Consider the following 288,358-nt stretch of genomic DNA (forward strand, 5'->3'; position numbering starts at 1 on the left):
TCCTGTCACTCCCCAACCCTATGCCTTCAGGGCTGGGGGAGTTACAAGCTGCTACACCCAGGTTTTTACCTAAGTGTTGAGGGTCTTCCAGCTCTCACATCAAGCACTTTATCCACTAGCTATCACCCCACTCCCCCACCACTGTTAAATATTTGTGTTTCTTTTACCACCAGTGGTTAGAGAATCAGCAGGCAATAGCCCAAGGAATTTCCAATTTAAGGACCTCCACTTGGGTGTTGGCAAGATCTTCACAAGTGCTTCAGGTAAGAGTTTCAGGATGAGTCAAAGCCTGTGTTTTCTATAGAAGAGATGGGGCTGGAAAGGCGGCTCTTGAGAAGGACCTGAGTTTGGTTCCCAGCACCACTTCAGGTGTCTAACAACCACCTGTAACTCCAGCTGGAGGAGATCTGATGCCCTCTTCTGGACTCTTCAAGCATCTGCACTCACACACACACACACACACACACACATACACACACACACACACATACATACACATACACACACACTTAATCTTAAATAAAATAAAACATTTTAATATAATTGTTTGTAAGTATCAAAACATAAGACACAGTATACACTCAGATTTACATTGACATTGAAAAAGACATGAACACTTGAATTTCTTGATACACTGTGTATGATTTTGTGACTTTTTAAATTATACTGTACAAGGGATATAGTTCACAATGAGGTTCAAGGATTAAACAAAGTTTTAAGAATAAGTTTAAAATGAGCTTTTAAAGATCTCCTAAGCAGATTGGGAACATGGGGGGAGAAGAGAGGGAACCAGGAAAAAGAGAGGGGGATAAGAGGAGGGTAGAAGAAGACATGGGGAAGCAAGAAGGTTGAGTCAGGGATAAGAATAGAGGAGACCAGGATGAGAGATACCTTAACAGTTGGAGTCATTATAGCTTTGAGAAGAGAGCTGACACTAGTGAGATTTCCAGAGATGTACAAGGTTAACACCAACTGGAAAACTAAGTAATAGCGGAGAGACTACATTAATAGCCCCTATCTGAAGATAAGGTTGATGACTACCTTATGTGACATCCTAGAACCTTCATCCTGTGACTGATGGAAGCAGAGACAGATACTCACAGCTAAACACTGAACTGACCCCCTGGAACCTAGTGACAGAGATGGAGGAGTGATGATCAAGGCGGTCAAGACCGTGCTGGTGAAACCCACAAAGACAGCTGACTGGACAAGGGGGAGCTCTTGAACCCCAGACTGATGACTGAGAGGCCAACAAGGGACTAATCCAGACTCCATGAATGTAGTGTCAGTGAGGAGGCCACAGAAATCTCTCGGGCCTTAGGTAGTAGACTAGTGTTCACCATGGCATACAAATGAGCTTTGGGAGCCCATTCCACATGGAGGGATGCTCTCTCAGCCTGGACACAAGGGGAAGGGCCTAGGTCCTGCCCTGGATGGAATGACAGACTCTGGAGATCCCCCAAGGAGGGCCTCACCCTCCCTGGTGAATAATGTGGGGATTGGGCTGGGGGTGGGGGATGGGGACAGGGCTGGTGGAGGGAGAAGGGGGGAGCTGGGATTGACATTTGAAGCATGCATGTTTTTAATTTAAATAAAAAACATTTTTTAAAATATAAAATGAGCTTTTAAACTTATTTCCCTTATCTCTAATTCATTTTCTTTTCTTTTCAACATTTTTTAAAGAATTTCATATGTTAGGACTATGTTTATCATTTCCATTCCTCTCTCTCCCTTCCAGTTCTTCTCATGCCTCAGCGCCTCTCAAATTCATGACCTCTTTATTATTGTTTTTCATATGCATACACACACATACATATACACATACGTATATGAGCATACATACATGCACATACATACAAGCACACACACAGACTACTAAATTCAGTTAGCATTGCTCCAAACTCACTTGGGATTGGAAAACCTATCAGAAGTCTTGTCCCTAAAGAAAATTAATTCTCCCTCTGTCAGAAGCCATTAATTAACTGTAATTCTTTATATAGATGGGACATTTTGAAATTTTCTCCATCTATATTGACACGCCAACTGGTACTGTCATTATACAAGTCTTGTTTAGGCGACAATATTGTTGAGATCTCTTGGGTGCAACTCACCAGTCATGTCTATAAGACACTATCTAGCAACAGACATCCTCTTACTCTTATAATCTTTCTAACCCCTCCCCATGATTTCTCTGAGCCTTACATGTAGAGATTGTGTTATAGATATATCAGGTGGGTCTGGGAACCCTATGGTCACATATTCTCTGTGTTTTGACCAGCTGTGGATCTCGCTAATAGCCTTTATCTACAGCCAGAAGAAGCTGCTTTGATTAGGGGTGAGAGTTACAATTATCTGTAAATATAAGTATTTAGGATATAGCCAAATGTATATAGTTTTAAAAAATGCAAGTAGTAGGTTCTCCTCAAGGGTCTATGACCAATCAAGCGAGGGATATTTGGCTAAGCTTACAGTACTAGGCATGGGTTCCCTCCTATAGAGTGGGCCTTAAGTTCAATTACATGACTATTCGTTACCCCCCAAGATAAATGTGCTACTATTGCACCAATGGGGATGTCCTCGAGGTCACTGTTGTTGCTTATAGGTTTACTAGGACCTTTGATTACTTCTCTCCCTTTCCAACCTGCATAGCACTTTGGACACAATGAGAGCTAGATCTCAGGGAGGAGACTTCAAGGCTCACTCCCACTTGATTCCTCTGAGTCTTGTATTGAAATACATGATAGCTTCAGCAATAAGGACCTGGTTACAACCTCTAAAAAGCAAGCAAGGGCAATGCCAGTAGCCTATATTGTTTTGGGAGTCTCTTCAGTTCCACTGACCAACAACTCAAAGGGACATTTCAACCCATGACTGGTACTAGGGTTTCATTAAATTGTATATGATTTGGGGGAGGCATGTTATCACCCCATGTGGCATATAAAATATTAAATCTTTAAAAGGTTTTTCTGTGACTTTTTCAAATATCCGTATTATTCATCTCTCATTCACCCCTCTCCCTCTTTAGTATCTGCTCTCCCCTTCACAGTTAAAGTTCCCCCTCATTGTCCTATTTCCCCCTTAATAATACCCCTATCCTACTGTCTCCCTCTCTGGAACTCTTCTGTCCTCCCTTCGTTCATGGTCCTTTCTCCTTTCCTGGCTTCTGGGGTTACTTCCAGTTATATATTCAAGCTTAAAGATTCAGAGTTAAGAAGCAAGTAAGAGAGAACAAAGGGCATTTGCTTTCCTGCGACTGTGTCTGTGTAGCCCTGGCTAGCCCGGGAGTTGCTACGCTGACCAGGCTAGTGTATTCAACTCACGGAGATCCACCTGCCTCTACAAGTTGTCCCCCATCCCCACCTCCCACTCCCAGCACCGAAACCAAAGATCTATGCCACCACACCCTGCCAATTTCCTTTTCTAAGTAGAACAGTAAAATGGTTTATGGGGCGCATTGTTCAAGTGTAGGGACTAGAGGGGAGTGCCGATAAGGTTAAACTCAAAGGTCACATGTTTTGCCCTGAAACACTCGCTGTGTTAGTGACCATTCCCTCTTTTCCAGTCTACTTCTCTCCCCCTCCCCACCCCTCCATCTTCTTCTTCCTCCTCCTTCTCCCCATGTCGGGCTCTCCTAAAAGATGAAAAGTTATTCCAACAGATGTTAAAGCAGTAAAGAAGACTCTTTTGCCGTAAAAGAGTGAATCAGGCTCAGTACAGCAAGGACAATGAACACATAAAGCCAAGGAGCTCGGTAACGGTGGAGGATTACTAATGGTGAAAAGGTTTTTGCTAAAGGTGAACCAAGAATTTATACCAAGGAGGGGTAATGGGGACCTTGATCAGATGTGAAGAGTGATCCAATATCAACGGAGGGAGAATTCGTTACTAAGCTGGGCTATGCCAGACAGCATAGGCACAGAGGTCAGGGAGGAAGCCTCACTTAGAACTCAAAATAGCTTGTGAAAGTTTTGTCAAAGTTGTGATTAAAAGAAAGAGAAAATTTGTCTGGTTAGAGTAGATTTTCCATAATGTAAATAGCTTATATATTTATTGCTGGCCTAAATCTGCTCCTTATAACACAAAATACACAACAAAATAAGGTTCCCTAATTTTTTAGTTTATTTCTTGTTTAATCATGCTTAGTATGATGATTCTGTCTTTCCATTACATTTACTAGCAAGTAATTACAGCCATATGATCTGTATTTATAAACACATTCAGTTAAAAAAATAAGGAAGGAAAGATCATTATGCTCTGTTGCTAAACATGTCTCGAAAAAGGTGGAGCATGAGTTTACATGTAACACATCTGCACCCACTGATAGGACGTTTCCAAATGTAGACACAACATGGGAATACAGTGGTGACGGTAATTTCGCTTAGAGACCTCACTGCTTTGATCTTCTAATTGTTATCAAATTAAAAGAGAAAGCATCTTTAAGACAAAACAAAAATACAAATAGTGAATACATACTATTGAAGGCTCCCTAATTTTTAAGTTTCCTTTTGATCAGTTCCTAATATATATGAATGCCTAAAATTCTTAAGTCATTATGAAAAGAAAAAGAACCCTAAGTCGAATCCTCTAACTTTACAATTTATGAACAGAACTGAATGCTTCTCACATTAAACCTTGCTGTGGGACCATCTATGTACACTGAAAATGTATGTATTGTTCCTCTTGTTAATAAAAAGCTGTTCGGCCAATGGGTAGGCAGGGTTTTCAGGACGGAGAGAATGCTGAGGAGGAGAAGGGCAGAGTCAGAGAAGTCCCCAGCCAGATAGAAAGGAAGCTGAACGTGCATGAGAGGCAAAAGCCACAGGCCTCAGGGCATCATACAGATTAATAGAGATGGGTTAATCTTACTTGTAAGAGCTAGTTAGTAATAAGCCAGAGCTATCAGCCAAGCATCTCTGTGTGGTTGTTTGGGAAGCAGCTTGCCAAACCAAATTGATCTTGATTCAAGTCCAGTGTCTCTAAAACACTGGTCAGGCAGCCTTTTAGTCTCAAGGACACATTGGAGTTTATCTTAGACTGATTGGCTTCTACCCTAAAGCCACATGTTCCATTAAAATGTAAATACTGCTACAGTTAGCCTCCTAATGGTGAATACTCTGCTTGATTTCTTTCTGACTCACTTAGGGACAAGATAATCTCAGGCACAGCCCATTGTTCATGGGAGTTTTCTACCCAGTCATTAAACCATTCATGGGGTATTTACCTAGTCATTTTCTTTGCTGAGTTTCTTTCCCTTTCCTTAAGATGCAATAAGAGTAAAGCATCCTAGAAGACAAGGGGTGAATAAGAACGATCTTATTCACTCTCACCATCTTCAAATTTTCTCTCTAAGAAAATCCAAATAGTTGGGAAAAGCTATGGCAGTGCAGCTCACACCAAATAGACAAATCTTGCATCTCATTAGAAAGTTCTCCAGTAACATTGCTGTGGTGTAGGAGAAAAATCTCTTTCCCTTCACTCAAACACCATGTATTCTTTTTCTACAACACATAACTCCTGACTTGGACAAAAGGGAGACAGGCAGGCTGTTATGCTGTCCTGTCCTCTCCAAGTACAGTCTCTGTTTAAGTCCTTTTCATGTGCTTAAATACAATTTAAATAATTTCAAATTTATTCAATTAATTAATTCAATTAATTCTTTCTAACCAAAGATGTGAGCATCATTGCACAGATTAAGAAAATAAGATAAAAATTTTGCCCAAGGTCATCTAGCAAAGTCAGGGACAGAGCTAAGCTTCAAGACATGGTGTGTCTTGTGTCTCTACTTCAAGGATAAAACATAAACACTAAGCTCAAGTTTCTTAATGGCACAGTAGAGTTGTGAGTCCAGTGATTTATTGAAGCTCTTAAAGTCATGCTCATATATTCATTCAGTTGGTCTAGAAACTTCCTCCACTTTACAGTTCAATGTCTATAACATTATTTATACTTAGCTCTAAAATTTAAATATGTAAGCTTCAGTGATAATTTGGGATTAATTTTGTTTTGGCTAGTTGCTGTTATTGTTGTCTTGGTTTGGTCTTAGTATTTTTTAATTAATTAATCTATTTATTTTTACTTATTTGGTTTTCTGAGACAGGGTTTCTCTGCAGAAAAGTCCTGACTGTCCTAGAACTTTCTTTGCAGGCCAGGCTGGTCTCAGACTCACCGAGATCCACTTGCTTCTGCCTTCCAAGAGCTGGAATTAAAGACATGTGCCACCACTGTCCCACTGGTTTTTATTTAAGACAGGGTTTCACTATATAAGCTTGAGCTGTAATTCACTATGTAAGCCAGGCTGGCCTAGAATTCACAGAGATTTTCTTGCCTTTGCTTTCCTCTGTTTGAGTATAAGCATGTGCCACTTTGCCAGGCAATTAGGGGGTGTTTTAAAAGTCAGGTCCACACCTTACAGTATTAGATGTCAGAGAAGTTCACATTCACTGTCAGCTGTTGTCTCCTTAGACTAAGCACACTCATTTGGTACCAAGGCCGTGAAAGGATCTCTGACATCCCTTTTCCTTGGAACTGTTGGACTTCCCCGAACATCTTTACACGTTTTTTAAGATGTACTGACCAGAGCCACAAAGGATATAACAGTTTTGTACCTAGAAGGACTTTGCTGAAGTACCGGGAGTTCCACTTCGTTTTTGTTTTTTTCTCTGTCCCTGATGATGAATCTTCTTGACCTTTGGGGCAATTGACACAACATTGACTTTTCTTGGAAATCTGTCTCTGGGGCCATAATGTTATATGTCAGAACTGCTGTAGAGTGAAAAGAACCCTAGCATGTGGATGAATGTCTTTGGCCCACTTACATCCTTGCCTGTCTAATAAACCATGATTATTGGAAATTCTCTTATATCTCAAGGCCCTCAGCCACAAGGTGGGAAGATGATGAGTACCTCCACCATGGTCCTGAGGGACATACACACTGGAGTTAAAAATCTAGCTTGACTCTATGGGCGTGCCTTGGACAGCTTCCCCTACTGTGCTTTGCATTCCTCGTCTACAACTGAAAATCCAAACACCAGGGTCTATTTTCAAGCATCAAATTGTCACTGGTGATGCTGTGGGGAAAGATGAACCCTCATTCACAATTAGTGGCAGTGTAAACTAGTGTAGCCACTATGGAAACCAGTGTGGCAGTTTCTCAAACAGTTAACAATAGAACTATCGCAGAATCCAACAATACCTTTCATAGGTGTATGTCCAAAAGACTCTCTGTTAACATACCACAGAGATATTTGCACATTCTTTCCTACTTCTGCGATACTCGCAACAGCAATGAAATGGAATACCCTAGATTACCTGTCCATCCCCAGATAAATAGACATTAGAACATGTAGACAGAAGTTCCTGTCCTGCCCTGTCCTGCAGCCATTTAGTTCCAAATAAACATACAGAGACTTATATTAATATTAATTTTAAACTGTTTGGCCTATGACTCGGGCTTCTTATTGGCTAGCTCCCTCAATTATTAACCCATTCCTATTAATCTGTGTATCTCCACATGGTCTTGGCTTACCAGAGCCTCTTGCTTTCTCAGCAGCTACATGGCGTCTCCTTGACTCCACCTACAACCTTTCTCTGTCCCTGTTAGGATTTCCCACCTGGCTAAATCCTGCCTGTCCATTGGCCAAAACAGCTTTATTCATCAACCAATAAGAGAAACATAAATTCACAGTATACAGAAGGACATCCCCCATCATCAACATGTGGTGCTTGTACACAATGTGGATTTTTTTTTTAGCCATAAAGAAAAATGCATGAAATTTGAAGGAAAATGTATGGGTCTGAAACATAGTATGTTAAGTCAGGCAACAGAGTCAAGACAAGTACTGCGTGTTCTCTCTCAGATGCAGATCCTAGACCTTATCTTTTAGTATGTATGCATATATGCGTGTGTATGGATGTGAGTATATGTCGTGAAACCAGAAAGAGGGCTGTGAAAGAACAAGGAGAGGGTTTTGAGGAAGGGAAGGAGAGTATTAAAATATATACGGCACAAAGGTAGGAAGGGGCAAGTTAGGGAGGCGGAAGAATGGGAGTAAACAAAACACATACTAAATAATAAACGTGCATGACGAATCCTATCACTTTGTGTGCTAAGTAGAAGAGAAACAAATCAAAGGGCCTGGGGAGATGGCTCAGCTGATAGATTGCTTGCTGTGTAAGCATGAGATCTGAACTTAGATGCCCAGAATTCACATGATAAAACCTTTAAAAAGCCAGGCATGGCGGTGCGCATCTGGAACCCAAGCGCCGGGGACATGGTAACAGACTTCACTGGCACACCAGCCAAGCTGCATTGATGAGCTCTGGATTCACTGAAAGAGCGTCTCAAAAGTAACGTGGAGACATGACGGAGAAAGACACTTGGCATCAACCTCTGGCCTCCATCCATGTGCATACACACCCCGTGCACACCCACACAAGCACATGTGCACACAAAAGTAAATGTTAGAATAGAGACAACAATAAACATCAAATGATGGTAAAAACCATCAGATGAGTTTATGGACAAAAGTGCTTGGAGCAGTGTCTGGCACAGAAACTGTTAGCTGTTACTACATTACGAGGGGATTCATAGGATGAGATGAGAAAACAAGTAAGGCATGCCTGAACTGTGGAGCAGACACTATTTCATCCAGGCACTCGCCTGCATGGAGCATTTACCACCTGCAAGTCAACACGCCAGGCACGGGCACATAGGCCCCTGGAAGTACTGACTCATCGCCACACTAAGTACACTCTCATGGGACAGGAAACAATAAAACGGTAAATAGGTGATCTAAAAGATAATTGCATGCATCTGTTGGATTTCTACTTGGTGCTGGCAGACGCACACCTTCAAGGTAAGTCTTTGTCCTTAGGAAGCTCTCAGACTAGAAAGTACAACTGATTTTTCATTAAGCTGCCACTGAAAACTGTCGTTATTAACCTAGAAAAAAATGTAAAGGGTCTATAGACTCATGGCATCAGGCTTCATCTATGTAAATCCAAATCCAAGTTTCACCACCATTCACAACCTCCTAGCAATTTATATTAACATCGGTAAATACCAGTCCTAACCCCTGCCCAGGGGTTGCCCATCGGTAAATACCAGTCCTAACCCCTGCCCAGGGGTTGCTTTCTTTCTCTTGCCATCAGCCTCAAGGCTCTCTAGGAGGCAGAGCTGGGCCCATCCTCAGAGGAAGATGCTTTGACAAATGTGACTGTGTGCTGAAGGTGACTGGGAGGTACCTACTTAAGAACTCTGCAATTAATGGAGAAGTAGAATAATTAGCTTTGGGCTTTCCTACAGCAAAAAAACCAGAAACCTCAAAAACCAAAAACTTATCTTTGCACAAATTAAAAACAACCTATCCTTTTTATGATGGAAAAGGGGTAAAATTGAAAAGCAAATAAAACCCAAATGTGACTGGGATTCTAGCTCCATTGGTAGAGTGTTTACCTAGAATGCTTGGAGCCTTGGGCTCTGTCTCCAGCACCACATGAAATTCAATGTGCTCCACACACACTGTGATCCCAAGCATGTGGGCAGCGGAGGGAGGAACTGCAGAAGTTAGCTAGCACCCTTGTCTACATACAGAGTTTGCAGCCATTATGTTTGGGCTACATAAAACTTTCTCAAAAAGACAGCGTATAAATAGACTTTGAGTGCCCATGCCACAATGTGGGATGCTCTCTCAGCCGGGACTCTTGGAGGAGGGCCTAGGCCCTGCCCTGGACGAAATGACAGTCACTGGAGATCCACCATGGAGTGCCTCACCCTCCCTGGGGATCGGAGTGGAGATTGGGTGGGGGTCTGGGGGGGCCTGGTGGGGAGGGTGGAGGAGAAGGGGACAGAGAGGGAGCTGGGATTGACATGTGAAACAAGATTGTTTCTAACCTAAATAAAAAATAATAATAAAAAGATGAAAAGGAGAAACACATAAATAAACAATGTATTTAAAATATACTAAATACATATACTTATTTTTAAAAAAAGAAAGAGAGGGAGGGGAAAGAAAGGGAAGCAAAGGAAGGGATGGAGGAAGGAAGGACAGATGGATGGAAGGAAGGAAGGAAGGAAAGGAAGGAGGGAAGGAAGGAAAGGGTGGTCCCAGCCCTCTCCATACATTTCATGAGAGTGGTCTCAAAAAAGCATTTCTCAGTGCTGTCTTTTTTTTAAAGGTGGAACTGACTTGCACTAATCACTTCTCTTTCAGGAGCGGTCACAAAAGTGGCAGGAAGACTTCCTTAAAGGGAGCATGAGTGCCCGTGTCAACCAGGGTTCTTCCAGATGAGGAAACTGTATAATCAGTGTTTGTATAACTAACCAATAGTTCAGTTGTTTTTTTTCAAACCCTAATCAAATGGTCCTCCAGTGGAGTTTCCTTTATAAAAAGCCCCCTGATTCACAGCTCAGGGGTAGGAATTCACACAGTTTCTAAGCTTGAACAATGCTTAGAATAGAAAGAAGGAAACAAAGAGTGAAAGACGCTGTTTTTGCATAGGCTCAATCAGAAAGTGGCACCAAGTGCAGATGGTCATGGGATAATTTTGCTTAGAGAAACAGAAATCTCCAATACCGGGTCCGACAGCTGCTTGGAAAGGACAGTGGTGGCTAAGTTGCCTTCAGACTGTGCCTTCCAGTCACGGAAGTGCACCCAAGGGACCCAGCTAAAATGTGGCGTCTGATCCAGGGCCGCTGGCTGAAGCCCCAGATTCAGCATTTTTCTGTCTCTTTGCAATCAGTACATTTTGCTCTTTGATATTTTCCGCACATGCACGCAATGCATTTTGGTAACTCTTCTTTGATACTTTCCCTATCCTGTCCCACCCTACCGGATCCCTTCCTTCCTTACAAATCTTTTCTTCTTGTTTACTAGTTTTTGTTTTGTTTAATATCCTAAAGAGTTTAACTTGGGCCGTCTCCATGATCATGGGTTTGGAACTAACTGTCAGAGCCTTGTGGACTCACCCGTGGATGTACAGCTAGATATTATCATGCCTTCCCCTCTCCGAGAATCCATGAGTAGCCAATAAATCAGCAGTAAATGGTGTGGTCCATGAAACCCTTCCCCATCTATGCTGACTGTTGAGCAGTCCCAACTTGTGTGGCGCGGATGCTCTGAGTTCACGATCACCACAGCCGGGTCGGGCTTAGTACGTGACATTTTTGAAGCCCTTTCCCCTATCTTCCAGCTCTTAGACTCTTCCTGCCTCCTCTTCCATATTGTTTCCTGGACTCTAGGGATGGTGTACTGAACACCCCACAGCCCTTTATCCTAAGAATTGTGTGTAGCCACATGTCTGTGCACAGTGCAAGGTAACAACTCTCGGATTACAACTGAGAGTAGCCTTCATCAGTGGATACAGAGCTATTTAGAAGGTAGTTTGAAGGAACCAGTTCAGCTAAGCAGCAGATATCACTCTAGAAAAATATGGTCTTTACAGTCTTTAAAATATGTATATCATGTATGTGTTATGTATATACTGTTACTAAAAGTATTCTTCGAGAATGCCATATATGTATATAATACAATCTGATCACTCTCACCCCACATCCCCCCTTGTCCCTGTCAACACACCCCTCCTCCCTTCAAGTCCCTTTCCCATGTTCCTGTCTTTTTGTTTGGTTGTGAGATCCACTGAGTTTAATAAGGGTCCTCTGTGTAACCACGGTTTTAAAACTACCCATTAGAGCCTGGTTAGGCCCATCAGTGGGTATACAAATGCACAACAGGCCTCTCCTCTCCCAGCATCCGTCAGAAGCCAGCAGTTCAGCAGAGAGGGGTGAGGCCTTTGAGCCCCACCCATGGCTGGCTGGTGACAGGTGCGGTCCTGTGTAGGCCTCACGCAGGGAAACACACATGCTATGGGGTTCATGGTTGCAATGGTTGTGTCACGGCCAAAAGACAACGTTTCTTCACTGCCCTTTTCCTTGTCTTCTGGCTATCCTCGCTTTCTCCTGAAGTGTTTCCTGAGCCTTAGAGGGCCTGATACAGATTTCTTGTTTAGGGCTGAGCCCTCAACCATCAGTTATTCTCAGCACCTTGAGAGACCGCGGGTTTCTGCATTCCCCGCTGCTCATTGCAAAGAAAAGCTTCTCTGGTGAAGGCTAAACGTATTGTTTGTCTATGGGAGGAGCATAAATATTTAGGGAATGCTTGTGTCCTGTCGGTTTAGCTAAACACCAGTAGTGACTCCAGCATTGGTCACACACCTTGAAGGGGCTCTAGCAGACTCAAGCATGGCAAGCTTGACTCTGATGGGCCTCACCCTTCCCACACTCCCTCTTCCTTGCTAAAGCTAGCCACCAAGGTCTATTCTTATTTGGTCCCTTCCTCCTTCTGAGGCTGACTACCAAGTGCCAGCTATCAAAGTATTAAAGTCCAGCAATCAAAAGCCCCTTTTTGACTCACCAAATTAACATGCCCAATAAAAATTAAACACCTCATCCTAACAAAGGGATTCCCCTTTTACCTTTATAAACTGCCGTTCGCTTATGGGCCAAGTCAGGCCAAGTCTGTCTCCTCCCTGTCCAGAGGCGGTCTTTGTCCCAACCAGGACAAATATCACTCCCCACTTTTTTATTTCCTTCCCCTTTTCCCTTGTCCTCTATCTCTTGTCTTTGTCTCTTACTCTCTGCCCTTTGTCCTTCTGGCACAAATAAATCTCTTTTGTGATGAGAACTTGGTCTTGGGGTATCTTATGTCAATACTGATCCTTTTCCTGCTTGTGGTGCTACAGCTGCTGGTCTCCGAGCCATCCTCTGGTCAATACCATGTACAGAGTACATATGAGATTACCACAATGTCTGAATCCATGCTTATGTTCAAGTGCCATTTCATATGTTAACTGAAGAATCAGACATTAAGTAAGGCTAGAAATTAATCATCCATTCTATTGACCTTATTAAGTGTATTGTGTGTCTAGACCCTATGGCAGGTGCTAAACCACTCAGTGACAACTAAGGCACAAAGTACCCATTCTGGGACACTTTACTTCTGACTCCCAACTCAATTCAATGAAGAGTGACTAAGAAATAAATAACAATCCAGCCATTCTCCAGTCATGTATGTCTCCTACTTGTTATCAAACACATGGCCCTTTGTTGTCCCCATGTCCATGCACTTGCCATGTCTATGCCACTATTACTCTTTCTCCTACACACACACTTGGTTTGCCTTTTCACATCTTCCCCCAAGAGAGCAGCAGGCATAAGGATTCAAAAGAATTTCCCCCATTTACAATTCAAAAATGAATCAACCATGGTCCCTGTGTTCTTTCTTGATGTACTTTCCTAGGAGTTCTACAGTTCATGTCTTTTCATGTTGAAAACAACTGTCAATGTCACCCAATGAAGAAACATTGGTCTATTTGGTGTGAGCTAGTGAGAACATTTTAAAGACATTCATATACATGGTATAGTTTGTGGGCAGCTACACTCCTGAAAATGTTGAATAATTTTTAACTAAAATTAAAACAAATATGTATAGTAATGGGTCAGTAAACTTTTCACTAAATTTTGACATAACATGTCCAGTGCCTCCATGGACAAAATGGGCTTTTGACTAAAAAAAATAGGCCTTTTTCTCATTTGTGTGTGTCAACTAGTGTCCTGCTGCATACTAAACAGCAACACAAACTCACCAGTAAGTTTCAAATTCCATCAGATTGTCCTTTCCACTGTCCCTTACCTGGATGACCACAATTGGGAATAGAGAGTAAATATCTGGAAAGAACATTCACAAACAACATCTGGGTCAGAGCTCACCTTGTCAGAAAATGCCAGGAGGTGGCAGCATATATCGTAGCTTGCACAACTGCATCAAAGCGCAGGTTCTCAGGAAGAAATGAGGTACTGAGCAGGAAGGACGGTGACACAGGGACAGCATCAGACGTCTGGCTCAAAAAGGCACGGAGACAATAGCATGATTTTATCCCTCAAAATGAAACAATAGTGATGCTATTGCTGCTCTTTTAAATGTTAGAATATCCACTTACAGGAATATACAAAAGTCACTGCCATTTGCAGAAAGTCACAAAAGGAAACCTAGACTTTGGTTGAGGTGCAGATGACTAAAGTATAACCATGGAAATGTGTCCACAAACAATCTGCTTCACACGTATTTGTCAGAGGTTTGGTGTGGTGCCATCAGCAGAGTGGGAACACTTAGTAAATATTATTTCCTTTTATTAACTCATTCCCCTAACTAGAAGTCTATATAATGGTTATCCCCAAAGAGTTCCATTTTATTACCTTACTTTTCCCAGAGAAAAATAAATTTTAGATGCCCTTACCGCAAACACCTGTGAAGTGATGGCAGACAAACTTGGCAGAGAAGTGACCAAGAATGTAGAGCTTCCTGGGCCAGAGACAGCTCTTAACTCAGTAGTTAAGAGCATTTGTTACTCTTCCAGAGGACCAAGGCTGGCTTTCCCAGCATCCACATGGCAGCTCACAACCATCTGTAACTCCGCTTCAAATGGATCTGATATCCTGTTCTGACCTCCTCAGGTACCATGTACCCACGTGGCAGGCATACATACATGCAGGCAAAAATACTCATACTCATAAAATAATGAAATAGATAAACCATTTTATGGGGTGAGGGATAAAGTGTTCTTTCTGGGCAAGGTACACAGAACAACCTTGCACTGACTGGTTTTGTGTCAACTTGACACAGGCTAGTGTCATCAGAGATGAGGGAGCCTCAATTGAGAAAATGCCTCCCTAAGATCAGACTGCAGGCAAACCTATAGGGCATTTTCTTAATTAGTGATTGATGGGGAAGGGCCCAGCCCATTGTGCACTGTGTCATCCCTGGGTTGGTGGTCCAGGTTCTATAAGAAAGCAGACTGAGCAAGCCAGGGGGAGCAAGCATCCTTCCTTGGCCTCTGCATCAGCTCCTGCCTCCGGGTTCCCATCCTCCCTGCTTTTGATGATGAACTGGTACACAGAACTGTGAGTGGAATAAACCCTTTCCGCCCCAACTAGCTTTTAGTCATGGCGTTTCATCATATTAACTCTAACTAAGAAACGCCTGCTACAGAATGAAGTGAATGTGGGGGTTCAAGTCACCCTAGCCCCAGGTCAATGTTCATGTGAAACCTTTTATCTTATCATCAATTGGTCTCCTATGCAGCAAAATATTCACCCTTCACTGTTTAAAAGTTGTGAACACTCCAAAGCCACATAGAAAAACTCTGGCTTGAAAGACCAACAGATAAATTAATTAATTAAATAGATAAATAAGTACATAAATAAATATTGTGCCTCATTAGAATAAAAATTTCTTGCTTAAAAAACCCAGTATTTACATGTGGACATATATGTAGATTAAAAGCCTGCTGCTCTGCTTTTCCTACAAAAGTAATATTATTAGAAACAGTCTTGATACCTTAGAAACCAAAATTTGTTCTAAGTTAATATCTCCCTCTGTTGCACCTTGCCAATAATTCCCCTAAAGTGAACTAAAAATGAGCAAATCATGAATCATGCATGGTTCAGAATGACTCAAAATTCTAAAGAACAGATGTCCTATTATATATTTTTTCCCAGAAAATAATACAAGCTTTCAGTCCTGGTGGCTTTCTAAAAACTTCACCAAGCCCTATTTATACTAAGGTTTCAAAAGCAAAATGTGGAGCCTAAAGGGGCATCATGAAATATTTCAACATTTTTACACTACAAATGGGAAGATGTTAATAATCCAACCAGTTACTTAGATTCTAAAACTTAAGGCTGTTATTGAGAAATATTTGTACCTATATCCACATATTTATTATGTATTACTTATAAAAATGTTAAATATTTGGCATCTTCCTTTGTTTTTAAGAAAAAGATGCCATATTGCTAAAACTGAGAGTCAATTATGACTTGCCTACAGTGGTGCTTGCATTTCATGACTTGATGTGACTGTTGCGTGAGATTCTCTTCAGCCCAGACTGGCACAGTCTAGAACAAATGTAAGCAATGATTCCAACATCTATACATGTGAATGGTTTGAAAAGAGGAGAAAATATTATGATGGCATAAATATTAGGAAGAGCACGATGATTGTAAATGAAATAGTACATTTTCACTGAAACACGAATCACATTTATTGGGGATAAAGAGCCTCTGTGTTTGTAACCATGACAAATTGTAGAGAGATTCCACCACCCCCCAGGGCTCTTCAGGAAGCAGGTTAGACCCCCTTATATATTTCTCCTCGACTCATTATTAAAATTGTTATGAATATCTTATTAAACTGGCACTAGTTCAGTAAACTCAGAACACTTTTCTGAATTTTCACTAACATGATGTCAAGAGGTGGATAGACTATTTGCCAAATTTTTCCACACTCTGTACCTGAGCCAAATTGACAGTACTGAAAGAGATGGGGAGACCCTCCAATTCACCTTCCATTTAGATTTAACTGCCTTCATCTGTGTTCAGAACAGGGAACATGTGGGCATCTCTCAAACCCATAGAACTAGGACACTCTATACTCCTGCCATTTCGATGGAAGCCTCAGACACTTTATATGAAATCGCATATGTTTAAGAAAAAACAAATCCTGTAGGTTCAGTGAATACTTTCTGTGGAAGGACACTTAACCTTCTTTGACTTGTCAAAGAGTTCCCTTTTTTCTTTTGAGTTTGCTTGACTTTACCTCCCGACAAAGCTACTTGCCTGGTTTACCAAGGAAATAAAAAATGGTCCTGAGAGCTCGTCATCTGCTTCACTCCAAACAAAATTGTGACAATGTAATCAATGCCTTCATAAGCTGGTTCAGACCAGAGTTTTACAGTAGAAAAGGAAGAAAGTTCTTCGAGGCTCTGAGAAAAAAACACCCAGAGCAAAAGGAGCAGTAGTGTGCTTAAGACATCCATGCCCTACTGTAGTGAGTTGGACCCAAAATCCCCAAACCTTGAAATGGATATCTTTCTGAAAGTGTATAAATTAACATCAAACAAACTCCAAGAGCTTCCATTATACAGAGAAAGACTGAATTTGGGGGCTGGGAAGGTGGAGCTGAAAAAGTAAAGTTGTACGTCCATAAACGCCTTCAGACACATCTGAATTTCAGCCACAAATTCAAATATAGCAGAAATACTGCCTGCTTTGGTTTTCTATAAATCAACTAAATATCCATTTCAAGTTCCCATTAAACTCGAGGCTCCCATCTCTGTTTTCAACAATGTTATTCATGGAGAGCCGTGATGAGACAAGGGCTGTCTGCCAGCCAATCCCATGGGCACGTGCTAAGACTGCTGTCAACCAACCAGTTTCAGGGACTGAGCATCATACCACCCAGAGGCAGGTCCTCGGGGAACTTTCTAGCATATTAGCCTGGACTCATTAGTCTTTCTTTTTCTAGGTGGAGACCATGCTTCAGAGCTGTGCTTATGGGTCTGAGCCCAAGGACTCTATCCAGAACACCACGGTGATGTCTATTTGTCCCTGCCACCACTCCATTTCTAATCTGACAAGTATTTTTCTGTTCTGAGTAGGCTAGAACAGATTTTTTTTCTTGTCTTCTTTCTTACTATATGAGGTCTCAGATATCACGGGGCAGCCTTGAACTTGCTATGGAGCTTAGGGTGACTTTGGATTTCTGATCTTCCTGCCTTCATTTTCCCAAGTGCTGGAATTTTTCTCATCAGGCCTGACAGCCAGAACTTAAATCTGGTCAGTTGTCTCATTGGCCCATATTATTAGCCCACTGCCTTCCAAAGATTATGCACAATTAGCACATTATTAATTATAACTGTCCCTTAGTAGCGATTGTTCTGGGCTCCCATAGATAATAAACTACTCAGGCACTCCAATCTCTACATAAAGTAAATCAATAGCCATACAAAAGCTCCATGTGGCTTCACATATCCTTCCTTCATTCCTCCCTTTCCTCCTGCCATTCTTTCTTTTTCTGGCTGGGGACTGACTATGACATCAAAGATGATGCTGAGCTTCCGGTCCTCCTGTTTTTGCTTCCGGTCCTCCTGCTTTTGCTTCCCCAGCACTGGGATTACCAGTGTGCACCACCACCCCTAGTTCATGCATGCTGGGGCTTTGTGCATGCTAGGCAAGCAGTCCACCAACTGATCCACATCCCCAGCCCATCACACATACTTTAAATAGTCTACAGACCTACTTGGAAACCTAAAACAATGTAAACTCTATGGAAAGATTTGTTATTCCCTATTGCTTAGGGAATGATGACAAGAAAAATAATCTGTATGTTCAGCACAGATGCCATTTTTACAGAGTAGTTTTTATCTTCAGTCAGTTAAACCCCTGGATGTAAAAACTAGGGATAAAGAGAACCAACATGGTTATGGAAATTCCTGAAGAGAATTTTTATTCTTTACCTGCTGAATTACTATGTCATCAGAAATCTTAAAAAACAATTCGTTAGAAATCTTTTTATTGTAAATAACATAAACCCAATTCTAATTACCACAGTACCTTAATAAAACTTGTTAACTAGAACAAATGCTAGCTAATTGAATTGTGGTATCCAAAATAAGAAATCCAACCCAAGTTGGATCTGGGGATTCAAATGATGCCAAAATGTTCTTGGTCTTGCTTCTTTTCACATGAGGCTTCCTGTCCCTGGGACCAAGACAAGTCTAGACAGTCTAGACTTGGACTCCTTGGGTGTTTTTAATCATAGAGAGAGAGAGTGCCACTCTTTATTCTCCCAACATTCAACAAAGATAATGAGGACTTTGACCTAACTTTAGGGTCAGAAAGAGAAGCCATTCTGATTGGTCAGTTCAGGTCATGTTGGGTTTCCCTGACTCGAAATGGTAGGTCAAGGGTTCCAGGAGCTATCAGCAGAGATTGCAGGAAGGTAAGGAAGCCTGGCCATTTCCACGGCCTACTGGGGGAACTGTGGAGCATAAATTATACCTCCAAGCCTGTGGGTGGGTCCTCAGGCAAAGGAGCCTAAGGTTTGAAGAGACTGAAAGTCCAGAAAGTTCTCAGTTACATTTAATTTAACATTTAGACAAGGCAGACAGACAGACAGATGCAGGCCCCCATAACTACTGAAGACCTGAGGACATGGAATGGGAACTTGGAGAGTCAGAGTCTGCTCAGTTTCCTGGGGCCTGTGGCGGGAAAGCTCAGCCTCTGATCAGCAACACTGTGGAATTAGAGGGAGGGCCCTGCTAACCAAGAGGATGTGGACACTAAAATAAGTGAGTGGACGCTTCTCTGCCAGGCCTGAGAGTCTCTCGTACTTTTTCTCAAAGCTGTGGTACTTCCTAAGCAGTCATGCTAGCCAGAGCATGAAAGTCCACCATGTAAGGCTTTAGTCATTGATATATATGCTTTCTGAAATCACTAATATCATTTCTTTAAAATTCACCTTGTGTTCCCCTTATTCCCATGTTTTAGATGTAGCCTTGAATTCAGAATATAGATCATTGTTTTAGTATTATTGGAAAAACTTAATTTTAATTCAGACACAAAGCCCAGTAAAATCATAACCGATATATATGGTCTTACTGTGCTAGCTTACATGTTTCTCCCTCTCTGCCTCCGTCCCTCTCTCCAAGTCTTTCTCCCTTCCTCCCTACGTTTCTATTCTGTTTTCTCTGTGTTCTGCTATTTCATCTTGGGTTGACATTGTTTTGCAAAATTCTCTTCTAAAATGATGTCTAACATTGGTTTTCATTTTTATGGCCAAACGTACAACAATTATTTGAACCAAGTGTGACAGTTAATTTTATGGGTCCATTTGACTGGACCAGAGGATGCCCAATATCTAGTGTGTCTGGAAAAGTATCCATTAAATTAGCATTTGAACCAAAACACTAAAGGAAGCAGATGGTCGTTTGTAGGTAGGCTTCATCCAGCCCACTGAAGGCCTAAAACCAACCAGAGGCCTAGGTAGAATGAAATTTCTCCCTCACTAGAATGTCACTTCCTGTGTTAGGATTCAGACACAGACTGGAGTGGACCAGGGATTTCTGTACAGCTCTTCAACTGCAGGTATTGGGACCATTTGGTCTTCATAATAGCGTAAGACAAATCCTTGTAACAATTTAATTAATGACGTGGAATAAGATAAATCCTTGTAGCAATTTAATTAATGTCGTGGCAGACTGGCTTAAGAGGGGATGTTGTAGTTACAGATGTTTAGGAGAGAAAGAAGAAGCGCAAGTTAGAAGTAATGCTGGTTAAAAACGGGCCACCACCGAGTAGTAAAAGGAATTCATAAAAATATTAGTTTAAAAGATTTACCATGTTACAAACAAAACTAGAGCAGAGAGAGCCATAATTTAAAGAAGAGGAACATTAAGATTGTTTTTAGAAGTAGCACACATAGAGTATAAATATGCTTATAGTGCCATCTGACGCTTTTGCCTAGAGACCCCTCAGCCACCTAGTTTTATGATCAACTGAGATCAATGACTACTGCAAGACCTATAACAATGTAACATCTATTTTAAAATTTTGACTGACTTCATAGCCATCTGAAAGATGTCTTGAAGTGAAAGTGCTTTTCTTTACACAAAGAATGTGGATAATGGCGTGCCTGTGGAGGTCAAAGGGCAAGCTCGGGTGTCAGTCCTCACCTTTGACCTCGTTTTTAGACAGGGTCTCTTCTTTGTCATTGGCCATTTACAAAAGGCTAGCTTCCATTTGGATTTCGTCTAACCCTCTCTTCTCACCTTGGTGTCACTGAGATTGTGGATGTACCCATGGGTCCTCAGGGTCCCCACTTATATATCTAGTATCATAAACCCAATAAAAAATGCATGGGTAGGGGAAGCCATAGGCCTAGAGGGAGAGCCTACTACTGTTGTTTAAATAAGTTGATGTAGTGACAAAACATCTATGCATATACACTTGCAGCCAGGTATTATTCTTAGCCTTAGTCAGGGAAGCATGTCTTTGCAGTGAAGAACTAGGTGTGCAAACACTCACAGTTGCTCGAGGTGTTGAGAGTAAGTGGCAGTTGAGAACTCAGTCAGCCCTAAACAAGAAATTTATAGCAACTACTGTAAAGCTCTGGAATACATCAGAGGAGGGAGTGGAAAGAACGTGAAAGCCAAAAGATAGGAAGGAGTACTTCAAACGCTGTCTTCTGGGCATGATACGTCTGTTCCAATCATGAATTCAATGCAACTAAATTTTCCGACTCTGAGCCCGCACAAGACTGGTCCTGTCAATAATCACTCCTGAATAGGGAGGGGCTCATGGGACACTGCTCACTGTACTATTGCCTACTGATAGATTCTAGGGAAAGGGGAATCATGGTCTTCAGTTTGTGTACCCAAACTGAACCGGCAAGTCACTCATCTCCAATAGATAATCCCAAACCCTTGTCCACACGGGAGGCCTTAGCTAAACTCAGCGGGTCACAAAACGAAGTTAAGCAAAAAGACATGAATGTGGGAGAGGGATTTGTTGTGGGGGTGGGAAACTTGATATGCTCAGGAGGGAGATAATTGAGGGCAGGGTGAGAGTAATTGGAATGCATTATATACATGCATGAAATTGTCAAAGAGCAAATTTAATGAATACAAAAGTTACATTAGAAAAAAAATAAACATGCAACTACCATACAAGCTAGCAATTACACTCCTGGCAATTATCCCAGAGAAACGAAAATTTTATGTTCACGAATACCTGTACAAGAATGCTTATAGAAGAATGTTTGTAAAAGCCAGAAAGCAATAACCAGATGCCTTTCAGTGTGTGGACGGGAAAACAAACTGTAAAGCAACCAGACCATGGAACGCTTCAGAGACAGCAATACATGTGAACTGGGCTGGGGAGGCGGCCCCACTCATAAACTGCCTACTGCACAAGCGTGAGGGCCAGAGTTCAGGTCCTCAGGACGTGGAAAAAGCTAGGTGCAGTTCTGCGAGCCTGTGATTTCAACACTGGCCGTAGGTGGTGGGCAGAGACAAGCAGATTCCCTGACAGCGAAATGATCAGCCAGCCTCGCTGAACTCAGAAGTGGCAGGTTCAGTGAGACATGCTGAGGAATGACACTGATATCTGCTTCTGACCTCCACATGCACACACATGTGCACACATATGCACGCGTACATGCACATACCTACACTAACAAGTACACACCCCAAGTACAATCACACACACACATGCATGCAATAAACAGGCAAATTGTTGATGTTCACAACCACCTGCATGAATGTCAGAATATTGCACTTAGCAAAATAGGCCACCTTCTGTCTGATCCTGTATGTAACATCCTGGAGAGATGTTGAGGGAAGAGGTGGATACGGCCTTGAAAGAGCAACAGGAGGCATTTTGGTGGCAGTGGAAATGTTCTGCGCCTTAACTATCAATGTAGAAACACTGGCTGTGATTCCACACCACAGATTTGCAAGATATCATTACATTAGGGAAAACTGGGCAAAAGGCATGTAGACTCTCTGTCGTCTTCTTCACAACTGCATGTGAAGCTATGGTTATATCCAAATCCAAGTTATGGTTTTTAAATAGGTAATAAGGAAATATTACTAGCAATTGCATGACTGAAAATTCAACAACAGGAAATAAGCATATTCTTTGAAAGACGTTCACTGTTAAAATACCTAACAGAAAGAACTTTAGGAAGGAATGGCTTCTACTGGCTCACAGTTCAAAGGAATACAGTTCACCACAGCATTGAAGGCAGGACAGCAGGAGCAGGGTGTGGCTGGTCGCATTGCATCTGCAACCACGAAGTAGAGAGAGAGGATCTAGTGTGCATTTTACCTCTCTCTTTTATGCAGTTTTGGCCTCCGTCTACGGGACGGGACTTTCCCCCTGAGGTGTGCTTCCATGGCGATTCTAAACCTGTCAAGCTGACAGTGAAGATGAACCACCAAGGAATCATTTTACAGCCTACTCTAAGATGCTGGCATTACTTGGAACTTAGGACTAGATGAGGATGTCATGGATGAGCATGCCTCACAAACAGACACAAGATGTTGTAAGGTGGGATCTCACAAAATATTAGCAAATTGAATACAAAAGTGTGTAACAGTCTGCTTTATTTTAAAATCAAGACTTAGCACAAAAAGGTGGGAATGATGTAAATTTGAAAAAAATCAACATATTTTAATATGTAGACAAGTTAAATGTGAAAAGCTATATAACCATTTGTCTGTGTAGTCTGGCTGTCCCGGAACTCGCTCTGTAGACCATGCTGGACTTGAACTCACAGAGACCCAACTGTCTCTGCTTCCTGAGTGCTGGGATTAAAGGCATGCGCCACCGCCACCACCACCCTGCTAAGTTATAGTAGTTCTTGAACTGAGGTATTACTACATAAATAGGAAACAGGTCAATGGAAGAAAAGGGAGTCCGGACATACAGAGTAACTGATTTTGACAAGTGAAGTAGGGAACCTTGATAACTGACACTAGAACTATCACATGCCAATGTATTATGAAGAACTATCACATGCCAATGTATTATGAAGAACTATCACATGCCAATGTATTATGAAGAGCTTCAAACAGTGCTGCCAACTGCTGCACGCAGAACTCTCGCTGTATTTTGCAACTAAACTTAAACCTTCCAATTACAAACATTCTAGAAGAAAACATGTGCAAAAGGTCCAGCAAGATGGTTTAGTGGAAGCCAGGCGGTGGTGACACACGCCTTTAATCCCAGGACTCGGGTGGCAGAGGCAGGCGGATCTCTGTGAGTTCGAGGCTGGGCTGGACCGACAGCCTCCAAAACAATACAGAGAAACCCTATCTCGTAAAAACCAAAAAAAAAAAAAAAAAAAAAGATGGTTTAGTGGGTAAACGCCAAGGACCTGAGTTTTAGTCCAGGAACCCACGTAAAGGTGAAAAGAGAGGATCTGCCAAGCTTCTACATGCGTACTGTAACAGGCATGCAGCACGCTCAGAGATTCACACCGTAAAAACTCAGATCTATTTCTAAGGAAAAATATGGGAGAAGATCTTTTATGGGCAAGTCAGAGTCAGGCAAAACCCTCAGACTTGCTGAAGAAAGCCACGCTGCAGAAAACGTGCTCACCCATTACGCTTCATCAAAATGGAAAATTGTCTTCTAAAGGGGGAGGGGCAGATTGAAAAAAATTCAGCCCATACTGTATAACTGCACTCATATGAAACTAGAAAATGCAAACTAGTGTCAAGTGAGAAGAAGCTGATCAGTGATGCTCGGAGGTGTAGGAGCAGGAATGAGTGGCCGCAGAAAGCCAGCAGGAAACTTGTCTTTATTGCAGTGATGGTTTCATGGGTGTGCATGTGTCAAAACCAAGCTGCATTCTTAAAATGTTTCAGTGTGTCCATTATAATGCAGTAAAAATGTCTCAAAAAGAAAGTGTGTATGATCTAGCTCTGGCCAATAGAAACCAAAAGTCTGATGAAGGCTTGTGGGAAAGTCCTTCCATCTCACAAGCTTTCTGTGTCTGTTTCTCCCTTCCTCCATGTTTCTCTCTGAGGAGAATGTTGCCCACAGTACAGCTGGAAGCTATCTTCTGACCAAGGAGAAAGCCAGCATGAAGAAACAGCTAATACAGACACAGACAAGCGACACAAAATCCTCAGTCGTAACAGAGCCAAAGTCCTGTTTGCACGGAATCAGGAATTCCCTTTGTCTAAGAACCTGTAGGATGTAATGCTAGTCTATCATTGGCTGTATCATTTGGAATCACGATTCTATACCTTACAACTAAGGCTATCTGAGCCAGGACAGGAACATTTTCGTCTTGAGAATATCATCAACAGTTTGTAACATGCCGTCAGAAAAAGAGCTTTGTGTTTAAAATCATTTGTTTAAAAAAGAGTAAAATTTCTTTACGCAGTAAGAAAAAAGTGAGTATATTTATCTACTGGTGATGATACTTAACATTAGTAAAGTTGACGTTTATATCTGAGAATGTCTACAGTGTGTGAGATGTGTAAGTGCTAATCCAAGCACAACAGAGTTTTTAGAATCTTCACTGATCCTTGCTTTCCCTGTAGTACTTCTATTAGTACTGAGCAATCCACTAACCTAGGGCTCTCCACTCAAGCGTTTCAGAAGAGGAAGACCCCACGCAGTCAAGAATCCATGTGATTGAAAAGTGTGCTGTGAGAATCTAGATCCAGCAATATTCCCTGGGCAACCCTCTCTCAACAACTTCACCATGGAGGGAAAGAGGCAGAGGTAGGTAAGCAGGGCACAGGCAGGGATGGACTAGAGAATCTTACCATAGAGAGATCTACCATAAAGGTCTCAGTGTCATGGTTCCCAGGAAATACTAGTTAAAGGAAACCCTGTACTGACTATAGAAAGCTCTGGGTGCCTGTCAACATTAGCCTAACGCAGCCAAGGCAAGTAACACGGAGGGAGTTGCACACGCGAATTGCCTATTCCTACCCCTGAGGCCCAGCGCGAGTCCCCACTTGCACTGAAGAAGAGCTGGGAGAAGAGACGCTTCCAAAGCCTCAGCTGGGTGTTGACTGAGTGCCAGCTGGTTCAGCGCCAGCCCACAGGAGCAGAAACTTTCCCCAGGCCCGTTTGTTACTGCCTAGTCGACCCTAAGTACTTGGTCTGTAATTACAGGTCAGTGTATACAAGGCAGGAAATGGGAAATAACACCTTGCCTTGTAGCACCAGCAAACCAGAGAGAACCAAGACAAGCGCTGCTTCAAACAGGTGTTTCACTGAAATGAAACCATTGGAAGAAGCAGATAAAAAGCTTTTTAAAAATAATGAATTCACTCAAGGAGATATAATTAAAGATTAAGAGGTTAATAGTTAAATATATGATGAGTGCCGGAACTTTCAAAACAGTTTAAGAAGTATGCACAGTCTCCGTGTTCCTGATAGAAAGCCCCTCCTGGTGGGATGAAATAAAATGAACTACAGTGAAATAATAGCTATAAAAAACAAAGCTACTAGGTAGCATAATTTTAAAACCAAAAGACTGCTCAGCCGGTACGTCAAGAATTCTCCTCTTTCCCAGAGTGACTAGTAGAGGGAGTAGCTGGTGTGTGGCCTCTCTAGTCTTTGTACTTGGAGAGAAGGAAAATCTCACCTGAGCTTACCTCGAATTTTCACTGTAGGTGGAGAGCAAAGGCGTCCCAGGAGAGACCTGAAAATATTCCCTAGTGGACAGTGCACTAAGAGAACATCTACACAGTTGGCAGTTTCAACCCAGGCGTCAAAAAATTTCCAAGGTTCAACTTCAATTTTCAAATATAAACAACATCCTTCCAATAACTCAGTTATCAGTTAAGCAGCAGATGAAGAGTGGTTGAAAAGCATGTAGATATAAGCCAAGGAAATGACCTAGAATGCAGTGCAATGAGACATGAGGTAAGAGATATTTGGGGATGTAAGAACTATTACGAAGGTCTAGCCTACATTCATTTAAATTCCAAAAGGAGTGACTAGAAAAAAAGGCAATAATTGCAGGAGGGAAAACGGAGTAGCAGTTTTTCAGAACTGTCGAAAGGTATCAACTCTTGAGATCCAGGGAGCCATTTAAAGCCTAATAAAATCTAAATAGGGATATAAAAGTGGAACATGCCTGGATTCATCATAAGGAAACTATAAATAAAAACCAGGAGAGCAGCAATTATGCTGATCCAAACTGCCTTGCAGAGAACTGAACCCCGTGTGCCACCAATGAGCTACAGCCCCATCCTCCAAACTGACTAGTTTTTGAACTGGTGTTGATTGTTTGTAAACAGGGTGTCACTGTGAGGCCCTGGCTGTCCTGAAACTTGCTTTGTAGAGAAGGATGTCCTCAAACTTACAATGATTTATCTGCCTTAGTTTCTGGAGTGCTGGGATTAAAGGTATGCACCATCATGGCAGGCCCAAACTGGCTACAATGAAACTTAGAGACTTGGGGGCTAAGACTACAACTCAGTGGTAGAGTACTTGATTATGAATATGGGGCCATAGATTCAATCTCCCCCTAAAACAAACAAACAAATGAACACACCACTAACAACAAAGAAAACTGGAGAATTGACTAAAGCTTAATGGAAGGGAGTAGCTCAATCTGGAATTACAGATGAACAACACAGTCGTTGACCACACACACCATATGGGACTGAAGAGATGGCTCAATTAATAAAGTCCTTACCAGGCAAGCATCAGAGCACCAAAGAGACCAGTACCAGGTAGGTACTGGTAGGGAAAGGACTCTGGGTTCACAGACAGACAGCTCACCAAGCACAGATATCTGGTCAACCCAGGAAGCATTAGAGGATCATCTGGTAAGGGACTCTGGAGGGGTGGATGAGATATCTCAGAATAAACTAGGCTTCAGTCACAGGAAATTATTCCTCTGTGTACTAAAACAATTTGGCCCCTTTGTAATCTTCCGAGGATACAGTCTACTGTAGGAATAGAATCGAAGAGGGAAAAGAGAACACCGATTTGTGCTTGCTGTCATCTCTCATCTGCTGTTTCACAGGAATTGACTGCTGTGCTTAAGATTACTCTCTGTGATGAGGACCACCTTCACTGCACAGCGGCATTTCCAGGAGAGATTCCAGTCTATCACGGCCTTTCTGTCCCAAGCAGAGTGAATTAATCACAGAATGAGGCTTCCTATGTCACTATGTACTGACTGCCTGAATGCATGCTTTATGGTAATATGGTGAGGTTGGTGCTGGGGAGTGAGCCAGCACGTTAGATATATGTCCTGCCACTCACTAGTACCAACTCTCATTTAAAGAAAATAATATAATCTTTTATACCATCTATTATTTATGGGATACATTTTAGGTGCTCTGAAATTATTACCCAGCCTCATGTTTTTAAGAGTCATTCTCATTCACCTATCTTTTTTTCTATTGTTTACTTTGTCTTTACCTCCTATCCATAATTCTACCATCCACTAAATGTTAGCTTTGTTACCAAGTTTTCCCTCTGAGAAACCACAGTACATTGAATAACAGCAAATGTAAAGGATAGTTTTGGGAGACTCAAGACTTTGTGAGGACTTCATGTACTCATTTGACTGTTGTGAAGCAGATGTTATCTGCATCTCACCTCACAGATGAATGAGAGGAAGCCTGGGATGGTCACATGGCGTGATGGGGCTCAGAGAGAATCCTAGTGCAGAAAAGGGATGGATTCTTTTCTCGAGGGTATAATCAGGCACAGGGTTCAAATATGAAGGCAACTCTGAATTTCACAGCCTAAGGGCTTAACTTCCAGGGAACCCTTGCCACACTGCAGTATCTCCTCCTAAGTATGTAATTACAATCTCATGAAAGTATTTGCATAGTCTGCCTTGTGTGACATCACATACTCCTTTGACTTTTGCGACCTCTTAGAGGACAGTGACAGTGGTGTATAATTCATTTGAACTGACACAGGAAGTGTCAGTGTCTGTGAAATGAGTGGTAGTCCCCTTCCACGTTCACTGACGTCCCCATTTACAGTGTCTCTACATCAGCAAGGGAAGAAAGAATATTTTGAACTTTTGGGGATCTGAAAGACACTCTTAGTGATATATATGGGGTCACTCTTAGTGATAATATCTGGTACAGATCACTTTTCTCCTGGCTGTTGATAAAGGATCACTCTTCCAAGCATTGTGTTAGGAGCAGAAAGTCTACCTTCTGTTTCTTTTGGGGGCTGACTGACAACATGCTTGGTAAGATCTGCTTAGTGCCCAAGAGAAGCACAGAATGTGTCTGGCATGTTATTGGAGGTAAAATCAAATACTGCACCAATATGGGATGACATATCACAATTTGTACCTGCTGCAGTGGTCAGCAGAACAAGCATTAACGGCCCCTAGACTATGAGGAAATCAATTTAAGTTCCCATGACAAAAATGCTTGTAAACATCCCCTAGCATTATCTGGGTCCTTCTAGTACATAAAACTGTGAGTTAGGATTGTTACAATGCAGTATACATTGTGTGTGCAATTATATGTTTACAAATCAACTTATATGGTGAAGTATATATAATATAAAGCATTATGTAAATCAGTCCTATAGTTTTTGAGCTATAATGTATACTTATTGTATAGGTGAAGAAACTGGAGCTTTATAGCTAAGAGCTGTGGCCATTCTAAGCAAGTATCCTTTCTAGAAATACAGAGTACTCCTGTTCTATTTTCAGTACATGTTTTAGAGCCTCCAATGCTCAGCATCTGGGTCTATTTTGTGACTCCTCTCCAACCTGTATGATTTCTTGCCATTTATGTAGTATGTGGATTTCAGCCTCTGAACTCACTCCACATACTATTACCAATACATAGCTTGATGATATGGGAAATGCATGTGATTTCATGAACTTACCCACAAATACAATATGCATCACAGTATTGGCGCTGGCTGGAACTTCTGCATATAAACTTTCTTTCTTTGTAGCCTGATTATGACAAATCCCTTTGACACCTTAGCATGGATGAGATGGTTAGAAACATCTCAGAAAGCAGGTCTTAGGACATGGAGAAAATGTTGGACATCAAAGCAGGAGTACCAGAAGAATGTAACTGGTTTTGCCTGCCTCATGGCAATGGATTGCAGCCCACAAAAGACTGTTCAGGTTCTCAACAGAGTTGCCTATGAACACGATCTTATTTGGAAATGGCTCTTCGCAGACTCAGCTGAGCTAAAAGGTGGGATCATAATGGCTGATTTCTTAATAAAACAAACATGTAGGGACTGGGAACGGCTCAGAAGTGAAGAAGACCCGCTGCTCTTGTGGGGGGCTCACACTGGGTTCCCAGCACCTACACGGGTGTCTCACAACCACCTGTAATTCCAGATCTGATGTTTCCTCTGGACTCCAGACACACACACTCACATACACAGCCTGAACTCCACAGTCACCTGTACGTAGGAACACACACACACACAGTTAAAAATCAATCCTTTAAATAAAAGAAAGGCAAGTCTCTTTGGGTTTGGATTAGAAGAGGCACAGGGAAGGAGTCAATACGATCATGAAGTAGAGGACCAGAATGATGCCGCCAAGCCTAAGCGTGCCAGGCATTGCCACAGCCACCAGAGGCTAGGGCTAGACAAAGGATTTCTGGGGAGCATGGCCTTAACCGCCACACCTTAGTGTCAGACCCCTGGCTTCAAGGGTTGTGAAGGAACAAATCCCTGACATTGTGGGGATCTGTTGCCACAGATACAGGAACCTCGTCTGCCTGCTTCCCTGCCACCTCATGCTTTAGGTATATCTCATGGGATCATTTGGAGCTTGAAATTTAACTTGGTAGTCGTTGGTGATGAGCAGGCTTCCACTCATGCCTCATGGTGTATCCCACTGGGCTACCTTTGTAACAGTGCCTTCTATGTATATGCCTTTGACAACAGGACTGCCCACACCTTGGGCAGGCAGTCTTCCCATCCCCACCTAGTCCACAGGAAAGAAGAAAAACACCTTACACTTCATTGGTTCACGAGAGCTTGTGGGCTTTGTGCTCATGTCAGCAAGAAAAAAAAATCATTTTATATACACTCCATACTGAATCACAAGCACACAGTGCCCCCCTGTGTGTGTGTGTGTGTGTGTGTGTGTGTGTTGGGGGTCTCTGTGTGTGTCACTTTATGTCACTGAACCTGAAACTTATCCATTGGCTATATTGGCTGGCCAGTGGGTTCTAGGGATCCAATTGATGCTGCCATTCACTGCTGGGGTTACAGATGTCCCCACCTACAATGGCTCTTACATAAATGGGTATTAAGGATCCCAACTCTGACCTCGGGACTATGCACTATGCTGACTGAACTATTTCCCAAGCCCCAAGAGGCACAATTTCTAATAAAGTCCCATAAAAAGTCTTTGTCTTCCATCTGTATGATGCCTCTGAACTCTAGGTGTCAAAAGCTTCTCTGGGATTTAAACAACACAGCTTTAGGGTGGATTATTGGGCTCTTGAGGTCACTTAATCCCCGATATCCAATATGGAAAATGTGTTTCCTCACAAACATGCCAAGGTTTTTACACCCTCCCGGGTTGCGTGATGGAAAGCAGCTTGGAGTAAGTACCTGCCGACTACCTGATCCCCGGCGTTTCAAAGTTTCCACTTGAACTCAGTAGTGAGACCCTGAACTCTAAAATATCTGTTTCAGGTCAAAACTCACTCCGGAGCTACCTCGCCCCAGTTTGTCACCCCAGCCCATGGAAGCACTGTGCCCAAAGAATAAAGAAGCTCAAATGCTCGCAAAAGGTCATCACTGGGAGGCCTCTCCAGAAAAATAACCTCCCTTGAGCCGAATAAGGATTTATGAGCTGTAAGCTAACACTGTGGGTCCCACTGTCGCTATAATTCCATCCACAGCAGTGACCGCACAGGCCGGACAATGTGCTGTGGATAGAATAACTGACCAGACTGAAGACTTCACCCAAACCCAACATAAGTTCATAGTTCTCTGGAGAGACATCAGCCACGATCTCGAAATTCCTGTCCGGCCTGCGAAGAGATCAGGGTGCAACCGAGACCCCCAGAGGAGGGAGCATGCAGATGAGATTGACTTTTGTGCGGGGCACGTGGGGACCAAGCCGGTCCCCGGTGGCCTCCGGCTGTTCAGGCCTGCCTTTGGGCTGCTGGGCGCCTCCCGGGGGCGTCACGGCCGCCGCGGGGCTCGGGGGTTCGGGGCGCCGGGTCGGGACGCGCGGGCTTCCCCCACCCCCGGCGGCGACCCCACCTCCCGCCCCCGCTGCGCGCGCGCGCGTGGGTCCGTCCGTCTGTCTGTTCTCTCGACGTCAGTGGGAATTTCCAGCCAGGAAGTGAGAGAGTGAGCGAGAGAGGACGAGAGAGAAGTACCGAGGCGAGCCGGGCAGGAAGAGGAGGTTTCGCCACCGGAGCGGCCCGGCTGCGCGCTGACGGCTTCCCGTGCCCTGCGCGCCTCCGGCCTCCCGCCGCCGCCGCCGCCGCCCTCGGCCTGCTCGCCGGCCAGCTCCAGCAGCGCAGGCCGGACGGAGCTCAGGGCCCCGCCGCGCCCGGCCCGGCCCGCCCCGCGCTTCCCCGCCCGCGCCGCAGCCATGGCGCGCCGCTGAGCCGCCGACCCCGGCCCGCCACCCCGACCCCGCTCGGGCTCCCGCCGGTCCGCGCCGCCCCGCCCCGCAGCGGGAGCCCGCAGGCGCCGAGAGGCCGCGCCGCACCTCCAGGGTAAGCCTCGGGGGTTGGGACCGGGGGCTCAGCCGCCCCCCTCTGCGCCGCAGCCCCGCGCCGGGTCCCTGCGGCTCGCTGCTGCGCGGGGCTCCGGGCGGGTCCGCGGGGAGGGCGGCGCGATGAGCCGGGGGAGTTGGGGCAGGAGTTGCGGGACGCGCGGCCCCCCTCCCCCGGCTGCGGGGACAGGGCACATCCGCACTGGGCGGCCCGAGGCCTCCCCGGCCGGCGGGGCCCTCCGCTTCTCCGCGGGCGGGAACGGGAACCGGAGGGGAACTCTGGCAAAGTTTTAGAAATGTGGACCCAAGCCCCTGCCGCCGGGGGCATGGCTGCCGGGCTGAGGTCCGCCGCGGAGCAGAGCTAGGAAGGTGCTTGGTGCAGTGCACAGCCAGATTTCACCAAACGGCGGGCGGCGGGTGAAATGAAAGCAGAAGTGCCTGTCAGGGCTGGCCACCCCCTTCCCAGCTCCTCGGAATCCAGCGGGAGAGCCTGGAGCCCACTTTCTGATCTGTGATCGACACCCCCTCCCCACACACACACACGCCCCAGCCACACACACACACAGTGCAGTCTGCCGCCAGATCTCAACATTGATTTTCAAAATACGAGGAGGGCCTCACACCGGTTCTCCAGGCCTGGCATTTGAGAGAGAAATTATCTACTAATAGCACCTCTTAGACACTTGATGGCAGGAAACTCTAGGATAATGGCACCTTGTATCGTGTATGACCTCTAAAACAAAACAAAACAACAAGACCTGATACACACGACGCCTTTCCTGCCTATAAGCTTTCTTAGGTCTTCTGAGATAGAGGCCGATCTTGGTTCTGTTTACTGGTCTCTTCTGAAACTTAAATGGAACTAATGATAAAAAAGATTTCATCATCTAGATTTAACCCGTTCTTATGGACTTTTTTTTTTTAAGATTGACATAGCAGCTTTCTGAGTAACCATATTTAACTAATTTTTTGTTGTTGTTGTAGGACTCATAACTGAGAAATGCTTGTGGTGTTAATAACATTTTGATAGCTATGACATCAAATAATGGGGTGTAGACTGATGGTCGTTGGTAAATACGAAAGCCGGAGACGAAGGTAGACTTCGGTAGCATTCTAGTGGAATCCTCAGATGAGTATTCTTGGGTGACATAAAACGCATTAATATTTGTAAGACCTTAAAAAGGGAAACTCGATTAAAGTAAGCCCCTGACTGTAATGTGTTTTTCCCTGATTTTCATATTGTGCTTTCTAGAGATGGAGCCCATACTGTCTGAACTAAAAATTATGTAAATTATTTACAACAGAGTACTTTGCTCAGCATATGAACTTGAGAAGACGGGAATTAAAAGATTTGCTTCCTATTACATTTAACATTTGTCATGCAATTGGATGACTAACAGAGCACATGTAATGATGGGAATGTGAAATCTGCAGCGCTTGCCCACGTTGGTACATCTGGGAGTCCCTTGCTAGCTTGGAGAAAATGTCCTCTTGGCTTAACATACTCAACAAACTTGAACACAAAAGAGGGCTTCTGTGTAGACTTAATGCTGGCACTAAAATACTATACTTGCTGTGAAATGCTAACCACTTCAAAACCAAAAGACTTTTAAAGAAAGTCGTCTAATCGTGTTGAAGGCTGGTGGCCACCTGACAGTCTGTTATCTTTGTTCTGAAATTCAGTTGTGTCCTGTGTTCTACACATGGCAATTACTTGAGCTGAGCAGGTAGTAAACGTGCCCGTGTATCAAAGCCAGTTAGTAAATACTGGAGTATACATACAAAAATAGTCTTTCCCCTTTGTAAGTACTGCTTTGATGTTTGTGTTTCCTTTTTTTACTTCTGTCTCTAAAACTAGATCAGCCAGGCTGACGGAGTCACAGTGGGTTAAAGCCCCACTACCTGGAAATGGGCAGTATTTTAGATTGAGTGATCGTGTCCCTTGTCATGGTCTCTTCAGAAGGATGGATAGAAGCTAAGTGGAGAAGCTAGTGTTTCTGCAGGCTGTTTTTACTGCTGCTTTCAGACTTCCAGATAACTGGTGAAGCAAGCCACTGCCTTGACGTTCAGGGATTGCTCATTGTGGTAGATAGAGCTAGATAACACTTGGCAGCCACATGGATTGTGGATTATCATTCAATCAGCAAGCCCAGGGTTTTACCTAATTTATTTATAAGGTATTCCCCTGCTTAGAAGAGGTGAGATTTCTGGCTTCTAGGGGGAAGTGACCACTTATAGCCATCAATTAATTTGAGCTTGGGAAAAGAAAGAAAGGGAGCTGCCGTTTTTAAACAATAAGCTAAAATAATTGTTCCTGAGTTGCCAGGAGATTCATTGCTTAGCCAGACTAGGATAAACCTAGGGCCTTATGAGCGTTCTACTATGGAACTGTACCTCCATGTACCTCTAGCCCTGCTGGCAGGATTCTTGGATAATGTGCTCAAGATACTATTTCCCCACTCCTACAATTTACCAATAGATGTCCTGTCCTGGGCCCAGCGACACTGTGTTAAGTAGTGTACCCCGAATGCAGTGGTTGAATCAAAGGAGTCAATTCTTGTGCTATGCTCTACTGCTGTGACAGATTGGACAGTAATTCCGCCCAGGAGATTGGATGTATGTGAGTCAGTATCTGCAGAAATTCTCATGAGCTTGTCTTCTGCTAGGAAGCTGTCTTGTTTGGATGGCTTTCCAGCGTTCTGCTTGCAACATGAATCAGTTCTATAAGGTAGTGCGTCTGTTGTGTTCAAAGGGCCAGGAGGAGGTTGAGGAGAATTGTGCGAGAAGTCCAGCATGCCTTACTCCTTCATTTCTGTCCGATTAAGGCTGGTTGGCACCCGGAGCACCTGATTCTGCTTCTGGGAATTGTGATTTGAGCTTTTACACATCTTTTCAATACTGAACCTGGTTGTTGTGTTAGAGGTGAGCAGGTAGAGGAGTAAGAGCGGATGTATGTATCCCAGGGAATGTATTCTGTCGAAACTTGGGCGTTTGAGGCTTTCAACTGAGTACAGGCGCTCAGCCTCAGGGAGGAATGTTTGGAAGATGGGCATAGTCTTGCAAGAGTAGAACCACATAACATAGTTTGGTAGAGTTAATAGTTCTTATCTTTGTGCTGTTGCCTTAATGGATATGCATTGTCTTGTTGGAGGGAAGGAGGGAGGGAGGGAGGGAGGGAGGGAGGGAGGGAGGGAGGGAGCGCATTCTTTTTCTGTTGATGAAATTGATTTACCCTTCTTGCTTCTGTACTGTCTTAGAGGATGCTCCTGGATACTAGTTCATATTTTCAGATGAGATTGGAAGACTAACAAATAGTTTAAAAAATGAGATGAGACTGCTTTACTTCAACACCAAGAGTTTAAACTACTGTAAGATAGGATTTGGCAAAAAACTGTGAAGTCTAAGAGAAGACAATATAAATAAAACTTTTGTTGAAGTATCAATCCTAAGTACTATATATTAAAATTTTTAAATGTATTATTATGAAGCCCTTATACTCTGTGTAGTAACTAACAGATTTAATTATCAGTAATATGAGTTTGGTAGGCTTTAATTTGTTGTTTGTAAAACAGGAATAATGATATATATGTTCTAATTATCTAGGACAAATTGCCTTCTATCTTTTTACCTTTTACTGTTAGGCTCCAAACCACCTAAACAGCTTTTATTCTGACCCTTGCTTCTAGCAGAATTAAATATTTATGATTCTTCTTTAACTGTGAAAAAACCCCTGAACTTTCAAGGAGGATGTAAATATTCTACAAAGCATATTCTTTAGAAGAGCCTAAAATTAATTTTAAAAGTTTAAAAGACTATTTGAAAGAATCTAGTCCTATCGTTCTAGCTAAAAGCAAATAACATCCAATCTACACTGAAAAGGACTCTGTAACCCTTACGTTGAGTTTGTTGGCATTTATATGCTACCTGGTAAATGAATGAATCATTCATTTATTTAATCATTATTTAATGATTCATCCAATTGTTTCAACAGGCAGTTTTTTACTAAAGACCAGTGGTTCTCAACCCTTTTGGGAGTCAAACAACACTTTCAAAGGGAGTCGATATCAGATATCCTACATATTAATTATTTGCATTACAGTTCATAACAGTAGCAAAATTACAGTTATGAAGTAGCAATGAAAATAATTTCATAGTTGGGGGTCACCACAGCATGAGGAATTGTATTAAAGGGTCTCAGCATTACAGAGGTTGCGAATCACTGCTTTGAACAATAAGAAGTACACTGTTTTGCCAGGTGGTAGTAGAGGCACAGGACTTTAATCCCAGCACTTGGGAGGCAGAGGCAGGCAGTTCTCTTGAGTTCAAGTCTAGCCTGGTCTACAAAGCAAATTCCAGGGTAGCCAGGGCTACACAGAGAAACCGTGTCTTGAAAAACCACACACACACACACAAACACACACACACACACACACACACACACACACACACACAAACTACACTGTTTCACCTTTCTTTCTGGTGTAAAAGAAGCTCCAAACCCAGTTTTTGCTTCCTACATACCATATTTTATGTGAAGTACATCTATGGTTTTTTCTAGAATAAATAGATTATTAAAAATAACCTACTGCTCTCTAAAAAAGGGAGTCTTTCATTCTAGAGGGGGATTTTATAAAATCTTTTTAATTTTAAAGTTTTAGAGACACTAGCCAAGCGAGATGGTAAAGTAATCAAAACACACAAGTAAGGTGTGTGTGTGTGTGTGTGTGTATAAAGTTTTTTTTTATTTTGCAAAGTTAGGACTTCTCTAAATTCCATTGAAACCATAATTTCATTGCTATCCACTCCAAAAAAGGAACCAGTGCTAACTCAAAGGTTTTTAATACCTACCCAAATCCGTCAGGCAAAAGATCTGAAGTAAAACATGGCCTCCAAAGTAAAGGCTTGTCACTCATGAGTCTGTGCCTGTTCCAAGGAACTAGACACTCAGCCAGCTTCCTGTGTGCTCACTTTTACCTTGTGATGGATGACCTTGCAATACCTGGGCTCCCTCTGTTGTAGCACTTCCAGAAAATTGAGCTTGAAATTATGCATCTGACTACTTGTTCTTGACAGACTCAGTTTATTCAATGAAACACACCACCCAGAAGAGGAAGGAACAAGATGCCATCTCCATCCTGATGTCACTGTGTCCTGGGAGGCTCTAGGACAGCCTTCTTTGCTGTCCTCGATGACTGTTCTGACCCTCACCTCTCTTCAGAACACTCATAAACATAATTCATAGTGAGGAAAAGTGTGTGTGTGTGTAGTGTGTGTGTGTGTGTGTGTATGTGTAGTGTGAGCCTCACCTCTCTTCACAAGAGTAATAAACATAATCCACATTGGGGAAAAGTGTTTGTGTGTGTGTGTATGTGTGTGTGTGCATGTATGTGTGTGTGTGCCTCACCTCTCTTCATAACACTCATAAACATAAATAGATGTATGTTCATAAGGAAAAGTTAATGTGTGTATAGTATTAATAGATATGTATGTACATATATGTATATGCATGCATATATCTGTATCTAATCTTTTTCTTTGTTACCAACAAACTCAAGAGAATTAAGTGTGTGCCTATGTACCCAGTGCATGAAAAGCTGTCTTTGCTGAAAGTGACTGGCAGTGATGTTTGTCAGTTAAAATCACAGACAACCCAAGCACATTGCCTGTGTCCTCTCCAAAGCACATACTGCCAGTCGTATGTTTAGCTGGGCTCCACTGCATGATGAACTCATCTCGCAACTTCTGGATATATCTAGAATAAACAAAGCTGTAACTTTGTCCTAGCCACTGTATTAGCCAAATTCATGTGGGCAGCCATGCATTTCATATTAGACTTGAGTTGTTTGTTTTTTCTTCAGTGTAAACCTCTGGGTGAATGAGGCCCAGTAGAGTTTCTATGGTGGGCTTATTATTTATAAACTTGAACTAAGGGAAAAAAAGATCTATATCAAGTTGAGCATTCCTTCTGAGAAAGAGGTTAACATTTAAGAGAATAGATTGTTTGAATGAGTTTTACTCATTCAAAGTGTGTGTGTGTGTGTGTGTGTGTAGTGTGAGCCTCACCTCTCTTCACAACAAATGTGATTTGATCTCTAACCCTTTTAGTCCGTAAATCAGTGTGAGAGTACATCCACCCCTTACTGTATCTCCTGCCAATTCTCCCACACTGTGTGCATATTCATTGGCTCTCTCTCAAGCTCACGATTCATTTTAATAGAAAATTCATTTGTTTAATTTTCTTAGAAAATATGCCTTAAAAATAAGACTTTTAGGAATGAGAGAGTGACTGTTTTGCATATGTTAACATCAATTTCTACCTCAGATCTTAATGACTCTTCTAAGTGTTTCATAGCTATTGGTTCTTAAACATGCATTTCTTTGTAGGGTCAACCATTTATTGAAGTAGGGCTTAGAAATTTAAAGAAGGCAGTGTGGAAGGGTGTAGGAAATACGGATGGCCATTCATATGGGAAAATTTAGAGTAGAAGGGAAGAAACTCACAGGTGAAGTTGAAAATAAGTTAAGTCAAACCTAATTTTGCCTTATTGTCTATTTATAAAAGTACTTATGAGAATATATAATACCTCCAGTTTGTATAAAATCAAAACTGAAAACAAATATAGATCTAGGAAGTAGGAAATATATATATTTTTAATGCACTGAAACGATTCCTTCTAAACCAAGTGGGAAACCTGGGAAGGACTTTCTACAGGAAATAGATTAAAGTGAACCTAAAATACAACCAGTTGAAGACTCTATTTATTTAATTAATTCATTTCTAATGCTTTGAGTCCATGGAGGCCTGTAACTAGTATGTCTGTGTAGGTGTCATTAAACCTCAGAGCCTTGAAAGATTTGGCCAAAACAGTGACAATAAAAACATAAAGGTTTAGGAAGAGTTCTCTAATGTTTGAGACTTAATGGTAAATCTTGAATGTGAAAATAAAATAGTCTAGACAGCGAATCAGAAGAGAAATGGGTAAGTTACAAACTTTATGGTTGAAAAGGGAAGAGGTCATGAAAGTAGGGATGTTGCCTATGAATAAGTGTTTGTAGGCATTTCATGTGAGTCTTCCTGTTTAGAAATTGAAAACAGCGGGGCGGGAGAGGCAGCTTGTCTTCTGGCTAGGTATTTACCTGTTATGCACAGCACGATTTCATACACTATACTACAAAGAAAGCAAAAAAAGTCATTTCCCCTATTCTAAGAAACATTGTAAGTAAACATCGATGCGCTTGGGAAATTCAGATCAAAAGCATGGTATCTGACAATAATTAAGTCTCTTCCATTGTTCTCATGCCAATTATAGTACTCATTTATATATAATGTCATTTCTTTCCATGTATTTACCCGATTTCCCATTGAAGACATTTAATTCAATTTTAAGGAAAGCACATAACGATTTAAACAGTTCCTGATTATTAAGAGTACCACATGGCCGGTCATTTACCTCACAATTACGGTTCTTTTTTTCTGATGGGGTGGTGGTGGGGGAAATACCCTGCTTCTCTTAGAAAGTCTACTGTGATAGCCAAATAGGAGTTAGTCCAACTGCTGTTGAGGTAGTTTAATCCCGTGTTGCAATAGATGGATGATGTTTTAGGTAATGTCTCTGCACTTACCACATATCTGCTAGACAGAAGTGGGATAGCCATTTGGGACAGATCACAGAATACAGGCTTTGATCGCTGAGACACTCGAACATCTCTCCAGAGATGCCCCCATCAGTATAACAGTCTATTGCTCATCACCCCGCTCACGCCTGTCACTTCCACACACAAGGGACGCCATTGCTAGCCCACTGTGCATTCTACAGGCTTCCCACTCTGGCCGTCTAACAGCCCTTCCTTCCGAACCCTCACTTTCTCCTGTAGTTGCTCCAGGAGTCTCTTGACCTGCTGCCCAGCCCTTCCATGCTAGATTTCTGGCTTTCTTCCCTGTCTCCCAAAGCATCCTCTTGCATTTGGCGCCTTTAAGCCTGGCATCATAGCCTACTTTCTTGTTGGTGATGGTGTTAGCTGAGCCCTCACCTGTCACAGAAGGAATGCAGTTCTAAACTTGATGAATCACTGACAAAAATATATGCACATCACCGGGAATATGAATAGAAGGTAAATAGCCAAGTCTTTGGGATTAATAGCACTAGGGGCAATCATTTTAACATTATTTTCCTTCCTCCACCCCAGCTTTCAAATTAAAAAGCATATATTTATAGTGTACAAGGTAATCCTGTTCACACTCCAGGAAATGATTAAATACAACTGACGTATGTAGAGTTTTAGTTATACAGTAGCAATTCATTTGAGGAGCCATTAAATCCTTTTTGTGTGCTGGGCACTTAGAAATACAATACTGACCAAAGCAACAGTACAGAACTAAATGGAGTTTAGATTATGGAATGTTTTTAGTTTTAAATTTCCTTTTTGATACTAACCTTTCTAAAGCTTAAAGACCCAATTAACCAAGAAAGTACATGGATGGTGAAGGGGCCTCACTAGCGGTTTGTCTTAGAATGAGTATACTTAGCCTCGATGGATGTAAAAAGTACAGTACTGCTGTCCACTCAAAACCCCTACTGCCCCTCTGACCCCGTGCCCACAATTCTTACCTAAACAGCTCTTTAAGAGATTGTATGAATACTGATTCTGTCACTCATATTCATTCTCATCTGACAGAATTAAAGCATGGCAGCAGACATCAGAAATCCCACCATTCTGGAGGAGGCAGGAACATGTTTGTTAGTTTAAGGCTAGACTAGGCTACATGATAAAGCCATGTCAAAAACAACAGCAACAGCTAAATCAAACCAACCCAAAATTCCACATAACAGTGAGTTGATGCGGCTGAGTGGCTGATAGCCTTAATGTTAGTCAGTTTATTTTCAGATTGTGTTTGTTTTTTAACTTAAGATGTGCGTAAAACTGCAAGACCACATACTCATATTCACTTGTTTATGGGTTAGAGAAAAGTTTTGCTTTTTGAAGCAGGGTAATCGAGGCCACTGACAAGGGCACGTGGGAGAGAGAAGTCTTCACTTCTGACATCAGCTGTGAGAGCACAGGTGACCTCTTCCTCCTTGGAAATGCATTGTACACTGACATCTATGTATAGTAAGCAGTGCCCAGTACTGCCGGCTCCAAATTAGATTCAAAGACCGGAAGAGCTGTGTGAAGCCTGACTTTGGTGTTTGCAAAACATTTTGCTTTTGTGTGTATACCTGGAAAGTCTTCACCTTGGTTGTTCCCTCAAGGATACCGTTTCTCACTCATCGGCAGAACCAAACTTGCTGGTTCACACAATAAACCCTTTTAAAACATAGGGGTCGGGGGTATAACTCATTTGTAGAACACTTGCCTAGTATGCTCAATGATGTGGATTCAATCTCTAACACCATACAATGAGACCTCCCCCCAAAATTAGAAAAGACATATTTTGGGGGGTTGGGGATTTATTAAATACAAATCTAGAGTATGTCAACTCACTCATAACCATGAAGTCATCCTCCCCTTTAGTCTGGAGATGTGATCATTCTATTTGGGCACTCAGTGGCAGACCAGACATCAGAATTAAAGCCTGTTCTACGTGTTTGTAGGGAATAAGAACCCTGTACATCTAGGAATGGGAAACAGACCTCCAGAACACAGTCCAGCAGACAAATGAGCAAGGGCCTTGATTTGGTATTTGTGAGGAATACCAGGCAGGGCTGACCTTAATTGCAACATATAAGTTTTTATCTGATGTACTACAATCCTTAGAGAGTGTCCATAGATCTACACACTTACCCTCTTGATACTACTAAAAAGAACTTTTACCAAGAATGGAATATGCCATTTGCTATAAATGACATTTAATTACTATATGATTTAAGAATTGTCCCAAACATCTTTTTGATCTCATGGGTTAAAAGACAACCAGCTCAAGATTTGATTCTTATGGACCATGTTGGCACACACTCTAATCACTGTGCTAAAGTGTCCCTGTGTCCCTCCGTGACAGAGAATGTGACACAGCAAGAATTAGATGTTTCTTTCAGGCAGGGAAATGAGCTTATGTTTATTTGTTTTTATTCTGAGGTTTCCCCATTTCCATTACCATGTTGGCTTAACTAATTACATATATTTGAGAATTTGAGTGCTATCTTTGTGTTACTAGTCTTTTACTGACTATCATGTTTAGGATACATTAAGTATTCACCAGATTTCTGTCACTATAATGCAATACCTGAGTTAATTAACATATATAAAGGAAAAAGGTTTAGTTGATTGTTTGGGGAGTTCTAGTCTACTATCAGGTGGCTTGTTACTGTAATTATCCAACGTGGCCATATGTCATGGCCAGAGCACTTGGCAAGTTGTGACTACCTACTCGTCACGTCCCGAAACATCCCTCAAGGACATGTCCTAGTAGAACACCACTCCCAGTAGCACCAATCTGTTGACAGTGTCTTTAAAACTTGAACTGTTTGGGGACGCCTATTCAGATAACAGCACATATTCTGCATACATTCCCTGAAATTTGTTGAGACGTGACTTATGGCCTGGTGTCTTTGAGATGTGATTTGTGGCCTCTGTCTTTGTGAATGTTCTGCTTGCATCCCTACAAAATGCCAATGGCCAATGTAGTATTGAGTAGTGGGCCTTTAAGAGGTGATGCGGTCGTGACAGACACACCCCTCCTCCTGCCATGAAGAGGGTTATAAAGGGGCCTGATGAGGGATGTTTATTCCCCTTGTTCTTCTGCCTTCCATCGTGTGAGAGTACAGTGTTGCTTACCCTGTAGCATATTTTTCTCACCTAGGTGCTTAGATCTCAGGCTTCCTGATCCAGAGATATGAGGAATAAATTTATAAATATTTATAGGATATATAATAGCTCATGTTTATAAATTACCCAGTCTCAAGTGTTCTGCTATAGTAGTTCAAACATATTAAGGTAGTGGACCTGTATGCAGTACTGAAAGAAGAGTGTTGAAAACTTCCACCATAGTTGTGGATTTCTGTTTCTTCCTTCAGTTCTGCACTTTTTCCTTCTTGTATTTTGGCAAACGATTAATAAGTGCATATACATTTAGCTCATTATTTTTAGCCAGTCTTGGTTTGCACACCTATATAGCTCCAACACTCAAGGCCTAGAGTCAGGGAGGTCACTGTGAGTTTGAGGCCAGCCGGGGCTACATGTACAGACTCTGTCACAAAATAACAAAACAAAATTAGTATTGCTCCTTGATGAACTGACCCTTTTATTTGTCTGTCTGTCTGTCTGTCTGTCTATGTGTCTGTCTTTGGTAATATTCCATCCCCTGAAGTCTTCTTTATTAGAGATTATGATATAGGTTGCTTTCCTGTGTTTAGTATTTACATGTTATTAGCATAGTGTCCCAAGCTTCTGCGTCTAAACACTTTGTCTTTCATATTGAAGTCTAATTCTTAGGAAAAGCGTTTCCTTGGTTTTAGTTTTTCTGTTCTGTTTGACATGTCTGCATTTGTAAGTGAGTTTATCCCGTTTGCATTTGATAAGGTTATCCTTGCGCTGTGTCAATCCACTACCTCATTTGTGTCACCTCTCCATCCACACTTCATCTTTCCCTGCCGTCCTCTAATGAGGCAAGCGTGGGATTTCAAGAGTCCCGTTTTACCTCCTTCCGGTAGTTCTGAAAAGCTTTCTGCATTAGGACATGCACCCTGAGTCTGCAGTGGACTCAACGTGGAGCTTTGATTGGTTTTCTCCTCTGGCCTAGTGTTGTCAGGGTTCTTTACCTCCAAGAGTGCTCTAGACTTCAGAATATACCTACCGTATTGTATTGTTTTGTTTTGAATATATTGTATTAAAATTGCAGTGGTGTTTTTGAAAAATCAAGAAACAAAAAGCCAAACTTTCGTATAATCCACACTGTTATCTTTGTTAGTGTTTTCATTGCTTCTTGGGAGATCTGTTTTTAGCATGTGTTTTGTCTTGTCAGCCCTAGTTATGGATGCCCTCAGCTCATCTTTATTGTCAAAGAACATAAGCAGTTATAGTACATTCTGTCTGGGCCAGTGACTTTTCTTTTAGCTCCTGTCACCTTTGCATTTTGATGGCAACCCAGCCACCTGCCCATTGCTCTTTCCTTCCACTCTCGTGTGTGTGTGTGTGTGTGTGTGTGTGTGTGTATACATACATACATACATATATATATGTCAGCACACATAGATACCGTGTCCTCACCTCTCAAGATTTGGGGAACTCTTAATTTAGAGCTAGCGCCTAACATTTTATGTTTTTGTTTGCTGAGACAGGATCTTCCTACCTAGCCAACACTTTGTACTTTTCTCTGTATCTAACATGGAGATTTACATTTTTGGATGTATGGGTTGAGTTATATAAGCCAACTTTTGATTTTTTTAACCTTTAGTTCTACAAATATTCTCTCTCTCTCTCTCCCTCTCCCTCTCTCCCTCTCCCTCTCTCCCTCTCCCTCTCCCTCTCCCTCTCCCTCTCCCTCTCCCTCTCCCTCTCCCTCTCCCTCTCCCTCTCCCTCTCCCTCTCCCTCTCTCTTGAGGCAGGGTTTCTCTGTATTGCTTTGGAGGCTGTCCTGGAACTCACTCTGTAGACCAGGCTGGCCTCGAACTCACAAAGATCCACCTATCTTTGCCTCCCAAGTGCTGGGGTTAAAGGCGTGAGCCACCAACACCCAGCTATTTTCTCTTTTTTTTTTCTAGCACTTTAAATTACAAATACACAAACTACTTGATAATTGTCCTCTAAATCAGATGTAGCATTCACTTCTTTTCTGCCTTTCCTCTGTTCTAGTTTGGATAGTTTTTATTGATCTTTGTTTCAGTTTATTGATCAAAATATTCATCTGTATTGCCCAACATACTGGCAAGTCCATCTAGTGAATTTCATTTCAGTTCTAGAATTGATTTCTGTTTGTCAAAAGGCCTTTGTATTTTGCTTCTGTCATTCTCTATTCACTCATTATGTATATCTTCTTCCCTTGTATACTGAACGTACTTCTGCTAGCTGTTTTAGAGTCACTGGCTATCAAGTTCATCATTGTGTCATTTTTCTTTCTTCTAGGACACAGGTGACTGCTTCTCTGTAGGCTTCAGTATTTTTGTTGTTCATTATAGGTATCACAATGTGCAGCATTTGCATGTTTCTCTTTTATACAGGGTTGAGTGTTGTCATAATAGGCAATAAGTTGGCTGTTGGATCTCTGGCCTTGTTAAGAAGGATTTAGTGTTGCCCTTATTTAAGAGTGTTCCTGGCTCTCATAACATGATTTTTCCATAGACTGCTATAACCGCATGTTCAGCGTGTTTACTCAACCCAGATGCTCTCACCCACAGTGTCTCTCAGCTCCATATGACCTGTGTCTTACCAGAGCCTTCGTACTCCACCATCTTTCCACTGAGCTTTTCAGGACCTTTGCTAATATTTCACCAGCGAGTAGAGGTGGTCTGGATGCAGATTTCTGAGGCTTTCCCACATACATTGTCTCTATGACATTACGACCGATACGGTCGCTGCCCTTCTTTTGGGCTCTGCTTCCTGTGGCCTGAATTAGAAGGTGAACTCAAAGCTCACTGCGATTGTGCAGCCTGTGTCTCTTGTTCAAGTCTTAAGCTATTGTGTTTGTAATTACACATGAACGTGACCCGAGGCAAGATCAAATAGTGGTTAATCTATAATGACTGAATTTGATTTGTGTTGATTTTTAAAGAATTTTTTAATTGATGTGCAATATCTGCAATATGTTATTAGCCATTTTAAGATATGTTACTCCAGGGTTTTATGTATTCATTATGTTGGATAGCTAGCATATCTCTGTAGCTTTGTTTTGAAACTTTCTCATCTTCCCAGAAGAATGCCCTAACTTGGTAACTAATCACTCCCTTCCCCAGTCTGCTCTCACTCCCCTGTCCTCTGGAAAACGCTAATGTGTTTCTCTCTCTAAGAATCTGCCTGTTCCGAGTATTTAGTGTGAAGGGAATCATGTTATAGGTGAGGAATCCTTTCTATATGGTTTCAATATAATTTATTCTACCAGTTTTGAAATATAAAAATCACACCTCTCACTGCTGTCTTTAACGTACTCAGACATTTAAGGAAACTATAAATATACAGGTGAAATTAAGTTGCAACAGAACAGTGGACTGTAGTGCAGAGTCATCAGGAGGTATGCTATGGTCCTTACATGGATTATAGGGGTAGCCTTGCAAGAGAAAATACAGATTATATGGTAGAGGTTGATTTTCAGTACCTCTATGCAGAGCATATAATATTTAAACAGGATGGTTTCTCAGCATGTGAATAGATACACAGGGTGGAACTAACAAGGCATTCTTATATTTGCTTATATTTTGTGTGTGCCTGCATATGCACGCCTGTGCGTGCGTGTGTGTGTGTGTGTGTGTGTGTGTGTGTGTGTGTGCGCATAAGCCTTCACATGTGTAGTGGTCAAAGGACAACTCTGGAAGTTGGTTCTTTCCTTCCAGCATGTGAGCTCCAGGGATTAAGCTCAGGTCCTTGGGCTTAGGAGCAGTCATCTTTACCTACAGAGCCATCTTGCCGGCCCAGCACGACAGCTCTAAATGCTGAACACTTGGTCTTTGGACTTCAGTGTGTAAACCACCTGGCAGTGACCTGAAAGACAATCAAGCAGAAAGAGACTGCCATGGATGAAGCAGCAGGAAGTGTTTCCGTCAGAGTGGGGTAATAAGGCGTGGTCGTGGAAGTAGAAAGGAAGTACATAGACAAGAAACAGCATGAAGAAGGAAATGAGCAACAGCAAAACTGTGAACTGGATTTGCTTGAGATTGATATATTTGCAAAAACTAGAAAGCAAGAAATTGGGTTTGTTGTCAAGTGATGAACTGTCTGTAGGTATTAGAGTTGGTGAGATTTACTGTATCATCAGCCTGTTTTACAATGGCGTCATTGCTTAAAGCTAACAGTGGCTCATTACTGCTTACACCTTGACAGTTTTAACAGTTCTAATCGTGTGCTTATAGACTCATATCTTTTTTTTTGTTGTTCAGTTGGGAATTCAGTAGCCAGCTGAGTAAAAGCCAGTGCAAAGTACGGCACTGTGACTAACCGTGTAATTAAAGTTACGGTACTGAATTGCCAAGCTAATTAACCCATGCCACACATGCCCTCTGGTCCCCTGGCACTTATCAAGCTGCATTGTTGAGACAATTGTCTTTCTAGTTACTAACTGTTTGGATTGGTTAGCTTTTGCTGCAAGAGAAGTCACAAAGAAACAAATAGAAACACAGACATGCCTTATTTCTTGTAAACCTGTGATATGTGTGGTGATTTGTCAGGCTGCTCTGTGAAGTTGTTCAGCTGTTCTGCTACTGTGAGCTCAGCCTGGGCAGTCTTGGCTAGCCTTGCTTCTTCTGCAACTCCACATGGGGCTCCACATGGGGCCCAGGCCTTCCCCTTCCAGGAAAGAAAAACTGGTCATTGCGTGGCCTGTTGAAACCCATGTTCATGACCTACTTCCACACCCTACCCCCACCCCCAACCATTGGTCAGTGCCTGCCGTGGGCCTGATAAAATTCAAGGAGCAGAGATACCGATGTTATATTCCCTGTGTTGTACGGAGTATGAAACAGTTGTGGCCATTGTTTTCGGTCTACCACAGCTATAAACTCTGAGTGCAGACTATGTCACTCTTGTGCAGTTTTGTTTCTTTGGAAACAGACATGGTTAGATAATTGCTTTCTGATGAATTAATGAAGGTTAGGAGACATCCAGGTAACATTTCCAACATGGTGTACCCGTGACACGGAGCATGGCATACACATGTACCATGGATCTGCTCCTGATAGCACTATAGATGAAGCTCCAACACATTTTAATTTTTAATTTAGTTGCCGTGTCTTCTGAGTTAATTATTTTCTATCTGTCCTTTGAAACGTAGCATAGGAATTTTTTAAAGTCTCACTTGTCTTAGTATTGTTATCTTTACCTTCACGTTTGGATTGCCTTGGGAGTAGTTCATTTGAAATTCAAGCATTGTCAGGGTCCTATTCTGTTCCTCACGCTACACCCTGGAGAAGAGTTAGGTGGGGCCACCAGGTAATAAGTGTAGGGACAGAAAGCACACCCAGGAGATGAAAGAGTAAGCGAGGAAGGAAAGCATTGGGGGACTCCTGCCACCATGTGTCTCCCCAAAGGAGACAAAGGAATTGGATGGGGCAGTGTGTCAGTCTGAAGACTGGGACAACTAACTCCTCAGTGAGTGCAGAGGAAGCCTGTCCCTGTTCCGGTTACCATGACAGCGTGCTACTTCATGTGCTGGCATGCTTGGAATTGGCAGAGGGTCAGAATGCCTCTACTGTGGAGAATTTAGCATTACAACAAGATTATAGGAAGTAAAGATCACTCTAGGTCACCTAGAAGAGGGACATGGCAAATCTGGCTGGTTTCAGCCAGCCCCTTGTCTTCTCTGAAGGGTCTTACCTGAAAACAAAGAGCAGGAACTTTAGTGGTTGTCACCCGACAGGTGACATCCCAAGGCCACCAGCCTGGCCACCAGCACAGGTGCTTAACCCTTTAAGCTCCTGTTTAGCATGGCTGGAGAGGTGGCTTAGCTGTTAAGAGTGCTTGCTGCTCTTGCAGAGGACCCAGGTCCAGTTCTTAACACCCACGCAGTCCCTCACAATTTCCTGTCACTCCGGTTCCAGGGGATTGGATGCCTTCCTCTTGCCTCAGCCAGCACCCTCACACGTGGATGCACATACATGCTTGCAGGCAGAACACTCAAGCCACATAAAATAAAAAGAAGATTCTATGTAGCAGCTGACACTGTGAGTAGACTAGTCCCAGCCAGAGCATTTGAGAGGCTGGGAGCAAAGATGCATTAAAGTGAATAATACTCGTGTCAAGAGGAAAATCACATTGCCCATTACACAAGTACAGGGGCCATAGACGTCACATAAGCTGGTTGTAGTTTGTCAGCCTGAGAAGATGTCTCTCCAGAGCTCAATTTTTCACATGGGCTACATTTTCTGGACTCAGTATAACAAATGACATGTGTGACAGTGCCTGTGGTTCCTGGTTATAGGAAGCAGCCTGCCAAGCTGGACTCTTCCTCCATATGAACCAAGGCATTATCGTGATGCCATAGCCCTTATCATGGTTTCTTCTCAGTATAGCCGGCACCTGGGATTAGATAATTGGCTGTTGGGGCAATCCTGTGCCTCCCAGGATCCTCTAGTAGCTGGCACAACCAGCTATGCAGTTGGGTCAGCCCAGAACACTCCAGAGAATAACTTCCAAATCCCTCCCCCCTGCCCTGGCAGAGAGAATATAGGGCAGGGGCATACAACCACTTCAGACTCAGATGTGGTTGAGTGCCTATAAACATTGTTGGAAAACTAAACAACCTATCTTCTTAGTCCCTGCTCTGTTGCTGTGGAGACACACCATGAACAAGGCAGCTCTTATGAAGGAAAGCATGTGATTGGGGCTCACCCACAGTTGCAGAGGTTTCGTCCATTATCATCATGGCAGGGAGCATGGGCACACAGGCAGGCACTGAGTGTTCTACTCATGATGCATAGGCAGATTAAGAGAGAGACTTTGGGCTCGGAATGGACTTTTTGAAACCTCAAAGTTCGCCACCAGTGACACACTTCCTCCAACAAGGCCACATCTTCTAATCCTTTTAATCCTTTCAAATAGGGCCACTCCCTGGTGACTAAGCATTCAAATACATGGGGCTACTCTTATTCAAACCACCACACTGACTTTCTCAGGACCATGAAAACATTTACTGTTTGCATCACTCTCTGTAATTTATCATGAGTGTGGTGTTTATTAGACTGTCTGATGTGTTAACACGTGTTCTGTATCTCCCACTCACTAATAAGTTTTACATGAATTAGTTAATCGAATGTTCTCTATGGATCTGCGGTGCTGTTAGATTGACATTCCATCCTGAGTTCTCAGAACAGATACTTGCATTCATCAGGTGGCTGTTCTGTATATTGGCGTGATGCTCCCGGTGAAGTAATATTGATGGAAGAAGTAGAAAATTAGTTTGCACAAATCTCAGTGTGGTAGCATACACAGAAACATTGATTCCCTAAAAAGAAAAGTTTTAGAAATCAGCGTTTCTGAAAAAAAGTAAGCCCACTGCTAACTCTCATCACTAGTGCAATATATTATCAGAAAGGGAGGAGAGGCAACCATTTGTATGCCAGCTGCTTCCTAGTGTATGTCTTCTGAAGAGGGGCCAGGAGTAATTAGGAATTTTGATTCATTCATACTTCATATTTTATTTAACAATGTCAGGACATTTTAAATTCAAGACAACCTCTTTTTCTTTCACAATACCTCTGTAATATATTAGATTTCTATGTCACTATATATAATTAATTAATGTAGCAAAAACTTATAATTGTAGAATAATAATGTAAAAAATTATCCAAAGCACATTAAAATTTTCTAAAAATGGATTTGTAGAAATAGAAGTCACCCCCACTGAATGTTTTACATGGTATTACTGAACATGGCTATAGCCCTTACATCTTGTTTTCTTCAACAATTTCTCTATGGAAAAGAAGTTTCAATATATTTTATAATTTTGTCTTTAACACCTTATTATCCATGGAGAATATAATATAGAAATGCTGTGAAAAGTCCCTTTTTCTCTGTAACTTTTATTGCAAAAAAAAAAACAGTTGGGCATTAAATTTATACTTAAGTGGTACCTGTTATGACTAATACAATTTGAACTATCCCCAGATTTTCACGTATACCTTCTAGTTGGTATCTGTACTGTGCAAATTGTGATTCCCCGTGGATTATGATATCTTTTTAGTTTGGAAAATTAGAGGGTTTTTTTCCCCCCAATGAAATCTAACCAAATAGAGAGTTATGTTTTTGTTGTTGTTGTTTTATAGTGAGTCAGCACCTCAAGCTTCCAATATCTCTGATCCTAGATGCTATACAATACACTTACTGACCGGAGTGCTCCGACTCCTTCCCTGATGACTCACCCCCATGGCTTCAGAGCTTCTCCTCTTAGTCCAGCCCTTTCACCAAGATGCCCCCATGTCAGGGTTAGTGACTAGGAAGGTGGCCACGGGAATGCAGCAAACAGTCCATTCAGCGTTCACAGACTATGTCACACGCAGGACTTGGCTGGCTTTGTTACATTATGCATCATGTGAAAAACACAACTCCCTGGATATTTCTTGAGACCGAGCTACATTTTCTGTGTCTCTTTGTGTGGTGTGAGGATCTTCCTAAAGCCTCCGGTTGGGAGGAGATGATGCAGAAATGAGACCCAGGCTATTCTCCCTCTGTGTTTCAAGGTCCTTCCTCAAAAGCACAGGAGTGAGCAAAAGGAAAGTGGGGGGTGGCTGGGGACGCAGGGGTACAGAAGGGACTTTCCCATTGCTTTTCTAATACTCACTTCCAAAGGCCTAAGCGATATTTCAACATTTTAGATCTAAAACCTGCTTTTGCAATCAATGCAAATATTACCCAGTGATTCACCCTTTCCAAATGACTCTTGGTTTCTTTTGACATTTTATTTTAAAATTATGTAGTAGCATTGACATCACCCTGGAGTTGCTGTTACCTCTCAATGCTTCAGTAACTACCAAGGCTTTGTAAGTCAAGATTCTAAGCCATCCAAGCGTTTCTTAGGCTTCCTGAGTGTTTTATAGAATTGTGTTTTTAGGCACACATAGTCTAGAAGCTTTAGGAGCAAGATGTGGAGATCTTCATTAGCACTGTGTCAAAATATGGACCAGAAGGATGCCCTTCCATCTGTTAAGTCAGGCAGGTGGAGTTGTCTTCCAAGTCGGAATAAGACCTGCTTTAGTCCCACACTCAAAGATCTACAAAACCATCCAGTTTTTAAAATAATTTATATATTTTTTAAGATTATAGTATAATTACATCATTCCTTCCTTCCCTTTCCTCAAAGTCCTGCCTTGTACCCCTTGCTATTTTAAAAAAATCATGGCCTCTTTTTTCCTTACTTAATTGTTGTTAAGTGTGTGTGTGTACATATATATTTCGTATGTGTGTGTGTGTACATATATATTTCTAAGTCCATAAATACAGTCTGCTCCATCTGCATAGTTTCTCATATGTGTGTTTTCATTGAATAAACAAGCAGTGTGCACTTCTCCTTCTCTCAGCATTCCTGGTTACCTGTGGTCCTTACTCTAGGGTTGAGGCCTCCTGAGCTGTCTCATGTTCACATTAGCCTGTCTTTTGGTGCCATCCTTGCTCAGATATACATATAATTAATGCCACAGAGGAACAGGGCTTTGTCAGTTGAATAAGGCAATAGTGTCACCTCCACCTTAGAAGACTGTCTTCAGATTGTTAGGCAAGAATACCTAACAAGAAGGATGATGTAAACACTGTCTGCAGAAGTTTAGAATAAATGGTATTATCCCTGTATTGTATTCTGTGTGACTTGTTCTTACTAGTATTCCAGTAATTAGACTGTGTGCTGAGCTTTTATGCAGATGTCCACTTATAAAAGCACATGTATAATGGCATGTGTAGTTATATGCTTACACACATATAAAATCCAGGTTTACCCACATTTTACCTTAGAGACTGTGTTCTACAAATGGGCACTCGTTAGCTAAAGTATCCAGTGCTCAATATTTTAACCTTTCAAACGTCCATCTCATTCAAGTCTTGTAATTTTTCAGGCACAAAAACAGGCCACCTTGAGCGTAACTAGTATCCAAAGTTACACACCCAATAGTGGCAGAGCCCTGGTATTTTGGATGACTTAATACCCCTTTACAATATGAAGTCAATAGTCCCCTTTTTAAACTACTTGTCTGAATAGATACATATTTAGTTGCAGTTACTTGGATTTGTTTTTAAGACAGAGTCTCACTGTGTAGCTCTGGAATTCACCTTGTAGACCAAAGTAAACTCTACCACACAGAGATCTACTTGCCTCTGCCTCCCAAATGCTGAGATTAAAGGCATATGCCACCACACTCAGCAAATATTTTCTTTTTAAATATGTATGTATGTATGTGTGTTTAAAGATATATTTAAAGTATGTGTTTGTGTGTGTACCTGTGTAAGTTTATGTATGCTCTCTGTGTGCAGGCACCCTCAAAGGCCAGAGGACTGTCAGATCTCTTGTAACTGGAGTTCCACGTCCCGAGCTGCCCCATGTAAGTACTAAGCACTCTTAACTGTTGAGGCATCTCTCCAGCTTGTGTTTGAATATTCTCAAGTGTTAGTTTCCTACTTTAAGCACATATCCCCTTGCAAACCTGTGTGAACTTGTTCCCTAGGACTCACAGCCGCTGCTTTGCCTGTAGCTGCAGCCGGCGTTGCTCCATGACCCACTCAGAGTACCCAGGAGGTTTCCTTGCATTCCACTGTCATTTGGTACTATAGCACAAGAGTGTCTCACTGGAAATGAAGCCTTGTACTTCAGGGGATGTTATGAGATGCTTCCATTGGTGTGAGGACTAAGCTTTTGACTGGACAGTTCTTTGAGTTAAAAAAGGACAAAGAGTCTCCTTTCGTGCATCAGCAGGGGTACATGCTACAGGATGGCCCTACAGCCCCGTTCCATGTTGCCTTGGATCCAGAGTCCATCCATTCATGTGGTAGAAGCCGGGTCTTCTCTTCCTTTGGGTTTATCATGCATGAAACGTGATTTCAAGACATAACCATGTGGTTCTTCATGGGCCCTGGATTATCAGGGCCTCTGGGTAGCTGAAGAGTGTTGGGGGCCTCTGCATATAAATAGCTGGCCAGAATTCAGTGAATTTGAGATTTACAGGTTTGATGCTGTCGTTGGTATTTTTCATTGTACTTTTTAGATTTACAGTGTTTTGCATTTCACTTTGACAAAGGCATTCTATGGCTCCCCTTCCCATTGTTATGCAAATTAGTATCAGAACCTCTTGGGCTTCTCAACCAAGTCTAAACAGCTCAAAGACAATTTCAGAACTCATGAGAAAATAACACGTATGAGAGAAAAGACTGCAAACTGTTGATATTTAGACCATAATAAGTAGACTCCATCTGCGTATGATTTTTTACACAGAGGTAAGGCCAGCTGCATCAAGGTGAGGACACTGGATCCTGTGATCTCCTTGCTATGAGAGGCAGATGCCAAGGAGGGACTGCATGTGCCATGCCCTCCTTCTGAGGTCTTCTGGGGACATGTGTGCCTGTTGACCCTGCAGTAATTCAGCCTATCCCTGCACTTATGCCAAGGCTGGGGGACTTTCAAGGTTCTTTCCGGTATTACGGTTTTGATTCCTTTTGTTTTCTTGTGTACAGCTTCAACATGGCAGACGATGACCCGTATGGAACTGGGCAGGTAAGTCAGGGTCCCCCTGACAGCTCTGGTTAAATGTGTTTGTGCTCCAGACACACAGAGACTACACTAATGACTCAGTGGGAGGCAAACTCTAAATTAATTAGTAAGCATTACTTGATTTTTTTTTCAGTTTTTCTACTCTTCCTGGGTAGGAGAGGGCCATTTCATAGGTATTTTTACATAAAATTTTATGTGCTCTGTATGCACAGTGGCTGGAGATAACCTCTGAGCTAGTTGTGGTGATGCTTGTCTGATCCCAGTATCTGATATGATGACCTTGTATATTGAAAAGAAAGAAAAAGATTGCCAGAGAGTGAGCTGGGGCTACTGTTAACATCGCTACAAAGCTGATGACTTGATACAGTATAGGTCTGGGGGCTGGCAGGGCAGTTACTGCCTCTTACAGCTTGCGGGAGGGGTTAGAGATCCTTGGCCCTCCTTGGCTTACAGCATGGCACACACCAACCGTAGTCTGTTGTATAACTTTCCTCCCTGTCTTATAAACACATCACTGTCTGGATTGAAGGCCATCTCCTTCTAGTGTGAATTCATCTGAACTTGTATAAAGGCAAAGGCTGCATTTCCAAATAAGGTCACATGTAGCAGGAGCTCTTAGGAATTCAAAATAGATGTTTTTCAAAGGTACTGCAGTTAAACTCACTGAAGTCCATGGGAATGAATGTGCTTTGAGAGCATAGCACGGTTTTATCATGATATCATCATCGCTGTCATCATCAGATATCTGTCCTCTTTTCATTTGAAAAATTCTAAACCCATAGAAATGTTGAACAGTCTGATGAATCCTTGTTAGTCATTGATACATTTGTTTCTTTCTCTTCTCTCTATGTAGAGAGCATAGATGACCCGAAAGCAATTTCTAGACACTGGTGTGATTACAGTGGCAATACTCAAAGTGGACTATAGTGATCCTTTAAATTGTTTAAAACTGGTGTCTGCTTGTTCCTTAGCTTTTTATTGAGACGTTATTATGTACAGACTTTAGCATCCTAGAGATGGAGAGACAAGTGGTATGTGATCACTCTTTGCTTCCTTGGGGAAAGAGCAGGTTAAGATTCTCTTTCCAAAGGAAGTCTAAGCCAAGCTTTAAAAGCTACAACCAGTTCAGGGAATACTACTTACCAAGAGAACCCTGGCACGTTTGATATTATTTCACATTTAAATTTTGGTGGTAAACATCTGAGACTACCATTGCCCAAATTTGTGCGTGCAAAGATTCAGACAAAACTAAAACTGAAAATGAAATGTTTTGAGGGGATTTGGTGTTTGTATAAGTCAAGCATCCCTAGAGCACAGCAAAGGGGACATCAAGTTGTCACCAAGCCAGGCAGAGTGAGCATATATTGTGTTTTATGTCACCATTCTCTCTGATTTTGTTGTAGAAATGGTGGTATTGGACAAGTCTAGAACTTTTCTCTTTTTTTGCACCCTGAAAGACACCTGGCAACTCGTATTGTCGCAACCCTTTGTTTTACCTTTCACTTTTAATATGCTGTTTCTAACAAAGGCCAACTCTCTCCAACCCGAGGGCTGTTTCTGCTTGGTTTCAAACCATGCTCTCCTGTCTATACACAGGAAATCTTATCAGCCGGAGATGGTCTTTTATGCCACAAAAGAGTAAAACCTGCTGAGGACAGTCATTCTGAAAGTTTCTTATGTGGGCAGTTTTGAGTTGATCAGCTACAGGGATGGGCATGTTCTACTATTTCAATTTGGTGGGGGAGGGACAGGTCCTTGAAGCTTTGGGGCTTTGTTTGTTTGTTTTCCTGTTGTGAGCTTCAAGCTTGCCATTTTCTAGGTTGCATTCTTCAGTGTTCTGAGTGTCAGAACTCACACTGGAGTTTGCTACCCACCCCTCATCAAGTAAGCGCCATAGGCTGCATGCCGTACAGCATGTGCATGTCTTACTGGGGCTTTTCCCTCTGCCCAGTCATAGCGGACACCTGCAGGACCACACCAAAGGGTTTCTTTTTGAGGTCATCCTTTCTGCTCAGAGACGGCGGGCACCCTGTGTGGCCTGGAACTTATTTATGCAGGACGTAGTTTCCCGTTCTGTATTTCTTTGCCGGCAAACAGTGAATGCCGAGGATGAGCTTTGCTGAGCATTGCAGTGTAGCCACTTTTCACTCCTCCGTTCAAAAGCTGCATCCCTCAGAACTGGATCTGGTGATCTTCATGCAAACCTCACATTTCATTCAAACCAGTGAGATTCTGCAGAGAACGAAGTGCTTGCTGTCGCGCCCCCTCAACCCCCCCTTCCACAAATGAATGCAAGAAAAAAATAGCATTGCTTTTCTTATTCTTGGTTTAAGTAGACAAATTAAGATTTGAGGTGCCCAAGAATATCCAGCGCTCGCTCGCGTGTTCTCTCTCTCTCTCTCTCTCTCTCTCTCTCTCTCTCTCTCTCTCTCTCTCTCTCTCTCTCTCTCTCTTCCTCTCAGTCTGTTCCCCTTTCTCTACCCCCCCTCTTTCCTTTCTCCTGTCTATCTCCTAAGGCCAGTCTCCCCCCTCCCCTTTCCCCTTTTTATGATCCCTTTCCCTAATTAAAAAAAAAAACCCTTAAAAAAAAGAATATCCAGTGATTTACCAATGAGGACCAAAAAATACTTCTAGCTTGTAAGCTGGCCAGAGGAAGTGAAATGAATACATTTGGTTCCTGTATTGTCCACAAACATTTCAACAAGTGACTTTTGAGAGTGAGAAAGTTCACAAGCTCATAAATACAAAACGTGAATTTTTTTTCTTTTTCTTTGAGATGGGGTTTCTCTATGTAACAGCCCTGACTGTCCTGGAGCTCGCTCTGTAGACCAGGCTGGTCTGAAACTCACAGAGTTCCGACTGCCTCTGCCTCCCAAGTGCTGGGATTGAAGGTGTGTGCTACCACCACCTGGCCAATGTGAATTTCTAAATGAACTAACGGGGAAATTCCTTTTAGAATATTTATTAACAATAACTTATCAAGATAGAGCTTAATTCTATCAAAACATTATGTTTCCACTCTTTCAATTTAGTTAGCTTGTGTGTTGTTCCTGTAACAAGTCACCATAATCTTATGACTTGAAACAACACGCATATCGTCTCTTGTAGGGTAGAGCCACTGTTCATTGTACCGCCCTCTACTAAATTCCAGGTATTTTGTACTGTACTAGAAAGATAGGTGGGGAAGGGGGAGCGTGAGCTCTGTACTCCGTCATTTGCTCAGTTGTATTGTCAGTTTTCATGTAAGTTGTATAGCTACTGTCTGTAATTCTTTCAGGCCTTGAAATTCTCTATCTCAAGAAGGAATATATATATATATATATACACATATATACATGTATATAATCTAACATTACATGCATATTTGTATGTGTCTGTCCATATGCACACATGAGTTCCTGTGAGTGTGCATGTACATTCACATGTGTTTGAAGACTAAGGTCAATGCTGGGTATCTTTCCCAATTGCTACCCATCTTACTTGTTGGGAGAAGGTCTCTCACTTAAACTAGAGCTCATGGATTCGGTTAGATACCCAGCCAGCAAACCCCATCCTCTTGTCTCCATCTTCCCAAAGCTGGTGTTGCAGACAAACACTACCACACCCAGCTTTTCACATAGGACCTGGGCTCTGACCTCGGTCCTCATGCTTGTAGAGTGAGCACCGCCCCACCCTCTGGGGTTAGACTCTTACTCCTAAGAGGATTCAAGATTCAGATCCCTCATTCATGGCACATTGCTGGAGTGCCCACCGTGCCTGAAGCTCGCTTGGCTCTAAAGACACACTAGCTGGTGGGATCTTGCTTTGAGGACCCCATAGCTCTTATCATTCTCCAATTTCTTTGTTACATTGTGAGTTCCACACACAACAGCCTAACTGGGTCCCAGAGAGTCACTTTAAACCCAGATTTCAGGAGTCCTGCTTTTAGGTTTTCATTTCTAGTTTTCATTCTTGTAACTGTTTTTGTGGCTTCATGTAAGTTAGAAGAGGAATTAAAATATTTGTATTTTCTTCTTTACAGATGTTTCACTTGAATACTTTGCCTCATCCAATATTTAATGCAGAATTATATCCAACAGAAATGCCGCTGTCAACGGGTAAGATAAACAGCCCCCTTTTCCTATTTTGCTTTCCCTTAAAAGTAGTATTTGGGGGCGGGTCAGGGAGATGTGGATCAACCCATACTAAGTATGTATGAAAATACTATAAGGAAGCCTGTCACACTGTGGGTGCTTGGGACCAAACCCAGGTCCTCTGGAAGAGCCACAAATGCTTTTAACCACGGGGTCGTCTCTCCAGCCACAGCGGTCTCTTTTCAAACTGAGTGATGCTCATGGGAAGGAAGTGGTGATTTGTGTTTTAAAGCTTTCAGTGTGCTTTCTGGAAATGTAGTTCACAAAGACTGTCTCGGCTCACTCACACATTGTTTCAGCAAGTGTGGTTTCTGGCGTCTACTAGAACACTCCGAAGCCCTGTGGTACCCGGTGTTAGGACTTTCCTCTCCTCCACATTTTATGACCTTTGTGCTCCTCTTTGCTCTGTTGCTGCTCCGACAGAGCCAGCCTCAGCCCCTCAGTTCCTATCTGGGGAGTATCCTGTGATTCGCCAGGATGCCAGAAGTCACCTGAGTATTCCAGTCAGTCAGACAGAGCTTGCAGTGCAGTGCTCCTAACTTGACTGTTGCTCTTGACACATTGTTTAGTGTCACGTGCGCAGTAGCACATGACTTCATTTAGACTCTTCATCGATTGGCTTGTGCGTGACCTTGGTGTGGCGGCTCTGGTTACGGCTTCGTTCCTGCACTCTCGACACCTGCCAGAGTTACCCCATCTTCAAAAGCAATGTGGTAGTCATGGAGATTGTGTTTAAAAGAGGTGGGGATCACTGGCGTGGGCAGCAGGCGCTCTGTGTGTTCTGGATCTCTGTGTCTCATGTGAACATGTATGTAATTGTCTGTCGTCCTCAGTTAAAATCCAAGGCTGTGCCAGCACTTGCCTCTAGTGGTTCAAATCAGGAAGTTTTCTACTCTTCCCTCTTTAGTCACACGTGGGAGGAAGGAGAGTTAATGTGCCACACCTTCCTCACCCTCGCCAGCAAAAGCGGCATCACAGAGGCCTGTCTGTCTTTACCCCACAAAACGTGCTCTCTAAGGCACCGTCACTGATACGATATCGTGAGCTGTCCGGTGCGCACTGCCGGTCAGCTTCCTGAGACCAGTGACTGCAGCAGACAGACGCGTCTGCGTTTCCTGTGAACTTCGAAGCTGAGATCCGAAGTGTTTGCTGTAGTCTTTCTGTTTTATTGAACAGTACCCTGGGGTAGACCATTTTCAAGCTGTTTTCCTTTTCCTTGGGTGTATGGGCTTAGAAGTAAAATTATCAAAAGAATCATCTCAGTAAATAATCTGTGTTCATATCATGTCCTGGAAACGCCTTTTTCCACAGTGTTAGAAAAAACTTTAGAATTGTACCTTAAATAAAATACATTATTTTCTTATGTTACCACCCCCTTTGTTTTTACTGGCATTTCCCCCTCTCTGTTTTAGTGTGTTGTGTTATCCAGTTTTTATAGTCCAAGATAGAAGGACATTTTGTTCAGATTTTAAAGGAGCAGGAAGTCCATCTAAGCCAGTATTTGCTTGTAATTTTTGTGTGGATTTTTAAAAAATTGTTTCAAATCTCAAACTGTTAGTCTTTCTAACTATGTGTTAGAAACTCTGTAACAAGGGACAGCTGTTAGGTCTGTGTCACTTTTCTGTGATTTAAAATTCTCTATACAATAGGAGAAATGTGGCCAGTAGAAAGTTAGCCAGTTAGCCTTAAAAGAAATGTTCTACTTGACTTAACTTTGAATGTGCTCTTAGGGGTAGGAATGGCCCATTCCCCATGGAACTTCACATATGTAAGGAAAGTCCCAGAAGCAATCCCACAAGTATTTATGGAGGGTCTGGTGAGAAGGAAGGAATTGAAGCCTAATGTGAGAGTCTCCCCCACCTCCATATTTCAGCATCATCCTGTCCAAATACTGCTTTCTTCCCGGGCTAGCTTCTTGGTAGGCACTTAGGATGTCTAGAGGAAGTGTATATTTTAATATCGTCATACAAGCTGTATGGCATTTATAAGCATGACATCTTTTTCTAACCAGTTTTATTTCCTTAGGAAAAGTTAAAGTTTAGATATTTTCTTTGTGAAGTTTAAAATTACAGTTACTCTTCTAAAAGCTTAAAATGTCAAGGATATATCTCATAAGACAGAAGGGTGTAATTTGCTGCTTGCTGCATTGACGAGTGATACCCACCCCCATTTGCCTTTCTTGTTTTACTTCAGATTTGGCCATTTCCTAATTGCCTTCCTTGTACAGTTTTAGTCTTTGGTGCTATCTGATTCATCATATTGTTGAGAAGATAAAGTATATTCTTTGAAGTTCTAATTTAGTTAAAATAAAACTTCAAGTTTTATCTCTTCTCAAATTTATTTATGCAAAGTAAGGCTTAAGCTTTGCTGGGAGGGTGACTCCTCAAATGAGCACAGAAGAATTCTTCTAAAGTAGCTTTAGCTTCAGAGGTCTTAATTCAAACAAATACAAACTATCCAATATGTTTGTGTCTTGCACAATTATGGGTTGTCATACTGTCACATAAAAGCCAGTGGAGGTCCTTAGGGGATTTGTTATCATAACATTTTATTTATGTTCTCAGAAGTGATTTTTCTTTGAAATTTCAAGTCAGATATAACTGGGATATAGAATAAGCCTTTAGGGTTTTTTCTCATAGTAATTAATTGGCATGCATTTATCTTTAATTACATTACTTTTGGTATTTTATCATATGCCTGGGCTGTTTTAGAACGGAGTTCATATGAGAGCACAGTGTTCAGGTATTTTGTATCAGCATCAAAAGCTATGGAAAACATGTCAGGCATAGTGGTGCATGTTTTTAATCCCAGCACTTGGCAGGAAGATCTCTGGGAGCTTGAAGCCAACTTGGGCTACATAACGAGCTCCAGGCCAGCCAAGGCTACATAGTGAGGCCCTGTCTCAAGCAAAATAAAGCAAAACAAAACAAGCAAATGGATAAGAAAGAAAAGTTCTCCAGGTCCCACAGAAGGCGAGAACAAACCAGTTAGGCGCTGGAGGCAGTACCTCGGGTTCAGGTAAGGGAAAGAGTGAACAGTCAGTAGTAGAGTTAAGAGAGGCAGGTGACCTAGAATCATCTGGGACCCCTCCTGCAGGTTGCTGTCTCCAGCTCTTCATTTCACACTGAGCAGTTCTCTTTGAGGAAGGAAAGTCGTCTCTGTTGATGAAAGGCAGCCTGAGATGCCATAGCACTGAGAGGTGTCGCTGTATTTAAACGTGTTAGTGTTCTAAAATGCTTGTGGAGAGATGTGACTGAAGGCTGCTGACACTGTAATGTTTGCCAGCCATCAGGCCTTTTGTTGGGTCCAGCCATGAACCATCACCACCCCCCAAAGCCATGTATTTCTGGTTTCTCACGTAAACTAAAAAACTACTATTAAAATAAGTTGAACTTAGGGGCTGGAGCAATTGGCCAGCAGGTTACAGTGTTCATTGCTCTTCAGTGCTCATCCCCAGGACCTAAGCTTGGTTTCCAGCACCACATGACAGCTAACAACCATGCCCCCCAGTTCCAGAGTATCAGACACTCTTCTGACTTCCTTGGACACCAAACAAAACACTCATATACGAAAAAAAATAAAGTAAATAAATATTTTTAAAACAAAAAATGTATCTAGTATTTCAAATGAGAATGTCTATCTTTGTAGGATTTCGCCTAAAAAATTGATTTGAAACATAATTTCAGCTTTTGACTTGCTTTGTATTCATACCAGATTCTAGAAGTCTCACAGTTTCTTTTGGTTTTCCTTTGTTGTGTTTGCTTTTAACAGATGGCCCATACCTTCAAATATTAGAGCAGCCAAAACAGGTAAGAATAAAGGGGTGGGGTGTTGGTAATGTTTGATCTTTACATCTAATATTAAGCCTCAGGGATCAAATAATGGTAGTTTCTCTGGATGACCAACAGCCTGCCGTGTTATGTGTGATTTTCATTCATAAGGAAATATTCACGCAGAGGTTCACATCTATTCTCTAGTGGTCATATCCATGCCCACAGGGTACTTCTCCTGCCTTTATAAGCTCCAGCTTTTTCTGTGTGTGGGTTGTGTAACCCAAGGCACTAAACACTAGTGGGAGATAATTAGAATGGACTATGAACCCCCACCACACATCTCATTGACTTTAGTCCCAGTCTCCTTGGAGCAAGGAAAGGACACTTTGTTGTTTTTCGGTTTTTGTCTGGATCTTTCTCTTACTACTGAATAGTGTTCAAAATAGTTCTGGATTGAAATGACCCCAAAACTCTGCATTAGAAATAGTGTAGTTCTGGTACTGTGAGAATCTTTAATCTCTGCCGATAGAACATTTCAGTTATAGGATGGAAGTTATGGTATGTCTCCCATGGAATGAGGACCAAGTCACTAACCTTCTGAGTGGATATGCTCATCACATCTGTGTGACACTGAGAAGTATTCACTTGGCCTGCTGAGTTATGTTACCCAGTGCTTTTTCTGGGATCTCAGGAGAGTGAATGTAACGCATTTCTATAGCATTTAACAAATGCTAAACAGAACATACAGTGCCGCTGTGCTGTAGAATCCCGATGTGGTCAGCTGTTAAATGGTAGAAATGTCTTGGTGATGACAACCTTAGTCTTGTGAAGCTGAAATCAGATGAAGATGTTTACTGTAAAGACAGAAATGCCACGTGAAACTTTGGAGCATTGTTCTGTTTGCCTACTGATGGCACTTCCTGGTCCCTCGGCTGCAGGTGACACGTGCCTTTGGTCTATCACCGTGTCGTCTTTGAAGGGATGGCATCTCACATCAAGTCACCAGTTCTCTCAGGGCTCTTCCGAGTAGGGTTTTATTCCCTGAGATTCTGCTGGGAGTCTGGAATCCTAGAAAGTGTCCTAGCTAGTAAGATTGGGTTAACCCATAAAACTGATGGGTGCAAATGTGCCTACACAGCAAAATATTTTTTGGATCTCTTAAAACATTTTAAAATCACATTCATTTATTTTTTTAAGGTGATGGTGGCGGTGGTGGTGGTGGTGTGTGTGTGTCTGTGTCTGTGTGTATAAGCATGTCTATAGAGATCATATGACAACTTTTGGGAATCAGCACCCTCCTACTATGTGGGTCCTGGGGATCAAACTCGCACCTTACTCACTAAGCAATCTTGCCATCCCAGAACCTTATTTTTTCTGAGCATAGCACTATGTTAAGACTTTTAATGTGCAGTTTGTTATCACAAACCCCAAAGTCATAGATATTTATGACTTATTTGAACAACTAATATAGTTGGAGAATTCAAAATTTAATTCATTATGTATGAATATATAAAATATGAGTAAAACATTGTGTCTGTTTGCCACCCTGGTGTGTGTGTGTGTGTGTGTGTGTGTGTGTGTGTGTGTGTGTGTGTGTGTGAGAGAGAGAGAGATTTAGCTTCAGTGTAAGTAAGGAGGTTGCTTCTCATACTTCTGACTGCATGGATGTAGCCTCTCTGAGGTCAGTGACTCAATTTAAGCTAATGGAGCTCCTGAGATGAACAGCGGTAGACAGTAAACATTTAATATTAAACTGTTAGAATTAGAAATTGGTTTAGGTTACATATTTTAAGATATTTTAGTTTTTATTTGATTTTAAAAATTTATTTTTTTGAGACAACAATCTCTGAAGTCCTTTGGTGACTTGAAACTGGTGGCAGTTCCCCTGCCTCCATCTTCCAGCTGTTAAGATTACAGGTGTGAGACTGACCACACCCAGCTCAGAATCATCTTACCAAGCTAACAGAGCAATATAAAGTTTCATCTTCAAAATAAATGCCTTTTGTATAGAACTTTAGATACTCTTGTGCAGAAATAATACAGTTTCACGTGCTGTAAGTTCACATCACAATTAAATCACATTGAGTAATACTATTCTTGATAAGGTATGAAAGTATACATGTACATATTTTCCAGTACCACAAAGGAATTTTGTGATTAAAGATATAGAACTGCTGTGTTGATTTTTTTGTTAGAAATGTTCTTTTTCTAACTAAAAAGGCCATATGGACACAGATTTGTCCTAAGTCTGATGGGAATGAATCAAAGCATAGATTAGTAAGCTCTAGACTGTCCTGTTCCATTGTATAGCTCTCAGTGTTAGCTGTCTTGTCTAATCATGTTGTGTTGGGTTGGGTTTTGTTTTTGAGGCAGGGTCGTACTGTGTAGCATTGGCTGACCTCAAGCTCACAGACCTCCATCCACATGCCTCTGTCTCTCAAGTGCTGGGGTTAAAGACGTGTGCCACCTAACAGAGTTTTAAACTGAAGGTGTGTTTGGATTTTTCTCAGTTAAGTAGGTCTTCATCTTTATGGTTAGCCAGTTTGTAACAGCCAGTAGCTACCTGTTACACATGCTGTTGCCTAGTTTTGGAGTCTTTAAATTCAAGTATTATCCAAACTGGATCTCAAGTACATTAATATTCACAATGCTGAGAAGATTGTCAAATTCACGGTGTTGTAGCAACGTGGGCCATGTCCTTAATACTGGCACATGTTATTTTAAAAGACATGCCTGCCCCAGTTCAGCTGTAATTGGAGAAGATAAAGGAATTCCTTCAAATAATTAGCATAACTCTTGCTGGCAAAAGGTGAAGAGGAGAGCTTGGTAGCAACAATTTGAGATGAGCCGGCTACAGTTGAGACAGCACATTATATCCAAAGCCTTAAACTCTTCATCTTTCCTTCTGAGAAAAGAGTCAGTGAGGTGCTGAAGATGGGTGCCTGGCTTCTCCGCCACAGCTCAGTGCACAGCACGAACTAGCATCATTTTCATAACAACTTCTGGAAAGTATTTCTTACCTCCATAGTTGTCTTCCATAGTTATGCAGGTTTAGAACCTCGTGCCTACCGTTGACGTTATTATTGTAGTAATTACTGCTTGTGTTCACCTCCACAGAGGGGATTTCGATTTCGCTATGTATGTGAAGGCCCATCACACGGTGGACTCCCTGGTGCCTCTAGTGAGAAGAACAAGAAATCCTACCCTCAGGTCAAAGTAAGTCTGAAGTCCACCACTCAGAATGCTAGGGAGCAAAGCCAGGGAACTGTCTTGAATAAATATGAATATTCATGAGGTGAATATGAATATTCAACTGCCTTGAATGAACGTGAATGAATAGGATGCTCCAAGAAGAAGTGTTTACATGGTTATTAGAATTTTTAAATAGAAGTTCATCTCATGGAAATGACACATTTTCAAACACCATTAACATCTCCATTTAACGTCAACTAAGAAAAACCTACTACCTCTCCAGCGATCTTAAAGCTGCCTTTTAAAATCTTCAAATCTCCAAACTGTATATTCTCTGATGTGTCAGTAAAACTTTGAGCCAGGTGTCATGATGCACACCAGCAGCCCTTGGACTTGGGAATGTAGAGGCTGGGGTATCAGACATTCAAGGCCAGTCTCAGCTAGATAGCAAGTTTGAAGTCAGTCTGGACTATATGAGACCCCTGTCTCTAAGAAAACCAAGCAAACAAAGAATGCCTTTGAGACAGATTCCAAATACTATGTTTAAAAGATTTCATGACAAAAGAGTTGGACTATATAGACTATAGGGTATATTTAAGGTCATAAATTCAGTCCCAAAGTGATAAGCTAAATGGGTTTCAAACAGGCTTATCCAACTGTCCAAACATATAAATACACAAATACTGCTAGTATGTACTTCATATGGGGTTCTAGAGTTCAGATGAGGAAATACGCTTAGGTACTCCGTAAGAGCCTGACAGGGACTCTGTGCAGCCACTCAGAATGAATTCTGGGGCATGTGCAGTGGGGTGAGGTTGGGTACAAGTTCACTGTCTTCAGCTTCTTACATTAGTGTTTTAATTGAGAATATCTTTCTATAGTTCGGAGTTTTTTATTTTTCTAACCCAGTGCCATGTTTCAGAGACTGATGATGATTTTGCAGGGAAACAATAAAAAATTGCAATTTAGTCACTAAAAAGTTTTTATCTATTCAGTAATTCAAGCTTAGACTAACAGTTACTAGCAGTGAAAGTTGCCATACTTCGGCCTCTGTCTTCCTGCTTGCTTGTTTTGTAGACTCAATATTCTGGCATTGGGGACCTTATCTTTGATTTTGCCAGCATTGTAGTTTGTTTTTCCTTTTCACACCAGGCCCAGGCCTTTCTAGTGCCTTGCCCTCTGTCTAAAATAAAGAGCCATGCAGTCACTCTCTTTCCAGGGAAACTCAACTCCTGGCCTGGATTCTATGAGTCACGTTTTCATTTTAAGACTCTTAACTCTAGTTAGAGAATGAAAGGTATTTTTCTTAGTAAAGGTAATTGTACATAGAAGTGTAATATTTTTAGTTTGCAAGGGCCACAGTTATATTAGACAGTGTTTTTTCATAGAAATAAAACTGATGGGAAGGAGATAAGTGGATAGATGATTGATTGATTGATTGATTGATTGATTGATTGATTGATTGATAGGAAGGTTGATAGAGAGATGACAGGTGGAATTGGCTGTCCTGATTATGAAAGACAAAAAGTCCTACTGTGGGGTATCTATAATATATACCCAGGGATGCTGGTAATAGTCCAAGCACAGACGCCTGAGCACTGTCTAGGACCAGGGGCCCAAGAATATGGGAGTTCTAGTGCTAGTGTAAGCCTGCCAGTGCAGGAGAGCCTGGAGTTCTGATGCCCTGGGAGTGCAGAGGGCAAAAATGAGGAATGCCTCACATTCTACTGGGACAGAGAGAGGAGGAGGACGAGGAGGAGAGGAGAGGAGAGGACACTGTAGTTGACTGCACACCTAAAATCATCCATCAGGGTAGTTAGTGACTTCCGGTCCTTTAGAACCTAGGTGAGGAGTACAGAAGAAAACACCAGCAGAGAAAACAAATGATTTCTTCAACATGAATGATTTGTCAGGTGTTTTACATCTACTACCTCTCGTAATATTTATTAGCACTGAGGAACTGGGGCTCAGAGTTAGGGCTCGGGCCTCTTTCTCCCTCCGCTCTTTGGCCCTCCCATGCAGAGTGTATGCTACTGAGCTTCAGGGGACCAGGAACTTAGGGACAAGACATGGAGGACTCTGATAAATTAAGGCAGGGAGGATGAGAATTCTGAACATCAGGAGTCAGATCTAGAACTTTCTGCCTGTCCGTGTGCCATATGTTAATGTTGTGTACGTTTATGTGTCTGTATCTGTGATAGGTAACTGAGCCTCACTTGCCAGCGTTGGCACTGATGAGAACCACTGAGAAGTAATGTTAGGAGAAAAAGTAGGGTTTTCTGTGTGGCCTTATGTGAAGAAGTGTAAGTTGTGGTATATTCATGAACTCTTTTCTTCACTGGCACTAGAACTTTGTGGTCTGATGTAGTTGGAAGGTTTTAAGATTTCTGCCTAGTTCCCCTGGACATGTTTCTTTCCTGCTTGTGGGTCCCCATTTCCACTTATGAAATAACACCCTGAGGCTTAATATCAAGTATAACTGTTTGGCCAATGGCTCAGGCTTATTACTGACTAGCACTCACAATTAAATTAACCTGTGTATTGCCACAAGGCTGTGGCTTGCTGGTGATGCTCCGGCATGTTACTCCTTTGGCTATTACATGGTGTCTCCCTGACTCTGCCTTCCTTCTCTCTGCATCTTTGTCTGGATTTCCCATCTAGCTAGGACATCCCATATCAGTCCACTGTGCATGAAAAATGGGAGCATCTGTAGAATGATGCTTCCGGGTGATATCATGATATCACTTCACATCCATCCCATAATCCACCCCCAGAGGTGGGCACATGGACTTACTGAGAGAAGTGGTGCTTCCATAGTCTTGCTCGTGCAAGGTCTGTGACCTGTAGGAATACGTTTGTTTGTTCAGGTTTACAGTAAGATGGCCGGGCGTGGCTTTGTCTTCACTGTTGGCAACAGCCTGTCTCTCTGAACTCAGGCCGTTTCCCTGCCCTGCCTCTTCAAGCACACCCACCCTGCAGTCCCTGGAAGGTCAGGGGTTGGTGTGATGGCAGTAAAGGCTTAGGGGCTATTGGAAGCTTGGAATTGGTCACTACTTGGGGCTGTGGAAATCAAACTGTAGTTTACGGGGCTTGTAAACGTCTATCTTGTTTGGGAGTCTTCTTGTGGACTGTTCAAATCAAAGCCTCAAGCTGACTTTCATGGTAACTGTGGAGTCTCCCGAACCCAGCATGTGCGATTGGAAGTACCTCCACGCTTAAACTGTGGAGTCTCCCGAACCCAGCATGTGCGATTGGAAGTACCTCCACGCTTAAACTGTGGAGTCTCCCGAACCCAGCATGTGCGATTGGAAGTACTTCCACGTTTAAACTGTGGAGTCTCCCGAAGCCAGCATGTGCGATTGGAAGTACCTCCACCCTTAAACTGTGGAGTCTCCCGAACCCAGCATGTGCGATTGGAAGTACCTCCACGCTTAAACTGTGGAGTCTCCCGAACCCAGCATGTGCGATTGGAAGTACCTCCACGTTTAAAGTGTGGAGTCTCCCGAACCCAGCATGTGCGATTGGAAGTACCTCCACGTTTAAAGTGTGGAGTCTCCCGAACCCAGCATGTGCGATTGGAAGTACCTCCACGTTTAAACTGTTGGAGTCTCCCGAAGCCCAGCATGTGCGATTGGAAGTACCTCCACGTTTAAACTGTGGAGTCTCCCGAACCCAGCATGTGCGATTGGAAGTACCTCCACGCTTAAACTGTGGAGTCTCCCGAAGCCAGCATGTGCGATTGGAAGTACCTCCACGCTTAAACTGTGGAGTCTCCCGAACCCAGCATGTGCGATTGGAAGTACCTCCACGTTTAAACTGTTGGAGTCTCCCGAAGCCCAGCATGTGCGATTGGAAGTACCTCCACGTTTAAAGTGTGGAGTCTCCCGAAGCCAGCATGTGCGATTGGAAGTACCTCCATGCTTAAACTGTGGAGTCTCCCGAACCCAGCATGTGCGATTGGAAGTACCTCCACGCTTAAAGTGTGGAGTCTCCCGAACCCAGCATGTGCGATTGGAAGTACCTCCACGTTTAAAGTGTGGAGTCTCCCGAACCCAGCATGTGCGATTGGAAGTACCTCCACGCTTAAACTGTGGAGTCTCCCGAACCCAGCATGTGCGATTGGAAGTACCTCCACGTTTAAAGTGTGGAGTCTCCCGAACCCAGCATGTGCGATTGGAAGTACCTCCACGCTTAAACTGTGGAGTCTCCCGAACCCAGCATGTGCGATTGGAAGTACCTCCACGCTTAAACTGTGGAGTCTCCCGAACCCAGCATGTGCGATTGGAAGTACCTCCACGCTTAAACTGTGGAGTCTCCCGAACCCAGCATGTGCGATTGGAAGTACCTCCACGTTTAAACTGTGGCACAGAACCTGGATGCTAGCTCGGCTTACACACCCTTTGCTGGGACCCGGGGCGCTGAACCATGTGGTGCTGTGCATGCTGCTGCCACGGATCCGAAAAGAAGGAACCTGCTGAGCCCTCTAGCATCGTGCCGTCCAAGTCTTCATGTTCTTCCCCCACCCCTCTTGACTGACTGCTCTGGGATGACCGCGTCCTGCATCCTTGTGGCTGCCGTTAACTTTCTCTTCATATTGAAGCATTCCTCCTACCTCCCTTGGTAGTGCTGGATTGGGGAATTTTTTTAAACTAATTACTCCATATTACAAAATATTTCAAACATACAAAATTTAAATTTTTATATGACACATACCATATACTAAAATGTAAATTTAAAAGACAGTACTGGTTTTCCTATTTGCTGTTTGTCTGCCCTTCTCTGGGTCTGTGTGTCCCTCTCTCTGGGAACTGCAGTGTAGAGCGGCGGAAGCCCCGCCCAGCCACAGCTTTGTCCTCTCATCGTCCGCACAGGAAGACTACTGTTGGAATGTCCTTTCTCTGAGATGTTTTTATATTTTACCACATACATATGCGTTCATGTCCAAAGTCACTTCCAAGAGAATTACTTTTTCCTAGCTTTAACCCATAGTTTTTATTATATATGATGGCTCCTCCTTTTCAAGGGGTTAAAACTGACCTGCCTGAAGACTGAATGCTTTGATCCTGTCTGTTTCTTCTTACTGTCAGAGTAAAAATGTCTTCAAGTACAGAATTTACACCAATCCTTAAAGCAAGAAATCACATTCAAGGGGGAAATTTAAGGAAGTTTTCTGCTTTTTAAAAACTGAGTCATCCATTGTCTGCCCTAAAGCTGTCCCTTGAGTGTTTGCTGGGCTCTGAGTTCATGGTAGCTCCTAGAGGCGGCAGAGCAGGGGAGACAGCAGACAGCCTTTTCTGGACCAAGCCTGTTGCTGCCTGTTCTTGACTCAGCAAGGAGTGTCAGGGAAGACTCACTGCCCTCCTTTTCCCGAAAGCGGTGCAGAAAAATTTTGTTTCAAAGTGCCTTCCTCGAGCGAGTGGAGCCCAGCCAAGAGGACACGCTGCACGTGGCTCTGGGATGCTCTGCAGCCGGCAGCTGTAGCTGTGAGTCCTTCTGCAGTGGGCACCCTGTGCAGACTGCACATCGGCACCGGTGCCGTGCATTTCTGAACTACAGTGTATTTGTGGCCATCAAATGCCAGGAGCTTGAAACACAGCGGTGCCAGTGTAACTGTTGCCGTGGGCTCTGCTGGGAGCTGTTTCACTGCCCTTCCTCCTAGGGCTTCCTTGCAGGGAAAGGGCATACTGGAATGTTTAGGTCAACAGCAGCTTTGAGCCTTCCTCCCACCCACTGTGAAGTCTGAGCTCTTAAGTGCCTCTCACTTAAAAATCCTTATGGTAAGTTTCTGTCAAGGTTAATAAAGCCTGGCTGATCGGCTGTGTGTTTGAGGATATCACATATCTTTGCATAAGCTCCCTTTTCTTTGCACAGGCATGTCTGAATCCGGAGGCTTGCCATCCTAAAGATCTAGTTGGAATACTAATTTTGAATAATTTAGCCTGATACAGTTACCTAACATGCCAGGGGAAAAGATCACCATAACCGATTGGGTGTGCATTCAGAACCTAGCTCATACCATTTATATTAGGATGTCCCTTGATACTCCTAAGTTGTTTACTATGCTCAAATAAAATAAAATAGCCACATTCCCTACAGATACACACCCTGTGCTGTGTAACACACATGTACACAGATGCACACCCGCGAGCATGCCCACACAAGCTTACTAAAACAAGGGTGCATGGATCTTTTCATGGTTTCAGAAAGGGTCGGGACTTGAGAGTTTACACATAGAATTTATATCCATGTGGATCTTTAAAATTTGAACATGTATACAAATAATGCTAAAGGGTGTTGACTTTTTGACAGCAGTGAATTAAACTGATCTCTACAATTCTTTCTTCCTGTCTTTTTCTTTCTTTTTGGGTAAGGTCTCACTCTACCTCTGCCTCCAGAGTATTGAGGAATTGCAGGCATGCAGTTGCCTTGAATATGTTCCATTTTTTCTTTTTTTCATTTCTAAACTTTCTACTTATATTTCTACCCATTTTAGGTAAATTGAAGCACTTTGTGTTTTCAACATGTGATTTAAGGTAGTTGCCATTCAGAATTCCAGTCAGTGGAAAAGATGCGAGATTTAGTGCCAACAGCCAGAAAAGGGGAAGTCTCAGTTAGTCATCTGTCTGTCTCTCTCCCTGTCTTCCTGCCCCCTCCCCTCTCCCCTGACTCCCACCTCTTTGATAGTGATTAAATATGAAGCCATTTGTGGTTAAAACCAAAAAAGAAAGGAAAATTATTTCACTAATATTCACTTAGCACCCTGGCTGGCCCTGCACTACAAACAGGTGGCATCCTCTGTATAACCATCTACATAATTTTTTTTCTAAGTCACCTAGAAGCTTTGCATTTGGCTGCCAGAATAAGATACTGACATTGAAGACTTTTAAAATGGCCTTTTAAATTAATGTTACCATTAGAAGCTGAAGAAAGCTAGTCACTAAAGGAAACCTTTGACACAAATCAGAGCAGTGAAAATTAACCCTGAATTGGATTTGCAGGTTGTCTGGATTCTAGGCCTGGTGTGGGGAGCTGCTGCTACAGGCCTTTCCTCTTCCCCTCCCATGTGTGTCTGCACACAAAGTCCCCAGGATGGTTTGCCTTAGGGTCATCTCTGATCTCAGTGGTCTCTGTTTGAAGAGGATTAATGCATCCACCATTCAATCCAGGAAGCTATCTATGGCAGGGTGACTAACCAGAAGCCTTAGGGTCCTCAATGTCTCCAAGCACCTTCTGCATGGTCAGGGAGTTCTCAGTATTTAGCAGATCCGGGAGTGCTGCTGCTGGCTCCCACCGTCCCCATCCTGCCCTCTAAGTGGCCTCCAGGTCAGAGTCTTTCAAATGACGTTCACTTCTTGAGGTCTGTGGGGGTGGACTGGAGGATGCAGGCAGACTTTCGCTGTCACCTTGGCCCAGTGCACGAGCAGAGGGACACGAGGACAGCTGGCCACGCTCGTTTGCACTTCTTCGGCCGTCACAGCGTTGCACTGAAGCAGGGTCTCTGGTCTTCGTTTTGTCCACGAGGAACCGGAAGTGTAGAAAGAGCTGAGACTCCGCCCGAGTCCCACTGCCTTTCAGGGGCGAGGCCCAAGGTTCTGGTGTGAGCAGTGTGATGTGAGATCCCACCTTTTTTAAATAGGAAGTCTCTTATTAAATATCTCACCGAACTAGGGCTGCCATCGGCCTCACTAGCTGTTGTACAGACTTGATATAAATGATCATTTCCTTGGGTCTAAATGTTTCGTTACCATTTATTTCTCAACAGCTACTAAGTACTTCATATATATTATGCAAGTAAATGATTCACTATAAAACAATGGAAATTTCAATGATTTACTATTAAGAGCTGATAAGTCACTCATATTATAATTTGAATCTAGCACACAGATGGCCAGAGCCCGCATTCTTAAGCACGTAGAATAATATTGTTAATCATGATACTAAGTATTTCTCTCTAATTACAGCATCCCTTAGATCTGAAGTTCTGAACCATAGGTGTGCATAAGGATTATTCAAAAATTTCCAGTTACAGTGAAATTTAGGGCCCACTTCACGTGTGTGAAGCATAGCATGTCATCTAGTGGCCATGTTTCTGTAGTCATTTTTTGGGGATATTTGTTATTTTATTTTTGGTTGTGAGCCTAGCCATCTCTCCAGCCCATTTGTTATTTTATAATGATAATATATGCTAGCGTGGTTGAAAAGAAGTCATGTGTCATCAAGGAATAGACTATTATATTACTGTATTTTGAAATGGTGATTGAGAATTTGTGTGACCTGAAAAACTGCCTAGGGTGTAGTATTAAGACAAGTAGGCTTGCAAGACCTGCGAGATGGGTGGGCGGGCAAAGGCGTTTGTGGTGGAGACTAACAGTGTAAGTTTGAATCCCACCTGATGCGTGTGGTGAAGAAGTAGAGTCTGGGGAGTTGTCCTCAGATCGCCACATGTATAGCGTGTACTATTCCCCATAGACAACACTAAATAAAGAACTCAATGTACTTTAAAAAGACAAATAGGATTCTGAATTATTCCTTTCTAATAATTCAGATATTAGCCTCTGCGCAGCCTAGACTGAAGCAAGTGTGTACACTTTAGTTCTGTTTACCCATGACTTAAACTAAATTGGTTGAGTCCTGACTCCTACTTGAGTAGCTGGACTTTGGACTGAAAGGAAAACACCGTGAGTCAGACTCACTGAGCAGCTATAGCAGGTTTTAGCTGCAGGCAAGAGACATAAAGATACAGAGCTACATAAACTGATTTCCTCACAAACCCCATGAGGGACAAGCCAGGATGGTTCCCAAGCTTCACTTGACAGAAAACTTTCCTCTAAACGTTTCCAAGTGTTGGCTTTGTTTAGTTTCCAAAGCCTTCTCAGTGGGGCAGGTAACCCTTCCAGTATAAAACACTGAGAAATGTGCCTATGACAGAAATACAGCTCCCGTACCAAAGATTCAGCAAACCTTTTCTATAATGAACAATTAAACTTATGAAAAAGTAGGTTACTTGAGGGAGGTAGAGGTAGGGGAGAAAGGTTAGCAAGAAGTATATATGAATATGTCACAGTGATATATACATATATATATAGAAAGAGAGAGAGAGAGAGAGAGAGAGAGAGAGAGAGAGAGAGAGAGAGAGAGAGAGAGAGAGAGAGAGAGAACCCAGATGCCATTAAAACAGTAGTGGATTTTAGAAAGCTCGGTAGATATCCGTGGGTTCACCCTAGAACTGACTGCTGACCTGAGTTATTCCAAATAAAAGATAAGGTTTGAACTTTTCCTGTCTGAGGTACTGGAACTGAGTCCTCCCCTGAAGTCAGGAGTCTCATAGGGCTGCAGTTTCTGATAGTGGGTGACCTTCAGAGTGATCGAGAAGGGGCAGGTTACAGCCTGGATCCTGAGGAATCCAAAGGTATGATACCCCTCCAAATAATCAGGCCTGGCTCTTACAGACACACAGCTCAAGTTTATGCACCCTGCATAATCTAGAAACCCCAAGCCTAGACATGAATAGAGCCCAGGTCCAGAGGTACCATCCATTCCTGGCAGGAAGAAACAAAATATAATCCATTCATGTGTGAACTCCTGACCACAAATAAAACATGTATGCAAACAAGTCAGTATTATCCTCCGCAGACCAGTGAAAAGCAAGAATAAATCCCCAGAATCTTTAGACACCCGAGGTATCAGTTGTCTGATACATAAGTACAAAATAAGCTTGCTTGTATTACAGAAGATTTGGGAGTTGAAAACAGGCCGGGAAGAATAAGGCCAGGTATATGTTTTTCAAATCATATATCACTGAAATGGTCTAGACATTGGAAAAATAATTATCGGATGGGAAAATGGATAGTGAGGTTTCTTGGGGTGGAAAGACAGGTGTGGAGACTGGAAGAAAGGGTAGTCTGGAGGGTGAAGAGCGGCAGGTGTCTGTCTCAAGCCCCGGGAAGAGGCAGCATGAGTGCACATGCGTGCTACTCCGCTCACCCATCCCTGGCTGGTGTGCAGTAATCGACCTGTGGGCAGCATATTAAGGGTGCCAGCGCCAGCCGTGAAGTCACCCAGCACTGGGTGTCATGTCTCTCACTAGATTTGCATTTTATTTAGCCACATTGTTCATTGTGGCCAAGTCTCGACTTCTTCATCTGTGAAATTAGCATAGAAAGCCAAGTGCATAGAACATGTGGGTAAATTCTGTTGTTCAGTGACTGGTACTCAGTCAGCACTAAAACAGAATATGTCTGTTTTAGTTTTAAATTTCATGGAATTGAATAGTATTCCAAAAGCTTGTATTTGCAGGTAACACATTACGTCGTAGGAAGCTCACAGAAAGCAAGAGGGCAGGAAGAATTTTTAGTTTTGTTAGTCCCTTCACTGGCAGACCCTGTGCATCTAATTTGCACAAGTATTATGTTCATTTCCTAGGGTTCCCGTAACAAACAACTGCAATCTGGGTCATTTCTAACAACCGGAGTTTATACTTCTGGAGCCTCCAGAGTCCACAATGGAGTTGCCAGTGGGGTCATGCTCTCTCTGGGGGCTTCAGGGAAGACTCAGTCTGTGGCTGCTTGGAGCTCCCAGGGGTTGCTGGCAGTCCTCAGCACGCCCCAGCTTGCAGCTGCCTCTCTGATTTCTGCTTCTCTCCTCACATGGCTCTTCTTCCTGACTTTGTTCGTGAGTCTTCCCCTCCTTCCTCTCATAAGGACACCAGCCAGTGTGGTCACGGATTGCCACGTTGTGTAATAGGACCTCTTCTTGACTAGTTGCATCCGTAGGAAGTCTGTATGAAGATGATGTCATGTTGTGAGCTTCTGAGTGGGCACGAACCCGGGAGGCGCTCTTCGGCTCACTCGCTGCAAGCGCCATGCGCACCGGCTAAGCGGCACCCCAAGGGTGTGTGGTGAAGGTCATGTCGCTCCTACAGCGTTCAGAAGGCGACTCACGTGCATCCATGTGCTCCCCTGTACACCTTTGTTTCACGTCAGGTCTGAGGGATTTGCTGCTGTCCTGGTATTTAGAATATTGTATTCTCGAAAGGGAAAATCCTAAAGTATTTCTTTATTGAGTAGATGGAGGGAGGGTTTGTAGAGAATGTTTGACAGCCGGCTCTTGGATGTAGCGCTCCTGATTGTAGCATCTGCCAGATTCCTTCCCACAGAAAATTCCAAGCCTCTAATGGAGTCAACTGGCTTGCAAAAAAAGAAGTGAGATTTTAACCATCAACTCAACTCTGAACTAGTCAACCTACTTCCAGCATGCTACTTCAAAATTTCATTAAAAAGTAACAATGTACAAAATCTCATCCTAGGTATTAGCCCAGTGAACAGTAGTTAGATCAAGAGAAGGTGATAATTTTTTCCGTAGGAAATAGGCTCTACACACATGTCACACAATATAATTACCAAAGATGTGCAGGATACGAGTAAACCTATCATGTGCTGAGGTGGAGACTTCTTATGATAGTTAAAGAGAGCTGTGGTTTAGTGGGCAAGCGCCATGTTTGAAAGCAAAACCGAGATCTCATTCCCAGTTGTGCCCTTGCAAGTGGTGGTACGATCTTCAGCAAGTTGATAAAGCTCTTCTTACTTTGCTTTGCTTATGAGATGAAAATAGAAGCAACTACTGCAGGAATTGTGTGTGGTTAAATGAATGAAAAACCAACCATTTAAGAAAAATGAAAAGCAGCTAGCATTGTCCCTGGACATCTATAGCATTAAATGCTTGTTTGGGACGTGTGTAGGCTTAATAAAAAGCCATGAAGATGCCTGGTATTTGTATAAGGGCAGAAGTTTGCATTGCTGTGTTAATGATACCAGTGTGTAGAAGGTAGCCAGCTGTGTACAGTGAACAAGTGATCAGTCGGTCGGTGTGCAGAAGCTGGGAGACTCATTTAAGGGAGCACTTATCCTCCCGAGGCCGAGCTAAAGGAGTCACCTGGACTGCACGAGTGTCCACCAGGCCTCCCCTGACTCTCCTGTTTGCTCCTCACCAGCCTCCTCTGCTTCTCCAACCCAACATGACTGGCAGCCAGAATAGCCACATCCCAGTCCTGGCTAGACACTGTAGATCTTTGGCATAGCACCAACCTTTTCCAGGTTGAAATGGGCTTTCCCTCCTCAGTTTCTAAACCCATTTGAATCATCCAATTGCAAAATAAGATTTAAAAAAAACTAACACTAAAAAGGTTTAAGCAAAATGGGCATTATTTTAAAAACTCAAAATTCTAAGGGAAGAATTAGTGAGCACCAAATTCTCTGAAACCCATACAAAAGCTTCCATCAGGCTTTTCTACATCTCTCGGGTCCCCTTTAAAGACCCGACAGTAGCCAGGGCTCACTGTGAGGAAGGAGCCTGAGTTTCCTGAAAGCTGACCTCAAAGCCTGCAAGATTCCCGCCTGCTGCCTGGCCTGGTGCCTGGCCTTTCTGAGGCCGCTGTGGGTCTGAGCTTTCCATGGCCTGCCCTAGAGGTAGCAGTGGGACTGGGTGTCAGGATTGGGGTAGAGCGGTGCCATTACAGCCATTCCCACACTCTGCCCCTGATTCTGAAAGTGAGGTTAGCCACTGGCAGTGAACACGTCGAATAAGCTGTTTGTGGATCATCAAGCAAAGGTCTACGTACTAGTAAAATGCAGGGGAGCCAGAGTCACACGTGTCAGCTAATTCTTCCATCCTATGATCAGCCTAAAATTTCTAAACTCTTAATTCCTAACAGTCTGTTATCCTGGATGGTTCTTCTCTTGAAAATGGCTGTTCCTTGCCACTCCCAGTGTGAAACTTTTGTTTAAAAATAAGCCAAAAATGATTTGTTTACAGATATCATTTGCCTTTCATAAAATCTCAAGAAACACAAACACATATATGGTGAAGAGTAAACCCCCTTCTGTCCAGGACGCCTTTCTTCCTTGAAGAGAAGGCTGTCCAAACTTCTTGAGTGCGTTCCCAAGCACCCCATGCATTTACAGGTTCACCGAGTATCTCTATGGCTGTCAGCCCATTTATACTGGCACAGCCAGTGCATGTAAGCGTAAGTACAAAGCTTATGCACACCCATGCATTCTACTGATCTATGAAACGTCCATTGCTTACTTTCCTCACTTAATGAATCAAACATTCTGCAGTACCCCCAAAGGCCTCTCCAAAAGCGAATTAGCAACCCCGAGAGCTGCCAGGCAAGGCCAGGCTCAAGCCCAGCCCCCTTAGTAGATGTGTAGTCTTGAGTTACCTTCTCCATACCTCTGTAAACCAGCATTTCTACTCCATCCCTCAGAACGCCGTTGGCGATATTAAGTGAATTAGTGTCGTAACGGGCAGTGTCTGGCCCAGGGAAGTGTTGTGATATGAATTTTCCTTTCAGTCTGCGCCGTCAAGGCTGTGTGGCTTTCCCTTGTTCCCAGGCAGCTCCTCCTAGCTGTTTGGGATATGCTGTCTTTTCTTAATGTCCCACAAGGCCAAGCTTAGTAATCATGATTGACAGTAATTTCTGACGTTGTGGCTTTGGAATGCTATGTCATTGAGATAGCTTTTTTTTTTTAAAGATTCGTTTCTATTTGATATGTGTGAGTGTTTTTGCCTACGTGCATGTAGTATTGCATCAAAGATGCACAGTGCTCATGGAGGCCAGAAGAAGGTGTTGGGATCCTGAAACTGGAGTTACAGTTTTCCAGTTGGTTGTGGGCAGCCACGTGGATTTGCTGTACGAGAACTAGTGTTTTTAATCACTGAGCCATTTCTCCAGCCCAGAGGTACCACTGCTCCCCCTAACTCCCTCCCACCGAACCCAGTTTGAGCAACCCATGTATTCATGAATGTGAGACCATCCACCGACGGTGGCCATTCATAGTCATCAGGATTTCTTTTTATAAATGGCACTCCATGCATGTGGAGGTCAGGGGCAGCTTTGCAGAGAGACTCTCTCCTGCTGCATGGTCTCTGATGGTTACTGCTGTGGCGCATACACCAGCCTCACTGACCCTCAGCTCCCAGCTGACTTCTCCTATCTCCTCTGCAGGTATGCTGGGATTGTAGCTGTGCACCACCAAATAGGGCTTTTTGCCTGGGTTCTGGGTTGCCGGGTGTGCACAGAAAGTACTTTTACCTGCGAGCCCTGAATTCTGATTTTTCAAACATGGCTTTATTTTCACTCTTTGTTGGATCATTTATTTCTTACATGTTTGATGATATAGTTTTCAATGTGATGACCCCTTCAGAAAGTCTGCCCTGATCTGTTTTCACTCACCAGCTCACATGGGGGATTTCTTGGGTACCTTCCTCATGGACCCCTGTGATACTTGCATGTCTGTCATGCTAACTCTCTTGCTCGTCTCCTCATTTCTAGGCCTTATTTCTTGAGGACAAGAACCATGTCTTATTAGTTTTCTTGCAGGAAGATCTACAGTAAATATTTTGCTAATCAAATTTCTTTTCATTCATTGGGTACTCAGTTATTACCCCAATTATTAATAGAAATATTCAGTTAATCTACATAAGAAGATGCATGTCATTCCCATTAGCTTTTAGTGAGCTCTTGTGGTATCTTGTTACAAAACCTTTTCTGTTCTGCCAGGGAAGTGGTATCCCAGTTTTTAACTGGGTTTGATGAACACTTGACTAAAACCAGCTTGTTTGTTTTCTGTCTCTCCTCTCCTGGCTTTCTGTACAGGCACACATATCTTCTAATTACTTTCTCCACCCTAGACTTTTCGGAAATCCAGGCTCAGATTCAGCTACTTGGTCAACTTTTGAATATCTGGTAGACTTACCAGGTTCAAAGAGGAATTCTTAATTCCCCATTTGAAGTTTCCAGTCTTAGAGAATGGTAACCCATCCCCCAGTTTCTCATAGCAAAAGTTCTTGGAGTTACTCTTGACTCCTCTCTTGAGCTCCATTTATAACCTATCCTACTGACTGTATTTCAAACTGTTTAGAATCGAATTGCTTGTTTCCATCTCCACCCTGTGAGCCCTGCTATAAACCACCCTCTGCCTTCTAATGGTTTCAGTATCCATGGGTGATTCTTTTCTCAATCGAATCTTACTAATTGATTACAAATTTGTGGTCTTCTGTCTGCCAATTGTTTTATATTTTTCTGCTAATTGGCATTTATTGTTTTCCACTTTTCAAAGTAGTTTTCTCTTCTCACTAATTAAAAATATTTTAATATAGTTTAAACATTCTTAATTTGAAAATACAAAATCACAAGTGCCCTGAAAAAGCCAGGGAGAAATGGCTCAATGGGATGAAACACTTGTCCTACAGACTTGAAGACCTGAGTTTGAATCCCCAGAACCCATATTACAGTGGAATGCAGAACAGTACTACAAGGCTGTAACTCCAATGCTCCTGCAAAGAGATGGGAAGTGGGCACAGGGCATTCCTGGAAACTCATGGGCTAGCTAGCCTTGTGTGCAGTAGGCCTTGGAGGAGAGAAAGAGACAGACAGACAGACAGACAGACAGACAGACAGACAGACAGACTGACTGACCGACCCTGGCTCAAATAAGGTGGGAGTTCAGATTTTAGAAATGCCCAAAATGTTAAGTTTATACAAATATTCCAGAACTAAAAACCTTCAGAATCTGACCGGGCGGTGGTGGCGCACGCCTTTAATCCCAGCACTCGGGAGGCAGAGGCAGGCGAATCTCTGTGAGTTCGAGGCCGGACTGGACTGATAGCCTCTGAAACAATACAGAGAAACCCTGTCTCGTAAAAAACAAAACAAAACAAAACAAAAAGCTTCAGAATCTGAAGTATGTTTGATCCTAAGCATATCGGATAAGTATAGTTCTGAATTCTTGTGTCATTTTGGGTACCATGGGCCATTCATGCCATTATTTATTGTGATGTTTGAATTGTGCTAGTCACCACCAGTGGAAGTCTTACATGCCAGCTCTCATGTTCTTTAAACATGGCTCCACCTACTCTTAATACCCCTGGTGTGGTCCAGGTTCATCCTTCATCTTCCTGTGCTAGCCTGAGATGACTCCTCTGTCCATGAAGTCCTGGCCCTTCTTAGCAGAGTGGCTTTTCCTAGACTCTTGTTAGACTAGTTTTTTTTCTCTTAAGTCTTGAGTTGAAAGCCTATTTCACACCTCTAAGTGTAGCCAGCAGCACAGGCTCTTCCCCTCACCCCATCCCATGTTTGTTCTCCTTCCAGTAATGCAAACCCTCATTTCTAATAGCAGTAATACCTATTCGGTTGGTTGGCCCTCCAATATTCCCAAACACATAGGGAGATAGTATAGTTTTAGAATTACTATGCTAATATCAGCTCTAGCGACTTAACAGAGTTGAAATTGTCTTTGCATTTTTTAACCAAAATTCATCTGGGAATAATCAACCTGAATAGTATTTTCTTTGGCTACATTTTTCCCTTGAGCAGTAGAAGACTATTTTGTTTATGTTGAATTTTAGGAATTTCCCTATTCCTGCTGACTTTATTTCATGGTGGTACGTATGTATCAGTCTTACATAACCTTTCATTTGTATGAGATAAACTGGACCCTTTAGAAATTGTTGTAAAGTCAGTTTGTCTTACTGTCTTGTAATCAAAGTCTTGACTAAATGGCTGTTCTAGAACCTGAACCCAGTAAACTCATGATGCCCCATTTCGGTTTTGGAGCCTCTTGGCCTTCCTCACATTCATGAAGTACATACATATATACAGTACACTAGCTAGGATAGGCATGGTGCTGGCTCTGTGGTCATAAGCATGAATGGGATTGTTCTCTGTCCCAGGGTCACAGGGAGTAACCAGACAGCAGACATTTATGAGATGGTTTTGGGGTATTCCCTGGGAATTATTGGAGGATGCTCTACAGTGGGGTGCATAAATGTCTGTGTGTCTGCCTACAGTTGGAGGAGGTCTTCCTTAATGGCATCTTGTTTCGACAGTGGACTTGAGTTGGTGGCCACACTTAGGGTATGGCTTCAGTGTGGGGACATGACCACTTATAAGGAAGAGGAGGGGCTCGCTAGAGCTCTCTTGGGTTGTGGTCAAGGCATCCTGAAGGACAGAGGCTGCATCTTCAGGAGCAGAAGACCACCCTTCCCAGTCTCTAACGATGGAGCGCTTTTCACACTGGGTGTCAGAGGTTGACACATCACACTGTGTGCCCCACCACCTGTGCTGCAAGACTTCTAGGATGCGGAGATGACGGACAGAGACTGATGATGCCTGCTCTGGCCCTTCAGAGAGTAACAGGCTCTTCTGAGCTGGTGAGGTCATCTTGGAGAGATCAGCACCGGGGATGACTCCTGACCATTTCAATATATGTTTTCTCCTTGACATCTTCTTCTCGATTTTTTGACAAGAAGTGATCGATAACAAATACTTTAAAATCAAATCAGTCTTGAAAGCTGGAGCTGAGTCCCAAATTCTAAAGCTTTGATGCTGGACAGAGGTCCACAGGGCAGAGAGGTGAATCCACAGCAGAGCTCGCAGAGAGTGGAGCTGACACACTCAGCTGTCAAACCGGTCACTCCTCACTAGGTGACATCAAAGGGTACTAAGAGTAGGTGTATAAGCCCCAAGAGGTGACGGTCTCAAGCCTACCCTGTTGAAAGATCACACCAGAAGTGTGTGCAGCGTGCTGGGAAAAGCGTAGAAATGAACTGAGTGGGTTCAGATCCGACTATGAAGCGCTCAAGCCTTCCTCTTACGAGGAGCAGTTACTGAGCCTGGGAATAGTTACAGCTTACAGGACAGAACTAGTGCCCTCAAGTGTTTGAATAGCTGCCATAGGGGAAGATAAAATGTGCTCTGTGGTCACAAGGGAGAAAACTAAGGAACGATGCGTTGAAGTCCCAGAAGACAAAGGTTTATGGGAATCACAAGTGACACAGGACTGAGTGAGTTTGTTGTCACTGCAGTGGCTCAGAACTAACCTGGAAGGGAGGGAAGCTGAGCGACCTGGAGCTCTACACTTGGAGAATCTGCAGCTCTCGCACTCTTTTTCATATGCTTTTAGAAAGATTTTTCCTTAATAAATCATAACTTTATAGCAAGGGCTAGTCAAGATTTGGTTACAGGGAAGGTACACTTTTCTGATAGGAGAAAACAATAGATGCTCATGTCTTGCCATTTTCTCCAAGGCTCAAAGTGCATGGCTTACTTCTTACACTGTGTCGTTTTTTTAACACAGGCTGAACAATTTAGTTACAACTTGAAAGGGTTTGGTTTGGTTTGGTCTAGAAAGACCAGGTATAAAGTGATGCCATTTTTTCAGATCACTTGCTGATGTTATCCTAGAGATCAGTAGAAATTTTGGTGTCCTCCTTCCTCCTTTTGTTTACATCACGCTGTGTGGAGAGCACACTGTTTTGGTTAACCTCAGTCTGACACTAAGATTGTCATTTCTCTTTTGCCGTGCTCCTGTCTGGGGGCGGAACATGACCGATGAAGTGTCACCAAGAAGTAAAACAAAATTTCCCAGGTCTACTCACTTGTAATTCTCCTTATTTAGTAGGGGTTTTCCACAGGAAATCGCAGAAGAGCTGAAGTGCTCTTTGTCTTTTCTACTTTCCTGCTCCTTTTCTTCTTCCCAGAGTGGCCTAATGCCCCTGGCAACCCAGCTGTGTTTACCATGGAACAAGCTACGTTCTACTCAGACTGAGGTCCCTGGGGTCTGCCCGTCACTTAGAGCTTCTCTACGGTGGACTTCTGTGGAGGTGGTAGGGTTGGTTTTCTAAACAAGAAAAAATCTAGACGGGCTGGAAAGATGGTTCAGCACTTAAGAGCACACACTGCCCTTGCAGAGGGCCCAGGTTCAGTTCCCAACACCCATATCAGGCAGCTCACGACTACCTGTAACTCCAGGTCCAGGGATCCAACACACTCTTCCAGTAGCTGCACTCCTGTGCACATACACAGTCACACAGATATACACAATTTAAAATAAAATAAAGCCTTCAAGAATCAGGAAATATGTGCCCATAGCATGATCATATGTTACTAAGAAAAAATAAGTCAGCGATATTTAATCCCAAATACATTTAGACATTGTAGAATCAAAAAATATTCCTACTTATCCCAAATTAAGTTAGGATCAAAATCATTTTAAGGGACGTCTGGAGAGATGGCTCAGTAACTAGAGCTCTTGACTGCTCTTGCAGGAGACCCAGGCTTAGCTCCCAGCACCCACATGACAGTTCCCAACCATCTGTGATTCCAGGAGACCTGACACCCTCTTCTGGCCTCTGCAAACACAAGGCACACATATGGAACACGTACTTATGGAAAACACTTACATACATAAAATAAAATACATTTTAAACTATCATTTTAAGCTGGGCGTTGGTGGCACACGCCTTTAATCCCAGCTCTCGGGAGGCAGAGGCAGGAAGATCTCTGTAAGTTCAAAGCCAACCTGGTCTATAGAGCTAGTTTCAGGACAGGCTTCAAAGCCACAGAGAAACCCTGTCTTGAAAAACCAAAAAAAAAAAAACCCACTAAAACAACAACAAAAAACAAACTATCATTTTAAGACAATGCTAGAAATTTTATATGAATCATGTGTGTTTTCAGGAAATAAACAAGCCAGTGGTTTAAATTTTTGTTCTGGACTTACTTTACTTAATGTATTTTAGACTGCCTAGTTTTTAATTTTATACAGATTTTCTAAGATTTGTTTCAGATAGCTAATTATCTCTTTGTTTGCCTGTTGTCCCCTACACCCCATGATCAAGGCATTGCTGACATCCCTAGAACAAGTAGTTCCTATGGTCACCAGTGTTACTGAGAATAAACCCATCGAGTGCCTAGTCTCAGCCTTGATGAAGAAAAGTTGAAAATCATTGCCTAACATAAAGGTTTTTCTTTGTCTCTAAATTTTGATTTTCCATGCTATCAGAGGTCCCCTTGCAACAGGTAATTTGAGTGTTGATTGTATGTTTTCTCAGTTTGTAATTGCGGTTAAATGTATTCAAAATACTCACAATAAGGGTTCCTTCCAACTCAAATTCTATGTTGTCAGACCCTTTTTTTTCTTGTGTTTTAGGTTTGTGATCAGTGACCATTGTCCTGTATGTCTTGCATACATAGTTTAGGGGACCATAGCATTTTAAAACTGGAAGCTATGGTAGCTGTGGGCTAGAAATTTTACAAGGGAGGCATTAAGTGATTAGTGATTCAAACAAAACTATGGCAGTAACTAGGGACTAAGACATCTATAGCACTAAAAATTAATCTAAATGTTCTTATCTGAAAATTTGTAGACTTCAAGCCAGATCTTTAAAAAAGAAGTGTGTGGGGGGTGAGAGTGGGGAGTTAAATATTTTTGAAAAGTTAAGCTTTGGTAAGATCTGTCTGACACAAAATGCAAAATGCATTTGCTGTATGTAGACAGGATCATTCTCCCTTTCTACCAAAATGGAAATTTGTTAACAGTTTGTAAGTTTGAGAAAGACTCAAACTTTCTTCTTCAATCATGAAATCACAGTTGAAAGCAGAGTAAAGCTTGCTGGTTTTGGGGTCCTAGTTGATTGACCTGGAAACGTGAAGGGGTGGTGTGAAGCTGGCGTGGCCTGGTGTGGGAGGATGGTGTCTTGTGTCTGGAGCAAGGGAAGCCTGTGATGGGCTCTGCTGACGGTGACCTACGAGCTGCATTCACACCAGGCCTGTGGCCCAGAAGAGCTTGCTCTCCACCCAGTCTCACTTCTGTTTTATCTGGAACCTGCTCCTGATCATGTCCCACCCAGCCACCGCTCTGGCCAGGCCCTAGCACAATCAGGATGTTGAATTCTGAGAGTTTGTGAGACTTGAAGATGCTTGAGCATTTCTGCTGCTAGTCTCTGTAAAGGAGTTATATTTGCAAGTGGGACAGCCTAAGGGAGCACAAGGGTTTCACAAGCATCCTCATAGACATTCCAATGCTGAGTCTGTGTTCCTAATTTCAGTTTCCAGCCAAGGAGATAGTAGAGTTTCACAAGCTGGCTGGCTTCGTGCACTCACCTTTACTTGTACTTTCCAGATCCTCCAATCAGATTAATGAGCTGAGCCTGCCTAGCAGGGACCCTTCCAGCAATCCTTAGTCAGGGATCAGTCCTAATGACCTGTTGTTATCTTCCTTTCCTAAGACTGCCAGGAGCTGGTCACCACCATCCGCTCCCTCCTGCCTTACTCATCCCTCAGATCTTTTAACATGTACTGGTTCTACATCTTTGAAATGCACTGAGGTTCTCTTGAGTGCTGTCCTTGCTGCTCTGTACTAGCTAAAACCTTCATAAGAATGGCCTCAATGCAACCGTTTTGTTTTATTTTCAATAGGAGCATGCATGATCTTACAGCTCTAAAGTAAGGTAGGTTTATGTGATACTGCCATTCGGAGTGTTTATGGGAGGATTCCTGTCCAGGATTGGGGTGGTGTCTTGAAGAAAGGTGGGCATTTGAAAGCGTCCATCTAGATAGAGAAAGCTGTACCTGTGGAAAAATCAACAGGTTCAGTATAGGAATCTCAGAGATTGGATGGGAATAGCGAATAACAAAGTGTTCTTAAAAGGGACCAAATGAAAACATCTTTAGAAAGAAATAATAGGGACAAGTTGTGCAAGTCATTAAACTTTTTTTAAGAAAATGGACCAGAAATAGGAGTTTAAGTGGAGTAGAAACACAGGCTGTTAAGAAATAGGAGTTTAAGTGGAGTAGAAACACAGGCTGTTAAGAAATAGGAGTTTAAGTGGAGTAGAAACACAGGCTGTTAAGCCTTGTGCTTCAGGAGGATAAACCTAGTAGCTGTCTGCAAAGGGGTCTTGGGATGGAAAGGTCCATGGACAGCAGTTAGAAGAATTTTGTGATTCTTCATGAGTTAGACTTAGATTTCAAGCTAAGATGGATAAACCAAGGCAGTGAGAGCAGAGTGAACGGGTGAGTGCAGAGGTCAGGGGGTGGTGCCCTTGTCTGAAATTTGACAGCTAAGGGATCACAGCAGACGAGAAGCAGAACACTCCATATGATAAGAAGATTTTGGTACAATCACTGTATTTAACAGGAGGCAAAGTGGGTTTGGGAAGGAAGGTAATTAGTCCAGCCTTGGGCATGTTGAGTGGTAAGCCTGTTGTAAACAAAAAGGTATCCTGCTAATGACTGTAAATGTCAGACATGCTCATCAGGTAGTGAGAACATTAGTTTTGGTTTTTGATTTCTTTGGTTGTGTGTGTGTGTGTGTGTGTGCATGCTGTACTCTGCACACTTGTGCATGAGTACAGGTGCCCAGGGAGACCAGATCACACTGGTCCTGGAATTACAGATAGTTGTGAGCCTCTCAAACCAACATGGGACTACGAACCAAATTCAGATCTTCTGCAAGAGCAGTCTGCACTCTTAGCCACTAAGCCATCTCTTCAGCCCATAGATTTTAATTTAGTATCATATGGAGTAGATAACTCAACCCATAGTGTATAGATATCAGAAAGAGACCAGAGACCAGAGACTAAGAACCAAGGACCAGTGCTTGTTCAGAGTACTCCTGGGACTCAGAGGTGGCGGGGGGTGTCAGGCTGGCTTCAGGGCTCATCAGTGGGGTACACAGTAAGTGACTAGTGCATCTGGAAACAAAGTCAGGCACAGCCTTAAGCATTTTTTTTATCTGAAGACTGGTGGGATTAGCTAGTTTTCAGAAGGCTTCATATTCGAGGTTTTGCTTGGTAACTAGACATATTCTGGAACAACTGCTAGAGAGCAGCATGGGAGCAATTGTGATTGAGTCTCACTGGTTTATAGAAAACATCAGATGAGAAACCCATGGTTCTCTTTTCTGGGAGTAGCACCTGACTCCATGTGTTGGAATTAGTGATGGCCTTTGTACTTCAGTTATCAAGAAAGGGCTACTGTTTTTAGAATAAGGAAGAAAAGGGCATGTGTCTGTAACTAAGGGAAAGGGTCCTTTAGGTCCCTTGTAGGGGTGGAGAGTAATTCAGGGGGGGTCTAGATTAAACATTAAGGGCAAAAACAAGATCATTGTTCCTGGAAAAGGGAACAGACACAGTTCTCTGAATTAGTGACAAGAGTCTTGAGCGTCAGTGACGAAAAGGAGAAAGACGTTTGTGGAAGAGCTTGCATGCAGAGGCTTCTCATTAAATCACAGGAAATCCCGGCAGCAGAGATCTGCGAGGGCAACGAGAGATAAAGGAGACTTACTTTGCATCAAGAACTGTACTGTGCAGTGTAAACGATCTCCTTTTAACCCTTGTGAAACCCCAGAGATTATGTTTTCATGTTCACATTTTTCATATGAAAAGAAGTCAAAAGTTAACTTTCCCAGAGTCTGGTGTCAGCTGTTAATGGAGAGTCCAGGATTCAGAGCCAGTCTGTGACACCAGCACTGTGTTCCTGCTGCAAGAGGCTCACCAGATTGAGGTTGTGGAGGTACAACCCTGTCTCATGTCAGGACGGGATCTTGGGGGAGGACCCTCTAGTCTGAGGAGCCGTGAGGCTGGGAAATTGGGGTGGAACAAAAGTGTGGACCCTGAAAGTCTGAGGGAAGTAAGAAAATAAGCAGACAGGAAGCATGTGAGGCGGGTGCAGGAGAGGGGAGGGCTCAGGCCAGCAGCAGGCTGGGGCAGGAGGGGGCACGGGAAGACCCTGGGCTTAGCAGGGGAGCTGTTGCCGTGCCTTGACTTGCCTAGTGGTAATGACCGAAGAGTTGACTTTCCAGTCTTTTGACAAGACCAGAGTCCCTGGCTGGCCACAGGCTCAAGCTGATGTTGTACTCTGGTATATAATAATCACACTCTGACCCAGTAGCTTGTTGAACGTAAATTAGGATCCAGGGGCAACTTTAATTTCTTCCCACCTAATACAACTCTTAATATTTTAGTACTTTGTCTTCACTAAGTAATATTTTAATAATATCACAATTGTTAGTTATGCACACAGAAACAACAATATAGCAGGAATTATTCTGGCACTAGGGAAGAGAAAGGATGAAGGAAAGAAATTATTCCTCCGTTCCTATGGTTTTATCATTGTTTTTGGAGGGCGAAGGGGTTTCGAGACAGCCCTGGCTGTCCTGGAACTCACTCTGTAGACCAGGCTGACCTCAGACTTACAGAGATCCATCTGTCTATGCCTCCCAAGTGCTGGGATTAAAGGCGTGCACCATCACTGCCTGGTGGCAGCACCACCATTCTAATGGAGAAGATATGACATTAATATAGGGAAGATGCTGATAGTTTTTGGTTGCTAACATACAGAGAAAAGAACGGGAGAGATGACTTGGTGGTTAAGAGCACTGACTGCTCTTGCATAGGTCCTGAGTTCAATCGCAACATGACAACCATCTGTAGCTGTAGTCTCACGAGATCTGATGCCGTCTTCTGGTGTGCAGATGTCCATAAAGACAAAGCGTCCATGTACATAAATAGAGAAAAGGTGAAGCGGGAGAACAGCAGGGGAGTGAGTTGAGGTAGGCGGAGACTCGGAGAACTCTAGCCTGAGAAGAGGGTGTGCAAAGCCTGCAGGTGGGCAGGACATAGCAGACGTCCTGGACAGAGTGTCCCAGCAGACCACACAAGTCCAAATCAGCAGAGTCTGGTGTGGCTGCATGGGAAATACAATAAACAAGGCCCAGGAGGAAATGGGGATCGGATTCCCCCAGCCCTGGGACCTCCTCAACTGCTGTAAAGGCTTTTTGAGAAGAGAGACATTAAAATGTTTGTTTGTTTTGGGTTTCTTAACATGGAAAATTGTAACCATGTATACACGGAATTATGTGATGAGTCCCTTGTGCTAATCACTGAGTTTCAACCATTTTCACTTTGGAATTTCGAGAGAGGAATGATGAGACTTAGCAAGACCTGACTTGAACAAACCTCTTAGCACAGATCCTAAGGGGCAGGCTCGCAGCCAGGGAGTAGGCCTGGAGAGGCCAAGGACTGGTTAGATCCAGGAATTCTTTTAACGATCTGACTTGATATTATTTGTATTCTAATTTCTTCAAAAGAATAATTGACAAAGCATAGTACAGTAAGAAAAGTAAAATAATAAAAATTATATCAGAGATGACACACTTCCTTTTCTACTTAAAATGCACCCAACTGGCAAAAGGCTGGAAGAAGCAAGTATTTCTAACACCCTTTATCCACAAGTTTCAAGCTGCACTCCTGTGTTCTTTTGAAATCATGGATTATTAAGCCACAAACGGTGAGGATTTGTCACATGTTAGCAAAGTTTTGGGGCTTCTCTGAGGGAAACCAGACCTCTAGACATTTATGTCTCACATGTTAAAATTGAAAATTAAAGGCAAAGATAAAAGGAACAGCCTGGGTTAAGGTATGATGATATGAAACTCTCAGAGCAGGGGTGTATGCAGGCAGGGTTGTATGCAGGCAGGGGTGTTATTTGCCTGCTCCGGGTGAGACTCTCCTGTCTGAGTGGTGGCTTGCATTGTAGTCCCAGCCCGACTCTTGAGCTGTGTGTGCTGTTGGTCACTGTAGTAGGGAGTGTCAGGAATAGTGCAAAGCCATGAACCCTGCTGGAGAAACAAGTGTGTCATTAGCATGAGTGCATCACAGATGTTTCCGTGCATCCCGCCCTGCGTACACCCCCACACCGATATTCAGAATGGTTCCACAGCACTCTGCGTCTTGGCCGTCTCCAGTTACATCACTGGTTGCTCAGTCTGTCTAAACTTGGTTTTTTATCTGTAAGATGGGGGTACTAGTGCCAACCCTGCCTATCTCAGGGTCATCAGAAGGCCCAGATGATCTCCACAGATAAGAGGGAAAGAAAGAAAAAAAGCTTCTTGGTGCCAGACACTGCAGGCCTCACAGCAGGCTGCCAACAAATGGAGACACGAAGTTACACAGTGCATGTAAGATTGCAGAGCTGGGACTCGATCCTGGATCAGATCCGCTCGGCACCGGCTGTCGGCGCGAAGAGATCAACTTAGCCCTTTCTGTGCCAGCAGCTGTGATCTCGTTTAGCAAGCTTTGATCTCGTTTAGCAAGTTTTGATCTGTTTCCTGTTTGCACAAATAAATAAAAGAGGACAGTAAACTGACTACCTGTCCTCCTCGAGAGGGTATATATTACTAAAATAATCGTGTGTGTGTGTGTGTGTGTGTGTGTGTGTGTGTGTGTCCTTTTCTCCCTCCCGTACCTGTGCTCAGATAGGCACAGCAGAGCCATAGAGCTCTGAAGTGAGTTAGACTTGGAGAGAAATGACTGAGCCAAGTGGGACATGGGGGTGGGGGAAGACCGGAGTTCAGGGAACTGCCAGGTTACTGCAGTCATAGGAACAAGGCTTCCTCTCCCCACTCTGCTTCTTCCCCAGGGGAATGAGGTACCACTACTGACCCCACATGGCTGTTGTGGGGATTGCTGCCTCCCCTTCCATGGATAGAGGTGAGGAAGTAGATATGCGCACTATCTATGAGAAATTAACAAGCAAATGAAGTGAGACATCGTTAACCCTTACTTGCCAGTTGCAAAACCTACCCCACCCTGTGTCCTCCAGTCATTTTCAAAACAAGGACAGCAGTGGAACCTTAACAGGCCAACCTCACGAGGAAGGTCATGAAAGATTCAGAGTTAGGCCATCTCTTAAAGAATGGGCACCGTTCTGAGTGGGAAGGAGAGGCGGTCATGGCTATTTGTGGGACTGCTGAAGGAGCGCCTGTGGGGTGTCACTGAGCAAGGCCAGGCCTCAGGTCCGGAGGCCTGTGAGCACACTGCGCGTGCTGTCCACCTGCCAAACCGCCTCGTCCTCTCCCTGCTCCTTGCTTACTACACTCTACCTACAGATCAGCCCTCGTCTGTCATGCTGGAAGCTTTCTCTCACTTCCTGACCATGGCCAAACCCTACTGGAAATTCCTGTGGGGGAGTTCTCCAGGTCTTGTACCCCCTGGCCTTCTACAGTGTGGGCCACACAGGACTTTACAGACGTGCACAGAACAAACCGGTGAACTCAGTTCTCAGGGAAATGGTAGGCTAGATAGGAGACAGCTTGTATCTGGGATTGTTGATCCCCTCAGGTACCAAGTGTTGTGTTAACTGTCTTCATCTGAAAGCAGTCCTGTGGTTCTGTGCTATTTGTTGGGTTTTAAAGGTGGAGAAGCTGACACATGGGAATGTTAGGTGTCACTCCCCAGCAGCTGGGGCACTTGAACCTGACTTTGAGAACTTTTCACCTAGCCATACCGCTCTGTGTGATAAAGTGGGGTTCACAAGCGGAGTGGGGTGCCCAGCAGAGCCAGTCCCGGGTTCTGGGAGGCCACTGAGAATGGTCCCTTTCCCATTCATAACTGCCACCAACATCGTTTGGAAAGAAAGTCTAAGCAGAAGAGAATGGCTCTGAGTGTGATGTCTGTGTTTATGCTGCTTCTACTTCCTGTCAACATACTTTAGCCACATTTACCCAGACTTTTAAAACTCTTACTCTAAGGGAATCTAGACCACTCGCCTCTTCTTACCCCTTTGAAGGAGCAAGTGCTTTTCCATGGTTGGGTGGGGTTATTTTAGGTAAAGGCACGTGGTTGATTAAGAGGCACACACTGAGCCCACAGCTTCAAGATCCAAAAGCAGCTCTGGTCTGTGGACTCAGATCTTCCAGAAGAGTCTTAAGTTTTGTCTAGGAGGACAGGAAGTCAGGTTGTCCCCAAGAATGCCAGCTGCCACTAGAAGAGCATAGTATTTTCTAGAAAAATGAAACACAGCAATGTGGAAAGAGACTTCTAGGAAAAGAAGTGGCCCAAGTATTTTCTAGCCACTTGCTTCACGTGGATGTCTTAAAGATCATCTTGGGCAGCTGTACTATTCAAGGCCCACAAGTGGACGGTCTGACGTAGTGACTAAGATAGCTCTGTTGTGTTGTCCATGGCACATTGCCGTGAGGACACTTACAAACTGTGCTGCATGTATTCCTCACCACAACTCATTGACATTCTTATCCCATTGGACGGAGGAGACGACCACATAAGGTCACAGAGCCTCGAGGGTGGACTGTCCCCTTCCTGAGCAGGTAGCCATGCAAGGTGGCACCTTTAGTCCTCACCTGTGGCTCAAGGCCTACCTTGTGTTTAAGAATATGGTCAGCCTCTCAGAAAGACCTTGCTAACAGACACAGTTGCCCTCTGTAAACTTATTTTCAAGAGACTGTTCCGTGGAGAATTTAATATTTTCATTGTCTTCATAGAATAAATTTCTAAATTCGTAGCAAATTCCTCTTGGTCACCATGGCATCATAGATGGTGGTTCCCCCAAGTTATCATGTCAAGGTTTGCCTGTGCCGTACAGCTGTTCCCACACTTCAGGTGCTTTCTCTCTCACTCTGTCTCTGTCTCTCTATCTCTCTCTCTCTGTCTCTCTCTGTTTCTCTCTCTCTGCCTCTCTGCCCCCCCCTCTCGGAAAGTACAGAAAGCCCAGGGACCTCCCTGTTTTGATTCTGTGGTCTGTGTAAAAACCAGATGATGCCATCCTGACTTGGGCTCCTTCAGATGGATCACATAGCACATTAGTCACTGGCAGATCTTTCAGGTTCCTTACCTCAGAGTCTTCCCAGTTCCTCATTCTTGCCACCCATCAACCATGAAGTTGGTAGTAAGAAAAACAGGCGAACACACATCCCACCTCTCTCGTCAGCACCAGTGACTAACCCATCACAGAGGCATCAGACAGTTCAGATTCCCAAGTGGCTGGCCTTCCTTGCTGAGTTCTTTCTGCTTAGGTGGAGAGCTTGCCCGATTTCACCCACGTGAAGCCCTTCCTCGGGCCTCACTCTGCTGCACTCCTCTGCACACTCTCAGTTAAAGGGAAAGTCTCCTGTTTGACTTGGTGCTCCTCTGTTGATCATTAGCAGACTGGTTTCAGATTTGACCACCCAGAGCTGGCATCAGCAGTTCAGGGACTAGGATAACAGTCACCCTCAGAACAAATGCAGAACTTTTTATTCTTTGTCCTACGCTTAAATGGGAAGGCCTTTGGCCTGTTAGGAAAGACCACTTGCTGATTCACTTTGTTTTAATACCAGAGAGAGCTTGAAGTACTGTGCCTAAGAAATTGGTTCATGCTCTGGGATTGTTAAGGTTAAAGTTAGCCTAAAACCTTCTTTGAATTAGCTTGCTTTACCACTGTAGGGAGGCAGTCCTGCTGATGGCCTTGCCCTGGGGAAGGAGTATGTCTTGGTCTATTTTTGTTATGATAGCTGACAAATAATTTACATAGAGTGAAAATTCATTTGGCCCATGGTTCAAAGGCTGGGAGGCTTCAGTTTGGGCAGCCGCATCTGATGGGAACTCTCTGAAGTCTCAGGAAATTACATAACAAGATAGGCCATCCTGGCTTAAGTATCTCTTCCTCTTTGTGTAAGTCACAGCTCCATTGGATGAAGGGCTGGTCCTTATGGCATATTTGACTTTACTGCCTACAGATCCACTTCCAGACACCATAACTGAATTAAGTTTATAGGCTTGAAATAACTCATGAGTTTGGGGGTGGGTTCAGAAGCAAACAGCTATATTCCTGCATCCGGGCTCAGTCAAGGAGGCCTTTGAGGCATCTTAGGACAACTGCCTAGTGGTTAGAGGGAAGACCATTGTTCAGGGGTACCGTATCTCTTCTCTGGGGAGTAATACCAGCACTGATCAATGTCTCAGCTCTGACAATCAAAGGTTCTGTTGGGGAAAATCCACGCTGAGAATAAATCCTACAGAGCCCTGCCTCCGTGGAGTGTGGTCCCAGGTGATGGGGATGGTACTGGCAATAAGCTGGCTAAGGAAGGCCGTGTGTATCTTTACAAGAAGCTCCATTAGCAGATGCTGATGCTCCATGTCTATATGGGAAGGGCTTGCAGAGACGCAGTGCATGCTCTACAGTAGGTAGGATTTCTGGCCGGTTCTGACTTAATAGACTTGGAAAGGGGAAATGATGCCTTTGAGCTTTTGTCCTGGTGTGATGTTCATGTTGAGGCTTCTTGGGGCGAGGATCTATGCTGTGAAAGTCAGGATGCTCAACTAAATGAAAAGAATGCCTGGTCTCTTCTGTTATCTCGTCTTTACTGCTGTTCTCATCGTGTTAAAGATACACAAGTGAAAAATTACCTTACACGGAAAACTTAACTATATAAAATAAGAGCTGTGAAACCTAAGAATTCTCAGTCAGGGAGTTTGCTCTTTCATCTAAGAAACTTAAGAGGCCTGAGCACATACAGTGTAACAGTGTAAGTGTCAGAATCCATGGCTGAAGACTAGTTGGGTGCCCTGTTAGGTGACTGCGGGCCAAGCTATGGGCTTGCATGATTAAAACCAGCCTTCAGAGCCAAGTCCTTGAACAACTTCCTTCCTGGCCTATTACATGGTGGAGGGAGGACACTCTTTTACACATCTCCCTTACTCCATCAGTCATCCATTCTCTTGTCATGCAAGGTTTTCCCACTTTTTGTCTCCAAAAATTGTGGCAAGGATACAAAGAGAAAAACAATATTGGTTAGTAAGGAGGGACTACTTAAGGATTCATGTGTATGTGTTGGTCCAAGCTAATGATAAATGGCTTGCTTCCTAGATATATAGTCTGACCACATAAAGCAAACCCCACTAACATTTTGATTTATTTCCATCCTGTCATGTGTTCATCATATATTTTTTGAGTTGAATTATAGTCACATATGTGTACATTTACAAAATTTTATATTATGTTTATGCTCACTGGTTCCATTTTACAACAAGGTTGGATATACTAACTGTTACAAATGTGCTTCTCATATAGATTTGCAACTATGTGGGACCTGCAAAGGTTATTGTTCAATTGGTCACCAATGGAAAAAATATCCACCTGCACGCCCACAGCCTGGTGGGAAAGCACTGTGAGGACGGGATCTGCACTGTGGTAGCTGGACCCAAGGACATGGTGGTTGGGTAAGTGGGGGATGCGGTGCTGAGGGCGAGGGACAGTAGAATGTGGAGCGCATGCATGTGAAACCAATACCCTCTTTTCACTACTCAGTGTGCCAGGCCTGCGAAGGTCTCAGAACACACATACATACAAAGCCAGGAGAATGTGCGTGGAAAAGGAAAGAGGTGACCAGAAATGTGCACTGCCTGAGGCAATCCTTGCGTTTGTAGTCTTGGCCTCACAGGCGGGTTGGTTCAGTGTGGATGGCGTTATATTTATAGGCACTCGACCTAAGTAAGAGCCTTTTCAATGCATCTTTGTGCCACTTTCAATAATATTTTTCTTCTCCTGGAAATAAAAATAAAGACAAACAAAACAAAAACAAAAGTCCACCACCTTGACTACATAGAAATGGTTACCTAATAGATGCTTTTTGCTTCTTTGGAACAGGGTCTCCACTTGTAGTCTGAGCTTACCTTGAACTCAAGACTGTCTCTCTGCCTTCTCTGACTCCCAAATGCTTAGGTGCTGGGCTTAGAGACATGCACGTTACAGCCAGCTCTGTTTTTATCTATTTGTGATTCCCTTAAGTGGGAACATTGGAGATGTGAAGCAGATAAATATTGCTTTAGCTCTGTGCTACTTAAGAAGTATGTAGATTGAGTAACCAGGAAATGCAAATTGGTTTGAGCATTCATTAGATCTGGAGTGTAAGTAGAAATTAGTCTATTCATCCAAGGCCATTCAAATAAAACAATTTTTAGTAAATGAAATGTTATGAAAATAATTTCAAAAGAATCAAGAAATACTCAATAAGATATAATTATGGGCTGAGGGTAAAAAAGATGTTGAGCAAGTGCGATGACCCAGGTTCAAATCCCCTGACCACACATAAAAAGAGGGTGTGTAACCCCAGCCCCTGTGGGGTAATGGGAGGCAGAAACAGGAAACTCTCTAGAATTCCGTGTGCCAGCTTGCCTGGTGCAGTGGACAAACAGTAAACTCCATCTCACCCCTCAAGTTGTCCTCTGACGTCTACATGCATACCACAGCACATACATACACACCTGCATTCACACACACAAATGTGCACACACATATGCACCTGCATTCACACACACAAATGTGCACACACATAAAATAAAGATATTTGTTATGCAAAGATTTTATATTTAATTATCCTGAAGCACTGAAATAGCAGATAATGTCATAACTTTACCGACAGTAAAAACTGATGTAAGCATTCAGTCATCTCTGAAACATGTAACTTCTCTTTTGGGGATACTTAGAAATCAAAAGTGAGGGCCAGTCCAATAGCTCAGTGGGTAAGCGCACTTTCCACCAAGCCTGACAGCCTGAGTTTAACTCCTATAACCCATATGGTCAGAGTGAAGCAACTTCCACAGATTACCCACTAACTTCTGTATGAAGCAAGGGTGTATGCATGCAGCACACACACACAAATAAGTAAGATGGAATAAAAAAATTTAAATCAAAGTAATAGTTGCCTTATTTAGGGTTTCAATTGCTGTTAAGAGATACCGTGACCACAGCAACTTTTATAAAGGAAAACATTTAATTAGGGGTGGCTTATAGCTTCAGAGGTTTAGTCCATTATCGTCATAGCAGGAAGCATGGTGGCGTGCAGGCAGACATGGACCTGGAAAAGGAGCTGAGAGTTCTGCATCTTGATTTGCAGACAACAGAAAGTGAACTGTGTCTCTGGACGTAGTTTGAGCCTAGGAGATCGCAAGGCCACACCTACTCAAACAAAGCCACACCTCCTAATAGTGTCACTCCCTTTGGGGCTCATTTTCTTTCAAACCACTACAATAATTAAAATAACTTAAAAACAAATGATGAGAGCTGGGGAGATGGGTCAGTGGGTTAAGTTTTTGCAGTACTAACTTTGGGGTCTGAATTCAGATCTCCAGCATCCACATAAAAAGTCAGCTGTAAAATAAATAAATAAAATAAAAATAGAAAAAGGCCAGGCATGGTCACACATGCATTTAACCCCCACACTCAGGAGGCAGAGGCAGGTGAATCTCCAAGTTTGAGGCCAGCCTAGTCTACAGAACAAGTTCCAGGACAGCTAGGGCTACACGAGATACTCTGTCTGCCCCCCACAAAAAACAAAGAGCTAGGTGTAGTGATGCACCTGGAGCCCAATGCCAGGGTGGTGGGGACAACAGACAAGCAGCTCCTCGGACTCACAGACCAGCTACTCTAACAGTTGGTGAACACAAGGTCCTATGAGTAACCCTGTCTGAAAAATGAGGTGAAATGATCACGGAAACTATCCCGACATCGCCCTGCGGCCTCTATGCAGATACACTTTCTGTTCACTTATTTATATGTTATAATGATGTGTATAACATCATTTAGGGTATTCTAGTCTGTGCTTTAAGTGGTGTCTGCTAAAATCCCAGCAAATGTGAGCTTTTTATGCAAAGAAAGGAATTGCTTAGTCACATGTATTGAAGTTCGGATTCCGTTGTTTCAAGTCACATGCTTTTGGGAGATACAGACAGCTTTCATAATCCTGGGCATTTCTTTATTGACTATGAAGATGTTCAAGTGAGAAAAACCCAGAGAAAGAGAGCTTTCCTTTAAGTCACTAAACTCTGATGCTTTTTGATGTTGGGGGGAAAGTGTCTAAATTGGAGGAAGAAGCTTAAGTTGATTCTTGTGTACTTTAACTTGTCTCAGCATCTCCTGGAAGGGCCGTCCTACTTCTTGGTCTGTCATATTTGGTTCCCTTCCAGCTCCTGCCTGGCTAATGAGAGAGGTTAAATGCAGGGCTGTCATCAGTTTCAGACAGTCGGTTAGTGTTTGTGCTGATTTTACCACAGCACTGTCCATCCCTTTGAAGCATTTGTGCTCTTTTGGTCTTGTTTAATCCATCTTATAATTGTATATTTTTCAGGAAATTTGCGTGGAATTCTCTATTAGTCATATTTATTATTATAAAACTTCCAGTATGTAGTCTGCATGCCATTGTTTCTCTGCTTTTTAAATCTGTCATGATTTTAGAAGAAATTTCTGGTGGCTGTCTCTATAGCTTGGTGCCTAACACGGACAAGGCCCTGGGTTGATCTCCTGCAGCGGCACCAATAAAAAGAACTAATGGTTGTTTACTCTAGAGCCTAGGCTAGCAGCAATCGGAACAGATTCCACATATGAAAGCAGAGTGAGGAGGTCCTTCAGTGTCTGTAGTACAGTGTGGCGTATGGCTCTGGAGTTGAGACTGCTCAGTATTCATTTAGCCAACATTTTCAGCATCTAATTCCTGAGTTTACTCCCTGTGGTTTGATTTAGTTGTAACTTGGTAGGAATTTTCTAATGTTAGAAAACTTGTCTGAGAGATGTCATCAAAGAAATGCCACCTGCTTGATAATAGTAGCCACAGTAGCTCTTCTCACTGGCGATCCTGTAGAGTGCCTCAACCCACTTGTACGTCTGCTATTTAGCTGAGAAAATTCTGCTCACAGTATCTCCCAAAAGACACCATTCCTTCATGATTCATCCTTCTCTGTGTCTCTGAGTTTCTAACATCAGACCTGTATCTTTTTTTTATGTTTTGTGGATGTAAAAGCAGTTTGCTAGTCACTGTTACTGTTCTCAACAGAAATGGGGGCAAGTTGCCTTACAAAATCAGAAAGACACACTCTATCTCCAGGCACTTTCTAACTTTAACATTCCAGACCAAGCTAGCATTAGCTAATACTGTAAAATAGCGTGAGTAAACTTGCCACTATCTTTCTATGGTATGACATCGATTAGATTATTTAGTTCTGACTTGTAGTCAAGAAATTTAGGAAGGCAGCCAAAGCTATTTCTTAGACTTGTCAATACTAGAAATAGAACACAGATAACCTGTTTTCAATAATACAGATTAGAGAGTATAGATTCACAAACAAGGCACTGGTCCAAAACATCAAGGTGTGGAAAAATGACACCAAGAAGACACATTACTTTAAATGCATCAAAACCAAAAGAATCCCCTTTATTTACAGTGTCTTTCACATCTTCTCAGGTTAGTTCCTATTTTTCAAAATTATTTTATCAATATTAAAACATTTATCTCTGAAGTTTTGATTATGGGTTTAATGATTTTAATATAGGTTTATTCTTTTAAATTTTTAGTTAGCTTTCATTGGTCCTCATATTTTTTATTCATTTACTTAAACTTCACCACCTTTCTTTTTTTTTTTTTTGTTTTTGTTTTTTATGTTTTATTTTCCAGTTTAAATTTAGATAAGAAACGAGGTTGCTTCACAAGTCAGTTCCAGGTCCCTCTCCCATTCCCTCCCTCCTCCTGTGCCCTCCCCCCAACCCCCCCCCCCCGTTATCCCCTCATTCCCCCAGGGAGGGTGAGGCCCTCCATGGGGGTGTGCATAGTCTGTCATTTCATATAGGGCAGGGCCTAGACCCTTCCCCAAGAGTTCAGGGTGAGAGTGCACCTCACATTGTTCTATGGGAGTCCAAAGTCCGTGTGTATACTTGGGATGGGTACTGATCTGCTGCCCAAGGCTCAATAGATTCCCTAGGCCTCCTCACTGACACCCAGATTCAGGGGGTCTTGATCAGTCCCATGCTGGATTCCCAGGCTGATGCCTGGGATTCAAGAGTTAACCTTTGTCTGGTCAGCTGTTTCTGGGGGTTAAACCAGCCCAGTCTTAATCCCTTTGATCATGAGTCCTCCCTCTCTGTTACTGGCTTTCTTGAGTTCAGCTCAGTACTTAACCAAGGGAGTCTGCCTCTTCTTCGATCAGCCACTAAATGAAGTTTCTGTTTCCTTCACTACCTTTCTTGATTAAAAAAAAAAATCTTGTTTGATATTTTATTTTAACCTAGAATGTTATTTTTGTTGACAACATTCCACGTCTTTGAGATTTTTCATTCAGTGGAAAATGTCTGTGCTTTTCTGCTTTTTGTAGGCCACATTTGCCAACAGCCACCACACCCTGTTTGTTTCCTGGCAACCTGGGTTGCAAGAGGTGTACGGTTTTTTTTCACAACTATTTAAATAGCTTATATCAGTTGGTAAGCACTAGAGCAGTGGTTCTCAGCCTGTGGATTGTGACCCCTTTAGGGGTCACCTAAGACCATCAGAAAACACAGCTCATGACAGTGGCAAGACTACAGTTATGAGGTAGCAGCAAAAATAATGTTATGGTTGGAGTCACCACATCATGAGGAACTGTATTAGAGGTCATAGCATTGCGAAGGTGGAGAGCCACTGATCTATAAATATAAAAACACAAAGGCGAACTTTTGACGACCTTCGTGGAACTGCTACATTATTAGATTACTGTTTTAGAGATCCAAACTAACTGAGATTGGTCATTTTGTGTGGCTAAACGTTAGCCCACAGAAGAGGCACTGACTAGAGAAGATTTGTCAGATTTGGACTTAGGTCAGAGTATGCCATTCCAAGTCAGGGTACACTGTGTGCATCAGGGGCTGCTTTTGAATCCTGTGAAATCAAGGACTAAGTCTGGAAATGACAAATACCAAACAGGGGCCGCTTGTGAGCCCCAACCCAGTGTCAGGGATTCAAACACATCAAACTTCAGCAACAGCTTCCACGTGACGAAGATGAGAACATCAGGCCCGCTGCTTCATGTTTATTGGCGGCTACAGGGCCAAGTCAGCCTGGCTCACTTCAATTACCCTAATGCCAGTCTCCATCCAGGAGAGTGTGATTTCACAGAGGAATGTAAAGCCAGCTTCTCCAGCCCCAGCTTTCCTCAGAATTAGCTGAAGAGTGACTTAAAACAGTTTGTTCAGTAGGTTTGGATCCAACCCCCAGATTTTTAGTTATGTTCTAAAATAATGCTGATACTGCTGGTCTAAAGACTCCCATGTTATGAAAACAAGAGCAAGAAGCAAGGTTGTGGTTTTATTAGCAGGTGTGGCCTTTCTGTTTTTAAAATGTCTTTGCTGCAGTATTCACCCTTTCAAGTGTTCATTTCTGTGAATTTGGATAATCGTATGGCTACTAACATCAAGTATGCAGTGGTCCCTAACCCCAGAATCTCCTCAGGCCTCTTAGTAGTCAACTCTTCCTCCACTAGAGGCCCTGAAATACTGATGAGTTTTCTTTAAATATGGTTTTGCCCTGTCAGAATGTCATGTAATAGAATAATACAACATAACAACAACATACAGCCTTTTAAAGCTTCTCTCAGCATCGTGTCCTGCAGTCCTCCATGTTGTCAGGTGTGTCTGCTCTTACTTCCCTTCAGTTACTCTGTGGTCATGCCTTGTACTGATGCCCACAGTTTGCTATCCATTCATCTATTCAAGGACACTTGGTTTCTTTCCAGGGACTGAAGATAAGGTGCTTTGTATGTGAGCGCAAGTTTTCGTTTCTCTTAGGTAAACATTGAGGATCAAAACAAGGATACAGGCTTGATTAAGTACATTCTTACTTGGATATCTTATGGCTATTAATATCTAACTTCATTATGGGGTAGGAGGATATTTTATATAATTTGATCATTTTAAATTTACTGATGCCTATTTTATGGCTAAGAGAACAACCACTGTTATTTTAAAAGCATGCTCGCTCTTGTCTAATAGAGTAGATGGTCTATAAATATCAGTTGGGTCTGGATATTCTAATGTTATTCTAGTCTTCTGTCCTTATGGCTTTTTGTCTGTTAGTTCTATTGTCTACCAAGGGAAGAGTGTTGGAATCACTGAGATGTTTATAGGTATGTCTATTTTCCTTTCATTGGTCTAAGATTTTACCTTCTTATGATGTGGAGCTTTCTTATATCAGGTGCATAAATACTTAGGATTCTTAATCTCTCTTGATGAGTTGATGTTTATGTCACTACAAAAATATTCTTTTATCACTGATACTGTCATTTGCTCTAAAAATCCACCTTGGCTGATAGTGATACACTTAGCGTGGTCTCACCGTATGTAAGATTTTGTGTGTTATATGTATGTGAACCTAAGAGCAGCACACTTTCACTTCCTGCCCCAGACTTGTGCTCTCAAGTCATCTATTTCACAACTACATACACTATAAATTCCACAATACACATGTCCAAAGTAATTTTTAAGTAAATTGCATAAACGAGGGGCTGTTTGCATTAGAATTTGCATTGCTCTTTGTCCTGTTTTACAGTCAGGGTCTCTATCTGGTACCGTCTTCTGCCTGCCTCACTTCCTTTAACTTTCCTCGTATTGCTGATCTGATGCTGATGTCTAAGAAGTCTTCTCTTCCTTCATCTTTGCTGTTCAAAGGCTTTTTTTTTTTTTCTGAAGAGCAGAGGATTCTAAGTTGACAATGTGTTCTTTCATGTCCTGGTTTTATGTTGATTCACTGTCTGAGGACTTGCTCTGTTTCCAAAAAGGGCTCCTCTGTGCATCTCGCCTGGTTCTGCTGGAAGAAATGTTTCTAGCAGTGTCTCTGACTTCTCTCCATACACAGTTGTAAGCAGGGGAGGTTTTGAAGAACTTAGGTATACTTTTCTTCTTAAGATTCTTAGATCTCTGAATTTACATTTTTATTAAATCTTAAAACTTTCCAACTGTTAAATTTTCTGTTCATTGCTTCTGTCTGTGACTCCTCGCTTCCTCCCCTCCTTTTCTCCTTGTCTCTCTCCCCCAGAATAGGGTTGAGTTGGCACCATTACTAAGGAAGTACCTTCTGAGTATTCAACCTGTTGCTTACTGTGCTTGAGGCTTCTTGGACTGGTCCAGCCCTGTGTGTCTACAAGAACAGTAGCTTTCCCCAGCCTTAGAGGGCTTTCTCACAAACCGTAATGGCAGCTGAAGGTGTCCCTGGTGCTCTGGCTATATAAAGCCTAGTCTCTTTACCTCAAGTCTTCACCTGTCTCTGCAACTGCAAACACTGGGCTTCCAATCCTGCAGCCTCACTATTAAGGCAGGTGGTTGTCAGAGTCACTTTATTTCTCTCTTCTTAAGGGTCACCGTTCTGTGTCACCTGTTCCCCCAAAGCCTGGGGTTAAGTCTACATCTATATTACTCCACTGTGGCAGTCAGTGTGCTGGCCTGTGTATTGTCTACTAGGGTAAACCCTTACCCAGAGGAAGTGCAGCTGCGGTGCCGGTCACTGACGTGCCAAGGAGGTGACCCTGTTCTCCTAGCGGGGGTATGGTCTGCAAAGAAGGGGACCCAAAAGGGCAGACGTGAGAGCCAGGTCCTGCACTCAGCAGGCATTTGCTGAGCATCCACATGTCATCCTGTGTTCTAGAGCTGGGATCTATGTAAAGTGGCACATTTACTTCTCTGAATAGCCATGCAACTCACTCCACACCTGGGCTGCTTTGTACATGTCCGTTTCCTTCTGTCTTCTTTCCCAAGTTTATAGGACCTTTGCACAGTAGCTTGTTCCTATTTCTGCAGACAAGTTGTTGTATCTTTTATTGTAATTTTGTATTATATCATGTGTATGTGTGTGTGTCTGTCTTTCTGTGTGTTTGTCATGGGGGAGGGTCCTCTCTCTCTCTCTGTCTCTCTGTCTCTGTCTCTGTCTCTGTCTCTCTGTCTCTGTCTCTGTCTCTCTGTCTCTGTCTCTCTGTCTCTGTCTCTGTCTCTCTCTCTCAGGACTGAACTCATGTCAGCAAGCTACCTTACTAACTTAGCCCTCTCACTGGCCCACCTGGGCCCTGCAGTTGTCCCTTGGAACTTATCTGTCACCTCTGAGTCTGCTCCTTTCCCTCAGCCCACAAGCTGCCTTCTCTGCCACTGTTGAAAAATGAGTGACACTGCCTTCGGGGTCTCAACACTCACTCTTTCTGCAGCCGAGATACACTGCACCCAAAACCCACTTCTTACCTCGGCCTGGCCCAGCTGCGGCCTTCTTAGGGTCCTCACTGGGCTTCTCTTTATTCAGCGTCTCCTGAATCTCACCTGTCCCCCGCTGTCTTCCTTCCGTGTATCTTTCTCAGAGTCACACTGGGAAATGTACATGTTTTCTGTCTGTCATCATAATGGCATGTGCATTATGTGAGAACAGAGGAAGTCTACTGACAAAAACACCTCGGCCACTGCCTCCCACTTCCAGCAGCCCACATGAACCCAGTTCTGAGGTAGTGAATGTCTTCACTAAAGTGGATGCTGAGGTAGTGGCTGTCTTCACTAAAGTGGATGCTGAGGTAGTGGGTGTCTTCACTAAAGTGGATGCTGAGGTAGTGAATGTCTTCACTAATGTGGATGCTGAGGTAGTGGCTGTCTTCACTAAAGTGGATGCTGAGGTAGTGGCTGTCTTCACTAATGTGGATGCTGAGGTAGTGGCTGTCTTCACTAATGTGGATGCTGAGGTAGTGGCTGTCTTCACTAAAGTGGATGCTGAGGTAGTGGCTGTCTTCACTAAAGTGGATGCTGAGGTAGTGAATGTCTTCACTAATGTGGATGCTGAGGTAGTGGCTGTCTTCACTAATGTGGATGCTGAGGTAGTGAGTGTCTTCACTAAAGTGGATGCTGAGATAGTGACTGTCTTCAATAAAGTGGACGCTGAGGTAGTGGCTGTCTTCACTAATGTGGATGCTGAGGTAGTGGCTGTCTTCACTAATGTGGATGCTGAGGTAGTGGGTGTCTTCACTAAAGTGGATGCTGAGGTAGTGAGTGTCTTCACTAATGTGGATGCTGAGGTAGTGAGTGTCTTCACTAACGTGGATGCTGAGGTAGTGACTGTCTTCACTAAAGTGGATGCTGAGGTAGTGGCTGTCTTCACTAACGTGGATGCTGAGATAGTGACTGTCTTCAATAAAGTGGACGCTGAGGTAGTGGCTGTCTTCACTAATGTGGATGCTGAGGTAGTGGCTGTCTTCACTAATGTGGATGCTGAGGTAGTGGGTGTCTTCACTAAAGTGGATGCTGAGGTAGTGAGTGTCTTCACTAATGTGGATGCTGAGGTAGTGAGTGTCTTCACTAACGTGGATGCTGAGGTAGTGACTGTCTTCACTAAAGTGGATGCTGAGGTAGTGGCTGTCTTCACTAACGTGGATGCTGAGGTAGTGAGTGTCTTCACTAAAGTGGATGGTCAGAGCACTTCACATTTTTTTCTAAGATGTTCCAAGTTGCTATGTTCCACTTAACACATTTGCTCTGTTCTAGACATGTAGCACTTGGGAGATAAACAGGTTCTCCAACATTGACTGTACACATAATTTCAGGGTGAAGTCCACAAAGAATTAGATGACAGTTTTGATGGTGATAGGTGATTCTAGGTTATAGATAAGCCAGGGAGACATCATATCATATCCAGAAAACCAAGTGTAGCATGTAGTCTTCCCACCAGCCGCCTGGTTCGTTGGACATCTTTATATAAAATGTGCAATGATGGATATTATGATGTTGCTAAAATACTTATAGCAGCAGGAGCAGATGTTAATACACAAGGATTAGATGATGACACCCCCTCCATGATTCTGCCAGCAGTGGGCATAGAGATATAGTGAAGCTGTTGCTTCATCATGGTGGGAACCCACTCCAAGCTAACAAGCATGGAGAGCGCCCCGTGGATGTGACAGAGGAGTTGGAGTTCCTACTAAAAAGAGAGGTGCCTTTGTCTGGTGACGATAAAAGTTGCACAGAATATTTATTTTCCACATGGTAAATGTGCCTGAATTATTGCTTGATAACTGTTTTGTAATATGTAATTTGCCTATGTTAAAGTTAAAACCTTTCTTTTTATTTAGACAGAAAAGAGGAGATGATGGGGGAAGTCCTGTGTATGTGCTTATCTTATTGGTCGTTGAATAAAGCACTGTTGGCCAATAGGGAAGCAAGATAGGTGGGATTAAGAGTCGAGGAGGATTCTGGGAAAGAGAGGCACAGTCAGTCATAATGTAGGAAGCCAGAGGAGTAAGAGGTCCAGACCCTGTTTCTCCAGTAAGCAAAGACCACATGGAAATATTCAGATTAGCAATTATGGGTTAACAATTAAGTCAGAGGTAGCTGATAAGAAATCATAGCAAACGGCCAACAGCTTCATAATCCTGTGTGTTATTTGGGGGTTCAGACAGCTCAGCAGGGCCCAGGCCGCTGCGGGAAGACTACATGTTACACCCAAGAAAAGATCCAAAAGAAATATAAATCCCTCCACATATAATATTCTTCCTATTAAACATTAGTATTTGTTTAGGAGTTTATAAATCTTTTTATAAAGTCCTCATAGAAAATACCCTAAAATTAACCCACGTGAGAGGCTGGAGAAATGGCTTAGTGGTTAAGAGCAATGTCTGCTCTTCCAGAGGACTCAGGTTCAATTCCCAGCACCCACATGACAGCTCACAGCTCACAGCTATCTGTAACTCCAGTTCCAGAGGATCCAACACCCTCACACAGACGTACCTACAGGCAGAACACCAATGCATGTGAAATAAAAAGTTATATAGAATTTTAAAAAATGTAGCCACATGAAACTTCCTTAGTAAAACACATATGCAAGTGTACCCCACACACAATGACACGTGATTTGACGTCTAATATGCTGAGACCCCAGGTGCTTCCAGTTCACCACCAACTCATTTACTAATCCAGTTTAACCTGGCCTGACTCACATGTGGCGAGTCTGGTTATAGAGGTCTCTAGAACGTTATACAGTATATGCCATATATTACCCTCATAATGTAAAAGTCTTGAATTCTGGATGTTCCTCTAACAAGACCTGGGGCTTGTACAGTTTTTCAAAATGCACTTTACTGAACTGAAAGCCCACTCTCCTCTCACAGCCTGCTTAACTTTTGGTTCTTTTTGCTGCTGCTCTTGCTGCATTTCTCCAGCTTTGCAAACCTGGGAATACTTCATGTAACTAAGAAAAAGGTATTTGAAACACTGGAGGCGCGGATGACAGAGGCGTGTATACGGGGCTACAATCCTGGACTTTTGGTGCATTCTGACCTCGCCTATCTACAAGCAGAAGGTGGAGGAGACCGGCAGCTCACAGGTGAGCACCCTTGCCCAGCCTTACTTAAGGCCTTTCTACGTCTCAGGAGGACGACTGCACCCATCAGTACATCAGCTCCGGGGGGAGGAGCTAGTGCAATTGCGTTGTTCTGCACGAGACACCTCCCCTCATGCACAAAGCCTTTACACACCTATTTCCCCCCTCCCTTTCTCAGTGCAGCTGGTGTACAGTAGGCATATTTCACTCTACTTAAACTCTTAACCAAAGTAGAAAGGTAGAATAGGGAGAGGGTGACAGAAGACAGTTGTCACAATACTCCAGAGAAAATGCAGGTGTCCTTTGATTACTTTAATTTTAGAGAATTTAGTGGGGCAGTTCTGTAAAATTTTACTAGCAATTGGAAGAATTTCAGGCCAAAGTAAGCAAAAGGAGAAAGAAGACCTAACCTACTAAATTAAAGATGAAAATCAGGGAAGCATTACCAAAGACTGGTGAAATTCAGATGAAAATCAGGGAAGCGTTACCAAAGGTACTGGTGAAATTCAGATGAAAATCAGGGAAGCATTACCAAAAATACTGGTGAAATTCAGATGAAAATCAGGGAAGCATTACCAAAGGTACTGGTGAAATTCAGATGAAAATCAGGGAAGCATTCCCAAAGGTACTGGTGAAATTCAGATGAAAATCAGGGAAGCATTCCCAAAGGTACTGGTGAAATTCAGATGAAAATCAGGGAAGCATTCCCAAAGGTACTGGTGAAATTCAGATGAAAATCAGGGAAGCATTACCAAAGATACTGGTGAAATTCAGATGAAAATCAGGGAAGCATTACCAAAGGTACTGGTGAAATTCAGATGAAAATCAGGGAAGCCTTACCAAAGGTACTGGTGAAATTCAGATGAAAATCAGGGAAGCCTTACCAAAGGTACTGGTGAAATTCAGATGAAAATCAGGGAAGCCTTACCAAAGGTACTGGTGAAATTCAGAGGGTCCTTTGGGCTTGCTTTGAAAACACATGTTCCAATAAATTAGAAAATCTTACAAAACATCAATAAATTCAGATACATTTGGCCTGTCAGTGTTAAACTAAGAAGATATAAACAGCTTAAACAGACCTAAGACAAGCAATGAAATTGAAGAATAGAATTTCTCCCAACAGAAAAAGCAAAGTCTGGTCTCAGATGGAGTTGTAGGTGAATTCTACCAGATCTTTGAAGAAGAATTGACATAAATTATCCTTAAACTGTTTCATAAAATAGAAATGGAAGGAACATTACTGAATTTATCTTCTGAAGTCAGTATTACCTTTATACCAAAACCAGATAGAAGTACAGCAGAAAAAAAAAGTAGAATAAACCAGTGTCACTGATGAACATAGATTTGTAAGTTCTCAATAAGACGATACAAACCAAGTTCATCAATACATTGAAAAAGGCTATTGACTGTGATCAAGTTGGCTTCATTCTTAGAATAAAGAATGATTAAGCATATGAAAACCAATAAATATGAGGCATACATAGACTTGAGAACAGAAACTGCATGTCATCTAAATAGATGCAGAAAGCTTTGGACAAAACACAACATCCCCACATATGATCTAAAAAAATAAGAGAATTATACCTAACATACTAAAGGCTATATACAATAGACATATAGTCAATAGTATACAAAAGGGGAAACTGAACATATTTCCTTTGAAAGCAGGAGTAAGACAAGGTATGGACTTCCTTCACTCCTACTATATGTAGTGCTTGAAAACTTAGCTAAAGTAGTCAGACAAGAGAATGAAATAACGGAATATAAATAGGAAAGGAAGAGGTCAAAATATCTGCATTTGCAGACAATATAATCCTATATACAAGAGTCTTCAAGACTCCACTGGAAAGTCTTAGGTCTCTGATAGAGTATCAGAGCACAAAAATCAGCATACAGAACTCAGTGACTTTCCTATATACCAATAGTGAACATGCCAAGAAAGAAATCAGCAGAGGTTACAACCAAGTCTAGTGACAACCATTCACAATAGCATCAAAATAAATAAATCAGACTCCTGGCAATAACCATGTGAAAAAGCCTTTGCAATGAAAGTTTTAAGACACTGAAGAAAGAAAAGGATGACAATAGATGATGGAAAGACCTGTGTCAACATAATTAATTACCGAGAGTGGTATATAGATTGAATGCAATCCACATCAAAATCTCAGTGGCATTCTTCATGAAACTAGAGAAAACTATCCTAAAACCCATATAGAAGCACAAAAGACCTCAGCCAAAGCCATAGGATAGCAAAAAGAGTATTGTTAGAAGTATCACAACTGCTGATTTCAGGTTACACTGTAGAGTCATGGTAATAAAAACAGCGTGGAACTGACATTGAAACAGACCTATGAATCAGTGGAATAGAAATTAAGAAATAAGCACAACTATAGCCACCTGATACTTGAAAAAGATGCCAAAGTATGCATTAGAGAAAAGACAGCCTGTTCAACAAGTGACGCCAGGGAAACTGGATAGCCACATATAAAGAAGGAAACTAGATCCCCGTCTCATCCTGTTCAAAATCAATTCAGCATGGCTCAGAGATCTCAGTGTAAGAGTCAATGGTCTGAGACTGTTAAAGGAAAACATACAGAAAATGTTCCAAAAGACTTTCTGAAAAGGGCTCCAGCGACTCAGGAAATAAAGCCAACAACTAACATGAAATTAAAAAGTTTCTGTACAGCAGAGGAAGTAGCGGAGTGACAAGACAACCTTCAATATAATAGGAAAGAATTTTTTCTGGCTATTTATACAAAATATTAATGTGTAGTTATATCAAAAACTCACAAAATTAAATTTCAGGAGACCAAACAATCCAGTCAATAAATGGGCTAAGGAGTAAGGAGGGCTCTCAAATGATGAAGCACAAATAGCCAATAAATGTGAAAAACATTCTAATCGCTTTGAGATTCCATCTTATCCCAATCAGAATGGCCATCATTAATAAAACAGCAGGAACGCGACATGTTGTGCAGGTGGGATACTGCTTGTCTAGTATATATGGGAGTCTGGGTTTGATTCCCAGCACTGCATAAAAACATACAGGGTAGCATATAATCCCAGCACTTGGGAGATAGCATCAGGAGGATCTGAAATGCAAGGTCGCCCTCCCTGCATGTTGCAGATGACTCAGCAGGTAATTTTCACAGAGTCTGCTGGCCTGAGTGCAGACCCCAGGACCGCATGGTAGAAGGGGACGGCCACCTTCCTCAGGTAGCCCTCTGGTCTACACATACGCACCATGCGAATAGATAAGAAAATCAATATAGATTCTTCAAAACTAAAAGTAGAATTACCATGTGACATCGTACACTCGTGGGTATACTTGCCAAACTCTACAATGTATTACACAGACATGTTTACTAGCACATGCATGTTTCTGGAAGCCATATTCATGAGTCAAGTTAAAGAATCACCCTAGCTCTCCATCAACAGATGATGGATAAAGTATGCTATATATGCATAATGGAGTTTTATTCAGCTATAAAAAAGGAACATCAGTTACAGGGCCATCTGCTGGAGATGACTATACCAAGTGCAGTAAGCCAGACTAAAAACATCAATGTTGTCTCATTTCTAGAGCCTAGATTTTATATAAATATATAAGATTATTTACAGATACATGGGTAGGGCATGAAAGTAAGAAGGTATTCTATTGGTAGGAAGGGAACTAGTGGGCCTGGGGGAGAGGAGGGGAGCCAGGAGGCTGTGGGACTGAGTATAGGCAGCAGGCTTGGTGTGCTGGGGTGAAGATATTTTTATGGAACCTATCACTATGTACAGAGTATGTGCCAGTGAAAACTTTTGAGGAAGTATTTCTAGATGAAGAGAGTTGGTTTTTGAGATGCTTTGTTTGGGCTTCTGAAAATATGCTGTGTGAAACGTCCCCTCTCACTGCCCGGGCATGAACAGACTGTACTGTGTGACTTTAGACAGGGAGAAGGAGATCATCCGCCAGGCAGCTCTGCAGCAGACCAAGGAGATGGACTTGAGTGTGGTACGCCTCATGTTCACCGCCTTTCTTCCCGACAGCACCGGCAGCTTCACCCGGAGACTGGAGCCCGTGGTGTCAGATGCCATCTACGACAGCAGTGAGTCCCTTCGTCGAGCGTCACTAAGATCAGACACAGCCCCACCTGAGCACTGACTAAAGCACTGCGGCCTGTAGACAGGGACTCGGTCACTGGAGCTCTAGTTGACTGTCCACAAAGTGACTACCTCAGTCTAGGGTAGAGGGCTGCTGTCCGTTTAGGCGTCTTGAGCCTTACCAGCCAACGTAGTGCTCTTCCTTCAGAAAGCAGATTATATTCTTTACATATAACACCAGTTTCTCCCTTCTGAACACATGACTGTAGGATAGATTGCTGGCTCTTTAAAATGGCCTTGTTATTTGCCCCTGGCAGCTCAAAAGAGAAATAAAAGACTTACTTTTAACTGTCCTTATTCCCACTTGGTAAAACATTAAGACAGGAACTTTGGGGTAACTGAAGAAATAGCACATCAAAATTCTCTTTCAGTCTGTAGATAATGTGGAGGGATTCCAGTAGTCTTTAGCATTTACTGTGTGTAACTGTTGGGCTTAATAAACGGTTCCTTTAGGAACCCTGCCAAGTACAGCAGACTGAAAGAATATAGACTATAAAGTACTAGAAAAACCCATGTCCCCCCATCCATCAGCCAGTTGACTTGTCTGATTTAAACAAGGGTAACGGGAAGTGAATAGTTATCAAGTGAAAAAGAGTCAGGCTTACTAAACAGAGAACCTTAAAATGCAGCTGTTGGAGTTTTTAAAGGGGAAGCTTCATATTGCTTGCTGGTACAGGCAGCTTTGCCCCAAACCACACAGAATGCTAATTTTGTTTGGGAAAAGGAAATAAAACATCTTCATTTTTCTTTGTAGATTAAAAAAAAGGTAGTTAACAAATGTACTTGTCTAAAAACTTTTAGGACTTTTGTAAACGACATAAAATTCACATGACACCAGTCATTGGGCTTGCAATTCTGACACGTCAGGAAAACTTCCTTCCCAGCCTGCATGTCAGGAGAAACCAAAAGCCATCATCCGTTCCTCGCCGGCTCCCTTCTGCCTCACCTGTTTGGGAGATAATGAGTGGCCCAGGCCCAAGTGCTCCAAGGACATTGGCAGCTATCCGGGCTCTACTAGTGTCTTTGTAAAGCAGTAGGAGCGAGCTCATCCGTGGAACTTTGTGAAACCAGGGTAAACTAAGGTGCGCCTTGCTTTCTCCCTTTGAACAGAGGCCCCCAATGCATCCAACCTGAAAATTGTACGGATGGACAGAACCGCAGGGTGTGTAACTGGAGGAGAAGAAATTTATCTTCTCTGTGACAAGGTTCAGAAAGGTATGTGAACATCCCAGTCTCCAGAAACGTGCTTGTCAGAGTCCTCTGTGACTTGCTGCCGGTGGACCCGGGGTGTTCTCCTTTTTGCTGTGGGACCTCGCAGAAACATTTCCAAGTGTACAATGTGTTATTTTTGTAAAGCCTGAGTATATAGTTCAGTTTTCCCTCAAAAGTAAAAGGATAGTGATTATACCAAGAACCGGTGAGGGTACTGATAATTAATAATTAATACTTAATACTTAAACTTTGTTCCTGGTACTCAATTAAACTAAGGTAACTTGTTTTCTGAGATTTACATAACATAAAACTACAGATCCTGCTACTTTTCTGTGCTGTGTTGTAATATGGAGAGAGCTCCCCCAGTCCCTCCCGAGTGTCACTATGACGCCCAGTAGGAAAAAAGATGACGCATATACGGTCCTCAGCATACTTCCCTCAGTTTGCACTTTGAGAAATTCTCAATGTTTACTGTCACTCCATGTAGCAACATTGGAGAATTAGTAAGAGCTGAAGAAGTTACTTTCCCAAATTTTGTTTTAAATAAAACTACAAATAAATATTTATTTTTAAATGAGTTTGCTTAGACTGTTGTCTTAGGGATTCTGTTGCTGTGATAAACATCAGGTCATGATCAAAACCAGCTTGGTGGGGGGATATTTTGTCTCTCAGTTTATAGTCCATCATCCAGGGACGACAAGACAGAACTCAGGACAGGGCCAGCAGGCAAGATCAGATGCAGAGGCCCTGGAGGAGCACCGCCTGCTGACTTGGTCCTCATAACTTGCTCTGCCTGATAAAGCACCCAGGACCGCCTGCCCAGGGGTGACACTGCCCACAGGAAACTGGTCCTTTCTGTAGTTGGCTTTTCTCTCTTTTGCTCTTTGGGGGCCCACCACCTAGCTCCCAAATGGAGGCTTATTCTTTTTTATAAATGCCAAGCCTTGGCTTGTTTCTTGCCAACTTTTCTTAATTTAAATTATCCCATCTATCTTTTGCCTCTGGGCTCTTACCTTTTTCTATGTCTGTATATATTTTCTTTCTTTCTTACTCCATTTGCTGGCTTTGTAGCTGGGTGACTGGACCCTGATGTCCTCCTCTCCTCCTTTTCTTGCTCCTTTTTCCTGTTTTTCTCCTTTTATTTATTCTGCCAGCCACACCTATCCTTTCTCCTGCCTTGCTATTGGTCATTAAGCTCTTTATTAGACCAATCAGGTGTTTTAGGCAGGCAATGTAACTAACAGTTTCACAGAGTTAAACAAATGCAGCATAAAAGAATGCAACACATCTTTGCATCATTAAACAAATGTTCCACAGCATAAACAAATGTAACACACCTTAAAATAATATTCTGTAACACCTTCCCACATTATCAGTCAAAAACAAAATGTACCATGGGCCAGTTTGGTAGGGACATTTTTCTCATTTGAAGTTTCCTCTTCCAAAATGACTCTGGCTTGTGTCAAGTTGTCATAAAACTAATCCCAGCATGACTAGTATTGATATACACCCAACCCACTGAACTGAATGAAGTCATATTTTATTTCCAGACCCCTGGCTATATGTGCCATGGGTAAAATTATTTGTATTTAATTCTTAGTATTTATCATTACACTGAAATGTCTCAACATCAGAGGCCTTAGAAGACTATCTTATTGTGGGTGTTTTTTATCTCTTTTTGCTTTCTGTTCTTTTTGAGGGACCCACCACCCAGCTCCCAAATAACACACATACACCCACACACACAGAGGTGTATTATTACTTATGAATTCCCAGTCTTAGCTTGTTTCTTGCCAGCTTTTCTTAATCTAAATCACCCTATCTATCTCTTCCCTCTGGGCTTTTATCTTTCTTCTGGACATCTTTCCTTCTTCCTTCGTGGCTGGCTGGGTGGCTGACTCCTGACGTCCTCCTCCTTGTTCTCTGGTTGCTCTTCCTTCCACATTCCCTCTATTTATCCTCTCTGCCTGCCAGCCCCGCCTATCCTTTCTCCTGCTTCGCCATTGGCCGTTCAGCTCTTTATTAGGACCACCAGGTGTTTTAGACAGGCAAAAGACCACAGCTTCACAGAGTTAAACAAATGCAGCATAAACAAAAGCCACACACCTGAAAATAATATTCTGCCACACCATCCACTTCATACTGCCACAGTGACTTGTCCACACAGTGTTCCCCCTACAGTCCTGGTTAAGAAAGTGGGCTCATAACCCACCCTTGGGTGCCAGTTCCTGCTCTGTAGATCCTGCACTGGGAGAAACAACTAGGAATGGCAAGCCACACCTTGGAGAGACATGTGTGGCATTCCCAGGGCCAGCCCTTAATGGCAGGAGGTTATCTCCAGAATGTGAAGCTGGCCCCAAACTTGAGTGCACTAGACCTCCTCATTCCCTCTCCAGAACTGGAAGACTTCCTAACAAAAGATGCCACCAGAAAGTGAAACATAACTTGTCGTCAACACAGTCCTGGCTCTGAGATTTCTGTGTATGAAATCCCTCTGCCCAAAGGAGGTGCTGGGCCCCAGAGGCTCATTGCCTCCTCTGTGAAACCATGCTGTTGGTAGTTCTGCAGAGGCGCCACCAAAGAACAGAAAACCTTGTGAGAAGTGCTGTGAAAATGGTCAGCATTTGTAGTGACCCAAGAGTTTACTCCACACTGTACAATGAAAATCAAAACATGATAAACTGATCGTTACTGTCATAATACAGTTGTAGTTCCCCATCACATACATACGTAAAATGAAAAGGATTGGAGGTGGGATAAAGGGAGACAGACAGACTATGCAATTGACAGGTGTCTTGTTCTGCTAAATCCAGGATAGACCTATCCAAAGGCAAAGAACTGGGTCAGATAACAATGAGATAGTTTATACATCCTATATATCTAAAATTATATTAAAATAGCAATATCAACTTTCACCAGTCAGTAGTGTGGTCCTTCATATGAACTGAGAATTACATGTCATATTTCTGCAGAGCTAGAGTCCATGACTAGAGAGTAACAAACAAACAAACAAAAACCCTCGTAGTTTCATCACAAAAAGGCATGGTCATCATGGCGCTTAAACAGTTGCTTAAAGGAGTAAGGAGGTAGCGTGTGGAGGTGGTACTGCAAAGCATGTGAGAGCCAGGACTGGGCATCTGTGATGTTTACGTCCTGATCCTTCATCTATTAGCTATTCAACCTTAGATAGCCTGCTTAAGACACGATGTGGGGCTGACAAGATGGCGCAGAAGCAAAGGCACTTGTTGTCATCCCGACAACTTGCGTTCAGTCCCCAGGATCCACGTGGTGGAAGACTACCACCTCCCGTTACCCTCTGAGCTCTGGATGTGCCCGCACTACACGTGTGTACTCCCACGCATGTGCACACACCAGTAAACCCCAGATTCCCGTCTGCAGATGAGGACAGCAGATGAGGACAGCATTAGTGTACCTACCTCACAGGACTGGTTTAAGGACTAGATGAGTTAGCATTTATAAGAAAGCACTTAGGACAGCATCTGCCGTGTAGGAAGCTTCATTTATGTCAAGTGTTACAGTTTGCATCTCCATAATGGATTGAGTTACACCTATGGGTTCTGTTACCCTTCCATCCTTCAAGTTTCCCAGAAGAGAACTAGTTTAAGGGTGGAAAAGTGAGAAGTTCATATGTTGACTAAGACAAAGCTTAATGGATTGGGTAAATGTAATGTTGCTCATACCACTATGAGTAAATGGTAGATCCCCTTCCTGGAGTAAATGTGTGAAGAGTCTGATCTGTGAAGCTTTAAATGGTGCAAATCTGCTACTAATTCTTTTCAAAGCATTTGCATTTACATGAGGCAGAGTTATGTGCTGCCTGCATTTGCTAGTATGTGCATCAACATTCTTACACCCATTGCAAATCACGTGCCTGAATGTGACCGTTTGCAGACGACATCCAGATTCGGTTTTATGAGGAAGAGGAGAATGGTGGAATTTGGGAAGGATTTGGAGACTTTTCCCCCACGGATGTTCACAGACAGGTAGGTGGGTTATTGTCACTACGGGTTTAATTTTACCGGTTCTGCCTTGATGAAATTCATTGCTCGGTTTCCACAGATTGAAAAAGAAACCACCGTCTCTTTAGCATCCTTCCAGCAATGCTATTTTTATGACTTCCAGAGAAGTGCCCTACCATAGAGCTGCGGGCTAGGTGCCGCTGGAGCATTGGCTCAGGGAGCCTGGCGTGGTGCCTCATTTGGTGTCTGTCGTTTAGGTACTGAAGGCAATGGCCCTCAGTTCCTCCCGTGAAAATGTGTAGGCACTGGCCATTCTGGCAAAGCCTGAGAAAAAGGAACTGTGTGAGGAGGCTGAAGGCAGAGGGGGCCACCCTGACGAGCCAGGGTCTCCAGCTGCACCTCATCAATAGTCACTCTTCCAGGGTGACTGAGGAAGTGTTTTCAGGAACTTATCGACAGCCCAAATATTCACCAGTAAGTGGCTAGACAATGGCGTGCTTCTGTGTGGTGGAGTATCATGCAGTTACTAGAAAAGGGGAGTCTGAATGAACAGGGACCTCAAAGTAGAATGGTAAGATTTGTAAAGGTCGAGAGCATAGTGCACACAAAACAGTTCAGTGTTCGAGCGCACAGGATGTGCACTGAAGGAGTGGTGCATGGAGATGGGGAGGTAACAATTATCAGTGCGTGCCGCTGTATTCCTCCTGTGTTTGTGAGTCTTGAGCCCTGTGGATATAAAGACAGAAAAAACAAAACTAAGAATGCCCGGTGCCTAACTGTCCCAGCACTCCCCAGAGTTGATCCATGTTGCCTCCAGCACGGCTACTTTCCTGATGGCATGCTGCCTGGCCCCCTGGCTCCATCTGCTCCCACACCCAGTCTTTCACACACTGCTCTGAACGATCATCGCGGAAGCCTTTAAGGCTAATTTGAAAGAGAAAGAGCTAAGATGTGTTAATTAAAATAATTAACCGGCATACTGTTGTATTTTACTTTCACTGGGGCAATATAATAAAAATGTTTGCTGGGCCACGATGGCACATGCCTTTAATCCCAGCATTTAGGAGGCAGTCAAGTGGATCTCTGTGAGTTTGAGACCAGCCTGGTCTACAGAGTGAGTTCCAGGACAGCCAGGGCTACACAGAGAGAAACTCTTGTCTTAAAAATAAATAAATAAATAAATAAATAAATAAATAAATAAATAAATAAAATGTATGTGTGTAACATACTGACTGGAACTTTGCCAAGGGCTGGGTCTTAGCACACTCTAAGCTTAGAGTACAAATGTATGCATATGGAATGTGCCTCTCTCTCACCACTAGAAAACAAACGTCCTACACCCATGTTTGGGTTTTTTTGTACCCTGCAGTTTGCCATTGTCTTCAAAACTCCAAAGTATAAGGATGTCAACATTACAAAACCAGCGTCCGTGTTTGTTCAGCTTCGGAGGAAATCGGATTTGGAAACTAGCGAACCGAAACCCTTCCTCTACTACCCTGAAATCAAAGGTACCGGGGTTGTTTAGACGCTTGCGCTTGCTCTGAGAGCTCAGTGGGCCTCCTCCTTCCACAGCCTCCTAGGCAGCGCTGCCTGGACGAGAAGTGCTCATTTTTAGAGACAAGAAGGCAATGTATCGAGGTCATGGAATTAACATGGGGTAACCCCTTGTGATACAGTGATTGCGGCCAAACTTGTAGGAATTTAGACATTGGGCAACTTACCTTTGAATATTAAAATCTAGTATTGAGCCGGGGAGGTGACTCGGTGGGTTACAGCACTTGCCGCCAAGCCTGATGACCTGAGTCTGGGCTCCAAAACCTGTGTGGTGACAGGAGAGAACTAATTAGCAAAGGGTGACCTTTGACCTCCGCTGCAGCATGTACACAGAAAGAAGAGGATCAGTGAGGGAGGAGGAGGGAGGAAAAGGAAAAGAGAAAAGAAAGGCTGGAATGTGTTTTCAGCCGCTCAATACCCCCTCAAGTATTAAACAGAAAACTCGGCCACCATACAGTGCAGAACTAGAAAGGAAACTATGCTTTTCCTCAGGACAAGATCCAAGGACTCATCAGGAAATCTAGACTATCTTTAAAATGCAGATTATGATATTTTTCTTGAGATGTTAGGCATCGCACTCTGGGCCTTGTAGATGCTAGGCAGATGCTCTACCCCTGAGCCATAACCCCAGTTCTCCAGTTATAGCGAGCCCCAAAGCAAAGCACCCACAAACCACGTGAAGTTGTAGAGGAAGTGGTGGTGGTGGTGGTGGTGGTGGTGGTGGTGGTGGTGGGCTGTTTTGGTTTTATTGTTTGGGGGTTTTTATGTTATTTTTACTCTTTACTCTTGGGCTCTTTTGAGGGGCCTGCCACCCAGCTCCCAAATAAATAAACATGGAGACTGATTCTTGCTTATAAATGCCCAGCCTTAGATTGACTCATTTCTAGCCAGCTTTCTTAAGTTACCCATCTTTTACCTCTGGGCTTTTACCTTTTTCTGTTTCTGTATATCTTTCTTTCGTACTCCATTGCTGGCTGGGTGGCTGGGACCTGACATCCTCCTCTCCTTTTCTTGTTCCTCAGTCTCTCTTGCCTCTTGATCTCCTCCCAGATTTCTCCTATTTTTTCTCTCTACCTGCCAGCCCCACCCATCCCTCTCCTGCCTCGCCATTGGCTACTCAGCTCTTTATTAGCCCATCAGGTGTTTTAGACAGGCACAGTAACACAGCTTCACAGAGTTACACAAATGCAATAGAATAGAATGCAACACATCTTTGCATGATTAACAGTGTTCCACAGCATAAATGAATGTAACACATTTTAAAATAATATTCCACAACAAGGAAACAGTCCTGGATCCTGTGGTCTAAAGAAGTCTTCAAAAAAAAAAGTTTTCTTCATTGAGAAGCCATTTGGAACATGATTGAAGATGACTAAAAGTCGAGGCTTCCTCTATTAATGAAATAGATGCTCAGGGGCAGAGGTGTGACAGCTGGTGTTAATTCTGGGAGAAACAATCCCTGTAAGTGCTGAGATGGACTGAGGAAGGCTAAGTCAGGTGAGGGAGGCCAGGGCCAGGCTGTGTGCAGCATGAAGGCTTTTCCATCAACTCTAGAGTGACGCTAAACCTGCCTGTACTACTGTCTGGGATGACACCGTCAGAATGATGCAGGAATCCAGTGGTGCTTCAGTAGGGTTAGGAGAAGTTCCGGTGCCTGGGGGTGAGCATCCAGCAGACCCTGCCCTGGTGGCGCAGTGGAGACCTGGGCCTTGGGGGAAGGGAAGTAGAAGAGAGACTCAGAGTCATAGATGGTTCTAGCATTTCCAGACTGGGAACTTAGGGTGTGGTTAAGTGGATAGGAGAATCAGGGGACAGAAGAGTCAGGGTAAGAGAGAAGCTCCATTCAGCTCAGGTCTAGTGCAGGATGGAGCCCAAGCAAAGGCGCGGCCCGAGTAGGTAGAAACTCGGCGTTGAGAAGGATCCCAGCCCCGCAGAGTTTAAGTGCAGGGGCAGGCAGTACCACAGCCAGCCTCTTTGTACCCCTTTTTTCAAAGTTTTTTCTTGAAATCCATGGTTCTGAGAGGAGATCCTTGGAGGTTATACAAAGAACTGAGCTCCAGCAAAATCAGCAATGCCTGGGTCAGGGAGTGAGGTGGAGAGGAGGTCGGCAGCCTGACTGTCACTGGATGCAGGGTCCTAGCTGAGGTTGGGAACCACAGAGGGGCAGCCACGCCGAGCACCCCCTCCCTACCCCCAGTGCTGGTTCCTTGAGGACAAAGTGTGACGCTGAGCCAGAATCTGCTGTGGCAAACCGTTTAGAAAGCGTTTCTGAGAGTCCATGCTTCTTTGTGAGGTGTGACCACTGCTGGGTTAGGGTCATGGTACATCCCATGGCTGGCCTACCTCCTTCCTTCCTTCCTGGCTTCATAGCTTCTAGATCCTTCTGTCCACAGCAGGCAATGTGAAAATCCATGCCTTACCTGAAGCCCCTGCCCTCTGAAAATAAGAGAAAAAAAATAGTCTCCCCCCCCAGGGAAAAAAATAGAATTTATCCCCTGAAATATGCCTTTAAGATAAATGTCATCTTTCCTGATGCAGAATCATGAGAAAAAAAGAAAAACACACAGGTTAGCTACACAGGATGCGAGTGAGCCTAGAAATGTTCGGAGCTTGACTCCCAGCCTCGCTTTCTGTCTGCATCAGGAAAGTAAAGGGCTAGCTTCCTGGGCTCTCCACCTCAGCAGAGCCGGGGCTGTCTAATGCCTGGCTTGGCGGGTGAGGTTCCTTGACAACCTCCAGACACACCGTTTGGCCATCATGAACACAAAGACAAACAAAGCTCCATAGAACACAACACTGTAAAAATTATCTGGAGAAGTAAGTGGCCACTGGCCTCCAATGGCTGCCGTGTGCCCACTGTGATCAAGTTGCTGTGTCAGAGCTCGTACCTGTGGGTAGTAGATTTCCTTGTTTTATTGTTTTAAAACATTGTAGATTTTTTTAACTGTTTTATTTTTCTAATGTGTAGGCACCAGAGTTTTGCCTGCATGTATGTTATGCCTGGGGCTTGAGGAAGCTAGAGGGGATCCCTGGAATGGGCGTTTCAGAGTTGTGAGTTACATGTGAGCGCCAGCGTAACCAGAAAGGCTACCATCAAAACATTGCCTCTTGTTAGCATCCTGAATCGTTGGTTGACACTACTTCTTACTGACACTTCTTGGGGACAGCTAGGATATCAAGTGGGTGTGGTGACGGGGGTGAGGAGATACTCAAGGACCTTCTGCACTCAGGCAGAGAACGGCCACAGGGAGTTTTCAGCAGAGGCTGACTCTCTGTGCTTGTGCTCACCAGCTCTTACCTACGACCATTCCTACTGCAGAGTTAACAGGCAGCACTGTTGCCCAAAACCTAATAGTCTGCTGTGATAAAAGGTCACTAGACTGTGGGTCTGACCTCGGCCCTTAGATGAGAAAGTCATTAACCGCCCCAGCTTCGGCTTCCTCTTCTGTGAAAGGAGATTCCGTCGGAGTGAGAGTGAGCTTCCTTCCTGAGCATGCATTCACCGTATGCCCTGTGGGAGCACTGGGAAAAGCAGATGGTGAGGCTGAATGAACCAAGTGGGAAAATCTCCACCTTCCGATCTGTGGAGCTGAGACTTGCAAGCTCCTTTATGAAGGTTGTTCTGTGGGGTTTCCTGAATTAATGTCTTGTCACTGAAAGAATTCTGGCAATGCTATACCTAAATATTTTGAAATTTATCTCTTAAAATTTTGAATTTGGAGACTAGAGAAATAGTTAAGCAGTTAGGAGTGCTTATAGCTTTTTCAGAGGACATAAATTTTGTTCCCAGCACCCACATAGGCCAATTCACAGCTGCGTGTGGCTCTAGCTCCGGGAGACAACACCCTCCACACAGGTACCTGCTTACATGGCTTACATGCGGCATACACTCACACAGACACAGACACCCAGATAAAGCAAACATTAAACACCGTATAATCTTACAGTGAACAGCGAGCGTCTCTACTTTAAAAGGGAATACACAGTAAATATGAGGCCTCTTTGCTAGAAACCATGTCAGCAAACAGCATTTGATCTGGGATGACAGCTCAGTGGGTGAAGCACTTGCCAGCAGGAGGACCTGAGGTCGGATCCCCAGAGCCCACACAAAAGCCAGACACGTAGCACAGTGACCATAACCCAGTGTTCCCACAGGAAGATGGGAGATGGGTGCAGGAGAAGCCTGGGGTACACACCAGCAAAGACTGCTGGTCTCAAACAATTTGGAGGGTGCAGACCAACACCCAAGGTTGACCTCTGACCTCCCCGTGCACACTGCAAACCCCGCCCCCTCGCACACATGGCATGGGGTATCTTCTGTGAAAATGAACATTTCTAAAGATGAATAAGTTACCCGTTGTGTCCCATGTTTCTACAGTGGAATAATATCCCATGTGAGATCAGCAGTTCATGGGCTGACTTAATGAATCTAGCTGTTAGTTTTGGTATTGCTGGTGGGGAAACTTTATAAATCTTGCTACAGATCTTTAGTTAGGAAGTAGCCACCTTCACTTCTCAGCCCCAAAGACAAAGGAAAGAAGCAGGTATCTGCTAGGACTCGCACAGAGCACAAAAGAACAGAAGCCCCGTGGCAGATCCACACACAGTGACGGCAGGAGAGCACAGTGCTGATGTCCACACACCCGCCATGATGGAGCTGATGGCGGTAACAGAGTTGTGAAGGACTTCTGTGCTAACGAGAAGCGCACACAGTGAGAAACAAGGAATGTAGAACCCCCAGAGGTGATCTCTGTGTTTGAGTCTGACTCCAGGGACCAAACCGTCAGTTGCACAACCTGTAGGCCTTCTCTGTGTTTCCAGGATCAACCTTTGCTCCAACCTTCCTTGGAGTTTCTAGAAAGTCCTATATACAGTGACAGATGTAGCTCCCTAAAATACTGTCCTCACACATCACTCTCCGAGCTGTTCGGTAACTGTCCTCTAAGCCGGTGCCTTCGGTTTACATTCCCGAGGCTCCCCAATGTGGGTGATCCCAGTCACCTTCTCGAGAACCTCCTAAACTAACTTTTCACTCCAGCCAAAATGCTTGCCTTTTTTTATCAAAGGCAGCCCATCCATGTTATTCCTTTGAGAAATCCCTCCATGGCCTCTTCCCAGAATACCCCCTGTTCTTCTAACAAGGCTTTGGTGTGACAGACCATGGATCCGCTCCAGTAAGCTTCACATGCACGCTGTCTTAGTGCTGCTTTCCACTTGGTCTCTGCCTTCCATTTGAGATGAAGGCTCCATGACAGCAAAGATGCCCCGCCCCGCTTCTCTCTCCCAGCACCTAGCCCAGCGGATGCACATAATACATGCTAGCTGGTTCACCATAATTGTCTTAGGTGAACAAGAACTGTTCAGAGTGTTAGCTGTGTATGGCGGGGCATGCCTCTAAATCCTAGCGCTCAAGAGACAGAGGTGGTTGAATCTGTGTGTGTTTGAGGCCAGACTGGTCTACATAGTGGGTTCCAGGCAGCTAGGGCTATATGATGAGACCCTATCTCAAAATAAATAAATAAAGTGCTTTAAATTAAAAAAAAGATTGTGCACTTTGGGTTACCTGAATCTGGAGGTGTAATAGGATCTTTCACCAGCTTGTGAGCACTGGAGAGGTTGCACAGTGGAGTTGGGTGTGTGCTGGGCTGTGGTCACTGAGGGTGGTTCTTGGTCTTCTTGCCCATTGGAATAAATACCCTGCTTCCTCCTTGGACGCCTTCTATTTCCCTTTAAGGGGTTTAAAAATATCATGAGAATCAATAGTGCCTCTGTGGCTGGTGGTGGAAGCCAACCAGTCTTTCCCTCTGGTTTCCCTTCCTGTAAACACAGACAAAGAGGAAGTGCAGAGGAAACGCCAGAAACTCATGCCCAACTTCTCGGACAGTTTCGGTGGTGGCAGTGGAGCCGGAGCGGGCGGTGGAGGCATGTTCGGTAGTGGCGGTGCTGGAGGGAGTACCGGAAGTCCTGGCCCAGGTACGAGGAGTCTCTTCTATCTACAGCCTTTTCATGTTGGTGGGAACACCATTTTCTTTCCCCAGCTTCCAAGTGTCTGCTGCTTGTCGGGCGGCAACAGTACTAATTATGAACTTTCCAACTAATGGAAATCTTCCTACAAATGCAAAATTTTTCAAAGAAATGTGTGTTCATCTTCCAGTACAGTCGCTCCTCCCCCATCCAGTTTCACTTGTTGTGGTTTCAGTTACCCGCGGTCAGCTTCAGTCTAAAAATATTACCATTGTCTTGACGAGAGAGACCACATGCACGAAGCTGTTATCACAGCCTATTGTTATAACTGCCCTGTTACTATGAATTTTTACTGTTCATTGCCTGTTTTTTACACTGTGAACTTTACCACAGGCCTGTGTGCATCTTCAGTTTTAGGGGGTCTTGAACCATATATCTCAGGATACTATATGGGTAACCCCCAAAAGTGTAAGAGTCAACATTTATCCAGAAGATGCCTTTCTCGAATGACTTTTAGTATCTCCCCCACCATCACCACTTTTTTTAGAGGGGCAATTGTTCTGTTATTCTGGGAAATGTTAAAACAGCTGTCATACCTGTTCATGGTAGATATATATTATATACCTCTGCATGATACTGCAGACTATAGACTCTATACTGTAAAACATTAAGTCACAGAAAATCCTACCACTGAAGGGTTAACAGGAAAGCACTGTGATGGTATGTGGAGGAACTACTTTTAGTTTTGACATGCACATATTACAGTCAATATTTATGAGCTTCTGGGTCCAGCTGTGATCCCCATGCTTGGCTTTTCAACCATGTATTTATTTAGATTTTATTATCATTACACCCTGTTTGTGGATGTAGAATGATGGGTGCTGTGTTTGTTTCTCATGTTAGCCTGAGCATTTCCTCACGGTAATACAGGTCTTATAGAGCATAATTAAGTACTGTGTCCAATGACTCATGCCACATGGAGTAAAAACCCTATAGCCCAACTGGCTTGAATGCTGTTTCCTGTTTTCGTGTGACATGCTCTGCTGAGCATGGCTTTCCTTTTATTCCAGACGACTTGTAAATGCCTTAAACTGTCACATGGAGTGTGTGAAGTGCTGGCTGCGCCTCTGAAGAACTTTATCATTCTTCCACCAAAAATAATGAAAATGAGAGTGGAGGCCATATTTTTCATCAGTGCATTATTGTATTGGGGTTTCGCACCAGGGTCATCTTATTGAACTATTTTAATGTAGCTCTGAGTCTTGATGTGACTGCCTGCCATTGCTTTTCCCCTTTGCCTGGGCGCAAAGGAACTTCTCAGCATTGTCTCCTCCAAGCTGCCAGTCTGAGCACTGCCTGAGTTGCCACAGTGGAATTCACCCGTCTTTTTCCCACAGTGTATCCTGCTAACTCTTGAGCGAAGCCCGTGTAGGCTGGCGCTGCCCCACACCAAGGCTTGTTCCCCTGAGTGTGTGCCCAGTCTGCTAACAACCTCTCTGATAATTCCCTTTGTCTCATTGCTGGCTTAGGGTATGGCTTCCCGCACTATGGATTTCCTGCTTACAGTGGGATTGCATTCCACCCTGGAGCCACTAAATCCAACTCTGGGATCACCCACGGTAAGTCAGACTTGAATACCAAGGAGGAAAAATGCATGGACAGCAGTGTCATCTTTAAAAGTTTTAGAAAATAACTTTCCAGTAAATTATCATTTTTGTCTATTTCTAGGATGCCATAACAAATATTTCTAACGCTTATATATTTATTCATTGCATGGCATGAATGGAAGTAGGGCAGTGGTGCAGTGCAAAAAATATAGACATAAAGATACCACCTTTCCATCTTTCCACCTCAAGTACTACCCTCTTGAAATCAGGCTTCAGTTTGTAGGGTTGGCTTTTCCACTTCATATATCCTCTAAGTACCTATGCTCAAAGTCTGCTCATAGTCTAGAGGAAGGGATAGTATTCTTTTGTGCCCATGGAAATTATCCTATAAAGCCTTTTCATACATAGTACCCATTCATGCTAGATGCAGACATCACTGACCTTTTTTAAAGATTAACTGACAGCCGGGCGTTGGTGGCGCACGCCTTTAATCCCAGCACTTGGGAGGCAGAGGCAGGCGGATCTCTGTGAGTTCGAGGCCAGCCTGGACTACCAAGTGAGTTCCAGGACAGCCTCCGAAGCCACAGAGAAACCCTGTCTCGAAAAACCAAAAAAAAAAAAAAAAAGATTAACTGACATTATAGCTTATCCTATAATCAGGTAAAGCTCACCCCATCAACCATGACTTCATGACCCCTTGTGCGAGGAGAACACTAGCCTTGGCCCTATCCAGACAGAAGATGGGGTTCAGAACCTTTATTTACTCTCTGAAGACCGCGCTGGTGGTGGTAGAACTCAGCTTTGTTCCAGGTTTGCCCAAGAGTCTTAGGTACCCTTGTCATGCCTGTCACGTAAGATAGTTCCAACAACAGTGTGATCAAACACGGAGTGTTGGAGCCCCGCCTAGCCAGACTGTGAATGGAGAAAGCTCTCACAGTTTCCCTTGTTCCTCCACACTCGGAAAGAAAAATAACAGCTTTCAAGAGCTTTCCATTTTTTCAGCATGCAGAACTTTATCCCATTTTTCTCCTTCACAGATAAACAAAACAAGATTCATTCATTGTCTTTGTTTGAGAGAGCATGTCACTGTGTAACCTTGGCCTTGTGGTACTTCTCCTGCTTCTGCCTTCCGGGCGCCAGTGAGAAGTCGCATCTGGCCACAAAATGAGATGGGAGTTTTTGGGAAGGGAGCTTTTAAATGTTCCTGGATACTTAAAGTAGTCCCGAAACATGCCAGGTGTCGTGGTGCACACCTTTAATCCCAGCACTTGGGAGGCAGAGGCAGGAGGATCTTTGTGAGTGCGAGGCCAGCCTGGTCTACAGAGTGAGTTTGAGGCCCACCAGAGCTACACAGCAAGACCCTGTTTGCAAAAGTAAATAAATATAAAATATGTCCAGAACATATTATTTGTTATGAAGATTCATGCTTTTCCATTTTCAACAAACCTGCCTTCTGGAGGCTGGAGAGGTGGCTCAGTGGTTAAGATCACTGCCTGCTCTTCCAAAGGACCCAGGTTCAGTTCTCAGCACCCACATGGCAGCTCACAACTGTCTGTAACTCCAGTTCCTGGAGATCTGACAACTTCACACCAATGCACATGAAATAAGAATTTAAAAAAAAACCTGCTTTCTTCTGCCCTATGTTGAAACTGTGAGTTATAGTTTGATTAATAGATTTTACGAAGAAAACGATAATTTTTTTGCATTTATCCTAGGAACCATAAACACAGAGTTGAAAAATAACCCTAAAGACTGTGACCAGAGTGGTGACAGAGAGACCCTAAATCTCTCTGAGAAGGGTACAGCAGGACAAAATAAGGAGTCTGACATGTCCAGCAGCAAGACTGATGCGGTTGCATTGTCCTCCCCCACGGAAGACAAGGAGTGGGGTGCTGGCTTTCAGGGTAGGTGAGCATGTCCACAGGGTTTCCATGGGCAGCTGGTACAGGAAGCCGTCTCCAGAGCATGGGTTTCCTTCCTGTTAATCTAAAATGATGGGTCAACATCTTGTCTGAGTGCTCTTCAAGGTGCCCTGTACCTCCCAAGAAGTGTCTTCATGCAGAAACTTGTGTGTACATTGCCCAGTCGCATGCAGTTCTGGGTATTAGAGGAGGCAACACTTTGTCCCTGGCCCAGATAATACAGGAGCATATCCACATCCTTCATCCACCCCTCCCAGCAGCCAGCTCAGCTGCCGTATTGAAGAAGTCTGCCCAAAAATGAGGCTTTTCTTTTTGTTCTCCTGCTCTCCTTAAAGAAGCAGAATTTAAAGGAAACGGTTCCTTTGAACAGGCCTCATTAGCATATGTGTCATAACTCTAGGTCAGAAATCATCCAGAAAGAGAGAGTAACTGTTTAGACATGGTGGCCACATCCGGTTACTATTACGTATTTTCCTTCCTCTGCTTCTTTAAATGCCTTCTCTGAGATGCACAGTGTCTGTCCATGGGGCCATGTCAAAGCAGGTTTAGATGTGCCCTGTGTGTAGGTCACAGTTTGCTATCCCTTGACCTTAAGAGAATGAATTTTCCAAAGACACCAGTGGCTCTCCGAGGTAATGGCTGGGGCCAGAGGGTATGTTTCTTCACGTTGACTCTGACTGGATTCCAGAAGAGGATTAGCTTATAAAATGATTATTTAAAGTCATGGCAAAATCCAGTTCCCATGAGATTGATTACTTCCGTAAGTCATAGGCACTGAGTATTTTCCTTAAAATGGCAAGTATTTCTAAATGGTTCCTCACGGCCCACAGACACTTGGAAATCAATCTCTTGACTACATTATCTGTCAGTGAGACAATGCCCAATTGTGCTTTTTCTAGTCACCCCAACCCAGAAGCACCAAAAGGAGCATTGTCAACTAAAATGGTGTGCCATGCCATGCGTGTAGGGCGAGCGAGTGAGACTCAGCTGTGGTTGTGGACATTGCCTTGCAGATAACCTCTTTCTTGAGAAGGCTCTGCAGCTTGCCAAGAGGCATGCCAATGCCCTTTTCGACTACGCGGTGACGGGAGACGTGAAGATGTTACTGGCTGTGCAGCGCCATCTCACCGCGGTGCAGGATGAGAACGGGGACAGGTGAGTAAGTCAGGTGCTGTCTGGGGTAGGGGGAGTAGAGACATGGGCGCTTGCACACTGGTAGACAGGAAAAGAACGGGGACAGGTGAGTTAGTCAGGTGCTGTCTGGGGTAGGGGGAGTAGACACATGGGTGCTTGCACACTGGTAGACAGGGAACGCTCTTAGGAGCTGTAGTCAAAACAGTCTGACAAGCCCTAAAGTATGCTGTCTCTCTAGGCAAGGGACTCAGATGAGCGGATGGTTTGTTGATTTTGAAACCCTTCCTTTAGTTATTAAAATAATTGAGAGAGGGATTGGCAGCCCTGCCAAGTCCCTGAAGCATTATGTCTACTCTACCCAAGGAAGGTCCCAGAAAAGACAACAATATCAGTCCAATAATTAAGAGGAAATGCTACTCCTCCCTAGTTACTGGCTCCTCCTCCGAGGCCTCTGTTAATATTCACTAGTTTGTGAATGGACTCTGCCTCAGCTCCAGGCCAGGCTGCATGGAAGTCTGACATTGCGGGTACCACGCCTGCTGTCCATTCCTGAGGCTCTGCTTGCAGTTCTTAGTCATTTCATCGAGACTTCTGAAATGATCTAGAGGCCTATAAAAATAGCCAGCGACAGCAATCTAGAGAGCCAAGTGCTTTATCTAAAGATCCTAAAATAGCGTCAACACAGGAAGTCCTTTTCTGTGGAAACGTTCTGGACTGCTGTGTTAAGTCTTGGTTTAAAAACAAAATGCATTAGGAGAGTGCCAACCTCAGGGCTTTCATACAGAGACCTCTGTCCTCGTCGCTTGTGGCATAACCAAGGATGTGGTATAACCACTGGCCTTGTTCTACAGTACAAGAGGAACCCAGACAACCTTCTCTGTGTGCAGCCCTGACCAGCAGAAGGTGTCTTTGGGGGAAACGCATCCAGTTAGCATTTAGTAGCAAATAACCACAAAACAGAGCAGCTAACCAAGGCAGGACACAGGGGCTTCACGTGACATCTCTAAGGGCCCACTGAATTGATGAGGACATGCATCTGAAGAAGGGGGATGCTGGCGTCTTAAGGAAGGATCATGGAAAGGGATGCCAGGCACACGCAATCCAGCGCGTGTGTGGAGAGGAAAGCAAGGCTGTATGTAAGGACCTGGAACAGCTGAGACGGTGGCCTTCCTTGTCATGCAGGACACAGACACAAGCAGGCCCCCTGAGAAGCCAGGGTGAGGCCTGGAAGACACAGAGGAGCCCACTTAGGAGTATAGATAGACAGGGAGCACTCTGGCCTCTCGTCTTTGTTCAGCTTGTCAGATTAGACTGATATCTAGGCTGACTTACAGTCATCATAGAAAACAACAATAAAGAAAAAAATTTAGAACCCTCTAGCTTTGGGGGAATTCCCAGGAGGGTCTGAGGGGCTGAAGGGAGGGGCACTTCTGTGAGATGCTAAGCTGCCCATGGGAATGTTGAGGCGTCTTCTGAAGCTTGGCCTTTCACTCAGTGTGTGAGCGCCATGCCTACATCACTTCCCCAACGCCTTCTGCCAGCATTCCAGCAAGAGCAACAGTGAAGCACGGGGTGTAGGCCGGATTGTTTCTCATCAAAGTGTATATGATTTTCTGGACATTGACTTTTGTTCACTGTCTGTCCATAAGGAAGAGGTAGGGAAGACTGCCTGGTCTGAAGGAGGACCATTTGGTCTCCAGCCAGGGTGGGTGCCTTTGCGCTTCATGGGTTTGGTCAGAAGAGGACACTCCCAGCCAGAGTCAGGTAGCCACCATCAGCGAGTGTCGTAGCCTGGGATAGGCAGTGGGTCACCTCAGATCAGTCCATTTGCAGATTTAAAACATAGTAGGGCCAAAGAAAGCCATGCATAACAGCTGGCTTCAGTCTTCATTTCCAATTATTCCTTGAAAACGTTTGTTCCTCTCATTTGTTAACCCTAGTTAACTATTGCACTGTATTTCATTCCAGTGTCTTACACTTAGCCATCATCCATCTTCATGCTCAGCTTGTGAGGGATCTGCTAGAAGTCACTTCTGGTTTGATCTGTGATGACATCATCAACATGAGGAATGATCTGTATCAGGTAGGCAGAAATCTCAAGGCAATCGCTGAAGAAAAGAAAACCATCATTTTATAATACGTAGTTATGCTGTTTTTAGTAATAATAGCAGGAAAAAAAGAAAAAAACCTTTTTGTGGGTGCTATCTTTAAAGTGTCCTTAGTTGTGTTGTTTTATAAATGAGAAGCTTTGGGTCATGGGTTTGATAGCAATAACCCCACACTGAAATCCTGTGAAGGCAAACTCTAAGCTCTGAAACTCAGAGCTGATACAGCTTAGAAGGAAAACCCAGAGAGATCACAGCTATGTAGAAAATCAAGTTGAAAAGCCCGTGCTTTATATGCATTTGGAGTCTGGCAAGAGGTATTGAACCACTGTATCGAGTATGTAACAAGCAAAGGTTCTGAAGCCAGAGCACGGAGCAATGAAAGGTTACAAGAATGGGAAGACAGCCCCCAGTAAAAGCTCTTTGAGCACCAGTGCGGCGCCTGCGCCACAAGCTAGTCCGAGTTATCAGGAAAAGAGAGACAGATGTCCAGCTGTTTGTACTAAGAGAATGCATGTGTTGCCTTTATTGCCAAGAGAGAGAGAGAGACAGACAGACAGACAGACAGAGACAGAGAGACAGAGAGAGAGACAGATAGAGAGAGAGAGAGAATAGGAGGGAGGAGCTTTATATACAGGTTTACAGCACAGTGGAAAAACCCCAGGTAGAAGAGAGTGTGTTTTCCTCCTGCTGGATGTTGATGTCAGAGGGTCAAGGACAGGGCAGTAAGTCAGGACTAGAAAACAGGAAGCACTTGGACTGGAAAACAAGTTGCATTTGTAGGCTGACCAGCAACTCACAGAGACCCGTTGGGGCTGGGGCCCAACACACCAGTGTTCTGTCCAACTCGGATTTGAGAAGTTAGGAGACAGCATGACCAGCTGAAGCCAGATACAGATTTAGGGTAAAGCAAAAGCTAGAAAAACTAGAAACTCCACGTAGAACCAACGTGTGTGTATGGGATGCTGGGAGCCCAGGCCAGAGCCAAGATGGATCCTCCCAGGCCAGAGCCAAGATGGTGGCCTGCTCTGAGTGCTCCCTCCTGTCTTCACCCTCTCATTCTCTCCTGCCCACTCCCTTTCCCACCCCTCAGGTCCTCTCTGGGTCCTGCTGGTCTTGCCCTCTTGTTAGCTTTTATGTTTCTCTTTGCACTCACTTGGCCAGAGTGTACTTCTGATGGCCCGTGTCTGGGATGGTGCTTGGGATTACCCCAGAGCTGAGAACATGCCCTGCTGCAAACCACAGCCACATCACTCTGTTTTTAAAACTAATCGTTTTCACTTCTTCATGTCCCCCCACCGTTTCTCTCTCTCCCCCTCTCTGTCTGTCTCTTCCTGTCTCCACACCCCTCTCCCCAACTGTGTAGCCCAGGATGGCACTGAGCTATCAGTGTCCTACCTCAGCTTCCTGGATGCTAGGATGGACAGGCATGTGCCACAGTTCCTGGCATGTGTTCTCATTTTAAAGAAAAAGTTCACTATTTTAAAAGAGATTGAAAGAACTGGGCGATGGCTCAGTGGGTGCAGCTGTGAGGGCCAGCGCTCATCTCCGATGAACCTCACGCAGCCAGGTTTAGTAGCTCTGCCCTGTTGGGGGGGAGGGGAGACTCTGGCTTGTGCAGCAGGAGACCCTGCCTCAAAGCAAGGTGAGGGGCAAGAACCTCTACATGCACACTGGCACACGTGTACCCACACACACACACACACACACACACACACACACATCTACACACACAAGACCTAAAAAGATCTAAAAATTCGTTTTCTTTTAAAGGAAATCATTAAATTACTTTTTTTTTGTTTTGGTTTTTTTGAGACAGGGTTTCTTTGTATTGCTTTGAAGCCTGTCCTGGAACTCACTCTGTAGACCAGGCTGGCCTCAAACTCACAGGGCTCCCCCTGCCTCTGCCTCCCAAGTGCTGGGATTAAAGGCGTGCACCACCAACACCCAGCTTTACTTCTTATTTTTAATTCAGCATTTTTAAATTACTTTACAAATCCTAATTGGAGGCTGGGAGTGGATGTGATGAGATTTTAACTAGTGAGTGTAAAGCTTTGGGTTAGGTCACCAGCACCAAATGCTAAGCTGCTGGCCTGTAGCTCTCTGGGGGTTTTCATCCTAGAGGAGCAGAACTGATCCCACACTGCATTCTACACTTCTGTCTCCAGTGAGCTATCAGGGAAAGCTTGGGGCTTTCACCGAATCGTGAAATAATTAGGATAACCTGTTATTCAAGAGCTGTGTGTCTCATGCCGAGGTGGTGGTGCACACCTTTAATCCCAGCACTTAGGAGGCAGAGGCAGGCGGATCTCTGTGAGTTTGAGGCCAGCTTGAGCTACAGAGTAAGTGCCAGGATAGGCTCCAAAACTACCCAGAGAAACCCTGTCCTAAAACCCAAAACAAAACACAACGAAGAGTTGTGTTCCTCAATCTTCCGCACCATCTTGGGGTAGTGCTGATATTTGGAGAGTCATTTGACCTGGAAGTTTAATTTTCCAGACTGTAAGGCTGATTGCTTTTCACCATCACAAGGATAAGAACAAACCTAGGAAGAGGATGTTGTGGCTCCCCAGCCCTCATTTCAAAGACCTCTCCCTCCACTGCCTGGAGCCGGGTTCCAGGAAGCCCTTGTCTTGCTGCTGGCAGATAGGATCTGCAGAAGCAGGCTCAGTGGGGTTAGAAGCTAGGGCCTGTGGTGTGGAACCAGCTTTCCATGTATGGAGCCTCTCCAGTGTGTTGAAGAGAAAAGCCTCTCTGATTTGGAGCCCCTCAGGCTTGCACCCCCCTACCCTCATACCCCCTACCCCATTTTCCCCACCTTGGCACCGCTAGTGAACAAAACCTCTGCATTCCCTACGTGCCCCTGGCTGCTTAGCCTCAAGCGCACACTGACTTTTTTCTGGTTAACTGTTGGACTTCGTTGTTGGCTTTATGGAGTTGTTCTAGTTTTGAGAGAGGTATACTTATGTTCCAGCCTAGCCTTGTACTTGATTGATAGCCTACATTGGCATGGAACTGATAGGACCCCTCCAGTCATTTCCTTGGGTGCTGGGATTACAGATGTGTGCCCCCACACCCAGCTTGTTAATGTTTGCTTTTGTTATTTTGTTTAGACAAGATACATAACCCAGACTAGACTAGAACTCACTGTATAGGCCAGAATGGGCCAAAACTCATGGCAATTCTCCTGCCTCCACCTCCCCAGAGCTGGAATTACAGATGTGAACCACCACACCTAACTTAATAACTATTCTTAACAGAAAGCTATACAGTTCTTGGAATAATTTGGATTATTTGTAAATTATCTTAAGCATTCTCTCCAAATGCCTCTCACTGATTACAGTACATTTCTGTGGCCATCTGTCATGATTAAATCCCTGTCCTGGCCACTCTCCAGAGACACATTCATGCCACAGTGTGTTGTAGAAAGGAGCTTTCTGAAACCATTCTTTAAACTATAGTCTCTTCTTGCATTCTCCCAATGCAAACATTGCGTGTTTGGCAGGGGTTGGTTTATTTAAATAAGTTCCAATAAATTGTTATGGGGTACTTCTCATGCACTTATTTTTGCTCTGTGTTTTCAATTATTGTAAATTCAACATACGTATAATTTTTAAATAGCATAAGAGGATATATTTTAAGAAATCAAAATTACCTTGCCTAGACTGTGACAGGTCCCTATCCCCAAATGTAGCCGTTGTGTTTGTGGGAAGGCTCCTTTTCTGGGTGTTGGCTTCATACATGTGCACTTGAGGACATGCATTCTTCACATACAATCCACACTGTTTTATACATACATTTCCTACCTTGCATTCCCCTTTCCTTTAATGTCCAATATAGAGTAATTTACAGATTCATAGTTCCTGTAAAATTAAACTAAGGACACGGGTGTTTCCTGAGAGAAAACTGGAAGTTCACTTACCTACTTGTTCCCAGCAGTTAACATCCTGCTTAACACAATATAACAGTTAGGATATTGCAATAGACACAATCCACATGTCTGAATCAGATTTTACTAATTTTACATGCATGTACCTATGGATAGCTCCGTAGGTTTTTTTCCCAAGCCAAACATGGTGGTATATGCTCGTGGTCCCTGTTGTTCAGGAGGCTGAGGCAGGAAGAATCCTTGGGTATAAATACTCCAATGCAGCCTGGGTGACAGAGACGACTGTCCCTAACGTGAGTGGATGAACACATAAACAGTCTTGAGCACACTTGCACGTGTGTAGGCAGCCTTGTACTGGATCTTGGCTCTCCAGCATTCCCCCGCACAGCTCCTTGTACAGCTGGTTTGTTGTCATTGATCCCAAAGAGAATGCTGTAGTACCCTAGCCAGCTGCCCACTGTTACCTGGATACACAGCATTGCAGTGAGGGTCTGCATCATGTCCTCCTGTCCTTGGGTCAGAAGTTGGGTTACTAGGGCGTGTGAGCATTGAGCTCCACAGACAGCTCCTCAGGATTAACTTGAGCCCCAACTTTACAACTGTTTAAGATATAATCCTATGGAGGTTAAGATCTAGAAACCTAAAAAATCACCATGGCAACTTGGGTGTTGGTGGCCCACCTTCCCCCTGCTTCTCCATCCAGGAACTGTTCCCTGAATAGGAGGTTGAGCAAATCCTTACTGCACAGCTGGACTTCATTGTGACACTCCTGGGAAGCAGACAGGCTTGTACTGAAGGAAACGTTACTCTCTATCTATTTTGACAGACTCTTTCATGATTGTGTTACTCTTGCTTATTTCTGGAAACAGTTTTCCAGGCATCTCACTTGCATCCCTGGAAGCACAGTGTTGTGATCAGAAAGACCTTTCATTACCTATTATGTACAGTAACTGGGATTGGTTTTCCCTGAGCTTTCTTAGGAAGACTGCTGTATTGTCCCAACTATGCCTATTAGAATCCAGTAGCACCTTTGATGATGTTAGATATGTCTGTAACAGCAGACTTCATGAAGCCAGCCCTCAGCAGTGTGTTCTGATTTAGCAAATGTGTTTCCATGCCATTGTAGAAGGATGGTACCTTTGTTGATTTTTTTTCTTGATAGTCTATTTACATTTCTTCATAAAAACCACAACTCTGGTTGGATTTGCTAATGTACAGAATTACCATCTGTAGATAGAAACTCAAAAAAAAACCCTAAATTTGCTTCTAGGTGAGTTAAAATATCAACAATTGGACTGAGACGAAAACAGAAGTACTACACATTTTAAATGCATCTTGTAGGCCTGACTGTCGCATGCTGGTTCCCTCCTTGGGCCTCTGAGCCTACCATGTGAAACAGGAAGTGCCTGACAGAGTCAAGAGTTAATCTGGAGTGGCAGATCGCCCTAAGGATGACTCTCGCTGCAGCGATGACTCTGAAGCCAGGGGCTGCAGGAGCCCACGTCCAACCAGTGACTCTCCTGTCCTTTCTCCTAGACACCTCTGCACTTGGCCGTAATCACCAAGCAGGAAGATGTGGTGGAGGACTTGCTGAGGGTTGGGGCTGACCTGAGCCTTCTGGACCGCTGGGGAAACTCTGCTCTGCACCTGGCTGCCAGAGAAGGGCACGATAAGATCCTCAGTGTCCTGCTCAAGAACAGAAAGGCGACACTCCTTATTGACCGCCCCAATGGGGAAGGTAAGGGGCAGCCACATCGCTGCATAACCTTCCCCTCTCGGCTTCTCCACGTGATAAATGTGTGGGCCTTGACTTTGACCCACAAGTGTTCTCTTGGCCAACCAGAGTCCATCCTACCTTGTGGCTGTTCCTGCTGTTTACCACAGACTCCCTTAAAGGTGATTTGGGAGCCTTACTCAGCACGTGGGAAAAGCAAGCCTGAGCAAACCCTGACTTGAAACTATACAAAGCAGCATTTATGTGGAGAATGCTTATTCCGGAACTCGGTGTCTCCTGTGAGCGTCATAGGAGCTTGTGGCTTCTGAAAGCACAACGGTGGGCCTTCAGAGCCTTTGAAGCACGCCCCCCAACAGAGACCGGAAGTGCTGCAAGCTAGTGTATCCCTCCTTCCCACCGTCCAGTTTTGCCAGTCCCGCTGCCCACATCTGAGTCTTTGCTTGGCCTTAGGTCTAAATGCCATTCACATCGCTGTGATGAGCAACAGCCTGCCGTGTCTCCTGCTGCTTGTGGCTGCTGGGGCAGAAGTCAATGCTCAGGAGCAGAAGTCTGGGCGCACAGCGCTGCACCTGGCCGTGGAGGACGACAACATCTCGCTGGCCGGCTGCCTGCTCCTGGAGGTAAAGGACACTTGTGATCTTGAGTTAAATCCCTAGGGGAATTTAGGGAAGTCTTTTCAAAGAATGATGCCAGTGCCAGCTGTGCCGTCAGGATTCGGCCCTGCTTAGCATCTGCGCATGAGTCCAGAGGGGCCGCTTCCTGCATCGCCAGCTCCAACCCCACTCTCTAACTGGGGACTTCTTCAGTGACAGAGCCAGCCCAGCACAGCAGTTGGGCAAACCCGAGAGGCCATGCAGATAGGGAGGTAGAAACTAGTGGAGAAGAGGACCTTCTGCTAACCCTTCCTTTGTGGGTGGATCTAGGGCGACGCCCATGTGGACAGCACCACCTATGATGGGACTACACCGCTCCACATTGCAGCTGGAAGAGGCTCCACCAGACTGGCAGCTCTTCTGAAAGCAGCAGGTAAGATGGCCTCCCGCTCACTGATGGACGTGGACCCCAGCCATGCAGACTGCCTGAGAGGACAGAGCTAAGGCTTCCTCCTAGAGCTGCGGTGCTGCTGCCGCAGAGTGTGAGTAGAGGGAGGCTGCGTGGCTGCTCAGACCTTGGTCACAGCAGAGGCTCTGTTTGACCCGGTGACCCGGGGTTTGCCTTGATGGCCGTGTCAGGAAACATCAGAGCTCACTAGCATTGGCTGCCTTTCTGTGTTCCAGGCACCGGGCCGGCCTCCCACATACTCTCTCTCCTTTACCACACTTAATCTGCAGTGACTCTCTGAGATCAGTACTGTTGTTACTAATCCCTGTTGATGGCCAAGAAGACAGACCGGAAAGATGAGCAGGCCCCACTTGCAGTGTCCCAGACAGCTGTGAGTCCCAGTGCCACAGCCTGGACCTACAGACTTTTATCCTCTGCCCGGGTCTCCTCCTGCTCTGCTTGGGGTTCTCAGGCCATCTTCTAGGCAGCTCTCTAGTCCTGTAAGGCATAAGGAAACACTCCAGCTCCTCTGTCTCCAATGCCTTGTGCTTCTAGGCAGCTCTCTAGTCCTGTAAGGCATAAGGAAACACTCCAGCTCCTCTGTCTCCAATGCCTTGTGCTTTTGTGTTAACACATGGCTGATGAGATTGACATTTCTGGCCTGTTTGGCATACCTGATTTACTTCAGAAGTCGTTTTAGAAAAGATTTGTGGAAGGCACATTCTCACAGATTCAAGTAAACTGAATTATATACGGAGTGTGTGGTAAAGGTAAAGTAAAATAAGCAGCAGCCTTTCTCTCCTGAGTTAAACTGTGCTTCGTTTTGCCCCAGGGGTCCCAGTTGCAGTGCATGTGAGTCATTTTAGAAGTCACTGATTATACTGGGGAAATGTTGTCTCTTAGTCGACATAGTGCTGCACACCTGTGATCCCAACACTCAGGAGGCTGAGGCAGGAGAATTGCCACAAGCTTATGCCAGTGTGGTCCATGTAGTTCTGAGCCAACCAAGGATACATACTGTCTCAGAAGTAAAAGCATAATTTAGAAATGTAAAGGTTTTCACTTGAATTCACCATGAAAAGATAGCAAATAAATAACTTTTATGATGCAAAGACAAGAAGCCTAGGCTGGCACCCTGAAGGTCACACCCTGAAGGTCACACCCTGAAGGGTCGTGTGTAGCCCTCAAGTCTTCTAACCCATTTCTCCATCCCACTCCTGGCTATGTTGTGCTTACGTTATAATAGAGCAGGCCAGACTGCAGAGGGCAGCAAGACATCAAGCAGACTGGCTGTTTTGAGCAGGCCAGGGAAGCAGGTGAGATGTGTGCGTTGGTAGACGTAGATCTGAAGATTCAGGACTTAACCCTGAAGGTGCACCCTGGTCCCTGAAAGTTGCCACCTATACGTCATTCAATTAAGTACATCCTACAGAATTGCAAGTCAGAGTATTTGAAGTCCTTTGTAACGGTGTCCTTAGCTATAGAGAACATCCTTTGATAGCTTTCCAGTAAAAGTAGATTAAAACTTAAAAAGTCATTTTAAATTTTACTAGAAATAAACATTAGCCTATAATTGCCTCTGTAAGCTAGAGAAATTACCCTTAGAAATGTGACCCTGTGTGCAGTGACTAAGTTGACAAGCTTTGTATTTTACATAACACCATATTGCCTGATTCTGTAGGAGCAGACCCCCTGGTGGAGAACTTTGAGCCTCTTTATGACCTGGACGACTCTTGGGAGAAGGCTGGAGAGGATGAGGGTGTGGTGCCAGGTACCACACCCCTGGATATGGCTGCCAACTGGCAGGTGAGCCCTGCCCAATCCATCTCATGGTGTTTTGGGGGAGCCAGTAGCTCAGGAATGTTAGAAACAGATGGTCTTTTTGGCACTCTCCTCCCTACAGAACGTGTCTTTGTATGAAGTCTGCTGAGCAAGAGGCTTATTTATCTTGAAATGCCTATCCAGGAGAGATCTAGGTCAGCTGAGGCCCGAGTGCAAAGCTGTCTCTTAATCAGATCAGAGTTGAGATATGAGCGGTCAGAAAAGCACAGAATCCACAGAACTGTCACCCCTTCTGTGCACGGGACCAGAACCTTGCCATCTCCATCAGAAGCCAGTGTGAGGGGTTTCTGGACATAAAAATAAACTAGGAATTCCTTTGTGGGTTTCTATGAACACATTAAAGCCCTTCCTTAAGACTAAAGGAGGAGGCAGCCACTAGGGACTTGGGCCAAGAGAAAAGAGCCAGAGGGCAGATTACACAGTGAAGGCTCTGAGACAGTCGGTTTGTAAGGGTGCGACAGCTCCTCATCTGCACTGTGCGCCTCCTGGGAACCCATTTGCTGGGCTGGGTGTCCCTACAGGGAACACAGAAGACTGACGCACCGCAGTAACCCTTGACGTCCCTAACCTATGCACCACCAGCAAAGAAACTTCAGAGAACACCAGAACTTGTGGTTAATGACTTTTAAAAGTCATTTATGTGAATATTTTCTTATGTTTTCCTATCTAACAGGTCTTTGACATACTAAATGGGAAGCCATATGAGCGTGTGTTCACATCTGATGATATACTACCACAAGGTGAGTTGTGGTGGAACAGATCCTCTCAGCCAGTGTAGCTCCCCCTCCCGCCATGCTGTGGATTACGGGGAGAGAAAAGCCATCGTGGTCCAGGCTGTTCTGCAGAACGCCTGGCCCTTACTTGAGAGTCAGAGCCCTGAGGGGTCTGAAAGGAGGAGGCTTGGCCCTGATCTGATAGAAGTACAGAATGTTGCTGCTCAGCAGGGACTCTGACCTTTCTAGAAGCTTCCTTGCTTCCATCAGAAGTTGGGGGAGCAAAATGACAATGACGGGTCCTCTCCGACTGACTGTCCCTGGAAGGTTAAAGCAGTCGCGTTTCTTCCTTAGGAGACATGAAACAGCTGACGGAGGATACAAGGCTGCAGCTCTACAAGCTGCTGGAGACTCCTGACCCAGACAAAAACTGGGCCACCCTGGCACAGAAGTTAGGTCTGGGGATCCTCAATAATGCCTTCCGACTGAGTCCTGCTCCTTCTAAAACTCTCATGGACAACTACGAGGTAAGGCGTCACCTTGCCATTTGTAGTTGTGTGTGTAACTGTTTGTGGTTAGTGTCACTGACCAGGGCATAATCCCCTCCCCATGGCGTTTCTGAGGAAGAAAACCAGCCATTGCCTGGACTCTGGGAGGCGAAGGGAGCCAGGGTAGGATGGAACCTGTCTTCCTGAGAAGACTGGTCACCTGCCTCTAGACATTCCCTGTTTTCATGTTCTCGGAGCCTTCATACACAAAACGCTCCTGACCACACAACTGGGGCCTAAGCTGTGAACAGTATGCACAACCCTTTCCAAGAGGGTGACCCAGGGCCGTGGGCTCATGAGGTGACTCCTACTGGAACAACTCTAAACCAAAAGGGAGAAAAACATGGGGAGATCATTGAGTGTGAGGCTGTCCTTGTTAGCCGCTGTCTTCCCTGACTTCTGAGCACAGGTGTCACTGCAATAGGATCCCTACCTCAGTGAACTCAAGCTTCTCTCTCTCCTTCCCCTTTTTTTCTATCCCTGTCTCTCATCCTCCTCTCCATCTCCCTCATCCTCTCCCTCTCCATCTCTCCTGTGATTTCCTGAGAGATTTTTGGTTCAAGACAGGAAATAGAACTTAAACACTGTATTTCCTCAGGTACTCCTCTCTCTGTACTCCCCAGGCCCCCCTGGCTCTCTGGAGCAGACAGGGAAGAAGGGATAGGTGTTGACGTTCGCAGTCTGCAGAGGGGCTGGAACACACGAGCATACTCTCCATTTTCCTGCCAGGTCTCTGGGGGCACCATCAAAGAGCTGATGGAGGCCCTGCGACAGATGGGCTACACAGAGGCCATTGACGTGATCCAGGCAGCCTTCTGCACCCCGGAAACCACAGCCTCCAGCCCCGGGACCACTGCTCAGGCCCACACGCTGCCTCCCTCATCTTCCTCCACAAGGCAGCACTTAGGTAACGGGGCTGAGAAATCTCCTTTTGCTCTGTGATACGGCGCTACAGTCCCCTTCCCAGTCGTTTGCTGGACACAGCCCACCATGCTCCCACACACATGAAGGGGCAGTTCCCAAAGACACTCACATTGCACATGGGTCACTTACATTCTCTCTAAACACTCGATGTTGGGGTTAAAGAAACACTATTGCTCATACCTGTTAAATTAAAGAGAGGTTCTTTAAAGGTTTGAAGAGAGGTGAATAGCCCTGGGTTCCCAAGACAAGGGACAGTACCCAGGCAATAAGCATGACGTATGACCCTTTCTTCCATACCCCCCCCACCTCAGCTCTTCCCCTCCTCCCCCCCAGGCGTCTCCTTCAGCTGCCCTCCACACTCCTGGTCCTGGTTTGTTTCCCACATTAACAGTTCCTCCTGTCACCCCCAAAACATGCATGTGCAGGAATGGAGCTCGGTACAGACCACAAGCCCTGTATTCCTTATAATTTTCATACCATCTCATTCTTCCTCTAAACCCAACAACCCTTTCTTCTCACTCACCTTGTACCCTAGCCACAAAATTCCATTGAAAACAGAAACAAAAAAAAAAAAAACAAAACAAAACAAAGCAAAACAGACAAAAGCCCAGAAACAATTAGCAGTCTCTGTCTTTGCGCCAGGCCATCCCCACTGGGAGATCTTCCACCTGGGCTCAGTAGGCTGTGACTGCCCTCCCTGGGGCAGTCTTGCCCCTGGGGACCTCCCTCTCACCCTTAGCTGGTCCTGCCTCCCTGATTCTTGCCTGGAGTCCCTATTATCAGTTCCTTCCTGCCTGCTGTGGGTACCTCATCACCAGGCTATAATTTCCTCAGCCTTAAAGAACATAAAGTTTAGAGACAATAGAACATCACTTCCTTTCACATGCCTTCGATGGGCCCAAGCCTCTCGGAAGAAGTTTTAAAGTTTCTACCCACCTCGTCACCTCTGTCCATTTCGTGACCCCTGGTTCTGCCCCACCACTCTGAGGCCTGCTCTCCTCCCATGGCCTCACACGTCCCAGACGGGCCAGTCATGTTGATGTGTCAGTCACGGCTGATGGCCCGTGCTCCTCAGTGTCCCCTCAGGGCTGCACCACGGCCCGTCCCCGTGCCACCTCCTCACTCTTCTCTACAGCAGGCCCAGTCCAACACTTCTCCTCTGCAGAGTGCGTGCGTGCGTGCGTGTGTGTGTGTGTGTGTGTGCCTGGATGTGTGCACACGCGCAGGCGTGCGCAGTAGGTCTACTTAGTCCTGGTTTTTCCTCCTCACTACTCCCTCTTCCCACCCCCCCAGTCATGTCCTGCCCATGTCCTCCCTTCCTCCCCCAGTCTTTCACTTGAGTTCTTCCCTCCCCCCCCCCCCGCCATATTCCCTCCTTTTAAAGCCCCCCAAAGGCCCCTTCGTAGTTTCCTGGCCACTCCCCACACTCACTCCCACATAAACACACATGTGACTGGGAAGCTAGGATCCACACATAAGAGAGAACATGCAGTATTTGTCTCTCTGCACTACCTTGATTAGTGTTTTCCGGTTCTACCCATTCCCCTGCAGACTGCATCTTTCTTGATGGCTGAATAAATCTGCACACAACTCTTTAGTCTTCCACAAACTCCTGTTGGCCACATCTGTCAAAAGTATAGCCCTCCTCCAGATGAAGACAAAATCTAAGAGTTGCCATGACCATTTTCTGGTCATTAACGGCTTATGTTCAGCCCAGCAAGTTTCCTTCTCTTTGTGACAGCTGCCCAGTCCAGCCCATCCTCATTTCTTGCCTCAACTCCAACAGCAGCTGCGTCTCTGCTGCCTCCCTCCATCTGTTCCCTGCACCACATGTGACAAGACGGGGCTCCTCTCATAATTAAAAAGTGAATACTTAGCAGCTAGGAAGATGGCAAATGTGAAAGCCTGGCTTTCTCCTCCAGTGTCTCTGGAAAAAGCCAGAAGGATGACAAATACCTGCAACCCCAGTAGCCCAAGCCTGCAGGAAGAAGGGACAGCAGAGAGGTGGCTCCTTGGGGCTCTTTGGTTAGTCTGAAAAGACAGGATGGAGAGTAATCAAGGAAGTCACCGGATGTGAACTCCACACGTGTACACACACCTCAGAAGGAGCAAAGCTTGGTTTTGGCTCACAGTTTATAGGTCCCATGGTCTGCTGCCTTCAGATGGCAGAGCGAGCCCTTCATTGTGGACGATCAGATGGTAGAGGAGCCCTGTCACTTCAAGGTGCTTGGGAAGCACACAGATGGGGAAGAGCTGGAGTCCCGGCATCTCTTTCAAGGCCACACCCCAGTGACCTAGCTTCCTGCTTTGAGGCCCTACCTTCAAAAAGTTGTACTCCCTCCAAATAACGTCATAGGCTGCTAACGAGGCCTTTTCTTAACACAGATTTTGGAGGACATTTTAAGATCCAAATCATAATCAACATCAAGCCTTTAAAACACTCCACAGTCTCTGTTACATAACAGATTCCAAACAAAGACTGTTGATTGGAGATAGCACCAGGACAACTCCACGGTACTGTCATTGAAGTCTCCGTTCTGAGGTTAAAATTCAATGATGAAAATGAGGCATTTGCTTAGTGTATGTTAGGCTTCTGTTTCCTTAGTCCTTCTATACAGAGACTAATCTGCTCTGGTCAGATCCCAAGGATGCTTTCCAACAAACAGAATTTAAGTTTTTACTATAGACACATTTTTACAAAATAGCCTCATTTTCGTGCACCAAAAAATATCTAGGCAATGTGTATTATTTAATAGCTCATACATCCCAAAGAAAGATCTCATTTTTAGTTCCTACTTCTGTTATGAATTTATTTTGTCATATGTTCAGTGGTTTTCCTGGCTATAAAAGAGTAATAGAGCAGTTAGAAAAATATGCCTCATCCCTAAGGGGAAAATAAGTGTATTCTGAATCAAGAGAAATCAGAAAGGATTTCAACAAACAGAAATCGAGATTTCAAAAGAAAGATATCCTCTTGGCCAACTGTGACTATAGCAGTTTTTGTTTTTAATGTCATTTGCTATCTCCTGTCCTTCATGCCACTGTGAGCAACACTGTTGAGCATGGGTGGCCGGATGGGACGTGGCGGCTGGTGGAAGCTAGCAAGCACATCCCTCTGTACGTAGCCCACCCAGAGCAGGGAGCCCCACTGCCGTGGGAGGTGGGGTGGTAAAACACTCTGACCAATAGCAACTGAGAGGAAAAGAGGTTATTTGAGCTTACAGCTTACCATCCATCGTTGAGGGAAGTCAGGGCTGGATCTCTAAATCAGAAACCATGGTTGACTGCTGCTTGCTGCCTCACAGGGTCGTGCTTAGCTAGCTTTCTCACACAGCCCAGGACCACCTCTCAGGAAGGGATGCAGTCTATAGTAGGCTAGGCCATCTTACCTCCGTTAACAACGAAGGCAGCCCCGCTCAGACATGCCCCAGACCAGCGTCATCTGGGCAGTCCCTCGGTTGAGACTGTCTTCGGGTGACCCTAGACTGTGCGAAGTTGACAGCTGGAAATGATGACTAGGACAGTGGGTCAGAACAATAGCATGGCCTTGGTCCAGCCAAGGCACTGATGAATCTGTGCTTTCTCCACAGATGAGCTCCGGGACAGTGACAGCATCTGTGACAGTGGTGTGGAGACATCCTTCCGCAAACTCAGCTTTACAGAGTCTTTGCCTGGAGACAGCTCACTGCTATCTCTGAACAAAATGCCCCACAATTATGGGCAGGAAGGACCTATAGAAGGCAAAATTTAGCCTGCTGGCCATTTCCCACACTGTGTAAACCAAAGCCTGAACTTCCATTGCATCAATCCAGAGTGAGTCCAAAGGTGCTGGAGGACAACCGGGCCACCGGGTCGTCTTGATTTCATTCGAGGCCTTCCGAATTTGGCTTCCTTCCTGGGTTCTGAAATGAATTTTAGTTGTCACATGCAGATGGTATCACAGCGCTCAGCTGTGGCTTGGGGTGTGGTGGCTTGAGCTTTCCCAGCTGCTACTGGATTACACTCGCTTCGTGTTGCTGCTGCTGTCCCTCTGCTGGGTCCCCGCTGTCATTAAAGGTGTCGCTGTCCCCACCTGTGTCCTTCTAGCCATCTGCAGTACAGTTGTGCATCCGAATTAAGGTTAAGGAAAAAGGTATTTTTAAATGAGTAACTTGATGAGTAATAAAAAAAAGATTGCTTTTTCTAATGTGGTTTATCTGTGATTTTAAAAAACACATGAACTTAACAATATTTAAAACATGCTACAATCAATGCTGAAAATAGTATTTTCCCCCTTTCTGCATTTTACTATTGTAAATATGTTTTCTAAATCAAATACTTTAAAAGAAAAATGTTGGATTTATAAATGCTATTTTTTATTTTACTTTTATAATAAAAGGACAAGCACATTGTTGACCTCATCTTGTCTGATCTCTGCAAATACTTTTTCAGAGGAGCCCCTGACACTGGGATCAGTCCATAGCCTGTGTGGCACATCTGCGTTCTCCTTCAGACATGTTTTTAAGCTAAAAATGTACAAATATGGGGAGAAGTGTTCTAACCCAAGACTGAAGTTGAATCTGGCAAATTCTGGCCCAGGAAACCTCATTTGGACACATGGCATCGACATTTTCCATTCTATACAGTGTTTTCTCTCTGTCTCTGTGATGTTCAACATATTGAAACTTCTGCACATCATCTTCATGGCCACTGCATTCATGAACACACAGTAATTATGACTGACTACACACAACCCATACAAGATGTGGCCCTTCAACCTATATGGGGAGGGGCTCGTGAATGCCATCACACACAAGTAACACCTGGTCAGTAATGGCTGCTAGGGGAGTGAGGAGTCATTTCTTCCGTGGTGCAGGCCCTGGCACACTGCCCATGCCTCAGTAAATAGACCCCTACCCGTGCTCATGCAAGTGACCCTAATTAAACTAAGTCACACATAGCACAAACATAAAGGAAGCAGAAGGGTTTCAAGGGGAGTAGGAAAATGAGAGAGGGAATGTGGTGTGTGTGTCTGACTTACTACATTGTGTGCATGTTTGAGATGTAAGAAAACAGACATTTTTTAACTAAAAACTAAACTTCAACATACCCAAAAGGCCTTCCAGCATGAAACTTAGTGTCTTTTCACTCAGAGTTGAAATTAGAAAGAAGAGGGGTTAATGGATGGCTTTAAGTCCCTATGTTGGACTATGATGTGTAACCAAGGTCATTTGGTCTGTGATAAAGAGATCAAATTCAATGTCTTTGGGTTCAGTAGTTAAGAGCACTGGCTGGTCTTCCAGAGGACCAGCCAGTGGGTTCAATTCCTAGAACCCACAAGCAGCTCACAACCATCTGTAACTTAAGTCCAGGGGGATCTGATGCCCTCTTCTGGATTCTGTGGGCACCAGATATGCATATGGTCCACAGATGTACATGCAGGCAAAACACTCACGCACAGATAAATTAGAGAAAAAAAAAAATCCAAGGCCTTGTCCATGCTATACAAGTGACCTACCACTGACCCCATCCAAGATACTTGAACTGGTAGGTACCTTTGGCAACTGCCTCCACTACAAAGACCTACCTCCCCCATTTTCATGGTAGGCATAGGAAAGCCGGTCCCATCTCTGTGACCTGCAGATCCCTGGGAGATAGACTAAGGCAGTTCTGGGCTGGTCTCCCTCTATCCTCCTCACAGCTGTCAAGATCAAGGTACCCCAAATAGACATCTTGTGTGCCAGTGTCCACAGCAGGGTCAGTATACCAGAGAACTCCAGCTGTGTGGGTGATGGGAACCAAGCAGGATAACTTTGCATATGTTAAGTCACTTAGTCTTAAAAATAACCCAAATTGGGGGAGGGCGACAAAATATTCCCAACTTACAGAGAATATTGAGGCTTACAGAGATCAACTGAGTTTTGGTTAAGGTGCTTCTGAGTTTATAACCAGATATTTAGATCCTGGGCTCCCGAGTTAGGGCATGATTGTATTAGGGCAAGAAGATAAATAATGGTTAAATATCAATAGGGATTGTGTATAAGATTAAATAAAATATCACTGAAGAGATGACTTTTTTATTAAATTTTTTCATTTATTTTACATCCCAACTGCAGCTTTCCCTTCCCCTCCTCCCATTCCATCCCCTACCTCCTCTCTGACCCCCTCCCCAATCCAGTCCTCCTCCACCTCTGTTCAGAAAGGGACAGGCCTTCCATGGGTGTCAACAAAGCATGGCATGTCAAGTTGAAGTAGGACTAAGCTCCTCCCCTTGTGTTAAGACTGGACAAGGCAACCTAGTATGAGAATCAGGTTCCTGAAAGCCAACCAGAGCATTAGGAACAAGCCCCATTCCCACTGCCAGGAGTCCCACAAGCAGATCAAGTCACATGACCACCACACATGCAGAGGGCCTAGGCTGGTCCCTTGTGGGCTCCCTAGCCATTGGCCCATAGTCTGTGAGTTCCCATGAGCAGGTCAATTGCTCCCATCCATTCCCTTGTGATGACTCTGGTCCCTTTGCTCATACAATCCTTCATCCCTCTAGTCAGCAGGATTCCTTGGACTCAGCCTAGTGCTTGGCTGTGGGTGGATCTCTGCATCTGTTTCCATCAGTTATTCTATGAAGGCTCTCTGATGACGATTGGGGCAATCATAAATCTGACTACAGGAGAAAGCCAGTTCAGGCTACCTATCCACTGCTGCTAGGAGTCCTAGTAGGGTCATCCTTAAAGATTCCTGGGAGTTTCTCTTGCATCAGGTTTCTACCTGACCCTGAAATACTCCCCCATCAAGTCATCCCCCCCTCCCTCCATCCACCTCTCAACCTGGTCCCTCAAGTTCCCATCCCCACCTGCCCCATTTTCCCAGGAGATCTATTTCTCCTTCCAGGGAAATAGATGTGTCCCCCTTTGGGCCCTCCTTGTTACTTAATCTAAGGAATAACTATTTAATAAACCAATATCCCAATTAATCTGAATCCTCTATCAAAATTTCCAAATGTATGAAAATTTAAGCATTAAGAACATTAGACATACTACCAATCATGGATAAGAAATCTTGAAGAGGCCTTTTTAAACAAGATTTTATTCTGTGGTTTAAAAACAGACTGGGTTTCACAACTTAGAATGCATCACAAATAAACAGAACATTGCTAAAAAGAAACTCCTGTGTTCTATTATATTATCATTTCTCTGCCCTGACACACCCTTGTTATTCTGACTTTTGAAAACTATAAAGCAAAAAAAGTATTTTTCTGGTGTTCCTTAATACTTCTTGGAACAACCATGCCCCCATTCCTCAGCCAGGTCCTCTCTTGGAACATGATGTTGATACCCATCCCACTGAGAGAAAGAGTCCATCTCTTCCTGAGTCTAAGCCACATGTAGCAGGACAGAGAAGATGTAGAGTAACTTCCAAATTTAGGTCCCAACTTCTGCCAGCCCTCCTGGGCGTTCTCCTGGAAACTCAGTTACCACGTTCAGAGAGAGCCAAGCAGCCACGTAGAGAAGGCCAGCACCGGTGTTCAGTCAACAGCCTTAACCAAGATCCTAGTCAATGCCAGCCAAACCAACCTACCAGCCGCCAGGTGACCCCGCCTGGCCTTTAGGCCTACCTCAGCAGATGTGGCCCATAATAGAGACAGGCTGTTTTGCTGTCCTGCTCAAATGACAGATTTGAAAACAAATGCCAGTGAGGGTTTTAAGCCCTGGATGTAGAGTGGATATCACCATTTCCCAGGTTTCTGATGAGACATGAGAAAGTGCAGTTCAGCATAAAAAGATACTGACTTAAGACAGGCAGTTATTGCACACGCCTTTAATCCCAGCACTCAGGAGCAGAGGCAGGCACATCTCTGAGTTCGAGGCCAGCCTGGTCTACAGAGCAAGTTCTGTGAGAGCCAGAGCTACACACAGAAACCTGTCTCAAAAATCAAAAATAAATGAATAGATGATAGATAGATAGATAGATAGATAGATAGATAGATAGATAGATAGATAGATAGGCAGGCAAGTAGGTAGATACATACATACATACATACTCTTATATTTTGGTTGTGAGCCTAGCCTTTAACAGCTGAGCTATTCCTTCAGTCCTGTACATACACATACATACATACATTGATAGATACATTGATAGAGAGATAGATAGATAGATAGATAGATAGATAGATAGATAGATAGATAGATAGGCAGGCAGGTAAGTAGGTAGATACATACATATATACTCTTATATTTTTAGTTGTGAACCTAGCCTTAAACAGCTGAGCTATCCCTCCAGCCCTATACATACATACATACATACATACATACATTGATAGACAGATAGATACATTGATAGAGAGATAGATAGATGATAGATAGATAGATAGATAGATAGATAGATGGATGGATAGATAGGTAAGATTGACAGATACTGATGTGAGAGACACCAGCCAGACTGTCCATGCCAATATAGAAATTAGCATTTCTATTCTTTGATAAGAAATCTTGGCTCTTCTTTGTTCCAGAAACTTCCCCTTCTTACCCAGGTCTAGAGAGTCCACAGGAAGGCAGCCAACATCGCCTGCCCCTCTGTGGGAGGAGATAAATGCCAGAGGCAGAGCAGATGGTCAGGTGGGATGCTACAATGGGCCTGAAATAAGCTTGCCCAGAGAGCTAGTCTCACAGCAGGCCACCCCTCAAAAATAGCTTCCTCAGAACTTCAGTCATCTTTTGAGGTTTCTGTACTCTGCAGGCATAACCCAGACCTTTTCGGGACCCGCAGCCATCCTTCTTCAGCAGAAGGAAGCCCTGCTGTTGCTCATTTGGGTCCCCTGCGGTAGCTCTCTGCAACACAGACATTGTGGTCACCAGCACAGCGTACAGAGCCAGAGCCTGTTAAATCGTAGCAGAGAAAAGCAAAGGGGAAGGAGTCAGCCCGAATGAACGTCTTTACACACCAGTCCCTTCCAATCAAGGGTTACTAATAATTCTCCAGAAGGCAACGAGTGGGTATTCAACCCGTTTCCGATACACAAACAAAGCTCAGTTTTGGCTCATCCCAGACTCAAACTGAGGTCTGACTAACTCCAAAGACTATCTTTGAGGCTGCTTGAAGTCTCTGTTGAAAAACTAGCTTGTTTTTATAAAAATGTGGACACTCTGTGCAATGGTGGAATCATAATATATCGACCCATACACAAAGGGAGCCGAGACTGTCACGAAAAAGACATATATATTGCTTGGTAAAACCAACTACCAGTGAGCCAAGATGCACACGCATGAGTTATTCATGGGCTAGAGGCCACTGTCCCTTTCTTCCTGTTTTGTGTTTTCCAGGAAAATGTTCTTTCTGACTTACGCTTCCCCTGGTAATGGATGTGGCAGGGATCTTGAAGGGTTACCTATTCAGAGGCTGGGGTGTGGCTCAGCATAGAGCTGTCCCTCCAACACTGTGTAAGAGACCTTCGACTGGCAGGACTTACAGATTCATTTCTTCAGGAAGCCCATTGGGATCCCACTCGAAGGAATGGGGCAAGGTGGTTGGCCGATCATGCCCTGTCTGGAGAGAGCTGGCACCACCTTGACAGCCAAGGGAAAGAGGCAGGGGCTGCTTCTAGGAGATTCTGTTTCTTCTGACCAGGCCAGAAGCCTAACAGACAAAGTAAGAGCCCTTCTCCAGGATTCCACTCAGTCAGTGCCAGAAAGCAGAGTTGGGGTTAAAAACACAAAGCCCGAAAGAGCAAGAAACACCTCCCACTGGGAAAGGCCCAACCTTGATGTTAGACACCAAGTCCCCAGATAGGTCTGCTCCATGTTGAAAGAGACAGGTTCTGCATTTCCAAAGCTGTTTTGTAAAGCCAGGCTTGGAGCACATGCCTGTATTCCCAGAGCTCAGGAGACTGAGACAGGGAGACTAACATCTGTTTCAGGCCAACCTAGACTGTATAGTGAGATCCTGTCTCCAAAGCAAATGATGGTGATGGTGATGATGATGGTGATGGTGGTGATTTTGAAGGTCATCTTCCCTTTCCCAAAGCAACAGTGTACAACTTAGATTACAGAATAACTCGGAGATTTGAAGGAGGCGCTTCATAGCATGGATTTTGCTATGCAGCATGCCTGTTTTATCTCCTGACCAAATGTGCCTGTTCCTTACCCATTTGAAGTAGGTTCCTTCCTGTGATTTGGAAACAACAACCTTACAAAATTAAACACATATCTTTAAATGTGAATACTTCCACTTAAAAACATCTCCCAATATTTATTTCTGTAACACTCGGAGGTAGATGGGCGTCCACAGGACTTATGTGCTGGTGACTGGTCCGTCTGTGGAGAGAGAGAGAGCTGGACCAACACTCGGTCTGCACTGTTTGGGTCTCAGCCTCGCTCTTTAATAAAGCCAGTCACAGAGTGCATGGCTGCCTTGGAGGAACAAATCAGTCACACGGTTGTGCCAGCCGGAGCAGCTTGCGGGTCAGGGGCACCGAAGGACATTACTCACAGCTGGCCCAACAGCTGGAAGACAACAGTCCACCAAACTAACTCAGCCAAGAACACCAAAACTAGAGAGAGCTCTAGGACAGGACAGGAGGGGCCTTCCTTCACCCTTCTCCTTCCGGCCCCTTCCCTCTGGCATGGGAGCCCCCAGATGCTTGTTTCTCAACACTTCCTGCCCTTACTTCCCGCATGCATACCTCAACAAGTACCCAGCCCTCCAAAACCCACCCGCACTCCGTCCTTGCTCCCCCCACACTGAATCCTGCCTCCCAACAGAAGGTCCGGTAGACCAGAGAGGCCAAGAGGACTGTTCGGGACACCTCTGTGAAGTCCTTCCGCAGCCACCCAGGCAGGCTTTGCCACCAGAGCTAGTAACGACCCTTCCTACGCTCTTCCTAGGGCCCCATAGTCCCTGCACCTCTCCGTCACTGTCTGGGACACAGTACTCCCAGGAGTGTGGGCCAACCAAGTATTTCTGTGAACCACTCAGATCTATGTATAAGCCTCCCTACAGCCTTCCCAGTTGACCCCTTGAAGGGCACAGACATCGTTTGGCTCTGCCTTCCCCACCATCCAGCCAAAAGCCTAAGGTGACTTGGGAACCGCATATGCACACAGCATGTGGCTCTGAGGGGCAGAGGGGCTCCTTAAGGCTGCAGAGAGGAGCAACTTGGAAGGGGAAGGCATCCCTTTCCACAGGCGAGCCACAAGCTGCCACACAGCAGCGGGTGGCCACATCTTTTCCTTTGTTACTGAGGCGTTTTTGTAGCTCTTCTGGTGCCTCCCTCTTCTATTCCAGAGGCTTCCTGTCAAGTTTCCAGAGTCACAGTAATTAAATTTCAATTAGAAATCATTCCAGGCTGGCTAGGTGACTCTGCTTGTAAAGGTGAGTGCTCACACAAGCTCCCTAGACACCACAGAAAGGTGGACGGTGAGAGCTGACTCCACAAAGTTGTCCTGAGACCTCCAAACACACCACCACACCACACACACACACACACTACACACTCATACACCACACACACACTACACACTCATACACCACACACACACATACACACACCACACAACCACACATGCCACACACATACACACACCACACACACCCACACACACCACATACACACCACACGAACACATACACACCACACACACACATACACACCACACACACACATACACACACCACACAACCACACATGCCACACACATACACACACCACACACACCCACACACACCACATACACACCACACACACACATACACACCACACGCACACATACACACCAAACACACAGGCCACACACACACATACAAACACACATCACACACACACACACACACACACTACACACTCATACACCACACACACACTACACACTCATACACCACACACACACACATACACACACCACACAACCACACACTGCATGCACACACACACACACATGCACGCACCACACACCACACACTGCATGCACACACACACACACACACACACCACACAACCCCACATGTCACACACACTGCATGCACACACACACACATGCACGCACCACACACCACACACTGCATGCACACACACACACATGCACGCACCACACACCACACACTGCATGCACACACACACACACACACACACACACCACACATTAACAATCACGCGGCTGCTACCTTTCTGCCAGGGCAGCAGGATGGGTAGAAACGAAAAGTAGAGCAGGAAGTTGCTCTGCTTATTGGAAGCTTGTGACCCAGCCCTGCTGCTGCCTGTCGGTCTGCCGGGAGCCTGGAAAGATGCGGGAGCCCCGGTAAGAGAGCTGCAGCCTCCTTACTTCTCTCTCCCCTCCCCCGCCTCCCCTCCCCAGCCCTTCCTTCTTTCCCTTTCTTGCTCTTCCTCCTTTCTCTCCAGCCCTCTTCCTGTCTCTCTCTCTCCCTTTCCTTTTGTCTCCCCCACTTTCTCTCTCCCTTCGTATCATCTTCTCCCCCCAGCTCCTTTCACCCGTCATTTCTCTGCCTTCCTTCTTTAAAACAGCGACCCATGCACACACTCCGGGCAGTGGCAGCCAGCTCCCACAGGCTCTTCCTCACCCTCCCTGCACAAGGTGCAGAACCCCCCACCCCCCAGGGAGCTTGAGAAAAGCCAGACTTGGCCAGGCCCTGGCCTGCCACCTCCTAGCAGCCTCATTTCCTGTGCATAGGAGATAAGTCGCCTCTGTGGGCAGCTGCAGAGCCCTGCGCCGTCACCCAGCAGGGGCCCTACCTCCTGCAGCACTTTGCTTTGCTTTAGATAAAATTGGCCCGAGCCATACCGAAAAAGGAAGAGGGTATATTCATCTTTCTGCTTCTTCAACTCGGGTCATAGAGCCTGGAATCATCCCCACCCCCACCCCCTAGGAGTGAGCCTTCAAATAACTCACTTTGGCCAAGAGACTCCCTAGGCCTGCCGGCTCCCACACTCTTTTGGAGAACAGTAACCATTAGGCAGCATTTACTGTGAGCTTATCCCAGCCGGCACCGGACAGGCTGATCCCATTTGACCTATTGACCACGTCTATAGGATAAGGAAATTAAAGCTTGGATGTTCCGTGACTGGTTCAAGATTAACACATGTTGGAGTTAAAGGAAGTTGCATCCAAGCCCAGGGGATGGGTGGCCCAGCACCCCACTGTTGAGGGGAAGCCCACATGCCCACCCTGCTCTCCCCAAGGCCTATTTTGTGAAGGTGATTTTGATCGATTACAAGATGAGATTGCCTGATTATGAGTGAATTCAACAAATACAGGCTTTACGGTTTTTTTCAATAGCATGAAGATCAGAGACAGGTAAATCCATTATTTTGCATGAACTTTCCCTTATTAAATGTTGTCAGGTCATTCAAATTTCTTGATCGCTTTTGGACCCCTCATCTGCCAGCCAAATGGGCTCTGTGACTTTATCCAAGGGTGGCTTCAGGACAGCCAGTCAGGGTAGCATAATGGGGCGCTTGCTGCCTCCTCACTCCCTCTGGATCTCTAGGTGACACTGTTCCCAGCTACCTTGAGATGCCTGCCCAGATGCAAATAAACCCACCTCCCTAGTAGACCTGTCCCATTGCCTTCATGTGGGGCAATAAGCACAATAGCTCACAATTGCTGTACTCATGCTACCATTATCGATCATCTCATTTAGTTTTCACAGCTAACGCACGAGGTGGCTTGAATTATACTTATATATTATATGCATAAAGCTAAGGCAGAGAAGGGCTGGGAAGATGCCTCAGACGGTAAAGTGCCTGCAGCTGAAGCGTGAGGATCTGCACGTCTACACATCTGTAAAAGCCAGGCGCCGTGGGGCACACCTGGAACCTAGGAGCAGGGAGAGCAGAGGCAGGCAGATCCCAGAGCTCATTGGCTGGCCAGCCCTGTTGAATCGGTGAGCTGCAGGTCAGAGAGAGACCCTGCCTCAAAAAAAATATTGTAGAGCCGGGCGGTGGTAGCACATGCCTTTAATCCCAGCACTCAGGAGGCAGAGGCAGGAGGATCTTTGAGTTTGAGGTCAGTCTGGTCTACACAGTGAGTTCTAGGACAGGCTCCAAAGCTACACAGGGAAACCATGTCTCAAAAAGCTAAATAAATAAAGTAGAAAGAGTTCTGGGAAGACATTGAACATTGACCTCACATGCATGTTTGCAAACATATACATGTACCTTGCACACAAATAGAAAATATAGAGATTAAGGAACAGAAAGACTCAAACCTGCTGGTATTGGCTCAGTATGCAAACACAGGTGCCAAATATGTCTGAGGCCAAAGCTCATTCCTTTAATTGTGTCAATTAGGATGATTGTGGTTGTCAAATCAGAAGACCTCACTGCAAGTAGATGGAACAGACGAGGCCTTTTTGGTACTCTAAGACCCGAGTTCAAGGGTGGAGGTCTAACTTAACAGCTCTACACCATTGTTGTCCCTGTCAACACTGTTTCATCAACAGCTCTTAAATGTCAGGTCTCCAAATAGATGTTTCTCAGCTACGTCCAGTAGCAAGATACACTTCCAGTATCTCTCTTTAGAAGATTTTATGTGTATGAGTGTTTCGCCTGCCTGTATGACTGCACCATCTGCGTGCCTGGTGCCCGAGGTCAGAAGAGGGTGTCTGATCCTTGGCAGTTACAATGACAGATGACTGTGAGACTTCTTGTGGGTGCTGGGAAGCAAAACCCATGCCTTCTGGAAGAGCAGCAAGTGCTCTCAACCAACGTAGTCGTCTCTCCAGCCCCTCCAGTATCTCTCTTACGAGGCAGGAGTTATCAAGATACCAATTTACATCGCATGCTTAACCATACACCACCACTGACAAAGGGGAATATGTTTGGTTCAACAGGGTATGATTCACTCCCTGGAGCTGGACACGGCCTCCTTCATAGAACAGACAGTCTGGTTGTTGCCTGGCCAGTCTGTAGTAGCTGCTCCAACCCCTGGGAATGTGTGCACTCTCTCTGGACCCCCAAAATTTTACCAAGGCAATAATAAAGAATGATAACAGAATAATAAGAGGGTGTTCCCAAATGTGTTAGAGGCAAGAACGAATGCCAGTTGTCAAACAGAAATGTGCCCCTTCCCAAGAGCTTCTGGGTAATGTGTATGGATTGTCACTCGGAGATTCCATCACTACACAGCATGAGCTGGCACACGAGAGCTTGCTAAGTCTTCCTAAAGGGCTGAAGAATCAAACTACACTATTATTGCAAACTTCCCCTTTACGACTGAACCTGGTGGCTCTTGTGTACAAACATGAGGATGGATATTTATCACACAAGACAAGGACACATTGCTATTATTTCTACAAAGCCCATAATTGATTGGCTCCTGCTCAAGGGGTCAAAGATGTCTTGGCAGGTTAGCTTATACAGCGGAGCCTGGCCTAGCTGGCCAGCTGGTCTTGTATTCTTCTTTATATATTAATTATAAAGAAAGCCTCTGGAGACCCATTGAAATGTTTTCATTTTATAATGTTTTCCAAAACCAATTTTCCCAAAATGCTGGATAAGATGGCCTTCCTGAAAGATTTCGAGTATGGGGTTCCAGGGGGACACTGAGGCAGATTGTCCTTCTAGGTAAGAAGGCTACTAGAGTAATGATTAATTTATGCCTTGCCCCTCGATGCCTGTTACAGACAAGCCAACCCTTCCCCTCCCTTCTCAGGAAAAGGGGCCCTGCTTCTTGCCTGAGTGGCACAGTAGCGCTCGCTGATCCTGTTGGGGGAGGCGTGGGTGACTAGCCCTGAGGGTGTGATATCTGGCCACACCCCTTGTCTGCCTTGTGGTGGTGAGAGTGAGAGAAAGATGCCCCCACCCTTGACCCTGTCACCTATGGTGCATGAGGAAGCTGTTCCTGCCCCTCACCAGCTGCAGCATTCAGGAAAGTGGACCCTGATGGGGAAAGTCCTGTGATTATGTCAATAAAGCACTGTTGGCTAATAGGGAAGTTAGATAGGTGGGACTAGGAGTCCAGGAGGACTCTGGGTAGGAAGCCCAGAACTATTCTCCGGTAAGAGAAATACTTAGATTAACAATTATGGGGTAATTACTTAAGTCAGTGCTAGCCAGTAAGAAACAAGCAAGGCCAACAGCTTCATAATTAATATAGCCTCCTGTGTGTTTACTTGGGACTGATGCAGCTCTGGAACCAGGCTGGCAGGAAGGCTTCTCTCAAGGAAAAGGTTTCCCTTTACAGGACCCTGCACCTTGCCTGGGCAGTACACAGAGCTGACCCTATTGACAGGGTTATGGATGAACCAGCCTGAGAACCTGAGCTTGGGAGACCTGGCCCCACCCCTCATCTGCCATGTGGTGATGTGGGCAGGGGAGAGATGGGAGAGCTGTCCCTGCCCCTCACCAGCTGCAGCACTCAGGAGAGCTGCCCCTGTACCTCATCTGGGCAACACAGTAGGAACTAGGCCTGATAGGTGTGGGACAGCCGACCCTGAGGGCGTGAAAGCAGGAGAACCGGCCCCGCCCCTTGCTCATTGCTGCAAGGGGTGAACCAGCCGGGGCAATGCCTGAGAGCTCACCCTGGTGGTGAGGACAGGGGAGAACTGGCAGGCTGATGAATCCTGCAATGACCCAGGCCCAGAACCAGGGCTATGAGTCGGTCCACTCCAGCATCCACCCCAATCATGGTTTGCAGGATCACGTGAAGGGGCCAGTCCTACAGATCCAAAACTATAGGATCTCCACGGCACACGGCAGCAACAGGATATCCAAGAGGAGTTCCAGTGAGGGGCCAAGTAACGACGGTGCAGCAAAAACCAGAGGACTGGAAGCAGATCAATGATTCATTGCAATGAACACCCTCAAGTAAAGGTAAGTAGACAAGAGGGTTTACAGTGTGACTCACTGGGTCATACTACAGCTTCCATGATGAAATTTTTCCTTTATTTTCCTTTTTCTCCTAAATTTTATTTTATTTGTGGGGGGGGGGATTGCAAGAGCAGATATGAAAGGACGGGGAAATAAATGGAATCGAGATACATGGTGTGAAAAACATAAAGAACAAATGAAGTTTAAAAAGGAATAATGATTAATGCTATGGGCACACATGTAGCACAAATAATAAAAAGCCAGAGACAGATATCGGGGTTCAAGCTGAAGATCAGAAAAAACAAAGCAGCCAGGCAGTAGAGAGTTCTCATCTCTACCAACGCTCAGACTGAAGGGGCGAGCCTGTCCTCAGACTGCACTGCTCCTCAGATTCACTCAGGGTGGCTGGAGACTAATTGCCTTCCTAAGACCCTGCTTTTGCTTTATATACCTCTCCAGTGCTGGGATTAAAGGCATGAGCTCTGTTTCTCTTTTAGACTGATTCACTCTCAGGTAACCCTGGTTGGCCTCAAACTCACAGAGATCCATCTGTCTCGGTCTCCTGAGTCCTGGTATTAAAGGTGTGTGCTACCACTGCCTGGCCTCTATGGTTTGTAGCTAGCTTTGCATTCTGGTCTCTAGGAAAGCTTTGTTAGGTTAGAAACAATAGATCACCACACACACAGATAGTGACATGGCAAGGACTCTGAGGAGGCTCGGGTTCACAAGGCAGGGGTACGGGCCTCTTTTTATAGGTCTCAGAGGAAGTGAGGAAAAGTTGAAAGCACCATCCTTTACCCATCACCCAGGCTGCCTCTGGTTCCTGGGTGGCAGAGGCAGGGGAGGAAATTCCATAGAAGCAATGTGTGTTGGAAGATGTCATGGAAGCAAGGACTGAAATGTATCCCTTATATGGGCAATGGGATATGTAGCCTTCTGTAAGCTTCCTTGGGGAAAGGTGCCTGGTGACTGCCATTCTCAGATTCCAGACCTGCCTGGGGTGTCTATTTACAGGTTCATCGACAGACTCTATGGAGTGTGCCTAGTTCTCCCTGTAATAGCAGGGATCTCAAGATTAACTAGGCAGATGATGACAGCTAACTGCAGATGGGAGTAACAAGCATGGCCTGGCAAACTGGGACTCTCTTTTTTAAGATTTATTATTTCTATTTCTAGATTTGCTTATGGGTCTATGTGCACTATATGCGTGCAGGTGACCATGGAAGTTAGAAAGCCTCTGATGGCTCCAGGCTCACAAAAAAAGTACATAGATACATGCAGGCAAAACACTCGTACACACAGAATAAAAGGAAATAAGTCTTAGCAATGTCCTTTCTGCCTACTATCATTTTCCATGCTTACTGAAAAGATTACATTCAAAGAACCCAATGTAAACATTGTGACATGATGTTATCATCTGCAAAATTTACACTTAGAGAACCATGCAATGAGTTCCCAAAAAGAGGCCTCATAACTTCTAAAATATGTGCATGTGTGTGTGTATGCATGCATGCATGGTTGGGCACGCATACTGTGTGTGCAGGTACCTACAGAGACCAGAAGAGGGTATCAGAGCCGGCAGACAGAGTTTCTTTTCTGCCTAGTCCTGCCACTCTTAGTTCAAAATAAATACACAGAGGCTTATATTAATTATAAACTGTCTGACTGATGGCTCAGGCTTCTTATCCACTAGCTCTCTCTTAATTATTAACCCGTTTCTAGTAATCTAAGTATTTCCATGTTGTCTTGGCTTACAGGAGAATGCCCAGACCTATTACTCCTTTGGTGGCTACATGGCATCCTTCTGGAGGCTCACCCTCTGCATCCTCTCCCCAGAATTCTCCTCCTCTGGTAGTCCTGCCTTTACTCCCTGCCTGGCTATTTACCAGTCAGCATTTATTCACCAACCAATAGAGAAAGACATCCCCCATCAAGAGCCCTTTGACCTGAAGGCACAGACAGTTGAAAGATGTCTAATGTGGGTGCTGGCAACCTAATTCTGGTCCTCTGGAAGAGCAGCAAGTGCTCTTAGCTTTCAAGCCATCTCTCTCGTCCCGGTGGACTAAGAGCTCCTCTTTTCTCTGGCAATAATAGCCACACACTTCGTCTTCAGTAGGTAGCGTTACATAGTGCTATCACCTCACAACTTCCACATTTGATTCCACACATTAAAATTAAGCAATTTCACACCTGTCCTCCCACAGGATGTAGACTGGATATAGCTGCTAGTCTATCAGCTTCAGAGCCTACTTCACGGGCTTCTCATGTGGAACCCATCCAGTCAGTGAAGAGCAAGGGCCTCTGCTGCCCTCAGCGAGGTGGAGACCTTGAGCAGCCTCATGTGAGAGAAGGGAGGGTTTGTGTGTGTGTGTGTCTGTAAGATGAGGAAACTCTTGGGTATTGAAGGAAAGGACTGAACAGCCTGTAGTATTCATCTTCTCTTCAGGGTTCCTCAACCTAATGCTCCTCAGTTTTAAAAACAAAACCATTACTCAATGAGTCTCAGGTTTAAATAAAAATACTCATTGCCTGCCCATTTCATTAAGTAATTATGAATGCTTTCCAGTAGTCTCCATTTATATTCTTCAAATTCTTTCATTTATCAAGCAGAAATGAATCTTCAATGCAGCATTGCACAACACAGAATGTTTATTAAATAGTGAAGCAGATGAACTATCAAGTTGTCAATGCAATTTGTGTAGCCTACGGCTTTTTATATAATTTTAAACATACAGAAAAAGTACAAAAGTAGTATAAAAAAGTCCACAAACCTGTACCCAAATTAGTTACTTATTACCATCTTTTACTACTTCCACCCCAGAGCCGACGAGTTTAAATGCAGCTCATACCTTTGGATTAGGAAGCTCATCAGAATCAGAGTGAAGCCTAATGCTCACATGAAACCTTAGGGCCAAGATAGCAGAAAAATTCTACAGTGTAGTCAGGGCCAGCCTTGACCTTGTAAGCCTCCAGCCTCTGCCTCCAGAGTGCTGGGACTATAGGAATGTCTTTTTAAAGAAAGATCACTCCCATGGTCTTTTAAGAACAAACCAGATGAAAAAAAAAAAGGGATCCTATGTCAAGATGGTGATCAAATGACAGTCATCAAGTCCCTCCACTGTCAACTAAGAGCAATCAAAATGGCTGCCATCAAGCAATCTCTATTGTCGCATCTGAGCTCCCATGTCCTCTGGCAATGACAGGCACACTGTGTCTTCAGTGGGTAGGGTTCCACACAACTATGAAAGGCCTGCATTATTGACAACCTCCACATTTAGTTCCGCACATATTGTGACAAGGCAATGTCACAATGCAGCGGCTCCCCAAAAGATCATCAGGTTTGTAACTCTTCTTTCTGGTCGCACTTTAGCTGTGGGACAAAGCTCAAAAAACACAATCCTGAAAGATTCAAGAACACCTGGGAATGACCTTGTCTAAGAGCATCACCTGGGTGATCAGCCATCTTTGAAAGCATTCGCTGTAAAACTGGACGAGCAGACGGTTAGCGCACACCAGCTGGCAGATGTGCCGTGGCCTCTTCACTTTACCTCAGGCTGACTCTCTCTCCAGCCATGCTTTAGAAAGGCTTCATTCCCAGTGTCAGCTGAAATACAACCCACACATGTCCCTTCAGTAGATGTCTGTCAGGGAGGTCACACTGAGAGCCTGCCGCAGCTCACTCTTGCTGGTGAGCTTCCAAGGATAAAACAGTACAGAATGCGTCTTCTTCGTCATGAGGAAGCCATTATCACTAAATCTCCCTGGGATGCTTCCTACATCCAACCACACAAAAGGAGCGATGGCAGAAGTCTTCAGATAAAAAACAAACAAACCACCCTTCTGAGAGATGTTGACCTGGAGAAATAAAAAAGATAAGGGGACTGAAGGACAAGAAAGAACTGACGGACACTTTTGTAGGCCTCATAAAAACTGCATTGGTCTGAACGACAAAGTCATCTATTTGGTACAGTTATGACACTTGACAATACCTGGAAAATGATTTAAGTCTGTGGAAACTTACCAAATTGTCATCTCGAGCCAAGGAAATGCACAAACGTCAATAATTAAGGAAAGTATCTTTTGAGAAGCTGCAAGATTTATATCTTTAGGAACCCTCATTAGAATATCACCAGGAAAGGGGCAATTGGCATTTTGGTGGCTTAAGTGACTTTCAAAGGACTAGAACTGAGCCTAGTTGTAGAGTGTAACCACAGAGCTTCTAGACTCAGGTATGAAGCTACACCTTATGTTCCCAAATCATGGCACCTTCTCTTCCAGTGAAGACCCCAAAGCAGACACAGGCAGGCAGATCACGTGGCTCGCACCACCCAGGCCAGGAGGCACCAGGGAAGCCTTGGCTACTGCCGAAAGGTCAAGGCCAAAAGAGGCAGCAGCGCCAAGCTCTCTCTGATGCCTGCCTTGGAGAAAACAGTCACATAACTGCATCTCACAGCAGAGCTGGGGTTTGAGCTTGAACTCTGGGTTCATAGAGATACACACAATAAGTACCCAGACAGTAACTGCTAATCAGCATTACTGGAAAAACAAGTCTCACTGATATCTAATGACATAGAACAAGAAGCCCTTCTGCTGCCTTACCCAAATTATCATGAAGTAACCAAAGCTTAGCTATGCAAAAATTAAGCAAATAATTAAAAAATAAACCTTTTAGGTGTGTGCGTATATGCATGTGTATATGTATATGCACACACACAAAACTAAGCACAGGGAGGCCACAGATCAGGGTCAAGTAACCTTCTAAATTGCTTATTCACTTTATTTTTTGAGATAGGGTGCAGTTAGACATGTTTTTTGGGACCACCAGCTCAACAATAGTGACACGGAGACTTATTATTAGTTATAAAAGCTCAGCTGATAGCTTAGGCTTGTTACTAACTAGCTCTCACAACTTAAATTAACCCATTTTTATCCATCTATTCTTTGTCTTATGACTTTACTACCTTTACTCTATACTGCCCATGTTGCTTTCTCTCTGTCTGTCTGGCAACTCCCCCTTCTTTTTCCCAGCATTCCATGTGCCTGAAAATCCTGCCTAGCTATTGGCTGTCCAGCTTTTTACTAAACCAATCAGAATGACACATCTTCACAGTGTACAAAAAAGATTATTTCCCCACAACAGGGTCATTCGATGAGCCTGGAGCTCTCCAGTTCAGTTAAGCTGGCTGGCAAGCAAGCCGCCTCTGCCTCCACGGTGCTGGGGTTCCAGGAACGAGCTGCCACAACCAGCTTTTTCCTTGATTTCTGGGGATCAAGCTCAGGTCTTCATGTTTGCTAGCACTTTAGCAATGGAGCCATCTCTCCAGCATCAAGAAACCAAGTGAACAGATTGTGACCGTGTCGGTGATTTAGCTGCCTTTGCCTTGGCGGAGCATGGGTTGCTCTTCTGTTGCTGTGATACAGCACCACGCCCAAGGCAGCACACAGGGCAGTGCTGAGATCCCCTGAAGGCAGAGCAGAGGCGTGGCAGCAAGCAGCAGGGCAGCAGCAGGCACAGAAGCGGAGGGTTCACTTCTAGAACCACAATCGCGAAGCAGGACAGCAAACTAGAACTGGCGTGAAGCTTTAAACTCTCAAAGCCCGCCTCCAGTGACACACTTCCTCCAAGAAGTTCTGCACCTCTGAAACCTCCCCAAACAGTATCACTGCCTGGGAACCAAAAGCTCAAATACTCAAGCTTGGGGGGGGGGCATTTTCTCATTAAAACACCACAAGTTATTTCTTACTTTGCTGTTTTTTTTAAAAAAAAAAATTTGAATGACATACGCATATGCCAACTTTCTTATCTCCATTCTACCTCAGTGTTTCCAGAGGACTTGGATGTGGTCACATGACTATTTCACCATTAATCTGGGAAGAAGGTATGTTTTCAGTCCTCTTGAAAAAAATAAATCTCAGCAGAGTAAACTTTAACAAATTTAAATTTAGCTGAAACAGAGACTGAAGTTTTCTAGAAAGATGTTGTCAAGTGTTACATGGAAGGAAAAAAAGGAAAGGTTTTCAACCAACTACTGCCAAGTTTACCAGCTGCACCATTGTGAGAAAAACATTCTAATTATCCTTTTTCTTTTCCTTGCCAATTATAAAGAGGTTCAGTGTTTAAGTGACTTTGAAGCAATAAATCAAAGGCAGTGGAGTGATTAATAAATTGTATTTAAAGAGTCACAAGTGGAGCGACTCAAGCATCCCCCAGTGATTCCTGGGCCGCAGTACCTGGCACATTACAGGTTTCCTACAGACAGGACCTATTTCTAGCACTAGTGGAATCATCTAATCTGTGGACACTGAAGGGTTTCTAAGTCTTTCTTTTTACTTAAGCTGAAGACACAGTTTATTTTTCTATACACCTATTCCAGATACTTTTACTGAAGGAACACAGGTCACTGGGACCCCAGACCAGAGACACTCACAGTGATGTTGGCCTTGGCCAGCCCTCTGGCATTCTTCAGGGAAGACAGGAAATGGTGGTTGGTTGGGCTGAAGAGGTCACTGTCAGTTGAAAGTTGGAAGGAAATCACACAGGTCTCCCTCATACATCCCTTACATCTCTTCAGCAGCTTAGGCACTGGCTCCTTGTAGAGAATCGTCGCTGCCCCTGCTTTAATCACAGTTCTTGCAGTCACAAGAGAGCACAAAGGCTTCAGCGAACTCCAGGTATAGAGCCTCACCTGGGAAGAAAAGAGTGACAGTGGCATTCCTGTTTACTGCTTTGTCCGTCTATTTGGAAGGTAATATTGGCTGGACAGCAGACCAGAAGAACCAGCTGACTATTAAGTCCGAGTTTTCATACAGCCCCTTAAGTTCTACCCATATAACTAATCACTCAGCTTCCCAGGATCCATTTCTTCATGAGAAGAACTCCACTGAAAACTTTACTGCCTGTCATGAGAATTAAAAATGGTAACAACCCATTGTCTGCTCAGTACCTGGCACATTACAGGTTTTCTACAGACAGGACCTATTTCTAGCACTAGTGGAATCATCTAATCTGTGGACACTGAAGGGTTTCTAAGTCTTTCTTTTTACTTAAACTGAAGACACAGTTCATTTTTCTATACACCTATTCCAGATACTTTTACTGATTGCAGCCTTACCCACCTTTTTAACTACTTCTTTTGTGAAATTTGGACTAGTACCAGCTTCTCACAGTTATAATCTTACATTTACACAGCACTTTGACGTTTACACAATTCTTCATGTAATTCTTCTATTCACTTTCACCCATAATACTAAAGGAGACAGACTAGTATTATCTGACAAAGGAAGGAACTGAATCCCCAAGATGGTAACAACTTTGCCCAGGTTATATAATGCATAGCAGATGTTAGCCTGAACACTGTATGTTTACACAGCCCAGCTTATGCTACATACACTAGAAGCATTTTGATATGTCCCCAAAAGAGTATTCCAAACAATTAAAGAAGTCATCTAAAAGTCCCCCTCAACCTTAGATACACACACACACATACACAATCCAAGTAACTCACAGTGAGCCTTGTGTTGTAGTCTCTGTGAAGATCTGACACGCCATAGACATAAAACACACCTCTATCTTCAAAACCTACTGGTAAGAGTGGAGCGAAGAATCGCCGAGCAAAATAATGTAGCATTTTCCATTTTCCTCCATACTCTGAAAACAGACAGTCAGGAGACACCAGGAATGGGCAGGCAGACCAGGCCCACATGAGCAGCAAGCACAGCTTGTCAGAAGTTTTTGACGTCCACATGTGAGGGTGTTTGTATTAGGGGGAACTCAGGTGTGTTAACAGCTCTGAACATCAACTCTGGAGACAGCTTCATGTCAACCTCACATTAGAAAGATAAAGGCAGGTAGTAACTGCTTATTTCCCAAGGGAAGAACGAGGCAAGCACTTAATTGAAACATGCTGGGGACAGTATCGTGAGCCCAGATTTTACTCCAAGATAGCTCTTTCTTAGAGGTGACCTTTCTCCCAGAAGCTCAGTACATCAATGCTCTTTTGACTGACTGATTGACTGATTGATTGATTTGTTTAACACAAGATCCAGGCTAGACTTAAATCCTGGATCTTACAACGTTAGCCTCCTGCATGTTGGAATTACAAAAGTGCACCAGTGTCCTGGCTACCAATGTTCTTTTCTACTACACACACATAAAGGAGGAAATCGGTGGCACCAGGAAAGGACACTTGCTGTGAATTTTCATTCATAAGAAACATCTAGACTTCAGTCTCCTTTCCCGCAGGTACAAAACCTCCTAAGCTAAGCAAAATAGAATGGCTTTCAGAATCACACTAAATACCTAAATCTGTGGCAATTAATAATACTTTCTCAAATACAATACAAAACTCTCATGCCTTGTTCAGATGTCTGGTAGGCTAAAAGTACCATGTTAAAAGTACCATGGCCAAAAGCATTTGTTTTGGCTTAAGGTTCCTGAAAGAGAGTCTACAGTGCAGGGAAGGCATGGCAGGAGCTGAGTGACCACATTTTAGCCACACACAGGAAGTGGTACGAGGCGATAGACCCTCTAAGCCCCACCTCCAGTGACATACTTCCTCTAACAACACTCCACCTCCTAAGGGTTCCATAATGTCCCCAAACAGTGCTGCTGGCTGGGGACTAAATGTTTAAATCCATGAGCCTATGGGAACATTCTCGTTCAAGCCACCACAGCTTCGCAGTCAATCTTTCATCGTCTTCCTTTCTCAATATCCGTCAGAGAAAGAAGATTCTCCCTGATAAAGGCCACTTCTGGAGCAGAAGACAAAGAGAAAAAGGTGGGAAAACCTTCTCAAGGATGTTGATGTAAAAAGTAAATTTTAATTCTGCTAAAGTAGGGAGTGAACTTTCGAAAAAATATTGCCAACTACTATCTGGAGGAGGGAGAAATGACAAAGATTTTAATTAACTAAACAGATAGCATTTTTTTCCAGCTGCACAAGTTTTAGAAAAACATCCCGATCGTCTTTTTTTTTTTTTTGTCAATTGTAAAGCAATTTGGTGACTAAGCCACTTTGAAGCAATAAATCAAAGATAGCAGAGTGATTAATAGACCGTACTTAAAGAAACAAAACTGGCGTGATTCAGTCAGTCGCCAATGCTTTCTGGACCACAGGACATTGAGCGTGCTGCCCAACCTCTGCAGGCTGCTTTCTGACTTGCAAAGCCAGCACTTCAGGGATGCTGTGCAGTAGGACAGAGCCTGGGGCACAGCAGCACACAGCTGTCTCCATGGGGACAGGGGAGGTGGCACCACAGTATACAGTGCAAGCTGTGAAGGTGGAGGAAAGATCAAAACCAGCATCTTTCGAGGTTTGCAAAATTTCAAGTCTTAACGCTTCATTCCCAGTGGTTCCTGTTTCTTAAGACAGCAATTGGTGGAAGCAGTGTGGGATGGAGAAGCCAGCCTCACGGGGTTTCTAATGGGGAGTTTTATGCTAGTGGGAGATGGCTCCTGGAGCAAAGACGGCCTCACAGATGACAACCATCAGGGTGGACAGACTGCTATCTTTCACCTGACAGCATCCCACTACTTCCTCTGCTAGAGGTCAGAGACCCATTATGACTCCTTCATTTCTTAAAGGTACAGAAGTAGATGAAACTGGTCCAACTGCAAACTCTATTCCAGACACATCACCCATTGCCAGTTGAAATGGTTGAGCTGGCAACCTTTCCAACTTGCATTTCTGACTCCACTACCTCTTCCAAGACACAAAGAGAGCATATAATGGGGATTTTATAGACTTAAGCTAGAGGTAGCGGATGGGGCCCTGGGACATATGCATGACCCAGTTTTCTGCTTGGCAGAACTCTCCTACATGGAGCAAGGTCAATGCCCTTCGGGCCCTGAAAAACCCGCTTAAATAAATTCAAAATGCTATGCAGTGGGGGCTGGGGGATGGCTCAGTTGGTAAATTGCTTGCCACGCAAGTTCAGATGCTCGGCACCCATGTAAAAACCTGGGCACACCAGCATGCCCAGCACTGGGAAGGCAGAGACCGGGGTTCCTTGGGATTTGCTGGCTGGCCAGCCTGCCTGAATCGATGAGCTCAAGAGCTCCAGGTGGGGAAAAAAAAGTAAAGGGAGAATGATTGAAGAGGACAACTCATATCTATCTCTGGCCCATGTACACACACACACACACACACACACACACACCCCTAAATACATACATACTACACACATACACACTCACATACATACACACACACTCACACCTAAATACATACATACTACACACATACACACTCACACACATACACACACACACACACACCTAAATACATACATACTACACACATACACACTCACATACATACACACACACTCACACCTAAATACATACATACTACACACATACACACTCACACACATACACACACACACACACACCTAAATACATACATACTACACACATACACACTCACATACATACACACACACTCACACCTAAATACATACTACACACATACATACACACTCACACACACACCTAAATACATACATACTACACACACACACACACACACACACACACACACACACACACACACACACACGCCCGCGCGCCACTTCACCCCATATCACACCTGGGTTCTCTGTAACTTCTCAGCAGCCTGCTTTTGTCCAGCATAGCAGGCTCATGGAAAGACTGCAGCTGGGTGACGAGTTCACGGGGCAGCTTCAGGGAACAGCCTCTTTGCCCAGTTCTCCTCGGGGACAATCTGATTCTTCGGGCTCCGTGCTTTCCCAGTCCCTCTCCACACAAGCACTGATTTAGCTCACACAAAGAAACACTCACCAAGAGAGGACCAGGAAGGAGCTTGCCAGACATCATTCAGCTGCCAATAGAGTGCCCCCATGGTGTGGCCCTCTCCATACACTATCTCGCTGCGGCTGCGCATGTAGAATTCGGTTTCTGTTTTGACACACTGGGCCTGCATCACCTGATTCAGGAGATATTCACACACAGGTGTTATTCGTTGGCATTATTCTAGATTCCAGAATTGGATAAACTAGACAATTGGACTAGCATTGGGGATACATTATTTGTATTAAAGCTGGAGCTAGTTCCTTGGCATGAGAGAAACTGATGATTACAACAGAGGGTTGTGGGGGGCGGGCTTGGTTTTTATTTGTCATAAGAGCAGGTGACAGAGCAAATAGGATGGTCTAAAAGCCAAGAATGATGTAAGCAATGAGGGAAAACAAAAGCTATTATTCCAGAACAAATGCTGCATGTAGTCAAACATCAGGTTGTTTTGCAACAGCAGATTTTACAAATACATTCAGAGTTTTAAAAAAGGAAAAAAAACTTTTATTAGGAAAAAAAAACTGGAAGAAAAACAACATTGTTGCCTTGAGTGAATTATCCAGTCTCTGTCTTCTAACTTTTCACATCACGGTTTTTTATAATTAACCTACAGCTTCTCAGGCCTGTCAGGACAGATGGTATTGTGCCAGCCAATGGAGAGCATCTAGTTCTTGTTTAAGAGGCACAGACAAACTCCAGGCAGGTCCTCAATTCCCGCCACCATCTCTGAAAACTCGGTCCTTCTTACTGCTGCTTTTACTGACACTGTACCTTGTGGTCTTAGCTTGGAGTTCTGCTTAGGAGGGGCTCAGAGATCCTGGAGAGACGATCAGAGCAATAAGATATCACTCACAGAACAGGGAGGCCCTAGAACAGAGTGTGAGTCACCCCAGAAAGAGAAAAAGAAACATTCCTAGCCACTAGGAAACTAATTGCAGATCACTTCTATAAACAACAAATCTCAGATGAAGGAAGAATTCTTGGACAGTGCTAGGCTGGATGGGGAGGAAGGAACAATGAAGTTACTGCTTGAATGAGTCAGACATACATTTCCAGAAGGGTGAAGTCACGGTCATCCCACAAATAGTGAATAGTGACAGTGAAGTACATACAACGTGTCCGTGATGTTAAACCTCTTGTCCAAGTGAAAAAGAGGATATATCCCACTGTAATGGCATTTACTGCCTTGTATAGAACACAGGCCAACCAATGCTGAGTCTCAGTGGTACTGCAAAGGGGCTCAGTAGAAAAGTAAGGACCGTCCTAGGAGGATAGAGCAGAACCTTCCAGCCAGAGAGAACAAAGTCTGTGAGGTGCAGTGGCGTATGTGTGCGTGCATGTGCACACGCGTGTGCGTGTGGGCTGGCTAAGAACAGAGGGTGGGCTAGGGTGGCCTGGGCGGAGAAGGCCTGGAGCAGTGGCAGAACCTGGTAGGAATTCAGACCCTGACCAGAGAAGTCGTGAAAAGCGTGGCAAGGGGCTGCTGTATCCTGAAGGCAGCTGAAGTCCTGGCATGCTACAAGAGGAAAGAGTGACGCAGTCAACTCTCATTTCCAAAACGTCACCAGGACTTCTGAGCAGAGAAGGGGCTGGGCAGGCTAGAAGGATGTAGGGAAGTCAGAGTTCAGCTTCTAGGAAAGAGTGACGTAGTCAACTCTCATTTCCAAAACGTCACCAGGACTTCTGAGCAGAGAAGGGGCTGGGCAGGCTAGAAGGATGTAGGGAAGCATCCACAGAGTTCAGCTTCTAGGAAAGAGTGCTGTCTGTTGAGCTGATTAAGACACAGCCAGCTCATTCTGAGCCAGCTTGCTGGGAACCGCAGCAATGACAGCCAGTTTAAAAAAAAATCTCTGCAGCAGCACTGGTGACAGCTCAGATTGGTCACAGTGTACACTTGGAATGTGTTGGTCTAAATGTATCTCCAAGGGGATGAAATAAAAAAAAACAGACAAAACAATTTTTCTGTCAGTCAAGCTAATCTGCAATTTGACTCAGGACCTCTGGCCAAATTCTTTACATTAAAAAAGAAAAGAAATTCTTGTCTCAACTAAACAGAGCAGGATCTATCTACTTTGAAACCTTGATACCTATGCACTGAGAATCTGGATCCCCAGAGTAAGCATCGGCCTGTGTTACTGTACCAAATCAATTTAGTAAAGCAATTTCTAGAATGTTCTGTGAAGAGAAGCAGCCAAGAAGTGAAATCTTGTGTCAGATGGTGGTGGTGCACGCCTTTAATCCCAGCATTCCGGAGGCAGAGACAGGCAGATCTCTGTGAATTTGAGGCCAGCCTGGGCTACAGAGTGAGTTCCAGGACAGCCTCCAAAGCTACAAAGAAACCCTGTCTTCAAAACCAACCAAACAAAGAAAAGTGAAACCTTAGTGGAGACAGATGGGGAAGGTGTGTCAGGTCTGGGTCTGCAGTAAATACCCTTCCTTGCCTGATAAGTGTTGTCACCTCAGGGGAGGTGGCTCTGTGTGGATAAAGCCCTTGCCATGCAAACGTGGGAATGAAGTTCAGGTCCCTGTGCCCAGGTAAATGCAGGAAGGTGTGTCAGTGCTGGGGACCAGAAACAGAGGATCCCCAAAGCAAGCTGAGATTGGTAAGCTCCGGGTTCAGCAAGAGACCTGCCTTAATAAAGTGGACAGCAATGGAGGAAAGGCATCTGGGACAGAAGCTACATTCCTTAGATCTAGATTTATAAACAAGGTGTTAAGAGAAAAGCAAACACCGGGATGATGAATAATACAAGCTATTGGCACATAAGTAAAGAGACCACCCATTTCAGGCAGAGAGAAAGCTTTCAGGACAAAGCTATGACATATAAAAAGAGTTGGCTCATGCTTGGTTGACTCTAAAACAGCCACAACTAGATGTTTTCCTTGTGGCTTTGATGAACATAGCATGTCTTTCTAGTCACAATAAATTTGATTTTTTTTTCAGGGAGAAGAAAAAAATATAATGAGGTTCAAATTATTCACCTGGCTCTAAACTCTTCTGCAAATCTCATTATCATATATTATAATTCAAATCTTTCTTTTTAATTTATATTAGATTTACTCTATTTTATGTGTGAGTGTTTTACCTGCGTGTATGCACGCGCACCACCTGCATGCTTACTGCCTGGAGAGGTAAGAATTGGGTATTGGATCTCCTGGAAATGAAGTTACAGATGGTTGTGAGCCACCATGTGGGTGCTGGAATTCAAACCCAGGTCCTCTGCAAGAGCAAAGAGTGCTCTCAACTGCTGAGCCATCTCTCCACCCCCTGGTTAGCACATCCCAAAGGCAGACAGTTTTCACCAATCAAGAATAATGTTTAAGAGTCATCATGTGGTTTTGATAATTACCTTAAGTGTTTAAAGGTTTGGTCCCCAATTTGATACTAGACAGCTGTTAGAAACTTTAAGCTATAAGGACTATAAAGGTTTTAGTATCATTGGAGGGTATTCCCTCAAAGAGGGCCGTGGAACCCCTAACTTTCACTTCCTGATCTTGAGGTAGGCACATCAATTTGGTGAGTTCCAGCCATGATGGGCTACCAGCCAGTCATAGACTAAAACCTTCAATACTTACAACCAAAAAAAAAAAAAAAACTTTTCTCTTCCTAAGGTTTTTGTCCTTGGTATTTGCTGGTGATGAAAAACTAATTTAAAAAAATAGCACAAACAAGCAGGTAGTCATTGCTATAGCAGAGATGCTATGGGAGAAACTACTGAACCAGGCAGGTTACAGAAAGAGTTTGGGAATGTTTGGGGGAATAGGCTAGGGGGAAAAACCCTAGTAAGCAGCAAGCAGAGTTTAATGGGAAATTCTGGTAGGAACTCAGAAATCAAAATGCTGATAGGAACACAGAAAGTAAAGGCCAGACTGATGAGGATTCAGTGGGAAGTGAGAGTTCTGTTTGGAATTAGCAGTGTTATGGCAAAGAATCTGGATGCACATTGTCTACACTCGAGACTTCATGAGAGACAGGCTAGCTTGTCTAGCAGGGGAACTCTAGGCAGCACACCATTTAGACCATGACAATGGCATCTCTCAATGCTTAGGCCAGGCATACAGAGCCAGAACTTTGAGAAGCAGAGAAGTAAGGTTTTAAAATAACCGAAACTTGACCAGAAAAGGCATGCTCAATCTTAACGATGTACGGGGAGCGGAAGACAAGCCAAATTCACTCTGCTGGGATAATACAGAAGAGGTTCCACCCATCACCGGCTCAGTGATAGAGAAATACAAATTGTGTTCAAAGACTTTGAAGGCAAGAGTCTTCCGAGAAGGGACTCCCGGGATGCTCCGCTTACCCATGGCTGCCTAAGGCAGTAGGGCATTCAGAAACCAATGCACCTGGACTCCAGTGGTCCAAGAATGAATTGGGACAGCAGCAAACCTTGACATCTCCCATGTGATGCTGGTTTGGCAGGCAGGCAGGCAGGCAACATGCAAACATTACAGGAGCATAGAGGCTGCTAGTGCAGGTCTCAAAGAAAACTGAGGGGAGACCAAGGTGTGATGGAAGGCCAGAGGCCCTGAAAGCAGCCCCCCTTCCCCCACAGGGTCACACGTGGAGTCATGAGTGTGATGCTGAAGCTGCAGTGAAGACCCTGGGAATTAGAATCAGCCAGGCTCTCAGGAAGGCGGGACTCAGGGTCTTGGTAGCAAACATCCAGGCAGAGGGCCTGGAAGCTGCATGCTTTAGCGTGTCACATCTACCCTGCTGGATGTATATCTTCTTCTCTAGCTTTGCATCTTAGGGTTAACTCTTAGATCCATTTTGGTTAATCTTATGTGGTGGGAAGTAGGAGTCCACATTTACTCTTTTGCATTTGAGTATCTACCTGTTCCAAAATCATCTACTGAAAATTCTATCCTTCTCACTACTTTATGGTCTTGTGAATGAAACTAGAACACACTATAGAGGGTCCTCAAAATTTTAAAATAGAGCTTCACTATAGTCTAACAGATACACTAGTAGGTTTAGATTCCAAAGAAATGATATTAGTTTATCAAAAAGTACCTACATTCTTGAGTGGTGGTGACACACGCCTTTAATCCCAGCACTTGGGAGGCAGAGGTAGGTGGATCTCTGTGAGTTCAAGGCCAGCCTGGTCTACAGAGTGAGTTCCAGGAGAGGCTCCAAAGCTACTCAGAGGAACTCTGTCTTGAAAAAACAAAACAAAAACCAAACAAGCAAAATCAAGATGCAGAGAGTGATGATGAATGCTTGTACTAGCCTCACTCTCCATTTGGACAGCCTAGGATTCCAGCCTGGGAAACAGCATCACCCACAGGACATGGCTTCCCACCTCCATGAGCCCAATCAAGATAACTTCCCCACAAGAGAGCCCAGAGGTCCATATCCCGGATGCTTCTGGATCTCATAAAGTTGACAATGGAGATTAATGATCACAGTGTTTATATATATCTTGCTGGTTACTAGAAACATAGGCAATTTTATATGTCAATTGGAAGTAAACAAAAACTTAATTTTAAGAATTCAATTGCCGGGCGGTGGTGGTGCACGCCTTTAATCCCAGCACTCGGGAGGCAGAGGCAGGCGGATCTCTGTGAGTTCGAGGCCAGGCTGGACCAATAGCCTCCGAAACAATACAGAGAAACCCTGTCTCGTAAAAACCAAAAAAAAAAAAAAAAATCAATTAACCATAGAGAGCACATTTATTTCTATGTGTACCATACTCTCTTGATTCAGTAGCTTTACAGTACGTTTTAATATTGTAAGTATAAACTCTCCAACTCTCTTCTTTTTCAAAACTGTGTTGATTATTCCGGATATCTTATATTTCTAGACGTATTGTGGAATCTGCCTGCCCATTTCTCAAAAAAAGAAAGAGAGAGAGAGAGAGAGAGAGAGAGAGAGAGAGAGAAAGGTAATAGAAATGTTGACAGCATTGAATTAGTAGATCCATTCAGAGAGTACTGTCATTTTCACAACCAAGCCTTCTGGTTTAAGGACACTAGGAGTTGTTTTAATTATGTAATTCCTTTCCACAGGTTTTTGTGCAGCTCTTGTGCCTCTTTGTTGAACTATATTTCTAAATCCAACTAGTCCCCAGATAACAGTGGTTTGGTTTATGATTCCTCAATTTTGTAATGATGAAAACTAATGTGCACTCAGTAGAAACTGAACCTCCTATCTGAACTTTCATTTTTTATTCTTTCTGATGCTAACACTATGTGGTACCATAATCTCTTCCCATGAAGCTACAAACACATGTGGTCAAAAGGGTAACAACCGATTGATGTGTTGCAACATATTATTGTGTTGCTAGGCTACCATGCTTGGTTAGGTTAGGTGCTGTCCTAATTAGCTTAATTGTCAATGTGACGCAGCATAGACTCATCTGAAAAGAAAGCCTTGATTGAGAAAGGTGGAGATAGAAGGGGAAAGAAAAAAAGTAGCAGATTAATTTCGTTGAGGAAGCATGAAGGCAAGTGTGAAGCTGAGTGAGGGGAAGTTCAGTTCTGAGCCAAGGCTTAGCTGGCTACTAATGCCAAATGCCCAGACAAACTCAGCTCACTAAAACCCAGGAACAGATGATTCCCCGGTGCCCATCTGCCTCCAGTTGTCTCCATTAGTCTTCCCTACACTTAGATTTCAACACAAACTATTTCTGTTTGCTCACTCGACACACTCTGTGTGAGAGCTGCCTAAGTTGATATAATACAATGAGTGCGTATCCTTCTGTATTGCAGTGGACTGTTTTCATCATGGGAACAAATCACACTGCATATAGTTTTCCTACTAAAGGACACCCATGCTGTTTCTAGCTGGAGGCTGTTATGAGCAACACTACTATGAACAGTACTTTAGATGACTATTAGTAGACAAATGTATTTGCTTGGGTATGTATCTGATTTATAAGGAAACCAAGTATTTAGTTTTGACAGAAACAGACAGAAATTTTCCCAAAGTGGTTAAACAAAGCGACACTTGGTCCTACGGTGTTTTACAGTTCCAGCTGGCCTACCTTACTTCAGCAGCTGCTGGTGACCTCAATTAGAGGAATTCTGGTGGGTATGCATCATAAATGGCTTTAATTTTCATTTGCTTGGGTAAAAATGAGATTGAAGAGCTGGAGAGATGGCTCAGTGCTTAAGAGCCCTGGCTGCTCTTCTAGAGGAACCACTTTTGATTTCCCAGTATCCTCCTATCTCCATCTTTCTCCCTACATGCCCCCTCCTCCTTCTCTCCCTGTTCCTGGGAGCACTTGCCCCAGCAAGGTGGTCATCGCCAGGATAAAACCAAACAAAAATCGTGAATAAATAATAAAAATTTTAAAACCCTAGAACTGATAGGCAGGCCTTATCAGATAAAAAAGGAACAGAACAAACACACCAAAATTAGGGAGATGCCAGGACTGAGTAATCTTATATACTGTTTCATTGAAATTTGTTTAAATGATAGGAAGGAAGGGAGAGGGAAGGAAGGAAGATAGATAAATTCTTTCTCTGGTTTATCCTTTGTACTCTTACTCATTCTCACAGTCTGTTATTAGTCACCCATAAGACTCAGAGGAACAGGACAGGTGCCAAGGCACTTTTCGAGACATTATTAGTTGACCAAACTTTGTAGCTATCAAAAGAGTTTGAACTGAGAAGGCTTGGCTGCAAGCTTCTTCATAAACATGGAGCGCCTCCCCTGGCTTTGTCGCCTAGTCCTGTGCCTCTTCAACTCTCCCAATATTCCAAAGTCCCCTCTCATTCTCCCTTCTTCTCTGGTCATATATAACTGCCCCAAATGACCCCACACCCGGGCATGCTTTATCTCTGACTCACAGCTTCCACTTTTGAAGAGCGCCTAACTGAACGGCAGGGCATGCCACACCCACTACCACCTACACCGGGAGGCTCGGTCAGTCTTCAGCAACCCCTTAGCTCACAGCCCCCTCTACTGCCTTCATTTGTCCCTAGCATATTTGTTGGGCATCTGGTGACAGTCAGATAATGAGAAACTGACTCAGTTAGGGCACCTGCTACCTTCCTGTGCCACAGACAACTGGGGTTGCAAAACTCGGAGGGGAAAGAGAAATGTTGTACTGTAGGCCCACGCGTGAATTAAATGTGACTTATTTGGTAAGCAACAGACAGGACAGAAGACATGGGCCAGACCAACTACACATAATGAATTGTAAATGCTCAGTCTGCCTTTCCCCCTTTCTTGTAGTGCTTTTGTTTTTGAATATTAAAAAAAAAATTCAAAAGCCAGTAGTTTTAGTGAAATATAATTTATCAACATTTTCTTTCATGGTGAGTGTTTTAAGCTTTAAGAACTCTTCATCTGTCTCAAAGTCATGAAGATATTGTCTTGTATTCTCTCCAAGGAGTTTATGTACTGCTTTGATATTCCAGGTTGTTTTCTCTGTCTCAGGGTCAAACCCACAACCTGGAGCATGTAAGCATGGCTCTGCTCCAAACCGTCACATTTGAATCTCAAGGCAGTGGTGAAATTAATTTGTACACATGGAGGACTTTGATTTTCCTCTAAAGCTTTCCACTTGATAGCATACTTCACTGACAACTCTATTCTTTTCCACGTGATTTGCCAGGGGGCACAGTCAGAAAGCCGGTAACTTTATCATGTGTCCCTCTAGAGAAATTCTACTATTGTCTTCATTGCTGAACCTTTATGCTAATGTTAAACTAGCAAACTTTTTTAACACACAATTTGTTGTAGAATTTCATAAGCTATTCTTGTAGGAGAAACAAAGCCAAAAATGAAATGCAGGTCTTATGGGCTATCATAACTGAATTGTGAAGAAAACAAAAGTCTTAATCAAGAGAATGCAAACCATCCAAAGCCTACACAATCTGCATGACTGCATATGTTCAGAGTAGAAGCCTGTCAACTCCACGCTGAAAATGACTTACCTGAGTAAGGTAGATAGTGTCTTTAAATTTGCGCAAGGGATCTGTCCTTTGGGGAAGTATGAAATGAAGCTGAGCCTGTTGCAACATGTCGTTGTTACCGTTTGCATGATGCTGCCGGTGAAGGGAAAAGCTGCTACTGTAAGACCAGTCCACTTTAGATGAGACCTTTCAAATAAATAAAGAAGAGTCACGGAACTTAGCGGTAAAACTACCTTTCTTATACGTTCCTGACCACCTGGAAAGCGCTCTACACGTTGGAAAAGAACTTAAGGTTTGTTCTGTGGTGTAAATTTCACACATTAAAAAAAATTCTCCTTATTACTAATAAAGGACTAACCAGGCAGGATCCACATTGGGAACAGTGATCTCCATTCACATCTAGAAGATGACATTTTAGTTATTCTCTTGAAAGCCTTGCCTAGCAAAACACAATTCTGTTTGTTAAGACATGGATTACCTGTATCTTCTTTCTGGGATAGGACCCCACACCCTCTAACATGCTAGCATTATGCTGAGCTTCTAATCCTCCTTCCTTCCAGTGCTGAGCTTACAAACCAGTGCCAGCAAACTGGCTTCACTGGTACCTCGCACTACCGTTTCCTTTATATAGGTAAATTCTGTTATTAAGTTTTTAAGAGTTGAATAATGGGCTACAATTGATATTCTGTTTAAAATGTCACAGTTTTAAATAAGAATCAAATGCTATCACAATAGTAAATGCTTTAGAATTTATTCATATTCCTTATCCAAGAACTGTCTAGGCCAGCAGTTCTCAACCTATGGGGATGTTGAATGATCTTTTCACAGGGGCTGACTAAGACCATGGAAAACACAGATATTTACATTATGATTCACAGTAGTAGCAAAATAACAGCTATGAAGTAGCAATGAAAATAATTTTATGGGTGGGGTCACATGAGGAACTGTATTTAAAGGGTCACAGCATTAGGAAGGTTGAGAACCACTGGCCTAGACTGTGGAATGAGTTCCAGGCCAGCCTGGGCAACTAGCAAAATTCTGCCTAAAAAAAAAGAATAAATAAAAATGAACAAAGGATCTGAATATGCATCTCTCAACAGAAGTTATACAAATTGCAATAAGTGCCTGAAGAACTTTTCAGAATAATCAGTCATCAAAGAAATGCAAATTTTATCTAAAACTATATTTCCACAAAAAAGTGGTTTTTAAAATGAAAAAACGTGTTGGAAAAGATGCAGAAAGGGCTGGGAGGAAAGGGAATCGGTGCAGTCACTACAGAAAGCAATGCTGAGCACTAAAGGAGTAATTTAATGATTCAGCAGCTGCACTCATGGACTTGTACCCAGTAGGTCTGAAAATGCTCATTCAAAAACAGGCACAATGCTGGGCATTGGTGGCGCACGCCTTTAATCCCAGCACTCGGGAGGCAGAGGCAGGTGGATCTCTATGAGTTTGAGGCCAGCCTGGTCTACAGAGCAAGTTCCAGGACAGGCTCCAAAGCAACACAGAGAAGCCTGAAACCTGTGGAAAAAAAAGAAAACCAGATATACCAACATGAAGAAAAAGCAGCAAGAGAGACAGAAGGCAGACATGAAGGAAGAGGCGGAAGGAGAAAAGAAAACTAGGTAACACTGATGAGGACTTGCTTACCCTGCTCTCTTCTAACACGGTTGGGTAAGTAGTTCTGAATAGCTATAAATGATTAGACTGTATACAAAGTATCAATTCGGAGACAGCGCCATGGCCCAAGGGGGAAAAGTACTTACTACCCAGCCTGACAATTAGATCCCCAGACCTCCTATGGCAAGAGAGAACCAGCATCTACAAGTTGTCCTGTGACCACACACACACAGCAAGAGTAAACACCCATAATAAACAAAGCAATAATGTTTTTATCAACCAGAGTTGTTTCAGTGCACAATTACAAGTCAAGTGTAAGATTCGCTGGGCTTCCATCTAACTTCCAAGTGTTCCTGAAGGCCCACAATTAAAAACATACTGGAAAGCTACCCAATCAAAATGGCAATCATAAGATCCTAGCTGTCCAGATGTCAAAGAAGAGTTCTTCTCTTCCATCCTCTCCCTGAGCTGTCAATTAAATAAGAAGTGGCTCTCATCTGACTGTCTGAACCCACTGTCTACTATTGTAAATCATGAGAAAATTGAGAGGCCAATGGCTTGGCTTACCTTTTCCAGAGTGCTAAAGGAAGGCCAGGATTGGTAGCCATATTCGGATACTAATCGAGCCTTGGGGAAGACCTTCCAATTCCAGCAGTCATTGAAATAGTCATAAAAATGGACGTCTCCATAATGGTTGCTGTAAGGGTTTTCCGAGACCCAGCCTTCTGCCACGGTTTGGACCCCATTGGTAGGGCTGGATGCAATAAAAGGACGGCTCTTGTCTTCCTGGACATAGAAAGAAAATGATTTTAAGTATAATATGTTGATTTGGTAAGGTATAGACACAAGCTCTTTAAAAAAAATACCATCGATTCCTAGAAATGCCAAATAGCTGAGAGGAAATTCACAGCATGGTCACCACTCTGTCAACACTGCCCTGATCATCTTTGCTATCCTTCTCCCATTACAAGTGCCCAAGATCATGCCTCCTGGCACCTCTTCGCAATGTTTTCAGCCACGTTTTGCCTCCTTGGTTACCCCGCAGACAGTGTATCGTTTCTTGGATTTCTCAGCTATGGTACAATTGACCTTTGTGTTAATATAGGACATGGACATGAGTGGTCTGAGTCTCTTGTCATGAGAGACATTTAACAACATCTCTAGCTTATAACACCTGCCAGATGGCACGAGTCCCTTCTGTTGGTATTCAGGCATCTGTACTGGTCTGTCCTTGGGGTTCTGACAGGATATGCCCACAGCTGCAACCACTAAGAGCACCACCTGTGCACATTCACTATGTTCCCTTTGAAGAAAGCCCTGCCCACTTCCCATCCTCTCTCTTTTTCTTTCTCTCCCTCTCTCTGTTCCTCTTTCTTTCACTCTCTCTCTCCATGTCTTTCCCCTCTTTCCTCTCTCCTGCTGCTCCTGTCCCTGGAGGAGAATAATTTTTAAAAAGCCCTCTGCCCAAACCCTGTTACATGGCATCTTTCTCTCTCAAACTGCTTTTCTTAAATTACAACATCTTTACTAAGTGTCTTCAGCTGTGACAAATTTTCTCTAGGGACAACATTGTTGCATTTCAGGAACTCTGGGTTAAGAACAAAAGCTATTGAGCCAAATACATTTGCTATTTAAAACTCAACTCAGAATCTTCCTGGTTTGGGACAGGTCTTAACCTTGGGAGTTTTATCTGTAAAATGAAGGAAATTCAAGACCATGATCTTAGGATGCTCATTTAGAGCAAGATGAACCACTGGGAACTAATCATAACATCTATACCTTGATAGAAACAACAGTAATTATTACATAGCATTTAAGCAAATCTGTAAACATCATCATTACCTAGAATGAAGTCATCTGTGAAGTTTGACACAAAGAATTCCAAGAGTTAGTCCCTCTTTCTAGCTCAATTTTAAAAGTGGAAAAGTAGACGTTAAGAAAGTTACCAAATGTGGGGAGCCGCCCCCACATTCTCCGTTACAAGATGGCGCTGACACCCGTTGTCAGTTGAAGTAAACAACCTTGGTGCGCATGTGCCTGCTACTTTTCTATCCCTTACTCTCTGCCTCTCCCTTGGCGTCATATGGGCTGACGAGCAGGAGCCAGTCAGGAGATGACACGTCCGAGGCGGGGACTGCTGAGCTATATAAGGGTTGGGCTTTTCGCTCCCCCGGGTCTCTGCTCTGTAAGCTTATGCTCTCCCTCTCAAGACGCATTAAAGCTGTTCTACAGAATGATCCTAAGTGTGCCGCGTCGTTCTTGCTGGCGAGACGGTAGCGCAGGACAACCAAAGGCTTCGTAGACAGAATTGTGAAGCATGGGCACTTCATCACTATACTGTTAAAAAAAAATCCCCAGCCGGGTGGTGGTGGCGGTGACGCATGCCTTTAATCCCAGCACTTGGGAGGCAGAGGCAGGCAGATCTCTGTGAGTTCGAGGCCGGGCTGGACCGACAGCCTCCAAAACAATACAGAGAAACCCTGTCTCGTAAAACCAAAAAAAAAAAAAAAAAAAATCCCCAGACATTAAAGTCAATCTCTTGCATTGATCAGATATGAAATAAGTATTCTTAATTGATGAGCCATTTCTCTAATACCCACAACACCTGTAACTCTAGGTCCAGGAAATCCAAAGCCTTCCACAGACACTGGCTATGTATGTGGTACACACATATATATGCAAGCAAACACTCATAAAATAAAAACAAATATATATACACATAAAATCATTGACTAGGCATACGTAGATGTTACCTATCACATACTGTTTTTAAAAATATATTCCTTTTTCAAATTGCTTGAGAAGATACCAAATATACAATTACAGATGAAATTGTAAAGATGGCCAAATTATTAAATTACTTAGTAAATATTAGAGTTTTTAAAACAATCTTTTGAAATGGTTACTGAAAAAAATACTACCTTCTTGTCACCACAAAAAAAAAGTCAACGTATTATTATTAACACACACTGTTCAACATGCCTAGTTCACAATAAATAGTGATGCAAAGAGAACCACCCTAGAAGAAAACCCCGAAATCCCCTGGCAACCAGAATTGCCTTATTCTCATGACCCTCACACCATGGACTGAGATGTTCATATATGATACACACCAAAATACACATCAGCACACACAAGAACATCTTTACTCACATACGCAGTTACAGACCTGGAAAGGTGGCATTCCATCACAGCATCTGTCCTAGAGACTCAGTACACAGTTGAAGATCTGTGCATGAACTCTAGAGTGTGCGATACCCTGCACTAGTAAGTACTGAGTATGTGTAGAGAATCCCAAAGATAGTTTATATTCCAAGAAACCCACACACAACCCATGTATAGGTTCCTATGCTAGCGCATTATAATGGAATGCTCTGACCTCAAGTGATGCCCCAACCACTGCCTTAAAAGAGCCATGTAATCTACTACACCAATATTGAGACCTACGCGTTTTAAGAACACCCTCGTAAATTCTACTGTGCCAAAAGCATGACTTACTTGTAAGACAATCTCTCTGATGTTCTTCACGTAGAGGGTCACGTAGTCTTCAGTGTAGGTTTTCAAGTAACTGGGACTTACATGAAACCAGTTGTTACTCAGTGCCACTTCATTCTCATTATTGCCACTCCAGATAATGATGGAGGGGTGAGACTTGAGTCTCCTGATCTGAAATTTAAGGAAGCATAAAAGAATGTCCCCATCCCTAACACAGAAGAACTCAAAGCTATAATGAGTGCAATCACTGCGTTTCCACATAGAAATTCTTGCCTACCTTATAATTCACAAAATGGGTACTCGTGCACTATGGACAGGCAATTTTAATAGTTCTCTGAAAGACCGGGGGAGGAAACGCAATCATTTAAGTACTTTCTACTAAAACATGAAGACCTGAGTGTTACCAGATATTTGATTACACTGTGTCAAGATATGTCACTGTGATCGGTTTCATAAAAAGCTAAACGGCCAATAGCTAGGTAGGAGGTATAGGTGGGACTTCTGGACAGAGAGAGTTTGGGGAAGTATAAAGGGGGAGTCACCAGCCAGACACAGAGGAAGCATGCAGGAGGAGAGGTAAAAGCTATGAGCCACGTGGCAGCACGTAGATGAATAGAAATGGGTTCATTTAAGTTATAAGGGCTAGTGAGAAACAAGCCTAAGCTAAGGACGAGCTTTCATAATTAATAAGAAGTCTCTGTGTTGTTATTTGGGAGCTGGCTGGTGGGACAGAGAAAGACGCTTTACACCTGAGTTCCATCCCCAGCACCCATGTTGAAAACCGAGCAGGGTGGGGCACATTCATAATTGTGGTGTTGAGGGAGCAGAGACAGGAGAATCCCAGGACTCACTGGCCGGCCAGCCTATCCTAATTGATGATTCTCAGGTCCCAGTGAAGTAAACAAACAAACAAACAAACACATAGACACATAAAATCACTGAGTAGGCATATGTAGAATGCAAAACAATTCATGGATTCAAGAGCCATATTAAATCTTTGTCCCGAGCTGGAGTGGTAGTCATTTGCTGAGGAAAATGACAGGAGCAGCAGGATCAGGGAAGTGATGGGTGGGTGGTTTGGTCATGTTACCCTGAGCCGCCCATCAAACCTCTGATCACACCACCACACCGGAAGACCTGGCATAAACCTGGGAGTTGTCGGCAAGTAGATGTTACATCTCCATGACACCGGTGAACCACTCAGGAAATCAATTACCAGACTGCAATTTTCCACAGGATTTAGCAGAAAGCAACAAAAAGAAATGAGGGATTTAACAAAAGGAAAAACTAAGATGCATATGTTTTCTCTCCCTGGGGGTGTAATAATATCCTACCTGGTAAACAACCTCGGCTCTCACTGACTTCATGAAACTCTGCTCAGTTGGATAAAGGGCACAGGCAAACATGAAGTCCTGCCATACCTATGGATCAAAAGAACAGGCAGCGTCATCCCACAGAAAGCTTGACTTCATTCTCACGGGGGGGGGCAAGTTCTGCAAATGTGCCCACCTGAGAATCTCTTTACAGTGTGCCCACGTGCTGAAGGACTTTCCAGCATTGCACGAAATTGTTTAGAAACCCGAGAGAACGCTAACTGAGCAGGAAAGATGAGGAAGGAAGGAGGAGTCAGGGAATAACAGGAGAGCTGGGGAAATGAAGCCTTAGGCTCCTCCTCATGTCCTTACTCGTCCTCATTTCACCAGGCATTGAGTGACGAGAAATACTCCAGACTGTTAACATTAGAGTTTGTTTAGAAAGGATTTAACTTTTCTTGCAGACAGAAAGATTTAATAATGAGACCGTGTGGCAGCCTGGCCTGGGTGGAGCGGCTAATCAAAGCAAAGCCCCAAGCAGCCTGCCTTCCTGCCATCCACAAACGGTGAACTTTCGGGCAAGGTAAACACCCTCTTCCTGGGTCAGTTTTACACTCTGTAAATGGGACAGACAGGAGTAACTGTGTCATGACGGCGTAAAAAAGTAATAAATAAAAATGAGAAAAGTATTTTTGGTTGTGAGCCTAGCCTTTAACGGCTGGGCTAACCCTCCAGCCCAGTAACCCACAGAAACTGCTGATCTGAACAAGGCGGAGGTCATGAACCCCAGACTGGTGGCTGAGAGGCCAGCAAGGGACTGATCCAGACCTCCTGAATGTGGGTGTCAGTGAGGAGGCCTCGGCAATCTATGGGGCCTGGGGTAATAGATATGTATTTATCCCTGGCTTACAAATGAACTTAAGGAGCCTATTCCACATGGAGGGATGCTCTCTCATCCTGAACACATCGGGGAGGGCCAAGGCCCTGCCCCAGATGATATGACAGACTTGGGCCTCATCCTCCTGGGGAGCAAAGTGGGGACTGGGGGAAGTTGGTGGGGGCAGGGGAGGAGGGAAGGGGAGGGTGAGGGAGCTGGAATTGATATGTGAAGCAAGCTTATTTCTAATTTAAATAAAAAAATAATAAAATGAGAAAAACCGCACTGAGAAAGATGCCTGCCATGCACTGAACAATGTGGCTGCCGTCAGGACGATGCCACAGCCTGTCATTGTCCCTGTGATCCCAACTCCCCTCTGGCACTCTGTGTATCTGACAACTGCATTTCCAGAACTGAAAATGTATGCAATTGGCCCTCAATAACCAAAGATTCAACTATGGGTCAAAAAATATACAAAATATCTGATTCTTTCACCTAGCCTCCAAGGGCACCAAGCATGCACGTGGCACACACCACACACACACACACACACACACACACACTTCAAATATACAGTGTGTGTGTGGGTAATGTATCATGTTATACACATGGAAGAATGTGTGTAGTTTTGTGTGAACATTCCATTTCTTTATGTGACAGGGCTGAGTATCTAGGAAATGCATGCCCACAGGGCTCCTGGCCAGTTCTTCAGAGATAATGAGGGATGGAGGCATCTTAAGCTTAGTCCTCCTCATAGCAAAATTTGCATACTAAGAACATCTTTTCTTTGATTAATTTTAATATTTTTGTTTCTCTCTAGAGTTCATCAGAGCTCTTTATGCTATTTGATATCTTATTTTATTATGTATAACTACATATCACAAGAAAAGTTATGAAGGAAGTGGAGATAGATATTTTATTAGGTACAACTCATATATAATAGCTTTTATTTTTAACAGTAGAAAAATTCTGATATTTGTTAACAACTGCAGTTCATTTATCCCTTGTCCAAAATTCATAAAAAAGTGAATATGGATAAATAGGAACCCACAGATAAGGAACATGATTCCCTGCTCTAAGCGAGGTACTAAGGGGCAATAATAGCAACTCAGCATCAACTCAGAACATCAGAGTGAGGGGTCAGCCTCCTACAGATGCATCAAGATGGTATCACATACTCACCATTATTCCAAGTTTATTGCAGAGTTCATAGAATTCATCCTGCTCATAAACACCTCCTCCCCACACGCGCAGTGTGTTCATGTTGGCATCCACAACAGACTGCAAAAGGAGCCGCAACCTGAGAAGGAACAAAATATTTCACCAATGTTTAGGGAAAAAGCCACCTGAAAATCAAATGACTTGTTCTAATCAATGCCAAAAAAACTGAGATAAAATAACACAGAGACTAGTTGTTGTTGGGAGATGTCATTCTGTAAATATGTGTCTGACTGGTGTCAATAAAGCACTGTTGGCCAATAGGGAAGCAAGATAGGTGGGACTAGGAGAGGTGGAGGATTCTGGGAAATGTAGTGAAGAGATGTCGCGATGTGACCCCCGAGGAGGGAACGCAAGTCTGACATTCTCAAAAAGATAAGTCCTTGTAAAATATATATTAGCAATTATGGGTCAATAATCAATTCAGAGCTAGCCAATAAGAAACCAAGCAAACAGCCAACAGCTTTATAATTAATACAGCCTAGAACCAGGTTGGTGTTACAAGTTGTAGTAACATTAAAGCCAACAAGCTGGAAAAACAAAACAAAAACTATGCATGATTCCTTCATTAGGTAAGATGTTTGTATCCTATTTCTTCCTTTTTTTTTTTTTTTTTTTTTGGTTTTACGAGACAGGGTTTCTCTGTAGGTAACCTATTTCTTACATTGTTTTTTGTTTTATATTTTGGCATGTAGGAAAATGCAGTGCAGGGCTTAGAAAGTAAAGTACTTGCCCCACAAGCATGGACCTCGATTTGACTTACACTCACGTAAGAAACAGAATGCATAGGCATGTGCCTGTGATTGCGGCTGGTTAGTGAGAGACCCTGTCTCAAAAAGTTGGATGAACAGCGATGAGTAAGAACCACCATCAACCACTAGCCTCCACACGTATGCATATTCACTGAACATATACACACAGGCATACACAAAAGAAAAAGGCAGTATACACACTCCATATACATAAATGTATATTAATTTTTAAGTTCTATTTTCAAAACCTTCAAAGAACACTTGTAGTTAGCCTCCAGATAAAGAACTTTCCAGTTTTTGGTTTGTTTTATAAGGTTTTTGTTTTGGTTTGGTTTTTTTGTTTGTTTGTTTGGTTTTTCGAGACAGGGTTTCTCTGTGGCTTTGGAGCCTGTCCTGGAACTCGCTTTGTAGACCAGGCTGGTCTCGAACTCACAGAGATCCACCTGCCTCTGCCTTCCAAGTACTGGGATTAAAGGCATGTGCCACCAACGCCCGCCTTGTTTTGTAAGTTTTACTGTGTACATGTTTAAGGTATATGGCATGGTATTGTAGGCTAGTAACAGTAACAAGGTAACTACTGAAGTGAATTAATAGAGCCATGTATTTGAATTATCTCCCTTTGGTTTTGTCCATAGGAAAATTTTGTTACCCAGAATCCTCATGTCTTCACATTGTCCTTCTGGTCCTCAGTCTTTTTCTCCAGACATACTGACTACTTTGTGTGCTCTTATATTTTTACATTTTCTCCTCCCACCAATATTTTTTTAGTTCTTTAGTGAAACAGAAAAAGGGCTGGTGAGTCTGCTGAGCGGGTAAAGTGCTCACTGCACAAGCATAAGGGCGTCAGTTCAAATTCTCAGGACCACGCAAAGCTGGGGCCTATAGCACACGGCTACAATTCCAGGGCTCCTACGGCAAGACGGAGGTGGAAACAAAATGCCTAGAAGCCCTTGGACCAGATATCCTGTCACACAGAGTGGTGAACAATGTAGTTATCCTATCTCAAGTAATATGGACAATGAGGATTGACATCCAAGGTTGTCCTCTGTGTTGGATAGTTTTGTGTCAACCTGACCCAAGCCAAATTATCAGAGAGGAGGGAGTCTCAACAAAGAAAATGCCTCCATAAGATGGGAGGCGGTAGGGCCCTGCTTGAGTTCCTGTCCTGACTCCTTCAGTGATGAACGGTGATGTGGAAGCATAAGCCAAATAAACCAGTTCCTCCCCATATTGTTGTTGGCCATGGTGCTTTACCACGGCAACAGAAACCCTGACTATGACATCCTCTCGCTTCCACAGGCATGTGGAATGCATGTGAGCCTACACATGTGCATGAACATGGGCATGTTGTGTACACACACACTTCATACACACAAAAGAAGATTTTCAAAAAACTAAAATAATGTCTTAGTATAATGAAATAAATGTAGGCTCCTATCCCTTAAGCCATACTCAACATTATGTAATGCATTCTTTGAAGGACAACAAAAGGCTGAATTTACATTTTTTGAGACTAATTAATCCAAATACCATTGCCACTTTCTTTCTCCAGAGAAAACTTATAATTGTTTTGTAAAATGGTTAGTCTTTTTTCTTTCTTTCTTTTCCTTCTTTCTTTCTCTTTTCTTTCTTTCTTTCTTTCTTTTTTTTTTTAGACAGGGTTTCTCTGTAATTTTGTAAACCAGGCTGGCCTTGAACTCGTACAGATGCACCTACCTCTGCCTCCTAAGTGCTGGGATTAAAAGAATGTGCCACCACTGCCCAGCTAAATAGTATGTCTTTAACAGTCTCAGGCTAGCTAGCTGTAAGACTGTATCTGAAGAGGGAGAAGGAATGGCTGAAAATAATCTTGTCTCTCCTGAAATTACTGTCATTCTACCATGCTGCACTAGCCTTTGGTCCTTCTGCTGGGAGTGACAGAAGCAAATGTGAGGAACTTTGAACTTTGAGCTTAGTGGCACTTCAGAAAGGAGGCGAGGGACAGGCGAAGAAGCAACACTCACAGTTCAGGAGTGACTTTATCTTGGAATGAGTCGGCTGGGATCCAGTTTGAGCCTTTCAGAAATATAGGAAGTCCATTAATTTTGAAGTAGAAACTCAGGCCCAAAGACCCGTTAATGGGCTCTTCTATAAGTTGCACTGTCCTGAAATAAACCTGCCACAGAAAGAAAGAAATATTGAATGTAAACTTAAAAGTGTAAGCAAACTGGGTCTTTAAAATGAAAGGGGGGAGCCGGGCATTGGTAGTGCACACCTTTAATCCCAGCACTTGGGAGGCAGAGGCAGGGGATCTCTGTGAGTTCAAGGCCACCCTGGTCTCCAGAGCAAGTTCCAGGACAGCCTCCAAAGCCATACAAAGAAACCCTGTCTCAAAAAACCAAAAAAAAAAAAAAAAGTGGGGGTTGGGAAGATGGCTCACAAGCATGAGGACCCAAGTTCAGATCCCTAGCATCCAGCTAAACATGGCCACACCCTCCTATAGTCCCCACTTATTACCAAAGGAAAATCTAGACAGCATTTACCTCCTTCCCTCTTCCTGGAAAGACAATGGAACTTTCCAGAGACATGTGATATATGATGACATCATCAACCATAGATAATAGGTGATGTCAGCATTTTCTGGCTGATCTACTTCTATGGTAGACATTGGAAGAATGAAAAAGTATTTTGAGTATTTTGTTGTTATTGGTGGTGATTTTTTTTGTTTGTCTGATTGGTTGGTTGGTTTTTCAAGATAGAGTTTCACTATGTAGCTCTGGCTGGTCTGGAACTCACTCTTGTAGACCAGGCTAGCCTCAAACTCACAGAGAGCCACCAACCTTATGAGTACTAGGATTAAAGGCATGCTCCACCGCTTCTGGCTGAAAAAGTGGTGTTTTTAATATACTAATTTAGGCAGGGCCTTAGTCCTTGTACTCTGGAGGTAGAGACAAACAGATCTCTGTGAGTTTGAGGCTAGCCAGAGCTACACAGTGAAAACTTGTTTCATAAAGAAATAAAAATAAAAGATTAATTTACAGACTGGGAGTGGTACTGTACACTGTAATTCCAGCATTCAGGAGGAAGATATAGGAGAAAAGAGAGTTCAATACCAGCCTGGTGAGGCCCTGTGTCAAAAAAAAAAAAAAAAAAAAAAAACAACAGAAACTCAGTTTGTTCTCTGTGGTTTTCCTGTGTACCTACTAGCTATCATTAGCCATCTGCTCTGAACTCTGTAACCTCACTGCAATTTAATACATCCTTATTTTGATCCCTAATTTCCTCCCAGAAAGCTACACAAAAACAAGAAACTAAGTTGTATTCATTAATTTGAGTCATCGTGATATCTGATAATTTAAATTTAAAATAATTTAATTATAATCAAAACTCCTTTTAGAGTTAAATATTATTTTATCTCATTGTAAAAGAATATTTATAAACTTTTTTCCTATTCTAGGGATGAGCTGCAAAAATGTGATTGGAAACCTTAAATTCTCGGGCTCTGGCCATGGCTCCACTGAAGGCTTGCCTGCCTGGTGTACAGAAAGCCCTGGATTGGATCCCTGTGTCTCATAAAGCTAGGTGTCATGGTACACAGCTACAGTTCTGGAACTTGGGAGCTGGAGGCAGTGGGGACAGAAGATAAAGGTCATCCTTATCTGTGTACCAAGTTTGAAACCAGAGAGTCCTACGAGCAACCGTTCTAAAGGAAAGAACACTTCAATTCTCAGTCTACAGCTGTGTAGCCTACACCTAAAAATGCTGAAACTTGAAACTGACAGATAGGAGAAACTGGGGGTAACTATAAATAAGAAATGGAATTTTGATGAAAGGCCTTATACCTAGTGCAAGTGTAACATCTTTTAAAGAATATTTATGGAGAATCCCTCCTGTGGGTGTTCCTTCTCAGTTTTCCTTTATAAATCTACTTTCAGTATAAATAAGTAAGTAGATAGACAAGTAGGTAGATACATATAGATAGACAGACAGACATGTTTACGACAGCTGGGAAGATGGCTCAATGGGTTATGTACTTGTCACACAATCATGCAGATCTGAACTTGGCAGTGCACCCCTGTAATCCCAACATGTGTCTATAATCCCAGTAGTAGGAAAGTAGAGACAGGAAAATCCCTGGGGCTGGCTGGCCAGGTAGGTTTGCCAAATCACTGAGCTCTAGGTTTAGTGAGAGACTGTCTGCCAAATCATTGAGCTCTACGCTTAGTGAGAGACTTTGTCTGGAAGAGATCAGTAGAGCAAGACTTCATATATATACCACACATGCACAAAATATTTTGGTATAGTTGTGTATAGTTGTATAGCCAGTTATTCATGGTATAAAGAAAAAGAAATCAAACATTTTAAACGTAGACATAGTAAGCCCTTTAAAAGTCAAGGACTGATTAACCTTTACAAGCCAGAAACCAAGAATGCATCAGTTTTCACAGTATGGACATGCTACAATAGAAGTACATATTAGCTGAGAAACAAGCAAGCGATCGGTATCACTGTACGACTAGAGGAAGAAACAATAGTGAAAGGAATATCACCATCTGCCTCTTGGCAATACACAGCAACCTAGCTAATTAAAAGACTTAGCTACAAGGGACAGAAAGGGATGGTAGGCAATCTGAAGGTACTTTGCTTTATTAACAGGTAACTTTCTGGGCATTGATAGGCCTGCTATTTTGTTGTATTCCCTTATTATCAGCTTAATACATCAAGAACAATCTACTACGTAAATAGTATTGAACTATTCGAGGCACAAGATGATTTTGGATCTTCAGGGTAACCATGTAAATTCTGTGCTAATATCTGTGCAGATGTTACAACAGCAGAGTTAGGCGACATGGCAGCTGCCTTAGTAGGAATCATGGCAGCACCTTCAAACTGCCCTGGGAGTCACTGCCTTCTTCACCTTCACCCATTAACAAGAAAGGAAATGATAATTTCACATGAGAAAACCCTTGGCAAAACAAAGAATATATTTTCATAAACCCCTGTGGTGGTTTGAGAGAATAGCCACCATAGACTCATATTTGAAAGATTGATCCCTAGTTGGTGGAACTGCTTGGGAAGGATTGGGAGGTGTGGCCTTGTTGGAGGAGGTGTGTCACTGGGGGTGAGCTTTCAAATTTCAAAAGACTACATTCTGGGCATTGGTGGCACACACCTTTAATCCCAGCACTCAGGAGGCACTGGCAGGAGGATCTCTGTGAGTTTAAGACCAGCCTGGTCTACAGAGCGGGTTCCAGGACAGGCTCCAAAACAACACAAAGAAACCCTGTCTCGAAAAACCAAAAAAAAAAAAAAAAAAAAAAAAAAGTCCACAGCAGGTCCAGTCTCTCTCCCTTGCCTCTAACTTTCAGGTAACCTGTAAGTTCCCAGGTACTGCTCCAGTGCTGTGACAGCCTGCATGCTGCCCCTGACCATGATGGCCATGGACTAACCTTTGAAACGGTACGCAAGCCCCATTAAATGCTTTCTTTTATAAGTTGCATTGTCATGATGTCTCATCCCAGCAACAGAAAAGTACTGAGTACATATCATTTCAATATTCATAAGACAAAATAGAAAACACCCGTAGAGCACCATGTTGACAATGTTCTGAGGGAGGAGCAGCTAAGCCAACCATTTGAGCAGTGAGCTGAGTCAGCCATCTTTCTCAGACGTACTATGTTTATTTAAGTGAACCCTTGACCAACAACCAGTTATTCAGACTTGAGGACATTTTTCTTGAAAGTGAATGAAGTATGCACTGTCAGTATCTGAGGCCAATAGCAAAATTCAAGACAAGTAAAAACAAGGCTTAAGACAACGTATGTCTACCACACTGAGAGCACCCAGTACTTAACAGACACCTCAGATGACATCCGTGGAGGCACCAGGGATGTGAATGTGGTACCACAGCTTGAAATGTGCCAACACTGGGGAGATTCATAACCCTCAGGAAAGCAGAAGTTTTCAGACAGCCCATGCCGTGTATTACAGTATCGCATGAGGGTGACTCCAGGCTTCTAAAGAATGCATTGAAATGGCCTGAATTCGCAGGCCAACTAACTAAGAAATGAACTCTTGTTGGTTTTCCTTTTCAAATACCTGTCTTCTAAATTTTTAATTATGTGTATGGTATGTGTCTATGGGCAGAGAGGTATCTGGAAGTGAGTACAAGTGCTCAAAGAGGGCAGATGAGATCATCAGATCCCCTGGAGCCATTTGTAGGGTGCTGGAAACCAAACCAGGGTGGGTCCCATCTCCCATCCTCAGAAACCAGAACTCATGAAACCTTAGTGTAATGTGAAGACTACCTACGAGCACCTGAAAACACTATTAAATCCTCTCTCTTTCCAGATGAATATGAATAACGATGCATAGTATCTTTGTGAGGTCACTGCAAACTGATTGTCTTGTCTGCAGATGCAGTAAGAACCTCATTCTCCTCATTAAAATATTAAAGAGATTTGCAAGCATGAAAAACAATGTTATTATCACCCTCAATTTTTTTATTTCCTAACTATATTTTTTCTCAAAAGGAGTCAATGTACTACCATATCATGGACTTCTGATGGTGACTTCAAGGGAATAAGCCAATATTTCATTCTCAATTTCAATATGTACCATGCTAAGTATGAGTACCTATGGCCCACAGAAAGATAAGTGTAGCATAATGTTTATTTTTTAAGTATAAAGTAGTTCTGTGTAGAAAATAAATTTGAGAATCACTAAATATGGGAGAAAGAAGTTACTTCTTACTGTCTATGAATGTTACAAATAGGATTAACTATAAAACACAAATCCTTTTGATGTTTTCCTGGGAGAAAGCATCGCTCCCCATCCCCCAACCCCTGCATCCCAACTGTGCAGTAAGAATGGAAGGCAGCTTCAAAGTAGCCAAGAGTCACCTTTCTTCCTGCACTCTGACTTCTTAGAGGCCAGAGCACCTAGGGTGAGTGTCCTCTGTGCCCTTCTCTACCTCAACAGGTAGCATAAAAGCCTTCTACAATAGGTGTTTTACTTCCCAGAACACAATGGCCTTGGAAAATGGCTATTGAAAAATATCCCTGAGCAATAAACACTTGCATCCAGAGTTGTCTGCTGATGAGACAAAAAAAAAATTTTAAATAGCCCGACAAAGTAAAGTGCTAGCTAAATATTAAATTATCTTGAAGACACCAAAAGTCAAGCAGTTTGAATTTTAAAATGCTTTTTAAAGATCTATTTCATTTGTATTTCTAGGGGTGAGGGCATTGTGTGAGTTCCAGCAAAGGCCAGAAGAGGGCGTCTCATCACCCTGAACTGGAATTGCAGGGGCTTGAGAGCTGTGTGGCAACTGGGAACTAAATCCAGGTCCTCCGGAAAAGCAGCAGGCACTCAACCAATCAGCATCTCTCCAAGCAGCGATTTAAAAATACTTAGCATTCAGATTTTTCTGTCTGCTCTTGATGGTTCTATGCACTCGTCTCTTGATCAGTTTTTTGGCTTCTTCATAAAAATTGTTTTTAACTTACTGTTTTGTCTTTACAGGTGAGGGCTCATAAAACCCCAAGGCAGCCTTGACCTCACTATGTAGTCAAGGCCGGGCTTGGTTTCTTCTTGATCCTCCTGCCTCAGCTTTCAACGTGCTGGGATTACAGGTATGTCCCATCATGCCAGGCATGGTTTTATTTTTAAGATAGCAGAGCTACCTTCCAGAGTGCAGAAGAGCTCAATGCATTCTTCCAGATGGAGCTCTGGATACTGTAACCAAAGGCCACATGAGGTTGCGGCGATAAGTAAATAAATACCACACTCCTCAATTCCTCTCTCTTGGTGATCAGACAACGGTGATTCACAGGCTCAGAGCCACGTCTTGGCTGTGTGTAATCAGATACATACGAAGCTGTCCATAATTTTCTTCTTGACAACAACACTGTTTCTAAACTTTGGCAAGCCTTGTGCTGTCTAAACTCATTTCAGATTAACTGCTATGCACGTTAGAAGTAAAGACCATGCTATTTGCACTAAAAACGATCACTCATACAAAAGTGAGAAAAAACACAAACGGCTCCGGCCTGTAGAAATGACAGGTGGCCTCTCTTCACTGCACCCTCTCTATCAGCACAAACAGAAGTGGCCAGGCTGGCAACTGCACAGCTCAGAGTTACCTGATCACTTTCTTGCCGGATGTGTACCCTGTGTATCAGACACCAAGCAACCATTTTGAACACCTGTCTTTTCTGTGTGATAAAGCTGGGTTTGATTGTAATACTAAAATGGCATAAATCACGGCCAAAATGAAATGCAGATACTAACAATATTTTCTCACTGGCCTTTGTTTGAATAATTGTACCATTTTGATTTGTTTAGGGTGAACCAAGATGCCTAATTAGGTTTACTTACAGGGCATAAGTGACGGCTATCTCCAGGAGCATGGACAACTTGCCAGTGGATACACCACCAAAGAAAATGTCTCCCTGCCTCCAAAATCATCTCCCACAGGTTCTCTGGGAAGAGTGAGGCTTTGTGAACCCTCCTCCCCAGCTAGTGTTATTTAAGGGAGATAAAAATTAGAGTTTGAATAAAGAAGTATTAGGCTCATATTAGAATCATGTTATTGTTTTCATAAAACACATTAGTTTGTTGCAGTAGTGAATAATATTGGAAATATTGACATTTAATTTCTAAACCTCTATTGACAACTGTCTGCAAATTGATTGCATTACTTATTATTATTATTATTATTAGATTTTTAAGACATTTCTCTGTATAGCCTTGGGTGTCCTAGAACTAGCTCTATAGACCAGGTTGGCCTTGAATTCACAGAGGCCCACCTGCCTCTGCCTCCTGAGTCCTGGGAATATTGATTATTTTTTTGTTCCTGTGATCAAAATAACTGAAAGAAACTAGAAGGCAGTGATTCTCAACCTGTGAGTGGCCACCCCTTGGGGGATTGAATGGCCCTTTCACAGGGGAGCATATCAGATATCCTGCATATCAGATGTTTATATGATTATCACAGTAGCAAAATTAGTTATGAAATAGCAACGAAAACAATTTTATGTTTGGGGGTCACCATAGCATGAAGCACCAACTGTATTAAAGGGTCACTTTTCTGGTGGAAGGTCTACCCCAGTCCCTGACATCCATATACCCAAAGAATCTGGAATGTTCTAGAAGTTCCACCTCAATACCTCTCCCCCACCTCTCTCTCCTCTCTCCTCTCCCCCCTTCTCTCCTCTCTCTCTCTCTCTCTCTCTCTCAAACTGGGCTTCTTGCTCAGGGCTGCTCAAGACCATTCACACAGGGTATTTAAACTGCCCCCTAGAGAACAAACACATGGTTTTTCCGTCTCTCTTCCCTGTGTCCTCGGGGCGGGGGGGGGGGGGGGGGGACCATCTGGGAGTGTTTTACCCATTAAACGTAGGCTTTTTTCTAACTCAGTTTGATTTGGATTGCTGTGCGGGTGGAGAGGCAGAAACGTCTCAGCTGAAGTGTTGGGAAGGTTGAGAACCACTGACTGAGAGAGGATGTAGTAATTCCTTTTCTGCTGCTGTGGTCAAGCACTATGCCAAGGCAACTTACAACTTACAGGAGTCTCTTTGTGCTCACAGACCTAGAGAGGAGCATCCATGATGGTGGAGCAGAGACGGAGGAGGGGGAAGGGGAGGGGAGGAAAGGGGGCAGAGCATGGAGGCGGAGCAGATGCGCGGTGGCTGAAGCAGGAAGCTCGGAGTTCATATCTTTCACTGCAAGCACAAAGCAGAGACAGAATCGGAAATGGCCCTACAAATGCTCAAAACCTGACTCCAGTGACACACCTCCTTCAACAAGGCCACACCTAAGCCTCTCAAGTAAAACCACCCCAAGGGTCCACATGCCTGTGACTATGGGGGACTTTCATCATTCAGACCAGCACTGGAGGGGGCTTTAATGTGGGCTCGTGTTTTCAGGAGTTTTCAGTCCACCGTGATGGGAGAGGCCTGTCAGGAAAGCTCAGTCTCTGGTGGCAGGAGCTGAGGCAGGGACTGCTCACTGGGTGAGTGGCGGGAACCAGGGCTGGTCTAACCTTCAAAGGCCTGCTCCTACACACCTCCTTCCACCAGACAGGCCCACCTCCCGGAGTCCACAGCCTCGCAAAAGAGTGTTTAAAACATGAGCCCTGATGTGGGATGATGGATTGCCCTGTGACTCCGGGAGTGTTAATAAAGTTAACCTTGAATAACGGGTGGAACCAGGGACTAGCTGACCTAAATTAGCCATAGAGAAGCCTGGAATATGGATAGAGAAGAAACACAGGAAAGAGTAGGGAGGGAGATTGCATGCTGTCTTCCACCTGAGAAGTGTAGAGAGAAGGTCAGCTGGCCACTCCTCTGATGCTTCTTTGATCTATCAGGTTTTCACCCCAATATCTGACTCCCAAGTCTATGCTGATAATAGAAATATAGTAACAATTAAAATTTGACAGTTAAGCAGAACAGGACAATCTGCACCCACTTACGGCATGTACTTGGGTGGACAGCTCTCATGGCTCCCCCAAGGAAGCCACTGACAGTGGCCATTTTGTAAATCTTTAAGTTTTTGACAGAGGGATGAAGGGAGGTAAACATTATGTCCCCCAAAAATTCAGGTCTACCCCAAACCAGAAAATGTGACCTTATTTGGAAATAATGCTTTGGAAATATCCATCATTGAGCACGAAAGACGTCACAGCAAGCTCCAGCCCAGTGGATCGTATTTGTTTAAGAAGTTAGGCATGGTGACTCATGCCTGAGACCCCAGCATTTGGGAGGCAGAGACCGGGAGAAATGATGTAAGTTTCAAACCAGCCTGGACCACATAGTGAGACTTGGTCTTAAAAACACAGAAAGAGAGTGGGGGATGGGGAAGGGAGGTGAAAAGGAGACAGAAACTGCAAAACAAGGCACGGGGAGGACCGCTGGCCGCCAGGGCGAAGATGCCAGAAGGACCTTCCACAAGTCTGCAGGGGAGCCTGGCTCTGGATGGACTTGGTTTGGACTCCTGCATCTGCTGCTCTGAGAGAACGCATTCTCTCCACTGTTTCGAGCAACCCACTTTGTTTGGATTTGCTCTGACAACGCTGGGGAAATTAACACAGATGGAAAAACACTGCACAGCCTCAGGGAACTCTCTGGATGGAAACACACCTTGGTTATTCTGAATTTCACACTGTCTGGCTTGGTGCTAGTGAGGTCTTCAGAGAGTTCTGGGTAACACTTAGAAAGAAAAAGCAAGAATTCCATGGGTGTCATGTTCTCTTTGTGCGCTAGGAAACTACAAAGATGGAAATGGGGATTTAAAAATCAAAGAAAGGAGTGAAGAGTGTTTTAAATTTAAACACTGAGGAAATCCCCATCGCTTTTCTAATTAGAACAGCTATTGGCAGTCTTCTCCATCTGGCTTGGGGGTTCTGAGATACAAGCTCTGATTGACTGCTGACATTGTCTTATCACCCTCTGACAATAATTTAAGTGAATAAACTTGACACCAGAGACGATATAAATAGCCTTGTGCTGCTTCCAGCACAATGAGCTCCCTTCCAGAGAGAGAGCTGGGAGACAAGCCATGCAGAGGGGAAATGGCAGCTGAGTGGCTCTATCTAAAACAGCAAACTACGATTATCACCCGAAAATATCTGTGGGGACCGTGAGGTGGTTTAGCAGATAAAGGCTCCTACTGCACACACCTGATGGCCAAGTTTGCGTTCCCAGGACCCACGTGGTGGGCGGAGAGAGCCAACCCTGACCTCTGACCAGCAGGTATGAGCTGAGGTAACCAGCTCCTTCTTCTCAGTCCTTCTCTCGGGCGTGTTGGTCACAGCCACGCAGAAGTAACTAGCACACCACGTGCACCAACCTACCGTCATGAAAACTCTGGTTCCCAGCATATTAACACATCCACTGCTTTACTCAGATGCCTGCTGTGGGCAATCCCCTGCTCCACAGCTGGCCACCATCACAATCGGCTTAGCAGTCACCATAGCCACTGTCCTGACTGCAGTCATTGCTAGAACCCCTGCAGTATGGCTTCCATTCAGGCCAAGCATCTCTCTATCATGAGCACCTTTGCAATGGTTGATGCTTGGAGCGCTGTGTGCTCCTAGAATATTCTCTCTGGCTCCACAGCCCCCTGTACTCAAACCGGGTGACTCTCTACCTCTGACTATTCCTTCTTAGATTTCTCTACACACTGTTCTCTTGCCGCATCCTTATTATCCTCGGGGTTTGGCCCTCCTTGGGTCTTCCCTGAGGTGTCATCCCCTACCACGGCTACTATTACCTATTCTCTGCCGATTTACACGCCCATATCCCTAAGCCAGTTCAAATCCTTAATTTTTGATTTGTTTTGTTTCTGTGTTTTCTTTAGAGATGGGATCTCACCAGATAGTCCAGGCTGGCCCCAAACTCTGACCCCTTACCTCACTCTCCCAAGTGCTAGGATTAAAGGCATGTACCACCATGCCTGGCTTGCCGCCAAAGTTCTCTGATTCTCTAGCGTACTCATCAATCGCTATTACTAGTGCTTATTTAATGAAGTCACCTCCCAACCAAATTATTAGCCTTATTAAGGTCTCAGAAAGAAATGAACGCAATGCATTATCCCAGTTTTATCAGAAGCATAGTACCCAAAGCACAAGGGGATCCAAGGAGTAACTGAATGAATAAGTACTGACAATCATGATCTCCACAGAAGTCACAGAAAGACACAGTACACTCTACAGCCATGCAGGAATGCAGGAAAGGGGCAACACATCTTCATTCCCTTCCATGCCCAAAGGTTGACATCTTCATGCATAGCGAACAATAATACAACCAATGAGTCCACATGAAAAGAACTGATGTACCACAATAGGGGTTCAACTTCTTTTCTCTGTAGTAAGCTTGAACGACTCATTATTTTTCACATTTTATGAAGACGACACACAGTAAATCAGTATGTGGGAGAACACACATCCCCAGCCAAGAGAATGAGAAAAGAAATCCAAGAATCATCCTCAAACATGCTATACATGTGTACACACACTCATATTCATGTTATTTCAGAAATATGTAGTACACTTAAACAAAAGAAAAATTCCAATGGACTACATAATGGTATAATCCTACACTCAGGATGCCATCTGGGCCCAGGGAGAGATGATGCCCATTGTGAGAGATGACACCACTAGGCAGCCTCCATCATCTGTGAACACAAAGACCAATGCCAGGGGAAGGAAACTCTAGAAAGGATTATTTATATACTGTGGCTGTGATAGGCTAGATCCAAGTTACATCATTCTGATCCAACCATTTTAACATAAGGAAACAGCACTTTTAGAGGTGAGTAAACCCATACAGCTAATAAGTAAGAAAAGTGTAGTTCTTTGCATTCCTGAGTGCTATATCTCACAGTGGAAGGAGGAAAAAGTTAGAAAGCATCAGTAGAAGCATGAGACGTTAGAAAATGAAGACAGATGGCAAAGAAGTAAGTATAGGTTAGTTTTGTTGCTGCTCTGCAGACTAGAAGTAAGAAGAGAACAGGTTAGGCCAGGTGCCTCTTGTCATGGGAACCTTCTAACAGTATTTACACTTTAAAATTACATATATATGCTACTTAGAAATGATGCAAGAACACACTGGAGAAGACCAAGGATGTGACATACTGGGAGAGAGTTTGCCTGAGTTCCTGGCTCAAACCTCAGCACCATGGAGGAAAGCAAACATTGAAAGAGTGTGAAACAGGAGGCTACAGCCAAAATAGAATTCTGATCCATTTAGGAATATAAACCCACAATGACACACCCAGAAACTCTGAATGCTATTAGTTTGGGTGGTAGAATTGTAAATTTTGCTAAATGCTTCTTTTCTTTCAAATCTTGGTATTGTTATTAATCAAGAAATAGCCTCTGTTTCACAAAATAGTGTATGTACTTACCTTGGCTGATTTCTCAATATTTAAGTCTCCATCCAGCACAAAGAGAATTGTCATGTTGTATCCAGTCTGGTTTCCATGCCCATGAGGCCACCAGGGCTCCACAGCAATCTCCTTTTAAGAAATAAGTCATTCTAAGTAATGTGGCATAGTTTTACAAAAACATTACAACTCAATAGGTTATATGAAATGCAAACTGTCCTAAACCAGCATAAATGTCCATGCTTACCTTCTGCCAAAGCCCAGTCACAGAATAGCTATCTTAAAATTTTATATATTTATTTGTTTGCTTTTCTTGGGTCTCCTGTAGCCCAAAGTTGGCTTCAAATTCTGTGTAGCAGAACTTGGCCATGAACTTCTGATCCGCCTGGCTCCACCTCCAGAATCCTAGTATTATAGTTTATGTGGTGCTGTGGATCGAACTCAGGACTTCAAGCATACTCGGGAAGGACTCCACTGACTGAGCTATGTTCCCAGTCCCTCCACTTCCAGAAAAACCAGCATGCTGGGAACATAATACAGAATCCATACCAGAGTACCATGGTGTTCAAGAAAGTGCTGTTCCCTGCTCTACCGCTCCAAAGTGTGTTTATTCTATAGTCTCAACACTTAGAATTAGACAAGGAAGTTGACTCTTCTACACCCAGAACCGGACCTCTTATGGAGTCTTGCTTTCTTCTAAGTTGTTACTCTGCTATGTTTTTGCCTGTTCACAATCATAAGCCAGATTAATAGAAAAAAATGAAAGCTAAAACCTACCTCATCTAACCATAAACAAACCTTGAGTCCAGGTTTAGAGTTGTTCAAAGCAAATGAAAATGAATGGAAAAGAGCCACCACACTGAAACTGGAAATGTAGAATCTAATATGGGCTAGGATATTGCAAATGATATGGAAAAATATTAAAGATGTAACTGACTTCTTAGAAGAAAAATTGGCAAACTAATCACATATTATTTTCCACTATATTAATTTTACATGTGAGAAATCACTCAGTTAACATACAGAATATGGAGAAGTTAAAAATAAAGGCAAAAATGCCATGTGTGGTGATATATACCTGCCCCCCTGGACTCTCATCACTCAAGAGAACCAGAGGCCAGAGGATCACTGCAAGTTGGTGAGAAGCCTAAGCTACATACAGGGTTTTAGCCTAAGCTACCATGCAAGACCGTATGCCAAGCAAACCAACAAGAAGAGAAGCCAGCCTGGGATGCTTAGTGAGTTCCAGTTTGTGTCACAGTGTGTAATCTTGTCTCAAAAAACAAAACAAAATACAATTCTAGAGCTGGGCCGTGGTGGCACACACCTTTAATCCCAGCACTGTGGAGGCAGAGGCAGGCAGATCTCTGTGAGTTCAAGGCCAGCCTGGTCTACAGAGCGAGTTCTAGGACAGCCAAGGCTGTCTTGCCCTGTCTTGAAAAACAAAACAAAATGAAAATTCTAAATAAATGGAACCCCTAAAAATGGAAGAGTGGTAAGAAAATGATTAAAAAGCATAAGGAGAAACTAGATGCCCTCTCCCACTCTGCCATTTCTTCCCCTGAACAGCAAGTACATTCATCCATCATTTCCCCGGAAGTGACATCACTCACCTTGTTAATTTTCACAAGGAGTTTAACAGTCCTTTGCCTCTGTCGAAGTTCAATGTTGTATGTTTGCCATGTTTGCAGTTGGGGGATGGCTACGGTCACCTGACCACCAACCGGCTTTGAGCTGACCACGTCAAAAGAAGCCTCGATTTCAACAGTCCACTCCTGAGAAGTGTTATCTACAGCAAAAGAAGAAAAGACCAGGCACTAAGCATCATCTCAGCACACCGCAGGACTTGATGAAAATAAGACAGGAGCAGTTGCTGTGCAGTGAGTCCTCCCACAGAGGAAGCCAAGAGGAACCGCTCTTTCAATATGCAGAATGGAGTCCTTTGTTCTAAACAACCAGAGCCATGCATTTACAGACTTGTGGCAGCTCAGGGGAAAATCAAGCAACTGGAGTTCACAAAATCGTAAATAAACAGTAATTGTTGGGATGTAAACAGGATAGTGTATGATCCTGTCTAGTCATCATATAATTGTTAGGATGCTAGCAGGATAGCGTATGATCCCAGAATCCTGTACAGCACCGTCCGTCCCAGCCCTACTAAGTCTGGTGTCCTCTCCTCATTCTCACACCATAGACAAGAAATGAACTCTAAAGGCAACAGGTGGGTAGGCAAGGCTGTCCTACAGTATCTACTAGGTTCTCCTTGGCCGATAACCTCCATCCTCATTGTGTCCCTGCAGAAGGAATTGTAGTTGCTTTTGGTTCTGTGACCTCAACCAGGAAGGCAATCCAGAGGACAGCAAAGATTGTGGTTCTAAACAATGACTCAGGGTTTTCCCAGGGTCAGCTCATGCACTCATATAGATTCTTAAAAGGAAAGAGCAAAGAAAAAAGAAGGGACAGAAAGGAAGGAAGGAAGGAAGGAAGGAAGGAAGGAAGGAAGGAAGGAAGGAAGGAAGGAAGGAAAGAGGGAGGGAGGGAGGGAGGACTGACCTTGTGTCTGGCCTGGATAGGAATCCATAATAATACCAAACAGGCATACTGTAAGAGCTAGTTAGTAATAAGCCTGAGCTGTTGGCTGAGCCTTTACATTTAATATAAGCCTCAGTGTGGTTATTTGGGACAGGGCAGTCAGGATAGGAAATGTCCATTTTCAGACATACCCCGATTCAAAGGGTCAAAAAGTCATTAAGACTTCTCTAAAACATGTGGAACATATTTGACTGAAACTCTCTAAAGAAAACTGAGGGTATGACTAAGTGCTTGCCTGGTACATGTGAAATCCTGGATTTCATCTCCACTGGTGAATTTCTTCACCCTCGGGGATTTGCTTCCTGAGTGCTGGGATTAAAGGCAGTAGTAGCCCATGACTTTAATCCCAACATTTAGGAGGCAGAGGCTGTTGGATATCTGTAAGTTTGAGGCTAGGATGGTCTACAGATCAACTTCTAAGACAGCCAGGGCTACACAGAGAAACGCTGCCTCAAAAACAAAACAAAACAAAACCCACAATAACAACAAGAGAGATATTCCCCAAAGAATTCCAGCTTTTATATTATAATAAAGTCCACTTCTTTATCTGGATGTGGCTAACAAAAAATAAAAAAGAGGGATAGGATAGCTGGCTCAGCAGGTAAAGGCAACTCACACAGTCTGATGATCTAAGTTCTAGCCCCAGGTTCCATACAAGGTAGAAGGAGAGAACTCACACAGTCTGATGATCTAAGTTCTAGCCCCAGGTCCCATACAAGGTAGAAGGAGAGAACTCACACAGTCTGATGATCTAAGTTCTAGCCCCAGGTCCCATACAAGGTAGGAGAGAACTGATCCCATAGCTGGTTCCTCTGACCCACACATGCACACAATAAAATGTATTTTTTTAAAAGAAAGAAAAGGCTTTATTCAACTGCTTAGAAGAAAACAGTGTTAAAAAGAGATGAAGAGCTGGGCAGTGGAGGTGCACACCTTTAATCCCAGCACTCGGGAGGCAGAGGCAGGTGGATCTCAAGTGAGTTTGAGGCCAGCCTGGTCTACAGAGTGAGTTCCAGGACAGTCAGGACTGTTACACAGAGAAACCCTGTCTGGAAAGAGAGAAAGAGAGATGGAGAGGGAAGTGTGGGTGTGCACATGTGTAATCCCAGCACTTGGGCAGTAGAGGCAGGATTCCTGGAGTTCAAGGTCATCTGCAACATAGTGACTAAAGGAGCCTTCTGAGCTACATGACCCCTGTGTCAAAAAACATATAGACCATAAAGGAAAAGGACACACACACACACACACACACACACACACACACAGACATGCAGAGAGAGAGAGAGAGAGAGAGAGAGAGAGAGAGTGAGAGAGAGAGAGAGAGACTGAGAGAGAAGTTGGTGGTTGAGGTCATTAAGCCTGCCACTACGTTCCTGGAGGATGTGCTTTCAAATCATATCCCGTGGGGCTGAAGAGATGGCTCAGTAGTTAAGAGTGATTGCTGCTCTTCTGGAGGACCAGAGTTATATTCCCAGCACCCATGTCAAATTGTAACTAACTGTAACTCAGGCTCCAGGAGATTCTACGCCCTCTCCTGGCCTCCTGGGGGCACCTGCATTCACATGCACACACACACACACACACACACACACACACACACACACACACACACACTACTTTAAAACAATATCCTAGGCCTTGTTTTAGTTTGTGCCCACTCTAATAAAGTCTCAGGCATCAATCTCTTCATCCGCAATAAGAGAAGAGTCAAGAGAAGCTGACTTTTCCAGAACTCTCACAAAGGTGGAATGAGATGTCTGGTTGGAGAACAAAAGGAAAGAACCATGGGACGTTGGAGGTCTCCTAGCCACTCTGACAGGCTTTGGAGACCCTCCCTATCTGTGATCTTCCCTCATAGTGGCCAAAGTCAGCAGACAGGGAGAGGACCTGGGCTTCCTGACTCGAGGCTCTCACGGCTCCCCCCCCCCAGCCCTGTCGGGGCAGTGCCTAGCAAACACTAAGCACATGAATTTGTATATAACGGTGAGAGACAGCAGAAGAACTTCCCGTCTTTCAGAGTGCAAGTCCAAATATCAGATGCATTCAATGTGAAACTGTAGACAGGTAAGCCCACCAGAAACCACCCCACGCACTCTCTTAAAGATGCAAGTTAAGTCTTTATTGCCAGTCGGTGTCTGCACAGAGACCTTGCCCAAACCATGCAGCCCTGAGCCTTACAGGCCTTTGTCACACTTCAGTTAGCAAGAAGCAAAACTAGAGAAGCCAAAAAACCAGGTCAGTCCATGGAGACATGGACTCAGTCTTTGGTGGTCAGGTCTTTGTTCCCATGTTGGCAGAACTGGGACCTATATGCTGGGCTTTAAGGTCAGAATTCTGCCTCTAACATGGTGTCAGCTGTGCTAAGGTCAGGGGGGCTGTTAAAAAACAGAGCATTTGGGACAAAGTAGGACAATGAGTATGTAACATCTCCTGAGGGCTGGAGAGATGACTTGGCAGTTAGAGCCTGGCTGCGCTTCCAGAGGACCCGGATTTGTTCCCTAGCATCCACTTAGTAACTAACAAACAACCAGCCCTAACTCCAGTTCCAGGGCATCCAGCACCCTGAAGTCCTCAGACACCTGGCACGCAATACAGTTCACATACATATATGCAAGCTTAACACCCACACAGGTAAAATAAAAACTAAATAAATTGGTTTTAAAAATGTTACCCTGAGCCGAGCGGTGGTGGTGCACGCCTTTAATCCCAGCACTCGGGAGGCAGAGGCAGGCGAATCTCTGTGAGTTCAAGGCCAGCCTGGTCTACAGAGCGAGTTCCAGGACAGCCTCCAAAACAATACAGAGAAACCCTGTCTTGAAAAACAAAAAACAAAAATAAAAACAAAAAATGTTACCCTGAATAAAAGACGGTCTTGGAAGGAAGACCACTGAAACCCATGGAGAATAAGTTTGATCCAACACTGTGATGTCACGGTGCTGTGCATGGTCCCTCCACTCCTCAATATGCAAGCTTTGTACCCAAGCTCCTTGAGAAGGGCGGGTCAACAGTCATGTGAGCATCTTGGGGAAACAATTGAAAGACTTTTCCTGAATAAGTACTGCCTGAAACTCCAGCCTGGTCCACCTGGTGAGTGATGACTCACTCAGATGGAGCTGTGGTGATGACTCAGCAGGCAAAGTGCTTGCCACCCAGGACCTGAGTTTGAACGCCCTGAATTCTGGGAAAGCTGGGTGTTTTAGCACACATCTGTAACCTCCGGTAAGACTGGAGATGGGGGACTCCTCCCTCCTCCGAAGCTCGTGGCTAGGTATCCTGGCACACGTGACAGACAAGAGAGCGTTTGAAACAGAATGGGAGGCAGTGAGGGACACCCAGGGCTATCTTCTGACTTCCAAGTCTGTGCTCCGGGGAGAGAGGAGGAAGACCAGGCAGTGTCCAGGGCTTAAGGACGAACAAGGAAACAGAAGCTGAGAGACCTGGGCTGGTCTGCAGCCAGGGATCACTGCTAGGGTTAGGAGGACGGTCCTATCTCATTGGTAGAAAAAGCTGTTCAAAGGCAGCTGCTGCCTTGATTGACTTTCTCCTGCCGAGTCCCTCGCTGTCACCCTCCCACGTTCTGCCCTCCTGAGCCTTTATTAGAAAATGAGAGGCTGGAGGGGCAGGGTGACGCCACTCTACAGACTCTCGATCACGGAATGTGTAAACGCCCCCCTGCCGACACCACCCCGCAGCACAGGCACCACATCGAGGAATGTGGGAATTTAAGCACAGCACGTTTCCCCAGACGTGCATGAGAATTACCGGACAGATTCGAGCAGCTGTTTTTCAGGAAGCTGCCCACTCAACTGGCCAGAAAGGCGGGCTCGTGGCTGATTAACCCAGCCCTGCCCCCTGCTTCACCAATCGGCAGAGCTCCTTGCCCATTTAGAGGAAACCTTGAACTGAAACTGAACTGAACTGAAAGCAAAACCCCAAAGGCAAAATCCACCCAAAATAAGGACAAGCCAGTGAGAATATGATGCACCTGGTGACCAGGAAGCTATCAAGAAGAGAGACTCACTATACAGCAGACGGCTTGTGCTGCCTACTATGAATGGAGCTATTTTAAAGGAGGACAATGGCATTTTAGGGGGGAAGTAATTCAGAAATGAACAAGAAAGACAATCCAAAGGAAGAGATAAAGCCTGCCACTCAGACACTCCGCAGGACTGGCACGGTTTTTTTTTTTTTTTTTTTGCCATGTTTTTATATTATATTTCCCAAATGAAGCTGTAGTAAAGAGCACTTCATAGGGGCCATCACAGGCTCGCTGGTCTAGCTCAGAGGACAACGCATTCCTCCACCTCATAGGTCATCTAGAATGAAGGGGGAGGGGAAGCGAGGCAGCATCTACACATGTGCAGGACAAGAGCAGAGAGCCTGTGAGGTGGTGGGCGTGTCTTCAGCACAAGACAGAGACCAGCAGCCCTGCTCAGCTCAGTAAGTCCAAAAGCAGGCTGCAGAGACGGCCTGGTGGGTAAGCGCACCGGCTGTGTAAACACGAGGACCGACACAAAAAGCCGAGTGTGACCATGCACACACCTGTAACCCCGTTGCTGGGGGCAAGGTAGAGACAGGAGGATGGCTGGGGCTTGCTGGCTACGGAACAGCTCCAGTTTCGAGGACAGACCATACCTCAAGGGAATTAGTAGAGACTGATAGACCTCTGGCCTCTGCAGGCACACACACACATCCACGTCCCATATACACACTCACACAAAAGACGTTTAGAAACACATAGGCGCACACCATGAATAGAAAATCGAGGACAAATAAAGTGTGAAGGCAAGGAAGCTGGCAGCGAAAAGCAGCTCTAACTGCGAGCTAGCGAGCGAGCGAGCGAGCTAGTGCTTCGATCCTAGCATGGGGTTGGAGTCCTGGTGGGGAAGGGTGTCTAGGGCAGGAGGAGAGATCAAGTCTGAGGCAGCCTGGGCTACAGAGCGAGCTCAAGCAAACCAACCCATCTTCCTTCCCTCCCTCCCTCCCTTCCTTTCCTGTCTTTTCCCCACCCCCAAAAAGTATTCTAACAGGTATGTACCCACAGACCTGGTTGACACTGTAAATGTCATGACAAACCATTTGTATCTATTTCACACTAGGTACTACTGTATCTATTTATAAATTGGATATGCTGTATTATTTTAAGAAGTCCCTGAAAAAATATACCGATATTCCAAATTAGGAACACAATTTTCGTAACGAGGAGAAGACTAAAAAAGATGAAGAAATCACAGTTCTTGGCTTACCATATATTGGCAAAAATGTGAGGTAATCCAGATGACTGATGTTGTAGGCTTCGATTCTAACGTCTTTCCAGATTCCTTGAGAGGGAAAGGAAGGGCCCCAGTCCCAGCTGAAGGAGCACTGCTCCTGTAATTTCAAGAGAGGTACTTTCTGGTTATGAAAATGTCATGACATATCCTAAATGAAGAAATTAGAATAAAAGGAAAGGTCTGTCTTTAAAACGTTAGACACACATTCATGGGTCAGTTTACTAGTGATGCCACAGCAAACACACACAGGCTGGGTGGGGAGGGCGCCTCCCCTTCCATCCTCTCCTTCCATCCTCCCCTTCTATCCTCTCCTTCCATCCCTCCCAACTCCTTCTGCAGTCCCAATCTCCTTACTCTAGACACCCACTTAACTTAATTATCTTGACAAGGATGACTCCAAACACAGTTACAGTTACATCCTGAAATACTTAAGTAGAGGGGGTGTTCCAACTGCAACATTTAGTAAGTGTGGAGCATACAGTTCATCCACTAACTAACTGTGTGTGTGTGTGAGAGAGAGAGAGAAAGAGAGAGAGAGACAGAGACAGAGACAGAGAGACAGAGAGACTCCCTTCTGGTGCTGGTGCCCTCCTGTGAGCTGTGAGCACCTCCCTTGCGCATGTGCTAGATATAGAGAACCACTTTCTTGTGAATAGAATATAGCAGAGGTGATGTCATCTCCAAAATTAGATTATAGGCCGGCCCTTCTGTTTTGGACCTGGTCCCATACTCTCTTGGGGCCAAGAGGGAAGCCAGCTGCTGTGTCCGGGAGCAGCACGGTGGGAGGCTGCACAAGAGATCTGGGAACAAGATCTGAAACCTCCTGGCGGCCATGGAGAGCTCAGAACTCTTGTCAGCTGCAGACAGGCACAAGGTGATGGCTTGATTAAAAGCCTCTGCGCTTAGGTGCCCAGCCAAGCTGTACTTAGGTTCCCAGCTGACAGCACAAGAGAAGTTTAGGCTGAGAAATGCTGGGTTAGTTTTCAACAGATTATTATTATTTGCTATACTGATTATTACTATAATAACCAAACTATCAACCTAAGTGCCACAGTAAATTTATCAAGAAGAATATAAAATCTAATTATATATTATTTTGCGTTCATCCTCCAAAAGCCTATTGAATCGGAGCAACAGTTTTTCATTTTGCTTTTTGCTTTGCAAGTGTCACTTTGGAGACCAGGTTTTCGCTAATCCTGTGCTCCTCCTGGATGGGCCTGAAAGTCCTGGGCTACAAGCAGTGACCACCACCCCCAGCAAACTGTTTCCCTTCTCTGCCTCTCCCCCCTTCTGTCCCATTCACTTCTTTCCCCCAATAAAAAGACCATCCACCCAGGCTCTGTCACACTCCAAAATACTGCTGAGCCTAACTGAAATGGGTAAACTAAACTCAAAGACTTATAAAGGGACCAGACCCTCACTCAGCCCCCTGCTTTAACAGCCATGACAGGCTACAGGAAAGATACATAGGCCTCTGACACAAGGAAACTCCAGATCCTCTGGCCTCACAGAGCCTCAGGCCAAAACTGAACAGACTCCCCCTTCCCCCAGCCTCCTAGATGCTTGGTTCCAGGGAACTGTTTGGCCACAAAAGAAACTCCAGGGGGGGATCTGAAAACTACTGGTATCTATGAACAACAGGCCACCTGCTAGTAACAAGACAATGCCACAGAAACCAAAGAATGTTCCCTCTCAGCACTGACCAGTGAGAATAATTGGTACACAGGTATTTCGTGCCAAAATATGACTTTGAGAAATTCTCCTAATTGTTCCCAAATGTCAACCAATCAGAAAGCAACCCGTACCTACTGATGTAATCCTGTAACTTTTGTCTTTAAAACCTAGAAGTAGACAGGGAACTTCACCCCCTCTGGAGGCTGCTGGGTCAGCTTGCTAGACAGGGTCCCTGTCATGGTTGGATGAACAATCAATACACTTAAAACCTTGCTTTTACAGTTTGGTAGGTCTGTCTTCCTGGTGGTTTCTGGGGATCTTTGCAACTTGGGCACAACACTAACCACTGCATTCAATAAAACAATTCGAAGAATGAACAGCCTCACTGAAAGATAAAGATATTATAAACAGGTTTAAGAAAAAACAAACAAACTAGCCTTAGCCCCTAACTCATTAAGTACAAACTCAGCAGTCCTTGTTTGGGAATACCAGGCACAAAGACAATCTCTTCAGACTTCAGACTCTGACCTGGGTGGCTACCTGTCAGAGAGATATAATCTTATCTGCCTGCCAGGCTACCTGACTGAGAGCCATGACACTAAAAAATTCCAATTATGACATTACAAAGGTTCAGATTCAAATCGCAGGAGATGATTCTGGAAAGATAACTTCTGAAGGGAGTTGGGGGGGAAGGAGAGGATAATGGAAACCTATCGATAAGAAAGCAGAAGGGAAAAGACCACCTGGGGCAGAGGGGAACCTACCAGGAACAGGCCAGGCATCCCAGGAGAGTAGGGGGAGGGAAAGCCACTTCTGCACGAATTGCCATGATAAAACTATTACTTTGTGTGCTAATCTAAAAACTTAACTTAAAAATGGAAATAAATAAAAAATATATAATCCTGACAAGCAGAAATTTTTCTTTTTTTTTAAAGAGAAGACAAATTCTCACAATAATAAAATCTATGACACTTTGAGCTCAACTTTGGAAAATAAGGCCTAAAAACCTGAGCTTGGGGAACCAAGGTGTCTGTACACGGAGGGTCTGGCCAAATGGCTCTCATTAGTTTCATTTCCTTCACTCTGTGTTTATGCCAGAGAAAGAGAAAGGTGTTTCTACTACAGAAAAAAAACTAAGTGTAGTTCCATCAAGGAAGCTTCTCTTTGCAACAGACAGAGACCATTCCAGAAAACTGTGTGTGTGTGTGTGTGTGTGTGTGTGTGTGTGTGTGTGTGTGTATGTATGAACTTAAATTCTGAAACATGCTTCAGGAAGAAAACCTAGAAGATGAAGATTAACCCCAAAAATTCAGAAGATCTTTTTATTTTCAAATCTTCAAGTGTGGCTGTGTGATTAGGAGAGTGAGAATTTTGGAGATGCCCCTGGAAGGAATTAAGTAAGTGCTCACAAACTAGCTGAGCCCAGGCATTTGAAAGAGCATTATTACCTTTCGGATAAAGTTGACGTGGCATTCACCCTTCTGCTCCTTGGGGGGGCAGGCCGGGGGCACCGGGTAGCGAGTGTGAGCCTTGCTCTGAAGCTTAGCATAGTGCACGGCCGACTGGAACCGCAGCTGTAAGGAGTTCCTGTCTCTGACCACTTTGGTGATGTCAAAACTCTGAAGTAAAGACAAGGCACAATCAAATCGGATCCCTGTGGAAGAACTAGTCCTGAGTATAAAAACTTAGATAAAGGCAGACTACATGAAGGATGCACACGATAAGCCAGTCTGGAACTCCCTCATCCACAGGAAGCATGCCTCTGAGACAGAATTTAGTGCCCACCCTTAGTTATAGCTCCACTCTCAGGTCCGAGCATAGGCTTCTAGGCTTCTATTTTTACTGACAGAATTATGGTCCCAGAGAAATATGCAGAGCAGAGAGTATCTTTAGCCCCGAAATGTCTGCACATGGCCTTGAGCTGCCATTCCTAGACACTGTATGACAACCTGACTCTCTCTCTCTGGAATGCACAGTGTGTGTTTCTAACTCATAAGTTATTTTGTTTTCCAAAGCACACCCTTGAAACAGAAGGAAAATAAGGATACAATTTCCGAAAAGAAAAAAAAACCCTCCTTTTTAATGGTCATTTTCCATGAAACGCTGGACCACCAGGCCACAGAAAAGTGAATAGTAAAGTGAAGCTGTAATTTACTTCTTCGAGCCCGGCAGAACCACCATGGGATTTGCATTGCCTTATCATCCTAAAACAGGGCACCTAAGAAACTCAGTAATTTGGCCTTATACTTGAGTCATGGTCAACTATGTAACTAGCCTTCCCTATTCATACCAGGGACACAAAGTCACACTCATCCCCTTTAATCTGGAATCATCATGTACTTACATAGCCAGTGAACATGTTGTCTGTCTTCCCAATAATGACATTATTGAACAGGATTTCTGCAACTGTATCAACTCCTTCAAAAATCAGCTTAGCTTTCTGCCATTCTCTAAGAAAGATCAAAAGATTTTAAGAACATGATGTATGAAACATTAATTTATTTAAGTCTCTTTGTAATCAGTTAAGAACTAACAAAGTGGGGCTGGAGAGATGGCTCAGAGGTTAAGAGCACTGACTGTTCTTCCAGGGGTCCTGAGTTCAATTCCCAGCAACCACATGATGGCTCACAACCATCTACAATTCAATCTGGTACCCTCTTCTGGCATGTAGGCAGAACACTGTATATGCAATAAATAAATAAATAAATCTTTAAAAAAAAAAGAACTAACAAAGTAAATATTTTACAGGAAAATATACACCTTCAACTGGTGGCTTCCACCAAATTTCAGGAGTGTGGGTTGCATATATCTATAACTTCTTGAGTAATCCAACTCAATTTTCCCTATGATGTGTCAAACCATTGTAATAAAATCAAGAGGAAATTATAATTTCCAAGTGAGTTGATTCTCCCAACTACTTCAGAGTCCTTTTTTTGGTGGGGGGGGAGGGTTGTTTCTGGACAGAGTTTCTCTGTGTAACAATAGCCCCAGCTGCCCTGGAAGTAGTTCTGTATCCCAGGCTGACCTCAAACTCATTGAAATCTGTCTGCCTCTGCCTCCTGAGTACTGGGATTAAAGGCATGAGCCACCACCACCTGGCTACTTCAGAGTTCTTAGGTAACACAAAAAAAAATATCTGTCGCTGGGCGTTGGTGGCGCACGCCTTTAATCCCAGCACTCGGGAGGCAGAGGCAGGCGGATCTCTGTGAGTTCGAGACCAGCCTGGACTACCAAGCGAGTTCCAGGACAGCCTCCAAAGGCACAGAGAAACCCTGCCTTGAAAAACCAAAAAAAAAAAAATTGTGTCAAAGACATTGCATTTGTTGACTCGATCCAAGAGAACACACTAACCAGCACCTTGTATTTGTGAGTGAGAATTTTGTGTTCTTTACTCTGCACAGCCTTACAAGGCACAACCTGGGAATTTGAAGAGTATGTAGTCTGGATGGCATTCAAGCCTGTCACATGGGAATCAAACAGAAAGTTTTCCATCTATTGGACAAGGGCTATCAGAGGCTTATTGTATAAGGAAATTTTCAAGAAGAAAATAAGAACTCAGCTGGGTGGTGGTTGCACACTCCTGTAATCCCAGGACTTGGGAGGCAAAGGCAGGTGGATCTCTGTGAGTTTAAGGCCAGCCTGGTCTACAGAGTGAGTTCCAGGACAGCCAAGGGCTACACAGAAAAACCCTGTCTTGAAAGAGAGAGAGAGAGAGACAGACAGAGACAGAGAGACAGAGAGAGAGAGAGAGAGACAGAGAGAGAGAGAGAAAGAAGGAATTCAGAGAAGTTAAACAACGTGGCATATCCAAGCACTGAAATAGTATTCAGCAATAAAAAGGAATTTGATAATGATAAATGTTATAACACTGATGAAGCAATTATCATCTTATGCAAAAAAAATCCCTCTTCTCTGAAGTGCTAGGTCAGATAAGTCTGCAGAGAGGAAAAGCGAGCTATTAGCTGTCTAGGCTGGGACAGGGACAATGGATGGGAATGGGACATGACAACTTTTGGGTAATGGACTGAGGCTGTCTTAATTAGGGTTTCTAGTGCTGTGGTAAAAGAGCATGACCAAAAGGAACTTGAGGGAGAAAGGGGTGGTCTCAGCTTACGGCTCTCAGGTCACACTCATCACTGAGGGACACCAAGGCAAGAGAGGAAGCAGAAGCCATGGAGGGGGCTGCTCACTGGCTTGCTCCCCATGGCTTGCTCCGCCTGCTTCCTTATGCAACTCACAGTCACCTGTTTAAGGGCTTACTACCCACAGTGCGCTGAGTCCCCCCACATTAACTATTAATTAAGAAGGTGCTCCCACAGGTTTGCCTTCAGGCCAATGTTATGGAGGGATTTTCTCAATTGTGGTTCCCTCTTAGGTAACTCTAGCTTATGTCACGTAGGGAAAAAAAAAAGACAGCAATGATGGCTGCACAACTCTGAATACACAAAACACTGTTGAATTGTACTTTAAGTAAATTTCACGTTATACAGATCAGAGCTCAATAAAACTCTTCATAAAAATTAGTGGAAATGCCTAGGTCGATCACCTTGCAAAGTCCTAAGAGCATCAGCTACTTTCATGATAAATACTTTTTATTTAGACACACCACTTGGGCTGGGAAGCTGAGAAGGAGAGATTGGACAAATCGTGGGTCAGAGGCAGCACAGGCCATGTCACAGCCACTGGCAGTTTTCACGGGCACACAGAGAAATAGGGGACTGATTGACTTAGCAAAGGAACAGGCTTTCTGCTCCTGAGTTTTCGAAAAGCACTTGGAGAAGAAAATGCAACGTTTCCTCACATGATCAGAGACTGAAAGCAAGACACTGGATTCCACAGCTTCTGGGCAAAGTGGGAAACTGGAAAATAGAAGGGGCTATACGAAGAGAAATGTCAGGAAAACGTTAACGCACTTAGAAATGGTGGACGAACATAAGGCAGAAAAGCTTAAGGAGGCAGAACCCCATCCCTAAGCACGAACTTGGAAGAGGTGCCTCATTGTTACATGAAGAAGAGCAACGAGGCCGCCGGGATGTAAAGCTAGCTTCATTGTAAAGCTAGTTTCAATAGGGGACGGCAGCTGCTGGATTTGGAATGTGTTATGTTCAAAGAGAAATGGAACTTTCTTTTTTTTTAAAAACAGAGTCTCAGGGAGCCCAGAGGAACCTGGAAGTAACTATGCAATAGGAGACAGGATTCTTGTGAGAAATATTTTAAACGTTACCTGGAAACAAGAGCATGGAACACACAATAATTCCATCTGGCTTGTTTTTCAGCTATGGGTATTGAACCCAGGGCTTATGCTCGGTAGACAAGCTCTCTACCCCTGTCTGTGGTTTTAGATTTTAAAGAGATAATAAGTAATAATCAGAAATGCCATATACAAAATAATTTTTAGAAATTAGTAATCATGGTGGCTTATATACTTGCTTACATTCTGCTTCACCTAAAATATTTTCTGAAAATAACAAAACATAACTGAAAATAATAACTGTACTTTTCTTCATGGCCCCAGGATGTAGTTAGTACAAGGGCAAGGTCATAGTATCAATGGTTGTTTAGCACTAAAAATAAAAGTGATGTATCTCTGATCTTACTGACAATACTCTAGGGCTAGGGACATAAAGTAATGCATGAGGTTCTGGGTTCAGAGCCAACTACCATCCCTACACACACACACACACACACACACACACACACACACACACACAGACATACACACATGCATACATACACACACACATAACACATGCACGCACACACACATGCACACAGACACAAATACACACACACACACACACAGAAACACACACACACAGAAACACTTCACAAAAATACTGCCAATCAATACATTCTCCTAGTTACTAGGGAGGTAGAGAGGAGGAAATGTATTTAAAGAACTAACAAGATTTAGAGGACTCAAGTATACCACTGGAGAAATTATTCCCTAAGACACACTGATGATCAGTGACACCATCCTGATGTAGAAAACAAAACATAATTGCATAGTCACTTCAATGACACAAAGACTTAATCTGATTTAACTCTGAGATACAACCTAAGCAGACAAAGATAAAAAAAAAACTCAGGCAATTATATAATATGTATATATAGATTATGTGATATAGAATATACACACCTGACATTAAAGGGGAGTTTGAATTCCGTGCTGTAAGTCCAGTTTTCTAAGGAAACCCATCTGTAGTTGAGGTCATTAAATCTGTAGTAAGGATCCTGTTGGTACAAGGAAAATGCTAAGGTACATCACTAAATGCTAAAAATGAATGTGTAAAAGAGGCAACAAACAAAACTACTGATTACCTAAAAATGAACGAACTCTTGGCCTACGTGTGTAACCCAGATCATCATCACTAAGAATGTGGGCTATAGATCAGAGGCTGCAGGTCTAGCTGACATGTACATGCCCTGAGTGTGGAGCCCAGCACCGTAAAACACCAAAAACGTGGGGGAGATTTTCCAGCAATATATCTGAAATGAAAGAGCTCTGGGATACATACAGATAATACATTAATTTATCAGAGAACATATCTGGAGATAGATACTGATTGTGTGTGTGTGTGTGTGTGTGTGTGTGTGTGTGTGTGTGTGTGTGTGTGTTGGTGTGGGCAGCACATGTGTTCATGCATGCACCACAACATATATGTGGCGGTCAGAAGACACCGTGCGAGAGTCAGTTCTCTAATTCTCTACTTCCAAGTACTGAACTCGGCCATCAGGCTTGGCAGCAAGCACCTTCACCCACTGAACCATCTCAATGGCCCTGCTCCCTCTTTTATTTTTGGTTGTGAGCCTAGCCTTTAACGGCTGAGCCATCTCTCCAGCCCCTGCTCCCTCTTTTAAAACCAAACACAGCGCCTCCACAGTACTGACAGCAAAAGATAACCTGAAGCAATGGACACACAACCTTCTCCCATGGCCCAGTTCTTCCGTCATTGTTGCCGCTACCCCAGATGGCCTCCAGGGGGAGCCCGTCTCCTCTACTGTCCAAAGTTCAGCAAAGCTTCCTTACTGTCCTTAAGCATTTCTAGATAACTTTTCACCATGCTTTCCTAAGTGAGCACTGAAAGGGCCTGGGTGTAGTACACTCACTGCCCAACTCACAAGATTCAGCTATCCTGTAGTCTCCACGTTTGCAGTCAGCCAATGAGGAACATGGCTGATAACTAAATGTTGTGGATGGCTTGTTGCAAAGGCATGGAGACCTCCCTTTGATTCCCCAGCACCCCATGAAAGCTGAATGGAGGGCTGGAGAGACAGCCCAGCAGTTAAGAGCACTCGTTGCTTTCCCAGAGGGCCAGGATTCGATTTCCAGCCTTCCAACGGCGGCTCCCAACCATCTCCTTTTTCAAGAGATTCAATGTCCTCTTCTGAACTTTGTGGGCACTGGGCGCACATGTGGTAGGTACAGAGGCATGCATATAGACAAACCACTCATACACATAAAATCTAATCATTTTTTAAAGGACAATGAGTCAAGCTTTACAGGCCTCTGCAAGGGCTATTGATAACAGATAGAATAGTCATAGCCAGCCCAACTACAATTAAAGAAAAACTATTTATAGAAATCTATTACCTAACCAGGCAATGGTAGCACACGCCTTTAATCCCAGAACTTGGGAGGCAGAGGCAGTCGGATCTTTGTGAGTTTGAGGTCAACCTGGTCTACAAGAACTAGTTCCAGGACAGCCAGGACTGTTAAACAGAAAACTCTGATCTACAGAATGAGTTCCAGGACAGCCAGGAACAGCTAATGAAATCCTGTCTCGAAAAACAAAAACAAAAAACAAAAAATACAGAGCACACACACAATGTGTGTACGCACATGCATGAATGCGAGTATGTGTACGCATAGGATGAGCGGGAGTGTTAACAGACCACACACCACATGGCCAGATGCTTTCGTGCTCAGTTCACTAACCCACTTCCATTGTGTTCCTCGGAGAACCTTCTCCATTCTTAATAAGCTATTTCTAACTTAAAAGACATGGCATTTTCTTTCGCTCTCCCCGGTAGCTGCCAAGATTTCCACCTAACCTATACCATTTTTCTACTAAACTCTAACACAATTTGTCTTAAGCTTCAATTCGTAGTAAGCTCCAGATAGTAGTAAGCGATAGAGGAACATCCTGTATCCACACACAGGAACACATGTAAACACATACACATTCATACACCACACACACAAAGAAAGCCTTAGTGAGCTCAAGCCACACCCATGCTTCGTGTATAATGCATGGCTGCTCCCTGCTGCATAGCGGAGGTGAGTAGACAGGACAGAGACCAAATGGTCCCCAAAGCCTGGTAGCCTCAGAACTCTTACAGACACACCTGCCGCCACCTGCCCTAGGAGAGTGGCCACTCACACGCTCACAGCTTTGGTTCCATCTGAGCATCCTTCCTGGGCCTCCCTAGGCCTTTCTTTCCTGTCTGTTTCCCAGCTTTCCTTTCTCAGAAGGGCTGTTCCTCAGGAAGCAGGACCAATAGGTGTGAACAGTGACGAGCAGTGGGGGAAGTTCACCCAGTGAACACAACCACGGCCACAGAGAAGGAAGTGCGGGAGGCCTCCACCAGTCAAGGAACCTGGGCTGCTGGAATCTGTCAGCTAGACACAAATTTAGTCATATCTAGGAAGACAGAACCTTAAGTGAGAAAATACCCCCATCAGACTGTAGGTAATTCTGTGGGGAACTGCCTTGGCTAGTGATTGATTGGGCCCAGTCCACTGTGGGCCAGGCCATGCCTAGGAAAGTGGCCTTGCTTGTCTAAGAAATCAGACTGAGCAAGCCATGAAGAGCAAGCCAGGAAGGGGCACTCTCCAATGCACCTGCTTCGGTTCCTGTCCTAGCTTGACTCATTGGATTGTAAGCTCGGACGTGTGTGCTGACTGGTTTTATGTCAACCTGACACAAGCTAGAGTCATCAGAGAGGAGGGAAGCTCAGTCAGTCATTCACACTTTTAGTCATGCCAGGTATGATCTACATAATGAGTTCCAAGATGGCCAGAGGTACATGCTGAGACCCTGTCTCAGAAAACAAAAAGCAAGGAACCTCAACTGAGAAAAATGTCTCCATACTCCATAACATCAAGTTGTAGGCAACCCTGAAGAGCATTTTAATAATTAGTGATTAATGGGGGAGGGCCCGGCCCATTGTGTGTAGGGGACACCCCTGGGTCATTGGTCCTGAGTTCCACAAGAAAGCAGGCTGATTGAGCCACAAGGAACAAGCAAGCCAGTAAGCAGTATCCCTCCAGGAGGACCTAGGCCCTGCCCCAGATGATATGACAGACTCTGGAGATCCCCCATGGAGGGACTCACTCTCCTGGGGAGCAGAGTAGGGATTGGGTGGGAGGTTGGAGGGTTGGTGAGAGGCAGGGGAGGAGGGGAGGGTGAGGGAGCTGGGATTGACATGCAAATCAAGCTGTTTCTAATTTAATTTTAAAAAAGATTAAAAAAAAAGAAGATTGAAAAATTGGGGGGGGAACAACACCCCTCCATGGCCTCCTCAGCTCCGGCCTCCAGGTTCCTGCCCTGTTTGCATTCCTGTCCTGACTTCCATTGGTGATGATCTGTAATGTGGAAGTATAATCAAAAACTAAACCTTTTCTTCCCAAGTTTCTTTGGTCACGGTGTTTCAGCACAGCAATAGAAACCCTAGGACAGGCTGGGTGTTGTTTCTCAAGGGCAGTGACTCTGGAGAAGAAAATCCCAGCGTCATCCAAGTTCCATTGAAATGAGATCTGAAGGACCATGCTTGACTGGCAGTGGCCATCTGGGCAGCTGTCCCCGGTCCCCACCCATAAAGTAGCACCATAACGTCCCCAGGGCAGTGCCCTAAGATCAAGATTCCTATCTGTGACACATTGCTCCTAAATAAGTGGTTTGATAAGCTGCTGAGGAGAAGAGATTAGTGGTAAGAGATTTAGTGCCAGCAAACAGATTTTTATTTTAGGTTCTGCTTAATGGTGAGGCTCTGTTAGATGGTGTGTTTAAATCCCAGCTAACCTGCCTCCTGTTTGCTCCTCCCGAATACAGGACTGAGCCTCTCCAGTGAATAAGCACAAAATAAATACTTAAGGACACAGGCTGGAAGAGACCTTAATTATCAGCTTGTCCAAGTGTCTCTACTCAGCCCTATTTATATCCGCACCATGGACTTAAACCAAGATAGTTAAAAATACCAGGAAAAAATACCAGGGAACTTTGAGGGCAGCTCAGCCAAGCACCTCAACTTGCTGAACCCCAGGACGAGCTGGCCATCTGGCTAGCAGGGCTTGGATCTCCTTCCTTTCTCTCAGCTACTTGTAGAAAGCTGTACGAGGTAAACTCAAGAAGGCAATTGTGCAAGACGGGTTTTCCCTACCCAACAGAATTTACAGGCTAATTTCTCCCATTGTATGATTCCAACTTCTCTCTTTTTTTTTCATTTTACTGGTGGGGGGGCACAAGGACAATCTCCATGGCACACTGAAGATAACTTGGAATTGGTTCTTTCCTTCCACTGAATGGGGCTCAGGAACTGAAGTCAGGTCATCAGTCTTGACAGAAAACACATTTTTCCTCTGAGCCATCTCACCAGCCATAGTCCAACCTTTCTTTGTTTTTTAAACTAGTCTATGAGCCCAGTTGGAGCGATGGCAGAAGTTAGCTACAAATTCAATGAGACACTAGCAGATAGACACAGAGCTAGGATGTAGTCCTCTGAGGGGTTGGTGTCCAGATTTTGTATAGACACTCCCGTGCCTAAACCAATTACTAAAACAAGTAAAAGTTGTTCCCTGGTGCTCTGAGTGGGCGTGTCACCAGTCTGTCTTCACGTGGTGGTCGTGGGGTCTACTCTCTGACTCTCTGATCCATCAACACTCTGGAAGCACTCTGTTCCAGCCTCTTCTTGAAACCCAAGGGTTACTAAGCACACATGGCAGAGATCAGCTGAATTTCCAGAAACAAAACACCAAGCTGTACAGACCTGGTCATGACATGGCCTGGCACTGACTGTGCAGCTTCCAAAACTGCATACCAGCTGGCAGAGAGAAATGGGAAGATAGGAAAGGTCCAGGCTCTGAAGGGGTCAGGACAGAATACCCCAACCTCAGAGAACACACCTCCCAGCATCCTTTCCCTTCACTGCTAATGACTGGGATACCAGTAGCCAAGATCACTTTCCAATGCAGGGGAATCTTAACCTTCTGACAAAATAATGTAATCTACAAAGTTCACATTCAAGAACTGTTTAATCAAATTATAAATAAATAAATAAAAGTTGCACAAAAATGTCTCATAATGTCTTCAGTAAATTTTCAGTTCTGTGTTAGAATATACGCATAGTTATTTTTGTGGCACATGTAGCCCATGAACCACAGCCTGTACATATCTAGATATATGGCAAAAATTATGGGAGGCTAGAGGTCCCCCCCAAAGAACACAGACTATTGCCATTGCCCTACTGTAACCAGATGATAAGACCCTGTATTTTAAGATGTTTCAAACTTCGGCTGTAGAATATTGGGAAGTGAATCTGGAACTTACCTGAACATATCCCCCTAGCTGGCTAGCTTTTACAGTGCAGGAAGGTGCTGTTCAGGCTGCCGGGGGAGAACCTACGCCAATGGTCTTACGCAGCAGCAGAACCTGAGTGTTATAGCATCAGCCGACCAGATAAAATATGTCCACTGGCACATTAGGACTGTGACAGTTATGAAGGTAACCAGCCACTTTCTGACTGGGTTCTGAGGCCTGCCCCACAGGAATAAATGCCTGCCTAGTACTAAAACCCTGGTCAAAAGCTCGTGGCTAGAGATGCCATACATACTTAGATTTCTTTAACTCTCAACTTTGGTCATAGAAGCTTCTATTTGCAGATGACAGGAGTTAATGTTGAGACCTCCAACTGATATAGTGCTGAGAACAAGTGACCAGTGCGTGTTCAGCCTCAAACAGGACATCAACATCAATCCCTGTCTTGGATACATCTTTACTGGTGTATAAGACACCACACAGAAGGCAGCTTCTGAAAGGAAATGTTTAATTTGGGGCTAATAGTTCCCTTAGACTCTGTGACCACCATGGTGGGGAACATAGCAGCAAGCAGGTGGGCAGACACATCACTGGAGCAGTAGCTGAGGGCTTCCATATTGATCCAGAAGCATGAGGCAAAGAGTGAGAGACACTGAGAATACAGTGGACTCTTGAAACTTTGAAACTAGCCCCATTGGGCATACCTCATCCAACAAGGCCATGCCTCCTAATCTTCCCCAAACAGTTCTACCAAGTGGGGACCAACTATTGAAACATACCAGTGTTGGGGGAAGTCCTGTGCATTTGTCAATAAAGTACTGTTGAGCCTATAGGAAACCTAGATAGGAGGGACTAGGAGTCCAGGAGAACTCTGGGAAGGGGAAACACGGGAGAGTCGAGATGTAACCGCCATTGGTGTAGGAAGCCTGGAACTATTCTCCGGTAAGAGACATACTTAGATTAACAATTATGGGGTAATTACTTAAGTCAGAGCTAGCCAGTTAGAAACAAGCAAGGCCAACAGCTTCATAATTAATATAGCCTCCTGTGTGTTTATTTGGGACTGATGCGGATCTCGAAACAGGCTGGCGCGGCAGAGCCCAGGCGACTGGCAGGGGATAAACCAAAGCGGCTAGCAAAAGAAAAAGATTCTCTTAACATACCAGCCCATGGGGATGATTCTGAATCAAACCGCCACAATCTCCTCCTCCAAGAATCAAGGAACATTTCAGAAGAAGGAATGGAAACAATGTAAGAGGGAAAGAGACCAGCCCAGCGTTGGTGGCGCCCGACTCTAATTCTAGCACTCGGGAGGCAGAGGCAGGCGGATCTCTTTGAGTTCGAGGCCAGCCTGATCTACAGAGCAAGTTCCAGGACAGCCTCCAAAACAATACAGAGAAACCCTGCCTCAAAAAACCAAAAAGAAAAAAAGAAAGTAAAAATTCTAGCATGGATTACAGAGTACAAAAGGCCCCAGGACTAGCTGAGGAGCTAGTGGTAGTTATAGCTTTGGGAGAAAGAGTCATTTTTCTCTTGGGGTCTGGGTACAGTGGACGCCTCACACTTACCTGTGTGGAAGCATCCCTAATTGGGCTTAGTGGGTTATTTTTAAAAGAAGAGGAGGAGATGACTTTGGGAGGGGAACATATTGAGGAGAATATCTGGGGGGAACTGGAGAGTGGAGTAAGGGATGGATATGATTAAAATGTGTTCTCAGTGGATAAATTAAATTTATTATATAGAGAAAAACTCGAGAGGCCATTGTTTTGGATGGAGCCCCAACAGGCCAGACAAATAGTCACTCATGCCTACTACATGTAATCAAATAAAACTTAGGGGCACAGATAGATTCTCAAATAGATGAGTTTTCCCTAAAGACAGAAGATTCTAGACCACTTTAGTCAGTGCAACAATGGTGAATTCAGACTGTCGACTTGATTGAACTATTAAACATTTGTGACATTAGTGAAGCATGCTGTGAGGGAGACCACAAAAAGGACCAGTTTATGAGGGGCGACACACCCTAGATGTATGTGGACAGCACCACGGTCTGGGTTCAGCCACATACTCCCGCCCCACAAATTCTGCCGTACCCACCCTGCACCTAACCCACAGACTCTACCTCTTAAACTGTAGTCCAAAGGAAAGCCTCCTAAATTGCCTTATGTTATAGCAACTAGAAACATTCCTACCACAACATCCTCTCTGTTTGAACTCTTGCAAAAGAAGTAACCTGGTGTTAACTGATCTGTTCTTAACAAACAGTACTACATACACTAAAAGGCATATGCACAGCAAAAGAAGAGAGTGAGCAGACAGCTTACAGAATGGAAAACAAAAATCTGTCAGCTCTATATACTGGGGCGGGGGGGATGTAATAGCTGAATATATAAAGAACTACAAAAATCAAATATGAAAACTGCCAACCAATAATTGGTCCAATGAGCTAAATAGACAGCTTTCAAAAGAAGAGATACAAATGGCTAACAAATATATTTATATGTGTTCAGCCTCCTCAGTAACCAGGGAGATGCAAATGAAAAATACTTTGGGGCAAGCTGGCTGCCGGTGGGCGAAAGTGCTTGCCTGTTCAAACTACAAAACATAAGTTCAATTCCAGACTCCACAATGGAAGGAGAGAACTGACCTCTGACCTCTAAAGGCATGCCCCAAGGCCATGGCATGGGCAGGCACAGATACACACAAACTACCCACCCCAAAATAAATAAATACATATTTAAAATTTTAAATCGTAGTTCAAAAAGTCATCAGCACAGCTGCCGTTGAAAAAACAAATGCTGGTGAGGACATGAGGAAAGAAGACCTCCAGTCATTGCTGGCCGGGATCTGTACCAGTACAGCCATGCGGAAACCACTGTGGAGTCGGCTCAAGATGCTCAACACAGATTACCATATGTGTTAATATTTAGACATCTGTGCTGGCCTGCCCTCGGGGCTCTGACAGGATACGCCCTCAGCTGCAGCCACTAAGAGCACCACCTGTGCCCGTTCACTATGTTCCCTTTTAAAAGGGCTGTGACCACCTCCCATCCTGCTGCACCTGTCCCCAGAGACCAGTCTCCCTTTCCCTTTTTTATGATCCCTTTCCCTAATAAAAAGCCCCTCCACTTGAACCCTGTCACATAGAATCTTTCTCACACTGCTTTCCTTTTTTTCGTTTTTCTTTGTTTGGTTTTTCGAGACAGGGTTTCTCTGTGGCGTTGGAGGCTGTCCTGGCACTCATTCTGTAGACCGGGCTGGCCTTGAACTCACAGAGATCCACCTGCCTCTGCCTCTGCCTCTGCCTCCGGAGTGCTGGGATTTAGGGCATGCGCCATCATCACCCAGCTGCACTGCTTTTCTTAAATTACAACAATATGACCTAGGCATAAGATTGCCATATGCCCTACATATACCACGATTCTGCACATCTATGTTTACTGCTGCCTTATTTACAATATCAAGGAAATGAAATCAACCTAAAAATGTTAGCCAACAAAAGATTGTTAATTAAAACGCGATATACATACACAATAGATTGTAGTTCACCAGCAAAGAAAAATTAAAATTGCAGCAAAGTGGATGGGACTGGAAAATACCACATCAAGTGGGGAAAACTAGGCTCAGAAAGCCAAACACGGCACATCTTTTTCATGCACAGGTACTAGAGTCTAATGTTTGCGTATGTGTTATGTACGTGGGAGAAAACATGTAGAAGCCAGGAAACTGGAGAGGGAAAGCGGCTTTAGGGAAGGGATGGATGAGTAGCAGAATACACGTAACATGACATGTGACAAGACAAGTTGGGAGTGGGGGGACCCCAAACTAAGGCTTCTTGAACACACTAGGGCAAGCCTGTTACTTTGTATGCTGGCTGAAAACGAAGTAGGGGCAGTGAGATGGCTCCTTTGCTAAAGGCGCCCTCTGCCAAGCTTGGCCACCCCAGTTCAATCCCCAGAGCCTGCCAGGTGGAAGCAGAGTACTGACCCCCAGTGTCCTCCGCCCTCCACACACACACACCATGATGCACACGTGCCCACACACATAGAAACACATTCACACAAAGCAAATGAGCGTGTAATTTAAACTTAATAAAGAAAAGACTTTTAAAAATACACATGTAGAGTACAGACTTGAAGCCCACACATACACGTGCCAAATGTGCCCATATGCTAAAATAAAATAGTAAAAAAAAATCACTTTTTGTTCTTAATAAAGGAATATATTACGAGGAAAAGTTGCAGAGGTTTAGAGTATATTTATAGCAATTATTCTAAATGCTAATCAAGCAACGAATTTGGCTCCAAATTTGCTGACCCTCTTTAAGCCATATTACAAATCTGAGTCCTGCTTAATGTGGACAGCAGTTCAGGGACACCTCTTACGGCCAAAAAGGAGTCTGAGTTGCTAGGCAAGCCCACAAGTCCTCAGACTGACACAGTCTAGCGTTTAAGGCAGGCGCTCAAGTCTACATAATGAACATGCACTGCTGAGTGCCACGTTATAGAGGAGGAAACCTAAGCTCCAAAAAGAAACCTGAATTTCTACAGTCTTACACTTTTGTGCCGATGGGAGCTGATGCAATAGCAGCAGTAGCTGGAGGATGCTGCCCCTGACCCTACTAGGCGCGTGCTGCCAAGAGCCCCGTTTACTGACAGACAATTCGGGGCTCAAAGGCAAACAGATGTTGAGCACTGGGACAGTGACTCACTCGAGGAAAATCTGCCTTGGCGTGCATAATCATGACCCAGCACTTAGGCGAGTGTCACAGACACCGTTGATAATTACAGTATCCTTGCAAATTAAGAGCCAGGAGACGACCACATCATATGTGAGTCCCTGAGTCAGTTAAGTGTATTGGTATTTATCATGCTCACATCATCGAACCATGTGAGAGCAGCATGGGGTGCTACATGTCTGTAATCTCATCCTTAGAAAACTGAGGCAGGAAAATCACAGCAAGTTCAAGGCTGCAGAGTGAGATCCAGGCCAGCCTGAACTGCAGAATGAGGTTCAGTTGAGAGAGAGAGAGAGAGAAAGCTGAGTGGTACATGCCTATTACCCCAGCACTAGAGAAGCTAAAGCATGAGGATTGCTAGGAGCGAAAGGCAAGAAAGGGCTATATAATGAGTTCAAGATCAACTTGGACTATATAGCAGAACACTGTCAAAGGGAGAGATGTTGGGGGGAAGTCCTGTGCATTTGTCAATAAAGCACTGCTGGCCTATAGGGAATCAAGATAGGTAGGACTAGGAGTCCAGGAGGACTCTGGGAAGGAAAAACACAGGAGATTCAAGATGTAACGCCATGGTGTAGGAGCCCGGAACTATTTTCCGGTAAGAAACATACTTAGATTAACAATTATGGGGTAATTACTTAAGTCAGAGCAAGCCAGTAAGAGGCAAGCAAGGCCAACAGCTTCATAACTAATATAGCCTCCTGTGTGTTTATTTGGGACTGATGCGGCTCTAGAACCAGGCTGGCGGGAAGGCTTCTCTCAAGGAAAAAGCTTCTCATTACAGAGAGAGGAAGGGCGGGGATCTTAGTTTCCCCCGTCTGCCTTTCAGCCTCCCAAAATGCATGAACACTAGCACTGCCACACACCGACACACGACATGCCATGCGCCACCTCAGGACCAAAACAGCAAAGTCAAGTGAACTGAATTGCGACCTGCAAAACCAGGAGCCAACATGAGCCAGCAGGTGTGGAGGGAGAGGCAGCCAAGGGAACTGAGGAGGGGGCAGGTGACTGCACAGAGACGTGTGGGCTCCGAAGCTGGAGATGGATACATGATGTTCATTCGATTATTAGGGTTTAATAAAAAATGCAGGGGCTGGAGAGATGGCTCAGTGGTTAAGAACACTTGCTGCTCTTCTAGAGGACCCAAGTTTAGTTCCCAGCACCTACCTTTGGCAGCTCACAACTACATGTAAGTCCAGCTCCAGGGCATCCAATGCCCTCTTCTGGCTCCCATGGGCACCACACACAGAGGTGGTATACACACAGATAAAAATATGTGTGTGCACATAACTTTCATGTGCTAATATCAGTGAGAGGCTAAGCTAACAGAAGCCACATGAAGACATTGATGGGGTCTACTCAGAAATCGCATGTTCTCCAAGCTTCATTTGTTCCATGTCAACTATTGTCTTCACCTGGAGTCCTTCAGGGTCCTTTACTTACTTACCTGTACCCACGGGTGCATGGAGATAGTCCATGAGTCAATCTGAACATGGTTTTTCTAAATCCTCTTATTTGTAAATACTGCCTCCATTGACCAGAGCTTTAGATGAAAAGCAATTAAAACTCAGAGACCTCTTATTTTTCTACCAAAGGGAGCTTAATTTAACAGGGAAAATAATACAAACCATTTTCTTAGCTTCTTACTATATGCCAAGGGTTCTGCAAGGGGCGACGGGAGACACGGATGCAAGGGCTTAGACCCCTGCCTGTAGTTACAGCAGTGGGTTCTGGTGCTGGAGCTAATGAAAGAACTGGACAGATGCCCCAAGCAATTCTTCGCGGGTCAGGACTGTGCTATGCTGGGCCTCCTCCATAGAGACTGAAGCTGCTCCCGAGATAGAGCCCGGAGGTGCATGAAGCCAAGGTGGCAGTCAGTTTTACATGGTCTGACTCCTAGCTTAGCCAGACTGCCTGTGGGATCCATGTGAAGGGCAGAAAACCTAAGCTCAGGGCCAGAAAGATGGTTCCTCGGATAAAGGCACTTCCCATCAAACCTGAAGGCCTGAGTTCAATCCTCAGCGAACACACGGTAGAAGCAGAGAACTGACTCCCATAAGTTGTCATCTGAGCTCCATACGTGGCCCATGGCTCAGCACCCACACCCCTGCAATAAGTATACAAGCAATAAAATTTTCTTAGAAAGAAAGTGCATGGCAGTGGTGGCGCACACCTTTAATCCCAGGGCTTGGGAGGCAGAGGCAGGTGGATCTCTGTGAGTTCGAGGTCAGCCTGGTCTACAGAGATAGTTCTAGGACAAGCAAAGAAACTCTGTCTCAAAAAACAAACACACAAAAAGAAAGAGACAGCCCCCCACACCTATGCTCCCCAGCCCTCCTCTAGGACAGAGAAAGTAATTATTTCCCAAGGATCACAAAGACTGGAGAGGTAAAAATGCTCGGAGCTGTTCTTGGCACAGTGAGCATTCAGTCGTGATAACTAGCATTTCTATTTGCATAATGATCTAGAAAGCTGTCTAAGACTTATCATGTTAGTATAGAATAATGGTCATAGAATGTCATCATTTGTGGGAGGGAGAGACTGACAAATCTAGATAAGATGTATACCTACATATGTCTACAAAGAAGAATCCCCAAGAAATGGCTAGTTGTGGTGGTTGTTTTTGAGGAGAGAAACTGGTGATCTAGAAGACAGGAGGGGATGGCTCAGTGGGCAACGGTGTGGCTGTGCTAGCCTGACAGCTAGAGTTTCCTCCTAGAACCCAGGGCCGAAGGGGAGAACTGACTCCCTGAGCCAACTCACCAGCCCCATCCGTCTTTATTTAGATAAAAATTACTGGAAGTTCCTTTACTCTGACGCACCTAGGGGCTGGAGATTCTGTAAAGGAAACTCTCAGTCAGCTTCAAGATAACCAAGGTCGGTCACAGAGTCTTTCTGTAAACACAAGTTCCATTAGCTACCAGCTCAGGTACAAATTACTGATATTCTTTTAGGCTCCTTCTGGTCCTGCTGCTCACATCCGCTCTGTAAACAAACCCAACTTTTGGTTCTACATTTACTATGTGCACCCACAAACTACTCAAACCAGGGGTGCTGGCACAGAATCCTAGCACTTGGGAGCCTAAGGAAGAGGCTTACTTGTAAATTCAAGGCCACCTTGGGCTACAGAGTAAAACCCTGCTTTGAAAAACAAAACAGGGAGGGCCTGCAAGATGGCTCAGTGAATAAAGGCACTGGCTTCTGAGCCTGATTACTGAGTCTGATCCCTGGAATCCATGTGGGAAGGAGAAAGCCTACTTCTGCAAGTTGTACACACACACACACACACACACACACACACACACACACACACACACACACACACACACAGAGAGAGAGGAAGAGAGAGAGAGAGAGAGAGAGAGAGAGAGAGAGAGAGAGAGAGTAAAAACAAACAAACAAACAAAAACTCCAAGAAACTATTCTCTTCATTTCCTTGCTCCAATACAGGAACTCCAGGCCTCAAGACTGCAAGTGTCCCCCATAGCTGATCCATGCTTCTATGCACTGTGCACAGCCGTCGGGACAGTGACCATTTACAACATAAAACCAACCATGCTTCTCCAAGTCAAAGCACTCAGTTTTCCATCTCACGTAGAATAAATCCAGTGTTCCATTTGCGGTCACACCTTGGTGATCTCTGAACTCATCTTTCTTCCAGGGCACACAGCCTCCTGGACTCTCTGCCCTGCTGACTATTAACGGAGCCTGTGAGGCATGCCAATTCCTTCGGGCCCATTCCTGCCCATTTTTCTACTTGGCTAAAAATGAATGTCTCCTCTGTAAAAGTGAAAAAGTGCTCGGCTGAGAAAAATCCATATGAAAATGGCCATCTGCGGCCACTTAAAAAACAAAAAAACCAAAGGGCTAAGAGATGACTCAGAGGTTGAGAGCACTGACTGCTCTTCCAGAGGTCCTGAGTTCAATCCCCAGAAACCACATGGTGGCTCACAACCATCTGTAATGAGATTTGGTGCCTTTTTCTGCCATGCAGACAGACATATATGCAGGCATACATGCAGACAGACATGTAGGCAGACATGCAGGCAGAACATTGTACATAATAAATAAATAAATACCTTTTAAAAGCAATCAAACAACAACTTTTCAGCCATCTCGGCCTTTTACCTGCTGTTTTTTTTTTCTTCAGTGTACCCGCTGAGTTGTCATGTATTAACCTGGTAACTGTCTCTCTAGGAAGTTCGCTGTAACAAAGCTTTTTCTTTACTGTTGAATTTCAAGCACTTAAAACAGTGCTAAAATGTGAGATATTAAATGAATATAGGGTAATTAATATGATAAATGGATAAAGAAATAAATGGCTTTCTCATGATAAGTTTCAAGTTCATGTCTGGTCCAGTGTCTGTGCCAAACAAGAGAACGTTTCTTAAGCTCAGCGCTAAAGGGGGATGTTACAATAACACCAGGAAGCAAAGTCACCTTACTCAGTTTGGACAAAGTCTTCTTCCCTAATTCACTAACCCTTCTCTTACCCCCCTGACACAAAGGAAGCCAATCCACTTTATCTGAATTTATCTTTTCTAAGAATCTGTGAAGAGGTTGCAAGGCCTTGTGACTTACACCATGAGGAAGTGTATGTTACTTATTTCACAACCCAAGCAAACATCTGCAGTTAGAAAGAACCAAGTTTTGTCTTGGAATGTCCTGATAGCACAGGACAATAATCTCATCTGCTAAAGTTACGATTCCCTGTTGGCTAAAATCAATTAGTCAAAGGAAGTGAACGGAGACTCTGCAGATGGAATCCAAGGTAAGCTGTGGCCTGTCACGGGCACTTGTGTTTTCCTTTTTATTTGCATACAAAGAATTAGGCTTCAGCCAGGCGGTGGTGGTGCACGCCTTTAGTCCCAGCACTCGCCTTTAGTCCCAGCACTCGGGAGGCAGAGGCAGGCGGATCTCTGTGAGTTCGAGACTGGCCTGGTCTACAAGAACTAGTTCCAGGACAGCCTCCAAAACATGACAGAGAAACCCTGTCTCGAAAAAACAAACAAACAAACAAACAAAAAAACAAAAAACAAAACAAAACAAAAAAAAAAAAGAATTAGGTTTCACTCTGGCATTTCTTTCTATTTGTTTTAGGCATTTCTCTTCCCATCCTCCCCTCCCTTGTCCCCCTTCTTCCCCTCTCCCACCTCCCTTCCCTCTCTCTCCTCCCTCCCCTCCACCTCCCTCCTCCCTTCCTATCTTCCCTCCTCTCCTTCCCACCCCTCATCCTCCCGCCCTCCTCTTCTCCTCCCCTTCCCGTCCCCCTCCTCCCTCTACCTGTCTCCCTCCTCCCCTCCCAGTCCCCCCTCCCTTCCCAGTCTCTTCCTCTTTCTCCCTCGTGTCCCCTCACTTCGGGACTATTTTCCTCTTCTGTCTTCCGCCCCCACGTTCCCCTCTCCTGTATCATCTGTTAACTAAGAATACACCTCTTAAGTTTCAGAAAGATTTACCTAAAAAGCACCCTGAGCAATATTCATTGCAAGTTATTGTATTCACTTTCTTTCTGATATATGGGGTGAAAAAAAAAAGGCAGAAATGAGTACCAGATCAGAAATTTTACATAAAGCTTGGTTATTTAGCATTTAAGAAAACTACAAATGTCATCACACAGGTAAAGGTAGTTTGCGTGTGTAGGGGGTATAGTCCAATGATAGGGCACTTGCCTGGCACGCTCAAGGCACGCTCAAGGCTCTGTCGAGCACACACACACACACACACACACACACACACACACACACACACACACCTTAGCCATAAAGAAAAAATGTAATTAGGTTGTGCATGGTGGTACTCACTTTTATCTCCAGCACATGAGAGGCTGAGGCAGGAGGATCAGGAGTTCAAGATTACCCTTAGTTTCATTGGTAGTTCAAAACCAGACTGAACTATGTAAGATCCTGTCTCAAAAAAAACTAAAAAAAAAAAGAATATGAATATGAATAACAAAGACAATGAAATTTGGTTTAAAAAGAATGGAAATAGAAATAATCGAGTTAGGCAAAATAAACCAGACTCAGAAAGACAAGTAAGAAGTGACATGTTTTCACTCATGTTGAATCTAGTTTTAAATATATGTGTGCATAAGTATATAGGGCACAATAGTGAAACTACTTGGAAAAGGGGAGGGATCAACTGTAAAGCGTGAGTATTAGCAGGATACATGGTATACTCGCATGAAAATGTCACAATGAAACCCTATTACCCCATTAAAAAATCAAAACATTATTTAGGTTTTAGACTGGGGTGTAGTTCGGTGGTACAATGTGTTCCTGGCTCTGGGTTTCATTCCCAAAACACGCGAACACCCTAAATATTTAGGCTTTACAAATGAGCACCAGTAGCCAAACTATTCGTGATTCCCCAGTCTCTTGGGTTTACTTCAGACCAGACTTCCCGAGGCTTCAAAGCGAACTTGAAAACCCGAGATGCTACAGTCAATGAACTACGATGGACTAAGCGTTCCTGCAAACCGTCCTTAGGAGAGAGGCAAGTCTTCTTATGAAGTACTTGAGGCCAGAATCACCTCAGTAAGCAGACAGCAGACAACATGTTTGCTTTCTATAGGCAACTTCCGCTTCCCAGGGTCACTGATGGCCCAGCGTGGGTGCTAAGTGTACAAAACTGATCTGAACCCCTCCACTGCCAGGCAATTTCCCCAACTGCCCACAGCAGCACAGACAGACAGACCTGGACCTCATGGAGGGGTGGCGGCGAGTCCTACCTGGATCAGCCCGCGCTGGTACAGGGCGCTGTGCACGCAGCCGGGGACAGTCCCCGGGAACTTCAGGGAGCCGTTCCTGTTGCTCACCAGCCAGCTCCCCCGCAGGCTGTAGCTGGGTCCTGCCACCACGCAGCCCGCCCCGCACAGCGCCAACAGCGCGAGCAGATGGAGATGCATGCTGACCGCAAGCAGCAGGAACCCGTCAGTGTCACCCCAGACCTAGCCAAGGCTAGGTCGCTCTGTCCCCGCCCAGAGCCCGGACCCGCCCCCAGGTCAGCTGAGCGCCTCCGGCAGCCACGCAGGGAGGGAATGCGGCGGGGACCCGCCACCCGGGTGGAGGCAGGGCTCAGGGCCAGGGGCGTTGCAGCCTGTGCTGCTGCAGCTAGGTTTCCCGCTTCAGATCAACACTGTACGTGGGACAGGAAAGCGACAGAAAAGCCTGGAGAGCCAAGCCTGACCTTTTGGGGGACCACAGGTGCACAGAGGGACCTCCCGCCACGCTTGGCCGGAAGATATCACAGACCTGGTGCCCGGCGCAGAGTCTGCCAGACTGAATGAACGCCCCCTCGATGAACCTGCTAACACTAAACAGTGCTACCTATAAGCTCCGGTTAACTATTAACTGAAAGGCTCCGTGTGCTGCCTGTTAGCGGTGGCTGCATCGTGTCCTAAGCCCTACGGAGTTCCTTCTGAGGTTCCTGGGAACTTGCATGAGTGATACCGGTGAGTCCGAAAGCCCTCCCCGCTCTCGCCCCCCTCTTCCCTGCTGTAGGATTGGGCAAGCAACAGAATTCCCGCTTCCTGAATTAAAAAAAAATTGCTAACATTTCTTTCAGGGCACAACATGGGTTCTTCTCCTTTTAAGCAAACAAAACATCCCACATTTGCTTGTTTATTTGTTTGTTAGTTTGTCTCATGGAGGGGATGAAGGGCGTTTTCTGCCACAGCAAGCCTGTGGAAGTCAGAGGACTTACTGGAGAGCTCATCTTCCACAGAGTGGATCGCAGGGATAGCGCTCCGGGTTGGAGTCATTCCCCTTTAACTGCTGAGCCATCTCACGAGTGAGCTCCTGGGTTCTTTTCAGAGACCTCCTCTCAGGTGAAGCCAGAACCGTAGGCCACGGAAAGTCAGTATGAAGCAAAACTTGGAAATTATCAAGAAATACCTTTTCTAGCGTAAGCAAGGGCGTTGAGAGACGCTTAAGAAGGCACGACAATGCCCAGCTGAGGACATTCATACTTCTCAAGCCTAGGTTTTGAAGTTGGCACTTCCGGTGGTTTTGAAGTCATACTGTTTAAAAGAAAGATTAAGGGAGGTGCAGGTGTGGGTAGTGACTCGCAACTGTAACTCCAATAATCCATAAACTGAGACAGAAGGATAGCCTTTAGTTTGAGGCTAGCCTGGGCTACAGAGGAAGTTCCATGTCACCGTGGGCTAGAGTCAAACGTTGCCTCAAAAAAAAAAAACTGAAAAAGAAAAGGAAGATACACTGGTATGCTTATTTTTATCTAAAGAATTTTTCTTCAATAAATGAGGTTATAAGGTTGTTGGAATGTTGTGTGCGGGGCTACAGGCTTATAAAATGGGGCCTGAGAGATGGCTCGCCATCAAGCCTGCAGCCCGGAGTTCAATCCCTAGGACCACAGGGTAACTTAAACTGCACTTGGCCCAAGGGTTCCTCTTCCTTCCATGCTCCCTTAGCTTCTCCTGCCCGTTATATCCTGCCTTACTCTTGGGTCTGAGAGCCACATGTGCTAGCCCTGTTTTACCAACCAGGTTTGCTATTACACTGAGCTCTCAAAGTTGGAGGGAGTTCCAGACTGCGCAAATGTTTTCACACTGTTTGCGTTACTGCCAGCTCTTCTCTCAAAAGATCAGTCTTCATTCCTCCTCCCCACTGCTGCAGCGACATCCGAACCTGTCGGCAGTGTCACATTTCACTGCCACAGAACCGGCTTTTTACAAACCTTGGTATTGTGGCTTTGGAACACCGAGTTTTCCAGCCTCCCACCCCATGGATCTCAGCTGAGAGATTTGAATCCAAAGAGTTCAGTTGGCTTACCTGTCACAGCATACCAGGCAAGACCAGATCCATTTCTGCTCTTCCGGCTGCTACTTGTCTTTGAGTAGATCCTACTCTTATCCCATGGTAAAGGCTATAGCTGGTTCAAACCTCCAAAATCTCAAGGGCAAACTTCCCTTTGACATGACTAGAACTCTCAGGTCAAATATAAGATGCCGTGTTTCATGGCATTAAATGGCTAGCTGTGGTGTGTACAACACTCACAGCAGAGTTTTTGGCAACAAGATTGGCAAAGGATTTTTGCATAAATCTTGGACATGCAATAAATCCAAATCAAAGGGAAATTTTGGGAGGGGGGTTCGAGACAGGGTTTCTCTGTGACTTTGGAGGCTGTCCTGGAATTAGTTCTTGTAGACCAGGCTGGTCTCAAACTCACAGAGATCTGCCTGCCTCTGCCTCCCGAGTGCTGGGATTAAAGGTCTGTGCCACCACTGCTTGGCAAATCAAACGGAAATTGATCTGAGCCAACCCGTGAATAGCATCTACTTTCTACTATATATTTAAGAGAAATCGTTTTCTTGGAAAATAAAAAGAGATATTCTTCCATTGCAACTTTCCCACACGTCATACTTAGGTCATTGTACTTTTTTTTTAAGATTTATTTATTTATTATATATGCAGTGTTCTGTCTGCATTTATGCCTGTAGGCCAGAAGAGGGCACCAGATCTCATTACAGATGGTTGTGAGCCACCATGCGGTTGCTGGGAATTGAACTCAGGACCCCTGGGAGAGCAGTCAGTGCTCTTAACCTCTGAGCCATCTCTCCAACCCAGGTCATTGTACTTTTATCACAGTGTGTCCATAGAGAGCCAACACCATAAAGAAAAAAACCACCCTTACTTAATACAACTAGAGTTGGCCTACAGGACACGATGGAGTTTTAGTTTCTTATAGGCTCATCATTGCTCATAATTACCTTGAGAAATAAACCTTATTTGACCATTAAAGCTTCTTGACAATGCAATTTAAAATTGTGATAGCTAATGCAGTTTTAACAATAGTCATGAGTCCTTGTTAATGTACATGACATGAGCATATTCCATTTTCAGCTTCTCGTCTGGGGCCTTCCAAAATCTCAATTATGTAAGGCAGATGATAGTCCCTGATTTAAATTGATAAATAAGTTCTCCGTAGGGTCAACATCCCAACAGACCATGCCATAAGAGACTCTTTGGCCCTTTGTCCTGTAAAATCATTTCTTCCATGTCTAAATATATTAAGTGACTAAAGACAGAATTTTGTGGTATAACAAGGACAAAGATATTCTAATTCCGTGTGATAATTATAAAAGTAACAAGAAAAAGGAGACTGGTGGGCTGGCTCAACAGATAAAGGTGCTTGCTGCCAAACCTGGTATCTTGAGTTCAATTCCTGGGGCCCACATGGTGGAAGGAAAGACCCAACACCCACATCCTGTCCCCGATCTTCACCTGTACACTGTGGCAAATGCCCCCTACACACACACACACACACACATTTTAAGTTGTATGAAAAGTAAGAGTGAAAATACAATGGTATGTCAAGTGGGCATTCTCCTTTAGCTTCCGTGCCTGCTTTCTGTCCTTGTCCTTGGCTTTTTGCCAGGTGATAGAAAAATCCTTCTTTAAACCTTTGTTGTTAACATGGTGTTTCTAATGCAATTCTTAAGCTTCCAACACACTTCCTATTAATAAACGATCAATTTTATCATTGCCTTGTGTTAAAGGACCTGGCAGACCCATATGGGATCTGATGTGTTATATATATGGGATGAGTTCTGTTTCTTATGGTTTCCTGTAATTGTGAAAACAATAAGTTAATTCTGTGCCATCATGAACAAATTCTGCTGTCTCAATGTGCAAGACCACTCTCTCTGCATACTGAGAATTCGTGACTATATTTAGAGGCTCTGTAAAGTCTTTAAGTACCATGAGAATGGCATACAACTCAGCCTTTTGTACAGAGTTTTAAGGGCTTTGAACTACTTTACTTATTTTTCCTGATTTATACCCTGCCTTACCTGATTTGTTTGCATCCGTGTAAAAGGTAAGAACTCCAGAAATAGGTGTTTGTTTCACGATATGCGGGAGAATCCAAATTGTTTTCTTTATGAATTTGATTCTCTCTGTTTTGGGATAGTTGTTACTAATAGTTCCCAAAAAGTTACTGAAAGCTATTTGCCAATACTCATTATCCTTCCATAAGGAGGAAATTTCCTCATTAGTTAAAGGTACAATAATTTCTACTGGGTCTCTTCCAGTCAGTTGATGAAGTCTTAACTTACCTTTTAATATAAAATCAGAGATCTTTTCTATATATGTTTTCAGTTTTTTATTCTGTTTATGTGGTAGAAATACCCATTCTAGTATGATGTCTTCCCTCTGCATTAATATTCCTGAGGGGTATTCTCTAGATGGTAAAATAACCAGAGTGCAGTCCAGTTTGGATCTACACAGTCCACATGTGCGTCTAATATTCTCTTTTCTACCCATTCTCTAATTCCTTTTCAGCCTCAGCTGATAGTACTCATGGACTATTTAGGTCTTTATCTCCTTTTAAGGTCATTTTCAGATGTTTTTAATCATGCCCTTCTACTCCAATAATTGTCTGTAGTTGAGAGATTTCTCCTAGTAGTTTTTGAAGATCATTAAGAGTCTGGTATCTCTTACACACAGGCAAGACATAAATTCACATTAAATAATAAAATAGAATTTAAAGCCATAATAGCAAGGAAGAGACAGACTTAGGTCCTACAGTGCTGTAGGAGCATTGGGGAGTTCTCCCATAGAACTGCTCACAGAGGTTAGGAACACAGAAAAAAGAGTTTGTCAACTCATTCCCCAGCCCAAAGCTGCAACTGTGGAAATGAGGGAGGAAGGGAGGGTGGGAAGGAGAGAGAGAGAGAGAGAGAGAGACAGAGACAGAGACAGAGACAGAGAGAGAGAGAGAGAGAGAGAGAGAGAGAGAAGGAGGTTTGGGCTTGTCTACAGGCCTGTTGTGGGATAGTTCTACACTGTGTGAAGATGTATTGTTGTGATTGGTGTAACAGAAGTCTAAATGGTCAGTAGCTTGTCAGAAGGTGTAGGCAGGACTTTTTGACAGAGAAAGGAAATAGGAGGAGAAATCTAGGTGTGCAAGAGACATACAGAGAAAACAAAAGGTATAGGATGGAAGAAAGGTAACACCACATGATAGAATGTAGATTAATATAAATGAATTAATTTATGTTATAAGAGCTAATTAGGAACAAGCCCAAGCTCTAGGCTGAGTTTTCATAATGAATATGAAGTCTCTCTGTCATTATTTGGGAGCTGGCTCGTGGAACAGAAAAAGACTTGCTACATATGGCACTTAATGATGGGGCTCGAATATCCACAAGGGCCTGAGAAAGCAGTCTGTTGGGTAGGCTCAACGTACAGAGGTATGGCTCTTTTAAGAGGCCCTGCTGTACAGCTAATATGAGACCAGGCAAAACTAATGCCATTTTAGACTAGACATCATCTTGAGAAGCTGCTGACTGGATCCTGAACCCAGTTCCAGGAAAAAACACAAATGGCTAAAAATTGTTTCAGGGCCCCACATCCTATTGAGACAGCCATTCACAGGACTAACAGACAGCTTACCATGGTCACCAGATGTCCTAAAGAAAATTTCCAAATGCTTGCTTAACCTCCAGGGCCGGGTCAGCCAGAGTCATCCCCTACTCCAATCAGATACTGCCAAGGCATGTACCTCCCTCAGTTTGCAGTTGTTTCCTTTATAAGCCCTCTCCCCTGCTGGTTCGGTGCTGCTCCTCTCACCCACTGTGTTGGAGTGTAGCTGGACCACTTGAACTTAGAGTTTGCGTTCATTAAACCCCTGTGTTTGCATCTGTACTCTATGACTCTATGGTGGTTGTGTTCAGGGATCCTGCGTCCTGGGCATAACATTTGGGGGCTCGCCCGGGATCCCTCCCCACAACTTCCAGACCCCAGGCCGAGGGGTTCTTGACCTGCTAGTTAAGTCTTTTTGTCTTTGTCTCTGTCCTTGTCCTGTGTTCATACGTTTGTCTTCAAAAAAAGGGTGCTGCATCTGTAACGTGGTTCAGAAACTGTTGGTGTGTGAGACAGCCAGTGGACACGCTGGAGGACCAGCATTACTGGGGTCCATAAGACATTCTGGACCCTGGGGAAGGGAATGAGTATACCCCCAAAGTTTGTTTGATCAAGGGCCAAGAGCCTTGAGTGTTTGGGGTGACTGAGCCTGGAGGGTGGCTCCTGGTTGTCTTGCTGGAGCAGCCTCGAGTTTTCCTTACTGTTCAGTGTTTGGTGTCTTTGTGTATTTAGAAACTATGGGACAGACCCCTTCCTCCCCCTTAGACATGTGCTTGACCCACTGGAAAGATGTAAAAGTGACAGCACAAACTCAGGGAGCTGAGGTTCATAAAGGGAAGCTTGTTACTTCTGGCAGCTCCTAATGGCCTGCTCTCAGAGTTGGCTAGCCACCTGAAGGAACTTTCGCACCCTGAAGGCAATGGTCTGCCAACCCCAGGCTGGACACCTGGAACATGTTCCCTACATTCTCACCCAGAGAGCCTTTACAGACTCCCACCCCCTAGGGTTAAACCTTTCCTCCCTTACAGGTGGAGATTTTGGCAACTGAGCAATGAAGGCGACCCCCTCAGAAGGGTCCAACAGCCCTTCCTATTTACCAGGGTGGCAACCCTAAAGAAGACATCTTCCCATCCCCTCCTTACGCCCCCATTTCTGTTCCAAGGCCTGCACCCCTACATGATGGCTCTGGGGGAACAGGCATTAGGTTCTATGGAAACTGAACGGGATCCTCGAATGCAGGACCCAGAAGGGGGAAAGAGCCAGGGCCAGCCAGAAGCACGCGGAGGCAGAGGGCCGGACCTCCTGACACTGACTCAGCTGTCCCCCTCCCTGTGAGAGTTGTAGTTGCCCCCCCCCACATGCAGGTGGAAACCAACCCTTTGACTACTGGCTCTTTGCCACTAGTGACCTCTATGATTGGAAATTCCACCCCTCCCCCCATTTCTGAAAACTCCCCATGAGTTGATCAGTCCCTTCAATCAGCCCACCTGGGATGACTGTCAACAGCTTTTCAGATCTTGTTCACCACAGGTAGAGGCCCGGAAATTGGTTCCAGGTCCCACTGGAGAGCCCACCACCAACCAGGCTCTCAAAGGTGCTTCCATCCCCCTGACCCACCCGGATGGGACCACAACACAGCTGAAGATACCTTTTCAGAATGGATGGAAGCTTTCTCCCCAAGCATGAAATCACGAAGGAGGTGGCAAAGAAGTTGTTTGAAAACATCCTATCCAGGTGTGGTTTTCCTGCCATGATAGGTCAGACAATGGGCTAGCTTTTGTGTCCCAGGTGAGTCAGAGTTTCGCCACCGTCCTGGGATGTATTTGGAAATTAGATTGTGCTTATAGACCCCAGAGCTCAGGACAGGTAGAGAGCATGAGCAGAATCCTAAAAGAGACCTTGACCAAATTAGCCTTAGTGACTGGGGCAGACTGGGTGGCCCTCATCCCCTTTGCCCTTTTCAGGGTAAGGAATTCCCCTTACCAGATGGAACTGACTCCTTATAAAATCATGTTTGGCAGGATACACAGCCCCCAACATTCCTTCCCTACAGTCTGAGCTCCTGGCTGACATAGACAACTGGGAAGTCCAACAGGACATACAAAAAGCTACAATGGACACATAAAACTATTTGGTCTAAGCTTAGGGCCCTTTATGAATTTAGCAATCCACCTGAACCTTACAGGAACTGGGTCTATGACAAGAGATACTGATGAGGCAACCTAGAGCCCAGGGGGAAGGGACCCTTCCTTGTACTGACTTCTCCTATGGTCCTGAAGGTAGACAGAGTGGCCACCTGAATACGCTATTCCCATGCCATGTTGGCTGATCCCTTTGTACCAAAGGAAAACTGCCATGGACAAGGATGGGAGGAGACAGCACACCCTACCAACCCCTGATCCTGTTGATGCCAACGCTCACTTCCCCCCATGGCTGCTGAGAAAAACAACCCCCACGTACCATTCAAACTAACTTGGACTCTTTTAAATGGAAAGACATATGAGAGCCTAAACCAGACTACACACATGGCCCCACTGGGCACCTGGTGGCCTGACCTATATTTCTGTTTTTGTGATCTGAACTCAGTCTATAACTCAGCACACCAGGATCAGGCCAGGAGGTATGGATTTTACCTGTGTCCTGGTCACAACAAAAGTAAGAAGGAATGTGGAGGCCTAGAGTCCTCTTTTTGCAATACTTGGGCCTGTGTAACCTCTAATGATGGAGAATGGAAATGGTCCATAAATAAGTCAGATTTAGTCACCTTTGCCTATGTAAACCCGGTCAGGTATGGCTCTGTCCTGCAGGCAAAGCAGCCCTGTTGGCTTCACAACCTAGACCAGATAAAGATTACTTTCACCAAAAAGGGAAAAAAGAACACACGATGGCCAAATGGCCTATGATGCAGTGAAATATTATAAATATGGAAGATATGTGGATTCCACTATCACAATTCAGCTTAAAATAGAGCCCACATAACACCCAGCAGCAGTAGGTCCCAACCTGGTAATTAACCCCCTTCCTTTCCCTAGACCCATGACCCCTCTACCCTTGCACCGCCCCCCCCCCTTACCACCAGGGACTCACTTTTACAGCTCTTGCAACAATCCTGCCTGTTCCTAAATGCCTCTAGGCCAGAATTAACTGCTGCTTGCTGGTTTGCTATTATGCCACACCCCCTTACTATGAAGGAATTACCCTACTAGGAAAGTATTCAAATACTTCTAACCCAGGGAATTGTCTCAACTTTCTCAGGGTCCCTAAAGATTCTATCACCCCCCAAGACAACAGGAAGCAGTGTAGAGAACACAATGCCCATATTCCCAAGAACTGAGATGGGTGTTTTTTGGTCATTTGGTGGGTTATGAATGTTTGTCATGATTTAGGGGGCTTGGTCACAAGTTGTTATTTGTCATAGTCAGGAAAAAATCTGACCAAAGGAGATTAGATTCAGGGATCTCTTTCTGAAGGGAAAAATGGGGGATATAGTATAGAAACTATAGGATAAAAGGGTAGATTGTTGAATCTACTTTTGAACAACCACCAGTCTCAAATATTTTCCATTGGTATGGATTTTTGTATATTGGTACAAATTTAAGGTTATTTTTGTTATACTGTATATATGTTTCTACTCTCATTTAAGGTTTCATACGTATGCAGCTCATTTTAGAATGTAAAGTTTTAGTCCTTGAAAACTATTTAGGATAAGTAAAAAAGACAGGTCAGTAGTTAGTCATCTGTAACAAACATATGTTAGGTATGTTTTCAAGGTCAAACTGAGATATATTTTAAATAGATGGTCTTCAAACACTTCAAAGACCTACAGACTATGGCATTTAAGATGTTTTAATACCATAAGGCTTTTCAAGACAGCGAGACACTCTGCTACTGGCAACACCAACTGACTTCTAAGAAGCGAGGAGCACTGAAGAACCACCATATGAAGTCTGCTTTTATCGTGGCAGTTAGTCCCTGGCCAGAGAAACCCCAGGTACCCCAACTGCTGACAGTGTACTGTCCAAACTGGACGAGTAGGTCACGAAAGAAAGCGACTGCTGAACTTTGCCAAGTCAGTCTCCGAATGCCTTTATAGAGAATTATGTCTACAGGGCCATTAAGCCTATCTTCTAAGATTAAATTATTCAATTTTCTAACCTCTGGTAGTCTGTAGTTCTTTTGTTTTCCCTTTAAAATTTACTGGCATTTTACTAGCATCTTGATCATTATTTCTGTATTTGTGTTGAAAATGTAGGCAAGTATTCATGTGTATAGAGGCACTTGGATGTAAATACACATGCATGTGTGTGAGCAGGCCACAGGACAGCCTCAGATGTCATTCATTTTCAGGAGCCATCAACCCTTATGGAGAAAGGGACCCTGGCACTGGCTGACTTATGGTTAGCAAGCTCCAGTGACCTGCCAGTCCAATTCCCCAGCATCAAGATTACAAGCATGTACACATTAGTCTCTTTACGTGTGTACTAGGAACTCATGATTCATGTTGTGAATGCAGACTTTCATGTTGTGTGACCAGTACTTGACTGAGCTATTTCCCTAGCTCTCTGGCTATAGTTCAAGTTTCTCTCAAATACACCATGAGCAGGTGGTAAGCTTCTAGAAGTATATACATACAAGTGCCTGTACACACATGAACACTTGCCTACATCATTTTCAACACAAATATACTCATGCAAACACTCATACATAAATCTAAATTTTTGGGGGGTGTTTTCAAGACAGGATGTCTCTGTATTGTTTTGGAGGCTGTCCTGGAACACACTCTGTAGACCAGACTGGAAAATCTAAATATTTTTAAAAAGAAAATTTTAAATGTTGACATATGTAAAGGATTCATAACAAACTGGAAAAAAAATCTCTACAGTGTTAGCTATTATTCTTTGTGCTGACACTTTCTTTTTTCCAAGACAGAGTTTCTCTGTGTAACAGCTCTGACTGTCCTGGAACTGACTTTTGTAGACCAGGCTGGCCTCGAACTCACAGAGATCTGTTTGGGCGGTGGCAGCTGTGCTGATACAGTGTTAAAGGGGAGATTGATATAAAATTAACCATTCAAGATTATCCAGGCCATGTGGGTAAAGGGACTCTAACCAGACTCCTCCACAAGAGCGGCCAAGGCTCTTAACCTGCAGAGCAATCTCTCCAGCCCCACAAAGTAGTCATCTTCATGGGTAACACCTCACTGTGATTTTATTTCCGTTTCACTGGTATTAACATTCAACCCTTTTTCATGCACTTGAAGAAAAAAATTTTTACTATTGTTTAATAATGTTTTTATAAATTCTTGGCATAACAAAACTTGCAAATGTTTTTTATTCTGTGCATTTTGTACTATTACAATATCCTTTGGCACAACTTGGCCTTGACCAACTTGCTATGATCCTTCTGCTTGTGCCTATTAATTATTAGGGTCACAGATGTGCATCACTTCCATCTGTTGCAAGTCACCTTTGTGATGGGAGGCAGGGGTCCAGAAATATTTTATTTACTTGGCTGTCTCAGTACTTTAAATAAGTGCTTTTCTAATTGAATGGTTTTGCTATTTGAAATTGAATTGAATTGACCAGAAATGCATGATTCATTTACTATTTCAAGGATCTATCTTCCCTTCAATACCACACCATTTTGGTCAGTATAGTTTTGTTAACTTGTAGTAAGTCTAGAAAGTGCAAAGTTTGAATATTTTGCCTTTGTTCTTTGTAATTTAAAAAATTTAACCCTATAAAGAATGGGGCTTTGACAGGAACAATTCTGAATCTAGCTTGCTTTGAGCACAGCATAAATCTAATGCACAAGCATCTCCACGCTTGTGCTTCCCAGACCCAGACAATATCCTTTTGACTGTGAAAGTTTTGCATGTCTGTGTAGCTTCTCAAATATTCGTTAAAGCCAATACTTTCTACTAATTCATTTTTGTTATAGAACTCTGGCTTTTTGACCTGTAACGGCTTTAAATGGTTTGTGTGTGAACTCTCTAGGTGTTCCCACATATATTTCACTTCCGAAGTTAACCTCCTCCCATTTGAGATTAAAAAACATGTCTGCGGGTGTAGCTGTATATGACACACCTGCTCAGATAAAAGCTTGTTGTGAACTGGCCAGGTGTGGTTGCTTTTAACTGCTGAGCAACCTCTCCAGCCTGGTGGTGTTTTTGTTGTTTCGTTTATTTTATTTTTTTGTTTTTCAAGACAGGGTTTCTCTGTGTAGCTTTGGAGCTTGTCCTGGAACTAGCTCTGAAGACCAGGCTGGCCTTGAACTCACAGAGATGCGCCTACCTCTGAGTGTTGGGATTAAAGGCCTGTGCCACCACCACACGACTGGTGGTACCTTTAATATTAGAAATGTGCAAAAATGGTTTGGAGAGATGGTTCAGAGGTTAAGAGCACTGATTGCTCTTCCAGAGGTCCTGAGTTCAATTCCCAGCAACCACATGGTGGCTCATAACCATCTGTAATGAGATCTGGTGCCCTATTCTGGCCTGTGGACATACATGCAGACAGAATACTGTATACATAACAAATAAATACATCTTAAAAAAAACATGAAAAACTTTTCAAACTAATAGGCTACTCTTATTTTCAGTCTGGGGGTACCCAATTCCTGCAAGGTACTCTTATTTTCGTATGTTCCGCTGATTTCAAACCACTTTAAATACTCTGGATTTTCTCAGATCACTTATTTTGGCTACAAATCTTCACCTAAACCTTATTTCAAATTCTTGTCTTGGGAGTTTTGAGCAAAGTTGAAGGTAATGGACTCCTAATTCTATCAAGAATGAGTTTACAGACAACACTTGAGTGTCAAGACCATGAAAATTAATACTTACCTGGGACTTGAAGGAGCTCAAGCAACTAGCCTCTTGATAGGTTTCCTGTTTGTTTGGTTTTGGCTTGAGAATGCTTCCCATGCACCATGGGGTCTTACTATGTAAACAAAACTGGCTTCCAATTTGTGATATGCCCCACCCCCAGTCTCCCAACTGCTCAACAAGTGTGCCCAGTTGACTTTTAATGAGATGACATTTCAAAATTCTTCCCAAAAAGGTTTTGCAGAATTGTTCAGTTTGTAATCATTCATACTAATAAAATGTAGTTTGCCCTGACTTCATCTACAGTATTCTGGAACTGAGGCTCTTAAAGTGAACCACAAGCCCATATGATAAACAAATATGAGAACCACAAACAAGATCACAACAGTGAACATTTACGAAAATGCAGCAAGTAAAAACGTGCAATCCAGGGCCAAGCCTATAGGAACCCAGGTATTTTTAGCAGTGCTCTGCTGATTCACGTCATACTTCACATTGGTTCTCAGGAACATAGCAGTGGGTCACAACCAGCAATGATGCTTTTGTTGTACATTTTATCTACCATAGTTTTTCACTTACACAATCTAATTTTAGTTTGGCACACTAGTATGTTTGCATGCCTGTAATCCCAGCACTCAGGAAGCAGAGGCAAGAAAATCACTGCAAGTTTCAGATCAACTTCGGCAACGTTACCTAGATGACCTCCATCTCATAGAAACAGAAACTCAGCATTTTCCTACCACGGCTCAGAACGTAAGCATCAAGTCAGTTTGCTCTAATATTGAGTTGGAATGTTTGGCTTTTACTAATTGCATTTACTTGCTAATTTAAAAACTTAGGGAAAATTTGGCTTGAGAGTAGGGCAAAACTTCCAGCAAGTTATGAGATGATTCTAAATATACTTAAGCTATTTTTATTTTGTATTTATGGGCGATATTCTCATCACTGATGATTTGAAAAATTAAAAATTTCAACTCAACTCTAATAATTAAACACTGGAGATGTAATCGCAGTACTCAAAATCTACTTATGTAAAATAAGCAACCCACTTCAATATGACTCATCTTCCAAGAACATTAAAAATGATATTAAGATGTTTGATTTGTAAATACCAAGAATTAAATTTTGGGGTGAACACAAGCACTGTTCTATGAATGTTACAAATCGGTTTTCTCAATACTATAGTGTAGTGGCTAGAAGTTTCAAAAGACCACAACCACAAATGCAACTGTTTGTTAAACAAGTACCTACAAAACGCCAGTTATCTAAATTCAATACAAGAGTAAGATAAAACCTGCCCTCATGGAGCTTACAATCCAGGGCAGAACCAAACCAGAGTATTAAGTATGTATTACATACAAAAAAGTGATAGCTGCAATATGCACTCTAGTCGATATATTGTATAAAATAAAATGCTCAAGAAATGTCATTCTAAGTGGCATCAGAGATATATGGGGATGAAGTCACACAGTATGGTGTACAACTATCTACACCATGGAGGAAACCCATTATAGCCATGTGCCTGCAAGCACCTGGGTAAATGAGAATTGTAATGGAGGTGGAGCAAAGGCACAGGTTGAATAAAGGAAAAAACCACGTGACACTACAGACTGGCTTTTACTCAGATTGAAAACCAGGCTGATGAGCATGGTGGTGGTACATAACCCTGAGAGGCAGGCATGTCTTGAACTCAAGGCCAGTCTGATCTACATAAGTGAATTCCAGGCTACATAGCGAGACTGCCTCCATACTTCTAAAATCTTTTGGTCAAAATTGCGCATGGGATGGGTTGCTGCATGTTGAGATTAACTGCAATAATCCAAAATTTATAAGCACTTCATATGATGGTGCTTGCAGAATAGTTAATGGCAGAACCTCGATGAATCATTTTGGCTAGAAAGGAAGAAGTTGTTTGTTGCGGGTCAGTACACAAGTCTTTTGAGGCTAAGAGGCAGGGACGTCTCCAGAGAACTCGCAACACTCTATAGGAGCTTATGTGGCACAACCCAATTTGGTTATTGTAAATTAGAAATGAAAAAAATTGAAGATTGCATAAAAAACTAGCAGAAACTGTGTCCGAATCAACCTTTAAATACTCTAATAAGGTTAAGGTCCAAATAGCAAGAAATAGTTCAAGTAGTGGCCAGATTTCCATTTTCCTTGTCTAAGAAACACTACACTCCCTTTATTTTCTCAATCTGCTTTACAGTCCAATTAACCCCTAAAATCAAATGTTTTGACTGTGAGGAGCCAGATAATAGTCAATTAGGAATTAACAAGTCCTCTATAGCTGTCAAGTTATCTATATAGCTTGTCACAGGTAATTTTCGGGCATCTTTGAATCTTTTGGTCTTCACAAAACATTGACTTCACATGGGGGGAGAGGGAAGGACCCATCGGCCTATATTTTAAAACATGCCAAATGACTGGTTCTGAATCACTTTGAAAATCACCATACCAATCCTTCCTACACCAGTTTCTTTATAATGGCTGCTTCAGTATGTGTTCAAAACTCAAGCTCATACAATATTAAATTCAAGTGTGGACTCCATGTTAGCTGGAATTACTGAGTAAGACCAAGGTGTGTTTAAACACAGACTTTAATGGTAACAATTCCTTTAAGCTCAATTAACTTTAGCTATTACAAGTCTTATGCAGATGTCACTATTAGACAACATTTAGTGACTTGCACTGGGTTCCTCATAAAATAGAAGACAAATTCACTTAAAAGTGTAACCAACAGTCATTCAACAGTTTTGTTATGTCAACACAAAACATGACTAATTTTAGTACTCCCCACCCCCCAAAAATCACGAACATAGCATGATCAGTGTCTTAAGTATACTTCAACTAACCCATTAAAATAAAAAGTGAGTGTTTCACTACCCCTGAGACCACTAGTTAACTGTGGTTCATACTTTTAAATGTGAGTACACCCACACAAGGAAACAAACTAATCAGTTTAAAAAAAAATCTGATTATCACATTGCAAACCTGCCCAAGAAAAATGTCAAAACAAAATTTACCAGTTAACAGGCCAACTGGACTCCAAAGACAAACTTAAATTCTTAAAAATGTATGCATTAAAAGGTATAGGACAAATAGTCTACGCCAATATTCAACCTAATACCCTTTAGTCCTAGACCTGGCACTAGTGATGCCACACACTACTGGGTAGAGAGCAAACTCTTGGATTCTTTAGAAAATCTCATCATGGGTGATCCTAAGTCCAGTGTCCATACATTCAGAATGTTGGTTTTCCAGGTACTCTGTTCTCTTAAACCTGGAGAAGCCTCTATGGCTTATTCCCTTAGAAGCGACATATGAAATGTTGTATAAAGCATCAAGTCAAAGATAGAACTGGACATACCCATTAGTTGACAATCAGTTTATGGATGTCATTTCTGTAAATACCAAGAAAGCCCATCAGGGACCCACTGCTTTCCCTGATTTATAAAAATGTCTTATCTATTTGGCCTACTAAAGCTGTTGGAGTACAAGAGTCTCAAGAAAGGATCATTTTGTAACAGAGCCAGAGTTAACCTTGTGGGACACTTTCACGATTTGAATCCAAAAGTTTTAATTAGCCTGACACCTACACCCCCGAAGAACACACACACTTTAAACAAAAGGTAAAATTGGGGATGGGGGGCTCATTGGAAAAAGTGAATAACTGAATCGGTTCTTTCCCAATGTAAATACTTCTTACAGAATAAAGCCAGAACATCTTCAGAAGGCATGCACTTCACTTCCAGTTTAAAGAACCTTAAGTCAACAAACCATGTCCAAATTACATTTAAATGTTTATAAAAAATTAAGCTTTTACATTTATTTCTAGCTTTCCACATCTGTGTGCAGACAAGGAATAAGATTGCATGTAAGTATAAGCAGTGCAAAAATGTGGAAGTGGAGACATCACATGTGCTAGAAATCAAATACAAGACTCAAGAAATAAAGCAATGGATAAATCAAAGCTAGAAAAAAAGTGAAACTACAGGTTCAGAATTAGGGTGAAGAGTGGTAATGCCCTTATTACTATAGATTTAGTGGCACAGATAGCACTTGTCAAACAAACAATCCAATAGTATTGACTTTTATTCATTCACGTAAGTCACCTGAAATGGTATCTGTTGCAATTAAATGCTCATTAATGTAAATGGCTGAACAAATCCACTCAATGGATAGTCAATATCCCACAGTTAAGTCACTTCAACACAGCCTCATGACAACTCCCACACCAAAACAGTACTTTATTTTGTAAATTTTGACCCATTATTACTCCCAAGTTTTATATATATATTTCAGCTGTTAAGTGTACAAGATGAAGAAATTTTAGTTAGAAGGGGATGCACCTGGAAAATAAATTTCTTAAACTCCATATACACGTTTCAAAACTGCTGAGTCCCAAGTCCATTTATGAACTCTAGGGCTGCCAGAATTATGTGCAGCACATTAAAGCTACACTATTTGAATAGCTTATAATTCTGCATAAATCAGGTCAAGCAATGTGTCAACCTGTAACAGACTGTGCACTTAACTGAACATGGCAATATATTCACTCTTTTGAACTTTACATCATCATTTGATGTCAAACAATGAAGCAAATCCCAACAGTATATACAAAAACAGCTTTGCATTTACAAAGGATTGTTTCCCATACTGATTAATCCAGGCAGCTAACTCATTGGTTTATGCAACTTTATTGAAGAAAAATAAATCAATTACTAGGAGAGCTATTAGTTGATCACTCATCCATTGACAACTCGCATCATTTATTCAGTGCTATATTAAACAGTATTGGAAGATAGATTAACTAATAGCTCCAAGCCTCCTAACAATTTAAATGAAAATTACAAAATGTTTTTGAGACCCTATTTTGGAATACAAAGGGTGTTTGACTTCCAATTTCCATTCTCTGTAGAACAAGAACAGGTCATTCCTTTATTGACATGCATAAAATACATCACATTTTCTGTTCTGCTGATGCTATAATTCAATACCAATTCTCCAGCCACATCAGTTATGAGCATAAAGTATATCATGTAACCTCAAATCTCTAACAGTGGAAGGCTTAAACAAGAATGGATGCGCTAGAATAATGCTGCTTCCTTTGATGTGACAGTGAGCATCCATCTCCCTCCCCCTCAGATGGTTTCTTCAGCATGTTAGAGCAGTGAGGATTGGTTTAGTCTCATAACCAAGTTAGAGTGAAGACATTGGCCACATAATACACATGCTCCAGTTTTAAAAAAATTTCTGAATCTTGGGCAACTGTTCTCTTGTTAACTACTTTACAGTTTCTAAAAGCAGTTATTGTCCAAAGCTGGAAGAACTTAAGTCTTCTCAGATGAGCATGTGAATGAATGGAGGGAGGTAAACAAAAAATAAAATTAAAAAAGATGAGGTCTGATAGGGGAGCAGCCGGATAAGAAAATCAAAAAAGGAACAGTAATTTAAAGTTTATTCCAGCTATAATGCAGGTTATTCTGACTTTAAGGTAGCATCACATGGCATACTTCTGAGTCCATTCCCGAGATATTCTGTTGTACCTGTAAATAAACAAATAAGCTATTTAAAAAATAAAATTCAAACAAAGACTTATTAATATTGTAAAGACAAATATTTCTATGTTACCTGTGATTTATCGTGACACCTGAAATGGCTAATTGTAGAAGTCAAGAGACAGAAATAAAAGTGGCAGAATTCAAAGCAGTGTGGGAGACAACAGACATTAGTGTTCTCTTAATAATAAAAGCAGGGCTGAGATTGGCTTAACAGGGACCTCCCCATCAATGAGACAGTATTCTATCAAACTTTTAAGTTGGTTGCACATGCTGACAAATTTTTACATTAAAAAATACTAGTGTACTACTGTCAGATTATGGATATACATATTGCATATCAATAGAAATTTTGGCCAATGTCAGAACTATGCATACACTGTTACTGCAAAATGAATCTGAAACCTAAATTGAGAAGTTAGTTGGGTATTGAAAGAAAATGTCTTTGAAACTTGAAAACACATTGGAAAGGGTGATAAAACCAGTACTTTGCAAGGAGTAGGCTTCAGTGGTTGTTATCTTAAATAAAGGCAGAGTAGTGACTGCTGTTAATCCCCACTAAAACCTGTAGAAGAACGGACTCTCTAGTAGTGCAACCACATTTTTGTTCAAAAAGATCAACATCAATGAGCTAGGTTATTGTTGAAGATCACCAATACTGAAATCATTTCTCCCCTACAATACACTCATCATACAGGCTATTTACCAACAACAAAAAAAAGTGACAAAAGCTTAAGAAGTGAGTATATAACAAAGGGCAATGGAAAACTTAATATTACTAGTTTTATCTCAAACCAAGAATATACTACAGCTCAACATATAAAAAACTTTTCTAGCAATTCAGAGTTATATTATTTAGAAAACCCTCTTCAAACAGCCAGCACTTTAAAAACAAACAATTTAGTATACAAAAAGAGCCACAAAATATAGCTAACATTAATTCATGCTTGTCAGTAATGAACTTTTAGTTTGGATGCTGAGGTTTAAGAGTTTTCTCTTCTATTACTACCACCTTCCTGGAAAAATCTGAGAAAAACCACACATTCCATAGTACTGACACCAAGTCTATAAACACCATGGTAATCTAATAAAGGATAAAGATACTCTTACATTTCTATGTCTTACTAAAGCTATATAACTGCTTTGTCATGCAAGAATAACATGAAGACTGAGTATATACTTCCACACTAACAGATCAAGCTGTTAAAAAAGTTTTCAGAAAGCTGCCATGTCTGTTACCTTCGGTTAGTTAATCCAGTGCTTTAAAGCATGCAGCACTCAAGTGCTGGCAGTACCATAAATAAGCGCACCATAGAGTGCAGATCCTCTTACCCTACAACATAGCGTATTTCTCTGTCCACTCTCTTGCTAACCTATTGTACCTAATTGAACAAGCACACTTAGCATTAATTATTACATACAAAAGTTAAATGGTTAAGCTGAACATAAAGATAATTCAAATATTTGACAGATTTAGACCAAAAATTTTACATTAATACTTTTTTTTTGAGAAACATTGAAAAGGTGCTTTATTACCCTAAACTCGGTAATTATCCAAGTGTTCAAAAGTAATATTTAAAAGGAGCTACTCACGGTCATATATGCTAAAACCACTTATTTGGTAGGGTCTCAGACAGCCCAAGCTAGCTTCAAATTTCTAAATACTCCAGCCTTTGCCATTACACTGGTCCTTACTGTTTTTCTTAATTGTGTTTTAGTAACTACATCACCAGAAACAAACATAAAAATGTCCTCTCACAAATTCCAGCAGAAATAAGTCCAACTTGTTAAGTAAAACCACCGTTTACAGTCATTAAACAAATTCATACTTACTTATCTCTGTCTGTTTTATAGATCCGTGCAATCTCTGGCACTAGGGGGTCATCTGGGTTTGGATCACATAGCAGTGAACAAATGGATAAAAGAACTACAAAAAAAAAGTTATGCAGTTTCAGGAGTATGGACAAACAAATGTTAAAAACTTACTCAAAACCTCAAGTTCTTAGTCTGCTCAATGTCAAGACAATAGAGTTCTACAAGTTTGTATAAACAGAACTATCAGAAATGAAAACTCTGGCCGGGCGTTGGTGGCGCACGCCTTTAATCCTAGCACTTGGGAGGCAGAGGCAGGCGGATCTCTGCGAGTTTGAGGCCAGCCTGGTCTACAAAGTGAGTTCCAGGACAGCCTCCAAAGCTACAGAGAAACCCTGTCTCGAAAAACCAAAAAAAAAAAAAGAAAAAAAGAAAAAAAAGAAAAAAAAGAAATGAAAACTCTGTAGGCACCAAAGTCAGTAATGATTAGGCCAAATAAGTTTTTATTTTCAAGGTAATAGTTAAAAATATAAAATAAAATCGACCTATGTAAGAGGAGTCAGTATTTAAGGGTTTTCTTGGTACTTTGAGGGAATACAAAACTATAGAGACTGGTGAAAATTTCTGAAGTATAAGGGAGCCTTCAGTTCTAACTCAATCTGGTCTGTTCTACAGACTTAGGAAGTGGTTCAAACAACCACTGGATAAAAAAAAAATCAAACAGCTTAAGAAGACAGTTAACTGTCACATAAGCCAAATATACATATGGTAACAGCAGAAAAATCCCAAATTCAATTCAAATGAATGGCCATAAAAAAAAACTATAAAATACAGTAGCTCAGAGGTCAGTTTCTAATTCTTACTCGTTAATGTCAAACAACCAAGTAACCTTTAAAAACAAAATACTTATCAACTCAGTTTGCATTTGAAGAAATAAAATTCAGAATTATGGTACACCCCAGCAGGAAAAACAAAACAGGAAACTGGTTATTCAGATTATGAGAGAAACACTACTTGAAAAGAGATTTAAATTTTAGGTTAAAAAATAAAGTCTAAAAGGAAAACAAATACTCTGGGCAGATCTCTGAGTTTGAAGCCAGTCTGGTCTACAACGTGAGTTCTAGAACAGTCATAGATGTTACACAGAGAAACCCTGTCTCAAAAAACCAAAACCAAACAAAAAATAAAAATCCCTCTAGAGTCAAATGCATTTTAATAAGCATATAAAGAAATGTCTGTGTGATGAGCTGCCTGTAAAAAACATACCTGCTTCATTCTCCATTTACTCACACAACACATTTTGGTAAAAACAAACATTATTCCAAGTTTTAGGAATGTTGAATTTCAGCACGGAGTCTGAAAATATTAATGGTTAATAAAAAGGTGCTAACATTAAATTGTAATTCTAGCATTAAAAACTTGACTCTATCATAAGAAATATTAAGCCTGTAAATTACTAAAAGGCAGAGTCTTATCATTACAACATTTTTGTGTAAAATTTAATTTGCAGAGTGGGATGTCAAAAACCACTTGTCATTTTAAAGCCAGCAGCTGAAGAAGAATTATATACATTTGAGGCATATGCCCGGAAATCTGAGAACTTGTTAGGCATAACATACTTTGATTTCAAGTGGATCGGACTTCATATAGCTATCTTCCCCAAATACCTTACTTATAATCATCATTAGACACAAAGCAAACTATCACAGTTAAGCAACAGCCAATTAAAGGTATGTTCAAGAACAGATACAGAAAATCTACACCTGATGTTTACCAGAGTAGAAAGCTTTAAAGATTTAAAAAGCTGTATCAAGTATGGCTATATTCTCCCATCCTTGCTAAGATATTAAGAACACACAATATCCTTATGGAAGACGGTTTGGGTTTGGTGTCTCACAACTGCCTGTTAACTATAGCTACTCAGACCTGGCATGCTCTTCCTTACTCATGTGCACATCACCACCACACCCTCACGATTAAATAGTTTAGTAATAGAAGAACAAACTTTGTTAAAATTGAGGACTGAGGCAATTGCTAAGTAGGCAAGAGTGCTGGATGAACAAGCACGAAGACCTGATTTCAAATTCCCAGGTTTCATGTAAAAAGCTGAAAATAGCCAATTCTGTACGCTTGTACCCCAGCATCAGTGGGTGGAGACAGGTAGACATTGAGTTACTGTGAACTTCTGGTTGAATGCCAGAACCTGTCTCAATGAAATCAAAGTAGAAAAGAGACGATACCTCTGGCTTCTATATGCTACATTAATACTCTGCTATTATGCGCAAATTAGAAGATACTCTACCCAGTTTGGTCTCAAATTCCATGCGGCCAAAGATGACCTTTGATTTCATAGTCCGTCCCGTCCCCCCCAAGCACTATTGTTTAGGCTTGTGTCACACCTGGTTTGAAGCACTGAGCTTTGTGCATTTGAGGCAAGTGCTCTATACAAACTAAAGCTATATCCCCAGCCCTGCAAGTGACGTTTTATTAGAATGTTGGCACAAGAAAATATTTATTTCCAAGCAGATTCAAGGCACCCTTAACTGTTAGAACACCAGAATAGTTGAAAACTACTCCAGTGAAACTATTATTTTACCTTTAGAAATAGTTAAAGCAGGAGACCACTGTGATCTTAGAATATCAAGACAAATGCTGCCATTACTGTTAATATTTGGATGATAAATTCTTGTTGTAAATGCAACCTAAAACACAAAACACACAGTACAACCTTTAGATAGCTTTTCCAAATAAAACGAGTACTTCAAATTTTTAAAAATTCTAAGTCACACCAGTGGAAGTAGTGATGAGAGACATAAGGGTAGGGAAGAATGCAATCAAAGTATGTTAGATGCATAAATGAAAAAAATCTCTTAACAAAACCAATTACTTTAGATTAATAAGAGCAAATTTTAAAAAGCCAGCCTAAACAGAGGGTGGGATGGGGTGTTGGTAGGGTCATTAACTTAGATCTGAAGGTTAACTCTGGGTACTATAAAGGTACATATTGTATTTCCAATACAGATATAACAAATTAAAGAGTGAAAGCTTTATACTCAAAGGGAACTATATATTATGTTGCACCTTTAATATGACTAAAGATGGCTAGAAAAACGTAGTTTAATGCAAATTATTTTCTAGTTCTGAAAAGTTGATGACTATATGCTCTGAACTCATTAACTCTCTCCTGCTTCAGGCTACAGAGTACCAGGACCACAGGTGTTTTAATACTACAAACTAGTCACCTAAGTAAGCAACTGTAGGCAAATTGATTCTATAATTTACTGGATTCCAACACTCCACTTAAGCATAGAAACACTTGAGCCTTGCAACTTCAAAAAGAGAATCTACCTATATTTACAGAATTCAAATCTCTGTCTAATTCTTAATTAGAAGAATCAGTAATAGCTTAGTATGGCAGCACATTCTTAAGCTTAGCCCTTGAAAAGTGGATAGGAAAATTCCAGAATAGTCTAACAGGAGTCATTATGTAAATGCAGCTTAACTCGATGTTACTTTTATTCAACAATATACAAATCCTCAATTACATAGAAACTGAAATTTCTAAACACTCTATTCTTTTGAAACAAGCCACAGACTAACATTTCTGAGGGCAATACTTGCCTTAGGTGGTTTGAAGGGGTAGTCTGTAGGAAAATGAATTGTCAAAAAGAATACACCACCTTGATATGGGCTGTCATTCTGTGAAGAGAAAAATAAGCTTAGTATGTCAAGATAATTCCTTTTTAAAAAGTCCATTTTTGTTAACGAACCAAAATCACCTATTGTTTACAACATTGCAATGAAGAAACGGAAATTATTGTACCCTCCAATTCAGTTCATACTAATGGAGAAACACAGTTGACTATAAAGTAACGAACCTAATTTACACAGACTTAAAAGTGCACCAGGCATTGGTGTGGTACACACCTTTAATCCCAGCACTCAGGAGGCAGAGACAGGCTGATCTCTGTGAGTTCGAGGCCAGGCTGGACTGATAGCCTCCAAAACAATACAGAGAAACCCTGTCTCGTAAAAACCAAAAACACCACAGACACACACACAAAGTAGGCAAAAGGCTTTATCCATGCTAAGCAGGCAGTCATTCTATCCCCACGCTACTCCCAGCCCTTATAATACTATGTTTTCTCACAAGACCTTGCTACCCCAGGTTCACCTGGCTTATCCTTCACAAGTACAGGCATTATAGATAGATGCCACTAGTGCTCTCTGCAAAATGCTCACCAAAAACAGAAAAAAAACAAAAACAAAAACAAAAACAAAAACAAGCCTGCCCACCCAAGACAGCAAAACACAAAACTGCATAGAAGAATTAAGGTACCCAAAATGTGACAGGTGGGTGAGATGGCTCAGTTGATTAAGGTTGCCTACCACACCAGATGCCGAATTCAAAACATGGAAGGAATGGTTAAAGAGAGCACTGACTTCTACAGGCTGTTCTCTAACTTTCACATAGACGCCTACATGTATGTGCACACTCACACAATATGTTGAATATAAATTAATCTAATAAAAAGATCCCCACTAAAATTCAGAAAGCCAATTAGAACAGAAACAACAACAACAAAACAAAATTTCTAAGGGGTTAAAGTATTTCAACGATACACATTAAAATTCCTATCAAGACAAAACCCAAATCAAAGGAACAAAAAATAATGAAGTCTTTTGAGACTGACTTCAACCTTTGAAATTGAGAATTAACATTGTTTCTTTTGCTCCCCAAGTATTTGTTCTCTACAATATTCGTGAAATTTTGCATGTGTCTAAAGATCCATTTTCTGTTTCTAACCTCTGAACTCACATGTTATTACTACAGTCTGTTTTCTTCTATAGTGTGTTCATTCACTCCTGGATACATTTTCAAGCCTGCTATATACATTTATCTATTTCTTTTTTTGGGGGGGGGGGGTTTCGAGACAGGGTTTCTCTGTGGCTTTGGAGGCTGTCCTGGAACTCGCTCTGTAGACCAGGCTGGCCTCGAACTCAGAGATCCGCCTGCCTCTGCCTCCCGAGTGCTGGGATTAAAGGCGTGCGCCACCAACACCCGGCCTACATTTATCTATTTCATGACATGCATTCTAAACCTCAATCCCCTTCTTCCTAAACCACAAGACAGTAGAAAACCAGGATCTCATAGATAATTCTTACACTCACTTCATTTAGTCTTAAATAACTTGATTGTCAGATATAGTGGCTTATGCCTGTCATTTCCATACTTGGAAGGCTGAGGCAGGAGGGTTGCTAAGTTTGAAAGCAGCTTGAGATATGAGGTGGTTAAGTTTTAGGCCAGCCTCAGTTACACAGTAGAGTGAAATTCTTTCACCAAAGAACTTAAAAATTTCTTGAATTAGCCACATCTTTTCTGGCTATTGCAGAGGTTTTATCTCAAAGTGTTACTATCTTTTGCCTACATATTATTAATGAATATAGCTTCCTTTCACTCTAGCTTTACCTTCTAGTTTATTCCTATACTCTAATATCAAAATGAACTTTTAAAGAGATACCACCATGTATGCTCTGCTTTTAATTTACTATAGCCTTTAAGTATTATTCTCTACAGTACAGTGTCATTAAGAGTATAACTCTCAAACTGGGTGGTGGCGGCGGCGTACGCCTTTAATCCCAGCACTAGGGAGGCAGAAGCAGGCAGATCTCTGTGAGTTCAAGACCAGCCTGGTCTACGAGAGTAGTTCCAGGACAGCCTCCAAAGCCAGAGAAACCCTGTCTCAGACCTCCCCCCCACCCCCAAAAGTAAATAAACCTGGTAAGTACTGCTGGTCTAACCCATCTATTACTAGGTGAAATTCTTTCAAAGAAATTTTCTCTTTTAGAATTATCAATGTGTGCCTACTTTTGTGACATTATTTTAACTGAGCAAAGATGCTTTACACTTGTTTATACTGCAGAACATTACTTTAACTGTGTAAAGATATGGTAAGGGTTGCTGTTTCACTTTGCCTGCCTAAGGCACCCGACAGGTCTAATAAAAAGCTAAACAGTAATAGCAAGGCAGAAAAAGAATAAGCAGGCAGGGCTGTTGGACAGAGAGAACAGGAGAGAAATCTAGGCTCCAAAGGAATGAGAGGAGGAGGAAGAATGAGGGACACACCCAGGGCAAGAAGCCAGGTAGCAGTCAGTCAGACATGGGAAATAAGAAAAGAAAGATATATAGAACCAAAAGGTAAAAGGCCCAGAAGAAAAAGGTAGAGAAAAAAGAAAATAGGTTAAAAGATAGCCAGAAATGAGCCTAAGTTATGTCTAAGCATTCAAAGCTAGCTAAGTCTTCATGTATTGCTACCCAGTACAGTATTGTACACAGTAATGTATTTACATTACTGCCAAAAAAAGAAAAACTCAGTGAGATACACATGTAAGAGACCTTAAAGTGCAGCCCCCGCCCCTTATGTGTGTGCTTGACTGAGCATATCAAAATAAAATTGAGCTAGATTTTTTGGCAGTTTCAGAGCTCCAAAGAACTCACGGTAGAATAAAAATGTCCCTTAACGGGAAGCTCAATGACTGCTTTTCACTGTCATACAGAAAACCAAGACAAAGACAATACAATACATTTGGTGGGTTCAGAGATGGTACTGTAGAATATAATCACAGTATATGCATTTAAGGAATTTTTATTTTTTAAAAACAGTGTTAACGATGATATATCAGAAATATAATAACTCTAATTTACCAAGGCCAAAAGTCTAAAATAAAACTGTGATAAAGTGAATGCTGATTTTCAGTGAAAAGCAAAATTGAAAAATAGTACTTACAGGTCCCATAATTGTGGCTTGCCAATGAAACACTAGAAAGAGGAGGAGGAAAAACAAAACAAAAACCTCATTATCCCCAAAACATACAACCTTTTCTGAAGTTAGATTAAAAAGAAAATCAAGTTACTTACTGTCATCTCCAACTGGACCTGCAGAACATTGTGCTGGAGGGTCACGGGCCAAATCACTAAGTTCCTAAATCAAGACAGAGGATGGTTAAGTTATATAGTCTAAATTTAAGAAAAGACATGAGCTAAATAGTAAACTTTTATTCCTTTAAAGGGACATGCGGTCATGGTAATAAACAAACAAATCCCATTAGCTGAGAAAGAAACCTTAAGTAATCTTAATTTCCTAGAATGCTAAGCATCACTTGCTTAACCAGACACATGTTGAATCAATCATCTTGGCTAGGGTTTATAGTAATATATACGCACCATTAAATTTTTATTTTAGGAACAAAAGTTGGCTTCTGATCAAAATATAGTAGTAGCAGATGGCCTTCAAAGGTTTAACACCTTAGGCAAGGCCAAGATCAACATGTCATTTGATGAACTAACTTTCTAGACCATTCTCAGATATCTTAAATTCCTTTACTTCCCAAAAATCTGATTCCATTTTCCTAGTGAAACACCTCTTATAGGGCTACATGCCCTTTAATATTTAAATTTCCTGACTAATGTAACCTACTCAGTGCTCATTTTTTTTGTTGTTGTTGTTGTTTTTTCGAGACAGGGTTTCTCTGTATTGTTTTGGAGACTGTCCTGGGGCTTTGTAGACCAGGCTGGCCTCGAACTCACAGAGATCCTCCTGCCTCTGCCTCCCGAGTGCTGGGATTAAAGGTGTGCGCCGCCAACGCCTGGCCTCAGTGCTCATTTTTTATCTATCATTAAAATTCTTATGTGGGAGACTCAACTTTTCTATGTAGAAAGATGCGATCTTAACAATACCATATGAATACATATATAATATACACATGGATGTATCTAACTCTTCAATCACCTGCACGCACACGGTACTTTACATTAAAGTAGTTTCCATTATTAGACTTACAAAAGCCCACGATGATATAGTTCTACCTTACTACTGTTTTATCATTAAAAATTATCAGGTAGATTAAACTCATGCTAATATGTTAACATATTGCTGCCTTCAACACTTTATCTCTATGTAACAAGTCAGTAAGAGTACCCAATGAATACAGGGATAGCTTAAGTTCTTTATACCTACCATACCTAAATATGGAAGAAAAAAAGGGGGAGAGGGGTTGGATTCCTATTCTTACAAAGACAAAGCACTAAAAATGCTGTCATCAATTAACTAAATTTCCTCCTAACACAATTTCGCTTGCTTTGTGCTCAATCTAGTAACATTAGCTAGTCACTGGACCCTCTCTCCTTCCAAAGAGTCCAATATATATATTAACATGTTTTGCTTAATTCCCAATTTTAAAAGACAATAAAGTAATGATTATCTTGGCTAATATATCTTGTATCATATCAATTCATTTAACTGAACATATTAATCTCCTCAATAAAATGAATTATAAAACAATTCATAAGGTACAGAATATTGTGAACAAGCTCCCTTAAGAATATAGAGAAAAGAAAGGAAGAAAATTTCCAATTAAATTCTATAAAATAACTGCCTTTGCCAAAGAACCTTAACTCTTATTAAGAGCATATAAACATGGAAAATAATATTGTCATTGTACAATAGCAAATTCAAGAAACTAGTAAAAACAAAGCAGTTTTTAATGTATTTTGTAGAAAAGGGATGCCAGCACAGAGAAAAGGTTTCGACTATAGTGCTGATCTAACCCAAGACAATGTTTTTAAACCCCTGCTCTTTTTTTCATAGGCTGGAAATTCACTATACAGCAAAGCAACTCTATCTCTCTTTCCATTTTATTGCCTTAAGAAGAAAAACCTTATTTAATGACTAAGTTCGGATTTGAGACTGCCCCCATTTCTGACCATAGTTTTAACCACACAGCAGACTGCCTGTAGCTTTCCAACTCTCAGTTTTAAGACAAGCAGGCAGCACCTGCCATTGAGGAGAGGAATGGGCTAAAGAGAATTCTCTGCAACTAGAAAAGTATACCTCATGCTGAAAATGATTTCTCACATAACAAGCTATATGATCACCACAGAAGAGCAACAAACGAATACACATGTCATTCTATTCCGTGTTCTAGAAATCCAGAGACTTTTTAGCTTATGTCACTGAGTTAACTATTCACTTTGTATATTTTGGATCTTAAGTACAGCTACCTCACTATGTGGTATACCAAGTCCAACACTTTAAGCATTAAAACCATACACAGTTATTTTGTTTGAAGACAAGGTCTCCTCGTGTAGTCCTGACTGGCTGGCCTAAAGCTCTTTGGCCTCAAACTCAGACATCTCCCTGCCTCTGCTTCCAGTGCTGGGATTAAATGTGGGCCATCACTTCCAGCCACACAAGCACACACACTTTTATTGAAAGTAACTATACAACTCAAACTCATTTATGTCATTCACCATTAAAAGAAAACCTAAGCTTCAGTGAATTCAAATGTATAAAATGATCCCTGGGGATTGTTTGCCTATCTGAGTCCCTGCATATCTTCCCTCTAAGACATGGCCCCAAGTCTGGACCTCCACCTCTCCTTAAGGTATTAACTGCATATGCCAGAATCACCAGGCACAGCGGTGCACCCTTTAATCCTAGCACTCAGGAGGCAGAGGCAGGCAGTTCTGAGTCTGAGGCCAGCCTGGGATACACTGTCTGAAAAACAAGAATGTCGGATGGGTAGAAAGGACCTTCACTTTGCATACTTAGCAGATGCAGCCCTGGTTTCATCTATTAAAGGCATATGCAGTGAATAGAACTCTCTTTAACATATGATTAACTCTAAGATTAGCAAGCCTCACTTGCTGGTCCTTTTCAGACAAACACCTCCTCATTTTTTTAAAGGACTGCATTAAGGGCTCCACGAGGAGAGTCTTACTAACCAATTCCTCCAACCTATGTGAAATAACACTTGCTGTTTCTGCTGGCTACATGGCATGTATCAACTAGGTATGCTATGGCAATGGCCTCTGGATTAAGAAATTAGCAATGTGATGTGTAAATCAGGAGTGGGTTTAAGGCTTAAGAGTCAAAGCTCTTGGATGACAAGATGGCACAATTTTACCTCTTTTTAAAACACCACTGGTTCTGGATCTTTAACCGGTTTTTTTTTTCTTTGAGACAGGGTTTCTCTGTATTGTTTTGGAGGCTGGCCTGGAACTTGCTCTGTAGACCAGGCTGATTTTGAACTCACAGAGATCCACCTGTCTCTGCTTCCCGAGGGCTGGGATTAAAGGCTGCGCGGCAATTTTTTTTACGATTATATGAAAAACTAATGGCTGATAGGTCAAACATACTAGCAAACTGAGAACTTCACAAATGCAAATAACTTAATGCCAGATTGTTATTAGAGGGAATAAAAAACAATGCTCTTATTCTTTGGCAGTCCTGGAGACAAAATCTGCCATCTCACACACTAGGCAAGCTTTTTTAGCTTTACCATGGGTTATATACATATACATAACCCAAACACCAGAACATTCAGCAGAGTTCAAAATACCTGCTGCATTCTGTGCATTTATGTGTGCCTGTATGAGCTTACGTATACTCCATTCATCTAGGTGTTCAGAGAGGCAGAGGGTATCAGATTCTCTGGAATTGCAGCTACAGGCTGTTGTGAGCATCTAATACAGTGTACACAGAGTAGAAATGGAACCTAGGTCTTGTAAGTGCTCTTAAGAGGCAAGCCATCTGAAACCCCAAGAATACGCTTGTAAATGAAGGAATCTCAGAAGCACACTTTTCAACTGTTGTGCTGTATTTTAACAAAATCTAAAGGGCTGAAGAGATGGCTCAGCAATCAAGAGCACTGGCTATTCTTATAGAGAACTAACCTATCTAGCACTTGACATCGTCTTCTGGTCTGTGGGCACCTACACATGGTGTTCACTCATGAACACACACACACAAAATTCTTAAAACAAAAAAGCTGTTAAAAACTTACAATTAAAAATGTACACTGAGAGATGCATTCTCCGAAACTCTGCAACATTTTTTTTATTGCTTCAGTGTTTCAAGTGCTTATGGATAAGGTTACAAAGTTCCATTCTAGCATGGACTTGGGCCCTCTAAGTTTTGTTTTTGTTCAGAGTCCATTGGAAATCTTTAAAAGTCACTCAATTGGTGCAGAGAAATGTTCAATCTTGAATAAAATGAAGTCATTTATGTGCATGTGTATTCACAAGCATACAGGACCTGGATTTGTGAGCCCCCATATGGACACTGGGAGGCAAAATTCTGTATGAGCAATAAGTGCTCTCTTAAAATACTGAGCATCTCTCCAGCTCCTACAATGGTAGCTAACTGCACCAACGTCTTTTGGAAAAGCAACAACAAAAGGCTTTCTTTTCTGTATTACCTAGATTGGTCCCATCATGGGTTCAACTAATCCTGGATTTTTCAGCATCCTGAATAGCCAAAACTATAGTTGCGAGCCCAATTAAAAAATAGCCCCCTCCCTCCTCCAGACAGGGTTTTTCTGTGTAGCTTTGAAGCCTGTCCTGGAACTCTGCAGAATAGGCTGGCTTCGAACTCAGAAATTCGCCTGCCTTTGCCTCCTGAGTGCTGGGATTAAAGGTATGCACCACCACCACCTCCAGGCAAAACTATGTTTTAAATACAGCTTTTTAATAATGCCACTTAAAATGCTTCCAATTTGCTTTTTAATAAATGTTTCTTAAAAAATTATAATGCTAAGCAATACTTGGGTGTGGTGGCAGACACCTGTGATCTCAGTGTTAAGGCGGAAGCACGAGTATCACTGGAAGTTGAAAGAAAGCACGAGACTGTATCAAGATGGGGTTCACAAGCGGTTAACAACAATCTTTGTGCACTGACTCAATGTGTAAAGATAATGCTAAAAAGACTTGATAATAAAACACGCAATCAACTAAGTCAACTAGTTAACATGTCAGTGGAATCATGCAGGTAGATAGATCCCACTTAGTTCAATTAATCAGGATATGAAAAGAAATCTAGGTTGAAGAGGGCAGCCCAGAAACAAATCACCAACTATTTATAGACATTACAATCGGTTTTGTATACTCTGATAAAAGTCCTAAGAATACGTTTTAAAATAATTCAACATTAAGAAGGGATCAGGTACCCTGAAAGTGACTAAGAACTTCAAGGAAAAGGCAGTAAACAATGGATTCTTAATGCTAATCAAGTAAATTAAGTAAAACCTGACCACATTAAATACTGTAAGAACATAGTCAAATATCCAATTGCTCATAACCAGTCTAAGATTTAGCTATACTAAAAAGTCAACCTAACAAGACAAAATAGTCCTGATACGCTTCTGAAACACAGGGCCAGTTGTTTATATAGTTGAGCAAAAGACCTCTATCTACAATCTTGATCAACCCTTTATATGCTGACATGAACACATACTACCCTATTTTCAACATATTCAATAGGATATAATTCACCCTAAAGACTTAATCCTCTGATCAGTTTTACTTTAACACTTTATTAGGAAAAACAACAACAAAAAAGAAACAAGGGGATGGAGAGGTGGCCCAGTAGTTCCCAGTACCCCCTACCAGGCAGCTAGCTCACAACTACTTCACTAACCCCAGACACAGAGAACCGAATTCCCTTTTCTAACCTCAGAAGGCACATACTACACACACACCCTGAAGCCTGGCAAGATAACCATACTAAGTAAAAGTAACATGTTAATAACCTCAAGCAAGTCAATCATTTTATAGGAATGCTTGAAAACAAGTGTCTCAGATTTGTTACATATATGTAAAAATCTGAAACAAGTGCATATACAGGAGATATTGTGGGCCCTAAGTCTAAGCACAGAATTCAGTTGCATTTCATATATACCAGCCATGCCAAAGGCATTTTACTTTTTATGAAGCCCATTACAGGATGTTGAGTATATAACCTTCCACTTAAAGCTTTAAGGTGTGCCTAAGTCTTGAATTTTCAGATGGGCTCTCTTATCAAATATCCAACCTCTTTTTAAAACCTGAGGGCTTTGTTGTTGTTTTAAAATCAACCAGCCACCTAGTATTAAATTACTTTTTAAAAGGCATCAAGTTTCAAGCTGGGTGTGACGATGTGCACCTTTAGTCCCAGGCAGAAGCGGGTGGATCTCTCCTTAAACCTGGTCTACATAGTGAGTCCCATAATACAGAGACTGTGCCTCAACAACAGCAACAGCAAAAAGCTATGAAGTCTCACAGAAAACCCAACTTTCATTAGTTATAATGGCAATCTCCATCACCACAACCTCATTGTATCTAAGAATCAAAGCAGTAGGGGCTGGAGAGATGGCTCAGAGGTTAAGAGCACTGACTACTGCTCTTCCAGAGGTCCTGAGTTCAATTCCCAGCAACCACATGGTGGCTTACAACCATCTACAATTCAATCTGGTGCCCTCTCCTGGCAGAACACTGTATATGTAATAAATAAATCTTTAAAAAAAAAAGCGGTAAAAACCAATTGGTATGTGTGTTTTTATGTGTGTATACTCATTTAACAGGATTTTTCCAGGATAATTCTCTTAGAGAGGAGGGGAGGCTCTGTTTTAAGCAAAAATTACCTCCAAACTCTATACTCGGATTTTATTTTCAAATAATTATGTTATCAATTTGGAATCTTTTAAACTACCAAACTTAGTATTTCCCAATCTTGTTTCAATTCTAAATTAGGAATGTCTATTTTAATATGAATTTTAAGGACAGGACTTATTAAAGCATTATGACACAGCAGGCACAACACACAGACCATTTCAGATCACCCATCTTGAAAGCCAAGCCTGGGTTAAGGCATTCTGATTCATTTGTTCATTAAACAAAACTGCTTCATAAACAGGCCAAACAAAACAGCCCTAGCTCATTTAAATCTCTAGACTACATGATAAATCTTTGTTTAGTAGTCTAAAATATAAAATAGCCTTTAAGCTAATGTTGGGGAGTTATTTTAAGGTGCAGGTGTTTATGCTGCATTTGATTAAATTTCTGTGAAGCAGTGTTACTGTCTGTGTCTGTCTAAAGGCAAGGCAGGAGCAAAGATGGAGGAGGAGGCTGGCAGAGAGAATAGGAGAAATGAGAAAGAAGAGAGCAAGAAGGGCCAGGCAGTGGTGGCACGCACCTTTAATCCCAGCACTTGGGAGGCAGAGGCAGGCAGATCTCTGTGAGTTCAAGACCAGCCTGGTCTACAAGAGCTAGTTCCAGGACAGCCTCCAAAGCTACCGAGAAACCCTGCCTCAAAAAGCCAAAAAAAAAAAAAAAAAAAAACATAAAACCAAACAAAAAAACCGAGAGAAGGAAGATGTCCGTCTGTTCCTCCCTCTCCAGCCGACCAGCCACCCAGCCACCTATGGAGTAAGAAGGAAAGTAAGATATGCAGAAGAAAGATAAAAGCCCTGAAAAAGTAGACAGGTTAATTTAAGATTAGAAAAGTGGGCTAACAACAAGCCAAGCTAAGGCCAGGCATGCATAAGTAGTAAGACTCTGATTTATTTGCCAGCTGGGCGTGGGCCCCTCAATAAGGCCAAAGAGTCAAGAGTAAACAGAGTAAAAAAAACATCATTCAATAGACTAATAAGACAGCTGTTGGAGAGATACTGGCAGATACTAGGAGTTGCTAAAGGATCCCACACCTCCTGAAAGAACATAAAATAACATAAAGAAGAAACTGTACTACCTATTTAGAAAGAATTACCTTTCCCCAAACTGCTTCTTTTGAAACTTGGCACACACATGGGTTAACAGGGAGAGCTAAACCCATTTCCTATTGGCATGCTATTTATTTCTCTCTAAAAACCTGAAAGCTGTCACATGGTCTAATTCACCTCACAAAAGCACTGCAATAAACACCACATAGCCAAACTATTTCCTGAAGACTTTGTAGACAGCACAACAAAAATTGTTATTTGTATACTAAGCAAAACTCTTAACAGCCAGTGGATAGATCACTGGGAAGAGCAGCAGGTACGATCATTACACGCAAAAAAAAAAAAAAAAAATTTATGTGTATGAGTGTTTGCCTGAATGCATATGCATTTGTTTGTCGAAGGTCAGAAGAGGAAACTGGATGTCCTGGACCACCCCAGACAGTTATGAGGGGCCACATGGGTGCTGGGAACAGAAGTCTTCTAGAGAGCAGCCAGGACTCCTAACTGTGGAGCCGTTTCTGCAGCCCCCAAGTTGGAATAGAGGCTCTCTTTGACAGTTCACTATTGACAATATAAAATGGCTGATCTAAACACAATATCGTGGGGTTTCTTTTTTGCATGTTTGAGTTTCTACTGTCTTGGTGTTTTGGCTGTACCAACTTTAAACTAACAAAGACTATGGTAACAGTTTGGCCAATGTATTAATAAACACACTCAAAGACCTAAAGAAATAATGCTGGGGGAAAAAATGAAATGATCTACACTCTGAGAGCTAGGTGGAAATACAGAATTGTGAATAATGAAGCTGTACAATCACAGAGTAAGTCTCTAGGTAAGATTTTATGCTTCTACCATAGTTTACCTCAGACATAGGAACTTGTTTTCAATGATAAACATTACTTGTACATCGACACAGCCAGAAGGACAGTACTTTTGAAAGACAAGTTTCTAGTAGCATTTCTAATATTAAGGCCTAACTCCATGAACCCATTCGACTTTGCAGAGTTGTTATAATCTGAAAGGCTGATCAAATTTTATTTCAAGATAGAGGCAAGCCTAAGTTCACGATTTACATCCCTAAATACAGTCTATTACTACATCAAGTTCTAGTATTAGTCGACCCAATCTGGCACTCCCTTGTACTTCAGTACATAATAAAAGGTAGTAACAGATTTCCTATCAGAATCTTTACTATTTTAAGTTAATTTCCTGTATTTTACTTGGGAGTCCACTTTTTCAGGATTAAATCTGACTTGACTTACAATGGAATCAAAATAGCTCTTGCTGTACACCTATTCTGAGTAATATTACTTCTGAGATATTAGGCAGAAGCAGGAATAGAAAAGCCTCTAAGAAGTGTTTTGAGATTAAAAATCTTACACCTGCTGCCCATTACAAAAACTGTTGCGCCAGGCGGTGGCGCACGCCTTTAATCCCAGCACTCAGGAGGCAGAGGCAAGCGGATCTCTGTGAGTTCGAGGCCAGCCTGGTCTGCAAAGTGAGTTCCAGGACAGCCTCCAAAGCTACAGAGAAACCCTGTCTCGAAAAACCAAAAAAACAAACAAACAAAAAAAAACACCAAAAAAAAACTGTTGCAACTTAAATTTCTAATTTAACTAAAATGTCAAAGAAACAAGATTCTTAGAAATATATGGTTATTAGAATAATGTCCAGAAGATACTTGGCAAAAGAGTATGATCTGAACAAACTTCACACAACTGTAGACATAAACTCAAAAGGAATCATCGTTTAGCCTAGGTGGGAGGATGAATTTTGAACAAGCCCAGAAAGACACCACCAGACTCCTTTTCAAAATGCAAACGCCCAAAGCACCACAACAAAGCCCACCCCTTCAAACTCAATTTGTAACCGTTCCTGAGCAAACCTAGTTTCCTTCATCCTAAGGATTATAAGGTAGGCTCTCTACACTATGCTGCCTTACATCACTGATAAGGTATTAGCTTCCTGTTTAGTTCTAATTATAGTGACACATGTATGCTTGTTTACTAGACAAGGCACTAAGAATGGCTTGAGTGGATAATACTACAATTTTCTTTCTTTAGGTCATCCTTGAAGGTAAGTCATGTAAGATTATTTAAAGGTAGGCTCACTGACATGCAAATGTAGCCCTAACTAAGCCCTACTAACTCAGAGAAGAATCTTTCTGTAAGCAGTATTGGAATACACCAAAAGGTGACTTTATAATCCATGAAAGCAAATCAGGCATTTCACAGATATTAAAAAAAAATAACTTTGCAGCAATCCAGTGGCAGTAAATACCCACTGGTTAGGACTAACCTGAGTAGGCATTTCCATCCTGACACACCCAACCCAACATACTAAATCACAAATGAGAACAAGTTTAAATAGTATAAACTCAGTCATAAAGTTACTAAACACCTGCACTACCCAGCTGCCCTTTTTTTTTTTTTTTTTGGTTTTATGAGACAGGGTTTCTCTGTATTGTTTTGGAGGCTGTCAGTCCAGCCTGGCCTTAACTCACAGAAATCCTCCTGCCTCTGCCTCCCGAGTGCTGGGATCCAAGTAATTTTAAGAATACATGTTATGCCAGGCCTTGGTGGTGCACACCTTTAATCCCAGCACCTGGGAGGCAGGCAGATCTCTTTGAGTTCGAGGCCAGCCTGTTCTACAGAGTGGGTTCCAGGTCAGCCTCCAAAGCAATACATAGAAACCCTGTCTCAAAAAACAAAACAAAACAAAAAGAACCACAATGCATGGAGGCTAGAGGTAGCTCAGTGGCTAAGAGAACTGACTGTTCTCCCAGAAGACTTGGGTTCAATTCCCAGCACCCACATGGCAGTTAGCAACTGTCTGTAACTCCCAAGATCTGACATCCTCACAAAGGCATACATATAGTCAAAACAACAATGCACATAAAATTAAAATAAATATATATCCACAATACAGCTGGGTCTGGTGGCACACACCTGTAATCCCAGCAGGGAGGCAGAGGCAAAAAACAGTGCAAAAATAAATGAAAATAAAAAATAAAAATAAATGAAAGCATAATCAAGAAGTTGGGCATACAGCCCCATTCTGTAATCATCATAATCTAGCACTCAGGGGGCTGAGACAGAAGTACCTCATTCGAGGCCAGCTTTTGTGCAACACCCTGTCTCAAAATTTAAGCTGAAACATTTTTATCTCAATATTCGGAAGCTAGGGCTGGCAAGAGGGCTCATAGTACATAAATCTGAGTTCAATCTCCAGAGCCCATTGGAAAGGTAGAGGAGACCTGACTTCAGCATCCCCTTAAGAACCTTCCCCAAAGAAAACCAGAATCAAGAATTGATTTGAATATCAAGAGGCACTTAACCTTAACTTTTATGCGCAGAACAAACACAGAATTTTACACATCAAATAAGCATGATGATGAGGACCAAAAACAAACAAAAACAAAACAACCCCACCACACAGGACAAACCTATGAGCCTACAAAGCTTGAACCACTACTTTGTGCACTTTTAAAAAGGTTTATTTATTTAATGTATGAGTGTTCTATCTGCATGTATACCTTTTATGCTAGAAGAGGGCATCAGATCCCATTACAGATGTTTGTAAACCACCAGGTGGCTGCTGGGAATTGAACTCAGGACCTTTGGAAGAACAGCCAGTGCTCTTAACCTCTGAACTATCTCTCTGGGTTCCCTATTTTGTGTACTTTTAAGAGAATCCCAGCATTTAAACTAACACACAGCAATTTCTAGCCTGTAACAAACTACCTAAGAATTAAATATATTCCAGTCTTAGTTTACAAATTAGTTGTAACATTAGATTTAGTCTGATTTTTATAAGTACAAAACAGCATTTCTCAGCAAAAACAAAACATTTAGTAGAAACTGAAATGCTTCAAGACAGTATTTTTTAGTGTTTTTTGAAAAAAAAAACCTATCTCATTAGAAACTTATTACTCACTAGTTGTGTTGTGTCTTGTTACCTCAGTCATAAAATGGGAGTATCTCACATGGCATACTACACAAGAGAGCCTATGCTAGATCTTAGTACCACAGAAAACTGAAGAATGGTATAAAGCTGCAGGGGTTAACAGAAAAATCTACAATTAGAAGGCCTCGGTTCTAATCCCAAGTCTGCTACATTATCAACACCTGTATAGAGTTTTAGTTTCTTTTAAACCTAACAGTGACTTAATTCTTCATAGTGAAGATGTCAACTGTACCTTCTTTTCCACATTTATTATAAGAAAATTACTTATAAACTATTAATAGATACGAAACATTGCAAACACTTTGAAAAAAGTTTGGCTTGGTTTCCCAATACATTAACAGTCATTTTGCTTCGGAGCAGTAAAATTTCTTAAAAGCTCCCAAACAGATTTGGAATTCAGCTTTTAAAATGCTTGTTTTAAAATGTTTAAAATACAGCTGGACTATATTTGGTCCAAATAACAAAAATAGCAAATAGCAAAAGAGTAAGTGTAAGATTATTTGGTCTAAGAAATAGTTTAAAATACTAAAAATATTTTCTTTAAAGATTAAAAAAATCAATTAACTTGATCCAAATTATCACTAAAGCTTACAGTGGTATAATACGAATTTTAACACACCAAGAACTACAGGCATGTTAATACTAGTTGGGGGGTAAACAGGAAGAATAAATTCAAAACAGGGAGCAATCAAAAAACAAAAGCTACGTGGCCTCTTGTTTTTAGAGAAAGGATGTCTTAAAAAAGAAAAAAAAGGCAACTCTTTCTGAACTTTCAAAAACTATGCCTGTATCTGAATGCTATTTTAAATGAAGCCTCATGATTCTGACTATGTATATGGGGGGGACAGAGGTTGGAAATAGTCTACAGACTGAATCAGTCATATGGCATATAAATAGCTCTCTAATGTAGGAAGTTTACACATCAAGTCCCGACATAATTTTTCAACTTAAAAGATCTGCTTTCACGAAATTGTCATTCCAGTGTCTAGAAAAAAATCCCAGTATCAATTAGGCACATGGATAAAGTTGCTTGGCTTGATTCTAACACAAGTGTTTTTACTCCAAATGTTCACACTTAACCATTACTACCTCTTTAGAGCTTTTAAGTCATTAAAATGGTGCCACAGAGCACCTGGGTATCACCTGTTTAAAAAAAATCTGAAAGACTGTCCTTTAAAGTGTTTTACATTTATAAAAAGCTATGGGTCTGAATTATTTTCACTAGTAGTGAAATGTTATGGTCTACATATTTATTAAGTATGCTGCAAAACCCAATAATGCCATCTCTAATGTGAGACTCATACTTAAAATTGTCAGTTAAGCGATTATTCTAAAGTTATCTATTCAATGTCTTGAGTTGTAAGGTTTTCTTTCTCTCCTTTGCATACCAGCAAGAATACAAACAGTTCAGTTAGTATTTTGCATAAAACTACAATGATTAGAACACTGACTTCCAAAGATTTCAGCTTCAGTATATTCAGGTAAAGATTTTAACTTTCATCAAACTCCAGCCTTGCCAATTAAGCGTAGCAAGTTATACATATTAAATACCTATAAATAAAGTAGCATCAGATAGACCTACTTTAGTCAATCTAGATCCTGGCTTTCCTTCCAGACTCTAAAACAAAACAAAAAAACTGTCCTACAAGAGCTGAACCTTCCTATTTTGTCTTTTCTATTAAGATCGAGTTTATTTCTCGATATTTTTTCAAGTTAGCTAGCTGTAAATACTCCACCCTCTCGATTGTGCAAGAACCAAATACACCACACACACACACACACAAATTAAGAGAAATTCAGTCTCAGAGTTTGAATTTAGGTTAAGGTTAAGTCTTGGAGGCAGAGGACCTTAGAACTCCACACAACTATATAAAAAACGGTTAACGCTTAACAGAGAACATTATTTCCTATTAGAAAAGGAGATGATGTCGGAAGCAACCCGAACCAGTTAAAGCAGCCGCCATCTTATAATGCGGGATAGAAGTTAGAGCAAGAAAATGAGACTACACCACCGGAGGAGGTGGTTCAGCTTACACTAGAGCTCCAAAAAATTTCTAGCTTCTGTTCAACTTAAACTGCGGAAGCAAGGCTCCTTAAGGGGGGGGGGGGGGGGGGGCTCTAAGCAAAAGCAGTCCGTCCAACTAGTGTTCCTGCACTGTCAAGCGACCCCCCGGGGGGACCTTTCTAAAGGCATTTACATCATCAGTTCCCGGTGCCTCAGACAAATAGCTTCGGGTGAAAGCAGCGACCACACAACACAGGAAGTGGCAACAGTGTGAGTCCACCTCCTCCCAGCCCTACTTGGTCTTGTGTAACTGCCCAGATTGGGTTAAGCTTCTAGGCAGACTTCGTCACCACTTTTTAGCGAATCGAGGTTTGTTTATAATTCCTTGTCGTTGCCCCCCCCCGCCCCGTATACTTCGGAACAAAACGTTTTCTTGCTCATCTGTCCCCTTTTCTTCCTGGAAGGCCTATAGGACAGTACAGCTAAGGGAAGTTTTGAGGAATCAGGAACAGGACGCAGTACTATGACATCCGCCCGAGGCTGCTACACGATTCCACCTCCCAAACCTGACTTAACTCTCGTGAGGCAGAGCCGAGGTGCCGAAAAGCCACGCTCTCACCCACAATTTACAGATTCTTGTGAGACAAATCCAGTCTAACATTTCGCTTGCCAAAAGCACGCAGTTCCCAACGCGAAGCTCGTTTCATAAGCTACCCCCGCTTCCACACGGCCCTGGGGCCCGACCTGCCCGCCCGCCCTCCCAGGCCCCCGTCCGCATATCTGGTCCCAGCACCTCACCTTATTAATCCGTTTCAGCGCCATAGTCTGTGCTTTTCGCCGGGCTCCTCACTATCCCGATGTGTACCTCAAAGGCCCGGCCAAAAACTCTTGATTGTCCCGGCGGCGAGGAAGGATCGTCTCTTCTTCTCACACCGGCTCTGCCAGACACAGGCGCCTTTTGCAAAAACGGAGCAGATCAGCCACTCGCCCGGGGCCTCGGAGAAACCCTGCCGACGCCAAGACGCCCGCGAACCGTCGCGATCCGGGCAGGGCGGGGTAGCCAAGCCACCAACGACTTCTGCCCGCGGCGGCTCGCCCGGAGAGAGGGCGAGGGTGACGGGAAGGGGCCGAGGGGAGGCTACGGGCTCAACTTCCCGGCCTCTCGAGAGGAAGAGCCCCGGGTGGGAGAGGAAGAGGCGGAGGAGAAAGGGGTGGGTGCGGGGCAGGGGCCGGAGCCGGGCAGAGGAGGAGCCGGGGCCTAGTCGGCGCTAGGCCGGCGTCAGCCGGGCAAAGAAAGGCAAGGGGGGAGGGGAGCGGGAGGCTCCGGGCCGGCGCCGGGCCCCTTGCGGTTTCCGCTCCAAAGGTCGGCGGGCCGGCACAAGGCGACGGGGGTGGCGTGCGCGGCCGTCCCCACAGCTCGGGCTCTCCCGGGTCGCCCCTGACACTGCCTTACTCTCCGCCTCACAGCGCGCTGCTACGTGCGCGCGCCCAGCCACCTCCTCCTCCTCGTCCACCACGCGCCCGGCGGCCGCGAAGCCCCGGCTCGGGCGCCAGGACGCGCCCATGTCCCCCCCTTCCCCGCCCGCCCGCCCGCCCGGCCAGCGGGGCCCGGCCTCGCCGGCCTCCCCACCCCACCCCACCCAGCCCCGAGGGCTGCCCACTCGGGCCGCCCACAGCCCCGGGCGCCGCGCCGGCCCCGGCCGCTCGCCCTCCCCTCGGCCGAGCCGTCCACACCCACGCGTACAGAGGGGCCGGGGCCTCCCTCGAGCTGCGGCCTCGGCCTCCTCCCCGCGCGGCAGCTGGTGCCTCCCCGGCCCTACGGGGCTCACGCGCACGGCACAGCCACAAGATGTCGGCTCTGACGGAACTACTGCCAGCTGCCACGCTCCGCCCCTCCCCCCCCGCCTATTCACCGCCGCGTATCCGTCCGCCAACGCCGCCGTCGCGAGCGCAGGGCGAGCCGAGGGTTGAGGGGAGCGGTTTGCCTCCCTCCGTCCAGGCCCGAGCGGACGCGCCACCCGCTTGCCGTCTCTCGGTCGGAACAGCACCTTCTCACGAAACTGATCGGAGGTCGGACCGGGAGGGCGGGGGACGGAGGCGGGTCATGGGCCGAGGGGGAGGGCGGGCGAGCGGCGGAAACCCTGAGACTCAGAGAAGCATCGAGAACCGGAAGGAGACCTTAGGAGGAAGGGGATGGAAGCGGCAGCTGCGCGGTCGAGGCCCCCGCGCCCCTCCCTCCAGTGGCCCCCGGTTTCCTCACTTGGTATGGAGGCGGCGGGTCTCGCGAGAACCTCGTGGCAGGCTAACCGGAGCTCCGGCTCTGCAATGACTTAAGGGGCAGTTTTGTGCTCTCTTCCTGCCTGGGGCCCGCCCCCAAATCCGTAAGTTATCGCGAGAGGCGCCGGTAACCCCGGGTTCTCACTGGGCGGGCCTTGGGCCCAAGGCACCGCCCCTGAGTGCTTATGCTGGTGGGCGGGAGAGGAAATGGAATTCCCCAGGCCGGCCGGCCGGCGCGCGCTGACCCTGCCCCCTCTCGGGCGTCCAATGGGGACGTGCTGGGGGCGGGGCCGCGGGGTGACTGGGGGCCTTAGGCAAGGTGGGGCCGGCTCCGGGCTTCCGGGGGCCCAGGTGATGGGGATGTCTTCCCGTGCTCCTCCGAGAGGGCTGAGCAGCGGGAGGAGGCTCCCCTCAGATTAGGATCGGTAATTTAAGACAGTTCCGGGCTGAGTGCCGCTCGCACCGCCACGTGCGGAGTGATGTGCGTGCTAAACGCCGAGGGCCCCGTATGAGCAGCGGCCTGGAGGGTCGCGCGTGAGCGTAGCCTTAACAATGCGGCTTAATTGTGATCGGGTTGCTTAGAGCCCCGACGTCAGGCCAAGTTAGGTGTGGAACAGCAAGAGGAATGCCTCAGGATCTTCTTTCTCCCGGTGCCGTTTCAGGTTTTGAGCCCCAGAGTGGTAAAACGTTAGGGAATCAGTCTGGACAAAATTCTGTGGGTGAGATCTGAGTGTACCACTGCCCTGTTTTTGGTCCGCCGTGCTTAAGGTGTAGAGGGTCGTTTGTCATGTAGTGTATCCTTTGGTTAAAAAACTAAGCCTTTAGTTTTCGAAAGGCACTTCAAGGCAGAAAGGATGAACCTGCTTTAGTTTTTTCTAGCACTCAGGAATAACCCCACTTGAAGTGAAATCCTGCAGGACTACGTGGAAATAACTTGAATTTTGAAAACCTGTTGCAGACAGTAGTCCCTAATTAAATGATAAAAAGCGATGAAGTATCTAATATATAGTCTTAAGAATGAGAGTGTATATTGTGTGTGTATATCATACATACACAAAACTGCATATATTAAAAATATCACTAGAGCAATTACTGGAATACAGCTGCTTCAACTAGTGCCCATAGGAATCACCTGTAGTTTAGTTTAAAATGCTGATTTTGATTTAGTAGGCCTGAGTAAGTGCCCGAGATTATACTTTTACAACAAGCTCCCAAGTGATAGAGATTATTTGAACATTTCTGAGTTAGTAAAACCCTGAGTACTTCATGGGTTCCTGGCCACCTCCGACACTTCCTCTGCCCTGAAAACAACCCATTGTTCTCTCTTCAGACTCACCAGTTAAAGCAGAAGCAAAAACTGGGCATGGGGTGGAGGGAGGAACCCAGGTGGCAGTTTTGCTTTCTGTTTTTATGTTTATGACACTGGCCCGGCCCCACATCTCCCAGGTTTGTGTCTTCACTGCCAATCTGCATGAATAATGCCTGCCCTTTGTCAGAGCGGTTGTGTCTTAAATGTCACAATGTGAAAGGACACTGCAGCTGTACAGGTTTTATCGGTGTTTGCTCTTCTATGATAGCATGCAAATAATGGGTTTCCCTGTGACAAGGTCATCCACACACACATCATACTTTGTTTTCCTTACCCCTACACACTGCTGCTGCTCCTGTGTTATCAGCCACAGCCCAGTCATTTAACTGGACTAAAACATGACTGAATGTGAAATATATTGAAGTGATTTATATATATATACATATATATTATATGTATGACTAATATGCACTAGGCACTGTTCTTATTTTTACAAATAAGCACTTCTTACAAACAAAGAAACTAGGGCACAGATTGCTGTTATACCAAGGATACTGACCTATTAAGTGGCAGAAGGGGAACTTTAGTGCAGGTATTTAACTTCAGAGTATTTGTAGAACAAGATGTTTTATATTTGTGTTTTAAATTGACATCTGAATCTAATTTGACTTCTTTTCCCATTTGTAGTTTCAGAAGCCAGGGTGCAGTGATTAGTGGGAAACACTGGAAACTACCAATCGGGAGCTCTCAACATACTGGGAGGACAATGAAGATGTTTCAAAGAAACCAGTTCCTGGTGCTCTAATCTAGCAAGTTTCAATATAAAAGGACTGAACCTTCACTGCTGTGTAACAAAGCGCAGCACACTGGGACACACTCGAGGTCAGACTTGTTGTTTCTAAAAATCTGTGGGCAGTTCAGTAAAGCTGTTGACCCTTCTCAAAACAATGTTTCACACATAAATACACATATTTACATGCACACATTGTAAAGACATTTGAAGTACAGTTGTCAGTTTTAAGAGAAAGCAAACATGGCTGATTAAGTTTTACAGACACAGGATCAGGACTGGGGATATCGTTCAGTGTGTGTCTAACACGCACGAAGCCCTAGATTCCATTCCCTAGCTCCTGTACACTGGATGGTAGCAGCGTTCCTGTAACCCAGCACTTGGGGTTGCAGCAGGCGTGGATGTGGCCGAGTTTCTCCTCACCTTGCGTCAAGCTGGGCATGGTATTGAAGGCCTATGATCCCAGCCTTGGGAAGTAAAGGCAGAAGGATCAGGAATACAAGGTCATCCTCAGTTTCCTGAGGAGTGGGATGCCAGAGACTGGAGAGGTGCTTCGGAAGTTAAGAGCTCTTGTTGTTCTTCCAAAGGACCAGGTTCAATACAAAGCATCTTCACTGTGGCCCACAGCCATCCTTAACTCCAGTTCCAGTGGATTTGATGCCTTCTGGTTCCATGGGCACCAGGCATGCACATAACATAGAGATACATGAAGGCAAAACACTCCTACACATAAATATTTTTAAAGTTTGAGGCCAGCATGTATGACATGACCCTGTCTAAAAAGTGCCTTCAGGCAGTACATTTCATACACACAATAAAGTATAAGATCTATATTCAAAGCTGATTGGCATATTCTGCAAATACATGATTTGGAGCCCAAATATATTGCTTACATAAAAATTCAATTTTGTTCTCTCTGGTTTACAATATCACTCTTACAAAGTTAATACTGTTTGAGAAACTTGCATTTGGCTAGGCATGGTGTCCCACCCTTGTAATCTCAGGCTGAGGTGCTAGAGGAAGGAGAGCTCTGGTTGGAGGCCAGCCTGGCTTACATAATGACATGGTTTCAAAACAAGACCTGTGCTTCCTATTGAAAACATTTTCACCTTAAATTGGTAGGGTTTGGGCTTTAATGCGCCATGCACAAATCTTTGAGATGAAAAAGAATGTGTTTTTTTTTCTACAGAAAACACACACACAATGTTCATAGTAGCTATTAGTCATGATGGTCAAAAACGAGCAACAATACTTAGCAGTTGATTTGGTGATATAGCTGTGGAACACAATTGCCAAACAGCAGAATACTGGCATCTGGTGGCACACAGGTGATTACGAGTTAAGGTCAGCCTGGACTACTGCTGAGTTCTAGGCCAGGCTACATGAGGCATGCAGAAACATGTGGGAAGAAAAATGTTACAAACCAGCTTCAACTATTCTTGAAATAATCCCTGTAATCTAAAAGCAAGCAGGAAAGCTTTTTTTCTTGCCTGGCATGAAGTTTTTATGAGTTCATGTGTGTGCACATGTATACTTTTTATATATTTACAAACACAAATATTAAACAATTACCTTCCTTGCTCTATCATGTTTTATAAGTATTAATACTTTATCAATATTTTAAATATCAATTTCCCATTATAGTATTTAAGTTAGAAGAAAAGCAAGTATCATTCCAAAACCTCGTCTGGGGAAGGGACAGCATCCCAGCTATATGAAAAATATTTGTGATGGCTAACTTTGACATGTATGTGTCAGTTTGACTGGGTAGAGGGGTTCCAAGATAGTTGATAAAACATTCTTCCTGGTGTATCTATGGGGTGTTCTTGGAAACGATTACTGCCCTCAGTACAAACAAGAATTTTTTAATCCATTGGGATTTTGAATAAAATGAAATTGCAGAGGAAAGGAAATTTGCTTCTTGCTTCTTAAATTCATGTTCTCTGGCCCCAGGAGGACATCAGTAGTAGTTTTCTGACCATTCTCCACACTCTCCTCCAGGCCATCAGAGTTGGACTGAATTATACCAGTAACTTTACTTGTTCCTCATTATAGTAAAGTAGCATATTTCGGGACTTTGTGGCCTCCATCATAGTGTCAGAGCCAATCCAATTCTTGAAATAAAGTCACTGTTCCTATGTTTCAAGGGCATTCTGCCTTTCAACAAACATTTACAAGTACAGTTTTTAAAAACAAGCCCAGGGGCTGGAGAGATGATTCAGCACTTACTGGCCTCTCTTCCAGAGGGGCTGGGTTCTATCCCAGCACCCACATTGTGGCTCACAATCATCTATAACTCCAGATGTAACCCAGGAGATCAAATGCCATGTTCTGGCCGCCACAGACACCAGAATGCATGTAATACACAGATACACACGTAGGGAAAATGCCCATACATATTACAGAAAGAAAAACCCACCATGAATCCACTTATAATTCAAGACAGACCTCAAACTCATATAACCATGCTGGCCTAATAAGGTTGTGACTCTTGTGCCTGGGCTTCTGGAGTGCTGAGATTACAGGGGTGCACATCATGCCCAGCTTAGACCAAATGTTAACATAACAGGTCTGTTGATAGAGTAATTTGTTTCTAACCAGAGCAGTAGAGGTGAAAAAGTGAGGCAAAGCTGGAAAAGGAAAGCTCCCAATAGAAACAACCTTGAAAGTCTCAATGCGACCTAGTAGATTTGGGAAACAAGTACTTTGACTATGAGTGTGTCCTTCCATGCATAAACATACATGCACCACTGAAGCAGGATTGAAGTGTGTATCTAAATCTTGACATCTTTTTCTTCTGGAGTAGATGGGATGGAATATTTTTTTCTTTTACATAAAAAGGCTTGATTGACTTTCATTCACAAAGAAGTAAATATCTATGATAGCCATGTGGAGCATATATCAGAGTGTGATTTTCAATTATGACTTTCTTAGGAGTCCCATCCTGTGTCCATAGTCTCCCCCACCACCCACCCCAGAGAGAGTTTCTCTGTGTAGCCCTGGTTCTTCCAGAACTCACTTTGTAGACCAGGCCGACCTTGACCTTGAACTCAGAGATTCACCTGCCTCTGCTGGGATTAAGGTACCACCATTTGGCAGTACTTTCTTTTTTTTTTTTTTTTTTTTTTTTTTTTTTTGGTTTTTCGAGACAGGGTTTCTCTGTATTGTTTTGGAGGCTGTTCTGGAACTAGCTCTTGTAGACCAGGCTGGCCTCGAACTCACAGAGATCTGCTTGTCTCTGCCTCCCGAGTGCTGGGATTAAAGGCGTGCGCCACCAACGCCCGGCAGGAGTACTTTCTTTTAACCCTGTTTACAATATTAAATATAACCTGGATTTGTAAGCCAAATAAATACTTTCTTCTTTAAGTTGCTTTTTGTCAAGGTATTTATTAAAGCAACAGAAATGAAACTTTAATAGGTTCTAGTAAGGGGAAATTTTTTTTAAAAAAGTACTTAGTTCATAATAAAGGATTGTCTTTCCCCAGATATGCCACAGCCAGATTATATTTTTAACAGCTTTATAGAATTGTAACTGACATGTACAAATCATCATATGCTTAAAGCATATAACTTAGTAACTGACATTCTTATATACCACTGAAAGTACCACCAAATAAAATGAGCATTGACACCAGTTGTGTGTGTGTGTGTGTGTGTAAATTATTCCTTATCTTCCTTTTCAAAGGAAACCACTGACTTTTCTACTTTTGTATATTAGGTTTCATTTCCTTTTCACAAATGTCTTTCCTGCCTTAAAATGTTTATTTTGTGTCTATGTGGGCATGTGTGCCATGGTCACGGGACAATTTTGGGGAGTCAGTTCTTTTTACCATGCTAGGCCCGGGAGATGGAGTTTAGGTTGTCAGACTTGGTGGCAGTCCCTTTACCTGCTGTGAGTCATTTAGTCAGCCCTACTTTGAATTTTCTAGAATTTTATTTGAGGTACACAGTATGCCATCTTTTCTGGCTTTTTTTTTTCATATAGTATAGTTTTGAGATTTACCTAGGATGACAGAGCCCTACAAACTTCACTGATATACTGTCTATAAGGAACAATGAAAGCTTTAATTATTGGAGAATTAACTTCATAAAACTTTTTGCTACAGAATAAAGTCCCCAATATCAAATTTTACCTCTCAATTCAAGGTTCCCTAAGGTTGAGAAACTCAAGTCTTACTACTAAATAAGAGGAAATGCTAACTCATTCTAGGAACTCAAGTAAAAGCATAAGATTTTTATTTAAGGTAGAACTAGAAAGAATGAACTTGTGCTGGGTGTGAAAACAAAATAAGCAAATAAAATATCTCTGTATAACCAAAATTCTGTAAAATAAAAATTCTATTTATTTAAGGGAAACTAGAATAAAATGGGAAGGGCAAAGCTAGGGCTGGTAATGCACAACTGTAATCCCAGCACTGGGGAGGCACAGGAAAGAGTAATTCAAAGCCAGTTTTGGTTCATAGTGTGAAGTTAGCCTGGACTCCAAGAGGTCCTGTCTCAAACTAACATGGCAAGAGGCAAAAGATACACAAAGAGAGACTGTTCCAACCCCAAGTCTGCTTTTTAGTGGATGAATTATTGCTACCTGGTTACCACTGATCAGTCAATGAGATGCTATGGCAGCCTAGATATAACCACAAGACTTAGTGTAAAAATAGAGCTAGTGTTAAGGTTGCTTGTCCATTATAGTTTTTAGAAACATCAAGAGAAACAAAGTATTTAAAGAGGAACAGAAACTATCTTGCATTTTGTTTCTAAATGAAAAGGCATAGACATTTAAAAGAAACACATCATGCATATCTTTAAATTATAAACTTTACTCAGTTTATGTCTCCCAAAGCTAGGAAATCCAAGATCAATGACACATTTGATGAAAAGAATCTTCCTTCTTTGTCTTAACAAGACCAGCAAGCACATGTCAGACCAGGAGACAAAGGCCAGAGGAGTACAAATGGACTTTTTTGAGGACGAGCCCACTCAATGGATGCTATTAATCCATTATGGAAAGCAAAGATCTCATGATTTACTCACCTTATTGGACCCTATCTTTCAGACTGCTACATTGGGAAATATTTTAACATAAGAACTCTGGAGGACATGTTCAAACATTTGGCATAGAGAACCCACACTTCATGTGCTTGATTCTAGGAAATGAGGCAGGTAACATGCAGGCAAGCAGTGTCTCTCTGGCTTTTTGGAGATCCTCCATGCATAGATGCCATGAATGGCAGAGTACAATAAGGTCCTCACTAAACTAATTATACAAGTTGAAACAGTGATAGTCTGAAGCCCTTCCCCTCAAATTGAAAGAAAACAAGTTTTTTTTCCCTGTTTCTCATGGGGATCTGTCTTTTCCCCTTGAGTTGAGATAGACTCTGTAATGACCAGTAGAGTACAATACAAATGATGCTCTTCCATGTTTATGACCAGACAGTAAAGAGCTATGAGCTCCTACTTCCTTCCCCTTAGCCAGTAAGGCCAGGGGAGTGCCACCATGCTGGAGAGACTACTCTGCCAACATACCACACAGGTGAATGAAGCCATCTTGGTATCTGAAGCCTAGGGTATCACTGAGTACCACTGGAGAGCCTCACACAATGGCACAAGGAAGAGAAGTCATCCGTGTGAGCTGTACCTAAATTCCAGACCCAAATGCTGAGACCTAAGCACCCTACGCTACTAGAGATGACAATAATGACACACATGAAGACGAGCAGCCAGGGAGAGCCTAGGACGTGTGTGTTCAACAACTCAGGCATGTCTGTAGTGTATGTTGACACATGTCTTCCCTTCTCACCTTCACGATCTTTTCCTAGCAAATGTCCAATTTTACAAAACACAGACCTGAGTGAGTAAAGTGTGTGTGTGAATCTTTGCTGTTGGTTTTTTGAGACAGGGTCTCTCTGTGTGGCCCTGGAACTCACTTTGTAGACCAGGCTGCCTCTGCCTTCCAAGTGCTGGGACTAGAGGCGCACACCACCACCTGGCTCAATTTTTGTTGTTTTTAAGTGAGAGAATATAGATCCTCTTGGAAGTAACATCTTCCCAGAAACTTAAAAATTTATGAAGATTAAATCTCACATTGAAAATACATTAGAATATGTTATTAATGTGTTATTAACTAACTGCCAGCTGGACATTTCTACAATTAAAATTAAACCAATGTTTATTCTTTAGCCCTAGTCTTGGTTTTCAAAAATAATTTCTTATCCTGACTGACCTGCTTAAGGTGAATATCTTTTTCTAGTCACTAAGACCCAATATATTAATCTCTGACTTTCATGTTTTTTCCTTCATCAATTTCCAGTACATACTGCATTTTAAATTTTATAATGTATTTTTCATCACTAGTGACAATTCCATAGGTTAAGCAGAAGTGATTAATATTTCATCCAAATATTTTAGGACCTATGAGGTGGCTAGTTGTAAATAAGGAAGCAGCATCAGACAGGCTAAATGACTTACCAGAGGTGACAGGATCAGTGTAATTACCGGTCTTGTGATTCTAACAGGCATTCTTTACATTCTCCACAGTGACTCTCATCAACTCATGTTTGATCTATTGTAGATACTCCTTGGGTTTCTGTTTCTACTCTTCCCTCTCATGTCTGTTTTTGCCTATCACTACCATATAAAGCATGGCTTTCGTTACAATGTTTCACAATGAAGTTTTCAATGTTGTGCTATTGTATGGAAGATAATCAGAGGCCAGCATGGTGTGTAATGCCAGTACTTCCACCCTCCAGAGGCAGGAGCAGGAGTATTGCCGTTTGAGGCCAGCCTGAGCTATCTAGAGTGACTGTGTGTCAGAGACAGAGGAAAAGACAGATGGGATTCTCTAGGTTCTACTTCTGATCATGAAGATCTAAGTTTTGCTCATACTTTTGTTGCAAACAACAAGAAATGGTAAACCAAAATAAAACAGGCATACCTATTTTAAAGGCATTGGAAAGCTACAAATTAGTGAAGACTGCCAGAGTTCATTGAAGTAATACAAATAAAGGAAGACTCGGAACTATGCCTCAGTAATTGGAGTTTTTTCCAGAAAGCCATTTGGCTCTTCCACAAGCAACTGGAAGACAAAGTAGAACTTGCCATGGGTTCAAAGGGCTGAATAGGAAAGGGTGTGTACGTGAAAGCGAGAGGTCATCAGCTTCAAGCTTTCAGTTATGTAGTCTAAGAAGCCAAGTGATATAGTCTAGCCTCATACATGGTAGAGAAGAAAAATAACAATCATTTGTTTTTAAATCCCACTTTTCAGCTGATCAAACTGTCTAGATTCCCAGGCATATTACTTCTCTTTACAACAGAATAGTTTCAGGTGTTTTCTTATGAATACCCAATGTATTAGTGTTCTCTAGAGGAACAGACTTATGAATGAATCTATCATCAGTCTGCCTGCTGGCTTGCTTCTTATCTATCTATTTATATTTCTCTATCATGTGTCTGTCTATCTATAGGGGGTGTCTTAAAATGGCTGACAGGCTGTGGTCTAGCAAATCTAACAATGGCTGTCTACCGTTGGAAGGGCCAAGAATCCAGTGAAGGAATGGGAGGGGGAGGGGAAGGAGGAGGGGAGAGGGTAGAGTGAACAAACTTCCTTTTTCCATGTCCTTTATACAGGCTGTCAGCAGGTGTGGCCCAGATTAAAGATGGGGGAGGGAGAGGGAGCTGGGGTTAACAAGTAAAACAAGCTTGTTTCTAATTTAAATAATAATAAAAAAATCTGGATTAAAGTTGGTTCTTCCCATTTCAAATTATTTAAGAGAAAAATCCATCACAGGTGTACCCAGCAGGGTTTTAGTTAACTTCAGATACAGTCCAGTTGATAACCAAGAAATAAGATATCACACCCAAGAAATCAGGATTGTTGAAATGGAAAACAAAAAAATTAGAATGTACCAGGTATAGTGGCATATGCAAGGTTATACTGGACTACCTGTGACCACTTCGAAAAAAGAAATAAAAGGGCTGAACAGGTGCTCAGTGGTTAAGAGCACTAGCTGCTCTACAGAGGACCTGGATTGAATTCCCAGAACCCAATGATGGTCCCAAGGCATCCTCTGGTCTTCAGAGTTATCAGGCATGCATGTGATCCACAGACACACATTCAGGCAAACACCCCCACACATAAATACTTAGAAAGTGTCACAAGATATAAAAAAGGAATCAAAGAAAATATCCCAAGTAAGGATTTCATAGTTGGTGGGATCTTTACAAATTTTTTTTTCCTTTTTGGTTTTTCGAGACAGGGTTTCTCTGTAGCTTTGGAGGCTGTCCTGGAACTCTCTCTGCAGACCAGGAGGGCCTAGAAGTCACAGAGATCCGCCTGCCTCTGCTTACCGAGTGCTGGGATTAAAGACATGCGCCACCACCGCCCCGTCTTTTTTTTTTCCTCAACATGTTTTTATTTAAATTAGAGACATGCATGCTTCACATGTCAGTCCCAGCTCCTTCTCCCATCCCTCCTCCCTTGTCCTTCCAGCAGCCCCCCAGCCAATCCCATCATTCCCCAGGGAGGGTAAGGCCCTCCTTGCACCCCGCTCTCTTTACAAATGTTTTAAAAAGATATTTAGGTGTATGAGTATTTTGCCTGCCCATATTTCTTTGTATTGTGTACACCCCTGGCACTTGAGGAGGCAAGAAGAGGATCTCAGATCACCTGTGACTGAAGCTGTGGATGGCTATAAGCTATCGTGTGGCTGCTAGGAACTGAGCCTGGGTCCTCTTCAAGAGCAGCAAGAGCCCTTAACTGCTGAGCCATCTCTCCAGGCCCAGAACTATCTTTCAGTGTGGCACTTGCCATGCAATAGCAGTGGTTAATCTATGATCCATATTTTTCGGGATTTCAAGGCAAAATATCAAACCAGTATGATGCTTCTCTTTCTCTCT

The 288,358-nt window shown here is 43.5% G+C and overlaps 3 protein-coding genes and 3 long non-coding RNA genes across 14 annotated transcripts; 3 read left to right on the top strand and 3 right to left on the bottom strand.

The window, feature by feature from the left end:
• The first annotated feature begins 32,006 nt into the window (after window positions 1-32,006).
• On the top strand, window positions 32,007-146,751 carry Nfkb1 (nuclear factor kappa B subunit 1). 2 transcript variants are annotated; one of them, XM_040751747.1, is made up of 25 exons: window positions 32,007-32,070; window positions 53,166-53,233; window positions 54,360-54,399; window positions 58,418-58,493; window positions 62,301-62,338; window positions 65,420-65,518; window positions 96,186-96,334; window positions 108,086-108,249; window positions 112,182-112,340; window positions 113,506-113,610; window positions 117,520-117,611; window positions 118,957-119,095; window positions 124,971-125,114; window positions 126,635-126,724; window positions 128,428-128,616; window positions 129,648-129,789; window positions 131,737-131,851; window positions 137,299-137,500; window positions 137,948-138,117; window positions 138,421-138,523; window positions 140,220-140,344; window positions 141,054-141,120; window positions 141,448-141,620; window positions 142,371-142,548; window positions 146,156-146,751. In XM_040751747.1, the coding sequence occupies exons 3-25, from the start codon at window positions 54,367-54,369 to the stop codon at window positions 146,314-146,316; spliced, it is 2,913 nt and encodes a 970-aa protein (XP_040607681.1). In that variant the 5' UTR covers window positions 32,007-32,070; window positions 53,166-53,233; window positions 54,360-54,366; the 3' UTR covers window positions 146,317-146,751. The 2 variants fall into 2 exon arrangements, with proteins under 2 accessions (XP_040607681.1, XP_040607683.1); XM_040751749.1 differs by lacking the exon at window positions 142,371-142,548 and having other exon boundaries at window positions 32,027-32,070.
• On the bottom strand, window positions 116,211-120,200 carry LOC110343060. The gene is made up of 3 exons (XR_002385255.2): window positions 120,072-120,200; window positions 119,309-119,405; window positions 116,211-118,313 (listed from the first exon to the last, which is right to left on the bottom strand). It is a non-coding gene; the product is annotated as an uncharacterized LOC110343060 (long non-coding RNA).
• Window positions 146,752-154,679: 7,928 nt separating the features above from the next.
• Window positions 154,680-193,560, top strand: LOC121142320. Its single transcript, XR_005879305.1, has 4 exons — window positions 154,680-154,834; window positions 159,191-159,366; window positions 185,934-186,052; window positions 191,753-193,560. It is a non-coding gene; the product is annotated as an uncharacterized LOC121142320 (long non-coding RNA).
• On the bottom strand, window positions 161,995-234,975 carry Manba (mannosidase beta). Of its 4 annotated transcripts, none has more exons than XM_040751751.1 (17): window positions 234,730-234,974; window positions 217,864-217,958; window positions 214,069-214,174; window positions 213,173-213,343; window positions 210,024-210,147; window positions 203,799-203,974; window positions 202,207-202,314; window positions 190,320-190,471; window positions 187,529-187,646; window positions 185,491-185,577; window positions 184,160-184,327; window positions 181,229-181,447; window positions 179,063-179,227; window positions 170,165-170,309; window positions 166,869-167,011; window positions 165,792-166,049; window positions 161,995-163,218 (listed from the first exon to the last, which is right to left on the bottom strand). In XM_040751751.1, exons 1-17 carry the CDS (start codon window positions 234,904-234,906, stop codon window positions 162,994-162,996), a joined length of 2,637 nt encoding a protein of 878 aa, XP_040607685.1. In that variant the 5' UTR covers window positions 234,907-234,974; the 3' UTR covers window positions 161,995-162,993. The 4 variants fall into 4 exon arrangements, with proteins under 4 accessions (XP_040607685.1, XP_040607684.1, XP_040607687.1 ...); XM_040751750.1 differs by having other exon boundaries at window positions 202,207-202,317; XM_040751753.1 differs by lacking the exon at window positions 234,730-234,974 and adding an exon at window positions 218,046-218,164 and having other exon boundaries at window positions 202,207-202,317.
• Window positions 193,577-196,872, top strand: LOC121142321. Its single transcript, XR_005879306.1, has 2 exons — window positions 193,577-195,929; window positions 196,642-196,872. It is a non-coding gene; the product is annotated as an uncharacterized LOC121142321 (long non-coding RNA).
• A 16,313-nt stretch (window positions 234,976-251,288) lies between the features above and the next one.
• Window positions 251,289-277,802, bottom strand: Ube2d3 (ubiquitin conjugating enzyme E2 D3). 5 transcript variants are annotated; one of them, XM_040751757.1, is made up of 10 exons: window positions 277,351-277,802; window positions 277,139-277,268; window positions 275,889-276,045; window positions 261,504-261,567; window positions 261,373-261,404; window positions 258,206-258,283; window positions 257,181-257,286; window positions 254,606-254,699; window positions 254,105-254,154; window positions 251,289-252,760 (listed from the first exon to the last, which is right to left on the bottom strand). In XM_040751757.1, exons 3-9 carry the CDS (start codon window positions 275,910-275,912, stop codon window positions 254,106-254,108), a joined length of 447 nt encoding a protein of 148 aa, XP_040607691.1. In that variant the 5' UTR covers window positions 275,913-276,045; window positions 277,139-277,268; window positions 277,351-277,802; the 3' UTR covers window positions 251,289-252,760; window position 254,105. The 5 variants fall into 5 exon arrangements, with proteins under 5 accessions (XP_040607691.1, XP_040607688.1, XP_040607692.1 ...); XM_040751754.1 differs by lacking the exon at window positions 277,139-277,268; XM_040751758.1 differs by lacking the exon at window positions 277,351-277,802 and having other exon boundaries at window positions 277,004-277,142.
• Between the last annotated feature and the right edge of the window lie 10,556 nt (window positions 277,803-288,358).

The sequence above is a fragment of the Mesocricetus auratus genome, unplaced genomic scaffold (genome assembly GCF_017639785.1).
Source record: "Mesocricetus auratus isolate SY011 unplaced genomic scaffold, BCM_Maur_2.0 Super-Scaffold_100009, whole genome shotgun sequence".
NCBI lineage: Eukaryota > Metazoa > Chordata > Mammalia > Rodentia > Cricetidae > Mesocricetus > Mesocricetus auratus.

What these genes read in the sequence shown, in the direction of transcription:
- Nfkb1 (XM_040751747.1), top strand. Translation starts at nt 54,367, where the DNA reads ATGGCAGACGATGACCCGTATGGAACTGGGCAG. An exon ending in TATTAGAGCAGCCAAAACAG is followed by an intron (nt 62,339 to 65,419) that starts GTAAGAATAAAG and finishes TCACCTCCACAG; the next exon opens with AGGGGATTTCGATTTCGCTA. An exon ending in CTGTGACAAGGTTCAGAAAG is followed by an intron (nt 113,611 to 117,519) that starts GTATGTGAACAT and finishes GACCGTTTGCAG; the next exon opens with ACGACATCCAGATTCGGTTT.
- Manba (XM_040751750.1), bottom strand. Translation starts at nt 234,906, where the DNA reads ATGCATCTCCATCTGCTCGCGCTGTTGGCGCTGTGCGGGGCGGGCTGC. An exon ending in CACATTTTTGCCAATATATG is followed by an intron (nt 203,975 to 210,023) that starts GTAAGCCAAGAA and finishes CTTTTGCTGTAG; the next exon opens with ATAACACTTCTCAGGAGTGG. An exon ending in GCAATAAACTTGGAATAATG is followed by an intron (nt 185,578 to 187,528) that starts GTGAGTATGTGA and finishes TTTGATCCATAG; the next exon opens with GTATGGCAGGACTTCATGTT.
- Ube2d3 (XM_040751754.1), bottom strand. Translation starts at nt 275,912, where the DNA reads ATGGCGCTGAAACGGATTAATAAG. An exon ending in TGCTTTAACTATTTCTAAAG is followed by an intron (nt 254,700 to 257,180) that starts GTAAAATAATAG and finishes TTTTTTTTGTAG; the next exon opens with TTCTTTTATCCATTTGTTCA. An exon ending in TATAAAACAGACAGAGATAA is followed by an intron (nt 254,155 to 254,605) that starts GTAAGTATGAAT and finishes TTGTTCAATTAG; the next exon opens with GTACAATAGGTTAGCAAGAG.